We start from the raw sequence: 288,358 nt of genomic DNA, 5'->3' as shown, positions 1-288,358 counted from the left end.
ATATTTTAAGTATTGTACTATTAATAAAATGAGCAAAATTATTATGTACTAGTATTAAGTAACCAATTTCATGGGTAACAACAATATTTAAAAATATTTTTTCCTCCCCTAATAGTATTAAAAATACATTGAATTCTCCCACTAAAAGCTTAAAAACTATTTACCAATAGCATTGCATTTTTGACAATTTTGTACAATTTGTATTACACAAAAAAAAAATTAAATAAATAAATAGAAATTACATTTTGAAATGTGTTTCACTAAAATAGCCAAACAGAAGAAATCATTCAAAGGGAAGTTTTTAAGCCTGACAGTGTTGTTAGATGCTTTACCCAACAAAAGCAAAATATAATTTGTTTTTTTCATCACCACTCGTAAAATAACAAATTTTATATAAGCCTTAGAAGAAATTCCTTAGAATTTTAATGAAAAATGCTTAAAATTCCAAGAGCTAATATTTCTTTAATGCAATCATACAACAAATAAGAACAAAACACGGACAATTAGAATAATAACTAGTAGTGCATTCATTATTTTCTGAAGAAAAAACAAGAAAAAAAACAATTTTGTTATGTAATCAACACAGCATACAACACAAACCAGCTGAAACATGGATCGTGATGCATGACGTCAGAGCTGAAGATCATTTTCAGTACCGAGGCCCCCTATTCAACTGTAACTCCTCCTTCTTTCGAGGCGGCCCTGCCCTGTTTCTAGAATATCAAGGCTGTTCACACATCACCTTGCAAGCATAACATAAGCGAAGGGATACACTGGAAATTCTCTGAACTTCATCCGGCTCCATTGAGCTTGTTGCTGGTTACATTCCGTCAACCATCCCATGATTGACCCATTGACTGTATAAAGATAAGAACAGGTTGCGCTAGGGGTCAAAGTTCGCCGTAAGAATTCCGGGTTACTACTTTCGAACAGAATATTCACGATTTACATACATACGAGTACTTAAATTATTTCAGTATTTTCGATTCCAAAATCATGTATTAAAACATATGCATTTAAATATTTTTATGTATGTAATTATGAAAAATAAAATATTAGCTATTTAATATAAAATCACTTTATAAATGCAACAAGCTGTTGAGAATAATATATGAAACTGCATATTTCCAATATGTAGTAGTATTTTAGTTATGGTTTCAAAATAAAAGTTTTTCTTACCCTCAAAATATAACATGGAAAAGTTTCAAAATCAACGGAAAGTATTATTTTGTTGAATAAAAGTCCATTCTAATTGAATATTTAATCCACATTGAAATTAAAACGATTTAAAATTGCAGGAAAAAGATATCTGATGATTATTGAATTCTAATATTTTCTTCCTTTCAAATCAAATCTTTGGGAACGATTCGCGATCGCAACACTCGAATACGCCATCTGGGGAGAGACCGGTTTCATGCCTTTAGCCCTTCTCCCTTCCCTCTCCTCCTCTTTTCAGTTGTATAGGAATGTACTACGATATTTTCCCTTTTCTTAATACTTTTCCTTTTTATTTAATCAAAATATTTTTTAAAATTTCCATGATACTTTTCTTTAGAACTATGTTTAATGCAGTTTTCAGTTTCATATAGTGTTTCAAGTTGAAAGATTTTAATCTATATGAAAATCAAGAGAGAAACTAACGTACTTCCTTCCTCTATGACTTTCCACACGCTAATGGGGAAAGCATGTGAAGTGTTGCCATAGGAAAAGAGTTCTGCTCTACGCCACCTGCCGCACATTTCGATCGCCAATTTTAACGTGTTTATAAATCGTCTGAAAATTAGATTTATTTTTTAAAAAGTTTTACAAATAAGTTTCACTTTTCAGAAATCCAAAGCATTTCTTATGTAAATGAATTTTTTCTAGCAAAATATAGCTTCGAATTCAATTTTAAAAAGGAAAAAAACTAAAAGAATTTTGAGTCATATGTCCCCTATAATTAAAATTTTAATCGTCTGCTTTTAATGTGCAGTGGGGGGCTACTTTGCGCAAATTCGAATTTGGCATTTTTCAAGTGCTGCTATTCAGTATTATATTTATTTCACGTTAAAAATGTGTGGAATTTGAAGATAGAAGTCTCTTCTATTACTACAAATATTTTTTCGAATTTTAAAAGAATCTCAGAGTGTGTTTTGTTCATCCAGCTGTGAAATGCAAAGACGTTGATAATACAATTGTCGTAAGTGCAAAATTTTTTATTTATATATTAATAAACAATTATATCATGTTAGCGTTAAAAAAATTTGAAAATAAATAACAAATAAACGGAAAATTAAAAAAAATGCACTTTGGGGCTACTTTGTGCAAAGTTTCATTAGTTTTTTTTTCCGACAGAAAAATGGTTAGACGTTATAAAAAAATACCTGGAACGAGAAACTACCGTGATTACACTTTAGAAAAGCTGCAACAATATTTGCAAGCAGTTGCTGGTGGTATGTCGATTGCAGAAGCTTCTCGGAAGTACAAAATCCACAGAAATACTATCTCTAATAAAATTCACAAGAAACACGTGAAACTTCCTGGTAAACTATTATTTTTCTCCTACAAAGATTTTTCTAATGAATTAATCAAACGATTTAACTCATAAAAATATATTTTGTAGGACATCAGGTGATTTTGACAGAAACTGAAAAGCAAGTTCTGTCATGTTCATTCAAGCATGTTATGTTCAAACTTATCAATATTATAAATGTTAATGAAGATGTAATAATCATTATTTTTGAAATTTCATCCATTTCAATGTTAAAAAAAGTATATGGTTTCCTTTCGTTTAAACTCAAATGTTTTGAAATAAACATTCTTTATAAGAAAAAATTCTTCAAAAAAAATGGTTTTTTAACGCTGAAAATTATTTTCAAACTAATATCTTTACATATCTTGATGTTTTTGTCTTTAAAAATGTCAACAATTAACTTTTTTAACAATTTTATATCAATATTTTACCAAAAACATGATTATTAAACTGAATTCCTATCGCTGCACAAAGTAGCCCCATTTGGGGGCTACTTTGTGCAGCGATGTGTACGAATAAACAAAAAGCTAGAATGGAATTTATATACCCCTCCCAATACTAAAACATACCTTGCACAAAGTAGCCCCATTTGGGGGCTACTTTGTGCAAGGTATGTTTTGACTTATTATTCGTAAATATTACATAAAAATAATGCCAATATTGATCAAATTCACTCGTCTGAGTCCAGTTATGAATATAATATCGATAAATTTTACTAAAGTTTGAATTAACATAGTTATTTTACATGTCAAAGTTCAAAAACTGCGAAATCCTGCACAATGACGGTATGTTAAATCATTTTAGTCAGATAGAATTAGAGCAAATGGCAGACACAACAGCAAAAAGCTTAACTACTAATTAGAAAGATGAGTTTATCGTTTTCTTGTATTATTTTTTAATTGAATTTATGAAGTTTTTTGTAATCCTTTGAGCATTTATTTCATTTTATTTCTATGACCCGTTTAGATGTTAATTTGTTCAGGATGTTTATGTTATGTCAGGATGTTAATTTGTTCAGTTAAAATGAAGACAAAAGTAAATTTTGTGAAGCAAATTACAATTTATTTTAAATAAGTTAATTTTCACCATTTTTATTGCTCTTATACTTATTTCAATCTTTAATATAATGCTTATTAAAATGGATGACATGCATCATTAATCTTCTTAAACTAATGGAAGATAAAATAAGGAAAATATTATGTAGTTTTCTTTTCTCTGTTTATAGTAGAAGTATTTATTATATGATAGGATAGAAATAAACTGGAGTAAATAAAAAATAGAAGAAACAGTTTTTTTTTTTTTTTTTTTTTTGTATAACAGAGCTAAAATCTAAAATAAAAGATTTGGAATTGATTAGAAAATTTTGATTTATGTAAATACACAATGCAAAAAAATTTGAAAACACACACTAACCTAAATTCACGTTATCCTATCTGAATTTAATTGTTTTCATTGAAATGAAGCATATAAAATCAACTTAGAAACAAATAATAACACAGAACTGCTATTCATTCAATATACTCATATATGGGTAAACTAAAATAAGACATCATTACATAATAAGGATGGTGTTTAAATTTCAAACTAACCATTCTCTTCAAGTTTTGGTAAAAGGCACTGGGTCCCCATACAACATGGATAAACTTCAAGATGTTATGATGACGTCAGAGTGGATTGATTGTCCTTAAGCATTATCGTTCGGAATTTTAGTAAGTTCTAGTTAATCATACGATTAAAACCAATTCATTTTTAGAAATCATTTATCTTAAAACTTTATTTCTTTCAGTAAATTATATATCCGTCAATGGGCACTGAAAATAACTCAGTAAAGCTAGATTCTAAAAAGGACAATATACAGTCATATTATCATAAGGCAGTTAGAGGTTGATAACAAATATTTTTTTTATTTTAGGAACAAACATTTTCGATTGAATTTTCTTTCCTTATTTTTTTTTTTTAAAAAAAAAGGCAAGCAAGTAGGACCTCTTTCAATCGGATACTTTTGTTAAGAAAAATCAACTCTCAAGCTTTTTCTTGATTTTTTTTTTATACACACTTAGTCCATCTCCCCTTATTTTTTAAATTTCGATAACTAACTAAAAAAAACACTTTTTGTACGGCATGAATGACTACATCGAATTGATAATTCGTGGGTAACAAAAAAAAAAATTGTTAGATGGAGAAATTTGTTGCGTTGGTTTTGCAAAAGAAATCTGAAAGCTTCTGTTTTGTTTGCTTTATTCATCTCTTCGTTATTACTAACTAGTTGAATACCCATTCTTCGTAAGGTAAGAAAAAGTAAACAATCAATAAATCGGAGTGAATCAACACTACGAAATCAAGCACAAAACTGAAAGACGAACACCAAAGCAATTAATTAAGCTAAAATAATTTCAATTTTTTTCAATTTATTATTTTTTGCCCTATGCAATGGTTTTATGTCATTAGGTTAAGCAGAACATGTTTTTAGAAGTTCATCCCATCAGAAAAGATAAATTATATTAAGAACCATTTGGCATAATGTTAATGCACAAGGTCAGTCACTAATAGTCAAAAATCACCACAATCAACAGTTTTCTCTGGAACTTATTCCTTTCTATGGGCAGTAAAAACGGATTTCCACAGTACCTATAACAACATAGGTTTTTTACCACCCTCCAAAACGTATAAGTACTCTAATATGACCATACTACACATTCAAAGCACCCGATACTCAAGCTTTATTTTCAAACTGCAACTATTAGATTTACCATAAGATGAATTCATCAAAATAAAGATTAACTATACAAATAGTATAATCTGAAATGCAATATTCAGAACTTACAACAATTTTCTCATGGTTTAATAAATAATTTCAAATCTTTTTCGTTCGTTCTTGCCAAGCTACATTTACTTAAATTTATAGAAAACCCGCCTTGAAAGGGTAAATAACTATACGAGAAACATGTGGTTTCATACAGCTTTTAAAATATAAATTCGGCAATGTCATCGCAAAAATTTTATTTGTGATAACGCACCTAACGCAGAAAACCAAAGATAAATGATACATAAAAAAGTGCGATAATTCTAAATTTTAACTGATTAGAGCTGCAAACTAACAAATTATTTATATAAAATATTTATCAAAACCTATAGAAAACACTTTCTTTGAGATGTAATGCGTGAAGCAGTGGTTGAAAAGAGTTTTAAAGTAGACAGTTAGATCCACAGTGTCTTTGAATGCATGTACAGTATGCCAAAAAAAGGACCATCTAAAATAACTTTTAATCTAATGATCGGATCTGCACGTTCTAGCACCTCAGTTATGCTACTTAATTAGCGTAGATGATATTTTAAGTTACACAATCAGATACAAAAACTTACTTTTTCTGAATAAAAACGAACTTCTTTTTCAACGGATTTGGATTTTTGATCCCCAAATCATAGGGGAAAGCCGTAATCTGGAAAATATGGTCCCCATAGTCTGGTCAAGACAGCTACCCAAAGTTTGGATCCCTTAATGTTAATTTTACTTTTTGCGTAGTTCGCCATATCTTGAGAAATTTTTAAGCGGACTTATATTTAGCACACATTTACAAAATTTGTTTATCTTAAGATAATTCCATGCAAAAAATAAATTTTAGTAAATATTATTATTTTATTTAATAATAGTCGAAAAATTTTGAATTGTAAGGTACAAAATTTTTTAAAGTCGCAGGGTATCAGCTACATTTTAGATTTTCAAATTCATGATTTTTCATGACTAATTCCAAGAACTTTTCATGACTTAACGAAGTTACTATTTTCTCCAACAAAAACAGAATAATAAATTTAAAAAGCATTATAATAACATTAATTGAAATGATAGGTATAACCAAAACTATTATACTCTGCATCTTCATATTTATTGATTTTAAATTTAAAAAACAGAGTAAAGAAAGAGTTGAAGCAATAAAATAGCTGAGCAACTAATTCCCCCCCCCTTTTTTTTCCCTGCAGAATTATATTCTAAAAATACTTTTCTTGTTCATCAGAAAGAAAATAAATACTGCTGATTCTTCTGCTTGCTTCAGCTAGAATTGATAAAAAAAAATAATAAAAATTCTGAAATCACAGAAGTTTAAAAGATACTTCGCTATAGAAATGTTTTTTCTTTCATTTTTTGAAAGAACACCATAATTTTTAAAGAACATGATAAAAACATTTTATATTTCAATAAAATATGACTGTGAGTGGGGATTTTGTTACAAATTCAGATATTCGGAGCACCATGAAATTGGGGGGGGGATTCCATTTTAAAAATAAAATTCTTTGGTGACCTAAATCCATGACTTATCTTGAAAAATCGCTAAAATCATGAAATTTCATGACAAATTTTATTCAATACTGAAATTCATGACTTTCCAGGTGCGCAGATACCCTGAGTACGTCACATGGCAAAATACAAAATTTGAGTAAATATCAGTCGAATAGTTCTTGAAAAATCTAATTTTTAAGTATACGAATTCTTTAGTTTTCTTAGTAAAATTAACTTTAATTGACATTTTGCGCAAAGAGATTTCAATGCAAAAAAATACTGCTTAATTGAAAACACAATTTTCTTAACAATATATACCATTTATCCTAAAATGATCACTAATTCGATTAATCAAAGAAAAACAAAAGGATATTAAAATCAATACTTGGAATATTTTAACCACTTTATGGAATTTCTGACACATTTTTGTACTAACTTTAATATAATTAAAAAGATGAAATATCTAACTTTAAAAAAGTTTCATTTTATAAAAATAAATATCATAATTTGTTTTTTGTTAGTTTTCTTCCTCTTTAGAAAAATCTGAACAAAGATATCTGCTGTATCATTTTTACAATAATTGGTAGAAATAAAAACTAAAGTGATACCTAAATGTTAACAAAAATTTCTGATGAAACCAATACATTAATTATTAACATTTAAAAAATTGCAATTAGGGAATTAAAAGGCTATAATTTGGTTAGGGCGTTTTGAACCAGTGTACATGTACAAAGGTTAAATAAAAAAATAATTTTATGTACGAAGAATTTCTTGATATGGAGATAAATACAGAAATAAAATGAAATAAATAAACAAAAATACATAATATAAATATAAAAAAAATCGATGAATGAAATTCAATTCAGACTAGAAACTAGAAAATAAAACGTTTATTTACATTTTACATCAATATGAAGCATATTTAAAAATATATCTAACTTTCTCCAAGGGGGTGCAGCTAATTGAGGATCTAGAAAAGGTAAAAAATCAGACATTAGTTTTGGTAATCATAAGAAGCTTTTCATAATAAGAAGTGATAGTATACAGTAACAAACAGTCTTCAGCAGTGCGATTGCAGTATAATAATAACAAGGGTTTATTATAATGAATGTAAAAGAGCATTTTATAAAATAGTTTTTTTTCCTTTAAAAAAAAAAGCTTGTCAATAAAGCGACAGAGCATTCAGCAATATTGGCTTAGTGAAGAATTTTAAAATGATTAAGTGAAATGGTTAAATTGATAATTTTTGTCAGTATTAAAGAGGGTAATTTCTACTTAAGAAAAAATACGGAGAAAGAAAAACATAGATCTAATAAAATTTGTGGACATAGATGTTATAGAAAATTTATAAAATTGAACACAATCAGATTTGCAGGACATATTTGTCTTTTAGATAAACCAGCTCTAAGCATGAGACTTTCATGTTCACTAATACAGATTTTGAAACCATTGAGATATTTAATATGCAACAAAAAGTATGCAAGAGTATTTAATATGCAACATAACATGACACATGGAGAATGTTGCGAGAAAGCAATGATGATAAGCAATAATTTAAATAAGTATTTTTTGTACGGAAATCATTACAGAGATTCATTTTACATATGCCTGCAACATTTGCACAGAATTAAAAAAACAATACATGGTTGCTAAGTGTTTTGCTTCAATTAATATTCGCTATTATTTCTCACATTTTCTTTTCTGCCAATACATTTGAATGCGAAAGGCTAATAGCCTTGGCAAAGACTATTTTAGTATACACATGATACTCACATTTTTGATTTCCAGGTGGACAGAGATGTCCAGTGGGGCTTACCCAAAAACCCACAACCTCTGGGCCGTTATTCCAAATTTATTATTTGATAATGTATATTTATATTAAAAATAAAAAGATGAATCTTTACTTTGGAGCCCCATATATTTAAATTTTTCAAATTTTATTATTAATATTTGATTCTTCATCAAGCAGTTTATGAGGTTTAACGTGTAATAACTAGGCTGTATCCTTCTGGGATAAAATTATGAACAATTCGAAATACATCAATCAACAGCATCGTCAACTAATGGTAAATCACGCATTTTCTTCAACAAAAAGTAATTCCAACAGCAATAAACTTTTTCATCAAATATATACATATAAAGAAAGATACTAGAAAATGTAATATTCACAATTATATATACACAAGGTTTAATTTATAACACATCAACATTTGAAAGTATATTTCATAACAAAAACAAAGCATACCAATTTGTGTTGTAGTAATATTTTTCTCCTCCACATTTCTAGAAGCAGTAATAGAGTTGACAGTAGAATCTGGTCCATAGCTCTAAAAAAAAACAAGCATCATATAAGATCAATTCTTTAAATTATCGATAAATATAAAACTATTTATAATAACATAGGTCTTAAACGGTAAAAAATCAAGCAACATATACAATCAAAATTCTTTGAGCTGCTGATCCATATAAAACAAATTATAAAATGAACCTAAAAGAAACTATTAAGTAAATATAAATAAGAATCATATTAATACCCATTGCGTAGGAGCAGTTTCGATTGTTTGATTAATAGGCCAAATATATGACATTTCAGCATCTATTGAAGAAACTAATAATTGCATCTTAGATTGTATTTCTTTTGCAGGAGAATCCAAACCATGTTGCAACAACACTCGCACATTATTCAAAAAATTATCTGAAAAAGAATATGCAGCTGTAAAAAACTATAAATTTATCAACATTTGATTTCTCAGGAACAATTCGGCCAATTCCATTCAAATTTTATGTCTTGTCATATAAAATTACATCATTCAAAATGATGTAAAAATTAGTATACCTTACAACAATCTAAGATTTTTTTTTGCATTGAATTATTTATTAATAAACAAACCTTACAATTATGTGCAAAAAATTTTCAATTTGTCTAAAAAGTTTTCGAGAAACGGCAAAATATGTAAAAGCATTAAAGAGTTTTAATTTTTGAGACCATATTTCTCAGATTGAATTTAGGTCTCATATTTTGTAGGTCAAAAATTCAAATCGGTCAAAAAAAATTCTTTTTTTAATTTTCTATCTGATTTTGTTATTTAAAAAAAATCGTCAATACTAATTAATTACCATACTTGAGGGAGGTCATCCCCCTTCAACCATTCTTAGTACGAGAAAATCTGATCATTAAATCAAAAGTTGTTTGAAATGATCAGTTTCTTTTTGCACACTGTACATAGACTAATACTAAACATAAAGATAAAATATTTAAAAAAGCATATATATTTCATAAATACAATGATAATTTCAGAAGCCAAGAATGATTTAACAAACTTTATAATGTATAATTAATGTTTAAATACAAGCAAGCAAAAAAATTAAAATGTATATATTTTAGAAATATTTTTCAAAAAAGTAAATAACAGATAATAAATTGTAAATAACAGATTTTTTTAAAAACTAAATATAGACAAATTATTTAACTATATATAGATTAAGTTATAAATAGTCTATAAAATAAATATTAAACAATGATTTAGAAAAACTAAATATCATAAAAATACAACTGAAGTTACAAACTTCATGTTTAAGAAATACCAATTAAATATTATTAACAAAATGCATGAATAATATATAAATTTAAAACACCTATGCCCATTGTATGTTCCTATTTTTTAAAACATATGTATGTATGTATGTTAATAAATGAACAAAAGAATTTACTTTTAAAAAATTCCTTTTTAATTCAATTTAAAATAGGAAAATAGTTTAATTTGTAACAAAATATTTATTTAAGCTAAGTTTTGAGAAATAAAGTATTTATTATCAGCTCAAATATTAGATTATTTTTCAATTTTTTTCATTCATTGAATTTAAAATTTAAGCATTGCATTCAATTTGATTTATTTGAATACAATACTTAAATTACAGCATGTTTGAGAAAAATTCAATAGTATATTAAATACAAAATATCAGATTAACTTTAAATAAATCTCTGAATCCATTTTTTAGTTAACTATTGATTGTAAAAATAATTAAGATGAAAAACTCATTACCTTTGAGACCATCTACTTTTCGTACTATTTCAGAAAGAGCAACAATCAGAGCTAAATCTTCATCAGGACTACCTTCTTTCAAGCGATATTTCTTTAGCTGTTGTTTTCTTCTGCTTTTGGAACTTTTACGAGTCATTATAGAGCTATAAAATATATAATTAGTAAATTATGCTTATACACATAATAACAATAATTGCATAGGTACAGTGTGCAAAAAAAAAAAAAAAATACTCTGAATAACATTTGACCTAATCATGTGATTTTCACGATCTAGGACTAAATTTTAATGGCTTGAGGGGGCGACCTTAAATATGCAAATAAATAAGTGCAGGCTATATCTCAAGTTATGAAATCAGACACAAAAATGTACTTTCTCTGAATAAACAAACATTTTTTCGAAGGATTTAGATTTCTGATCCCAAAAATATATGGTCCCAATTAGTTTGGGCAGGATAGCTCTCTAAAGTTACTTCTTAAAGTTAATTTTTGGGTACTTTGCTACATATTGAGAAGTTTTTAAGCAAATTGAAAACTTTTTGTACACAATTATAAAATTTGTTTATCGAATTTCATGCAAAAAATAACTTTTTGTAAATATTTATTATTTTTTAAAATGGCTGAACATTTTTTTGAATAGACTTTGTACACTTTTTGTATTGTTTTAAAGAATATAACGCTATATGGGATAATACAAAATTTGAGCAAAATGGGATTCCTGAGAAATTGAATTGAGAATTGAAGCTTTCCCATTTTTTAAACTATAGCAAAGTATGAAGAAATTTAACATGCATTAAATTAAACAGTGTCATTAAAAAAAAATCAGGCATTTATGAATAAAAATTTAAATAACAATTAAAAAAAATACCCAGACAAACGAGCAGATTCTGATTGAGAAGATGCAATATCTGAAACACTAGTAACCTCAGAAAACAGATCATCATCATTATACTTTGAAGAAAGAGCAACTGTAACATAAAAAAGAAATAAATAAATTATTTGATATCACTAAGGAACAATAACAGCCGTAAAGACAAATTTTCGTAAAACAAATAAAAATTTTTAATTTTAGTTAAATTTATAAAATTGAGAATTATATCCCATGAAAACTTTATATCTAAATCAAGTTTCAAATATATTAAGAATATAGCTAAGAATATTATACAGAAAATAACTGAAATGTACTAAATTTTGTTTGGCTATTTCCCAAGAAAATGAAAAAATGTTTATCTTTAAAAACATAAAAAGGCAGACTAGTTTTTGAACATTTAAAAACCTATCATAAAGCAATTTAACTGCATGCACAATGCCTTAAATTTCATACTATCTTACCCTCTTCATCTAGCTTCTTTTTTTCTGGACTTCGCAAATATTTCAGTCGGGAAAGATGTGTGTTGAAATCCTTTATTAACAAATCTAATTCTGGTATTAGGGTTTTATGAAGCATGCTAAGAGATGGATGTAGATGAGTTTCAGCAATATCATATCTGTTATACTTTGACATCTGAAATAAAACATAAGTAATTAATATATAGAGCCAAATCAATGAAAAAAATCTATTTTTTTTGTTGCATTTTCAGGACATATAATTTTGTTTTTTGGTTTTTTGTACAAGCACAATTTACACCATTATTTTACGAAATCCTAGTTGGAACAGAAAGTATGTTTGGTTTTTTATAGGGAGTATTAACACAACTAATACTAAGTGTCTTTTTCTACTATTAATTTTATTATTTTTTACATTACAATGTTAAGGCAACTGAGGCAAAAAAAAAATTTAATAAAGGAGGGTTGCCACACTAATCTGGAAAATAAATTCCCAGTACATACTATACACAATATATTAAAAGGAAATACAGAATCACTGTGCTCTTGTGTGAGCTATATTGGACTAACTTTATTTTTGATTGCTGGAAAAATTTGGAGGAAGAAAAAAAAGAACATACTGCCATAGTAAATGAAATAGTTTAGTATAGCTGATATGTCATCCTTAAATATTGCATAAATTGCACTTTGAGTGGTCCCCATTTTTCAAAAAACGAAAATAAGAAACAAAATTCCCTGTATTTTCTGAGGTTTGTAAAGAAAAACCAAAAATTTCCCTCAGCATTTTCCCTGTTATTTGAGGTGATTTTTAAATTCCTCGTATCTTCCAGATTTTTCCTCTTCTCCCTGTGGAGGGGCAACCTTGTAAAGATATCTCTAGTTCCGGATATTTTTTTAAAAAATAAAAACACAATGCATTAAAAAGAGTTTTACTTATTTAATATTTCAATCATAATAAAATAGTAATGAATATTGAAAAAACAACTATGCAAAAAAAGTCTACTTTCACAAGAACAGTAAATGTTCAGAAAACACTACATAAAAATAAAATTTGAATCATAAAGTCAATAAACAAAATATTACCAATAGCAAGGCACTACTCCATTCATATCCTTCAATCAAGGTAACCACAGCTTCTTCAATATCCTAAAAGTAAAAAGCAAGTGCTTATCAAGATTCATACTAAATCAACATGAAATATTAAAAAAAAAGTTTAAAAAAAAGGAAAAAAAATATAGAGAGACTTTCTTAAGTAAAACCTTTAAATATCAAAAAATATTCTCTTTAATGATGTTTTAAATAGGGTTTACATTTTAAATTTCACTTATTTAAAAATTTAAATGCCTCTGTAAAAATTTACTCATACATAAATATAAAAATTAATGTCTGTTTGTTTGTTATTTATAGACCCCTAAGCCATCCAAACAAGAAAAATGAAATTTGGCATATTGATCGTTAGAAGCACAGGGAAGGTCACGGTCGACATGAGAGCAGTGTACTACAAACTGTTCAAGAGGGAATAATGAGCTGGAATTTTCTGATTGGATAAGCATTAGCTATTGTTTTAAAATCAATTATTGACAATTCTATTTTTTCAAATATTTTAAAGATAGCATCAGCTCTATTCAATCAAAAAAAAAAAAAAAAAAAAAAAAAAAAAAAAAGTTTATTGCACGTACTTTGACATTTAATTATTTTTTATTTACCATGTCAGACAAATTCAATGATCATATGCAGTTAATGCAGTAGCATAGGAGGACATTGTCACCAAATTCAAATTAGTATTCCAATAATTATCTGAAACCACATTTTTATTTTGTTCATATAAATTTTTTAAAAACGCGTTTCTAAAAAAGTAAATAATTTAAAATTAATAAAAATGTGATAATAATTTATTTAGGAGATATATAAAAATTCGCTATACTATTCTTGACCTCAATGATACTTAAGTAATTTAAGTAATGTAAAAAAGCCACATATTTGTTTATATGAACCACAGAAAATAGTAATACGAAGATGACATTTAATTAATTTTGGTAACACATACTACTGGTATTATGGTGAATTATGCCATTGTAATAACAATTCTGTGTGTGTGTTTCATATGGCTTTATTAGGAATTCAATCCAGAAAATTTGACAACTCACTGCATCACAAAGGAGCAGAAAAATAACAAAGTAATAACAATTCTTTAAACAGATTTTCTGCGGGCTCAGAAAATATTTCTTCTTATGGTAGCAAAGATAGTGCATTAATATTTTAAAGAATTAAAAGAACTTTTTACCACTACCACTTATAAATATTTTAAAAAGTAAAGGTCAAATAGAGAAAGGGTCATACTCTAAAGTCGTTATCAAAGTTTTATAAGAATTCTATTTGTCTTTAAAATTTTGGTTTTAGTGCTACCAATGATAAATTTTGCACAAAACTCAAATGTTGAAGGGTTATGTAATAGGCACCAAACATAACATATAAAATATTATATCAATGTATTAGGTAAATATTAAATCTGCACCAATTCTAAGCATTTTTAATACTGATACTGTGGATATAAGAGTATTTAAGGGCTATCAAAGGATATCAAGGGATATTTACCAGAGAAAATTACTTGATAGAGGTTAATTTTTACTACAGTAGGGAACCGATTATCCGGAACGATCGGGATCATTGCTATTCCGGATAACTGATTTTTCCGGTTTTCTGAATCTCTACAAAAAGCCGTTTTTTTTTTATTGTTAAACCCAACTAAAAAAAAATATTTGGAAACAATCTTAAAAAGAAGAAAAAACGATGAAGTAATATACTAATGATTATTTCCAAAATGATGGTAAGGTAAACATCTTTCAAAAAAGAAAGAAAAATCCTAAAATCTTATGAGGAAAAAAAAAATTTTAAAAATTGCGGGAAAATTTATCGAATTTCATTCCGGTTTTTTGGTTTTCCGGTTTTCTGATTTCCGGATAACGAATTCTGTACTGTATCATGAGTTAGTTGCAAGCAATACTACCATGCTATAAAAAATCATGTTTTGTTTTATTCAACTAGGGTGGGCAACAAATAATAACGAATAAAAACACAATTGAAATTATTTAGCTTTATTAATTGTGCCAGTACCTTTCAGTTTTGAGCATAATTTCGTAATGTTTAGCACTGATTTATTGATTCTTTTTTTTCTTTATTCACTCTTCATACTACCCTACATTAACATTGAAATAACACTTTCAGTTTTTGACATTTTTTAAAATTTCTCCAGAAATAATAAGATAGTTATTTCAAAACTTTAGAGGCGTTTAGATCAAGCAAGTCTCAATACTTATCAATAAAATTTAAATTATTCAGAGGTTTGAGAGATAGGCAATAAATTACGAACAAAAAAAGCGTTTTTGAAGACTATGTCAGAAGCTATAGCAATAAACTTGTATCAACTATTTTGGTTCTTATATGTAATAATTGGATAAAATTTTACAACCTTAGCTTAAATATTTATGAAGGTATGGAAATATTAAAAAAAAAAAAAACTAATTTCTTTGTCTTCTGTTTTTTTTGCTATAACTTTAAAATAAAATTTTAAAAAAAATGGAGCAATTTTTAATTAATAAAAAAATTAAATTTGTAAAATTTTTTTTTTACAAATTATGCAAGATATGAGCATATAAAGTAGTACCTTCAATTGTGCAAAAGATATTTTAAAAAATTTGCTCATAATTTTGTTGTGTAATGTTTCGTAATTTATGAAGAAAGTCTGATTTGAATATATTAAAAGTTTTAAGGAATTTTTGGTAAATTTTGTAGTAAAAAAAAAACTTAATGACCTTTTTCACAAATTTCATTTAACCAAATTACTTTTTACAAAAATTATATATACCCTAAAATATTTTTGGGGTTTCTACCTTACAGTTCATTTTATTTCGCAGTGCATAAATTACAAAATTTTTAAATTATGTAGAAAAATTTACAGGGAATATAAGACAATAAAAAATTAACATTCGATAGTTATATCAAGAATTATTAGCTCTTATTAAAAAAATAAAAGCTCTTATTAATCTCTTATTAAAAAATAAAAGGAAAACAAGCATTTTGAGCCATGTCCAAAATACAAAGGTGACCAAAGATATATTAAACTACTTACCTTAACAAAATGTTCAAGTAAGTAACCCGCTTCTAAATATTTTCTTTTGTCTTTCAGTCTCTCTAAAAAAGAAATCATTTTTTTTTATACAATCTGAAAAGATATAAAATGTACAAACAAGAAGTAATTTTCTACTAAGTAATTATTTATTAAGTTAAGTAATTTGAAACAATTATAAATGGAAGAAATTTAAAAAAAAATCACTAAACAAAAATTAATTCTGCAATCACAAGATGTTGATCAACCTACCTACTATGTACTGACAAGTTCCCAGAACTTTCTGATCATTGTATTTAAGTTTATAAGCAAGATTTAAGGCTTCTTTCCAGTTTGCACTTTCTCTATAGGCTTTAAAAGCAAATTCATCAGCTTCAACTCTACTGAACACTAAACCAGCCTCATCATGATAACCTTTGCTTTCTAGGTACATGCCATACTCAGTCCATATTGTCTAGAAGAGAAGAACTATGTCATTAAAAAAGTAATGAAGTATGCACGAGTATTAAAGAGTCAAAATATAAACTGTGATGTGCAGTATTCAGAGCTAATGAGCTGTAAGTAATGAAATTTTATTTTATTTTATAACTGTCGCTGAACAGCTGACCCAATTTTATGGGTTTATGAGTACTAATGTTCAACTCTATAGCCTTGTGATTTTGAACCCAATTCAGAAGACAAGGGAACTCCTGGATCGAGTATTGGGAGAAATTTTTGTGTTCGTGGAGGACTTTTTGATGGAGCTAACCCACATTTGCGGTACATGGAGAGGAAGACCACGAGAACCTCCCACGGTTAGCCTGACAGCAAGGGGACTCTAACCCATGATCCTTCTACCACTTAGGATATTTCACGTCAGCACTGTGGTCGGTGCAAAGCGGATGCGTAATTTGTATCAACTGGGATTCGAACCTGGTTCACCTCATTGGAACGTGAACGCTCTATCCCCTGAGCCGTTGCGGCTCAAGTAATGAAATTGTTGTCATTACTTTTTTCGTAGTTTGTAACGCAATTTTGAAAAAAATTTAGTAGTGAGTAGCACAATACAAAAAAATAATAATAAACACGCTGGTTTGTAACAATGCCGTGCCTTTACTTATTGTTATTTTGGTAAAGGAACAGAATTCAAACGAAACTAGTTATTTGAATCTGATTGGCATAAATCTTAAGTGAGTCCATCAGAGAGAGCGTATCAGTTAGTCCATATTAAGGATGTCCTAGGTGTAATTTTTTTTTCTTTACAAATTAACGTAAGGGTTAAGCATTTAACAATATCTTTGAAAATTTCAGAGTATTTCTTGAAATAAATATTCTTTCAAGAAATGGATAAGTTGGAGGCTGAAAGAATAAATTTGTAAGAAATAAAAAGGTTTATTTATTATTCCAAGCCCATTTTTACATTTTTTGAAAAGTAGCTTTAGTTAATTGCAAAAAATGCACTTTTCTACGCTTCTAACCACTGAATTCAAATTGTGCATAGTAATCACGTGTGAAAAAGAAAAAAAAAAACTTCTTTTTTTCTTGCTGGTCAGTAACGACATGTAGGGTTATTAACAATCGATAACAAACAAAAGCTAAAATATATTATAATATAAAATGCATGCAAATAGAAAATGACTCAAATAAGAAATATATAAATAAATATAATTTGTTTTTCAGTATTGCCAACCAATAAAAACAAAACAAGCTTCAAGTTTAAAAAAAAAAAGGAAAAAAAAAAGATATTTTTATCAGTTAGAGTTTAACATATTGGATAAATAAATTATTTCAATATTTTTTGTTTTAAGTATTTTCAGTTTGAAACAAACAAGAGCTTTTAAATTCGATGGAATTTGAGATAGAAAGGCATTAGTGGTTAAGACTAGGTCAGATCAGTAGACAACATTATGAACTGAAAATCATGAGAATTTTATGAAAAATTTATAACAGATAAAAATATTATATTTATCAAAAACATAGCTAAAAACTTTGAACATTGGAGACAATTTACTTTATTTTCCTGAGAAGATGGAGGATATAGATAAAGAGCATCAACATACAATTTCTTCTCTTTTATCAGTGTCAAACATTCCTCAAAATGATCAGCTAAAAAAAATAATTCTGAATAAGTACACAAAAAGAACAAAATATCAATTATTTTCAATAAAAAAAATTTATATGTGAAGCTTCATTAAAATTATTAGTTAATAATTACACATGGAGTAGCTTTAAATAAGAAAACAATATTTTTTTTAAAACTTACAAGAAATTGTATAAGCAGTCATAAAAATAATCAGCTAAATTAATGGTTCAGATAATTATTTATAATTCTGAAGGAGTACATAAAAATAAAACAAAAAATATAGATATCTAACTTAAATTATAAAATTTAATTACATAAGTCTTCATCAAAGCTAGCACTTAAATCAATTATAGCTACATTATTTGTAAATGAGAAAATACAAATAATAAAATAATGATGATTTTTAACTTAAAATGTCAAACACTTAAATTAGTGAAGCAAACTTTTGAATGAGCAAATGAAAATCAATTTATTTAACATATTAAAGAAATTTTGTAACATACAAAATCAACTCACCACATTTACTGATGTGCTCCAAAGCTTTTTTAAACCTATTAAGATGCATATCAATTTTGTATTTGCGGTAATTTTCTTCTAAGTTTTGAAGTTCATTGTAAAAGGGCAAAAATTCCTTTGGATCCTAAAGTGAATAGATAAAAAAAAGAATAACTTAATAATATATTAAGTTGAAACACATTTCGGATTATTTACTTATTAAATGATTAAACATATTTGAATAAGGCGAAGATAGTCTGGTTGGGCATTGGGCACATGACCAAGAGGTTGCGAGTTCGATCCTAGCCAGCCAAAGACTTGCCGTGTAGTAAGTGGTGATTGGTGCATTTTAAATCTGCCGGGTCACAAAATCCACCATATTTTCAAAACAAATAAGATCTCTGGGGGTACTAAATTGGAGATTGAACGTTCTCTGGTTTAGCTCTAAATTGCAATCTGTGAATGAATGGATGTATGAATTGGTCAGCTCTATAAATGGACTGTGACGTGTATATGGCCAAAGTCATATTTTTAGCCATAGATGGTGCCACTGGCATTCTCTTTCTCGCAGGATTGCTGGTATTGGCAAGTGTCATCAGAAAAAACAACACATTTTTAAATTTCAAAGATTGTTGTAAAACGGCAATATATACATATTTTTTGTTCTTTAAGAAAGAACAAATGAGAAAAAGCATAACATAATGATTTCACAGGTCTAAATTTCGAAGTTTAAGAGAAAACATTTTTCTATCCTCTCAGAAGAAAAAAAAAATTTTTTTTTTTAGAAAGAATAAAAAAAAAATTTAAAAGAAGAATTTTCCTTTTTTTATAGCTCAGATGAAAAAGGAATAATATAATCAAATATTAAGCTGAAATTTATTTATTTTTATTTTTTATAATAACTTAAAGAATTAACATTTCTTTAATCTTTAAAGTTTACTTCAAAATTATAATATTAATTTAGAATAATAAATTTAAAATAGACATAGATGTAATAACATATACTGGTGGTTAAAAGTTAAGCATATGACCTTCGTTCACATATGTCCTATAGTTAAAGTATGCTTAACTTCCATGCGCAATTGTAATGATCAGGGATGAGATTAGCTAAAAAGCAAAAAAGCCGAATTTCCACGATAGTAAATTTTACGCAAGCGCAACCCTTTAATAATAAATTCCAGACAGTTTAAGGTAATAAATAATGTGTTGACATACAATTGTGTACTAATCTATTATTATATAACTGATTACATTGATACTTAACATTTAGTGAAAATAAAAATCACAAATTGAAAAAATAAAGCTGGAAATCATATTTTTCCTCAGTTCACATAAGAGACAATTATTACTTGAAAAACTACCTGGTTTAGCAAATTAAAACTACTGAGAATATACATTAATATTTCATTTCTTTTAATAAATACTGTTATGTGATTTATAGCAAATATATCAGTAATATTACTTTTTAAATTATATTGGAAAAAAAACTTTAACAATGGACCGAATCATTATGTTCATATTATAGTCTAATCTAACTAGAGCCCTCTAAAACATATCAATAACAGTGAAGTAGAGATATATAGTAACTCCTTAATATACAAAAATTGCTATTTTAGTTTGAAAAATTACATGACAATCAGCAACTCTTTAGATAATTGTTTTTTATTTGATAAGAATTTTGCATTTTATAGCATAAATAACAGCAATTATAAATAAAATTTTGATGAAAAGTTAATTAACTCTTTTTCTAAAAAAATATATATATAATTAAATTAAATCCCTTTTTAAGTGATTGCTTTTATTTGCTATATCTTTTATGTTTGCTATATTTAGTCGTTAGTCCCTCTTCAAACATCTTGTGACAAATCCTATTTTTTCTTCTTTACAAGCACAGAATGTAAGTTTTATACATATTCCCTTCCAGTTTCTCTGATGTTGTATCACTTACATATACTAATAATCGTCGTTAGAAAAACAGTCACCTTTATAGTAACTAATTAAAAAAAATATCTATTTCTTACAAGAATCGATAGAAGATAGTTGATCTTAAAATTGCGTGAATATGAATAACAATTATGGATTTTGAAATCACATGAATATGAAACTAGATAAACGATTTCGAAAATGAGAAAATAGAAACTGGTATTTAGAATTTTTAAAACGCGTAAATACAAATCACGATTCATAATTTTTAGATCACGTAAATACGAATCATGATGCGTAATTTTTAGATTGTATAAATAAGAATTATGATGCATAATTTTTAGAATGCGTGAATGGGAATCCCAATGCCTTATTTTAAAATCTCGTATAAATACAAAAAACTATGTTTGATATTATAAACCGCATGAGCAAATCAAGACATTGAATTTTAAACTTGCGTGAATACGAATCGCTACATAGGTTTTTAAAAAGGAGTAAATACAAATCACAATATCGGATTCTTAAATCTCGTAAATAAGAATCGCAATGTACAATATTCAAATCGCGTGAATAAGAATCGCAGCACGCAAATATGAAAAGCTATGTTTGATATTAAAATCATGTGAATAAGAATCGAGATATTAGCAAATTACAGGCTTGGGACCTCTAAAAGGCTTGTCAGAAGCAGCGTCGTTTGAACTACAAAAATCGGATCTATCTGGAGGGTCGGTAAAAAATTCGAAAAATCTTATCTGCTGCGTGTAAAGAGGGAGAAAATAGCTAAAATAAGTAAAAATGGTAAAGGATTGGTAGCAATGTAGTTTGAATTTTCTGTTTCTCTTTGAAAATCGGTGAATTTTCTGAAAAAACGGAATATTTATTAAAAAAAAGTGAAATTTTTAGAAAATATGAATTTTCGATTTAAAAAAACTGAAATTCAAGAGATAAAAGTGAAAAAAGCGGAAGTCCGCTAAAAAGCGGAAAAATCTCATCCCTGAATGATTTAACTCTATTAACCATTGAAGCTTTAAAAAGGAAAAAATAAATAAATAAATAAGAATGAAAGAAAGCTAAAATAAGTTTCAACATGTCTAAAATGCTTGAAATTCCAATTTTAAGTAAAACATCAGGAAAGTAAACATACATATATTAAAATAACTATTTATAATAACGCTCACCTTCTGAGATTTTTGTGCAACCATAATAGTTGTAGGTAAGTCATAAGTACCAAATGCCACATCAATCAATTCATTAACATTTACTAAATAAAGCAAGAAATCCAAGGCATGATTTATAGTATCTTGTGTATTTTTCAAACTACCAGAATCTAAAAGTAAAAGTTGGTTTACTTATATCACAAAGAAAGAATAAAAACAATATAGCTTGCAATATAATTTCATGGAACAGGTTATGTATTTCTTAAAATGGAGAGCAAAATTTAAATTTTTTTTTTTAAAATCTTGATATCATTGTGAAGTTCCATGGAGTTCTGGACATTGATCTGGTTCCAGTCTTATTTATAAATTAAAAAAAAAAAATAATGAAACTTTAATTTCAAAAATAAACAAACTTGAAAGTTTAAACAATCAATTAGCTGTTTACATAATTATTTATTAAAAAATGGCTAAAAACTAGTATAATTGGTTTAGAGTATTTAGTCACTTGTTTATGTGACTGCAAATTAAAAATCCCAGTATAATAGATAGATAACAAATTTGATTTTAGCATTTCATTATCAAAATTTTGAAAGTTAATTTTTTTCTCATAGCTAAACTTTTAGTTTTACAATAATTTTAAATGAAAAATGTATTTCTAGACTATTACTTTACTTATCTTTTCAAATAAATTAAATTAATGAATGTAAGAATTTACTCTTTTTAATAACCTTTGTTTTTGAAACAAAGATAAATAATTTCCTTAGAATTAAAAATAAAAATTAGAAATTCCATAGAATTTAATTAAAAATAATTTCCTTAGAGAAAGTAGTAAAAAAAAAAAAAAAAAAAAAAAAAACAATACAAAAGCAGAAAATAACTTATTACATTACAAAATTATTTTCAATCTAAAATTCACTTTTTTAATATTTATTTCAAAATTTGAACGTCAAGAAATAATAATTTTTTTTGTTTAAAAATGAAGACAAAAAAATTAAGATAAAAACGCAAATGATATAATTAAATACCATTTGTGCTTAATATATCTCTTAAAAAAAAAAAGAAAAATAGATATTTACCTTTAATGCTTTTTATTTTTAGCAATGCTTTATCAAGACCAGAAGGCTTCATCAAAGCATAAGTGGCCAAATAAGGAAGCAAATGCCTGCAATATAAATGAAAACAATTTTTAAAAATTCTGCTCTTGCACAAAACTGATCCATGATCGAAAGAAAGAATAACCCAAATAAAACTCATTTTTGAAGTTTGTCACAAAAATATGCTACAGAAAATTTTGCTAATGAAAACAAATATAATTAAAATAAATAAAGAACAGGAATTGATCAAACAAATAAAGAAGAGCTAAAAATTCACAATTTTGACTTATTAAGGCTAATTTAAAAAGTGCCTGCAAATTAACTATATGTTTCTTTTTAATCTTTTAAGACATTATATAGCAAATCTGCTTCATATTATATTCTAATACATTGTTATTCAACTGCGAGTTCGAGGACCATTGCCAGGCCGCTATATATATATATATATATAGCTCTATTTACAGGTCCGCAAACACTATTACCTTAAATTTGTTATTTATTTAAAGATTTCTTTTCTCAACTTATAGAAAGAGGATAAAAAAGAATGCACTTTAATCAGATTTTTTTCCTTTAGTAGTAGCTTCAATGTTTATATCAGACTAGATATAAATACAATATTTTGTTACAGCATGTGCTTTTAACTACACAAGCTATTGTTAAAATTGTATTGCCTTTTTCTTCAACTTGTTTATGTGAAATAACATTTTTTATTATGGCTGTTATTAATACAAAACGCCAAAATCAATTAAATTATGTGCCGCTGTCACTAGGTTTGACACCTGGAATTGACATGCTAGTTGGCAACAAATAAAAGTTCAGAACAAGATTGAAAGATTAAGAACCAGCAATCACATAATTGACTTCATGTATTTATAACAGTCGTCATTATATAATTAGAAATAAAGCATAAATTAATTTTTTAGTGCTACTGCTTACAATTGACAAGCTAAATGAAGGAAGACAGCAAGTTACAATTTAAAAAAAGCACAAACTTTCGAATTAAAAAAACATGTTAAGGTCCACTGACCCAGAAAACGTGTAACCTTACGGCAACCTTGTCTCGGAATTTTCTTTTCATTGTCACGAAAATGTTTGCACGAAAAACCTCTCTTCAATAAGGCAAAAATATTGCAGTTTCTAACCTTTCATCCTAAAAGGATTAAAAATTATTTTTTAAAGCTTATTTAAAAAAAATTGTCACTTAGGTCCATAATGACGTTTTAGCTGACGTCACACTAGCGTCAAACTGCATTGTCCATTAAAATTTCATGACAAGGTGGATATTAGCTGAGCATACAAGATTTTGCGAAAAGAAACCTTATAATTACCTAGATTTATGATTATTTTCACCCAGGGTTGGCAAGTTTTTGACACATGACGGTTTTTACCGTCATGTCAAAAACCCATAATTTTGGTAAAATAATTTTGAGTATTTGGTGAAATAATTTATAAGTATTTGGTAAAATAATTTTGAATCTTCTCGAATTTTGGACTCATCCATACTAAACTTAGAAATCGACTGGGCAATGAAAAATGCGCAAAATTAGTCACTTGCTATCGTATGCTTCAGCACAGTGACCCCGACTACTGAACATGTAATTTTGTTTGTAATTAAGCTTTGTTTAATGTGCTTTTTCAACTGAATAGAAGTTTTTAACTTGACAAAATAGTAGTAATTCTTGACTTAGAGTTTGTTAGTAGTTACAAGTGTTGAAAGTTTTGTTTAGCTTATTTCTAATATTTAAGAAATGCCAAATTTTAAATTCTTTTTAGTTCTTGAATTTATTAATAGTTCCAAGCTTTTTTGTTTGTTTGTTTATTTCTAACAATTAAGAAGTGCAAAATTTTGAATCCTTTGCGAATCAAGTTATTATGATAAAAGTAAGTATCACTATTTTCAATAAGTATATTACAATATTTCTGTATGAATGCATATCCTTCTATAAGAATGCATGTATATAGTTGCAAAATCAATAGCAATCATTTACAACATTCATTTATAAAGGCAATTATGTGAAAATAATATATTATCCGCTATATGCCATAAATGAAAGAAAACAGTAGGTTTTTGACAGTTTTTACCGGTAAAAACACGGTTTTTACCACTGTCATTTCAAAAACCAGTTTTTGACGGCAAAAACCCAACCCTATATTTTCACCTTGAGACTAGCTTTATGAAAAGATTTTTTCATGCTTGAAAACCCTAAGACAACCATGATTTAAGGCTTTTATATAGAAGGTTGTTTTCCAAGGTTTTGGATTAGGGTAATGCGGGTAGAAGAGAGCAGATTGTCACAGATCTCGTTTTAAGGTTAGAAGGTTTACACGCAAACAGCATAACAAACCTTCTTAGGTTATACATGAAAAGGTTTTTGCTGAGTTAAAATAAACCTTATTTTGCTATCTGGGAAATGTATAGAACTTAGATTTTTCTATTAGACATCATTTAAAACAGTTTGGATAAAAAAAATGCTTTTTTTTTCTTTTGGAAACAGCCTACTGTTGTTTCTTGCTTTTCTTAAATTGACCTTCTTTCATAAGGCTCTTTAATTTAAAAATAATTATACATAAAAAAAAAAAGAGTTTACTCCTTCAATTCAGGATCAAGGACTTCACGAATTTTATCACACAGCATGTTCACTTTATTATTAAAGAAGTTCAACTCTTGAAGATTACTGAGACCGGAAAAGTCTAGCTGCAAATGATATGTCTCTTTCAATATATTACCAATCCTAGAAAATGGAAAAATATTTAAGTCTTATGCAATGATTAAGATAAATAGAAGAAATTTTTTCCTTAAAAAAAAAGCCTCTTTTTTTGCAAATGAATTTAACTGTCAATTAATTAAGAAAATGTTAAAAGTGCTTTCTATTATTTTCCTTTAACTTTCAAAAATAAACTAATTATAGATATTTTAACGGCATTGCCTTAAACATAATGGGATAGGCATACACATTATCCTAAGATTTCAAGTTTTTTATATAAATATTTTAGAAAATTATAGCATGCAATGCAGTATTTTCAGAAAAGTAATTTAGTATTATATGTTCATGCTTTTAGATTTCAGAAAAACACTTTTATTAGTTAAAAAGAATTGTGTAACATCTTCCAAATTAGTTTTTGTCAATTTAAACAAAAATAAAACTTTAAATTATCTAAAAACAGGTTATTGAGCAACAATAAATAAACTGTCTGAGACTTCTAAACACTTAAATTTATTGCTTTTAAAAGTTAAAACTTTTTTGAAAAGAAAAAACCTTTAAAAAAAAGTTCTAAAAAATTTAACTAAATTCTTTTTTCCTTAAAAAAAAGTATAGCGTTGTCAATTCGATCGTGTTGTATTTTCTATCATGAGATATTTTTAGAAGCAAAAAAATAAATAAATTAAATAAAAGTAATAAATTGAGATGGTAAGGAAGATAAACTTGTAACATAATAATTAATAAGATATTTTTTATTATGAAAAACCTACTTCAAACTTGCCAAGAATAAATTGAGGTCTTTGGATTGCACTTGTTCAGTAAATAACTTGATGTTCTCCACAAATAACTGAAAACAAAGTAATAATAAAGAATAAACAATTGTATGATTTTTAAATAAAAAATATTTAAAATGATGCAGTAAAAAAAGATAAAACTAACCAACTTACCTTAGGATTGTAATCAAAAAGAACATTTAAGTCAATTCGATGAACCTTAGCTATTTCAAATGCTTTCTTATATTCCAATCTAAAAATAAAAATGCATAAAATAAAATAAACAAAATGAAAGAGTTTGATTGTAGTTTGTGGTATCACATAATCAATACACAAAACAAATAAAATTAAATTAACCGTAATTTATTTTATCCCTTAAGTATTAATGTTGCTACAAGCAAATCATTTGGAAATCACGATTTTTAAACTAATATTTTCCAATGATAAAAAATAAACAAGATCTCATTAAAAATTATGATGTGGTTACATTAAATTCATCAGTAATATAGCATTTCATATGTAAACATTTTTTTAAAATGATAAATATAAATATAATAAAACTCAATATCAGAAAAAAAATAGTTAAATATTTTACAGCAAAATAAATATCTAGGACTAATTATTATTATCAAATTACTATGATTAAAAAAAATTCTACTCAATTTACAATAAATATCATTTTTCAGAGAATTTTTTTTTGAAATCTAAAATAAAGTAAACACTTTTAATATTAAAAACAAGTAATTTATGTTTTAAGACAACAATTGGAGGCAATGATTATTTAAAGTTAATTAAAAAATTATTTAGAAATATTATCAGCTTTAATAGCAACAAAGAACATAATATTAAGACCCAAAAAATTGAGAAAATTAACCTACCGATCAAGATCTTCAAATATAGCAACCAATACAAGTGGTCGAGGGTGAATAGTTTCTAGATTTCCCCTGGGCATTTGCAATATTACTTTAGTACTCCTGGGTGGTACAAATACTATCTTAGCATTTCTTTCAATCTTTTGTTCAAACTCTAAAAATAAAAGAAACAGTTCAAGATAAACTGAATAAGCAACACTATAATCAGAAATTAGGGTGATATTACTTTCAAGGAAATCTACACTTATTATTATCAGGTATCCTGATAGCAGAAACTCTGCAGCACAGGGTTGCCACAGAAAAAAAATGAACAAAATAGTTGCTTTTAGTAGCCTAAAACATGAAAATAGTAGCCAAAAACTAAGAAAATAGTTGCCGAAATAAGAACAAAAATTCATCAAAAATATGACAAAAATTTTGTTAATGACTTAATCGTCATATACCATGATCCATTCAGTCAAGTTAGTGGCAAATATAATCATTTTTATATAAACGTAAATGTTTATATAATATATATATATATGAAAAGTGATTACTCAGATTTGAAATTCACACATCGTAATATCGTATAATGTTTTTTTTTTGAAATCATGTGGAATTTCATAGAAATAATCATTAAAAAGGCGATCGAGAAATGAAATAGACTTACAATGGAGTCTGTGCAGATTGAACGACTTAAAAAGTGAGGACTCAAATTTGCTAAATTTTTTATTTTTTAAGAAAAAGAAAAAAAGTTCAGTGTATTCAGAAACTATCTTGTTGGGTTTAGATTTTCCACCCAATTTATGTTTTTAAAAAGAAAAATAAGAAAAAAGAAAAAAAAAAAAGAAAAAAAAAAGAAAAAAAACATCGTTAGGAGTACAAAAAAGTCTCCCAATAGTCTCCTTTTCCTGAAAATAGTTGCTTTTTTAAGCCTTTTCAGGCAAAAAAAGTTGCCATAGTTGCCTTATGCTAAAAATAGTTGCAAATAGTTGCATTTTAGTCGTCTGTGGCAACACAGCAATGGGTACTATAGATTATCATCATCTGCAGATTAATTTTTTTTTAAGATTTGAAATAATAATGATTAACTACTAGAAGACAATGTAAATTTTTTGTTGAAGGTAAATGCAACAGTCAATTAAAATAGCAGTTGAGATAAAAAGAGAAAAATTTTCTTTTCTGTCCTTATTAATGAACAATAAGGAAGCATCTCTCCCTCTTTTGAAATTAGACGCCCAAAACAATTCACCAGGCATGTTCAGTCTGCCTGCAGGACTTCAATAACAAAGTTGCAAAAATTCAAGTTTGGGGAAATTTTTTAATTAAGGGCTCTGATACAATTGTATTCACTAAAATATATTCATAAGAAGCAAAAACATATTTAAAATATGAAATATTTAAATATTATTTTTTTTAAAATTTACATTCTTTACTTAAATTTTAAAATGTAAATTTTTTTTAACCTAAATTTTACTTTTCTAGATTTGAATCTGAGACAATCTAGTTTGATATTCAAATCAGATTACACATTTAGAAGAAAGTGAAATGATATTTAAAAACTCTGACTATGAATTCATTTAATTTCTTTAAGCATTATTTTGTAAGTTTAAAATTAAACTTATAAAAAAAAGCACACATTATGTAAGCTTGTTAAATAAACTCCTAAACCTTAACGAGTACCATGAAAAACTCTATTTTTCTTACATAATAACTTAAGAAAACTGGCTTCTTTATCCTTATGCAAATAATATGGAAATAAACGTTGCAACATTCAAGAACATTAGAATTATAATCAAACATTTACAGCAACATTTTTCTTTATCATTTAATATTAACAGACAAAAGTATCAGTAGCTACAAATAAGAAGTAGTTCTTCATTCATTTAAGCATAAATAGAATCCATTGTTTTTTACAAACAAGTATATTTATATATTCACTGTTAGGCATTAAATTTATCGTTCTTAGCCATAGAAGGTGGCAAAGTATTGCTCATTTTGCATTGCCTGGTGAGCATCTTGTGACCAAAGTGACGTAATAGAGCAACATTACCCATGCAACGCTGCCACAGAAATCCTGGGCCACATTAACACACAACACATAAAGAGAAACATTCATGCCCTGAGCAGGATTTGAAGCCACAGCCATTAACTTCGAAGTCAGACACGCTAACCGCTCAGCCACCTGGCCGTCATTTTTTCAAATATAAATATTAAACATTTTTATTAAAGAAAATAAAAGTACAAAACAAGTTAATATTCTACCCTTTTCACATAAAAATATTAAAAAAGAATAAGTGATAAATAAATAAAAAAATATATAATTCCTTACTGGGGAAAAGTTTTCCATTATGTTGAGTGGCATCATACTGATGAATATTAAGAACATGCTTAGTATTAGTATAAAAAAGAAAGCCCCCTTGCACAAAATAAGAAGTCACAAACTGTGTAGCAGGGAGATCAGGAAATATGAAATCACCATTAGGGGCAAGTGCAGCAATTGATCCCTGGAACAGAATTCAAAATTAATCTTTGTGTAACATTAAATCCACTTAAACACAGACAAAGGAAATGGATGCTTATTAATAGATTAGAAGGAGCAGCAAAGCTGCTGGATATGGTGAATACCTGCAAGTCTGTACAGGTTTAGAAAATAATCGAAATTTCAAAAAAACAAAAAAAATTTAATAGATCAAAACCTAATACAATTAGATATAAATACACATCCTCACTAGAGCAAAGCATGACAATTGAGTTCAAATATTGAAATATTTTTTCTAAATTCATAGTTTTCATGATCAACTCAATTTATCATTTTCTTTTGGTTGGGAGGGGGAAGAAGCATTTGGGCATAGATTGTCATCAACCTGGATTAATGAAGCATCTAAGAAAGTTTTTACGCAATGTAAATTAAATAAAGAGTTACCACAAGTAGTTCCAAAATTACCCCCCAAAAAAAGAAAATATATCAAGAGTTAATTTCCACACCTGGCGAAGTTTTACTCAAACTTAACTTTCTGTCTAACGAAATATAGGAATATTCAATATTTATTTTGCTTATAAAAGATATTTTTAACCGTTAAGATTAATTTGAAAGACAAGAAAAAAGAATGCCAGACTTTTTGATAAAAGATAAAGGATTAGAGCCGAACCAATTTCTAAAATTTTGCCAGGTCTGCATACCAGGTAATAAAATTTTTCTGCTGAAACCAGGTAATAACCAGGTTATGAAAATATGGTCAGGTAAGCCGGTTCCTGGGTAATTGCCAGGTATCTATACATCTTTATCAAAGATGCCTTGTTGATGAATCTATGTTAAATCTATTAATTTTTATTTCATTTCTTTTCAGTACATTTTGGTCCTTAATATATCACATATAGTTACCTGAATAAACTCTTTGATTCTGTAATGTTAGATACAGGTACTTTAGGTTTGTGGTAAAATTATACTTTATTTTAAATAATACATTTAAAACTAAAATTTAAAAAAAAATAGTAAAACAAACTAAATTTAACTTACATAATCATTTGCAGCTACTTTATTAACAATACACATTTCAGGGCTCGGATGATTGAGAACTAAACAATCACCAAAAGATTTTTCCCAATGTTGTATTAAGGAATTATTTGCATTTTCAGAGCTATTGATTATTTTATCTAAAATAAAAAGTTCATATAGTAATTATAAAAGCTAAATAGCAAAAATAAATTAAATAAAGCAAAAATAAATTATAAAACTCAAAAGAAAAATTCTGAATGACCTATTTACATTTAATTTCGTAATTCTTTTACTTATTAAAATTTTAAATTCTATTTAACTATATTACATAGTATGCAATAATTAAATATATCAATGTAAAACACAGCCAAAACCACACTTGAAGAGAAATTCAAATTGAAAATTCAAGTTATCAAAAATTACATGTTATGAACAGTAAAAATAGAGGGAATAGTTTTTCTAAAAACACTTTTAAAGAGTAATAAATTTTTTACAATTTTCAAAAAAATATTATTTAAAAAAGTTTTTAAAATAGTTTTCTCAAGAAAAGAATGATATATCTGGTAAAGATACATATTCTACGAAAACAACACCTTTAAATGTGCCCTCAGACATATTTAATATACTTTCAATTGGAAATTTGGAAATGGAAATTTTCTACTAAAAATTTTCTGAAAGCTTTTCCACTGTGCCTTTTTTTTTTTTTTTTTTTTTAAATAAAATTTTAAAAGTCAAAAAGGCAATTTTTCCGTGCATTTTTCATCAGACTATATTTGAATTTTTTGTTCTGTCAGGTGATAACTGATAGACAATTTCATGCCTTCAAATTCTCAGCATGATCTTAGTAGCTGCAATTTTGATTTATTTAACCCTCTGCTCTCAAGTTCTGAGAGTGACCCAAAAAGTTAGAGTATGAACGCCATATAATCATGGTTTTTGCACAATCAGAAAAGTGTTTGCAGAAAATCTTTCTTAAAATTGTATTATGCTTAGTTTTTTTTTAACGCAAATTCTTGATTGTATATATTGAGCATATCACATTTCTAAGCTTCATTCAAGAAAAGAAAAATAATAATTTTAGTTTTTGTACAGAAATATACAGTTATTTAGCTTTATTATGCTTTCATTACAAATACTCATAGATAAGAAATAAATATTTTATTACAAACTAATATTCATTTCATTTTTTTTATGAGAAATATGCCAGTACGCATTTTGTTTTCATTTTAGATATTAATAGATCAACTTAGTAAATTCATAGATTTAATTTATGTCCAAATATGATGCTTTTTATTTTCTGAAACATTATTTAATCATAATAGTTATTTTCCTTGTTCGAAGGGGAAAATTCAAAATGTCATTACATTTTGTGTTAATTAAAATACTCCAGCTTTGTTTACTTATAGCCTCGAATGAATGAGAGGTTAATTTTACAATACCTTATTAAGTTAATGGTTTAAAAATATTCTACTGATTTATCGACAATTTGTCTCTTCACATTAATAGTAGAGAATATTTTTATTTTCTAAAATTTTCTGAATTGTATTTTTATCTAAAAGAAATTTTTCCGTCATATTTATGAAAAATTTTTTTTTTCAAATATCGTGAGAAAAATAAATAAAAAAATTGCAAAATTAGGTTTTTAAGTTTGAATGCATAGAAAATTTGAAGAGAGACCATCAAAAAATTTCCAAATAGATATTCCTGTTGCAAGTTTTAACTGTTGTAGAATAAAAATTAATCAAAAAACTAATACCGATTTCAAGCCGCTTAACCATTCCACTTTCATACTGGATAGCAACAACAGATCCATCTCTATTTGTACACATAGCAACTACTGATTTGTCTAAGTCAGCAACTTTTCTACAAAGGTAAAATAACAAGATTAGCATAAAAATTGCAAATAAAAAATAAAGCAACAGTCAAATTTTTAATATGGGATACTTATGCTATTGATAGAAACTAACTATTACCTTGCAGCAATGCCTTTAGTTTCGGAAGGTGAATTTAAGTCCACACATAAAAGGGAATATATACTTTTTTTCTCATAAGAATGCTGGCAAATGCAGAGAACTAAGTTATTTTTAACCCATGTCCAATGACTTAAGCAAAGTGGCCACGCAGAAGATGACAATTCTGGATCCATAATTATACTGTACGGTAAGAGAGAGAAAAAAAAATGTGGTTTAGATTTTTGTACTACAATAATAATAATAAAAAAATATTATGTACATTAAACACACAATAAAATAAAGAATTTTTGGATGTGTGCATCTGCATACAAGATTGTAGGTATACCATGTACACTAAAAATGTGACGTTCAACATGAAACAAAATTAGTAATATTGTAAACAAATGGTGAAGCCTGATTTGTTCATTAATTCAGAGACATTTAAAAAAAGCAAATTTTTTCATTGGTTTAGCAGAAACCATGGTTTTAAATTAAACTATAGAATAGATGATGCAGTTTCGTCAAATATTTTAACATCAGTGAAGTTTGACTATAGCTCTAATTAAAAAAGTGACTTATATTAATTGACTTATAGCTCTAATCAAAATAGTTAATTACTATGCATTCTGTATTAAATAATTTTAGTCTTTATGCAAGATTATTTGAAAGATCAACATGGTCATGGTAGCAGAGGACTACCAGGATTGCAAATTATTATTTCTAAAGTTATCTGAAGCCCTGTGTTTATAGATCATATTCAAATACTCATGCTAAAAGGACAATTTACTTCTGACAATTATTCAATTGTTATCATCAGTACTAAATGTAATATAAATTAAATTGATTTGATTATCGTGATTTGAAATCAAAGTTTTCTTCGTGAATAAACAAAAATTTGTGCAATGCTTCCAGCAGTAAAACTTATTTTTTTAAACCGGTACAGGGTGCATAGACAAATTATTCAACAAAAAATAAGCACCTTTTAAGCACTTTAAAAGAATATCATAACTAGGCAGGGTTGTAAAGTTTTTGACAATGGACGGTTTTATCTGGTTTTAACATTCATGTCAAAAAAAAAAAAAACTCTTTGGCATTGTTTTAGACAATTGTCAAAATTTTTGAATCATGTAAATCGAATGGCGTTTTCATAAGTTACGATCTGACGATGCACCGAAATAGATTGGGGTTGAATTAATTGTGAAAAGGTTGAATAGAACAATGTAAACAGTGTCTTTCTGCATAATTTGTAATGAAAGTCAACAAGATAAAGGAAAAATCTTAATTTGGAAAAGGGAAAATTAAGCACTTTTTAAAAACACCCAATGAAAAAAGCACCTTTAAGGGCTTTTGAAAAACGAAAATCTAAAATAAGCACTTTTTAAAAACACTATGCACCCTGCTGTAAGTATATTTTTATTTTTCTACAGAACTTATTGCTAAGTACGTTTATATAATCTCAGATGTTTTAAAAAATTAGTCTCTAAAAAAGTGTTCACATAACGCTATACCTGAATATCTGGTGCTGAAAGAATATGTTAATTTAATGTTATCGCAATTTAAAAGCATTATTAAGGTCCTTGGAGTCTCAATTTTGGATCATGTTCTTTACAAAATTAATAGAAAAACTAAAAAAAAAGAAAGAAAGAAAGGACAGCAATGCTTTAACAATGCTTTTTACCAAGACAAAAGCCTCAAATTTAATGCACGTGTGTTCTTAATAAGATAAGAATTAAAAGAAAAGAGATAAAAATTTTGTAACTAACGGTGAGATTAGCCTTAAACACAGTAAGGCTAACTAACACTTTTTTACCAAAATAGACAAAATGGGGTGAGTATGTTCATGCTTACTACCTGGCTGCCATGGGCGGCTAGTACTAAATAATTTAAAGAAAAGTGTAGGCAAATAGATTTTACTGTCTGATATAGCGAAGACAAGAAAGGGAAAAAAGGCATTGTAAACTTAGGAGAATAAACTTTTTCTGAATTTACTCACATTAAAAAAAAGAAAAAATTTAGCTCCTGCAGAAATCGAAAATAATTTAGATATTATATGTAAAAAGTACATCAACAACAATTTGTCTTAAAAACAAAAAGGCAGGGAAAACATGTAACATTTACGAAATAAAAAAAACATGTGAACTTTACATATCCTGCCTTTTTTTACAAAATTAAGCAATGGCGAGTTTCAAACCTCCTTTTTAAAAAAATATATTTCCAATTTTTTTAAAAAGAAAGTTTGATTTTACTCAACATCCTTTAATAAAGGAGGTTCATAATTTTTTACAATAATACTTACATTTATTTATGTAAATGTAAGTACTTATGTACTTACATTTACATAAATAAAAAATGTAAATAACTTTTATTGTATAAAAGTTACTTACATTTTTTATTTAAAATAAGTATTTGCACTATATTTATTTTGAACATATTTTGGTTACAGAAAGTTTTCCTAAAATATTAAAATTATGAAATGTTTACATTTTTTGTCACATTAAACTGCAACTACTTTTTGCTGTTTTTGAACTACGATATTGATGCTTTTTTTCTTCCCTTTTTGGGATAATTGATATATTAGTTTCATAAACAGTGTCATTGTTGGTTGAAAAGAAGAGGCTGAATATTAAAAATTCAAGAGTCCTATTTAAACTCTAGACCAGAGATCGATTATTTAAAAGAGATAATTTAATTATTTAAATTAATTATTTGCAAGAAATATCTAAAAAAAAAATTTTTTTTAAATACATTTTTTTAAACACACAAAGTTTTAACAGATTTGAACACCAAAGTACATTAGATGTTACACACCACAATAAAGTTTGGAAAGAGTATGGCAACACTTGAGATTTGAAACCATTTCCTCCAGCAGCTTGCAACTGAAATGTACATTCATTTTTTTCTGTTGTTGCATCAGTTAAAAACTCGAAGCTCCCTAAAAATTAATATAAGATACTATATTTTCTATCAAAAATTGAAAAAAGTCATTTTAATGAAGCAAATATCTGATATTAATAATGTCACAATGAACTTTAAAGGTACAAATTGGGTTAAATATACAGTTTAATGGAACAAATATCAGATGAGGCTATGCTGTGCCAAACTAAAGATAAAAAAAATCTTACTGCATCCGCTTGACCAATAATATGAACAAAATCAAATGATGTTATAGACTATGTCTGGTGCAAAAATAAAGAGAATGAAGAGCAGCCCTACTTAATTTTAAAATATCTTACACAACTTATTTTAAGCATTTAATATCCAATTCAATTTTAAGCCATTGAAAACTTAGAGAAATAGAATATCATAAAAGAGATAACAATAATCAAATTTCTAGATTGGAAATTGTTTATATATTTTACTTTATACTACATTCAAGATATTACAAATACATCAGTAAAACCTGCATATAACAAGAAACTCAAGAAACAGAACTTTTTTCACAAAACTCGTTTAAACTGGTCTTTTGACCGGTTAAATCTGAAATCTAGGTAAATACAAAAAAATTAAATCTGAAAAAATATGGCATGAATTTCTGCCAGATCCTTATGAGAAGTGAAAAAATATTCATGTAACAATGATTGTTTAACTTAACACAATTATGATTCAGTTGTTACTGATAAAAATGTTCTGTTCAACATTTTAAACAGCTGAATAAAACGACGGTTTTCTAGAAAGAATAAGCACCGCGGATGAACTTTTTTTTACATGACTTTTAAACCAGATATGCACCGATATTTTGGAAATTAGACAAATTTCATCTTCAGAAAATGAGCTGATCCAGTGTGTTGTGTAACTAACATTCTCCCTATTTCTGGGGATCGCACCTGTCATCAATAACAAAACACCGTTCAACTATTATTCAAATAACACCAAAGCATATTTTACAAATTATGAATCAAAATACCTCGATAATTTTAAATGATTGATAGCGTACAATGTATTTTTCTTCAATCATAAATATAAATAGGTTTTCATTATGTCTGATAATATTCCATGCTGCAAAAATTATTTACCTTGTTAAATCTCAGAATAAGAGAAAACATTACTTATTACATTATAGCTAATACATTTATAACCTTGTATTAAGCAAAATATTCCATTTTGTTTGTTAAATTTGGATTTTGAAATGTACAATTTTAAGAAAAGGTAAATATAATAGGGGGTTGCAAAAATAATGTTGCTACAAACAGTTAGGGCACATTATCAGGATTAAAATTGCATAGGAACCCATGCCTGGAAATATCGTCGCACACCAAGAGATAGTTCACAATGGGCGTATAAAGATATTCCTGGGGATGGATTGCTATGCAGTTTTAATCCTGATGATCAGTTTTTATACCAGTTATCCAATAAGAAAGAAATGTGTAGCAGTGAATCTTTTGTTAAATTTGACACAGAGTCAATATGTTAAAAATAAATTAATATTTTAACTTTAATAAGTAAAATAAAAAATACACAACAGAACACTTTACTTAGAACACCTAAAAGACATAGATAGATCAAAAAACCTCCAAAATAATGCAAAGTACTATTATACACCTTGAATTATACAATTATTTTCTATAAAATTTAAATAATGAAAAATTAAAGAGAAGTAGTAAGAATTTAAAATAAAAACTTTAAATTTTATTTTAAATGAAAGTAAGCTTGCTATCTCATTGAAATAATTAAAATTAATTTTAAAGAGCAAAAATAGTTAGAAAATATTGCTTACCTTTAGAGAAAATGGCCAGTTTATAGTTGCCTAAATAAGCTCCAAATGAAGGCGTATCAGGTGCAAAGAAAACAGATTGCACAGAAGAGTTTAAATTGAACTTGTAACCACACATGGGGGGAGGGACAACAAGCTTCCCAAATGGAGAAATCAAAATACTTTCTGTTATAATACAAAATATTTAATTTCATAAGAAAAATAAATAGAATAGTAATATAACATAAGTAAATTCATTTAAAAAATGACAAACAGCAGAAAAAAAAATTTTAATTTTACAAAAAGAGAAGTTTTAAGCTCATTACGGGCAAAATTATAAAAATTATTAGAATTTATAATCATAACAAAATTGTTTTTAACTGAAATAGAACAAAATTTTATATGCATAAAATGTCAGTAAATTTTAAAAGCCTTTAATTAAAACATTCAGAAATGTAGCTTTTCTAAAAATCTTAACTTGAGGAACTTAAGAGCTCAGTTCAATTTTAAATAACACATTATCACTCTTACTTGATTGCACATCAGAAAAGCAAATTTTCAACTTATAGCAATGAAATTTAGTGGAACCAAAAATATATTATATAAGACCAATGTTAAATCCTCTATATTTAAGAATTTTCTTTCTTTGTGGTTCTTGTTAATCTATACTCAATTGAATAGACAAAAAGCACTGAAATGCAATATTTTCCTTGAATTTTATTAATAACCAGAATAAAAAATGTGGTTACTTAAATCTTTCTTTCATGCCCTGATCCAAATATATGCCAGTGGTAGTTCGAGATCTTGTTAAGAGTTTGTGCATCAGAAGGTTTAATTTCCATACAAGAAACTTTCACAGACGATAGCAATAATGTAGTATGGGTTAAACACATTAAAATTCTTTTTTATTTATTAAAATAATTCGAGTAAGTAACGCGAGAAACATAAAAGGTTTGTTGAATTTATCAAAAATAAATAAATAAATAAAATATTCAGATAATTAGTCAAACAAAAATATGTCAGAACAGGTTTTGGAAAAATATATTTAATTTATTTTGATACATTAATACAATAAAATATATATTTAAAATTAAAACAATGCTTTCTTTGGAAGCATAATAATAAGTATGCAGTTTTAAGTACTACAAGATAATTTTCAGAACAATTTATTTCAGTAAAACTTTGAGTGGCTATCTATACACTTAATGTTGTAATACTAAAAGCAACAGTTCTAATTTTAAATACATAACTAAACATATAAAGAGAATGTACAAAGTCAGGTAAACAAATGCAAGCAAAGGTAAAAAAGAAATAATAACTTGAATTACTTAACTAAATAAAAGTCTATAAACATAAAAAAGAGCCATACATAGTATCTAACATACGTACCATTATCTATTGATGCGACTAATGAATCCTCACATTCATATTGTGCTGGGCTATGAAATATAGACTGAATCCATTTAAAATTGTAAAAATGACCCACAGCTTGGTCATAACAATTCAGTTCTAAGAGATCATTTAAACTCCATTTTACCATTACACTTTTCTGCAAAGCAGTTCTCTGAAAATAAAGTCTTTGTTTCATATACCAATGGTAATTCCCTGTAGTCCATAACATCACTGTGAAGAGAAAATTTACATGAACGGTTAACATTATTAAAAATGCAAATTTTAAACTTTCAATAAAAAAATATTGCATATTTAAAAAAAAAAAGGTTGGTAAGGTTTAGAACACAGTTGCGAAATCCCTGGTTAAAGCCATATTTTTTGTTAAATGTTAAAAATCTTCAGTCAATAACAAGATTTTGTATACGTTTAATTTAATAAATCAATGTAACTATTAATTAATAAATGTCTTATAGATAATTTATATTATTTGTAATAAATATAATGATTATCAAATGTCTAAAAATAATATACTTTTCCCCATAACCTAATTAATTAAAAAAATTACCTTAATTTTTATTAATAATTCAATAATGTTATTTGGATAAAACAATTTAAAAAATGAGATTTCACAAATAATTGAAAAAAAAAATTAATAATATTCACACAATAGTTTTAGAAAAATGTAACTAATGTGCTTTAAATCTTTTAAATTACTAATATTTAAGAATTAACTAATGCTATTTTATATTTGAATGCAATTACCTTGGCAGTCAGAAAAATTGTCAGATAATTCCGTGGCAACAATAGCTAGGACACTAGAATCATTACTCCACGATAACTGTGAAACCTGGTATAAAAAGAAACAACAAGTGTGATAAATAGAAACAGTTAACATAATAATACATTAGAGAGAATTCTAAACTTAATTCACATATTTAAAAACAATATAATTGCATACAAATTTACGTCATTAAAAAGTCATTATATATATACATATAATATTAAAAATATCGAGAAAACATGGAAAATAGTAAATGAACAGAGATGAAGAAAAATAAAATATTTTTTTTGCAGATATAATCTGTGAGTTGATGAAGGGATTATATTTTTTCATTATTTTGATTTCCCGCTTTTTTCATTTTAAATAATTTAAAAAATATATATTTCTTAAAAATATTTTATTTTTCTTCATCTTTTTTTATCAATCTTCATTATTTTCCATGTTTCTCCCATATTTTTAACTTATTTTATTACTTTTATAAACTTCAGATTATGTGCAGTAGGTAACACTTATTAATTTTCCTTGCTTTTTTTTTGCCTTTATTGTGCTATATATATATATATAAAGAGAGAGAGAGAATTTGATTAAACTTTGATGACTTTTTTTCACATTATTAAGTTTCAAAATACCATTACTTGATTCACTTACAGTAAAATATGCTTAGCTTACTAGAAGATATTATTAAAAATACATACCTCATTTTTTTTTCTTTTTTGAATATTTTAATACAAAGTACTATTTTGATAATTATTAATTAAGTATTTTGGGAAAAAAAATTATTTTAGGTAAAATATTTTTTACTTACCTTAAATGTGTTAGGTTTAAAAGGAAGTGTAAATTCTAAATGTTTCAAGCCATTCTTTTCAACAAAAATAATCTTATGCTTATTAGGAGTCTGCTGGCTGCAAACTATGAAATCACCAGATGGTCTAAAAATAAAAATTTGGAAAATTGCAAAAAATGTTTTGTAATGAGTAAACAAAATTAAGGAACAATTAAACTTACCTCCAAGATAGTGGTTCTTCAATACCTTCTAAAACTTCACTTGTAAATTGTAAGATTGTATCTTTACTCCAAATTCGCAGCAATCTATAACCTGAAAGTTTAAATTTTATTTCATTCATCACATAATCTATATCTATATATTTCCCTTATATTGTTAGGTTGTTTAAGTAATTTTATGTACTTTAAACATTTATTTAGATTCATTTTGTTAGGTTGACCTAAGTTATAATTTAAGGAGTTACAGAATAGTTAGTTAAGTATTTATTTAGGATAATTTTGCATTTGTATATAAAAAAAACTTATTTACAAAGTAATTCCTCAGATTTATTTTTCATCTTTTCTAAAATAGCTGTAGAAATTTTAAAGACAAAAGATTAAAAGTGACATAAAAAAAAGTTGCATGCATGTTTAGAAAGATTTCATATGCTACTTTTTTTTTTGTTGCAAGAGAATTGTAAGGAAATTAAAAGAAACATTCAAAAATAAGACTCGCTTTAATTAAAACATTTCTAGTCTATAGCTTTGAACAAGATTTTACATGTATTCATTCTAATAAAAATGATATTCGTTACAATAAACTTTAGTTAGGTGAACTTTTAATAATTCAATATATCTTCAGTTTTTTGCTGCGTTATATTTCTATCAATGATAATTCTTAACAAAACAGGCCACACTCAACCAGATATTTCACTACCAATTTATCATCAGTAAACAGCTGATCCACTTAAAAAGTGTGTAGCCTTAAAGTGAACAAAGATAAAATGTTACAATGATCATAAAATTAATTAATTTTATGTTTATTGCAATAATAACTATTTTTTGCTTAGTATAAATGAATGATAATACAGTCAAACCTCATTCCAGTAAACTGCTTGTAGACCCAGCAATAAAATCACTATAAATGGTAGCTCACTATTTCCAAAATTATTTAAAAATTATTTCTTAGCATATGATTATAACAGTGTTGGAAATAATGATTGTGATAGAACATAAATTTTTTTTATGAATTATAAACTGATAATAAATAAAAAAGAAAAAGAATGAACTAATTCTTTCATTCTGTTGAAAAATTTAGAGATTTTTTGACAGACTACAATTTTAAGGAGAAATCACTGTTCAAATTTTGGCTCAACAATTAGTAAAGAATGCAGTATTTTCTATGCCTCATTATAGGATCTGCAGGGGAAAAAAAATTCAATACCGATTTTACTTCTGAGATAAATTACCTAAATTTCTTGCTTGTCTTCAACATTGGAAGGAGGTGGTTAAGGAATTAGAGGAATGTGACGTTAAACAACTTGTTTGCCCTAATTTAAAAACATGCAAAAGAATAATTTACACTTTGTAAAAAAAAGTCGCCTGTTCCAATTGCAACTTCTGCAAATTTAAATTTGGAGAAATAAATAAAAAAAAAATTTTTAAAAAAAACTGACAAAATGATATTAGAGTCTACTAAGAGCAAATTACCAGTTTTCACTTATCAACTATATATAAGCTTACAAAATAAAATTATTTAAATAGGAGTTCGCAAGAGAACATAAAAAAAGTTCGTGACAACTGAGTGTTCGCTAGATCCCAATTTCATTAGATCAGTATTTAACAGTTCAAAGTTTTAGTTTTTCCTAATACAATCATTAATAATATAATATGACAAGTAGTATGTGAAAAAATTTAAAATGCAGAAAATAATGCAAATATGAGCAATTATAAATGCACATTAGCTTTACTAATCAATTTTAATATTTTAAAATAAAAATGCCAAAAACATCTGCAATTTAAAATGCAAAAGAATGAAAAACCTAAAAAAAAGTTACTTTTTTTATTCATACTAACCTTTTACTTCATCAATACTGGAAATGACAAAATATTCACCATCATTCCTCCAACTTATTCTTGGGAGTTTATCATCATATGGAAGAGCTGAAGTTGGCTCCTGAAAAGAAATATAATAAAAATATTTTAATGTTCATTTGTAACTGCTATGAACAATATTTCAATTAAATTAGTGAAATCCACTTTAAGCTGTAAGTAAAAATGACTCTTTGTGTCATTAAACAATATAAATAAAAATATGAAAATCTGACAATTTGTATAATTTCGGTTTTTCTAACTGTAACTTTCACTTTGTATTTCTCATATGTAGTTCGTGTTTTTTCTCAGTGTAATTTCGACTAGTGTTATTCTGTTTTACTAGATTTTCCTTTTCCTTTTATTCTTTGAGGTACTGCATTGTTTCATTTTCCTATTATCTCATTTTATTTTCTTTAAACTATTGACTCATTTTATTTTCCATTATGGGGCCTAGGGGCACTGTCGGTTTTTGGTTTTACCACTGACAACAGAAAGGTTTCAGCATGTTGGCAAAGCAGTGTGTCAATTGATGAAGTGCTGTTTTTAATAACATGCATACCTTTAAATTTTGTTTTGCCCGTATTTAAATTCTCACATTTTTATTTATATTGTTTATTTAAGACAATTTTGGTTTTAACTACTTTTTAATGCAGTTCCATTTTGACTTCTTTTTAAATTAAATTTTGTTTAATACAATTTTTATACTTTGATTGGATCTCTGTGTCAGTAATAGTGTCTAATGGAAATTCCTTATGCATATATAAACAGTAATGATAAAATTTGATCCAAACTGTAACTTGACATAACTTTATAAGGAGTAAAGTTTTTTTTAAATATATATTTTATGAAGATATTACTTATACAAATATGTACTGTGAATAAATTTTTGAAAAAGTCAAAACAAAAAGAAAATTTGAACAGAAATTTTCTTTTCAAAAGTCTGCTATTATATAATGTGCTTAACTTATTTAAGGTTAGCTGAAATCTACATAAAAAATAAAATGTAATTTAAAATTGAAAAGCACTTGAAACTTTGGGTGCTAGATAAAAATTAAGGCCTTTGTTAAATTTCATTGTCTATTGATAAAAACTAATGGAAATATTAAAAATTACTATAATTAACAAGATGCAATTATTTTCTCCAAATGAATAAATAATTGTAGATAATAATAAAAAAATATTTATTTGTAAAATTCCCAGAAAAAATATCTTTTGTTCAATAACAAAAATTATTTTAAAAAAGTGATCAGAGCTAATGGCAAAAAGTTAGAAAACTATCAGGGAAAAAAAGTAAGTGGAATTTCTGAGCCAAAATAGGATAAAACTGAAAATTGATTCATCATAATAAATTTATCAAAACTCAATAAAAATTTAAATGCTTATAACAAATATTTATGATGATTAAAAAAAGCTAATAATACTCATAACAAATTAAATTTTTAATGAACAAAATTTTTTTATTATCTTTTTCCAAATTTATTTGAATATAAAACTTTGATTGGAATTTGAATATGTATAAATATTACAGTATAAACTATTACTTTTTGTCTTATTAAAGCAGCTCCCTTTCCTTCAGAACCATGAAACTGAGTTGTTTTAGAACCCCAGCCAACATTTATTGGTTTACCTAATAGAAATAAAAAATAATTAAAAAAAATACTAATTAAAGCAGAATATAACATAAATTCTCACATAAAGAGAAATGAAATTATCGAAGAACGGAAAATGAAATATTAAATATAAAAAATAATTTATTTTTAATACATTAACATATTTAGAACCCCATATATTAGAACCCCAGCCAACATTTATTGGTTTACCTAATAGAAATAAAAAATAATTAAAAAAAAATACTAATTAAAGCAGAATATAACATAAATTCTCACATAAAGAGAAATGAAATTATCGAAGAACGGAAAATGAAATATTAAATATAAAAAATAATTTATTTTTAATACATTAACATATTTTTTAAAAAAATATATACATCTTTCCACTTTAGAATAAAATTTAAAAGAAAATTTATTATTTTTCATAGATACTTTTAAAGAAATACATACGGAATAAATTAAATATAAAATTACATATCTGTTTTAATAATGAAAATTCTGAATCACTGTGTATAGTAAAATAAAGAATTTCATCTGTTGAACTAGGGATAAATCATGGCTATTACAGATAGAAAATCTAATATGAAAACATTAAACAACAAATTATTTTTAAAAAAATCAAACAAACAAAATCTTTGTTTAGTATTAATAAAACATTAAAGATAAACTACAGAAATACATACATACAGTTTAATGAGAGTTTCCAACATTTAAATAGAAAAAAAGAAAGAGTCAATATAAATTTTATTCAATAGAGAACCTTAAAATCGTCATTAATAAAAACCGATTTAATCTTACTTTGTCCAAATTCTTCAGGAGAGAGTTCTTTTTCAGTGATTGGGTCAAATTCCTTTGTCATGAGAACAAATGTCCTTTGTCCTATAAAGTAATTAAAAATTAAACAAATGGGTTTTACTTATTTGAAAAAATTCCAAACATTCAAACAGAGGCATTTACAATTCACTAATACATTTGTGTACATCAGATAAATTTTAGACTGTATACTTTTTATCTATTATTTTGCTCTAAAAACCTAATATTTTTAAAAAATAAACACCAATCACAAAAGCGAATCAAAAATGAAATTAATTAATCCGTTTAAATAAATTTGGTGCTGATAAAACTATGATGCATTAATTTATTAGCATCAAAACTTTTTAACAGTTCACTGTTCAGCTCTAGAATTTTATGAATTTAAACAATGAAACTGAAAAACAATAGAATAGACGGAATGAAACAAGGAAGACACTGCAACTTTATTTTCAAAACTATTCATTTAAATCGGCCAACCACTAATTTTTTGTCCTGCGGATCAAAAGTACTCCACAACTTTAAAACAACGTTCATAAGCTTTTTAAATTTGGTGTCCTAAAAATGCCTTACAATTTAAAAAATAAACTAAGGAGGGACATAGAAAGGTTAAGGTTTCCTGTGTTCTGATAAGAAGTTAGGATTCATTCTCACAAAATTTTAAAATTAGTTATGAAGTTCATCAGTAAATGGCATTAATAATTTAAAAAAAAGCAATATAAGAACAGGGTGTATAGCCAAATTATTCAACAAAAAATAAGCACCTTTTAAACACTTTTCAAGCACTCAAAATATATTTCGTAAGCACATTAAAAAAAAAAATCATAATTAGGCAGGGTTTGAAAGTTTCTGACAATTGACGGCTTTATCCTGTTTTAACCGTCACGTCAAAAGTAAAAAAAAAACTTATGACGTTGTTTTTGACAATTGTCAAAAATCATGAAATTTTGAACCATATAAAACTAATGGCGTTTTCATACGCTACGAAATAACAATACGCCGAAATAGATTGGGGTTGAATTAATTGAGAAAACGTTGAATAAAACAATGTGAACTGCGTCATTTTGCATAATTTGTAGCAAAAATCAACACGGTATAGAAAAAATCTCATTTTGAAAAAGGAAAAATTAAGCACTTTTTAAAAACACCAAATGAAAAAAGCACCTTTAAGGGCTTTTAAAAAAAAGAAAATAAGCACCTTCAAGCAATTTTTAAAAACGCTACGCACTCTGAAGAATGCTTTCAAAATAAAGTAGAAGATTGATCATCCGAGACTTCAATTATCTGATGATTCCTTCCAACACGTATAATGAATTTGAAATTTTGCTGTTAATTAATTACAATTAAGTAGAAAATAAAAATGCATTGATGATCAATGACTTTTTTTCACTACATTATATCATTATTTATTATTAAAAAAAAATTTAAAAAAAAAACATTTTTGTTCATATTTGGTTATATTATTTTGAGTAATTTTACTCATAATTTAATTTTAATACACTAAGAAATTGACTTTTCAATTTTCCGACATTCCCCTGGTTCCAAGGACGTCAGTTAATCGAGGTTCTACTGCAACCACAAAAATAATCAACAATGGCATCTAACAGTTTAAGGATTAGAATTAACAGAGTGCTGGTGCAAGCATTTTAGTTGGAGTGATATGACATTCAGACATTGTTTTTCCAATTAGCAGAACACAATAAAAGCTAAACAGAATGTAATAAACCATACATTTCCACCTATCACTATTTATTTTTTCTTGAATTGTTTGTCATTTTTTGAACAATAGATAGCAGATGTGGGATATAAAAGTACAATTAAGCTCAATGAGATTAAAAAAAAAAATTTTAATAAAAATTTAAGATTGCTTATTGCGAGGACAAACTAAATGAAACATTATTTCTAAAAATGCCTGCATTTAAGGTCAAAACATTATGAGATTTATCACCAAACTCACAAGTTTTCTACTTCTTTTTAATAAAAGAGTTACAGAGTTAGGATGATTTCTTGAATCTCAATATTAAATTTCTTTCCTTCTGATCCCTGCAGTTGAATGCCAGATCTATTTTAACAAGAAAAAAAGGAGAAAAGGAAGGAAAAGAAAGTAAGCAGAATTATTCAGACATTCAGGAGATAAATAGAATATATGATAAAGATTAAAAATGAAGAAAGTATAAAAAAAAAAAAGTTATTGAACTTGAATATTGTTTGCTCCACTTTTTTTATTTCATTATTTTTTTTTATTTTATTTATGAGATCCTCAACTTAAAAATTAATAAAGAAAAAAATCTAGAAATTTCAAAAAATGATAAAATTGTTTACAAATACTTCTTTGAAAAAAGAATTTTTCTTTCAGGATTTGTTTATCATTATTATGAAAAGCATTGTTACAGTTTTGGATAACATACATCAACAGTACTTAACAATAATTGAGAACTAAAAAGAAATAATAATAACCAAGAGATTTCAATGAAAGAAATTGTGAACAGAGAATTTTTCAATCAACAGTTTATAAATTGTGTAAACGCTCCTCTGTAACTTTATGCGTTTTGTATTTTTTAAACATTGTATTAATCTATTTTCAACCAAATTTGCATAAATGCACAATTTCAATAAATATTTTTTATTATCGCTGTGATGTATATTTTTCATGAATTTTATTTTCTGCTTATTTTCAAGAGTTCTGAAGACAACTATAAAATATTAATAATTCAATTAGAGTAAATACTTCCTATAGAGGAATTTTCAAACACAAATTACGCTAGTTTTTTAACTTGAAACCACTATTTACAAATTTGACTTTTTGAAAATGAATAATTATTCCGTTTAATATTAATCATATGTTTTTATGATGGATTAAAGTTGCAAGTTCTGTAAATGAAATGAAAGTAAAACAAATGTCATAAAAAAAATTTAGTATTCAACATAATGATTTATCCATTGACTTGGTCAATGGTGCAGTGGCCAAACACACCATTTTATTTCTTAAATGAAATATTATCTTTTATACATGAAACTTTTTTGTCTTAATAAATGTAATTTAAGCATATTTTAATGAAAATAATAACATATTTCATAAATTTCTATGCTTGATCTGAAATGGGTTAATCTAACATTTACATTACAAAATATATAAAGGTTGACATCACATCAAGTGAACACACAAAATTAACAATTTGACTAATGCTTGGGAATTTCCAATATTGTAAAAGGATTGCACGTAACTATACTGATTTTTTATGTTTCAAAGGATGTGATCTCTTACTTTAAAATGTAATGTAAGTATATTTCAAAGAAAATAATACCATATTTCATAAATTTCTATGCTTGACCTAATATGGGTTAATCTAACATTTACAAAATATGTAAGACGTGTAAGCATCACATCAAGTGAGCACACAAAATTAACAACTTGACTAATGCTTGGGAATTTCCAATATTTTAAAAGGAATGCACATAACTATATGTGTTGATTTTTTATGTTGCAAATGATGCGATCTCTTACTTTAAAAGGTATTCTTTCTCTTACACATGTATATTTTTCGTATGAACAAATTAAAACATCGAATAGACAACAAAAATCATGTAAACAAATATAATTGAAATAATAAGTTGCAAAATGTACAGATAGAAAATATAAAATATTACCAGTTAATAAAATGAGAAATTCTTGATCAGGACTCCATGCAAATTCTTTTAAACCATTTTCTACAGCTCCAATGTTACTAACCTAATTTAATGAACATAAAACATGTATTAGTTCAAAATATGCACAACAAAATTAATATAAAAAGAAATTTAACCTTTTCATCTAAGATTCACATTGGTCTCCTGATTATTTAAAACGAAAGAAAAACAAATTTATAAATTTCTGAACAAAAATACATCACTAAAATATTCCACCTACTAAACCTAGAAGTTTTTTTATACGCTTATTATATTTAATAAATAAATAAATAAGAACCAAAATTTTTAACAGATTGTGTCAAAAACTATGAGGGCAATTTCCAAATTAATGTCTCCTACTTCTATAAGAAATCATTTCTTATTATATCATATTAATTTAAACGTAGAACATTTTCCTACATAATCACCACTTAATCTAGCTTGTGTTCCAACACAGACATAAATAACTTATAAATAAAACAGAAATATTTTACAGCAATTTAGATTTTCTGCCCTTTGTTTTGCAAATTTTATACTTTTTGATTTTTTTTAATATGGTAAAAAGCAATGAATTAATTTTATTTGTAAAGCAGTAATAAATGAAGACAATACACAAATGTTGAAAGATAGAAAATATATATACTTGTTTTTCTGCAATATCATACAAATATAGATTCCCTGAAGCTGATGCTAGGAAAATACTATTGGTTTCCATAATGTATTCCATACCAATAACATATTCTTGCTCCTCTGAATCAAAACCGGAACAGAATGAGACCTTTAGAGAAAATTTTATGAAAATGTGTAAACAAATTGTTGATTCACAAATACAAATTTAGAAAAAAATATATAAACACCCACTGTTGGGCCATGTGGTTACCCATGGTTAGAGCATTAAACTTCAGTCCCAAAGAGGGTTGATACTGCTAAGACTCACTGAATATATGTGATATCCACGAGGGTAAAATAAAAAATTCAGTGGTCCATTATTGAGCGGGTATAGGGGTCTGGGTATCGGGATCTGGAAAAAATTTACTTCCCCTTCAGATCTATATCTAAATTGTGGAATAGGCCTCACAAATTAGTGATCCTGCCTCTATCAGGGGAGATTTGAGTTAAGTCACACTTCACCCTATTAGAAACAACACTTTTAAGAACAATAATTAAATTTTTTAAGCAAATTGATGAAAAAGATAACTTCCTGATTAAAATAAAATAGTTTTCCTAAATATTTAAAGTCAAAGGTACTTGAGCATAAGCATTAGAGAAGCTCAATTTAGAGCAATTTTCAGTCAAATCTTTTTATTATAATTTGTAAATTCAGACGTCAAATAATTCATGATTAAAAATTATAAAATAAATTAATTAGCATTAATTGTTACACTAAGTTATGGCCACGTCAATTAATTTAGTTTTACTAATGTAAATATATTATTTTAATTTAAAAAATAAACACAGTACTTAATGAAATAACATGCAAATTTACTACACCAATACAATGATAATAAAATAATTTTGAGTTATGTTAAAGTAAAAAGCATAACAAAATACTACTTCAATGTCGTTAAGTTGAAGTGTCAATCTTGCCACCGATTTCAAAATCTGTCACTCTTACAGTGGTGTAAATAATGCCCTCAGAAAACCCATGGTGCAGGACAGACACACTCCAGAAAAAAGTACACTAAAAACTATACTTATAAGATAGAATACTACTATTGATAAACTATGAATTTTATATTTATAAGATAATTTTTATTTATAAGATATATTTTAACTTCCCTTATGAATAATAGTAACCCTTAACTAAAATTTGAATATAGTTATTGTAAGATAGTGAGTTTATATAACTTTCATATTATAGATCCATCTCCTTTTAATGTGGAAAGTGTGTTTTCAATTCACTACTTTTTCTAAATTCTGCTTGCTTTTGTATTACAATTATGTTTTTCATTATCATAAATCAAAACAAAATAAATTATTATAAATATCTTTTCACCCGAGTATTTTTGATTTGGATAATTTTAAATTTTTTGCGGAAAGTTTTAAAATAGAATACACTAAAAAATCTAGCCAGAAGGAGGGCACCTAAGTCTATGACTGCCACTGCTCTTATAACTAAAAAATAAAGACAAATTTATTCAGTAGTTATAGAAACAAAACAAATATTTTGTTTTGAACTGATTACATGTTAATCATTTTTGAGATAATAGTAATAAATTAATTTGAGAATAATAAAGGTACAATAACTAGTAAAATTCAAAAATATTAATAGTTTCCTAATTAAAATTATATGATCTATACAGCAAAGAATTATTTGAAATATAAATGTTTTTTAATTATAATAAACTTTACCACTTACTTCATTATTAACTTGATCAAAGTGATAAATTCCTTTACTGCTACTGAAATATATGAAGTTGTCAAAATCCTGACAAAAACTGTCACTCTCTATAACAGTCTTTTTAGAAGCTCGGACCAATTTTAAGTTTCTCATATTTCTATAAAGAGATAAAAAACTTTTTTTATTAAGACTACAGTTCCATAAAAAATTTAGAAATAAATATTATATTTTCAAGAGGCTTCAAATCAACTTCATAAGTAAATTCTCTTGACTTTTAATATAATTTCAGACTTATATTTGCTATGCACAAAAATAGTTTATCACAAATATCATTATATTTTTTAATTAATAAGTAATCAAACTTACTTTTTGATAGAAAATATTTCAACATCATATTTTACACAAAAAAAAAGGTTTAATATGTGTCTAAATTTCATAATACATACCTATATTCATTATACAAATCAAGGATATAATTTGCATAAGATCTAGAAAAACTTAAAGACTAATCATGGTAAATTAAGAGTCCCACGAGCATATAGTTATCATATTATCTTCTTGTAATTAAGTCTATTTAGCACCACATTATTTACAAATATTTACATAGAAATTATAAGTGTTAAAGTGTATTACGATTAATTCACCAAATCTTCAAATTCCCTTTTTTAAAATGCAGAAAATGCACAAAAAATCACTTAAGATGAAGCATATTTTATGAGCTTTCAATATTTAATCTTTAAAAATTCATATTATCAATAGCACAATTATTAAAATTCCATCTAATAACTCAGAAAATTTTTAAGTTGCCACTTTTATTTAGTCTCTTTGATTTGCCACATGACGATTGGTTACATAAAAGTAATAATACAAAGTCTAATATATAAAAATATACGATATATGTACTGAAAGACATGGTACAAAAAATAAATTAACATCAACAACAATTTTTCTCTTGGTTAATTTAATGCAATATTTTTATATGTAGGAACAGAATTGAGTTTTATAATAAAATATTTCATCAATTTTTTAAAAATGTTTTGTCATTCGTGAAATATTCTTTTGCCAGCGTTTCTATAGGTAAGGAGGGTCAAACAAAAATTTTTCTTTCGAAAGTGCTGTTTCGAGTTTTAGAAAGGCATGTATCTTAATCAATTTATCATCCAAGGGATATAAAGACAACCTTACTATTACATATGAACTATTTTCTTGTCATTTTTCCAGTGATCTATTCTTCTGACTGTTTTCAGGTATTCATTAACAGTTTTGAAGTTTCAAAGTGAAAAATGAACAAGGACGGGGAGATTTCTATAAAGATCTCTGCGAGAATAATCGCTAGGTTTATTTTCTTTCTGGCATTTGCCTGCAGGAAAATCGAATAGTCTGAAACAAATTTTGTGCAAAACGGAACAATTCGAAAAATTCTGGCATGTGAGAAAAATATTAACAATTAGAATCAATTCACGCCAGGTTTTTTTGCAAGAGATGCCAGCCTTTTTTTTATTTGGCCAAAACCAAATAATTTCTAGACAGTTTGTGGTTTTCATAACCCTGTTTTAAGAGTTTTACAATAAAAAACTAGAATAGTAGGAAATTTCTGTTCACCAAAAAAAAAAACTTATGCTTTTCAACAATAGAAATTAAGTAAACTGCAAAAAACTATAATAATACTTTCTTGGGTTATGTATATCAAGAATGACTTGTTTACTAACCATTCACTGTAATAATTACTTAATTTCGGTCCTATGCAGTGACAAATTTAATAAAAAACATACTTTTAAACAATTAAAAATCTAGGTAAAATAGTACTACCTATTGTACAATGTAATTGCCGATGTGAACTAAATATTATAACACACTTTAACATGAAAAATTATATCATAATCACTTAGAAGATAAGTCAATCAACAAAAAAAATGTGTAAAAATAAAATATAATATCCGTTTTTCAATCAGTTCTATATAATCTGTCATCCCTCAAAAAAAAATTTTTCAATATGCATGTGGAATAATTGTTTACAAAACAAACGAAATATATATATCTCCGTTCGAAATGCAAAATTCTTTAAACTTATGATCGATTTGGAACGTTCCACATGTTATAAAATTACCAAATGAACGTAACTTTAAAAAACGCATTTAACTGGTTCTTTAAGATCTTTCCAAGCTTTCAGTTGCCATTTAATTTTAACTATACTTTATATTAAATTTTGATTTTTATAATAACAATAATTATAAATTCCATCAATCTATCATATAAATTATAAAGCTAATTTGATGCACCTCGCCTTTTTAAAATAGCTTTCAGAGTTGAAATGCTGAAAATTCTTCTTTATGGTTTTCTGCTCCATTTCACTGCAACCAAGTCTTAAACTAGTGACTTGCTGTTTGTATTTTCGAAAACTTCAGTTTTCCGGCTGAACTTAGTATACATTACTTTTGCAGTTGTGTTTAACTCTTAATATTTAATTATTATTACTTTAAAATGTTCCGGAATCAGTATGACAACGATGTTACAACTTGGAGTCCACAAGGCCGACTCCATCAAGTCGAATATGCCATGGAAGCTGTCAAACAAGGCTCTGCTACTGTTGGGATCAAAAGCAACACTCATGCTGTTCTAGTGGCTTTAAAACGAGCTTCATCTGAATTATCCGCCCATCAGAAAAAAATCATTCCCATTGATAACCACTGTGGCATTGCTATTGCTGGCTTAACAGCTGATGCTCGACTTCTTAGTAAGTACATGCGTACAGAATGTTTAAACAGCCGATTTAGCCGTGATGCCCCATTGCCGATTAATCGCCTTGTTACTCGACTGGGAAATAAGATGCAAGTATGTACCCAACGCTATGATCGTAGACCATATGGTGTTGGCCTTCTTGTTGCTGGTTATGACGATCTTGGTCCTCACATTTATCAAACCTGTCCATCTGCTAATTACTTTGATTGCAAGGCTATGGCCATAGGTGCTAGATCTCAATCAGCTAGAACCTACTTGGAGAAGTATCTAAACGATTTTAAAGATTGCAATTTAGAGGAATTGGTGAAACATGCTCTACGTGCTCTTCGAGAGTGTTTGCCTAATGAAGTTGAATTAAATTCAAAGAATGCATCAGTTGCCATTGTTGGAAAGGGCATGGACTTTTCATTGTATGAAGATGAAAAAGTGGAACCCTATTTGCAAGCCATTGCAGGCGATGAGAGACCTCGAAGAGGAGGTGTTGCTGGAAGTGGAGATGAACCTGGTGATAGTAAACCCGATGATGCTGCACCAAAAAGACCAGAACCTGAAGCAGCAGTTGAAACTATGGCTGTTGATTAAACTCTAAATGAACAATTAGTTACTTTTGTGAAATTCAATTATTCTTATTCAAATGTCTAATGTTTTAAAGAACATGTTTTTTGATAATATACAATGAATAACTTATGTGGTTATTATTTCTCTTTGCTTTATTTCTATTGAATTTTCTTTAACATCCTAAGCATTAAGTTAATTTTTTTTTAAATTTATTTTTCACCTCAAAATATATTTTCTATTTAGATTTGCTTATTTTTTTTAACTTAGAAATTAATTACAGTTAAAGTTTGCTTTGTTATGGTGGGAAAAAAAATCCTTACAAATGAAATTCGTTGGCTTGCCATCGAGTGTTTTAATTGCTAACACAATGCGTCAAAGTTGCTAATTTGTTTCATTATCCAATAAAAGTGCCTTTCTGTTAAGAACTATATTTCTTTTGTTTGAAGAAAATTTGAACCAAAATTTGCAAAAATTAAATCCACTTGAACAATATGAGTTAATAATTAATTAAATATTGGCTTGACTTTTAACTAAATGATTATAATTCTACCTATTGTAGAAGACCTTTTAAGGTGGCTATTCTAAGATGAATAAGGAGTGTGTCCTCAAATATCGTTTTTTTTTTATTTTTTATTGCAATAATTTTTGCTTGTATTTGCATTAATGACTTTGCCGGCCAGGTGGCCGAGCAGTTAGCGCGCCTGACTGCGAAGCCAATGGTTGCGAGTTCGAAACCCGCTCTGGGCATGTATGTTTCTCTCTCTTCTGTTCTGTGAATGTGGCCCACCCAATGAACGGGTTTGTGGCGTGGGCAATGTTACTCGCCTCCGTGACTTTGGTTCACAGCTGCCCACTGGGTAAAGCAAAATTTTAACACCTCTGGCATCTTCTAGGGCGAAACGAATAAAGTTCACTGCCTGCCATTCGAAAAAAAAACATTACTGACTAGGACTGGGCGATATTAGAAATTATATATCGTGATATATCGTCAGTTTTGCATCGCGATATAGCGATGTATCGCGATATAGTATTTTTGAATTTCATTTACTTTAAGGCACAGAAAGTCAGATTTCTATCAAGACTTCATACGCATATTGATTTAAATCAATTTATAAATTTGAAAATATATATGTTTTGCTAAAGAAAGATATTAAATAAATTGACTAAGATGTATAAATCTTACTTAAAATATTTATTGAAAAAATGTGAGTAGATGCAGAATGAAATATTTGCACTTCTTTATCGTTTATAAGGTATAAGCAGTCTTAATTTAAGTTAACCCCTAAAACACCCTTAATGAAAAAAATATTGTTATTAAACAAAAGCTGATTTTAAAATTTCAAAATATATTTTAATTAAAATAAAAGTTAGATTGACTAAAAGCCGAAGTTTAAAATTAAAAATGTTCGAATTTTAAACTAAAAAGTAAACATAAGAATTGTAATAATTTCTTAAAATTTTCGTTCTCTGAAAGATTTCTCAGTTTAAAAATAAAAAGGGAATTTTATAAAGATATCTAGCTGAAATTATTGAAAGAAAATTTAAAAAATTAAAAAAAAATGTTTGTTAAGAAATTCATTATACACTTAAAACAAAGTGTTAAAAATATTTTTTTTTTTTTTTTTAAAAAAGAAACTTTTTTTAACAAATCAATATTTGCTTGTACTATTATGCGTAAATAATTACAGAATTATTAAGTTCGATCGTAATGTTCAAATTCTTAATGAAGAAGTAAACACAAGTTTTGTTATATTTTCTAAAAATGATCACGCAAATAACAAAAGATTTCTTAGTTTAAAAATAAAAAAATAAATAAAAGTGAAATTTATCAATATATTTACCTAACAGCATAGGAACAAAATTTAAAAAATAAGTTCGTTAAAAAATTATTTGTATGCTTAAAACAAAGAGCTAAATAAATTTCAGAAAAAAAATGCTTCTTAAGCACTATTTTTATTATTATTTCATATAAATAATTAAATTAAATTAAATAATGAACAAACGAAAAACAAAGTAAGGCAAAGTTTCTTAATTAAATTCTTAAAAATAAAAACAAAAGAATTGTGATATTCGGTAATATATTTAGCTAATTAACTAATAATATAAAACGAAAATTAAAAAAAATAATGATTTTACTCTCTAATAAAACGAAGTAGTAATTGATAAAAAATAAAAAAAAGAAATGAATAAAATTCGCAAACTTTTCAAATTCTTTTGAACAAATAAAGTTTATTGACTTATGTCCAAAAATAAGTTTTGTTTTAACTTTATTTCTAAAAATAAAAACAACTCAAGATTTATAAATTTAAAATCAGTAATAGAAGCCCATTAAATTATTAGAAGTTTTATCCGAAAGGTTTTTAATAAATTAAAAGAAAGTAAAAAAATAACCTAACAAATTTATTTACTTTGTAATTTAATTCCTTATGGGTGCCTTAAAGTAGATTTCCGATAATTTTCACATTTAAAAATATAAAAAAAATTTTGTCAGAAAATAAATAAAAAACTTATCTAATTAATGAAGAAACTTTTCTTTATAAATTCTTTTCAATAATAGATTGCGTTCAGAACAAGGTTACGACGGCGATCACGAAGTTAATCCCATTGAAAATAATCTACAAGAAACGATTTCAAATCGCGAAGGTGCGAAAACGAACATGCGATATAACGATATAAAGTCTCAAAAGTGATTCTGATTCTACCGCTCATCAGTCAAGGCCGTCTCAACATAACGAAACAATATCGTCTTCCACAACGCGAGTTGGCATCGGAACGTAAGAGAAAGTCCTTGCATGTATCGCTATATCGTTATATCGTCTTCTTCACTCGACGGCTTAAATCAGATTTCTGATGCATCGCTTGGAATGAAATTTGCTGTATCGGTTTGCCGATATAGGCGTTAAATCGATATGTCGCGATATATCGATTTATAGCCCAGTCCTATTACTGACTTTAAAATATGAATTTAGAATTTAAAATATGAATACATCATTAATTTTTTCGCTTTAAATAAGCTTATATCAAATCCATTTTTCTGGGGCATCTAATCAAAGAGTTTATGCCTATCATCCACATGCTACAGGCAGTAAGTGTACTTCATTTTGTATACTATAATTTGGCCAATCTGACTACTATTCCCTCATATAAAATTTGTGACTTCTATTTTTTCAAGACTAATTAGACTTGTTTGAATAACACTGTGGATGCACCAAAGTACGACTGAATCAAGGATTGGTAATGCTCTGGGAGTGGTGTAGCGCTGCGTCTCATTTATACAAGCATGCAGTTGCTATTATGGTAAATGCATATATAGCTACCTACCGTGAATGTTGTTAATCAGTTGTTTCAACTACTAATATGGGAAAAATTTTGTTAACTTGTATTTCGATCGTAGACTTTAGGCTATTCAATTTTCAACACCATCAGAGAGTGAGTACTTCATTTCAACAGTTTAAACAATACTATACTGCAAATGTAATTTTTTTTTTGGTGATTATGGACAAAGGATAATTAGCTGTGAAGTAAGTTGTTGTGAGACGGCTCAGCCGTTTGTATAAACTCAGTTATATCTAACTTTGAATCAAATTACCAATCACTAATACTGGTTAACTATCACAACGCAACTTCTCTATATATATACAATTTCAATAACACCTTCATGTGCACATAAATGTATGCAACTAGCCTAATGAAGAAACAGTTTTTTTTTTTTTTTTTACAGAAAACACATTTATTTGACGCAACCACACATCAGCAAAGCAAAAATAAATTGAATGACCTGTAAAGGGTTCATATAAATTTTGCAAAAATGAATTGAAATACCCATAATGGATTAGTATAAACCTTAAATGAAGAACATTTCTCAACAGAAACCGACTCTCTTGATCTCGTTATGTTTTTTTTAAAAATCATGCTTGTGTTAAATATTTTATGGATATTTTTAAGACTATGCTAGTAACGTGCAAAGAGGGCAAATGCCTCCGAGATCATCAAATGGATGACGAAGTACATCAATATTAAAAGCCTGTTACTATATAACTAATTATTATTAAGAAAATATAGATTTCTTATTATGTAAATAACATAGATATAAAGGCATAAAGATGAATAACTCGACCAACCGGACCTCATGGTGAACTTTGACACCACTATTCTAGTAACTGGTTTCTACTCTACACCACCGCCCTCTACTAAGCTGTTTGTTTAAACAAAACTTCATTAAAGTTGTTTCTTTATAGCAGCTGTCTATAATTTGTTCTCTTGTTATTTGATTTTTATAAATCGAAATGATCAATAATATTTAAAATAACATTCTATCGTTGTCTCTGTGCCAGGCAAATTTGAAATTCTCAAATTTTACGGATGTTAAACAACCTTTTTCCGAATTGTTATAATATGTAAATTTAAAGAAATTACTTTTTTATGTCATTGCGAAATTCAAATACTTGAAATATAAAAACACAATTAGTACTAACAAAAAATAAGTAAATTAAAATAAAGAATATTTTTGAAAGAAATCAAAGCTGCCCAAAACATTAAATTTCATATAAAGCACAATAAATTGGAAAGTGTTAATAATTGCTGAGATAGTCTTATTATCATCTGCTAGCGTTCAATTAGGCTGTTATTGAAACGTTTTTGTCGTTTTCGTTTGTGTGTAATTTAACTTCTAATTATTTTTATTCAAAAAGTCTTTCAAAACATGAATTTACTCCTGTCTTTAAATTACAAGTTACTATGATATCTGGGTTGTACAGAAAAGTACAAAAAATAAGAAGAGCATTTCACAACATTCACTGAGATGAGAGGCTATATATCAAGAATGATAAAAAAAAAATGATTATAATTTTTAAAAGTAATTTCATTGCTATAATGAACGTTTAGATAGAATCCTATAGCCATCAAGAAATCTGAAAAACATTTTTGTGGTTTTCCTTTGCTTGTATCACAAAATTTGATTTCTTTAAAATTTAATTTTACATAAAATAGGTTACTATAGTAGTTTTTATAAACATAATTTTACTCTGTTGCTTAAATTGCATGTTACTCTGATTACTGGGTTGTGTTAAAAATTAGAAATATAAGAAGAGTGTTTCACAACATTCACTAACAAGGGAAACTAGGGAAGTGTGACTCGCCAATTTTAAAATAAACTAGTGGGATGTATGCCTTATGAGGAATAATTTTAGGGGGCAACATTCGTTTCGGCCCATAGAAGGTTCTGCGAGAGATAAAAAATAATTCAATATATAGAAAAATCGGTATTTTATTACTTCAATGCAGACTATTAGTTATTGTAATTATCTCATGCTCCAATTAATTTTGTGGAACTTACTTTCACGTATTATTTAATGCATATTTATTCTCAAAATTGATTTTGAAAATTTTATATATCTGTAGTTTTTCAGAGAAACCTGTTAGGTTAATTTAAAAAAAAAATTGACATCAAATTTTTTTACTTTTTTTTTTCAAAAATTTTCCAAATTAATTGGAGTATGTAATTGCAAATCAATCAATTAATTAATTAATATTTAATTAATAATTAGTTAATTAATTTGCCAATTGATTTATTAGTTAGAACATTAATTAATTAACCAATTAATTACAAATTAATTGGAGTATGAGACAATTACAATAACTAATAGTCTGCATTGAAGTAATAAAATATCGATTTTTCTACTCATTGAATTATTTTTTATCTCTCACAGGACCTTCTATGGGCCGAAACGAATGTTGCCCCTTAAAATAATTTCTCATAAGGCATACATCCCACTAGTTTATTTTAAAATTGGCGAGTCACACTTCCCTAGTTTCCCTTTTAAGATGGCAGGCCCTTCTGTCAAGGATGATAAAAAAATTCTTGGTTATAAAAAGTTATTTCATTGCAATAATGTACATTTAGTTGCATTCCTATTACCATTAAGCAATCTAAAAGATTTTTACAAAAATTTTTTAGCCTAGTGTTTAATAAAACAATAAACATATATATAGCTCAGATAAAGGTAGAGGATTTGCAAATACAGTACAAAATCCGTTATCCGGAAATCAATAAACCGGAACGAAATTCGATAAATTTTCCCGCCATTTTTTTAAAAAAACGTTTTTTTCCTCATAAGATTTTTCTTTCTTTTTTGAAAGATGTTTACCTTACCATCATTTTGGAAATAATCATTAGTGTATTACTTCATCGCTTTTTCTTCTTTTTAAGATTATTTCCAAATATTTTTTTTTTTTAGTTGGTTTTAACAATTAAAAAAAACGGCTTTTTATAGCGATTCAGAAAACCGGAAAAATCAGTTATCCGGAATAGCGATCGTTCCGGATAATCGGTTCCCTATTTATAATTCTTTGGGAAAACGAGACAAGTTTGAAACTGGAATTACAACTTACAGTATTGGCGTTGTATTTTCTTAACATACTAATTTATATCATAAGATGTATGAAGCGAACTTTAAAAAAAAAACTCTTCTTAAGTCCGAATCCTCCGCCTGAGCTGTGGTAGCTTAGGGGATAGAGTGTTCGCCATTCAGAGAACTGTCTGGGTTCAAATCCCAGCATTTGTTCAATACGGATGACTGGTTCGATACGAATATTTAATTTGCAAGTCATATAATTCGAAAATTCTCTATAACTAATTACAGGAAACTTTTAAAAAAAAATTTCTTTCGTTTTTCACTCGCCAACTCTGGTACATATATAAAGATCACCTTAGGCTGGACAAATTACGAATTCTTACAACTTTTTTAGAAAAGAAATTCATTTGCACTTAGGTTCTCTAAAAAATATGGGAGTCATATAATTCAAAAATACCCATTTATGTCTATAAATGTTTTACAGAAAATTCAAAATAAAATATTCTTTAGTTTTACACACGCCAACTCTAGTGCATATAACTGATGGGGGGGGGGGGGATCCAGACAACAAGAAATTTTTTTTTGTAGAGTAGTGAAACTTGGGCAATCATTTGTCTGAATATTTAATTGATTAAAATTCAAGATCAATTAATGCAATTAAGAAAAAAAAACATTTCAAATGTGTAATGTAGAAACATTATTAATCGATGCAACCACCAGAACATAGATTGCAAACAGGCATGCAATGTGTCATAAAGATGCTGTATGTATTTTTGATGGATGTTCCACATCTGTTGCACTTGGTCAGTCAATACAAGGATAGTTAATGCTCGTTGTGGATGACACTGAAGTTGTCCATGAGACACATATTTTACCATGAAACCAGTTTAAAGAGATCCGCTCATTAAAAAAAAATCACAAAGTGTCCACTCTCATGCTTCTTTAATGCGGACTGTGAAAATATCATGTTTTTGAAAAGAGAAATCTCATTCTCATATTCTTTAAGCACTTTTGGACAAATATGGGTATTATCAAAAATTTTGACGCACATATTTTAACATGAAACCAGCTTTAAGAGATTCGCTCTTTTCAAAAAATTTTAAAAAAATCACAAAGTGTCCACTGTCTTACTTCTTTAATATGTAATATGAAATATCATATTTTGGTAAAAAAAAAAAATCTCATTTAAAGACGTTTTCTGAGCACTTTTGGACAAATATATGCAGTTTAGGAAAATTAGACACACATATTTAGCATGAAAATAGTTTTAAAAGTTTCATTCTTTTCAAAAAATTTAAAAAAATTCGCAAAATGTCCTCTCTTTTGTTTCTTTAGTATGTACTGTGGATATATCATATTTTCGAAAAAATCAGTTCTCATTTAAAGACGTTTTTTGAGCATCTTAGAACAAACATGGAAACTTTCAGAACATTTGACGCATATACTTGAACATGGAACCATTTTTAAGAGATTCGCTCTTTTCAAAAAATATAAAAAAATTCACAAAGTGTCCACTGTCTTACTTCTTTCATATGTAATATGAAATATCATATTTTGGTAAAAAAAAAAAAAAATCTCATTTAAAGACGTTTTCTGAGCACTCTTGGACAAATATATGCAGTTTAGGAAAATTTGACACACATATGTAGCATGAAAATAGTTTTGAAAGATTCATTCTTTTCAAAAAATTTAAAAAAAAGTTCCCACTCTTATGCTTCTTTTATATGGACTGGGAAAAATATAATGTTTTTGAAAAGAGAAATCTCATTTAAACACATTTTTTTGAGCACTTTTTAAATGTGTCCGCTCCATTGCTTTTTTAATATGCGCTGTGGAAATACTACGTTTTGTCAAAAAAAAAAAAAAAAAAAAAAATCTCACTTAAAGACATTCTTTAAGTACTTTTGCGTAAATATGGGCATTATCAGAAATTTTGACTCACATATTTTAACATGAAACCAGCTTTTAGAATTTGCTCTTTTCAAAACATTTAAAAAAAGTTCACAAAGTGTCGGTTCTATTGCTTCTTTAATATGCACTGTGGAAATATTACGTTTTGTTAAAAAAAAAAAAAAAAAAAAAAAAAAAAAAAAAAAAAAACTCATTTAAAGACATTCTTTGAGCACTTTTGGACAAATAAGGGCATTTTCAGAACATTTGACACTGATATTTTAACATGAGACCAGTTTTAAGAGATTCGCCCTTTTCAAAAAATTAAAAAAAATTCAGAAAGTGTCCGCTCTATTGCTTCTTTAATATGGATTACGGGTCCCGCAGTGGACTGTTCGTTAAGACACGGTTCCCAGCAGATCACCGAAGTCAAGCATCACTGGCTGCGGTCAGTGTGCGGGTGGGTGACCACTTGGATTAGTCTGCGTAGGGACCGAGGGTGTGCGGTATTGGTCCTCGTTAAACTGTTCTTCCGTGAAGTGCTCGACTTCACGTGTAGGTCGTCGGGCTACCGAAGCAGGGGTGCCATCCCCTCTGCAGAGGATCAAAATTGTGATGGCATGTCTTTGGATCATCCTCAGGGATGTTTTTCCACACCGTCGCCAATAGCCCATTGTGCAGCTCTAGTGCGACGTAAATTAACTACAACAACAACAATATGGATTACAGAAGATCACGCCTTGGTTGGCAAAAACAAATCTCATTAAAAGACTTTCTTTGAGCACTTTTGGACAAATAAGGGCATTTTCAGAATATTTGACGCTAATATTTTAACATGAGACCAGTTTTAAGAGATTCGCCCTTTTTAAAAAATTTCACAAGGTGTGAAATCTCATTAAAAGACTTTCTTTGAGCACTTTTGGATAAATGAGGGCATTTTCAGAAAATTTAACGCTGATATTTTAACATGAGGTCAGTTTTAAAAGATTCGCTCTTTTCAAAAAATTTAGAAAAAATTCACAAAGTGTCCACTCTATTGCTTCTTTAATATGGATTACGGAAATATCTAGTTTGGCAAAAACAGATCTCATTAAAAGACTTTCTTTGAGCACTTTTGGACAAATAAGGGCATTTTCAGAACATTTGACACTGATATTTTAACATGAGACCAGTTTTAAGAGATTCGCTCGTTTCAGAAAATTTAAAAAAAATCAAAAACTGTCCGCTCTATTGCTTCTTAATATAGACTGTGGAAATATCATGTTTTGCCAAAAAAAAAAAAAAAAAAATATTTGAAGACATTTTTTAAGCACTTTTCGACAAATATTGGCATTTATCTGAAAATTTGAAACTCATGTTTTAGCAAGAGACCGGCTTTAAAGATTCGCTCTTTTAAAAAAACAAAATGAAGAGTCCGCTCCATTGCTTAATATAGACTGTGGAAATATCAAGTTTTGGTAAAAAAAAAAAAAAAAAAAAGAAGGAAAGAAAATCTAATTTAAAGACATTCTTTGATCACTTTTTGAAAAATTTAGGCTTTATTGTAAAATTTGACTCGCATATTTTAACATGAAACCAGTTTTAAGAAATTCGCTCTTTTAAAAAAAATCACAATGCAATGCTCTTATGATGCTTTGGTAAAAAAAAATTATTTAAATACTTTTTTTTAGCAATTTTGAACATATATGAGTATTTTAAAAAAACTTGACGCACGTGTTTTAACATAGCTACTCTACTTTATAGCTACTTTACGTAAGGTGTAAAAATTCATTAAAAAATGCATAAGCATGCAGAGGGTATGTAAACAAGTGTGGAATGTACTCCTCACAAATGATGCGTTCCTTTTGTTATACGCCATACTCAAATTGCTATCGGAACTGGCGGGCTTTCAAAACGGTCATATCGTTGGATCATGTACAGGTGATTTAGTAATGAACAAAGATTTAGTAATGATTAAAAATAATTGAATTATAACGTACGTAAAGTTTTACACGGCTTAACATACATTATATGAAGTTTCATATCTCAAAACTTAATTTTAATTTAAAATATGATCAGTTTATTGAATTAGAAATTAATTAAATGGCAATAAGTTAAATAATTATGTCCTTTTTTCAGCATTAAATATGCTACTCAAGGAATAAATAATCGCTAGAAACTGAATTACAAGATTCGCTTCGAAAATGTACAAATTTGAAATAACAGTCGACATGTTTCAAGTACTCAAAAACAACGTCCATTTTCAAGACTTGCCAAACGTCAATGAATCCATTCGCTTCAAACAAATATATAAATTGGAAATAACAATCGACTTTTTTTAAGTGCTCGAAAACAGGCGGCCATTTTTAAGAGTTGACAGACGTGAATGAACATTCACATCTGGTAAGTATTTAAAATAGACACCTGTTTTTGAGCGTTTAAAATATGTCAACTGTTATTTTCAATTTTTGAATTGTTTCAATTTTAATCAAGTAATATAATTCCTGTGATTCCAGTAGATTGGGAATCTGATTGTAGAAGGTGGTGACTTGGGCAACCATATCGCAGAATTCTTATATGATAATATTTTAGTGTTATTTACTTATAATTTGTTTAATGTGTTGATTAATATTGTGTGAATATTTTTATCGACACAAGATGAATAGGAGGTATATACTAAAAAACATATGAATTATATGTTTTTTTTAATTATTACGCCGACTAATAATAATTAAAAAAAAAAACTGAACTGGTCCGCCACTAGTCTTTTAAATCTCCCCCTCACTATCATTCCCGTTGAAACTGGATCTACCTTCACATACTGAACGTATTTGCTTTTTCTTGGCATGAATAATCTGTTTAACATTGATTCTACGAGATCTTTCTTACTATTACATATTCTTTTTCTTACAAGCAAACACTCTGTGGTGTTATTTTATAATCGCCGTTGTACAGTCGACTCAACTTTTCCAACGACCCAAGAAGACAAGGGAACTCCTGGATCAGGAATTGAGAGAAATTTGCCTTCCTGGAGGACTTTTTGATGGAACTAACCAGCATTTGCGTTACACGGAGAGAAAAACCTCCCACTGTTAGCCCGACGGCAAGGGAACTGTAACCCATGATCCGTCTACGACACTATAAAGATATTTTACGTCAGAACTGTTGTCGGTGCAAGCTGGATGCGGAATTCGCATCGATCGGCCATTGCCTTGATTCGAACCCAGTACACGTCATTGGAAAGCGAATGTTCTATGCCCTGAGCCATCAATGCTAACTCTGTGGTGTTAGAGAAATTTTGTCTTACAGACCGTTTTTCAAGAAAAAACCCCCGATTATAATTGCTCTATACAGATAAGATATTGACAAAATTATTTGATTTTTCTCGCTGATATACTTACTCCCTGGTAACATACTATTCTGTGAAGAAACTTCCCCCAAACACCGCAGAACGTTCTTTTGTTGGTGGCTTAAAAGTGTAATGTCCTTGCACAGTAGAGAAGGGGCAATCGAATGCTTCTACCAAAATCTGCTTCGCCATACGATTGTGTGAAGCCATTATTGTCCCTGTATAATCTCGAATCGAGCTTCCTCAATGCATGCATTTGTCTAGGTGTTAAAAAATGTTTATTTCTCTTCGAATCAGATGAACTTCTGTTGTCATTTAACGAAGATTGAAGAATTAATATCCACATTCTGTACAAACACTCCTATCAGTCAGTGATGACGGAAGTAAAAACAACAGCGGGGGAAAAAAATAGTCAAATGCTGAGGCAAAAACGAAACAGTTTCAGGTAAGCAAAAATCACACCAGATATAATCTATCAAATAGGAAATAATTATATTTTATTTCATAACCGTAGTTGAACAGCCGACCCAACTTTGGGTTTACGACTACTAATATTCAACTTCGTAGCCTTGTAATTTTGAACCAATCTAGAAGACAAGGAATCTAGGAATGATTTGTTATGGGAACATGGAGGACTTTGTGGCTTGACAGATTTAACGTGCACCAGTCCGCGTGCACCATGGGGTTCGACCAATGGGGATCGAACTCACGACCTCTTGGACATGATCCTAGTGCCTTAAAAACCAGGCTATCCCAGCCCCTTGGAAATAAATATGGACAAATTGGGGGTCACAGAGCCGTGATAGCTCAGGAGATAGAGCTTTCGCTTTCCAATGCGGCGAACCGGGTTCGAATCTCAGTTGATACGAATTCCGCATCCGGCTTGCACCGACCACAGTACTGACGTAAAATATCCTCAGTGGTAGACGTATCTTGGATTAGAGTCCCCTTGCCGTCAGGCTAACCGTGGGAGGTTCTCGTGGGTTTTCTCTCCATGGAACACTAATGCTGGTTAGCTCCATCAAAAAGTCCTCCACGAAGGCAAATTTTTCCCAATACTCGATCTAGAAGTTCCCTTGTCTTTTGGATTGGATTCAAAATTACAAGGCTTCGGAGTTGAGCATTGTCTTAAACCCATAAAATTAGGTCGGCTGTTCAACGATGGTTATAAAATAAAATAAAATTAGGGGGCACAAGGCCGGGATAGTCTGGTTGGTAGGGCCCTGGGCCCATGTCCAAGAGTTTGTGGGTTCAATACTAGCCTTCCGAAGACTCCCCGTACACTAAATGGTGACTGATGCACGTTAAATCTGTCGAGTCGCAACGAATCAATACCTCTGGGGGTACTGATCCAAGAGTGTCCTTGTTCTCTGGATTGGTTAAAAATTACAAGGCTACGGAGTTGAACATTAGTAGTCGTAAACCCAAAATTGGGTCAGCTGTTCAACGACGGGAATAAAATATAAAAATGAAATCAGGGGTCACACATTGTGGCTTAATATGGTTATCTTGACAAGACGCAGAGATTTCTTAAAAAGCTTGTTTTAAGTCGGGCAACCAGATAGACCGGTACTGTTAAGTGGTATGAAATAACAAATTGCTGGTCCCGAGGGTCCAGGGTTCGAACTTTGTACGTGGACAAATTTAAAAAATTATATTTTTCAGAAAAATAATTATGTTGCTGTTGTTAATTTACGTCGCGCTAGAGCTGCACAATGGGCTATTAGCGACGGTCTGGGAAACATTCCGGAGGATGATCCGAAGACATTCCATCACAATTTTGATCCTCTGCGGAGGGGATGGCACCCCCGCTTCGGTAGCCCGACGACCTGCGCGCGAAGTCGAGCTCTTTACGGTAGCACAGTTTAACGAGGACCAATACCGCACACCCTCGGTCCCTACGCAGACTGATCCAAGTGGTCACCCACCCGCACACTGACCGTGGCCAGTGATGCTTGACTTCGGTGATCTGCTGGGAACCGTGTCTTAACGATCAGTCCACTGCGGGACAAAAAATAATTATGCAAAACCACAAAAAGGCCATAAGAGTTTGATTCTCGTAAAGCAGTTAGATGCTAATGATATGGTATGAAGCACTGATAAGGTAGCAACTTTATGAATTATATGATTCAGTGCAGTTTATTTCTCTAAAAATAATTACCTAAAAGAAGAAATTGAACATGAATATTCGTTTTGACTTGGTGAAATTATTCTTCTCTTCATAATTTATCACCAATAGCAAGTAAAATAAGTATGGGAGTTCGCTGGGAGTGTTTTAGAAGAAAAATATTATTTGACTTCGCATTCAGTGGGCTCGATACTTTTTAAATGCATTATGCGCATTAAAAAGTGGAAGATAGTGTATAAGAGCAGAAACCATTTTAATACTCTATCTGTACCACGCTATGCATCACTGAACTATAATTGTGAGTTATGATTTATATTAATGTTGTAATTGTGAGTTATGAATATAAAAGACAACTCACTCAACTTGAATAAATATTAAACATTAGAGGGAACAAATTATTACAAGTAATGAGTAAGTCAATTCCTTTATTCTTATATTAAATATCAAGCGTTTTACTAATAAAAGTAGCGTAGAACATTGCTTTCTTTTTTTAAAAAATTTAATACCCAATGCATTTTGCGTATTATTAATCTATATTTATGTAATTTTCATTTGTTAATGTATTTTTTTAAAGATCAGTTATCTTCATACTATGGGCAGAAGAAATTATTAGGCGTTAATCTCGGGCTTGAGTAGGCTCAGGTCTCAAAAAGTGTGCCCAAAGTCATCTCTAATATACAGTAAGTTTTTTTTTTAACCCTCTGAGCGCTTATTCCAGTTTTTTCCGAACTTTCTGATGCATGCTTACTAGCGTTAAAATAAAGATTCTCCATTTTATTGAATGGGAAAATAGGAAACAGAAAAATTTCTGTAAAATTTTATCGAACGACTCAACGCTTGGAGGTTTAATGAATAATGAGTGTTTAATTTTCTTAACTATTACTGAGTTAAGTGGGAAAAATGGTTCGTGACCTTTTAAATGTCAACCCGAGATAAAAGTTCCCAGTGGTTCAATACTCTAAAAGGATGGGCATATCTACTTTTAATCATAATGAAACATTGTTACAATATTATCAACAATAGGTTTTTTACAACCTCTTAACAATGTGAAACAGCACCACAATTAAGTGAAGTAAGAATATTTTTAATTGTTAAGAAACTGTAACTAAGCAAAATGATTGTTCAAAACGCAACAATGACAGTATTAAAAGAAATTTTCGTCATTCCAAAGCTTGTATTTGGGGCGATAACTTGATTTTTATTCAAGAGTTTTCAAAAAGCGATTTTGATTCCATTATGGAATATTTTCAACGAATAAAGCGATTTTTCGCTAATTTGTGCTGCTGTGGCGGCGATGGTGAAGTGGATGATGATTTGGAGTTTCAGGTAAATGGTAACATTCCTCATACAAAAACCAACGATAGTGTTCTGGCTAATTGTATAGCCTCACTGCCAGTTATAACATTCAACCAAAATAAAATGTGATATACTGCCAAACATTTCTCCTCAGCTCTAATCGAAATTTTGTTATTCGTATTTGTTTTGTTTTGTTGATGACTATAAATACATTTTTATTAAAAAAAAAAGTTATTTCAAACTATTAGACCTTGATAATACATTTAATCTCTTTTGTGGTACTTGAGATTTTGGAAGTAATGACATTTAAGGGCAATTTTCTTATATTATTTTTTTTTTTGAATAATTTTTTGCCCAAATTTATGTTAATATATACTTAATTCAAATTGCATCTAAATTTTCTTAACATGCATGTATATATTTTTATGCAATTGCATGCTGTATGTAAGTTTTGGGACAAAATATTTCAAACGAATATTATGCTTTATTAGGATATTTTTCGCTACTTTTAAGATTTCCTTGCTATGTTAAAATCGGGGCTCTATTATTAAATATCCCTAACTTAGATCAAGTGAAACTGAAGGTTCGAGCACAGAATTGGGAGCCACTTAGATTAGGCACTGTACTTTGGAGCTTTTATTGCAAAGAAAATCTTCTATTTTATCCAACTATTATTTCAATTAAATGTTATAAAATTTCCCTTTTAAGTCAGTTTTCCCGGCTTTCTGCAAAAATAAGAGACCAATAAACCCAAGGGTAAAATTTTATTCCTCCAATTTCAAATACAAACAAATTTCTAAACTATATTTATTTAACAAAAGCAACTTTGATCAATTTCATGTTGATGCAATCCTGATAGAGATTTAACTTTCATTCATCTGCTACAATTAAATGACGCAATCACAATATCATTTATGAAATTTAGATTACGAGCCAAGTGAGCCAAGTGTAAATTCCTGTTACTGTTTCATTCTCCTAAAAACTTTTATAAAATTATTGCAAAATATCTAATTATTTTAATATTTTTTCCAGCCAGAGAAATGTGCTGAAATCTTGAGTTGTGTGGAATCAATTGATTCCAGTGATGATTTTTCTGGCAAATATGGTAATCCATCACTTATCTTATACAAACCTCTTAATCTCTGAATGCGCAGTTGTGAATGTTGAATGCGTAAATAGTTAGCACAATAATTAATTGATTATTAATGATCGACACAAACTTAATTGAAATCTTTGAAACAAGAGATTGGAAAATAAGCGAATATTGTATATTAACAATTTGCTATTACTTAAAAAATTGAAATATAATTTCTTAGAAATTCTAACGATGTATTTAATGAAAATTAATTTAACATCAAACTTGCATGTAAATTGCCCTGAAACATAATTTTTTTATGAAGCCATCAGCTTCAATTTTCGTGATGCAAAAAAATATGTTCCTGGTAATATATAAATATATATATAATAGAAATCATTCACTGCCCATTAAATTTCTGCATTTTGCACGAACCATTTGTCAGACAGAAAGTGATTTAAGGGGACAATACATATTAAAGTCTTCCGATCACAAATCTAAAAATAATAACTTCTACTACATTAACAAATGAAACAAATGAAAACAAATGATCTACTAAACAAATGAAATTCTAAATGTTATAAGTCAGGTGAATAAGGAGGATGAGGCAACACTTCATAACCTGAAACAATGTCTTTATTATCTGTTGCGTGGAATGAGAGAGTGCATCGTCTTACAGTTGAAGTACTTCTCATAACCAAAGGTAGTTTATGTACAGTGCAGTGAGATGAACACCCTTCACTGTTAGTTCCTCTTAACATAATTACCGAAATCAGCTTTAAGAACAGAATCATGGTTTATCATTCATTTTCAGTGTCATATAGCAGTTGAAAAACCTTAAAAACTCCTGCCACTAAATTGTATTTTACTGCATGCATTTTCATCAGGAACTCCAGAGGAATATGGCAGCTTAGTTTATTTAGAAAGATGATTCCCTAATCATATTTTTCCCAAATAGAGGAGCTGGAAAACTATGATGCAATATACAAATTTTTTTCTTTTGTAAGAGGGGGAATGTTATTTACAAAATCACTTGCCGTTGATATTAGACGTTTCATTTACACAAGTCATTTTTAGAAAGAGCCGAACAATTACAGTGACATATTATTTCAAAGTCTCTGTGGTTAGTTATATTTTTTAGAAATTAAATTTTAAATAAAATTAATAGAGTGAATATAATTAAAGTTATAAATAAAATTAAGATACATATTTCTATTCAAACGATTGACGCTTAAAAATTGCTATTTTCCAAGCAAGAAATATATTAAGGTATGCTGATTATTAGTATCATTTCTATACTCGCAGTTGTTAAAGAGTTTTCTTTCTTTTCTTTCTCTTCTTCAAAAAAGACATCAGTGACGAGTTAAGTTCAAATGAAGGAACTAAGCCTGATGCCATTAAAGTAGATGTTGACTTGGAAGTTCTGTCGGATGAAGAGCTTCTTGATATACTTGGTGTCGTTGTACAACCAATGTTGGTTGAAAAAATTGAACGAGGAGTTGTGGATGATTTTGTCAACTTGGAAATATTGACTGATGAAGAACTACTTGATATGCTTAATGTCAACGCAAAATTAATGTTGGCTGATAAAATTGAGCAATCAAAGGTAGATAATAATGTCAATTTGGAAGTAATATTGACGGATGATGAACTTCTTGATATGCTTAATGCCCTTGAAGGGCCAAAGAAAACTTCCACCAAGTATCAGAATGAGCAATCTTCCTCTGAAAAAGAGGTTTACATTGCAAGCGATCAGAGTGATCCTATTGCTCAAGTGACAGGAAATATTGGCCACATCATGGAACATCTGACTGATGTATTTGTGGCTGCTAAAAAGGATGGAGTCCTACTAGTGGACATTCATGATCCTGATTTTGATGATGTGGTAGAAAAATTAGGGCTTACAAGTCCTTGCCAAATTGCATATTTGGAATTGATTTTTGATGTTTCGAAAGAGATTTTGATGGATTTGTATCAGTGAGTAAAAAATTTCTATAAAGTTTCTAGCTTAGAATTGAAAGGCTTGGGACAGTATATTTAGCCACATTTGCAAATTGTTTTGGAGAGTATATTTAGTGTAAAATGCCACAATTTCCGTGTAGGCAAAAAAAAAAAAATAATGTTTCCCTGATCCTTATCTAGTAAAAATGCTAAAATTTTTATGATACTTTTTTTTAATGGTGGGCACTTGGGGGTTGTCCCATTGGCCACACATTTTTATGTTACTTTACTTTAAGAACTGCTCAGGAACAATCTGATGTGAAAATGTAACATTTGCAAAATGTAGGACTTACCTCAAAATTGCCCCAATCCTTTTTAACTAACTTTAAAAGCATAATCTGTTCAAGTTCAAAATTTAACATCATGAGAGCACAGTTGGAATTACTTAATAATAAAATATTTATAAAACAAACATTATTTATAACTTTTTTATGCTTGGCAAAAAAAAATGTACAGTTTTGGGTACAAAAAGTTTAGTACCAGAAAAACCAAATCTTTACGCCTATTAATGACCTTGTCTGAACTTTTTTTTTTCTTTTTCTTTACTATACAAAGCTATATATTTTCAAAAACACTTCACTTAATATTTATTTTAAATCCTATTATTGAGAAGAATCTTTAAAAAATGAAATTCTCTTTTAAAAAGATGTTTAATTAATAAGATCATAAATTGATAATTTTTATTGAAAAAAATTGAAATAGAACGTAATTTGTGGACACCTATATGGCAGAAACACAAAAAATTAGGTTTTTAGTATCAAAAATAAAGATATATATTTATGAGTTCCACTCCTTTTTGTTTAAAGTTTTAGATATTTAACATTTAGCAGTCATATTTAGTTTAAGCACAGTTGCCACACTGGAACGAATTACCTTTTATAGAATGAACATAATATGCAGGGTACTTGAATCATACATATTTTCAAAACCTATCCGGTAAGATTAGTATGGAACAGAGCAGACGCACGACTGTAACAGTAAAAAAACCCTTCATAACGGGAGTAGATATAAACTGTATGAGGTTCATTACAGCTCAAGTTAATTTTTCATGGAATCAATTCTGTTAATCGTAATGTTTTAGTTTCCTACAGTAAATAGCTATCCTATAATTGATTTTTATGTCTCAGTGTAAGAAAATAAAAGTCTTTTCACTTGTAACTCAATCAAACTTTTCAAGATATTTTTTCCTAAAATGGTAAATCATTTTTTTATTTAGTAATCCATAAGTTTTTTTCTTCATGTTAAACCTAAACTGGCTAAAAAAGCTTTTAATATTTAAAATTTTTTTTAAAAATCTTTATGGAAGAAATTCTTAAGAAAAATAAATAAATTTCCTACAGGTAAATATTGGCTTTCACAAATATTTTCTTCGATGAATGTCTGAAAATTGTTAAGTAAAAATATTCAATTTAATTACTTTGCCACCACTAGTTCGTACTGAATTTAGCCAATTATTGGTGACAGTGCAAGGAAATGACATTTAACAAATATTTTAGTCGTTCACCAATGTCAGCATTCACTCACTTTCATGGTAACATATTATAAAAGTTTTATTTTATTTCTAGACTTAAACTATGTCATTTAATTAAAATAATTTCCTCACACTTATTTAATATCCCTTTAGGGAAACACAAGAAGTGTTTCAACCGTGGCTTAAGCCAAAGAGGTTAGCTCCAAAGCCAACTTTCCCGTGCGACAAAGATAAAATATTGCCCGTGCTTCAGATGGAAGTGGTAAAATCTTTAGGGCTCTTACCTAAACATCAAATAAATGCATGGGAAAAGAAGCGACCATCATGGTCCACAATGAAACTTGGCTGCGAGGAGAGAGATTTTATGGATACTATTTTAGTAAGTGAGATTAAAGAGGAAGAACCAGATTGGATTAATTATAATCAGGAGGAGGTAATGGTTCAGGTGCAAATAGCCGATTCTATATTGGATTTTTTGATAGATGATACCATTACCACTCTGAAAAAATTAGAGAAAAATCTAGATGGTCAAACATCTGGTTTTCCTTAACTGAAAGGGTGTTACGTTACAATGTTTACATGGACTGGAACTGGACGTGATAAATGGACTGGAACTGGATTACAAACACTATGATCAAGATTAAGTAGCGGTCAAGTTCTAAATAACCGCTTGCTTGATCTATTGATCATTGCTATGAAAAAAGTAAAAGAAAATATGAATAGAAAAGTTTTGTTGTTCTTGATTCAAAAAATGTGCTGCGTTTCATCATGCTAGATTTTGATTGAAACCAGACTTATGATAAAAATGAAGTAATGGTTAAATTTCAAATAACAAATTCCATAATTGAACTATTGATTGATGATAAAATTACCACTTGAAAAAGCAAGAAAAAAATATAAACAGGTAAATAATTTGTTTTCTTTGATTTGAATAGTTTTGTTTTTAATTACGTTAAATAAATTTTTTTGTTCAAACCTCCTCTGGCTGGATGACATTGTTAATTCAAAAATAAACATATTTAATAATGGAACGCGATTTTATACTTTAATGGTTAAAAAGCCACTGATTGCGTATTATTGCTCATCCCCTGAGGCAACTTTTTAGGCCACTAATTTTGTTGTTATCAGAAAAGTATGATTATAACTCTGATTGAATTAATTAATTGCATAGTATTTTATCTTCAATTATTAATTCATTAAAATCATTCATTAATTTAACCATAGAATTATTTCAGCAGGACAAATAACTAAATGAGACATACAGAATCATTGCTGCCCATCATGTAAAATGATAGAAAATAAATAAAAGAAAATAAATAATGAAATGAAAAATAAATAAAAGAAAAAATTACTTTTGAAAATGATCATCTCTTGAGATTTTGTAGAACTGGTCTGAATACATGTGATGTACATTAAGAACTGTTTTTCAAAGCTCTGTAGCCAACGAAAATAGAAAAGCCATAATTTAAGTTTCTTATACTTGAAGCAATGCGATGATTTTTAATTATATACATAATTTCATGTAGAAGAACTATTTGGGCTTTAGAAAAGACAAATAACTAAAATATTTTAAAAGTTATTAAACGTTTTTAAAAATCACCAATTTGGAGACGTTTTTCCCCCTAGATGAAAATTATCAAAATCACTGCATTTTTCTAAGTTTTTGCTAAATTTTATGAATCCGGGTAATGCAGCATTGGTGTAAGTTTTTAAATATTAAAAATATTAGACCACAAACGCTTTTCATTTTCACAAAATTGTGGCTTTTCTCCGTATTGACGTTTTGCGCCATTTCATATTTTCATATTACGAGGCCTTCGAAAAACAGCCCTAATATCATTTAAATAAATACATGAATCACCTTTGTTTTCATCAAAAATTGTAATGAAAAAAGCTAATTCTATTTCATTATTATCTCCCTTAGAATAAAAAGGGTCAATAGCTGCAGAAGACTCTTTTCATTTGAAGAAAAAAAATCAGAATCTTCAAAAAAAAACAAAAAAAATTATATCATTAGAAGATAAAGGCTTCAAAACTGTGGCAGATTATTTCAATTTGTGGGGAAAAAAATAAGCTATTGTAAAAAAAAAGTTATTTAAAACTTTAATACACAATTGAAAAAAAAAATAAAAATAAAAAAAAAACAAATTCTGACTTTCTGTTTTTATTCATTGTTATAAGTTTTCAAATGAATGGTTAATTTGATACTTTTCCATTTCGCCCGCCCAGGTAATAAAGTTTCACAGGGAGCAACAACTGTTTATTTCTAATTATTATTATGATTAATATTATTTTCTCGGTGACAGATATTTCAGGAAAATTTCCGAATTGTGATCTGCGACAGAATAATCAGTTTTGGTTATTCCTGCGCATGTCAGTCTGCGATAAAATAAAAAAAAAATTTAAAAATAAATAAATAAATAAAAACATCACAGAAAGGGACCAACTCGAAGGATATAACTCATAATCAACCTCGGAAAATTCTCTACGATAGTTTTTTTTTTATCCATTTGAAGCAACAGAGGTCACGATACGGAAATATCCCCGCTGTTTTTAATAATAAATAGAAAATAAATACAATAGCTGAATTTACATGAGACGGAGAAATGGAAAAGTTCGATTATTTTATTATTCCGTAGGTATTCATAAAAAAATTTGTACAATACAATGATCAATTTCAATCTATAAAAAATACCCTATTGTATAGAGGATATTTAATACCAATTATTGCGGGTTTGACTTTATTTAACATAGATTTTTGGTAGTATAGTATGTTGTTTAAATGAAAGTAAAAAAGCTGGACAGAAAGAAAGCTAAGATAAAAATAGCTTTGTTTTTAAGGTTAAAGAAAAAAACTTTTTACCAATCAAATTCATGAGTTAGTTCTCATAGACCAATATGACCAAAAAAGAACTCGAAATTCTACATAAAAGAAATAGCTTTTGAATTAAGTAATTATGATGGAATCAATATTTAAAATGTAGTTAAACGAAAATACATGGTATTCCTACATTAACAGTTGAAAATGGGTATGTATCATTGTAATTTAAGTGTGCACAACATGCGGAACATTGTTCAAATCGTGACCTCTAATCTTGTAACCTCTTTGCTTGTTAAATCTGGTGGTATCCAATAAACTTTTTCGGTTTTCCTACAGTTTCGTAGCAAAAGTTAAATTTTAAAATTAAAGTTTTGATAATGAATTTAAAAAAATAGCAGACGATAAATAGCTTTATGAGCATATTGGAATTACAAATGTGTGAAAAGGGAAAGAAATTGAACCACGAACTTTCGTATTACTAAACAGAATTTAAATAAGGTCCCACGAGAAAAAATAAGAATTTCAAACAAATTAAAAAATATTAACACAGTGTCCGCTGTCTTGCCTATGTACTGTGGAAATAATATGTTTTGGTTAAAAAAATTCTTATTTAAAGATATTCTCTGAGCACTTTTGAGCATATATGGGCATTTTAAGAAAATTTGACGCACATATTTTAACATGAAACTAGTTTTTAGAGATCCGTTCTATTCAAAAAATTTCAAGAAATTCACAAAATGTCCGCTTTTTTGTTTCTTGTACTGTAGAAATATTATGTTTTGGAAAAAAAATTCTCTTTTAAGGACATTATTTGAGCCCTTTTAGAATGTATTGGCATTTTAAGAAAATTTGACGCACATATTTTAACATCAAAACAGTTTTAAAAGATCCGTTCTTTACAAAAAATTTAAAAAAATTCATAAAATGTCCGCTTTATTGCTTCTAAAATATGGCCAGAAGAAATATCATGTTTTGTGGGAAAAAAATCTCATTTAAAGACAATCTATGAGCACTCTTTCAACGATTCAGTCTTTTCAACAAAATTTTAAAAAATTCACAAAGTGTCCGCTCTATTGTTTCTTTAATATGTACTGTGGAAATATCATGCTTTGGTAAAAAACAATTCTTACTTAAAGACGTTTTTTGAGCACTTTTGGATGATTGTGGGCATTTTAAGAAAATTTGACTCACAGATTTCAACTTAAAACCAGTTTTAAACATTTCATCGTTTCCAAAAAATTAAAAAAAAATTCGTAAAGTGTCCGCTCTTTTGCTTCTTTAATATGTACTGTGGAAATATTTTGTCTTGGGTAAAACAAATTCTCATTTAAAGACATTTTGTGAGCACTTTTGGATAATTGTGGGCATTTTAAGAAAATTTGACTCACATATTTCAGCATAAAACCAATTTTAAACTTTTTCTCTTTTCCAAAAAATTAAAAAAAATTCGTAAAGTAGGTGGTAGCTTCTTTAATATGCTTCTTCTGCTCTTTTGCTTCTTTAATATGCACTGTGGAAATATTATGTCTTGGGTAAAACAAATTCTCATTTAAAGACATTTTGTGAGCACTTTTGGATAATTGTGGGCATTTTAAGAAAATTTGACTCACATATTTCAGCATAAAACCAATTTTAAACTTTTTCTCTTTTCCAAAAAATTAAAAAAAATTCGTAAAGTAGGTGGTAGCTTCTTTAATATGCTTCTTCTGCTCTTTTGCTTCTTTAATATGCACTGTGGAAATATTATGTCTTGGGTAAAACAAATTCTCATTTAAAGACATTTTGTGAGCACTTTTGGATAATTGTGGGCATTTTAAGAAAATTTGACTCACATATTTCAGCATAAAACCAATTTTAAACTTTTTCTCTTTTCCAAAAAATTAAAAAAAATTCGTAAAGTAGGTGGTAGCTTCTTTAATATGCTTCTTCTGCTCTTTTGCTTCTTTAATATGCACTGTGGAAATATTATGTCTTGGGTAAAACAAATTCTCATTTAAAGACATTTTGTGAGCACTTTTGGATAATTGTGGGCATTTTAAGAAAATTTGACTCACATATTTCAGCATAAAACCAATTTTAAACTTTTTCTCTTTTCCAAAAAATTAAAAAAAATTCGTAAAGTAGGTGGTAGCTTCTTTAATATGCTTCTTCTGCTCTTTTGCTTCTTTAATATGCACTGTGGAAATATTATGTCTTGGGTAAAACAAATTCTCATTTAAAGACACATTTTGTGAGCACTTTTGGATAATTGTGGGCATTTTAAGAAAATTTGACGCAATTATTTTAACATGAAACGAGTTTTAAGATATCCGCACTTTTCAAAAAATTTAAAAAATTCACAAAATGTCCACTCTTTTGTCTACATATTATGTACTGTGGAAATATTATATTTTGGATTAAAAAAAAATACTCATTTAAGGACATCCTTTGAACACTTTTGGACATTTATGGGCATTTTGTTTTGGTTAGAAAGAAATTCTCATTTAAAGATTTTTTTGAGCACTTTTGGACAAATTAAGGCATTTTCAGAAAATTTTACGCGCGTATTTCTGCATGAAACCAGTTTTAAAAAATTCATTATTTTCGGAAAATATAAAAAAATTCCTGCGCCCGATCATTTGCTTCTTTAATATGGACTATGGAAACATCCTGTTTTGGTAAAAAGAAATCTCATTTAAAGACATTCTTTTTGCTTTTTTGGACAAAAGTGGGCATTTTAAGAAAATTTGACGCACATATTTTAACTATCAATGAGTCACTAGATATTTGAATTGTTTCTATTTAAGAAATTTAAGAAAAGAATAACTATTATTCTAATTATTTTCAAAACTATTATTTCTAAGGAAAGCATTACCTCCGATTTAAATTCAATAAATTACCAATAAATTCCATAATTCATGAAATTTCAAATTAAAATAAGATGAAATTTTAATGAAATGATTCTTTGGAAGTTTTTATAAGGTTTGCGGTTTATTGAACTGGTTTTCACAAATTTCTATAAAACGACCAGTAAAATAGCAAAAACCCTTTTTTAAAAATGTAATAAAAAATCTGCGTTTAAAATATTATGCAATGAGGTTTGAGGTCCCTTGGCAAGTGTCCCTTTTGTCCATGCGGTAATTAAGCCCCGTTATTTTGTGCTCGTACCATTACTTATTAGTAAGGCCCGGATTTTGTTGACATTTGCATTTTTGGACATTTTTGGACATTTTTTGTCCTTTAGAGCATATTTTGAGATTTATAGGGAATTTTCTTTAAATTTTGGGGCGTATTTTGCATTTTAAAGCATTTTTTAAATTTTTTGTTAATTTTTTCTAATTCTTATTATTTTTTATAATTTTTTATTATTATACTGGCTTCCAAACAACGAATAAAATCTCTAGGATATTAAAAGGTTAAGCAACATCTTTTCAAATTGAAGAATAATTTTCAGTAAGTGTGACCGTCCTTTTCAAGTACGCACCAATAACATCAGTAGACGTTGAAAGAAGCTACTCCTGGTATAAAAATTTACTTTCAGACAAGAGACGCTCGTTTACATTTCAAAATATGAAAAAAAAATTTAATAATCCACTGTAATTCTGATATTTAGTAATAGTAATATTATGAGATGGAAGTTGTTATAATTATCAATATAATATATCAATATATTCATTTAAGTTTCTATACAAAATGAAAATGTTTTGGAGTCAACATATTTTCCTTTTTTTGTCATTTTAGGATATAAAAGATATTTTTCAAACTTTAATGAACGTAGAGCAAGTATTGCATTGCTTTATATTTTTTGAAACGACTCATAATAATTTTAAAGAGTAAAACACATTGTTTTAGTTCAATATTTTTACTTCTATATAAGGCATTTTTAGCGCAATTTTCGCATTTTAATGGCATTTTTTGCAGTTTGTAAGGGCATTTTTTGCACTTTTTAAGGGCATTAATTGAGATGTTTTAGGTCACCAAAATCCGGGCTCTACTTATTAGTTTGGCGAAGCTCGCATTTTTGATTTCCGTTACCTATAAAACATTATAAAGTTAAGAGAATATATCATAACTTCAAGTGATATATTTGATAGCAAGTCAATTCTTTTGAAAATGAAATATTCATTTTTCATTTGGTATCATCCATAAAGAAAAGAGCTGAATAAACTCCCTTGTTCAATTCTGCAGGCCGAAACATAAAACAAACAAACAAGCAAAAGTATTTCTCTTTGACATGAATACTTTCAGTAATACATATAAAAAAAACGCTGCTTTGCATAAAATGTAAAATTTTATACATCGAATCAAGTTTATTATTCATAAAACATAAATCCTTTTTCGAAAGAATACTTTTGTAGTTCCAAATATTTTGTACTTAAAATTCTTAAATCATAAAACGTTTCTCTTAAAGCCTTATTAAAATATTTGCATTATACTTGTTGGTTGTCTTTAATGCATGCGCAAAATAAATTCGCCATTAAACATACAATTAAAATTATTAAAGAATCAATATTTATCTTCATAAAAGTAAAAATAAAAGAACTTGTACTTAGCATAATGTTCAAAGAATGAAAGTTATAAATATTAACGATGTTAGAAACATGCAGTATTTTTATATTGTTAAGGAATAGTTATATTCTAGCTCTATATTTTGTTCTACTTTTGCTCTATTTATTATCGAGAAGCTTACAACCTATCTAGATTATTTCCATTGTCTCTTTTTTTCCTTTTAAGTGGAATTATTAAAAATATTTTTTCTCATCTTAAATTAGTCAAAAAATTATATTCGACTTTTCTGTTTAAACTATTATGAAAGCATCGTTCAAATTTTATTAACTTTCTTGTTAAAATAACGTGATAACTAAAATATCGGTAGCGAATTTTAGTTATTTAAAGCTTTAATAATAATTATTTAAGCTTAATTTCTTACTTCATACTTTAAAGTTGAACCAAAACGGAAAACGAGTACAGAGTTAAATCAATTTCTACTTTAGATAGTTGATCGAAATAAGACACACTGGGACAGTTCACTCAGCACATATTACGCAATAAGCATAAGGAAAGTTGTATTATAAATTATGGAAAAAATCATAACAATCAACTGGTCATATTTAAAAAGTTTTTCTGTTTCGCAATTTATTTTTGTTACAGAAGGGAAATTCGTAATTTAAACAAAATCTTTTTGCTTTCAGTGTAAAAAAGTTGTTTGTTCAATAATCTGTCTCGTTGACTTTTTTCAAAGCAATTTATAAAAACCAACATGTATTTCATAAAATATCAAAATTTCAATTCTAAAATACTAGTAAAAAAATAAACAGTAGTAAATGTTACCATTAATGTCTGAAATGCGGCATTTTATAGAATACCATATAACTCTGTATAGTATACCTAAAATGAAAGAAGGAAAGAATTAATAACTCGCCTACGTATTCTATAGAATGATTAAAGAAAATCCTCTTAGCATTCTATACAATGTTTAAGCATAAATATATAATAATTCTCCTATTTCACTTCACCGTAGCGACACAGTGACATAGTCGCAGAACATTACCGAGTTCTTGCAGTAAGATTTTTCGTTGGGAAGTAAAAAATTTAGATTTTTTTTCTGCAGAAATTTTTGAAAGATTTTATCTTTTTTCCGGAAAGATTTTATCTTTAAATGCTTGTAATTTTTCTATTCTCATTTGAGAATCGTGTAAAACAAAGTGTAATGAGGTAAAAAAAAAATTATTTTCTTTCAAGCAGAAATTTTCGTTCGAATTTTTTTTATGCAGTTATTACTATTGATTTCCGCGTAGTTTTAAAAATTCCGATATTTTTAATACGATATTATGTATTCCAACTACTGAATCTCGAAATGAAAACACGCATTTAGTAACCCTTTTTTGAATAGTCCGATTCGCGTGATTTCGTCGTAGATTTTCTTTTTCGGTAGTTACTGGATTCACTCTTTTTCTAATTATTAGAATCACTATTATAATTCTAATAATTTTTAATTATTAGATTCACTATTTTTTTAATAATTATTCACTATTTTTTTAATTATTATCGTTAGGAAGTAAAAAATTTAATTTTTTTTTTCTGGAGAAATTTTTGAATGATTTTATTTTTTTTTTCCGGAAAGATTTTATCTTTAAATGCTTGTAATTTTTCTATTCTCATTTGAGAATCGTGTAAAACAAAGTGTAATGAGGTAAAAGAAAAAGATTTTCTTTTATGCAGAAATTTTCGTTCGAATTTTTTTTTATGCAGTTATTACTATTGATTTCCGCATAGCTTTAAAAATTCCGAGATTTTCAATACGACATTATTTATTCCAACAACTGAATATCGAAATGAAAGCACGCATTTAGTAACTATTTTTTGAAGAGTCCGATTCGCGTGATTTCGTCGTAGATTTTCTTTTTCGGTAGTTACTGGATACATTATTCCTAATTATTTTTTTTTAATGTGAGGATGATTTACGAAATGCAAAGATGGAAATAATTAGTGTCTTGCCCCTATAAAAAGCGAGAATATCGCCCATAATATAGAATAAAAAAATATTACATATTTAATTGAAAAAAAAATTTTTGTATCCGAAATTTTTTTTTTTAAAGTTGACCTTCAATTACTTTAATTTAGTAACATGTATACTTGTTATTTTTAAAAGTATATTGCAGAAAGATACTAGTATAAGAGAGGTATAGAGCTGAAAGCCTGAAAAAATTCTGCCACAAGGTTTAACACAACACATTACATTATAAGCATTTGCCATTTTGTGGAATGCATAGGCATTCTATGCAATAAATAAGCGTAGTATGTAATAATTCTTATGTTTCATTCCTTTCCTAAAAATGCCAAACAATCTATAGAATACCGTCTTCAGGTAACATACTTATCACATTTTGATTAATTTTTTTAAGTAGTTGAGAAAGAAAATAGCAAAAGTAAATATTACTCTTGATTTAAACAAAAAATTATGTCATCAAAACATTATATTATATTTTAAATAATGAAATTAAAATGCAGAAGAAGTTAATAGAATTGAAATATTAATATTTATGTGTGCAAAAAAAGCTTGCAATGAGTCATATTGGAGAATAAATCGAAAAGTTATTGAATGAAATGATTTGCAAAATATTTGGCGACATTTCAAATGTTTTCTCAGAAAGAAAACCACAAATTTGGTGAACTTCCAAACAGATATTTTCGAACAATGGTAAAACAGTTCATTCATTGTTGATAAGAAACGGTATTTTTTGAAGACATTTTATCTTGAAAAAGCTGAGTTGAAAGAAAAGAATAATTAACTCTATTTTTATATTTTAGAGTGCATAATACACTGGGTGGCCTTATAATTAATGCTCCCTTTTTGGAAAGCGTCTGTCATTAAAACTAATTAAAGTAAATAAGATTATTTTTTGGCTCACGGGCTTTAGCGAATTTTGAAAATTTGAGGCAATAGGCAATGAACAATATTAGGCTCTTCTTCTAATAAATTGGTTAGTGTAATAAAATATTTCTACACTTTTTTTTTACACTATGGAAAATATTTCAAATCGATGACTCATAGAATAGGGAGCTCGTCTCCCAATAGGGTAACTCAGGTTTAAATCCCAGTGGTGGCAGGTTAATTTGAATACCACTCCCGATTCTGCCCTAAAATATCCCCTGTAATAAACGGATCATTGGTTAGAATTCCCTTGCCGTAGGGCTAATCATAGGAGGTTTTCGTGGTTTTTCTCTTCATGCGTCTCAATTTCGAGTTTCTTTCAGCATAAAAGTCCTCTACGGTAGCTAGTTTGTCTTAAAGTTTGATCTAGGTGTTCTCTTGTCTTCTGGACTGCGTTCAAAATTACAAGGCAGCGAAATTGAACTATGCTTGTTGCACACCCAAAGCTGGTTACAATATGAAATAAAATAAATTATTCTGAATCACGAAGCATTCAACTTAATCCCAACCATCTTACTCTCGTCAAAATGATTGGGTGTAGAGTTTTTTTCGTTAGTGAGTTATTTTCATTAAAATTATCTAAGAAGTAAAAAAAGTAAAAAAATTTCTGCTTTTAAAATTTTTTCTATTAAATATGTTCATTTGCATTAATATACACCATTAATTGTAGTGGTGTGTTGAAAAATATTGTTTTTTCAAAAATTTTATTTCGAAGGCCGCTGGATATCTTAATCGTAAAATATGAACTATCAATTCTGTTAAGAGGAGTTTGTAGGGAATATACCAATAATGTTAAAACTGACCTTTTTCGATGTACCTTTTCTAAGCATCTAAGCAAGATTTTGCTTCAGTTTTTTCCACAGAATATTTACATACACATGTTTACACTGTGATAACTGATAATACCTATATTCGGCAGAAATTAATTTTAAATCATTAAGAACTGAGAACTAATTACCGACGCCGCTATTCACCGTAGAAGGATATTTTCTGCGAAGGTATCACTTTCACAAAAGAGAGGGATCCTTTATTAAGCACTTCATATTTTTAAAATAATTAACGCTATCTGAATTATTTTAGTTGATTTTTGGAAGAGTATCAGTAAAAAAAAGTTATTTTTTCATTTCAGTAATAGTTTTTATTTTTCAAGCTTAAAAGAATTACTAAAGATGACCGGGTGAGAGATATGGTTTTCTAGATTTAAATACTGAATGTCTATATAAGCACTTTTTCTCTAGAATTCGTATAAAAATATCATTTGCAAAAGTTATTGTAATGTTTTGTTTCTTAACGCTTCTTTAGTTTAGATGTATTAAAATCAAAGTTATTATGATCTAAATTTTCACTGAATTAAAAAATTGAAAACAGAAGTGTTTTTTTATTTATATTGTTAATTTTTAAACACAAAAGAAATTTTTTTGTTCTTTGAGAATTTTTTTAAACACAAAAAGAGAATTCATGAAAATTTTTTAGTTATCTGAAACATTGGGACGCGATTTTCCAATCCAGCGGCTTCTAACAACCCACTCTTCTGTATGGCATTTTCTTAAATAGATTAAAAACTTGATTCTTGGCCTTTTTCTTAGTTTAGTTAATTCATTTTAAAAGAAATAAAATCTTGCGTTTTATTTTCTACTGCGACCAACTTGCAGAGACCAACTACAGCCAAGAAGGAAACTTCCAAATAAGGAACTCACTTAAAATGAACGAGGGAAAATAACTCACATTGAGTGCTATTTAACTCTTTCATCAAGATAAAACCGACCTTCTCATCTTGTGTTAAAATCACTCAACTGAAAGAGTTATATGGAAATAGCTCAATTTGAGTGAAAAAAATTTCACTCAAATATAAACTGCGTAAAGACAGAACATAGCAATTTTATTTAGATTTATTATCGTTTGCTTTCAAATAAAACGATAGAATTTCCAGCTTATAGCTCGCACACAATTAAATAATAAATAAATCACTCAAGTTTGAGCTAAAAGCACACAAATATTGCTTAATAAATACCACTCAAGTTTGAGTAAGCGCAAAGCAAGAATTTCGCTAAAATAAGAATGTATTTCACTCAAGTTGAGTTAAGAAAATTAAACTCTTTTTTGAGTAGGGGAAATAACTCTTTCATTTTAAGAGAGAAAAGAGTCGTTAAAGGCTGCGGGATTATAAATTAAGCCATCGGGACATGCATCTACAATCCCTAACCCCAACGCTCATGACATGATTAGAATAATACTTCGAATGTATACTGTTTCTTTCGAGTAACTGTACAAAAACATATTGTTTATTTCGATTACAAAATATAACTTCCTTAAATAGTTAATTAGTTAGACAAAGTACTAAAAATGCTGCAGTCGAATTAGTTATCCTAGGTAACGGAACTTCTTCCTGAAGGGAAAATAAAAAAATGAAGAACATGATGTTACGTCGACACGTTTCTATGTTTCGAATCCAGGAACTTGCTTATTAGTAGCCGCTACCTAAATATTCGATACCGGGCGCCAATGCACTTAATTAAGGAAGATCATTAAATTAGAAGCTATGAATGAGGCGCCCTTCACTTGAAAAATCACCGCCCATCTCCACAGACTGACTCCCCCAATCGTAAATTTCCCATTAAAATGGCCATTTAATCCCATAACCCTAGACTCGAACGTGTAGTCATTAGTTACCTCAAACATACTCATTAAGCGCGATTAGGCTGGGCGTTGCAGGGAATGATTCCCAACCATTTCTGAGAAGACAGGGTTGGGTGAAGATTAGACTTTAGACACTCAATTAGGGGGCTATTTGTGAGAAAATAGGCAGTTCATTTGTTTGAAACCGTTTTCATGCCGCCTTTATCTCTTCTACTCGTTGCCATAAAGGTCAGTTGAAACATGGTGGTTAAGATGTGGGCTTCCGAAACAAACAATTTTGTTTGTTTTTTGGAGAAAAATGTGGGATACATTAGTGTAATTATTGCTTACGGATACGGAGGCTATACTCAAAGCAAATATTGTATGAAAAAAGGTTAAAAGTAGATGTGATTTCTGTTGCAAGTACTTTAAACGTAGTACATAGTATTGCAGTAATCATCAGTAATGCTTAAAATCGTCATCTCGCTTATACCTATTAGTCGACTTTTTTAAGAGCGAAGTTAAGAATAAAAATAAATAAATAAGTAAAAAAAATTTTTTTTTAATTCTTTTGAAGTAATTGTACAATGGAACTTTAAATTAAAAACAAACTTTATAATTTTTCATCGGTCATTAAGGTTGAAATATGTATGTTGGATAGATCAACCTGAACAACTTATTATTTGACATTGGTTTCGTATTTTACAGTTTTTTTATAAGTAGCATATCTCACACGTTTAAAGAAACCATTGTAAGCTCTAAAAATAATTAAAAATGTACACTAAATTTTTTCACAAAGCAGAATGCTCGGAAGTTCACACTATTAGGATGAATCAGTTTTTACGAGAGAATCGCAGACAAAGCGAATCCTTAATAGTATATTTGGCTTTAGTTTTAGTTGAATAAAGAAGAATCACAGAAAAGCGCTTTTAGGAGAAATATTCACCAGAAAAAGTGATCTAGCGCAGGTGTGATCCATTATGATTTTATGAAATGCAGCTTATCGATCACAATAGAAATGTTCTGTAACTAACAACTGGAAATGATGAAATAAATAATCCCAAGAAACAGAAGCGGTACGTTATTACCTGATTAAAAACTTGATTCGTTACAACGAATAGGAAATATTTGTATGTTTTTGAATCAAATGAAGTTTTTAATCAGGTAATAGTCAAAATGATGTTAAAACTAGGTTGCAGCTTTTAAACTATTAATGGGGCATGACTGTCGACAGAATAATTTATTTCGCATTGGACTAGCCGATTCACCTTTGTGTGTTATATGTGATAGTGGACGGCCAATGACTGACAGATTTTTCTTGTACATTTCAACGCTATTGGCAAGCTAGAAGTTTAATGGCCTAACAGCTAATGTAACTGGCATTTGACAAATAAAATATAAAAAAAATGAGGTTAAAACTTACTTAGCCTAGATTGGTGAGCAGATCGTGATTACAGCCTAGCCATAGATAACAACCTTACATGAACAGATTATGTTAACAGCCTAGATTGGTTAATTGATCGTGTTCTGTCTTATTACATGGCAGTCTCAAATCACTCCCTGTACAAATGATATTGGCAAAATTAAAGGAATTGGAACTTCTTCATCTACTTCACCTAGGCTTTACTGACTTCCACCCCTTTCTAAAATTGGACATTTACTTAAAATAAAAGCAATATAATTCTAAAAATGCTGAAAAGCTGGTCTTCCAGTAATTTATTGACCCTCGAATACCAGAGTTCTATCCTGATTGCCTTTAAAACCTGCTGCTCATATGACAAAAGTGTAGAGAAATATGGATGCATATACATTGACGAAAAAAATAGTTCTTTATGTCTGTAAGTTACCAACCAACTTCGTTTCTGTTTTCTACAGATTTCATGTTCGACTTCCTACTCATATTTTACTGAGTGTGTTGGTGTCCAACCTAATTTGTTGAAGTCAACGAAGTACTTACTTAAAGTCTTTAAAAATAATTCAAATTTTTTTTCCAAAGAAATTAATGATCACGAATAAAGCTTTAAACAAATGTCATATGAAATTATTAAAAAATTTATGAAATACAGCGCATTTTTTATAGAAATATGTGAAAATTTAATATTCAGTTTTTGTATGCTGTGAGCATATGACGTCACGCATAAGGTGTAACAAGTACACATCGCACATTTTAGTTGCAATAAAAAAAGTTAAAATTTGAAGATTAGCACTAGAAAGACTGAAACTTAGTATATACCTATATTGCCCAAAAGCAGTTAAAATGACTTGATTGTAAAAGAATAAATAATGTGTAAAAATATCTGTTAAAAATTAATTTTTAATATTTTTTATATTATTTACAGTTATATAACAAGTTTTCAGTAAATATTAACAATAAAAAAATTATGTGTTGTACAAAATTTTAAGAAATTGTGTCATTATGTACATCATTGTTTTTCTAATTGAAATTAAAAGCAGTCAAAATGACTTCTTCAGGCAATCTAGTGTTAAATACTTTTTCAAACTAAGAACGCATATCTCCATTATTATTGTTATGGTACTAAGTGACATTAAAACACAGAGTTAAAGTTTAAGAATAAAGTAGAAATATGAACGATAATATTACGTTTTATATCTGAGCTGCAAGTATATGTTTATATAATAATCATCTTGATCTGTGAAAAGAAAGATTGGGTATATATTTATATTTAAGTGTGATGCGTTTTGAAAAATAGGTGGAAAGGCTCAAAAATATTTAAATAAGTGAGTGTGGCATTATTTATTAACTGCTTCTATATTTATGCAAACGTATATTTTTGAAAGCGTTTTAAGTAGCATTTGTTTTAAGTACTATTCCATATGAAAATTTTTAAAAATCATTGCATGTGGAACTTTTTAATTAAGAGTAACTAAACATACGAGTATATTTTAATTAATGTCTCCATAATTGTTTTCAACCTAGTAGATCTGGTATCTGTATACGTATAGCTGGCATACTATAAAAAACTAGTTACCGAGCTCAAAAATTATTTTAAAGGTCCACTGCATCCTTACAAATGAACTTTATTTTGTCAAATGAAAATAAATCATCAACTAACTAGTTTGGTTGAGAAAAAATTATTATTGTTACATATAAAGTTATATTAAAATAAAAAATTAATTAGATGGCAAATATTTATAATTTTTCTTATATTTTATTATTTCTCTCTCTTTTTTTCGTATAATTTGTTATGTTTTCTTGTGTCTTTTTCTTGTTGATTTATTCAGAAATTTTATTTTTTATTAATTTCGGAATTGAAGAAAAATTGCTTTTACCAAAGCCCTAGTTCTTAAAAACTTAATTCTTACTGAAAGCTGCAAAGTTTTCCATCTAAGAGTTTAAGTTATTTTCCGCAATTTTCACCGTGCCTTGAGGTGATGAAAGAATCAAAGTTTGTATCACTGTGATGTGTTTTTTTTTTAAACTGAACATATCTACATTTAGATAGTTTTTACTCGATTTCTAATTCCAAAAATATCTGATTTTTTCATGAACTTCTTTCCCCCTTTCATATAAAATAATTTTAACTGAGAGATAGTGCCACAAAGTTTTAAAGAAGCAGTTTAAACTGAATTAAAATGAGAAAAAATTGACGAATATAATTTTTTTTTGTGTTAAATTAATTAAAATACCCGAAGTTCAGATAATACGAAAATTATTATGAAAATTTAATTCAACAACTAATTTAAAAATTAGATAAATTTTTCAGGGTTATACATTTTTGATATTTTATACATTATAATTAATATTACTTTTAGTTATAAAACATAAAATTTATTACTTCATTTTCAGACAAACTATTTTGCATATTAAATCATTCACACAAAACCTCCATTTTAAATTTATTTTGAAACAAAAATAATCACAAAGAAAATAATGATAGGGAATTGAAGAAAAATAATATAAAAATTTATTTATTGTGATAATATTTAATATTTTACTGTTTCCCAATTTCAGTCATTGTTAAATGAAAAAAAAATGTAGAATGAATACTGGAGTATTAAAAAAACACTTATTTCAATATCGTTTATATATATAAAACAATATTTATTCATATTTACAAAGTTATAAATACTTTAAATGATAACTATGGAAAACTTATTATGTAAATATGATAAACTAATTATGTAATTATAGTCAACTAATTATTATGTCAATTGATAAAAATGCATGCATTTTGAGCAAGTATATAAATGTACAGCGCACCAAAAAAAAAAAAAAAAAAAAAAAAACGGATCACCCCAAATAACTTTTGATTTAATTATCGGGTTTTCACCTTCTAGGACTCAATCTTATTGACTTGAAAGGGTGACTTTAAATATGCTAATTAATAAGAGCAGACGATATTTTAAGTTACGAAGTCAGACAGAAAAACGTAGTTTCTCTGAATAAACATACCATTTTTTTCAACGGATTCGAATTTTGATCTTCGAAATATAGAGGGTAGTCGCAATCTGGGAAATATGGTCCCAATAGTTTGGTCAGGAAAGAGCACCAAAGTTTAGACCTCTTAATGTTAATTTTACTTTTTGCGTATTTCACTATATCTCAAGAACGTTTGAAGCGAATCGAAAAATATTTTTCACCCAATTATATAGTTTGCTTATCAAAAGATAATTCCATACAAAAAATAACTTCTAGTAAGTGTTTTTTATTTTTATGATTTTATTCAAAAATAGCCAAAAAATGCAAGGTTTACAATTTATTACATCATTTTAAAGAATGTAATTTTACATGGCAAGATACAAAATTTGAGCCAAGACAGAGAAATTGAATTTCAAAAAAGTCAGGTACTTAGAAATCGATGTTTCCGAAACTATTCGACCAATTTCGATCAAGAATGTAATTTTACATGGCAAGATACAATATTTGAGCCTAAACAGAGAAATTGAATTTCAAAAAAGTCAGGTATTTGGAAATCGATGTTTCCGAAACTATTCGACCAAGATTGTAATTTTACATGGCAAGATACAAAATTTGAGCCTAAACAGAGAAATTGAATTTCAAAAAAGTCAGGTACTTGGAAATCGATGTTTCCGAAACTATTCGACCAATTTCGCTCAAATTTTGTATTTTGTTACATAAAATTATATTCTTTAAAATGATGCAAAAAATTATACATCTTGCAACTAAAAAAAAACCTTCTTAAATAAAATAATAAAGAATAATAAATATCTACTAAAGCTATTTTTCGCATGGAGTTATCTTTGGATAAGAAATTTTATAATCGTGTGTAAATTTTTCTTTAATTTGCTTAAAACGTTTTTGAGATATACCGAAATACGCATTAGGTAAAATTAGCATTAAGTGGTTCAAATTTTGGAGCTCTCTCCTGATCAAACGATTTGGACTATATTTTCCAAATTGCTCCAACCCCCTATGTTTTGGAGATCAGAGATCCTAATCCGTTGAAAAATAGTATGTTTATTCAGAGAAAATACTTTTTTTGTGTCTGATTTCGTATCTGAAAAAATCGTCTGCACTTATTATTTAGCATATTTGAGGTTACCCCATGTAGCTATTCAGATTGAGTCCTAAAATGTGAAAATCCGATCATTAGACAAGAGATATTCAGGGTGGTCCGCTTTTTCCACATTGTACTTTATTAAAATTTTTGAAATGCATTGATTCATAATATTATTCAAATTAATTGCTAACTTTATAAGGTGCCAAATTGAATCACATTATTCTAGAATTGAATCCTTCTCTAAATTGAATACACGCTACTGTATTCCACTTGATCCAAAACATGGTTAAACATCTTATTAAGCTTAAATAATATGTACAACATAAGGTTTCAAAGTGCCTAAGATGCGATCCAAGAGTTCAACGCTTTCACTTTCAGGTAAAAGGGCACAAAATGCGCATCTAATCTGGATCAACCTAATTTAATCGTAGCCAAACACTTATCGTACTGATGAATATAAAATGAGTTAAAAACAGGTGAAGTAGAAAAGCATTCTATTTCTATTCTAAGATATATACAATAGATATGTACATTACGTACAATGAGATATATACATTAATGATACATACAATTGAAAGCAGGAATGAGTAAATGAATGATATGTACATTACGTACAATGAGATATATACATTAATGATACATACAATTGAAAGCAGGAATGAATAAATGAAAATGTAAATATTTATTGCACTTTTAAGTGATGTGGCACCAAAGCTTTGTGCATGCGTTTGAGATATTATGTTCAATTGGATCATAAATAAGAGCTCATCGTTCCTGCGAATACATAATAAGATGAAAATATAAATCAGTGAAGCAGTTTCATCTTCTTTTCCTATTCCAAAATAAATTATAATTAATAATGATATCAAAAATTGAAGTTATGAATATTTCAATAAATAAAAATAAAAAAATATTTTGGAAGTGCAATGTTGCATTTTCAAGTAATGAGATCCATGCGCTTGGCATATGAGGTTAAATTGAATCATCACTATAAGAGATAGATCGGCGTTCGAGAGAATATAAAATGAGATTAAAATGTATGGCAGGGAAGCTTTCTCCTTCAGTTAGTTCAACTTGCTTTAAACAGATGGCGCTGAAAATGAATGCTGGCAGAAAAAATAAAAAGCGCGGGGTTTCACCGCGACGCTTACTGAGATTGAGAGGCGGGTTTCTCAGAATGTTGGTGAAAGTTTGACCGAATCGGAGTTGTTGACGGTTTCCTCTCGCTCTTCTTGGACTTCTCAGATTGTGTTTCCTTTCGCGATGAGTTGTTGTCATTCCAAGATCCCTTGACCGGACTTGAGAGCTCGTGATGGGGGATCGGACAGAATGTGTCCAGTCCAAAGGACCGGACGCGGAACTTGGTATAAAGAGTAAAAGGGTACCGAATGTGGTACGGTTCTGTTGGGAGTATTTAAAAACGGGAACTCTCTTGCTCTGGTTGTTGTGTGCGCTCTCCTGGGTTATGTTGAGTGTGTCCCGCCTGCGGTTAACCCACGTGGAGGACAAACTGTTCACTCTTGAATCCCGGTTCGAGCAACTGAGGATGAGGATTGATCCTCCTTCATCTGTCAATCATCTCAATACTTACGTCAAATCCATTGTCCGACAGGTAATTTCATTATTAGATCAATCAACATTTAAGAGCATTTTTATAATTCCAGTCAGTGTCTCAAAAATATCCATCGCTGCACTCAGAAAAAAAAACTATTTTATGGTTAAATTTATCCTGTTTCTGGCTCTATGGAGACACTAAAAAGGACGGTAATTTTTGCGGGAATGTTTCGGCAATGATTTCGGTTAAATTAACCATAAAATATAGTGCTATAATAAATGACAAAATTTAGTAAATGTAGTAACATCTGGTCATTTTTATCATGATTTCTTAGAACAGGGCATAAAAATCATTTAACCGGTTAAATTTATTTTTCAGTTTCGTATTTTTTACTGAATGTTTGGTAATAAGAACAATAATTCTGAAAATCAGAATTTTCGATATACCGTTATCATATGAAGGGAAAAATTACCAAATGAATGGTTTATAAATACCATATACTTTAGCTTCATTACAAGAATTATGATTTTTTTTTAGTTTTTACCATAGAGTACAGTAATTTTACCAGAATTTTTTCTCTTTGTGGGCAAATAAATATTTCAGTTTTACACCTCACTAGTTTAAAAACGTAGTGGAATGAAATGTTATTTGGAACTTAGAAAATTAAATTTAGAATGTGTATGAACAATAAGAAGCTTTTTTTGAATATATCTAATTTTCAATAGTAAATTATCCATTCTAGAAAATTTTCAATTTTGATGACAAATTATCTAGTTTATTTAATCAATTTTAGTGTATCTAATTGGCTTAAGAACGTAGTCGAACGTGTTGTTGATGCCACACAGGACGGCAAAACTGGAATACTACCACGTTATGCTGTAACATTCCGCACCTCTGCATTTTAGTAGATCAGTTTTAGAATGTAAAATATATCAAAATAGCTGTTTGCAATATGTTTTATTTTTTCAATCTTAAAATCCACTTTTTTTAACACTTAAACAATAAATAGTACCCTTAATATTAGCCTTAGTTTATAGAATATTATATTCAATAAATTTAAGGACGTGGTGAATGATAGTGCTATTCGGCCATAGAAAATGAAGTTCGGAGTATGTAGTAATAACAAGAAACTGCTTACAATACATCCTATTTTTATTAAAATCTGAAAAAAAAGTTAAATACATTATAAATATTTTTTTTTTACTTTTACATTTTGCTACAACATGTTTTGAAACTTAGAAATTTGCGTAGTTTTGAAATGTCACTTTTTCTAAGCTCTTTAGTTACAACCACATTTTTTCGAGTTCTCCTCTAGAGATTGAAGTTTTTCGTGAAACTGTTAAATTGTTTCAGTTATTTTTTCTGTTAAAATTCTTTTAAAAATATCGTACAGCCATCTTTATAAATTAAATTCAAATCAACTGAGTTTTTTTAAATATATTATTTAGTTTTGAATAATTTACTTACTATCATGAGACTGTTTTATTTAATATTCAATTGTTATATATTTCTCTATATTCATTATTTTTCAGGCTGTTTTAAAAGCACAGTTTTCAAAATAAAAAACGGAATACTTTAAAAAATTTTGATCTAATGATCAGAGTATTACGTTGCTAAGATTATTGTTGAACTCGTTTATGCATCGATGTAAAAGTTATTTTTTATAATTATTGTAAAATTAATAATGGTTTAAAAATGTTTGAGTTGTAAAGTATACAAATTTCCAAACCATTTTGATCTAAGTAATTTCCGCATTTCAATGGAATCGGTCGAATAGTTGTTGAGAAATAAAAATCTAATATTTTTTTAGATAGGGAAACACTGAAAAAAAATTTACATTGAAGAGGCAACATGAAAATTTTGTTTCAACTTCCAACCGCACACCTGACTTTATGTGAACCTTATTTTTTAAATTGCGGAGAGCCCCTATGGTTTGAGGGTAAAGAATCCTGTCGATAAAAAACGATAACTTATTCAGAAAAAATACGTTTTTGTATCTGATTTAATAATTCGCATTGTGATCTGTACTATTAATTAAATAGAACACTTGAATTTATCGTCACGAATCAATAAAGTAGCCTTTTTCATAAGAGAAAACTAGATCAAAAGTTATTGAAATGTTCTGTTTATTATTTTGCTTACAGTACATTTAATTTTTGTATTTTTTGGATTATTCCTTTTACTTTTCAGTCTGACATTAATGTTAATACAAATCATTATATGAGCGTAATTTTTGATCAAATGTTTTTTTTACTTTTTAATTTATAAGTGCTACTTATTTTATTCATTTGAAGTTCATGAATTTAGTTGAAATTAAAAATTAATAAATTACGCATAAAATCAATAAGAAATATAAGGTTGTTTACTTGCATTCTTAAATCATAAATTAAGAAAAAAATTTCTGTTTCATTTACGACAGGGGTGGCGAACCTTTATGCACCAACGTGCCATTTTTTCAAAAAAAATTGTTTAATGAAGTCATAGACGAGCCGTCAAATAATTTTGACTTCGTGATTGTTGGGAAAATAATATTTCTAAATACTATCAGCTCAAAACTCTTTATTCACTATGAAAAAAGAATATATTTTGCAATGTCTCAGTTATACACGCCATTCAACTTAAAGTAACATGACTCCTGTTGTTGAAGATTAGATGACAAATAACTTATATCAGGTTGTAAGATGTTAGTTTAAGCAGGACTGTAATTTTTTTTTGCTAGTTATTTATTGTTAGCTTGTTTTTTATGGTTATTGTTTATTTGACATTAATTGTTAATTTTTTGCTAATATTTGTTTTTTTTGTGTATTATAATTTTATTTATTAATATGTTTCATATTGAACTTTGTGATCGGTGGCGTGCCCAAAATATTGTGTCACGGGCCATAAATGGCACGCGTGCCATTGGTTCGCCATCCCTGATTTACGATATTGATATCTTGCATATATTGGATAATCTTGTGATTTTTGGAAAGTTTTGTGAAATTAAATAGCCTAACGAAACCAAAAATCCTAACCTTAAATATTCTAATTAATTAGTGAGTAAATATTCTAATTAATTTTGAGATGAGAAATCAGATACTATTTTTTGTTGTTCTCGATTTCACCTTTTTGCGCATTTCATTGTCTCTTAAATTTAAATAGAAAGTTCATCGCAATCAAAATGATATGATATCATTATCGATATTTACCGTATTCATAATATCATTAAAAATATTTAATTTCTACTACAAATTAGTATAAATCCCGACCTATTGCTTCTTAAAAATGTAATACTATTTAATAGTTAAAATATCTTACAATCTGCTTGGTCTTAAGTTTTCTGCTTTACATTTGTAGAATCGATTTTTTAGTTAAATTTGTTGTATGAAAAATCTTATTTATTATAAACCAATAATATATTTACTTCGGAAAGATACAATTCTTCGGAATTCAATTCTAGTTCAATTTAAGGCATAACAGTTTAAAGAATAGTAAGAAAGTTTGCATCTTTCCGAATTTCAAATTAACATATTCAAAGTCATGCACAAAATTCTAAGTTGTCTTTGAATTGTATAATTTACTTATGTAAAACTTATTTACTTTTTTCAAGCAAATTGTTTTGAATATTTTGTCGAAGATGAAAATACCTTACTATAAAATTAAAAAAAAAAAACGAATATTCATATTATAAATTACAAATACAAAATTAAATTCTCTAAATCATACTCTTGCAAAAAATTATTACAAAATATGATTTGTAACAAATGATTGGATGATTGATGACTGCAATTAATTTGGAATAAACACATTTTGTGTAATTTATAAGCATTTCATGAAAATCAATTCAACTTAAATGAACATATTTTTTAACCCATAAGTATGTTTCAAAGGAATAATGTATTTAGGAAAATTTCAAGTTTAAAGAATATCATTTTAAAGCTTGTTAATTATTATTGATCATTTTATAATTTCGGGAAGGAAAGAGAAGTAATTTTTATTTAAACACAACTGAAAATATTTAAATTTAACTAAACTCATATTGTGAAACATAAGCTTTTTTATTTCAAATTTTATAAATGATTTAAAACTTACAAATAGTGTTCAACATATGACGAACAAAATAAAAATCATCGAGTCAAAGATATTATTTTAATGAATAGTTTAACAATTAAAGTTTCTATAAACACGTTAATAAATCCTGTTTAAATTTAAAACTGATAACTTGTTAGCATTTTAAATTAAATTAAAACTTATAAATATTTATATCATTGCATGTAATCATATTTTTTTCTCTCGAATTTAAACGATGAAATTTATTCATCACAATCAGTAGTTATTTTCCAAATAATTTTAGAAGTGTTTTTTTAAATATATTTTAAAATTTGAAATTTCATTTTATTTTTAGATGAAAATTAAAATAATCCTATGATTTCAGTAGTTTATAGATGATAGATGTCATAATTAGTTAGATGTTTTTCAGATTTCAGTAAATGTTATAATTATTAATATGTTATAAAATTGTTTTAAAGTTTAATGTTACACTTACTTTTTCTACGTCACAATTTAACATTAATTTATTTTTATATGAATTTCAAATAGATAATTGAAATTTTGAATTCTTTTGTTATAATTTGGAACAAAATTTTAAGTGACATTTACGAAATACTTTTTTAAATAATTTTATTTGTTATTAATACGCGACAGAAAGTGTATGTTATACAGAATTTTCTTAGAAAATGTAGAAAATGAGTTACATAAATGTCTTTTTCGCTTAAAGAATGCTTTTTATCACAAAATGTTATTCATTCCACTTATTTCCCAGCTGCGAAAACTTAATGATTAATTTTTAATTTCACATGCACCACAATTTTTAGTTAATAGTTTAGTTTAGCTAATGTTTAGTTTAGTTTAATAATACCTTACATATAGTAATTTTTATTTACTAAAACTAATTTTAAACATTTATGAGTGTAGCATAGTTTTTAATTGAAATAAAATAGAAAGTTGGTTTTATTTTAAACATTTACGTCATTATTATTCAGTTTTTATAAAAGTAATAAACATTTACGAGATCTTCTGAGATATTTAAAACAATTTTTTTGAAATAATTTAATTTTATAATGAAGTGAATAAGTAGGTTAAGTAGTATTTTGTAATATTTTTTCAAAGAGAGACTATATTTTTAAAACTATTTTAAGGAAAGTACGTTATTTTAAAAATTTTTTACACAATCCGTAGACAAAATATTGCATGATAAAAAGAACTAAAATAGTTTATAAATCATATTGATAGAAATATTATAGAGGCATGTTGAAATATAATTATATCGTAATTTATTTTCTGTAAACTTTAATATGTACTAAGATGAAGCATATTATCGTAATGTAACTATATTATAATATATTTGTTGTTTCCTTCAATATGGTGCTACGGTGAAGCACATAATACAATAATTATTCTATATTTGTATATATGTAAGTTGAAGCAAATAATCGTACTATAATTATATTATTAAATATTCCCGTGACCTTTGAAGCATATTATAATACTATATGGTGCTAAGTTGAAGCATATTATAGTACTATAATTTATTATATTTACTATAACCTTTAAGATGGTGCTATAAGTTAAAGCATATGATTATACTATAATTATATTATGATATATTTTCTGTCACTCTTAATATGGTCATAAGTTAAAGCCGATTATCGTATTTCTTGAATTCGGTTACACGATGCTATGATTAATCTTGAAAGGAAACCAATTTTAATTTTTACTAAGGTTGCAGAAACTCTGCATTATATTGGTTTACAAAATGTATGTTATTAAGCCTCCACTTCTTATAATGTTTTGCTATTACTCTGATTAGTTACAGATACTTTTTTTTAAAGAATTATGTATTTTTAATTCATTTTTGCGCTTTTTTTATTTAATCTTTACATTTAATTGAAAATATTGTTTATAGAAATGCTTGTTTTGTAAATCATCAGAATACAAGAAGTTATTTATCTTCTTCGAAAATGTTAAGATATTAGATAATAATTATAATATTTATTTGCATTGGATATTTACTCACACATGTCTGTCTATTTATGTGGAAAAGCAATGACAGCAACTAACTTTGTAAAACAACTGACTTTGTGATTTTAAAATTCCCACTTAAAGAGTTTAGAGAGCTTAAAGAATTTTCTGATTTAATTATAATATTTTGCCCCTAATTCGGTTAATTAACACATATCTTCTCATAACATGATGATCTTTTTAATCTTAATTCCTTGTGTTTTTTGTTCTATTTCATGTTTATGTTTCTATTGTAAAAATTCTTTTTGAATGTTTACCTATTTTTTGCATCACCAAAACGTAAATAATCTATCTTCCTTGAAAATTAGATAATAAGTTATAATTATTCAATATTTCCGGGTTTTCGCGTTTTTAAACAGACATATGTCAAGACAATAAAACTTAACTAATGTTCATTTAATATAATGATCTCAGTAATGGTTTTTTTTAGCTAGAAATTGTATTTTTTTGCTTTTTAGTATTGGAAATTAGTAGTGCTTACAGCATTTTACTGGCCAAAAAAATTATAATTAGATCACGCAAAAACGATATTCTTTTTAAAACCTATCTGGATAAGATATTATTTTTTTAGCCACATAATAGTCATAAAACAAATAGTTCAGATGCTTAGAAATGAAACTAAAGAAACAGTTGACAATGTTTGTTTTGGGGCTGAGGTATTCAAGCGAAATAATCGATCAAAAAGTAGAAAAAAAAAACTCTCTTTTAGACATAAGTGCCTTGCTCTTGTCTGTTGTCGTAGAATATTTTTGGAACATAAAGCACTGTCCCTTTTGAGAATAGGTTTTTGAGGTTCAAGATAGGATAAGTTATTTCGAGTCCAAATCCCTTTAAACTGCTGCAGATTTTTCTTGTCAAATCTGAGACAGCTTTATGCGGGTTGCATTTGCTCGGTGAGAGAATCGTAATCTAACGAAAAAAAATTAAGTCTGAGGAATTTTGGAAGCATAACAAAATCGTCTGCTACCATTTAAGTTTTTTTTTTTTTAAAGTTTTTTTTTCGCTTTTTAGTTCTTATCTTATTATTTTATATGAAATTTCATTCTTTAAAACATCCCTTTTCCTCTTGAATATTCTATTAATTTTAAATAGAATCTGTGCAGGCTTGTCTAACTAAGTCCTTAGTTTAATAACTAGACTCTTAGTTCCTATAGCATTGTTTATGTCTAAGGATTAAAATTTTTATTATCTATTTTGTGCTGAATTTCGTAGTTTTCTCAGTTTTCCCAGTTTTTTCATATTCATATGAAATTATGAAACTCTACATACTATCTCTGCGAAATATTTCCACATTAGTTTTAAATTTCTGTTTCTTATTTCCTATCTTATTTTATAAAAAAATTTGTACAGTTAAAAATATCTAGTTTAAAAAAAATTGAGCAAATTATACAAGTGGAGTAAATTATACATGAAATTTTTGTGAATGGGTTGTATAGCTTAGTCCTTAGTTTTTATACTTAGATACTTAGTTCTTAAATTAATATTTCACATTTATGTGTTTTTATTTTAGATAAAATTTTATACAATTTAAATATCTCAGTTTTTTTATATTTAGTTGACACAATTGAATATGAAACTGCAGAACTATACATAACATCTCTGCAAAATGTATTAAATTTTAGTTTTTAATTTCTGTCTTTAAGTTCTTATTTTATTTTATATAAAATTTTATACAATATAAATATCTCGTTTTAAAAAATACAATTAACTGTATAGCTATATACAATTAGTTGTATTTTTTAAAACGAGAATAAATTGAATGAGATATAAATGAACTAAATATGAAATTTTTGTGAATGGGTTGTATAGCTTTTGTCCTTAGTATTTGAGACTTAGTTCTCAAAGTATTATTTTATACTTATTTTATATTTTATATAAAATTTTATACTATTTTAATATATTCGAATGTATTCCATTTTAGTTTTAAATTTTTCTCCCTTAGTTCTTATCTGATTTTACATAAAGTTTTACACATTAAAAAATATCTCATTTAAAAAAAAAATACAGTCAATTATAACGAAATACAGTCAATTATGTGTGAAGAAATACATTCAATTATGTGTGAACTTAAAAACAGATTAAATACCTAAATATTAAATATATTAAATTTTGTACAATTTACTTTCATATTTTTCTCTTACTCAGTTAGTAAGACTCAAATAATTATGTAATTACATAAAATATCCCTCTAAAATATGTTCTCCTTAGTTTTTGATTTTTGCAAATCAATTTTTTTATTTTAAATATAAATATTAATAATTATAAATTCCTATTTTTATTAAAAATCTGATCTGAATTAATTATAATAGCTTTAAACTTTATGTGTAATGCTTTTGTAAACTACGTTTATTGAGAAGGATGTTTAATGATTTCAACTTTTGAATTAAATGATAAATAATCTGTGCAATATGGTTTACTTTAGTTTGTAACTTTTGAAAATCTATCGTTCTTTTTATTTTAATTACTAAAAAAATATCAATAACAATTATAAATTTCCTTTGAAGGTTACTTACAAATTTAAAATTAATTATTGAGAAAAAATTCATTATTAAAGATTCAAAAATTATGCATAATATTTTGTGCCTTATATTGTATATTCAAATAATTTACTACCATTATGTTCTTATAAAAATGGTAATTTACTTTCAATTTATTTATTATTAAAGCATATGCTACCATTAAAGCCTTTTATTTTTAAGTTTTAAATTTTCACCACTTAATTTTTAGCCTTATATTTTTATTTCCAGAAATTGAAGATTGTTATTTTGAAAGATTTTTTTATTATTGTATACATTTTATTTATGTAAAAAGCTATTAGAAACTATGAAACTATGCATAATATTTCAGTGCAATATCTTTTATAATACAACATCTCGGTTTTTCTTGTAACATGTGTAATAAATTTTCTTCTTATAATTTTAAATGTAAAGAATGAAAAGCAACTGACTATAATAGCTTTTTAAAGTTATTTTTGGGCATTATATTGTATATTGAAATGCGTTTAATTTATTTAATTTTCGTTACTCAGTTATTTCCCTATATTTGTAAATAAAGGAATAATAATACAAACATTTTATTTTTCTAACAAAACGATTAGAACTTACTTTTAAAATTATATAACTATAAAAATAGCAACTATAAAAAAGAAAAATATGCATCTCTCTCACTCGAGACACAGTTAAATATCATGATTAATGTTTCTCGTAATTTTCGTTTTAATTTTTTTGAAACTGAGATAATGTGTAATTATTTTTCGGTGTAACATAGTATGCTCAATTTGAAGAATAAACTGATAAATCATGTGATATATATTTTTTTGGATATTAAAAGAAAAATAAATTAACGTAATTTATAATGTTAATTAAATGGGATGTCTCACACATCGTGTTAAAAAGAAAGAATGTGTCAACAGCTTACATCCCAACTGTGAAATAAATTTTATTTACAACCTTAAGTAAAGTAACAGAAATTTAATCCATCTCAATTACTTGAAGAAATCTATCACGAGGAGGCTTCACAAAACTCTGGTCTCTTGGCTTTTCTCCTAATGTTTGTGTTTAGAATAGCTTACATTAGAATAATTTACATGTTGAATCCCTGTATTTATGCTTTTTTTATGAGAAAGCTTATTTATTTTCAGTGGGCAGAAGAAAAACGAACACCTCTAATCACTTTTGATCTATACCTTACTTTTAAAATTAATGTTACATTTAAAATTAACCTTACATTTAAAATTATTTAACATTTAATTTTTTTTTAATTTGAGGCTAATGCTATAAAATGAAAAGAAAAAAGTACATATATTTTGTGCACCGTTTACTAATTTTTATGACAAATAAGTGGGAATTTTCTTGTGAAAAATGAGCACGAGGAAAAAAATTCTAGTAAAGTTACCGTACTGTAAGCAAATACATTTCTAGTTTTAAAAAAATACATAATGCTGGTATTGAGAGCCAAAATTTACAGTATTAAAATCGAACAATTTCTATAGTTCTTATATAGATATAGTTCTTATTACCACACATTCAGAAAAAAATACAAACTTGAAAAGTAAATTTAACCAAAGAAATAGTTTTTATGTCATGCTCTAAGGTATTTTGTAAAAATTACCTAATTTTACCCCATTTACTAAATTTTGTCACATACTATAAAACTATGTTTTAATGTTAATTTTACCAAAATCATTAACAAAGAGCTTTGGTAAAAATTACAGAGCTTTCGGATGTTCCCATATTTTGGTACATATACTTTTTTCTCAGTATGTGTTATTATACAGTTAAAAAAGTTTGAGAATTTTTTTAGATTTTGTGTAACCATCTCTTTTGTTTGTGTTTTGTTGTGTTTAAGATTCTTGATGCGTTCTTTTCTCAAAAATTAAAGATATATAATTGAAAATTAGGAACTGCATTGAAATTTATAATAAATTATTCAATTAAGAATAGTTTTTCTCATAATTATATTTTACAATTATAGCGACGATTTTTTTTTATTTGACGCATAAAAGCAGTGATTTCAAATCGCACTTTTTAAGATAAGATAATTTTATCACTTTAGGATAAAATGACTTTTATAAAGATTCGCAAGAAAATGAAATGTGATCAACAATGTACAAAAATAGTTTATTAAATGTTAAAACTCACTTCTTAAAATTAGTATTCACTACGCGAGCTTGAATTTATGGCTTTTTATTTTATTTATTTTTGATAACTAATTCAGACAGCTATTGCTTTCTGTGGAAGATACATCCTGAAATTCTGTTTTCATGTCTGAGTATGAGGCATTTTTTAAAAAAAAAATCATAGAAAGCAATGAAGAACGAATCATATTGAAATATTGTTAAAAAATGATAGATGATAAGTTGTTATAAAAGTGGTTGTCATAACAAGGAAATGTCTGAACAAAAAAGAAATGAATGAAAAATGTTTGCCATCTAACGAACGTGTTCGTTTAACGTTCAACTCGTGTATTTTTTTTGTATCACATACTGTGTTATGAAGGATTTGAGGTATCATGTATCATAATCATTTATGTATATAATAAAAATAACAGAAGGCATTTGAAATGAATTGACTGGAATGGCAGCACCGTATTATTTTTTTAAGAAGAATGTCTTAAAGCTATCATGAAGGTCAATGACATATATTTTTTCAATATCTTTCTGAAATAAAATATTGATGTATCGTATATTATATATCATATTACATTATATATTACATTGCGTGTTATTCTGTTCTTGTGGTATTTTTCTAGTCTACATAATGTCACAAGAAATTTTTTCAAATTAAATAAAACAAATTATTTTATTTTGAATAATTAACCCACAACGAATATACGACTCATAAATACGTAACTTTTTAACAACGCTTCCATTCACATAACAACTCTAAATATGCAACTTTTTAACAACTATCCAATTCATGCAACGAATGTGCTACTATGCCATGGTCTTACAACGATCCGATTCACATAGTTGATATACGACTCTCAAGTGTGCAGCATTTTCACAACGATCCGATTCACATAGTTGATATACGACTCTCAAGTGTGCAGCATTTTTACAACGATCCGATTCACATAGTTGATATGCGAAGCTCAAGTTTGCAGCATTTTCACAACGATCCGATTCACATAGTTGATATACGACTCTCAAGTGTGCAGCATTTTCACAACGATCCGATTCACATAGTTGATATACGACTCTCAAGTGTGCAGCATTTTCACAACGATCCGATTCACATAGTTGATATACGACTCTCAAGTGCGCAGCATTTTCACAACGATCCGACTCACATAGTTGATATACGACTCTCAAGTGTGCAGCATTTTCACAACGATCTGATTCACATAGTTGATATACGACTCTCAAGTGTGCAGCATTTTCACAACGATCCGATTCACATAGTTCCTATACGACTCTCAAGTGTGCAGCATTTTCACAACGATCCGATTCACATAGTTGATATACGACTCTCAAGTGTGCAGCATTTTAGCAACGATCCGATTCACATAGTTGATATACGACTCTCAAGTGTGCAGCATTTTCACAACGATCCGATTCACATAGTTCATATACGACTCTCAAGTGTGCAGCATTTTCACAACGATCCGATTCACATAGTTGATATACGATTCTCAAGTGTGCAGCCTTTTCACAACGATCCGATTCTCAGTAAACTTGTAACTCTTAGTATGCAGATTTCCTACAACGATCCGATTCAGATTGTGAACTCGAGTCTCTCAGTATGCAGCCTTTTATAACGTACGGGTAACGGATGGATTCATTTAACGGATATACTTCTCTGAGTATTCAGACTTTTAACAAATATTCGATTTAGCATAGCGACTTTTAAAAAGTTCGAAAATTTTAATGTTTTAATGTAATTAAAAGTATTTTTATTTCTATATTAAAAACTTACATTTTTTCTTACAGGTAATTAATTAAAATAGTTTTTAACGATTAAATATGTTCATTATAGTCTTAAGATATTTAACAAATTAATATCCATCTATCGGGTATTAATTAATACCTGTAATTTAGCTATTCAAAAGACTCGAAACTTTTGGAGTATTCAAGTAAATCTGAAATATTCTAACCTGTGACCTATTCGAATAAATCAGCGTGTTTATAACCTGAGCTACATGCATCATGGTTCTTGAGTTTCATATTTAGAATTTGTTAGTTGTCCTGGAAATTCTCGCGAATTAAAATCATTTTCCGAGCTGATTAGAAATTTTACAAAATGCTCGAAATTTTACAAAATTTTACAAAATCACTAGTTTTATTAGAATAATAGCTAAAGAGGAAACATCTTTAAACTATTATTCAGATGAATAGAAATAGTATTAATTTAATACTCTCATGTTTTCTCATCAATATATTCTAGCCAAAACGTCATGATTATTGATCGTTGACATTTTGTAAAATTTAAAATTATCCGATCCGGAATATCCTACTAATATCACACAGTCACCTTTTCTCAATTATCTATCCACACTATACAAAAAATTCCGAAACTAATTACGGTGTTAAGTACTGTCACCCAGGGGTCAGCATCCGTAAAACCATTTTACCATAAAATACATTTTTATCGTAAAATTGTATATCGTAATTTTCACAGTTATGTTTAGTTAATAACAGTGACTCATTAATTTTACTGAAAATAATACTGTAAAAATTACGTATATCTGATTTTTGTTCAGTTTAATTTATGGTAAAAAATAGATTTCGAGGTAAAAATTACCGTCACTTTACCGTAATTTTGTTTCGAAACTCTCGTCATAGCAATTTCTGAGAGTAATCGTTTTGTTTAGGCCTATGTATTTTACATTCGAAATGTGAAAAATGCTCGTTACAAAGCTGTTTTATCAACAATTATAAAAACAGAGCTATTCGAAATGTTAATCGCGAAACTTTTAAAAGTTGGCTTCTGACAAGCACAGACGATAAAAGACATGCCCCAAAACTTCGAAAAATGTAGTAGTGGTAGCTGACGAGAATATTCTGTCATCACCTCGTAGACTGATGTGGCCATATGTTATGTCAAGTTATTCTGATGGATTTGTGCACTCGCCAAGCATTTTTGTTCCAGGCCAATTAAGTTGGGGTTGGACGTTTTGATCATAAATATTCTGTTTATTTGTTTTTCTTATCAACTTCTTTGTGTTGTCTGAAGTGGGGAAGCATTTAATGAAAATAAATAAAATACAATTGCTAAATTTATTGTCTCGATGACAAACAAGTTTCATTCACTTTGTTTAAATTTTTTTTTTATATTCCTTCCTTAAAGAGAAATTCCCCCCCCCCCCTCCTTTCTGCGAACTAATGTCTGTTTTTCTTCAAACATTAATTGTTTTCTTTAAATATAAAGTTAGGTTAATTTTTATTTTAGTACCTATATGAACAATGGTTATATTTAATGACCCCATGGCTAACAAGCTGGTTGTTGGGGGGGAATGATTTACTATTTTACCAATCTGGCTATTGCTAAAATTGCCTCTAACTTAATGGTCATACAAAAATTTAAAAATATATGCATTTATTTTTGAATTATTTTGCAGGTTAAAAGCTATGTTTTATATCATGAAAAATTTATTCCGTTAAACTAAACGCTTTTATGAACTTTTCTCTAAAATCATTTTCAAACAAGGGGCATCGCAGCTAGTTATTTAAATATTTAACAACATATTTTTGAGTAATTTAGGCTGCTCAATCCATCTGCCATTCTTAACAAAATGGCAAATTGATCAAGGATACGCAATGGCATATTAATTACCAAGCGTTAATCATTAGACTAATTAAAAAATATATTTGCAATCGAATAATCCCACATGCATCACGATGAAAAGTTATCTTGTCCATCAGTATAGGGAGTATTCGAGATACAAATTCCATCCATATGCACATATTACAATATTACAATATGCACAGTCATCTTTCTTGTTCATATAGATTTCATTTATGTTTCATAAAAATATTTGCGAATATGGCCTTAATAGTATAAAAAAAACTTGACGTTGGTATGACCCTTAAATCAAGATCGAATTCACTGAGCAGGAGTAGTCGTTTATTTGTTTTTGTAACATAATTTGTTTTAACAAATTATCAGGAAAAGTTTTGAAATAAAATAAGTAAACTTTCAAACATTTTTTACTCCAAAAAAAGGACTCTTGTAGCCTTGAAATGTTTTTTACTATTTATGCTTCGAATTAGCTTCCTTGTGCTTTACCGAAAAAGTTGCTGAACAGTGAAAATATTTACGAGTTAAATATGTTTTATTCGAAATAAAAGTTTAAATTAAGTCAATTTTTTAACAAAAATAATCCACTTTTCATATTTATATTACAGATTAATTAACAGAAATTATTCTTAAGCTGTTTAACATTTTAGCGCTGATTTGAACAAATGTTTTTTTTATAGAAACAGGAAATCTTAAGTTTTTTGTGACAATGAAAAAAATAATTTTTAGGGACTGCACTGGTTTAAAAATTTCTAAACATCCATTCCGTTTACGGTTTCTTTTGTAGTAATACGGCAAGTTAATTTAATTTTCCGGATCTTTCTTACTACTCCTGATTAATTTACCTGACTTTCCTTAATTTAATTTTCCTGATCTGAATAAAGTCATTCGCAATTCTAAGAAATAGCGTCTGTAAATTCGTCCTATTGAGCTCAGGATAAAAAATGGAAAAATAAGAGTTTCTCAAACTCAACTTTCTAAAACAAGGGACACGATTTCTTTAAAGCTAATGAACAGCTCTTACCATTCCTGATTAATTTTCCTGATTTTCCTTAATTTAATTTTTCTGACCTGAATAAAGTCATTCGCAATTTTAAGCAATAGCCTTTGTAAACTCGTCCCATTGAGCTCTGGAGAAAAAGTGGAAAAATAAGAATTTCTCAAACTCAACTTTCTAAGACAAGAGACACGATTTCTTTAAAGCAAATGAACCGCTTTTATTGAAATTTTACACACTTTTTGTAAATAGAACTTATGCTAAATATATATTTATAGACAGTTTTGACGAAAAATATTTTTTAGTGCAATTTATTTCACAAGGTAATGTATGGTTTAAATTTTATATCGAAAATTTTAATATTTTGCGTATAACTAAGTCGAGAATGAAAATTTCAAATACTTCGTTCAATATTAATTAAATCCTTTTCATGAAAAGAATGCATAGATTTAATAACACCAGGGGATTAATTCTTAAGTCGATTGAGCTTTAACTACCGCGGGAATGATTTTTCTAAGGGTTCTCTGAAATTCAGTTGTGAACGTCGAAATTTTCAAGATGTTTACAAATAAAAATATGGTCAAATCTTCCAGAATATGGTAAAATTGGCTATGCACTACCAAAATATGGTAAAATACTCTACAGTAGCTTTAACAGAAGCACTTTCGTAATGATGTTGGCAAATTTAACACTAAATGGTTTTTTAATATGTGATAAATTTAGTTGAAAGAATTTAGTAATTTAATCAGGATACCTTAAAGCATGGTATGAAAATTTTTTATTCGGTTAATTTCACTTTTCCGTTTTGAATTTTTATAAATGTGTGCCAATAAGAATTATAATTTTTAAAACCAGAATTTCCGATAAACTGTTACCATATGAACACGGTAAAACTACCAAATGAATGGCTTGAATACCATATATTTTGGTTTCATTAACCAGAATTACATTTTTTTATACCAGAAATGTCATTACCATACAGTTGATAATTTTACGAGAAATTTTTTTTGAGTGTAACGTGCATAACACGCTATCCAATTATTGTTATTATTTAAATTTTAATTGAACAAGTCATTTTTATAACTCATTAAAAATAAATTTAAGAAAATCACTTTTTTTACCTTTCGAAACCCATGTAACCTTTAAGAAAAATCGCTTTCCCAATTATACAATCCCATTACTTCAAAAGAATACATATACCTTGGGGAGTTTTATAATCATGAACTAATATAATAAGACGCTATTACATTTTTTTTTTATTTTCTATATATATTTATTGTATATATTAGTGACATAAAATTCTACTGGTGATATTTGAAAACAAATGCCATTACAACGAGCGTATAGTCTAAAAGCTTTTTAAGTTGATTAGGGTTAAAGGTCAGTCTAATTGATGCAGTCTAATTGCTCATGAAATTTTTATTAGTTCCTTCAATGACATGATAGTAATGTCTTGGGCGGTGTTTCCATCCAATGAGGCAAGAAAGAACACGTGCTTTGTAACTTTAATGGAGCTATATATTACGACGTCCAAATTAAGAAACAGGATTTTCTTATTGAGATAAAGAAATTAATTGATGCGGATCAAACGGATTTTTATCTTCAGTTTTTAATGTAACACGAAATGATGTTTTAAAACATCTAAAGATTATTTAAGCTTATATTTTTATTATGAAAATGTTGTACTTTCAATTAAGTTCTAATAAATTTGAGCGTTTTTATATTGCAATTTTTAATAAAAAAAATATGATTAATGAAGCTCATAATCGGAAACCTTATAATAATCTCAAGACGTAGCTCAAGACGTATAAATTCGTTTTTATTTCCTAACAGTTGTTGAGATGTTTAAATGAATATTGGGATAACAAAACAACAATGCATTTATAATCCAAACTAATTAATAACTGTTATTACTATAAGAAATTTTTATTATTTTAAATGTGGTTAACGAAGTTCATAATCTGAAATTTTTGTATAGCGTCTCTGCAATTCTTGAAAATTTAAATCAATTTTAAAAAGCTTTAAAACTAATTCCTTTTTTAAAAACAGAAATTTTAAGCCGATATTAAACTATTTAATTGAAAAGAATTAGAATTAAAATAAATTACACGCGAAAAGAAGAACTTAAAGAAACAAAACAATAACTATACTTTTGAAAAACCATTTACTATTAAATATTAAGGACTTTTTTGAAAATATAATTATAAATTTAAGGACTTGGAGCAATGTAAAGCAATCAAATGACCTAACTCTTGAGATGTCTTCATTCATGTCATTCTTCAGCTCTTCAAGCACGCTTTTTTTTATTATTAAACTTTAAAAGCGTATCAGCACTATTAATACTCATTTTTTCAATGAGAATTAGTCGTGAATGTTATGTAGGAAAATTATTCAATTTAAAAATTTCGTCACTAGAAACAGGTTCTATATTTGAGAAATAAAATGCTACCATTCTTCAGTTAGGGTAGTACATTTTTTTTTTAAAATCTAGAATCTAGATTAATTACCTTTTTTCAAGAAAAGAGATATTAACCGTACAAAATTAATTATTTTATGCACTGTTATCATCTAGTGGGGCAGAAATTAGACGTCCAAATTAACATGACCAACGGTATCTCACCCACTGTGGTGGTCCTGAAAGAGTGGATACCACCTCTAGAGAGCGCACTAGGTCTGCTCATCGGCAAGACCGATTGTGCAGCTCATTGGAAATATAAAAAAATGCACTGTTATCAATGTAATTTGAGTTATAAAAAATTAATAATTACGTTTTAATTAATATTACTATATTTTTCATTATTGATAATGAATTGATATTCCAAAATTTTAAAATATTTGAATATCAATTAGAAAATTTGCTCAACAGGTATTAAATCAAAACGTCCCACCTAGTGGTTGTTTTTTTAAAAAAATGCATTCAATAACGCTAACTTTTAATAAAAAGGTATGAAATTTCTTTCAATTAAAAATAGATCACGCGAAACATTAACCTCACAATTTTTCAATATATGTATCAAATTGTTCTCCAGTTAAATGAAATAAATTTTATTCTCTTAAAATTTCTTGAGCGCGTTTAAGTGTAATATTGATCAAATTAGTAGCATGGTGCTAAATTTAACCATATATTATTTTTAATCTTAATTTTTCGATAGAGAACAACTTAAATGAAAATATGGTTTGATTTAACGTTCTATAAAGGTTGCAGAAAGTATGCAACATATTATGGTTTTAGGTACCGATATAACGCTGAACTGATTTTTCTTTGCAGTGCATTACATTCTTCGTTAAATTTTAATATTATGAGTGATTACACGGTTTTGAAGTAGATAACGATAATAGTTTTTAAACCATTCAGAGCTGTTCTTAGGGGGTGGAAAATTGAACGTTCGCCCACGTTCACAAAAAAGTAAGATAATCAGTTAAAAATGAGTTAATTGAAGTTGACTTAAAAACTATTATACTATTCAAATTTCATATACTATTATAACTGTAATATGTTTTTAATGTTACAAAATTATAAATTTGTATTATTTTTTTACATGTAGTTAGTATCAGTTTTGTTTATCAAACGTGCGAGGTATTTAAAACTGAAGCTAATGTAATTCATTCCGGTATGGTTAGTGCTCCTTTCTAAAGTTGCTATTAATTATTAACGTTTAAAATATTATTTTAAATAATTATGGTCTAGGCATTATGGGCTGAACTCTCTTTTTTTTCCATCCCATTTAAAATGCAATAAATACATAAGACTCCAATCATTTCCAATCATAAAGGAATATGAATTCGGAATGATGAAAAGAAGGAGTAAAAAACTTTCTCTACATAACCACAGAACAGTGATATGAGCAAAATAATTGGCACATTGTGCTTGGCAATTGTGATAATAATCGATCAGCCCGACCACGTACCGCCTCTATGGGCGGAATATGTTTTTTTTTTTTCTACTTTTCCTTTCCCAGTTCCTAAAGAGCAATTAATTGGCTTTCTATCTAGTGTAAGTCGAAAGAATATTTCTATATCTTTTATTGGATGATTCGGTAATTCGAACTTTAGCTCGGTAAGATTTTATGGGCAATTAATTATCTTATATCTGCACGCTGATTATTTATTTTTAAATCCATAATAAATTTACATACCTTGTAAAGTTTTATTTTGAATTATTTAATAATTTCTTTATAGTATTAAAACAAGGATTTTCAATAAAACTTTTTCTAATATAGACCGCAATTTTTATACAAATATATTCTACCTTATCCCATATGGATGAAGAAGGCAACAATTGTAGTGTGTTATCAATGTATACAAATCACGTGATAAAGTTTTTTTAAATGCTAGAGTTCTCCTCTCGCCAGCCTCCGTAGTTGTTTTTCTTTCATCATTGTTTCTCCTCTTCTTAAAACTGATTTTTTTTTTCTTCAAAAAAAGTATCATCCTCTATACAGGATGTCCGGTAAATGTTGCGACAAACTTCTAAGGGAAGTAGGGCACATCATAAGAATTAAGATTTACCTAGGATATCATGATCGGAAATGTTATCGTATGCCGCTAAGGGCGCTTTCCTATTATGAACCGTTACAACGTGTGCCGTTGAACATCAGGTACTTTTATCTAATATATATAATTCTCTTACGTGGCTCCCAAATTTTGCCTGTATTTCCTTTCCGCCGGTGGCAACGTTTGCTTTGTTTTGTTTACGTTACTATTTCTCTTACACGGCGAATCGACCAATGATTGCCGCTAAAAATGTCACATGCCAAATGAAGCTGAGGTGGCTCAATATATAGCGCTTTTACGAACGGAAACGGAAATAACCAGAGAGCATCAGCTGCGGCAATCTCATACTATTAAGCTAGGCAGAAGTGAGTAGTCTTTGTCGATAGATCTCTATTTTAGTATTTTGTCGAAAGCGCTTTTTTTCTCGAATTTATGTATTACGAATTTATTTGACGATTTTTGATTTATATCACGAATTATACTATAGCACATTTCTAATAGGTTTAACGAATTACATGTCATTTATTTGAATTCGAATTTATTTTAACGACTTAGTATTTACTAAAAAGATGTAATATTTTTTGAAAAAAAAAGTTTTTATATGGATATGAATGATTGTTTTGAATTCTTAGAATTTTGTGCATTTGCAATGTACCGTAGAACCGTGATGGCTCGGGGGATAGAACATTCGCCTTCCAATGAGGTGAACCGGGTTCGAATCTCAGCGATGGCTAGTCGATACGAATTCTGCATCCGGCTTGCACCGACCACAGTGCTGACGTAAAATAACCTCAGTGGTAGTGGTAGACGGACCATGGGTTAGAGACCCCTTTCCGTCTGGATAACCATGGGAGATTTTCGTAGTTTTCCTCTCCATGTAACGCAAAGGCGGGTTAGTTCCATTAAAAAGTCCTCCATAAAGGCAACATTTCTCCCAATACTTGATACAGGAATTCCTTTGTCTTCTGGATTGGGTTCAAAATTACAAGGTTACAGAGTTGAACATTAGTAGTCATAAACCCAAAAAACTTTATTTGGAAAAAAAATTAAAAACTAGGAACACAGAATGTGCAACACGATAAAGAACAATATCTGAGAAGTAATTTTTACTTGTTAACAATGCATAACGATAGCCTTACATCGTACAAAAGTTCAAATTTTAAACGGTTTTAATCTCTTTTGATTTTTATGTATTTTTGAAAAATTCGAAGTAAATGCTAAGATTTATATCTGGCAGCATCTAATCTCTCATTCTCTTATTTCTTTCTTTATTAAATCTTTTATTACCTTTTACATAAAGTCATACTTGAGTTTATTAACTTCTTGTTAACCACATTATAATCGTGGCAATCCTCCAAAAATAACTCTTAAAAACGCTATTTTACACAATTTAAAAATTTAATTAATGTAATGCGTCATTAAGGATATAGTCTGATAATTATGAATCGAAATGCATGTTTATGAATGAAGTGGTATCCTCAAATCAATATTTCATTCCAATTTCATCAAAGGTTTTCAAATTTCTAATGTTCATGGGGTCATTTTCCGTGCGCATAATTTCAGGCGCCACCTTCAAGCACAAATTATATTTATTTACTAATTTTTCAAGTATATATTTGAAGTGTATATTGAAGTATATATTGAAATATTCTATAGACAATAAAAATATATTCCTTAAACTTTTCATACTTAAAAGTGTTTGGTATCTTTGTTGTTTAAAAATAAATAAGCAGATAGATAAAATAAAGTGAAAATGGTGTGCATTAAACAATAAAAACTGTGGTTTTATAAGTCACTAAATGGGATGTTGACCAACCCAAACTATTGTGTGAAAAATTCAAATTGATCTCTCATATACAATTAAAAAGATTTAATTTAAATATAAACACTCATAATGTAATAAGCTTACACCAAACTCTTGCTCACTTACCGCAAAAACGAAAATTATTTTCACTTCCTAAAACACCAATATTGGCGAGCTTTGAACGAAGCCAGCAAATTGCTTACAATCAAGAATGAGTTGGCGTGAGTTAGTGGAGGTCTTAGACGCTGCTATACATCAACAAAAAATAAAGTTTCCCGCTAAAATATGTACGTGTGTTTTAAGTTGTATAAATAAAGCTAATTATATTTTAATTTCAAAATATCAGTAAACTGTATTGTGTGTTGACGCATAATTCCTTTCCGTTTTGTAAAGCCTTTTTTTTATTTTCTTTATATTCTCCCTATACTACGTGTATGTTTGCTTTATGGACTAATTATATTCTAAGAATTAATATTTAAATGCATATATGCATTGTTAATTGATATTTCTTACTTTTCACTTTATCGTAAAAATGAATTTACTGTCTCTTATGTTTATCTTATGTAATTATAAATTTTGTGTTACACCAAATGGTGTAAAACAACATTCTCGGTGTAGTGAAACACTTAGTGCAACACCACATTGGTGTGAAGTAGTTGCAAAAGAATAAAAATTTAAAAAAAAAAAAAAATTTAAAATTAAAAGTTACGGTGGGCTTATATTATTTTTACAGTTTATTATAGACCGAGCTTCTTTTTTGTTTATACATTATTTAGAAATAATTAGTTCCGAAAATTTCAATGCTTAAAGATTTCATAAACATACGTTATTTTTGTCTTATTTATTACTGATATAAAATGTCTGAAAACAGTAAAATCAGCCAATTGACCTTCATTTCATGCGTAAATTATAATGTTTCTGTCACACGAAAAAAATCTATTTTTGAAAATTAATATAAAAGGGTACTTAAGATATCTGGCTAGCATATCTGACAGCCTTCGTGATTCTACTTGGCTCCCCAGCCTGACGACGTGATGGGCGTTTATTTTTTTACCATCTGAAGCAAAATGATACACTCTCAATTATTGTTCACTGTTATGATAAACGCTGAAAGAACCATTCAACCATTAATGTAATTCACTTGACAGTGAATGACGCGTTAATACGGCGATGTAATTAAGCTAAATAGCTTGCTTTTATTGTGAAAAAGAAGTTGTTGTGTGATGTGGGAAAACGTTTCAAAATTTTCTTATTGTATATATAAGGCTTCACTCTATGAAGAACATGATCTACAATTGAGATTATAAAACACCAGGGCTAATTGTGCTCCGGAAAAAATCCGGATTTCTGGATATTTCGCTAACTGCGATCCGGAAGTTTCCGGAGATAGATGGTTCAGATGTTTCAAAAAAATCATTGATCACAAAAGTTTTCGAAAATCAAATTTTCAAAGGTGGAACTTAAAAACGCAGTTTATTATATTTGTTTGTAAGGAGAGCTACTTTATAAGCTCATATTCAAGATTAGTATTCATTTTTTATCAGTAAATAGTTATTATAATCATAAACTCAAGAAAGAAAGACATAATTGTAAATTTCAATTACTTCTCCAAGTCATGATAGGTATGTATAAAATTTTAAATATATTTTAAGTAAACTGAGAAATATTGAGAAAAAGGAAAAAACCTTGTTTAATTTTTTTCTAATTTTTCGATTTAAACTTTTTTTTTTTTTACTCAAAAAGTTTTCCGGAATTTTGACTTGGGCTCACAATCACCCCTGTAAAACAAAAAGGCTCGTTTGCAGGCAGCATTAAAAAAATTATAAGAAAATTTTAAAAAGTTTTGACATCATTTCAAAAACATTTCATAGTAATGAAATTAAAAATAATAATTTACGCTAGTGGGCTGCGCCCCCTGCTCGCTAACGCTCGCCACCCCCAAAAATTGCTACGCAATCTTATATGGTTTGCTTCGCAGACCAAGCTCGCTAGCCACTAACTTAGGTACATTACAAATGCACAAAATTCTAAGAATTCAAAACAATCATTCAAATCCATATAAAAACTTTTTTTTAAAAAAAATGACATCTTTTTAGTAAATACTAAGTCATTGAAGTAAATTTGAATTCAAATAAATGACATGTAATTCGCTAAACCTATTAGAAATGTGCTATAGTATAATTCGTGATGTAAATCAAAAATCGTCAAATAAATTCGTAATATATAAATTCGTGAAAAAAAAAATGCTTTCGACAAAATACTAAAATAGAGATGTATCGACAAAGACTATTCACTTCCGCCTAGCTTAATAGTATGAGATTGCCGCAGCTGATGCTCTCTGGTTATTTAAGTTTCCGTTTTTAAAAGCGCTATGTGTGGAGCCACCTCAACTAGATTTGGCATGTGAAATTTTTAGCGGCAATCATTGGTCGATTTACCGTGTAAGAGAAATAGTAACGTAAACAAAACAAAGCAAACGTTGCCACCGGCGGAAAAGAACTACAGCCAAAATTTGGGAGCCACGTAAAAGAATTATATATATTAGATTACTCTTTTAAAGTATGAACATTAATAAAAAAATTTTATATATATATTTCTGATTGCAATAATTATTTAAGAAATTGTTAGTTGAAAACAGAAAATACATTCACCAACCCGCAATATAATTATATACAAAATAAGATATAACTTAAATTATTACGAATGGTGAATCGATAAAATATGTAAAAATTTCATGCATATTTATTTCACTAGATACTATTCACTAGATAGTCACTAGATAGCAATATTTCACTAGATCGGCAATGCGGCTGTCATATTAACCCAACCCTTCCTTTTTGTGACTGAATTAACTTAACTTGTTTAGAGAATTCTAAAAATATGAAATTCGTGCAACGGCAGACGATAATAACGAAACAAAACTTCAGACGACGAAAATATATCGAAGGGACTCAGAGGAATAGGTAAGGACCAGTTTTCGCAACGATATCGGGATTAAAAAATACAGAACGACATTCATATCTAGTGTAAGGCTTACTTATGCGTGCCTGCTGGAAGGCTAAACAAAATATATATAATGATTTTTTTTTTTTTGGAAAAATTATTTATATTCCTAAATAACCCTGAAGATCGAGAAAAATTGAAAAATTTTTAAGCTACCTAATGTTTGAAATTTCTAATGTAAAAAAAAAAAAAAAGAAAAAAAAAGAAAAGAAAAAAGAAAAAGAAAAAAAAAACTTAAACAGAATGATATATTTGTGTCTATGGTAGGAAAAGTTGATATGTCTCTACTGTTTTATTCATATGAATGCTGATTTTCTTGTTCCAGTAATTTCCCCTCCTTTATTCCGGAAGGGAAAATATTTAAGCCTTGATTTGCCTACTTTGGCTACCTTCGCTTCCTTGGCTACTGTAGTTTTATATTATGTTGTTTTCAATCTTTCTTTACTTTTCCATTTTTTCATTGACATTATTGCACTTCTTTTTTTAAAAACATTTTGTTTTGTATTTTTAATTGATCTTGATAACCGGTATTTGCCCTGAGATCTCGAAATGTGTCGACTTTTTCTCTTTTATTTTTTAATCAAAAGAAAAAAAATTCTGATGAAAAACATTTATGTTTGTTTCCGTTTTAACTATCAAAGGAACTCCTACCTTGACTAATAAAGCAAGGAAGTAAATGAGAATTAATAAGAATTACACTTCTTTTTTTTTAAATATATTTTGTATTATAGTTTTAATTGGTCTTGATAGCGAGTATTTGTTTTGAGATCTCGAAATGTGTCAACTTTTTCTCTTGTTTTTTAATCAAAGGAAATTTTCTGAAGAAAAACAATTATGCTTGTTTCCATTTTAACTATCAAAAGAACTCCTACGTTGACTAATAAAGCAAGGAAGCAAATAATAACACACAATAAAAGAACTGTGTGAAAAGATGTATCAATTCATAAATAGAAAAAGTAATTTTTATTCAAAAACATGTCATGAATAGGCTTAAAATCTTTTTGTCATGTTTCCTACAAATATATTTTCTGCATCTAAGTTTCCTAAATTTACGAAAATATCTCTAGAAACCTTCTTTATCAAATTCTGTAACTGCAGTGATTAAAGATATAAATTAGTTGTATAAAAGTAAATTTTCCTCTTGAAAATTCAGCTGAACAACACAATTGAATACATACAAGTAACGTCATCCTTGGAAAATCACAGCCTTTATCAATTCAGAAGCCAATCAGGTTCAAAACAAATGCCTGACGTCACTTACAGGTAACCAATTAAATCTGATTTAAATCATATGATTAGGCATAATCACTTCTTCTTGAGTTACAAATACCAAAGTTATAATTGATTTAATGAATTAATAATTAGAATCATTCATAATTGATTTTAACATTTTAAAATTGTTTGCTTGTTTTGGCTGTAAAGCAAGTTTATGAGGAGAGATAAATTTCTTATCTATTGGGGTAATTTCAGGAACTTGAATGGCATCCAAAATTCATATCAAAATAAGCATTGTGCTATGAACACCATGGACGAAAATACATTCTTAGAATATGTTTCTAATTCTTTCGTCACTCAATTTAACCTATGAAGAGTCCTTTAATACATAGTTCTAATGTTTACATTGTGTTAATATGTATATTTACTTAATACTTAAAGTTTTCGAATATTTTTTTGCCTTTATTTTATTCTTTAAAATATATTTCCTGCAATTTTGATACCAAATTTTAATTTTTAAGTTTTGTATTTTTCATATCTCGCCAAATTTTACCAGAACACTGCTTTAAAAAGTTAGCATTTTTATTGAAAAATATTTTTAAAATATTTAAAGCTTTAAAAATTAATATCTGGTTTCTGAATTCTATAAAATCTATTTTTAAGGAATAAAGTGAGACAAGGTAAGACCAAAAATATTCAAAGTACTGGGTAAAGAAGAAATTTTTATTCATATAGTTCTCCAAAGGTTAGAATGGGAAACGTGGAACGTATAATCCGACACACTGTAACAAAAAACATTTCTCAGAATTGACCAAAAATGCGTAAAAATCAGCTTCGAAACAAAAAGTAATCGAATTTGAAATCCCATGTATTCAAAATTGAAATAGCATATATTTATTTTAGAGCAAAATGCGTAGGAAGAAATGTGTGCGATAGATTTTCGTTGGCTGGCGGCAGGATTCAAACAAAGGAACTCCGTGTTCCTTGTAGAATGCTCTAACCATCTTAGTTGTACACCCCAGTCCATGGATAGTTAGGAAGCTATATACAGTGACTGACACTTCATGACATACTAATTTCCAGTTTCAGTGGTACAAATGGTTACAATTTGGAAAATATGGTCCTAAGAGCTTGATCAAGTGATTGGTAATCTTAATTTCACTTTTTACTCAGATCAATAGATCTTAACTTTTAAGTAATCGGGATGCATGTCATCATGTGTTGGAGACCTCTCTATATAACGCTTCCAACTTCTCTCTAGATTAAGGTGTACAATTATGATGGTTAGAGCATACTACTACCAACCCGGAGGTCCTTGGTTCGAATCCTGCCGGCAGCCAGCGAACTCTTCTCTCACACATTTCGCCTTTCACTTGCATTTTTCTGAAAAATGGTCCCACAGTGGACTGATCGTTACGACACGGTTCCCAGCAGATCACCGAAGTCAAGCATCACTGGCTGCTGTCAGTGTGCAGATGGATGACATCTTTGATTAGTCTGCGTAGGGACCGAGGATGTGCGGTATTGGTCATCGTTAAACTGTGCTACCGAAAAGTGCTCGACTTTGCGTGCAGGTCGTCGGGCTACCGAACCAGAGGTGCTATCCCCTCATCAGAGGATCAAAATTGTGATGGATGTATTTGGATCATCCTCAGGGATGCTTCCCATACCGTCGCCAATAGCCCATTGTGCAGCTCTAGTGCAATGTAAATGAACTACAACTACAACATTTGCTGGAAAATGAGTGTATGCTGTTTCAATTTTGTGGTTGGGTTTTCAAATTTAATAATTATTTGTTTTAGAGATATTTTGACAAAAACTTGTTCAGATTTGAGAAATCCTCTCTTACAGTGCACCTTTAAGTTTTGATTAGGGCCTTTTTGATTTAGATTAGAGCCAGAGAGCTATTTCACACTTTAAAATTTACAACATCGTAGAGAATTAAGATAGCGCCAACGTGGAAAATTATCACAAAATAAAATGAAACCTAAAAATCAAATGATATTTTTAAAAATATATTTATATTTATAAGTGCCGTAAGCGACGAAGCAATCAATTATTTTTATCACGAGTGGAGTGGAAGTGAAGGGGGTGGGGGTGGCTGTTATAAAGCCCATCAGATTTTCTCGGGCTTTCATGGAAATTGCGCTTCCTTTGTCCAACATTATTAATGCTCGCTATGTTAGCCATCCCAGCCGTCAATTCCCATCCACGCTTGTATTATAAATCCCTGCTTTGCTCTCTCTCTTCATGAAGTTAAATTACGCGAGGTCCTTCTTTTCCGTGCACGCGCATAATAAATACATGATTACGGGTTGTAATCCAGTCTTGCCTCCTCACTGAAATAAAAGAGTTTTCGGCTGTTATTTTTCAGGTTTCACTAATAATTCAACCGAGAGGAAATAATAATATATTTTCTTCTTTTCTTTTCCTCTTCTTTTCATTCCATAGCATTTTCAAATTTCACCTGATACTTAAGATTTTTAACTTAAAATTAAGGAATTATTATTTTATCTTAAATTCTAGTTACTGTATTTTTCGCTTTAGGTATTTGATTTAATATGTGATTTATTCTATAATTAGTAATTTAGTTTTTTTTTAATATAATTAAACTGATAAACGCACTTACTCCCATTCTCTGTTTAACTCATTCCCAATCGAAGCATTAACGTGAAGAATGCTTTTCTAAAAAAAGTAGTAATATACTTACTCAAATTGAATATTTACTAGTGTTAGCTACCACTGTGTTTTCTTAAAGAAATCATGTTTATGTGATTTTAAAAAAAATTAATGTAATTAGGTAAACAGTAACTTCTTTTTTTCTCGAAATTGAATTCTAAAAATTAAATAATTGGTTTAGTTTTTGTTTTAAAAGACATGCTTCCGAAATGGTGGAGTTTCGGTGCTTTATGGATTTCAATATTATTGTCTTAATTCTCAATTTCAATACATATTTTTCGAACCTAATTTTTATAAAATGGTTATGCGAGTTAGTATTAAATTAATGGAAAATTTATTTTAGTCGTCGAGCGCATTAACGTTAATTTAGATATAAATACTGAATTTAAAAAGCTTTCATAGAAATTATTCGTCTTTTAAGGAATACATTTAATAAAAAAAATTTTCGAGTTTCATTCACCGTTGTAGCAATCAATTAAAATAGAAAGAAATTAAACAATTTTGCATACACTTATTGAATAAAGCTTTTGTTAGAATTCTTTATTAAAATATGAATAAAATTTTAATGAAGAATTTGAACAAACAAAAATTTAATAAAATATTTTAATAAAGAATTTTAACAAGCAAAGTTGTAATAAAATACTTTTATGAAACATTTTATTAAAAAATTTTAAAAATTGTGAGAATTTTTTCTATTTTTTCAACAAGAAAAATCATGAATTTAAAACATTATTTTCGGATTAAAAACTATTTTACAACATTACTTTGTAAGTTAGGAAACGTTTGAAGATAGTTTTAAGCATATGTCTGGAAAACAACGGATCAATTACTTAAATCTACCTTTTACAGCGAAAGGTTTACACTTTAAGTACATTTTGCACTTAATAATCACTTGTTATATGTGAAAAAAATGTTTCACACGTCTTTTTTAATTATTTTTTTTTAATTTTTAAAGAGGCCAAAGATTGAGAGAGGATTTTTAAAGAGGTTGTATGCCAAATTTCATTTCGTTAGGTTAAAGTAACACTTAGTGTGCATTTTCTTCATAGATATTTTATTAGTTGTTGGTAGAATTGAAAGTCAAATCTGAAAGATAATTTTTTTACAATCTCCTTGTTTACTTTTTACAGAAAATGTGTACATAGTGTGTACATAGTGTATATTTACAAACTTTGGATTTTAATTTTTTTTTTTTGACTGTTTGCTGTTTGTTATATATTTTATCCTCTACCAGAAGATTCTTTTATATTTCTTAATTTTATTTCTGGAAGGCAACATCATACAAAAGTCTGCGATTTTAATAGTTTTTGTTTTATATATAATCTCACTTAGCACAAATTTGCCTACCAATATGACCTCGATGCATTGAGTTTGAAGTATAATAGTTTTTAAATGATTTAACAGGTGACAGACGAAGAGCAATGAAAAGTATATTATTTATAGTTATAAATATAATATCTGTCATTTCTCCAGCGGACTCTTTCAAGTAGAAAAAAGTCTAGGATTCGATTATAATTACAAAATTAAAATAATTTTTTATTTATCAGAACTAGTTTTTTCTATTGTTTACCTTAAAGATATAGCATCTAAAGACAGAAAGTAATAATCCAGCTGAAATGAATAGTCATCCAGTCAATTGCTTTTGGAAAAAATAAGTCGTTTTTCATAAGGAAGATATTAGCAACTTTTTTTTCGAAAATAATTCTGGCTATAGAAAATTAGTAAGGGTTTTATAAATTTATCGAAATGTAAAGAAATTCCGTCTTTTGAAATTGAATTTGATCCATGGGTTCATTTTTATTAAGACTCTCAAGAAAATTACTTACATTTGTAATATAATAAATATTATTTTCTATTTTTTGTTCCTACTCCGCAAAAATTCTGGTGTAATACCTCTCCAAATTTGGTGTTGAAAGAATCTAAAATTTATGTGAATGATTACATTATAGTAAATTAACACTGAATTAAATGTTCACACACATTTTAAAGGGTGTATTTAAATATCAATAATGGGGCCATAATTACACCAAGCTCAGGCATATTTACACCATTCATGATTTTTTTGTCCAAAAATGTCAATTTTGGCAAATGTTTGAAAGTTGTCAAATGACGGAGATAGATATTTTATATAGAGCACGCGAAAGTTTAAGCTTGTTGTCGTCTCGCACGCTGCTTAACATTCCTCAGAAAAAGTTCATTGCTACAAAAGGCATGCATGCTTTTAATTGTGTATTAAAGATAAAGTTGTTTTCATTAGAAGATTTACATAAATCTGTCGTTTACATTAAATGGTCTTATAATATTTAACTTCTGACAGCTTTTTTACTGTTAAACCTAATTCGAATTGTTAACTATAACAAACTATAATTTCATTTCAAGAATCGTTGCATTCTAAATTGATGGTTATAAATTCACAATATATTGTATCGTAAAAATAACATTATTGACTTTTACGTGATCTTATTTTCATGTTTTGTCACAAGCACAAGTTTAAGTGTTACTAAACACTAAAATTGGGGGTGACTGCATTACACCAAAAAAAGTGCGTCACAAAATTTGTGGTACCGACTACACCAAGAGCTATTATTGGTGTTTCATTACTCAATTTTTGGGGTAAAGTTTCTGCCACCATTTTTGATGTTAAGATACAATAAATATTTTTTGCAAGGTAATAAAACTGTAGATTTCATGTAATATTTTCAACGGGATGCGCGTTACTTTGTATTCTAAATGTTTATACTACATAATGCTTGTTTCTGCATGTTAATGCTTATCAACAAAGCAAATATGTTAAATGGAAAGAGTCGTAAGAGAATTAAAAATAAAAGCATGCAGTCAGTAAACTTTACTTAATTTGTTTATTTATGCTTTAAAAGATTTCATATCTTTTGATATCATTGAATGAAACTGTACCCGAATTGGAATGTCCTATTTGAATGCGATGCGAAGTGACGCATAATTTTAACAAAAGATAAATGAAAGATCACGAGAAGTTTAAGCACAACATATCTGATGGATTTGATAATTATGTCAGCTTACATTTACAAAACAAAAGTGGAGTGGAGCTTTAGAAACCTTATTCTATTTAAAATTATTATAAGATTAAGATGATACAACTTTAGCCGATATGATCTGTCAGGATAACATCAAGATTATAAGTGGCATGATTAGAATGACATTTGTCAAAATGATAAAGATTTTGCATTTTTCTAGCTACATCTTCCTACGAATATGTTTTTGTTTTTTTATTTAAATGTTTATAAAAATTTCTTAAGAATTCGGTAGATCTTTGAACTACAAACTCATTTTAATTTTCATTTGTTTTTGTCTTTTCAGCGAGTAGGATATGATCTCTCAACGCGGCGATTTAGAAGAAATATCCTGCCTACAGATTGCATTTGCCCTCCAGGTAAATAAATTAGCATTTCTTATCATTGAAAGGAAATTATGAAGTGAACAAAAAATGATAATAATTTCATTTCTAATTACTTTTCGGAAACTCTTTTATATATTCTTGGTCTTTTTTGACATTAATACTCTTCAAGAACTGGATTAAAAGCTTATTCGCCTTTTTTTTAATCTCAAACTTGTTGTGAATATATTTGATTAATTGAAATACGTTTCTTGTGACACGTTATTTTATCGAAATAAATTGAAATGTCTGTGATGCAATGAGACTTTATAAGCTTCATTGAACTGCTGGTAATCAATTAATTGGCGTTTTGTTTTTTAAAAAAATTCTGTTTCTGCATATAAAATTGCGTAATTTGCATGCGACGTAAAATTTTCTTACCATATAATTAAAAATATTTTTGAGTATTAATGTGTTAAATAATGAAAAAAAATATATAACTTTATGAATAGAGACTCGTTTTGTTCATATTTTGTGGTCTTTTGTAAGTATTCATGACATTTAAAAAATAAATAAATAAATAAAAAACTGTTATTGATTAGTGAGATTAGCATTCTAAGCGATATTCCGTAGTTCGTTTTCGCTTATTTTACTTAAGGGAAAGATGCTATTTTTCCAAACATAATATATAACTGTTTATATAATATATATTGCGTATTTGTTATCTATTTACCATAATTTATTTTATCAATTATCGTTTTTTCGTTAAAACTATTCTAGTTTGTAAAAGTTTGCTCCTAAAAAGCTAGTTTGTCCCCACGCTTGATCCAGAAATTCCCTTGTTTTCTGAGTTGGGTTCAAAATTACAATGCTACGGAGTCCCTACGTAAATTTGCTTCAGCATTTATTGCTATTATTGTTTTAAAAGGGTGAACATTTTAATTTATTATTTTTTTTTCTTAATATTCTTTTCTTAAAAAAATTGCAAAAAAAGTCTACAAATTTTTTTGAATTTTTTCTGAAGACAATAAGTAAAACAGATAATAAATATTTATTTTCCTTTCTTAATATTTTTTTCTAAAAAAAAAATCTAAAAATATTTTTGCAATTTTTCGGTAGACAAATATCAGTAAAATAAATAATAAATATATATTTCTAACTTTATGCAGTTAAGTCTTAAAGTTCATAGCAATTTACAAATAACAGTAAAACAAAACATTCCATTCATAAATCAAATAAGTAATACTATATGTTTTCATGTATTTTTGAAAACCTCTTCCATCATTGCTATTCAAGAGTTAATGGAAAAACCATTAATTTCCAAATAAAAAGAAGGGAAAAAAATTAAACAAAATGTACACATATTTGCCACGTGCTTGATTTAATAAATAATAAAGTTTTGATTCAATTTTGAACAATGGCATGAAAAATTCTGGGGAATGCGAAAGATTTATCAGTTGAGGAAATAATATTGAGAAATCGGAGAACCCCCACCAAAGTAGTTATCGACCATTGTTGAAAAGATATTGACCTGTAACCCAGGACATTTTTTACATCGATTTCACCATTCACTTTCAATCTAATACACTTTTTTTTCTCCTAAAGACAAACATTCTTATGTTCTATTTTTATAACGCTATATGGATCTGTCATTGGCTTTTTTTATATATATTGAATCGGCAAAGGGGGAAACAAGATAGCTTTCTTTACCCTCTGAATGGGGTACAAATAAATCCTTCGTGGTGTTGTGTTCACACATGAGGTGTTATCCTCGTATAAGGTTTCTTATACAGCTGCACTAGGAATATCTGGCATCTATTTGATGTCATCCCATAAGAATTTTTTCCTTTTTTACATTTTTAAATAAACAATTCTGGAAACGTAAAATATTTTTCTTTCAAATTTTCGTTAATAGTGTTCGAATATCCATATCTTTGCTCATTCAGGAGGAAAATAACATCTACAACACCATAATGACCTCGACAATTGTTCAGACTTATCATCACTTCCCGTTGAATGTTTCAATAATGTAGTAAGGATGGGGTATTTGAACTTCTCAGTCGATGATTGACTCGAATTCGGACTTAAAATGGCAACCCGAAGTGCACTTAGACGTTATTTTTCTATTGCATACTAGAAAATTTAAATATTTTCAATGTGGAGTTTTTAAAATTATTTACAACTAAATAGAACTTTTAATTAAAAATGAAATATGAAACACTTTTCTTTAAATCTTCCGAAGTGGAAAAGATGGTAAAATGCATGAAACTAAATACAGATGAAAAAATTAAGGGGTCTTTCGTGTTACTATTTCCGTTTTATTTTCATGCTATTATATATATCCTACTCTCCTAGTAGAATATCCTAGTGTTTTCACCAATTTTCAAGAGTTGTATTTATTTGAGAGTTGTATTAATTCTATATTTATACCAATAAATAGTCAAATTAAGCCACATTTTTTCTTATATTTTTAGTTTAATTCGTGTTTCACGATAGGAATGTTAATGTTAAGAGAAAACTAAGTTTTGAATCTCAATAAAATTTCATTCAATATTGAGGTTATTCACATTTTTCCTCGTAAATCCAACATGTGTGGGGGACTTTTAAAAGTTTGTTCCTTTCTAAAGAAACTTGTTATTATTTGCTCTCGACTAACCACCTATTGTCCAGAGTATGCCAGAGTTACGCCATCAGAATGGACTTAGCTGAAATATGTAATATGGATCAGAATGATCCGAATCAAATTTATATGTTAAATCTGCTGTATTTAGCTATTTTTCTCTAGCAGAGTCTAATAGGTTTTTTGACGTATTTTCCTCTATGTCAGTAGTTCCCAAAAGATGTAACATCGAAATTTAGGGTTCCGTGACCAAATTACAGGGGTTCCGAAAGTTAGGCTTTTTTTTAAAACCAGGAATAATTATGTTTATATTCAATCAAAAATCCATAATTTATTTAATATTTCAGTTGTTTATGTAAAATTATTCAAGTAAATAACACTGGAAAAAAAATTAACTACATTTAAAAAAAAATTTTAAAAACAATATAGTATTAAATTATGAAAAGGACAAGCATTTATAAAAGCGAACTAAGAATCGAATTCTCATAGAAATTTTCAATTCACAATAAAGTAACTAAATTCAAGAATAAAGTTTACTTCTTACTGATAACTATTTTTAGTATTTATGAAAACTCTTTTTTGAAAATCATAATTAAGTCAGCTTATTTCATTCACTTTTAACATCATATTCATATACCTAGAACAAATTCATATTTTTAAAATCTTTCGTTCTTTACATATAATATTTTCATTATAATCAATAGTCGTGTTTTTAGTAAATTAACAGTTGCTAAAGTTTTTTTAATATAATTACGGGATTCCTCCAGAAGCAGTTCGATTGTTATAGGGTTCTATAACCGAAAAAAATTGGTAACCGCTGCTTTATATCGTCTTACTCCTTTTGCCGCTAATTTCCCTCATAATATATTTTTTTGCAATCTCTTCTTTTACTACTTTTTATGGCTTATGTTATTCACTCATTCATTATATTAAATCATATGATTATTCATAATTCTGATAAAACTTTTACTATTCCCAGTTGGAAACCGCTGCTTTACGTCATCTTAATTCTTTTTACCACCAAAGTTTGATGCGCCGCTACTCTAATTTCCCTCATAATACATTTTTTGGAATATCTTCTCATACTATTTTGAATGACGTATGTTATTTACTCATTCCTTATATTAAAACATATTATTATTTAAAATTATGATAAAACTTTTACAATTCCCAGTACTGTAAAGGGCTTTAAAGGCTGAATTAGTTATATCATTATTTTATCCAGTTATTATTAGGTTTGTTTGGAAAGTAATTTCGTTTTTTTCCCAGCAGAGGACTTATTTGTATTCCTTCATTGACAACTTCACACTTTAGTTGCATAATCATAATATATTTTGGCAGTTCATATAACAAGACTTTGATTAATTCTACGTGTTTTTGGTTGGTGCACTTTCAAATATATAAAGTGAAAAGTTGCATTTTAGCCATATTTTACTTTCAGCTATCTATAGGGTAAAACTGTTCAAGCCAGAAATAAACTATCCAATGTGTATGAAGAAGGAGTATTGATAGAAAATCAGTGCCGAAACTTATTTACAAAATTTCAATCCTGCAATTTTGATGGTGAAAATGAAAATCCTACTCCTGAAGGACCATTTAAAGCTTACGAAGACACAATAAAGCAGTTAATTGATGCAAGCCAGAGAATAACAACACATGAGATCACTTAGAGATTAAATTTATCGAATTCGACAGTTCATGATCATTTGAAAAGTCTAGGGTTTAATCTCATAAGTCGACATATAGATTTCTCTTGTTCTTACGGAAAGAAATTTGTGCCGTTTCATTGACGTCTATGATTTACTTCTCAAAGGTCAAGAAAATTATCCATTTTTGAAGCGTATCACAATTGTCTGCAACAATATTCCAGCTTCTAAATATCATTTTAGGTAGTGAAACCATTAAGAATCACTTGAACAGTTTTTTTGCCAGCAAAGAGTAAAAGTTTTATAAATGTGGAATCATATCATGCTACTGTTAGAACGATGGCAAAAAGTATTTAACCGAATGGACAATATATAATTCAACAAAATATTTATTCACTATAAAAAGAAATTCCATATTTTCATTAAAAAAAAATTTATAAAATTGCTTTCCGAAGAACCTAATACTATATCAATAAAATTCTTAGTATAAATTGATGGTGGTAAAAAATCGCACATAGAGATTTAGTAATTCCTTTTTATTTAACTCAACTGCTAAAAGGAAATAAAACAATCTATTTATCGTCGATTTAAGTTTAGATTAATCAAATTTATTGAAACTTAGTTACAAACCAACTGTTAGTCAAACACCTGGCAACTCTCCAACAACTTCTTTCGGTTCATAGTAGGAAATATGAATTTGTAAAATTTAAGCTTGAAAGAAAATTCTCCAGGTGTAACGTTTAATTTATATGACTATTATTTTTAAAAGAGACATTTCACGGCAAATAATTATAAATAATTCAGTATTAAATTATAATTATTAAAAAAATGTTTATCTAATAATAAGTGTATAATTATCCTATAAATAGAAGTATTTTAAAATGCTTTATAAATGTATCTTAAATATTTTTAATTGCAGCGATATTTTGAAAAATAAATTTATCTCAAAGAAGTATTTTATTAAAGTTTGCAAAAATTATTTTTACTTTTGTGTTGAACATTAAATCATATTTGAGATTCATTTATATGCAATTTTATTACTATATATTCATCTATTATAATTGAAGGCATCTTTTTGATTTTTCCATTAATATGTTTTTTTTGTATTTACAAAAATTTAACTTATTTAATAATTTTGTCACCGTCTTGAAAAACTCTTTCTCTTAAGAGAAGATTAGTCTTTTTGCCATCATTTTTTGTCCGTGGTAAGTCGGTAGGGGTTGCTTTCCCACGTGGTCACTGAGCCATTCGTGATGAACTACATCCGTCATTTCCCTTCATCCTTTTACAGAACTTCTACTCGTTACAGTTTTGGAACCCTTTTAAAAATATCAAAATTGTAGCTTTAATTTTTATTGGAGTATTTTCTTTTTCTTTGGAGAAAGAATGCAACCAAACTATGTGTTAGTTTTTAGACTATTATACATATCTCTGAAACTATCGCCACTAAATAAAAACGATAAGTAAGTAAAAGTAATTTATATTTTGTTACAATGCATAATATTTAATAATAAAAGAATTTTTGAAAAAAAAACACTTCTCTAAAGATTTTCAAATAAATATTTTTAAAAAAAATCTTTTTACATACTATTAAAATGTCAGTAAAATTAATTGAAGCCTATGAGATTAAAATCTAATTAAAAGTTATAATAATTTAAAACACTCTTAAAATATTAAAAGTTAAAATTTTAAAGTTTTTTGGGAAACAAAAGTATACATTGAAATTATAGTTAAAAATTCAAAAATAACATTTTTCAAAAATTTGTCGTTATTTGGCAAAATTCTTCAAAAAAGTTTTGAACTGCTGCAGAATTATACCAATATATAAAATTACATATTCAACGGCAATTGGAACTGAATCAAAATATCATTTTAAATTTTAAAAATTATAATATTTAAATTTGAGAATCGAGTTTTTTTGTATCTTTGAGATTCAATTTACTCTGCCTAAAATTTCATACTTATAAGTAATACTATAAAATTTGTTTGATGAATACTATAATAATATTTGTTAAAGGCAGTGACATTTGCTAAAGGAATAATATAATTTTATTATTTACACTACTTACTTAAAAAAAAGTTGCAGTAAATATTTCGTCATAGTTTTAATAAAATGAATGATTAAGAAACGCTTACATTAATTTAGTTACATCTATACCATGCGGTTACTTATACTTTTCAAAAAAAATTTGGTCACAAGGGGATTAATATAACCAATATATAATTACAAAAAAAAATTTAAAAATTTCTTCTATAATAGACAATCTGTGTTCTATAATAGGATATTTTGAGAGTTTTATTATTTGATATTTTTAGGAACACAAAAAATTATTTGTTTGTGCTCATATATTATTTAGAATTATTCTTTAGTTTTTAGAGTTTATTACAGAATTATTTTACGGTTATTTAGCGTTTAACTACAATTGTTTAATTTTATCATAGTTAACAGGCGTAATATTTTAAAAACCTCATTCAAACAGAAAAAAAATGCATCTAGGTTTGAATCGTTATTTATTGAACAATTGCTGAAAGGTATTAATTTTAAAATTAACTGTGAGTTATATTATAGAATAATTTATTTTGCATTTTAAATTTAGATTTATGATTTTTTTATTACGTTCCCTCATTTAAGGATATCTGACTACGCTTTACAAACTGATTTGGATTCCCTTATTTTAGTCTAAAAATATGTGCAGTAGATTTTTTTAATAATTTTGTATTTTCAGTAGAATTTTTGACAAAACATAAAGCTGACTATTCATTTTAGTTTAATTTATAGACTTAATTTGGCTGTTAAATCTTTATAATGAAATTATTTCAATTTTACTAAATAGAAATGATTTAAATGTAATTTCAATTTGATCTTTCATGTGTTCTATAATGTAATATTTAAACGATAGTTAGGTATTTTTAAATTTTTTAGTGATAAGGAATTTAGAATTTATCGTATTTAATTTATCATTTCATAAATTTAAACAAATAAAAAACTTTACTGTCCGCATCTGACTCTTAATTTTTGATTACATATCTTTAAAAAAATAAAAAGCTGCACCTTATGAGTAATATTATTTGTTTCAAATAAACCTTATTTAAATTTTACCTTAATCAAAGAAAGAAATTTGTTCGTTATAAAGAATAAAAGTTAATTTTCAAAATTATCCAAATTTTACGAGATATTAGGAGCCTTAAACAATATTTTTAATAACATTAACCTTTCGTTTCATCTGAATATGTTAAGAACAAATAAGCTGGCAGATAACTTCCTACAAGCATGATACTTAAAGAAAATATTTTTCATTCATATTCTAGAATTAATCAATTGCAGATGGCTGTAAACTGTTTCATTTCAAATATGGTTTAAAAATAGATGTTCACTTCACGGAGCCTAATGACTAAACTAATTAATTATTAAAAGCGATTGACGATGTTGCCTCTTTATCGAATGTTAATGAATTGTTAATAAATTGTCTTAAAAAAAGACTTTCATTAGTCTCAAATTCCTACTGCCCTTTCTTGTTTAATTACAAAGTTAGTTTAAGTGACTATTATTTTAATCTATTTTCTATACATCTGCTTTAAGATACGTAATCTATGAATTCTGTAAATGGTAACATTTTAAAGCTTCACTAATAAACGTGATAAAAATTATATTTTAACATAAAAATAACTTTTAGTTTTTATCTACAGATTCAAAAAAATTAACCAAAAAAATAACTTTATTATCTATGATATAAAACTAATATGTAAAACTGAAATGCATTTTGAATCGAAAAACCACTATTTATTCAAAACTATCAGTATTCACACTGTAGCAATTCCAATCACCGAGTTAGCAGAACTGTCTTAAACAGTCATGTGCCAATACTTGATAATCAAAAGTTAAGCAAGATATTGATTGGTCTTGTTAAAAGTTTATACGAAAGAAATCGGAAAAGTTCAAAGAAAAAGCTGACAAAATTATTTTTATGAAAATGCGTTTCTTTTTAAACCTTTGTAAAAGTAGAAGCAGTTTTGCATTTGAGTATGTTTCGCTGTGAAAACCGTAAAATCAAAATTCTCTTCTTTATTCAGAACAATGTTTCTTGAAATTTTTTCTACTGAAAACTAATTTACTATCTCCACTTGTTTTAAAAAATTAGTTTACTCAAAAGCTTTCGGTTCACTATAACATATCGATGGCACAACTGATTACGTTTTACAGCACATAAGGAGTGAAAGAAACACCCAATCAATACCAAAGCCAACTCGAGAATTCTGCTTTTTAAGCACGCGCACTAGTCTCAGCACCATCCCGTCTTGCGGTACAAACGCTTTTAAAATAAAATACAAATTATTAGAGAGCACGCAGAAGGCACAATGTTGGCACACAATCATTTTGAAATTCATTTTTTGTCAAAAATCACACATCAAAATCACACAATCATTTTGAAATTTGTGAGATCGAAAATAGCGAATTACAGAGTAAGGATTACTATAGCGTCAATAAGAATAATTTTATATTTTGGTTTACTATGCAGGTAAGTTGAGCAAATTATAACGTCCTGTGTTTTTACATTCATCGATATTAATAGACTAGATGCTATAATCTCCGGTTCATAATAAGGAAGTTAACGGCAGACGGGATAAACGACTCGTCGCTGCAACCGTTATCTTTTAGAGCCTCGCCCCTAATAGCCCTATAAAACCGTCTCCTTTATCATTATTAGACGTTCTGTCATTGGTTTGGGGATAGCGGAATGATATTTCTGTAAGGTATCAAAGCAACGTCTTCAGACAAACGATAGCCCTGCTGAAATGGTCCTGCATCTATTATTGTTAGGATGTGAATAAGCCATTGAATTTGTCAGAGAAGAATATTATGAGATTACTCGAAAAATATACAATCGTGTCTCAAGTTAACAATTCCGGCTAAACAATAAATCCCAATATATGGTTTAAATGGATAAATGACGAGGTAAATACTTATACGAAGTTTTAACTCTCATAGATTGTATTTTAATGGAACTAATACAATATAGAATGCAAACAAGAGTAGAATATTGATCGCAAGATGTTTCACAAAGTAAATATATTATTTACTATGTAGCCGTATCAAAGAATTTTCATCAGGATCTTTAAAATTCATTTTGAGACAGTTTTTGAAGTAATTTTGTGAACTAAACTATAGGTTCTGTAGAATATTGTGATATTACTCGAAAAATATACAATCGTGTCTCACGCTAACAATTCCGGCTAAACAATAAATCCCAATATAAGGTTTAAATGGATAAATGATGATGTAAATACTTGTAGGAAGTTTTAATCCTCATTAATTGTATTTTAATGGAACTAAAACAATATAGAATGCAGACAAACGTAGAATATTGATTGCAAGATGTATGGCAAAATAAATATATTATCTACTATGTAGCCATATTGAATAATTCTCATAAATATTATTCTCTTTAGAATTCATTTTGAGACAGTTTTTTGGGGGTAATTTTGTGAACTAAACTATAAATTCCGACGCTAAATGAGGTCATAATGTGGAATATTCGGAACACTAGGAAACACACGTGACAAGCTATTTTCTGAACAGTAAAAAAAATGTGAAAAAAATAATAATAGTTGACGATATTTTTTGGTCTTTACGAAATGAAACTTTAAAATTCTCATTTTTAATTCCTTTCTTTTCTACTTTTTGATGGGAAAATGGACTCATAGAAAATAAATTTTAAGTTTCTTTGATGTTGGCAACTGTTTAAAGAAATTCTTCTTTAAGAAAAAAAAACATTGACTTCGACATCTAAAAAAAAAACTTTTCAAACCTTAATCCTCTCCGTTTTTACAGAAAGTATGAAAATTTGATTTCTAAAATTAAAATTGAGAGAGATGTTTTTAACAAAAAATTATTTTCAATAAAAATTAAAATTCAAACTAAATTTAAGAAAAATTATAATTAGTAAATTTAAATAAAAATAATACTACTTAGATAAAAGCCAGAAATTTAAAAAAAAATTCCTAGACAAAAAACATTTTCTAAATCAGTTGAGTGTAGTCTGTGAAATATGATATTTTGCACAGTAAAAACAATTATTCACAAAATTTATTTTAAATTTTTCTAAATTTGCAGTTTTAATAAATATAAAGTATTCTAGTTATCAAATCAATAATCAGAAGTAAATTAAATCAGAATAGATTTAGAAGACCTACAGAGCTGAAAAAATATAAATAAATAAAAAATAAATTAGTTTTCAATGTTTTTTCAAGGTTATTTGCATAAATAAAGGACTCTTACATATTCGATTAAGCCATCCACTAGAAAATTTACGTAAGTAACATTTATTTTCTAAAGTAGCATTATGTAAAAAATTAGATATCAAATATATTCCCTTCATAAATTACCATTATAAAATGAATCTTAAGCTAAATTATTTCAGATCAGCTATAAGTTTTGTTTTTCCATAATAGAATTTCAAACATATTCCCATTTCTTACTAATGTTGTTCATCAAATATTACTCGAAGTAGATTAAGTTAATTTTATGTTTCGTGACTATTCCTTATTATTTACCCATCTTTCAGTATTACTTGCTGTGAATTTTGAGATAGATAATGTTTCTCATGATTAAGAAATAAAAAAAATATCGATAATTCTGTACAACCTCTGAAAATAAACTATACATTTTTATAGTATGTTTTCTTTTCGATAAATGCCATGGAAACGTATTAAGTAAGTGGTAGGCAAACAATAAAAAAAATACTTGGTTTATCTTCTTTAATTTTAATACATAAAAGATAAATGAGTGAACTTAAATTAAGGAGAAACAATTTATCACTAATAATTCATTAAAATTGTTCATTAATCGATAATTTGAACTATTTTAGGAAGATATACACTGTCGAAACGAAGGTAAAATGATTGGCATTACCGTTTCTTGGAAATAGATTTGAGGATACGTATGGTTACAATAAGAAAATTAAAATATTCTCTAGTTTGAGGATACGAACTTCATCCAAAATATTGTATTCATTATATAGATTGCACAACTGATTAAGAAATAAAATATAAAATAAAAATGATATGTGTGAATGAATATTTGTCAATCGCCGAAAATCGAACCCTGGAGGTAAACTTGCTTGCACCATTCCGTCATACAGGAAGTAAATGGTTTTAAAGTCAAATAAAAATATTGAAGAACTCTCAGAATGCAAGAAGATAACACACGAGTGAATGAGCAGTTTCGTGAATACATTGAGAATTTGTAGCTCTTTCGTGACTAAATTATTGTCAAAAATAACGAAATAGAGCTGATAGATTGTTAAAAGATCAAAAATGAGAGTTTAATTCCTGATAATAGGAAAGTTTGTCTGAACTATACAACATGCTTCCTCGAGAAATAAACAAGCATTTGAAGTAAACAAGCATTTGAAGGCAGGCGTACGTATATTGGAGTGAGTATATTCAATATTAATACCCCCTGATATGAATAGTTTAAAGGAAATATAAATGCTTAAAAAAACCTGAAAGTTATCTAAACAATTCTGAAAAAAAATTATTTTAATTAATGTCATTTTGTAATTTTCCAGAAAATGTATCACTTTTTTTAATTGGAAAACTTTTTAATGTTCCAGATTTTTTTGACAAAATAATTTTCCCGGAAATAAATTCCGAAGAACGTTCTCCCACTAAGATGATGAAATTTTTTAAATCTGTATTTATATACTTTCACGTTAATTAAAGTTCTTAAAATATTAGTGTTTCCTATTAGTCATAATTTTAAGTTATTAAACATAATGACATATTACATAAAACGAAGTGGCTAACAAATGCTAGGTGGCTAACTTCATTAAGGTAAAATTTCGATAACGTTAAGTTTTAAACAAAACTTTCAGTATGAATATAAGACTTGATATTGACTACGATTCTGGAATCTCTTAGAGGTAAAATATTGCTTTCAATGTAGGCAACCCAGGTTTAAATTTGAGCAATGACTTATTGATTCGTATACACATACAGCCATTGCTCCCTATCCATGCACAAATCATTATGGAACTAAACATCATGAACAAATCATTTAGTAAAGGATTCAAATATTCAATGGTTAAAGTCCAATTCATTGACATTGAGCTAACAATGGAAAGTTTTGTTCTCCGCGTTACACAAATGAGAGTTAGTTTTACTTAAAATGTCCTCTATAGGGGGGGGGGGGCAGTTACACCCAGTAGTCTTCCTGTCTTCTAATTTGGTTTCGAAATCATAGGAATGTGGAGGGGAATATATTATCGCAAAACAGCTGTCTTATAGAATGTTCATCTACAATAGAAAGTTATCAAAATTAATTATAACGTGAATAAAAACACTACGTTTAGAGACTATTTTTTGCTGCGAATAACTATTAAAAGAACTGAGTAGCATCAAAATTACAATTAATAATATACAGGGCCCAGCTAGAAAGTTCGTAAACACTCTAAACTGCTTTAGCTACAGTTATAAAAGGAATATAAAAGTGTAGTAAAGTGGCTAAGCACTTCAAGGGAGAACTTCCTTACAGCTCCACCAGGTTGTAAACTTCAGAGCTAATATTTTCACTCTAAAATGGTATGATATAAGGAAGAAAAAAAGTAAGTCGAAAATTGCTGAGCATCATTGATGTTTTAAACGTACATTTGTTTGTCCGAAATTTCCTACATTACAAAAACGTCCTCAAGGAATAAAGAACAAGACATTACAAGATATTTTCAATGAATAAAGCGTTACAGTAAAACGAAACTAATAAGCGAATAGTTGATCGAATATTTGATTTACCGTTTTCGATATAGAAACATTACTTCTGTAGTTTTCAGTCAGATAGCGCTGTAAAAGAGCTGATCTTATAGCACATAAAAATTTTACTACACCTAAATACCACTTTTATAACTACAGTCAATTTTCGGGAATTAATTTGAGAGGTTGTTGCTGTTGTAGTTCATTTACGTTGCACTAGAGCTGCACAATGGGCTATTGGCGACGGTCTGGGAAACATCCCTGAGGATGATCCGAAGACATGCCATCACAATTTTGATCCTCTGCAGAGGGGATGCCCCCCCCCGCTTCGGTTGCCCAGCAACCTGCACGTGAAGTCGAGCACCTTACGGTAGCACAGTTTAACGAGGATCAATACCGCACACCCTCGGTCCCTACGCAGACTGAGCCAAGTGGTCACCCACCCGCACACAGACCGCAGTCAGTGATGCTTGACTTCGGTGATCTGCTGGGAACCGTGTCTTAACAATCAGTCCACTGCGGGACTAATTTGAGAGGAACTCAAAAAGAATAATATTTCTGTATAAAGAAACTTTTTAACAAATTGCAAAAACTTCGGTTACTTTCTATGAAATGAAATCTAAAAATAGTCCGCGAATTGTGTGAATGGCAAGCTATCCTATTCCCACGTCAGTTGATAGCAATAAAATAGCATTAATTTTTACATTAAGGCTGAGCAAAATATAAAACGATCGAAATCCACGGCCGCACAAGTAATTCAATTCCTTTACCCCCAAGAAAAGAGAGAGAGTCCGTGCCCAAACAGAATTGAGAAATCACTCCTCATCTTTTCCAGTGCCGGTGGGACAGAAGATTTCTGTAAATAACAGTTTGTAACTCTGCACCGTTCCGAAAGACTTCCTTGTGTTTCGCCCCCATTATCTGCGTCAATCTATTCTAACTCAATTCGAGAAAGCCATGTGTCAACAGGACAGAACCAATTTGGAGGCCTCCCTCTCGTGAGAACAATAAACTTCAAGTGCCGCCGAGACACAAGGAGCTTTATGTGATTTCTGCCCCTGTTTCTAAACACCCGAAAACACCAGAAAGCTTTCACTGGGCTCGAAACAGCCCAAGCATCTTTTCTGATTTTCTCAGACAGTTTCCGAGCGAAATTGTTGACAACAAAAATGCGATGGTCAATTACGGAAAGTAAAGAAGGAAAATGCCACACGCTCTACCTTAAACATCGCCTCTCCTTTATTGTTGCCATATGTGGTTTTTCACATTTTTGTCATTATTTTATTTCCTAAGCTCTAGTAATTATAACTGCTTCCTTTTCTTGGCGTTTGAGTAAATTTTGTGATTTGAATAGAGAAAGCGAATATAATAATAGACTGTTAGAAATTGTGGTATTGAACAATATTTTGAATTATTATTGGAACAGTATGATGGTATTGAGGCATTATTGTTCCAATTTGCAGAGGCCTTAATGAGCGTTTAATTAACAATAATTTTGCGATAAATGATTATTGAATCATTTATTATTGCATGTAATTGTTGATGAACATTATGCAATTTTTTTATTCCTGAACTTAAACGATAAAATGGTTTAATATGAACGGAATGATGGTTTAATTAAGATTATTATTGCAGAAAATTTGCTCGGTATTATGGTTTCATTGCTTTTCTAAAGATGCTGTTAGCCAAACTATCTACTGAGTTAAACTGCATCGTACCGGATGTTTCATTATCCTTAACCAATCAATGCTCTTATAATATTTTCCATTATATTATTTATATTAATATTAAATGTCGCTAAATCATTTAAAAAATAACATGCTCAAAAACATTTTCTCTCATATGAATTTTTTTTATTACTTATCTAAAATCTCGGAACGTAATACAAAATGTCAAAAACTATCAAAATCTAAAAACATGTGAGAATTTTAAAGAAATGTTCCACCAATAGTACTCACAAAAATTTTTATTCTATGCAGATAAATAAACTAGAAAATAATTTATTCCATTTTTCCTTGACATTCCAAAAAACAATGTCTCAACCTGACTTGAAATTTTTAAAAAAAAACATGATCAATCAAATAGTGTTGATAAATGCTCCAATTTGTGCTACTGAAAATAAAATGAATATTTCAAATTTAAACCATTCTTAAAATTGAACGGTTTTGCTGTGTTTAAGATGCTGGAAGGTTGGTTTCATTCAAACCTTATCACATTTTCAATTATTTAAACCGAAAGTGGAATAGTTTTATAAGTGGAGTTGCATTAGATTTCATACCACAAGACCTTCATCCACTTTATTTTGAATCTTTTCACTTATTACCCGATAAATAGATAACCCTTAAAATAGGGTAAAAAACGTCTGTTGAAATGAAATTAAAGCATGTAGTTAAAAATAGATAAAGTATTAATATAAAATTATACAAAAAGGTTGCTTTATGAAGAAAAAAAAAGAAGTAATATCCAATTTTAGGGTGATGCTCCCACTGAAGTGTTATCAATATTTAGCTACAATTTAACAATGCCAGCAAATTTTAAAATCAAGTTAGGTAAGGAAAACGTAAAATTTTTTGGTGTAAAATATCTGTATCCCTAAAATTACATTTTAACTATGAAACGAAAGAAAAGTTGGCAACATAGAAGAAACTGTTTTTTTTTTTTTTTTTTTTACACTTTTTTATTATTTCACTATTTTTTTCACTTTGTTTTATATGCTACCACAGTAGTAGAAAGTGAATGACATTACCATGAATGATTTCGGATGTAAAGCGAAGGAATGCAGGAAGCAAATCAGTGAATGGATGATCAATGAATATGAACGACTTTAATCGAAATCACAGTTTTTTTCCCCGCCTAATTAGTCATATACTAATAGATATTTTGCTGATTCAAAATATCTACATTTGCCAACAAATCATGGATTAAAATTAAAAGGTCGATTATTTTAAAAGATTCAAAACTATACTTTATAAAATCTTAATCTTAATTAATCTCTTTGGGATACTTTAAATACGAGGTTTGTTTGTTTATATGATGCTATCTATAAAACTCTTCTTGAGTCGTAAAAGGGAAGTGAAAATCCAATAAAACTGTTTTTCTTCATTTGAAACGTAAGCAGTTTGTAAAAAAATAAACTCAATGTTTTGATAAGGGTGGCTGATAACCAAAACTGACCTTTACTATTTGATTTTATAACCATTACAACCAAGCATTTAACAACTAATAACAAATACAAAAATGACTTCATTAACTTCATTTCATTTATTCTCTTACATAATATTAGGTTATAATAATCAATTAGAAATGTTTTTTATCTATAAAAAATTTCAGTTTTGATGTTGGTGATACGCTATTTAACCGCAAAATTTTCATAAATATTTTACATTCTCTATCAATTTGTAGACGTCTTTTATTTCCTAATATTGAATTTTCTTATAATACTGTATTCATATTTTTCAACAGTATAAAATTATTTTTATCTAAAAAGGCTTTTCTTAAAACAATTTCCCACCTTAGTTAGATTTTTCTAGAGTATAATAAATTCTTCACATATCTTCGAAAGTCATGTGCGAAATAAAAAGAAAAAAGGCATTATTAAGGGTATCAATTTCGCAGGCTTTTTGTTTCCTTACTTACAGTAAAATTTTTAACAGAGCTTTTAAAAAGTTTTAATAATTATATACAATTAAATAACAGTATAATTAGAAGGTTTAGTATAAAGTTAATGAATGAAATATTTAGTTTTAACTAAACAAATGAACATTTCGTATAAAATAAACAATTAATACAATAAGTACAAGGCAAAAGGAGGGGTGTAAAAATTTCGCACCTGCACAAAATACATTTTGTTAAGTGAAACAAAATTGCTTAATGCATTCTTCTTCTTTAGAGTAATTTTGTTCGATATTTTTTTTATTACACAAAAACGTAATAGGTAATGTAATTTTTTTATATTATAAACTTTTATATTATTTTTCTTTTAGTAAATAAATAAAATTCTTATTCGTTTAAGTTATAGTCTGTAAATCTCTTAAAATGTTTCTGCAATGTTTTTAGATGTTTCAAAAACTTGATTAGAGGTTAATGAGGACTTGCAAAAAAAATATTACTTTTCTTTGTTTCTAGCAAGTAAATTATAAAATTGTGGGGGACGATTTATATTCGCTTGGATATGGTAAATACTGTTACACTATTTGTACTGCGTATGTTTTCTTTCGAATTCTCCTTACGTTTAAATTGATTTTTGAGTATTTCTTTTTCTTTGCCTTCATGTTCTTTTTGTTTTTTACAAAATATGCTTAAGGAACAAAGCAATTGATTTAAATATAATTATGTTATGTTCTATTAAATGTTACAAAAAAATCGAAATGTTGTCTAGGTTTTGTGGTCAGTAGAGGTAAGTATGATTGTTATCTTATAATAAGTCGTAAAATTGTTTTTTACCCTATCAGATTATGCTTAAATTTTTACTTTTTTTTTTGAACCAAACAGTCTTTAACTTTCCTCTAAAATTAGGAGGGTTGCAAAATATATAAGTTCTCTAAGAATTATTCTTTGAGTATAATCTAAATATTATAAAAATGTATATAATTTTGGCATTGTGAGCCAAAGCAATAACAATTAGCTAATTTTTCTTAGCAGCTTTCGTAAATAAAAAAAATATTACTTGAAGGGCTTTAGATATTAAATTTTCAATAGCAAAATTACTGAGAAAGAAAACTATTCAAGAAAATGACGTATTTATTTTCACTGAATAATAAAATTTTACTTTTTAAAAAATATTGAAATGTTGATTATTAAATAGTTTTCCTAAATTTACGTTAGGGGCATTTATTAAAAAAATGATAATAGTAAAATACTTTGCTTAATTTTATGTTAGGAATTGTTGATAATATTAAGATAACTTTGCAGTTAGATAAACTTGTATAAAGGTTTTGAAAAATTTTAATTATACATCATTTGTATTTTAAGTTTTTAAAAAACAAATAATGGTTAAATTTTAAAAAAACACAACTTATTCATAAATTCATTTTAAGATTAAAACCAATAACTATCCAATAAAAAAAAGCTTTTAAGATAATAATAAATAAATAAAATAAAAAATCATTAAAAGGAAACGATATCAAGGAATCATAATGTCAAAGCTAATTGAATTTGAATTGTTTTTCCATAAGAGGAAATTTTAAAGTAAACATATTAACTTATCTCTGTGAATACATAATATTATGTGCAGATTGACTATGCATTGTTGCTTTATTGTCTTCTGCTGTTTTTAAATAACACAAGATTCGAATTTTTGTAGTAATATCTCCCTCCTTTTTTTAGGACCGAGCGAGAGTTATAAAGACTGTTTGGTTAACCGTGCTCGTTGGAAGTTCTTCTTATTAATTACTCCTCTGGGTATGGTTAGCTAAACGGTTAAACCTTCAACAAGCAACTAGGAAGATGACTTCTATTCCATGTGAGTAATTTATTTGATTTTTTTTAATTTATGAAATTATCAGTTAAAATGGTTTATTAATTCATACAGTTCGTAATAATTTTTTTAACAAGTCTTGAATGCGCTGTTTATCGTAATTTTAATATATCTGTCTGTATTTTACTTAAAATTTTCTTTGACTGTACATGGAACGTAATTTTGGCTTTTCAAATGCATAGACAATGTCAAAAAACGCATATGTTTCAAATAAAAACTACGGTTTATTTTATAGAACAATAGTTACACGGTAAAAAATTCAGTATCAAATTACGGTAAGAGGTCCCTGCAATCAGGGTGCCGGTACTTTTTACCGGAACATGTTACGGAACAAAAAATCTGATATTACTTAATTTTTACTGTAATTATTACCGGAAAACCACTGAATAACTGTAATGAAATAAATATTACTGTCAAAATTATGGTAAAAGTGGAATTTACGAATGATGAACCCAAAGTGCCGATACCGTAATTTGTTCTGGAATTTTTTACAGTGTAATAGTTACAACGCCAGTTACTTAAAGAAAAGTGTTGAATTTTTTAACAAAGTTTTACATTGTTGTGAATTTACGAGGTTGTTATACCAACATTTATGCCAGATTGTTAGTATATCTTTTCCTTATTATATCTTTCTATGTTGTATTAGCTATAAAACGTCCTTCTCTAATGTTTAATTATGCGCTTTCTTATTTTTACGTTACATTTTACTTTAAAAATCAGAACGTGGCAAAAAATTTATTTTTTGGTAAACGTTCCACATAATATCAAAACAAAAGAGAACTAGAGGACTTTTTTTTAAGAATATACTTAACTGATAAATTCCATATTTTTTTAAAGAGATATTCATTGAATAAACATTTTGGAGTTGTTTATCTCAAATATCACAAGAGTTTGGCTAGCAAATAAACGTTTCTTAAGTGACAGAAATAAAATAAAAAATTGCACACACCATAGCGTTGGGGCATTCGCTGCAACAAAAAAAAAGGACACCTCTCCAGGCACAGATAAATGTCCCACATCCTCTCTTCAAAGGCGGTGAAACATTGTTACAAGTTAAAACGCTTAGTGACAGACGACCTGCACCCCCGCACCTTTTCCATCTTCCCCTGGCTGTGTCTTAAAACTCCGTAGATTGGCAAGAAAAGAAGGGACCAAGAAGAAGATAAGCAAAATGTTCCCGATCATTAGTGAAGAGAGCTAGAGCGCTGGCGCTCTAATCCAGCTCTGATCCTGGAAGGAAATCGAGGGATTGTGGGAGACCAGCATTATATGTGCTTCCCTCAAATCCCACGGCTAGCAACCTGGATTAAGAGATTTTGTCCCAAAGTTTGAAGGGAGGCTCTTATGAAGGCTGAAGCGCTGTTAATGCGATGTGGAAGTATTTGCTGGACTAATAAGATGTCGAAGTATCAAATAGGGACGTTCAATTAGAGTATGGTGTTCAAGCTGTGGTAGTCATGCATTTTTATTGCTTTATTAACCATTAACACTAGATTGCCGGAGGAAGTCATTGTGACTGCTTTTAATTTCAATTCGAAAAACAATGATGTATATAATGACACAATTTCTTAGAATTTCGTACAACATATAATTTTTTTATCGTTAAAATTTACTAATAACTTGCTATATAACTGTAAATAAGATAAAAAAAATATTAAAAATTAATTTTGAATAAATTTCTTTATTCTTTTACGATCCAGTCATTTTGACTGCTTTTGGGCAATATAGATATAAGCTAAGTTTCAGTCTTTCTAGTGTTAAGGAAAGCGTATTTCAAATAAGAGCGCAATAACCTTACATGAATTTGTACGTTTAATTGCCGCCGTTTTAAAATATTTATACACCGAAAATAAATACAAAAACTATACAAATTCCTTTACTTGTCTTCTTATTGATGGTTTGGCTATCACGCAAATCAGTTTTTAGGATTTCTTAATCAGAATTTCGATTTAAAAGTAAATAATTTATAGCTTGTTCAAATAGATATTGTTATGATGAACAGCATTTAAAACACTTGATTCGATAGCGTAACGTCATAGTTATTTTGCGATCGTTGTACCTACTGATTTACATCAACTGGTATTGTAAATTTCTTTTATGACTTTTTATGCGTCGGAATAATTCTTAACTAAAAATCGATTGAGAAGTTCTCATCTTCCAATTTGTAATTTTCAACTTTGTATTAGTTTTGCATAAAACGTTACAATAAGTACCAAACCTAATTGGTAACTAATGATAACTCATCCGTATTTGCGTTACATAAATAGAAGCACTCTTAAGCAGTTTTAACCTATGGCGATAAATAGCTCCTCTAAAGAAAATTCGGATCTTGCTTTCTTGGGTGAGAATCACCCTATTGCTCGATCTAATTTATCTTTAAAATGTAATAACATCACTGGTTTTAATGAACAGAATCCAGGATCATTACGTAAAATTTTCTGTGACCGAATGAGAATATGATCATCCTACACAGTTTTGGCCTTTTATTTTACAAGAATGGAATCTGGACTCAGATCCTTGACCTCTCTCATTCCACAAAAAATATTTACGTGTCACAGAATTAGATGAACAGAATCTATTATGATTACGTAAAACTTTTTGTGACAGAAGGAGAATATGATCATCTAACACAGTTTTGGACTTTTATTTTACATGAATGGAACCTGGACTCTGATCCTTGATCTCTCTCTCATTCCACAAAACATGGAATTATTTACCTGTCACAGAATTAGATGAACAGAATCTAGGATGATTACATAAAATTTTCTGTGACAGAATGAGAATATGATCATCTAACACAGTTTTGGACTTTTATTTTACAAGAATGGAATCTGGACTCTGATCCTTGATCTCTCTCATTCCACAAAAAATATTTGCATGTCACAGAATTAGATCAACAGAATCTAGGATTATTACGTAAATTTTTCTGTGACAGAAGGAGAATATGATCATCTTACACAGTTTTGGACTTTTTTTTTACAAGAATGGAATCTGGACTCTGATCCTTGATCTCTCTCATTCCACAAAAAATATTTACATGCCACATAATTAGATGAACAGAATCTAGGTTCATTAAGTAAAATTGCAAGGAATAGAATTTGATTTCATTTTTATCACTTAATAAAAACATTTCTCAGAAGAAAAAAAAGTTTCTTCAGATTCAGAACTTTTTATTATCAATTTCATAAACCTTATCAATTACAAAATCCTTGTTTAATATTATCCACTTTTTAATATCCCCTCTTTTCGAAATCTGTGTCTTTTAAATATAAGTTTTTTTTTACTTATTTTTCTGATTTATATATTCGAGGTTCACTACCATAAATATTAAACCAGATTGCACTAATATGTGATAATAAGTTGATTTATACTTCCATAATTCCTCCTACAAAATGTAATATTTTTTTTAATAAACCTTTGTTTATTTAAGCTAGGCAAAAGCGTCGGTTAAGAATATTCCCGGAATCTTAACGTCTTTCACCGAAGAAATAATGTGCAAAAAAAGAGGCAAGATAGACAAAAATATAATTTTTCAAACACGGCTTTCGAGTTTTTCTTTTTGTTGTTGTTGTAAAAATGGTCTATCTTTCTACGAACCTTGTGCGGATTCCTTTTGCTGTGTTGACAGTAGTAAATTTTTTCTAACTGTAACACCTCATTTATAATTCTAGCGCGTTGTTTTATTTACCTCATTCTTGAAACATTAGGTTTTTCTGTAAAGTAAGGTCATGTTTTAAAATAATGCATGCGCATTTAACGTAAGCCAGAGTGAGTTTATACACCTGCAGAGGGAAATAAACGCATAATTTGGTAATTTGGCAAATAATTTCCTTTAATATTTTGAGTCAAGATTCATTGAAAAAAGTCTTTAAGGTGTCACAGTACCCAAAAAGTGACCAAAATATTATAAGCAAAAAAAGTTTTTATTGCTTATAATAAAACTTCAAACTATTTCAAATACACTGAAGAAAGTCATCTCTATATCTACATTTTTTAAAAAGTTATGAATGATTTTAGATTGTCCTAATACAGAAACTTGCTTAGCAGACAGACTTTAAAGTGCTTTCTCTCATAGATGATAATTTTGTGTCTTAATCTTAATTAAATCCCTAAGGAATTTTTTCTATTTAAGATAAAACTTTGAAGTAAACTTTAATACACTTATTATAATACACTTATTTAAACTGTGCATGGAATAAGCATTTTATGAGTTATAACAATTTTTGCTGTATGTTATGTATACCTAACAGGAATTTTTAACCCTTTTTTTCTACTTTTTAGCAAAATAATCTATAAAAAATATTCTAATTGATATGTCAACAAATGAATGCACAAAATTGTTAAGATGAATATTGTAAGTACTAAGAAAAAAAATTTTGAAAATATGTTAAAACAAAAAAGCCTTAAGAATTTAAAAATTTTGAATTGTTTCAATTTTTTTAAAAATCTTAAGAAAATTAAATAGTTTAATTATTTTTTGAAGATAAATTATTGAATATAAGTTAAATGAGCATATAAAGCATCCCCAAAATGAACGATTATATCTTTATTTAAAAAAATTTTTGCAAAGGTACTGTGACCCCTTAAAGTTAAGGCGTTCAAAACTATATATTTTACAAAAATTATTTAATAGATATAATAATAATTTCCATCGGGAAATCTTCCATTAATATTTAATACTTATGATTTTTTCTTAGCTAATAATTATTAGAAATAAATCTTGATGTGTTAAACCAACATATGTCATTCAATTCACATTCTTGAACAAAGTAAAATGGAAAGATATCTAAAATTAGGAATTTCAGTTATTTAAAAGAAAAATTGTTACAGAAGTACTGTAAATTTAATATTTATTCTCTGAAGTACAATTTAAATCAAATAAATTTATGCTTTTCGTTACAAAACATTTAATTCTGAAATAATTTATACGAAACAAGTTCATTTATAGTGCTTTTGAAATTTAATATCAATAAGATAGTATATAGTAAAAATGAGTAAATCATATAGTTTTTACGTAAAAAAAGATAATTGCTTATTTTCAGTTTGCTGAAATTGTTGAAATAGTCTTTAATTGCAGATAGTAATGATCTCAGCTTAAAATAACACTCGTTTAATTGCATAATTTCTTTGTAAGCTTTGTTGATGGTGTCGCCTAAATTCTTCTTGTGCAATTTGTCGGGGCGACAAATAGTCGTAGGAGCAATTTATCACAGAAACAATTCGCTGTGGGTACTATTCATAGCGGGGAAAATTTGCGGTGGGTACAATTCATCGCTGGGAAAATTCATCGTGAGCACAATTCGTCGCTTCCACAATTCGTCGTGGACACAATGCGTCGCAGGCACAACTCGTCATGAGCTCATTTCGTCGCAAGCACAATTCTTCGCGAACTCGTCGCACGCACAGCTCGTCGTATCGGAAATTCGTCGCGAGCCAAATGTCTTCTGGTTTCGATAAAATACATTTATCGACGATAAAACGATGATAAAACGATAAAACGAAGATAAAACGATGTAATAGACAATGCAAGAATTTACGAATACAAAACTCTTGCATTGTCTACAAAAGCTAAATAAATATTTAATTTGTGAACGTTCAAGAATTACGAAAGCATCCTTAAGTGGAGGATTTAGTTATCTCTTTACTTACCACGAGTATGAGTAATTATTGGGGAAAGCTAGTCGCAGCTATTGTTGCAGCTAGTCCTTAGACGGCAGCATAATGATCTCGTGAAAAAGAAGTATATTGTTTGTAAAATATTTCTTAATAAGATTTATCTATGCTAAGCAAAATACTTGTATTAATCGTAACATATTTGCAGTAAGAAATATATTTTCCGCATCGCCTTTATTGTTGAAAATTTTCTAGATAGTGCAAAATTTAATTTTGTCAGCTTAATAATTCTCTGAAACATATCAGCTCAGCTTTCTTTCAGCTAAATTAATTTTTTAAAGCTTTTTTTTTATTACAAAAAAGAAGAAAACAAGGGAAAAAAAGTTACTAAATTTAGTTACTACAAGCAAAAATTAAAGACTTTGGGTTATGAGACCGGTAAAAGTTTCAGACAAAATAATTTCTCATAATACTTGATCCAGGAGTTCCCTTGACTTCTGGATTTAGTTCAAAATTACAAGGCTGCGGAGTTGAACATTGGTAGTTATAAACTTAAAAGGTAGCTCACAGGGTAGAGTGCTCGTCTTCTAATGTGGTGAGCCAGGTTCGAATCCCAATAATGGCTGGTCAATACGAATTCCGCACTCAGTTCGAACCGACCACAGAGTTGACGTAATATATTCTCAGTGGTAGAGAGGTCATCGGTTAGAGTCCCCTTGCTGTCAGGCTAACCGTGGGAGGTATATGTGGTTTTTCTCTCCATGTAACGCAAATGCAGATTAGTACCATCAAAAAGTTCTCAACGAATGCAAATTTGTCTTAATACTTGATTCAGGAATTCTCTTGCCTTCTGGATTGGGTTCAAAATTACAAAGCTACGGAGTTGAACATTGGTAGTAGTAAACTTAAAATCTAATCGGCTGTTCAAAGACGGTTATAAAATAAAATAAAATAAAGCATGGCGAGTACGACCACCGAGTAAGTACCTTTTTCTCAAGGAACCTTTTCCTGCGGTTCTCAACGAATCTTTTTCTCACCGAGTCTTTTCCTGAGGTTCTCAACGAACCTTTTTCTCAACGAGTCTTCTCCTGAGGTTCTCAATGAACCTCTTCCTGAGGTTCTCAACAAACCTTTTCCTGAGGTTCTCAACGAAAGAAAAACTTTACTGCTTTATTTTAAAATTCCACCGGTGCTCTTTAGAAGAATGCACATTTTGTTTTCCTTATTTCTATCATGTACTTCCTTATTTTCCTAATTTACAACTTACTATTAAAATTAACATTCACTCTTGTTAATGACGTCAAAGTGAATCGCACTTTTATTTTCTTCGTACAAAAACTTTTTATAATTTGGAAACTTGCTGTTCAAGCATTTTTGTTTTAAAATTTTCTGTCTTTTATAAAATACAGAGCAACATTATTCAGTCTACTATCTGTGGACAAAAACTGACTAAGTATTTTTAATCAAAATAATTGTCCAATTTAAATGAACAAAAGGTTCGTTATAACGAACTTTCAACAAACATTCTCCACAGAAGTACTTCTGTTTTTAAAGACGGATTTTCTTCGTTTAAAAAGAGTAACTACAACGATGTTGTCTAAATGGAATAAATAAGAAAGTACTCGAGCTTTATGGTTTTAATTTTATTTTATTGTATTTTGCGGTGAGGCATTATTTCCGATGTATATTTTAACACTAAATTGAATCAAACCAATCTTGAGACTTTCTCACGAATAGTTTAGTAAGTATAAGGGTTTTATTTAGAAAAAGGACAAATATTTTCGCATTTACGCAACAGACATTACTATCTTAACAGTGAAGCAGTGTTTCCTACGTTTTTTTACGTTGAATCGAACGAGACTAAACACAAGCCAATGCAATGAATAATTTAAAATTTAAAAAGGTTCTGTGGGTGATAAGTACTTCTTTAGACATGAGCTTAAATATACTTTTTATATTGTATGAACCAACTAAATGTGTAAGGTATATTTTTCGATGTAATTAATGCTAAATTGATTGCGACAAAACAGGTAATTATAAGATAAGTTATGAGGTTTTTGTGTACGGAAAGTGAGGACAAGTGAAGTGAGTGAGTATGAGTGTGGAAGACAAGTGAGATGTAGTTTACAAGATTCAAAAGGGCATTTTAAAAGAAGCAATATCTTCTTTTTATGAAAATTAATATTTTTCGAATTGTACTTATTATGAAGAAAATTGTATGTAATTTTAGAGCTATTTATCCTATCAACTTGAAGGAAAAAGTGCATCGGAATATGTACCTTATGTGTTAGATAGTCTCTAGATAGCAAAATAAAAAGTGTACATAAGTACAAATCAATGGAAATACTTTTTATAAATAAAGCGATTTTTCATTTAAACTACTCAATCAATTGACTCTTATATAGTCTCATTTGATGCAATATAAAAAACTATCCAGGAAACAATGCTTCACTTGTTTAGAAAACAATGTTAGATGTATAAAAGTAATATATAAATAAATTAAAGATGTATAAAAAGAATGTTAGATGTATAAAAGTTATATATATATATATAAAATAAAGATGTTTAAAAACAGTATTAGGTGTATAAAAGTAATATGTCTATAAATTAAAGATGCATAAAAACAATGTTGGATGTATAAAAGTACAGAGGAGAGTAGGAGAGTTTATAATGACATAACAAAATTTTCTGCCAAAAAAAAAATTTATTTTGGTGTTAATTTTTCCGTAGAAACACCCTTTTTGTTGCTATTTAACTACGGAACTGGCATGTATTTCATCAAAATTGCAAAGAATTGTTCCTGCGACGAATCGTCGCTACGACGAACTGCTCGCGACGAATTGTGTCAACGACGAATAGTCTTTGCGACAAGTTATGCTCACGATTAATTGTCACTGCGACGAATTAATCGAAAAATCCAACGACGAATAGTCTTTGCGATAAGTTATGCTCACGATTAATTGTCACTGCGACGAATTCATTGTCCAACAACAAATTGTCCAGTCAAATTGTTCCACGACAAATTGAGCGCGGCGAGTTGTCGCGACTACGAATTATGCGTGACGAATTGACACAGAACTATATTGACACTACCAACCGGTTTTATTATTGCTACTTATAACCTAAAAACATGTTTCAATAATTAAACTTCCTGCTTAACTTTTTGCTGGGTATAATGCTTCATTTCTATCAAAATTCATTTAAAGTATGAATTTTCACACTGTTATGAGAAATAAGTAAATAAATAATGTTTGAAATGATGACAAATGCAAACCTATAGTTATCCAAAATCTGAAGACATTTCATTAAATATGGAAAGAAAACATTAATTTTATCGATAAAGAACGTTGCTTCCAATCTATAACCTTCATTTATGACATATTAAAGGACTCCTCGAAATGACTTGAAGCTAAACATTTATATTTTTTACCTTCTTTATTTTGATAAAATATTTGCCTGTATGCTTATTTAAACACTTAACGATAAAACTAGGAGGGATTAAATAAAATAAAAAAAAATGTGAATGTCCTTTTAATAAATCTCTTACATTACATTTTTTTTCGAAACGAGTTTTGGTAGAATCATTCTATGTCGTTTTATTTCAAGTAGAAGTAAACTTAAGAGCTAAATTTTGAAAAAAAGGAAGTATTTCTTATTGGATTTACTTTCAATTATTGGATTTTCTTTATTTTTAAGAATGCTTGCAAACATATAGCTCTATCACTACGATTGTGTTCTGCTCAAACTGTGACTTTTCTAATTACGGAACTGCGTCTCAAAATTTTAGTGGACCTTTATTTTATAATATTGTATCATCTAATCTTTTTCTAATTCTTATTTTCTTTTTTTTTAAAATTAAAGATTTTTGAAACAGGTAACTGTTTGAAATTTCGACAAAACTACAAATTTGAATTTTACGTAATTTCTTCGAATTTTAATGTTAGTTAACAAAAATTGCAGTTATAATCTTTTAAATGAAATCTTATTTTGTGGTAAATTTATTTTTCAATTTGGGAACAATGTTTATTCTTAAGAACTCTTTGTAATTTGAAGATTTTGAATCGTGGTGTATTTTTTAAATTTCAATATGAATTCAATACTTTTATGAGCGATAAATGTTAATTTTTTAACAAACAAATTGAAGTTTTATTTTATTTTGAGTAAAAAGACATATAACTGGTTGAATATTAATTGAATATTTCAATATACATGATTCCAGAAATTTTAAGCCTAAAAGTACAAATCAAAATGTTGATTTTCTCATATTTATCAGCTAATGCAGTAAAAAATAAGTCTAACTAACAGCCAAAATATTAAACAAACAATTTAAAATATTCAACTAAAGATAGGCTATAGTTTTTTATAGTTATTATAATTAGCTTGCTATAGGGTTATATATAGCTAGTTAGTGCTATACACCAATAAAGTAAATAAAGCACAAATAATAGCAAAGAAATCATTCACGTTGCTTAAATCACGTTAGTTAGATTTTAGATAGCTGTGTTCATTCTGAAAAATGAAAGATTCAGATTTAAAAAATACTTTTTTGAATTCATTAAAAAGGAATCAATTTGTTTGCTTAGAAAGTTTAAAAATTTAATAATTAAAATGAAACCAAGCCGGTTTTCATAGAAGTTCAACACCTCTATACATTGAAACCACATTTAAAGCCAGATTTTGACTCATACATTCAAGCACATAATTTAAATTTTCGTTGCAAATACGTATTGTTTCAAACCTATTTTCCACCTATCCAAAAATGTCTATTAAGAATATTTCTTCATCGATTATATTATTTGTGTTACTTATCTTCGTAAATCTCACATTCTGGAATGGCAATGACTTTGGAAGGTCAATAGAAATAGGGATTTTGAGTAACACTTAGATAAAATTATCACCAGTTGATTATTGTTTGATTATTATTTAGAATAACAAGAAAAGCACTAATAGGCAAAGAAAAAATTACAGGAAACGTGGAATTTTTTTTTATTAGAATTACCGTATGTTAATAATATTTCTGGTATAAAAAAAACATAATTCTAGTTAATAAAATTAAAATTCATAGTATTTAAACCATTCGTTTGATAATTTTTCTGCTAATATGGTAACGGTTTACCGGAAATTCTGACTCTTTCAAAAATAAAATTCTTATTACCTCAAATTTAGTAAAAAATACAAAACTGAAAAGTAAATTTAACCAAATAAACTGTTTTTATGCCTCGGTCTAAAGTATCATTATAAAATTACCAAATTTTATCACGTTATAAAAACATATTTTATTATTAATTTTTCCGAAAGTCATTACCACAGCGTTTTGGAGAAAAATACAGCGCTTTTTTGATGTTTTCATAGAGCCAGAAACATGTACAATAGTTTTTAAAAATTTTAAAAACTAGCTTAATTTTACCAGCGAAAAACAAAACCACTTGTTAGTAAATAAAAATTTTCCATTGAAAAGTACCGACATCTTATGTTTGATAGAAAAATATATTTAGCATAAAAAAATCAAAATTTCAATCATTTGCAATTTATCTGTAACTTAAAGTAGTCTTACAAAACTGTTATTATAGCATCTTTAGATTGACAAAAATTTATTACTTTATATATCTTTATTTTACCTTATTAACCTTTATTAGTACATTTACATAAAGCTATACTTGAAATTTAACAACTAAAAATATTTAAAAACGTTTTTATTCCATAATTGGAACATATAAATAACAAAAATATTCTAATCCTTGCTAATTGTACAAATTTTTTAAAATTTTGCGTGCATAGTTTTTGGAACCATACTATGTATTTGCAAACTTATTTAGGTCGAATTAACCATGTTTCCTTTAAAACTGGAATGTCGCAACATGTAATTAAGTTCTTGAAAGCTTTAATTTTACGTGTAGCAATTCCGTATAATATTATAATCCTACTTATTTAAAAAATTTCTAGCTGTGTAATATAAACATTTATATTTTATTAAATAGTTTTTCCTTAGTATTATATGGATATAAATAATAGTTTCCAGTAATTAAAGTATAATTAATGTTGTAATTCATTTTGCATTTTAAGTTATGATTCATTTAATAACTAAATACTGTCAGAAAATGTTCCAACTAAACGTTTTTTAAAAACATTTTGAATTAAATTTTTTCTTTATAGCGGAATAACGGTAGAAACTTAAACTTAGGAAAGTATGAAATATTGTTACATATATTTATGCAGGTAAAAATTATCTATCAAAATTACGAAAAAATTTTTAGTGAAATTACTTAAATAAATTTTCTTTGAAAACTGTTGAAAATAGTTTTTTTGAGCAAAAATTTGCAAAATATTTTTCTTCCGCTTACGAAATCAATTGCTTTGTGTGACTCAAAATATTCAATAATATGTCTACATGTGTGCTTAAGTTCGTATTTTTCTACGATTTTTTCCGAATTTCCCAATTCCATGAAAAATATTCTACTGAAAAGCTGTTGTTGATAACTTTCAGCCTATTTCAAACCATATTTATAATTATAGATTCATTATAAGTTGCACATAAAAATATAAGCACATAAAAACAGATTGCAACAAATCTTGTCACATTAGGTCGCATTTTGACCCAAATCTCCTCTCTAGTATTTATTTTTATTCTTTTTCTCATTAATTTATTTTATAATTCCCACAATCTCTATTTTATTTGTTAGCTCTATCCTTTGTTCTTATAATGTTTAATAATTTTATAATTTATTCTAAATTTTATTTACTCTAAAATTTATTTACTCTAACATTAATTCATTCCTTTATTCCCTTATTTTACCATTTAATAAAAACTTTATTTTTTTCATTCATTCTCCTTTTTTCCACACTTCTTTTGTTTTATCTTTCATTCACATTTGTTTTCAAATATTCCTACATTCCGCCCTATTAACCATTCATTTCTTTTATTATTATTCCATTTATTACACTTTATCGTTAGGAACTACATCAGGAATTACATGAATGATTAAATAGTCTTTTTCTTTCGTGGAAAAAAAATTTGGTAAAATTTCCTTACTGTATGTTAATGTTATTTTCGGTTTTTAAAAAACATAATTTTGGTTAATAAAACCAAATTATATGGTATTTAAACCTTTCATTTGATAATTTTTCTGTTCATGTGTAATTTTTCTGTTCATATGGTAACGGTTCAGTAAAAATTACCGAGCTTTTTGGTGTTCTCATAAATCCAGAAACACGGTAAATTTTACCATATTCTGATAGGTCTGACCATACTTTTTTTCTCAGTGAAAATATCCTCAATTTATTTTTTTTATAATCATATTGATTTATTGAATGATTAGATAAAATTATTAGATAAAATGTCTAAACTATTTTCTAATTTACTTATTACAGCCAATTTCTTAATTCTACAAAAGTAACTATTACTTAAAATAATTTGAGTAATTTATTATCCTAACATATACCCGTGAAATAAAATTAAAACTCGCTTTAATTAACTATTATAACCACCAATATAATTGAACTCAACCTTATTTTTATAGCTGAAGCAATTATTTCAAAGATGTTTCAAACTGATTAATTCTCTCTTAAAGTATAATGTTACAGAACCTATTGTAAATATCGGATATGCATAAAAATAGAAAACTCTGTAATAACCTGAAGATACAATGTTTTATCTCACTCATGCAGCTATAGATTTTTGAAACCCCAGAACGAAACGATCTATCCTTAACCTCAACCCCTGTCAGCTTCATGAAGTTACAAATTAATTCGATATAATTATCACGTTAATTGGTACTGATTTTCTTTAATTAAATACTGGAGAAAAGGGGTCGTTTTCATGGATTATTGCCCACAAACTCGCTTCCTTCCCGCTTTTATTTATTTTTCCCTAACCCTTTCTCTCTGAAAGGGTTTAAAAGCAGGCACCTGCAAATTATTGATTCAAAAGGATGGTCGGGGTTGTTCTGTGCGGTAATTAGAACTTCGAACTTTATTTCTGCTGTTATTGACACATGACTTTAAATAGAGCTGATTAACATAGATACTTAAAGGTTTCATTTTAAAAGTATATTAACTTTTTTAGAAAAAATGGTAACATGCATCATTTTGTAGTTCATATACATTTAATACATATTAAATACCAATACATTTTTTAATACATTATAGTAATGCATTACATTAATTCATTAATTTAATAAATTTAAATATATTAATTTAATAAAATTACACTAGTGCATTATATTTATGTTCTTATATTAATACATTTTAAATGTTCAATCAATTGCTTGTCATTGTAATTAAGGGACATAATTAACCTTTTAGTTAAATCCGACAACCAAACAGGTTTTAGTGTTCTTAATCTGATTTCCTAGAGATCGATCTCAATAATTATTAGGACAATGTCTTTACTTTCGTTTATAATCTATTTTGTGACTCTTAATATTTTTTTTAAAATATTAATACCTACAAGTGTTTTATAAATATATATGTAAATGATAATGATTTTTGCACATTCAGCCTTAAAATATAGACAATCTTGCATATATAATATATTTGCATGTATTTTATAACCTAACTAATTTGTACGATTATCGTAATCATTTAATCCTCCACTCTCATCAATTCATTTCACAGGAAAGAATTTTGTTTCTGCTTTTTGGCAAAATTCCGTTTTTCTTTCAATGTAATAAAAAATAATAGCTAAGACAGAACTTAATAAAAAATAAAAGATAGAATATACATAGAACTTATCACAATAAAATCCCACTTTTTGAAATTTCCTCCTCAAAACATAATTGTGTTTTACACTTTTTTCCACCTAAGCCGATTTAAAATTATAATCAAACAATGTAAAAACACATATAACGGCTCGTACTCACGCGATTTAAAATCACACATCGCAATTTCCATTAAAGTGATATAAAAATCACACTTTGCATCCTACTCACACAATTTTTTGGTTGGTAATTAAACAGTTTGCTGGAAATTCTAGTTTTCAAAATTATAATTCTTGTAATCACACATTTAGTAAAAAATTCGAACTAAACTAAATTCGATTAAATTCTAAATTTAACCGAATTATTGGTCTTTATACCATGCTCTAAAGTATTATGATAAAATTATCAAATAATTTTATCACATATTTCAAAACAATATTTGAATTTGAAATTTAAAATCATCGACAAAGTGATTCAGTAAAAATTGCAGAGAATGTTCAAATGGAGACAGAAACAAGGTAAATTATACATTATTCTGGTAGTTTTGACCATACGTTTTTCTCAGTGTATTTTCAGCTTTTTTGGTTTATTACCAAACTTATCCGTGCAAATAATATATCCTAAATCCCAAATAATATATCCTAAAATTTAACTTTTTCATATTTTTGATGGTGCGGTCAAAAAAAATTTTATACCACAGCAATATATATTTTCTTTTGAGAAAACAAAAAAAAAATTCGCTATCATGTATGAAAAGAAAGCTGCAAAATCAAATAAATAAAAACCCATTCTGTGTTAAAATGTTTCTGACATGCCAAAGTCAGGAAATCGCTGCCTCTCTTGGCATGCTCATTTTTCTCACTTTTCGGCTACAGCACCCAGAGGAAAATCAGTACCTTTTTTTCCCAATCCCTGTCAAAGTGTTTACCACGTAACCTAAGGGTTAGATGGAACCGCGAAACGAAGCTGCTCGGCTCTTCCAACTGTCATGGTAACAGTGATTGATGATGCTCCGAGGAATCTTTTCCTTCTGCATCTTCCCTTTTATCTCTTTTTACCCAGAGTTTTTAACACTGTCTTTTACTTTATTCTGCTAAGACTACACTTTAAAAAAAGAAAAAAGCTGAAGAGCATTATCTTTTATCTGCTGCTGCTTGGATGGAGAAAAAAAATAACTATTGACGTGTTTCGTTGATAGTAAAACTGTTCAATGATTTGGGCATCCGCGGACGAACTGGAGCGAAAAATTTGATGACAGGTGTAATGTTTGGTGCTATCAAACGTTGCAGTTTTTTGATTGAAAGAATTGAGTGGGTGGAACAAGTTTAATTTCCTATTATTTAGAAAGTTTTGAGTTCGTAAAAAATCTTTAACTGAAGGGCTTAGGAAAGTGTAATGATAAGATACTTTCTCAAATTAAATTCAAAAGAGTATTCTTTGGAGAAAAAGGATTTACACACTACGATTATTTTGTTTTATTGATAATCATTTATTTTATTAAGAAAAGTTTTAAGGGCCGGGATAGCCTGGTCGGTAGGGAACTGGACCCATGTCCAAGATTTCGTGGGTTCAAACCCCGCCGGCCGAAGACTCCCCGTGTAGTAAAGGGACTGATGCACGTTAAATCTGTTAAGTCGCAAAAGTCCTCCATGTTCCCATAACTAATTAATACCTCTGGGGGTGCTGGAGATTGGAGATCGATCGTTCTCTGTTTCAGGTGAAAATTACGATCTGTGGATGAATGAATGGATGTATGAATTGGTCTGTCCTATAAACGGGTGCGACGTATGGTGTGGCAGAAGTCGAATTCTTCACCATAGATAGCGCCACTGGAGAACAAGAACAACAGGCCTAAACAGGCGTACGTCAACAACAACCGAAAAGTTTTAAGCCTTAGATTTTAAGCCTAGTTTAAGGCTAATTTTCAGCATTAGAACGCAGTTTCAAGCTCTATTATTCCATGGGTTCTTCAGATTTAAAGTAATTAAATCATTTTCAAGAGTATTTTTGGTGAAACACACCACGATTGCCATTTAGGCTATAAGATGGTTCTGTATACTATTATTTAGCAAAAATACCAAAAACTCATTAAGTACTTATATGGAAACAAACTGTTCATATAACTGTTCATTCAGTACAATTGCGCTAAATAACTCAATATAATCAATTTTAAATCAATTTATTAAAATTGGCTGCTTATAAATCGTGAAATGTCCATAATTAAGTATATATTATAATTTAATCAAATGTTTTGGTTGCTATTTTCAATGCCTTTCCGCTTATCAGAAAAAGAAACTCCAAATCTTTTCTCGGAACAGTTTTATGAGATAAATATTTATGAGCATTCACTTCTATTATTATGTATTATATAAAAATGCGCGATGTACTTATCCTATTCTGAGAAAAAAATACGGTTAAAACCACCAGAATATGGAAAAATTCACTATGTCTCTTTCACCGAAAAGCTCGGTATTTTATTCCGAAATGCTTAGGTAATGTTTTTTGTAATATGGTTTTATAGTAGATGATAAAATTTAGTAATTTTATCATTGGCATAAAAACCATTTATTTCGTTCCATTTAAATGTCAGTTATGTAATTTTTACTAAATGTATGATAATATGAACTATAATTTTGAAAACCAGAATTTTTGGTAAACCGTTACCATATAAACGGAAAAATTACCAACTAAATGGTTTAAAAACATATATATTTCTTTATTTTTAACCAAACTTATGTTGTTTTTATTACCAGAAAAGTAAATCAAATAGTGTGGTAATTTTACCAAATTTTTTTTCTACGTGTATGCCAATATCTACAAAGCTTCAACCAATGAAGATTTTTTGATTAATTCTTTTCACATTTTATGACAGAAGAGATAAAAATATTTTATCCAAAAGGAATTAATAATTGAAAAAAGTATCATTTATACACAAGTGGGAAACAAATTTAAATTTGACATTTTCCTTTACAATATTTGTAAAAAGACTTAGACATGATTAAAGTTATTGTACGAAATTTTTAAATAATTAATGGCCTGAAAAAAAGTGGACTGTTTTGGACATCAAACAGTAGCTTGATTTAGACTAACAGTAGAATAAAATAACAATAGCTTTAAACAATCAGTAAAATTCTCCATTAATCACTAAATAAAATTTCCGGGAAAATATGCTTTCTTATTGAGTTACCCAAAAAATTTTAGATTAACTTTATTTAATTGAAGAATACGTATTTTAATATATTTTTCATCAATAAAAAAACTTTCTTGCGTCACTACAACTTTTAAATTCATTTTCAAAATGAATTATTTGTCTAAGTGTACAGTTAAGTTTATTGTTTAAACTCATTAATGTTTCCAGCGTTATTTTATTATTTTATACATAAATGTAGTATGTAATATATAAATGCAGTATGTAATACATAAATGTAATAAATAAATAATGCTTAGCAAAATAAATTATTACTTTGGAGAGAAAGTAACAAAAATATTCCTTAGACGTTAGAAATAAACAATTATAGGTTCGAATAATTATCTCTAGAGTTGAAATTTTTTTCCTTTCGTTTCGCAAGAAGAAAAAATTAAATGGAATACAATTTCAGGATTTTGGATTCTATTATTCGTAGAACTGATTAAAATTTTATAATTAATATATAAAATAATAGTTAGTGATTTCAAATTTGCAAATTTTTCTCTTTTATTCGACTTTAATGAAGAATTTGAATACAGAAAAAAACATTATAAGTTATGAAAAAAAACAAGATAAGCACTGCAATATAACTTAAGTTTTGCTATAATTTTGTAATTCAACTAAACTATAATGCGTGCTCATATGTATTTTTTTGTAACATAATTATATTTGAATAATATTTTACTCTTTATTTACGAAAAAGACAACTTAAAAAATTACTTACTGATTGTCTAATTTTTTGAACTTAGAATATTCTTGTCCGAACCATGTACAATATTCCATTACAATATTCTTGATCGAACTTGTAGTAAAATTGCGATATTCTATACGGCTTAAAATCTCCTTTCTTTTTCACAAGAAAAATGAAAAAATTGGAACTCTTCGGTCAATATTTAAATTTAAATGATCTTTGATGCTTAAAATATCATGTTTTTATCACTTATGAAAATCAAAGAAGAACGGTTTATATCCATGAAAGCAGATTCTGAGGAAGGAAAAAAAAAATTTCAAGACAGGCAGGAACCGTTTTTCCGCATCACGACTCAACTTCACTGTGTACTAACTCTCGATTTGAATTGATTTTCTTTGTCAGTGATTTTTTTAAAACTTAGTAATCATTAAAATTGCAACCGTTTTCGATCCAATTGTCCCTTTTGGGAAAAATGGATATTAATCATCCTTGCCGTTTGATCTTAGAGCATAAAATATTTTTAAACATGTTAAGTGTGTAGTTTTATCTTCATTCCATTTTTATACAATTAGCACTTCTTGCGTCATCCAGTAATTAAATTTATTTGTTCACTGTACTCGATCTCGCATGTTTAAGTGGCTCAGTCTGAATTACGAATTCATATGCAATGCAGTATCTTACTACCTAACTAGAAACATTTATGTTAAATTCGCCATGAATGAATGGTGCTGTTGCTATATCTAATGACGCTTATATAAGCCCAGCTCACCAGCCATTGGCTTTGCGAATTAAGCCAAGACAGCCTTTCGTATGACAACAGAGCACCACATGAGTGAAAGTGTGACTTAGCTCTGAAACTCTGAGAGAGATGACAACACCATTCATTTATGTTGCCACTTCCACAATTTAGACATGAGTGAAAAGGGGAAGAAAATTTTCTAGAGGTAATTGTATCCATAGTACTGCTCAGTGACCGATCACAGAGCTTTCAATTAAATAGATTATCGAATAGCACGTATCGTATGTACGCGGCAATATCGAATGTATTCATTGCGTCTAACGGGTTTTAAGATCAAACGCCAGACCCACCAGACATAAATCTGATGATCTAATCACTAGGCAATCATAACCGTTGCTGAACGGCGTAATTTATAAATGAATAAATGCGTTATGAACTAAGGTGTCAAATCTTTATTCTTACTGTTATCAAAGTTTCAGGTACATAAATTTCTAATGAATTCGATCTAATGCGTTTGGCAGAGATAGGCGGTTTGAAACGCAACAAAAAAATCCTATGATATGAAATGAATTTAATTATGAAACAATTAATTCATTATGAATAATTCATTATGATAATTCATTATGAATTCGATCTCACGCTTTAGGCAGAAATAGGCGGTTGGAAACGCATAAAAAATCCTATGATATGAAGTTAATTTAATTCTGAAACAATTAATTCATTATGAATAATTCATTATGATAATTCATTATAAATTCGATCTCACGCGTTAAACAGAAATAGGCGGTTTGAAACGCATCAAAAAAATTCTATGATATGAAATGAGTTTAGTTAGGAAACAAATTAATTAAATTATGTTTCAGCTGTGACTTCTCAGCTTTTTTATTCTACTCTATTATAAATTTTTGAAATTTTTTTTGTGACATTCAGACCCGAGTTTAGAATTTTGCATGAATAATGTGAGCTGCCAAATCTAATATGGACAACAACAGGGTCACTTATTTCTAACATTCTTCAATATTGATTGAATAGTACGTAATGTCATTGCCATATAATAAACATGCAAAGCTGTATGTTGGGGCCTATTCGGAGCAAAGTATTATCTCGAACAAAAGCAACCGTTAAAGATAAAATCGATACCAAAATAGCTGTGTAATAGAATATAACTTTTACATTACCGCGTTTAATTCAAATTTACTCTGTAAAAAAAAGAATCCTCAGAGATTTCATAACATGTGGACTTCTAGATTTTAGATCGTGATATCTGGAATGATCGTATACTACAGGCCAAGTCCCCTTCGATCTTTTGTTGGAAAAGAAAAATAATTGTGCGCTATTTTCACCCTGCTGAACAAGATTATAATCAACATTTTGCTCTTTGGAAAGAGAAAAAAATGAGGGATAGTCACTGGACCACACATAAAGAGGAATTCATCATGGACTATTTCCTCATTCAGCTAGAGAGAAATGACTAAGTATGCATATGTGACTGCAATAAGAGAAATAATGGTTACATCAGTGACTTTACTCTCAAATCCGCTAACGTAACTTACAGCGCAATATGCCTAAAAAATATTGTTAAGTGTGTAGCTATCGAAGAATTGTAAATATTCTCAGAGTATAATTTAAAAACAACTGTTTATCAAATGTGTTTTATTTATATGCAATAATAAAAGTATAACTACTATAAAAAAAACGATGGTTAAATTCTAAAAATAATCAGTTTTCTCAGAGAATTGTGCATGCAACTTTCGCTCTGTGTGCCGAAAGAATTATGCAATATGTTTGATTCTTATTAGTTTCAAGAATAATTTTTGAACAGAAGCTTATAGAGACCAATTAAAGTTAATATTGATTCAATACGCATTTCTTTTCTAATAGGTTTAAATCTCAAATAAGTGTAATAGGTTTACTGTAATAAGTTATCCTTTTAATTATTTTATGAGTTTGAAATGTTTCATTTATTTCAGACTTGTTCATTTATTTTCTGTACTTCAATGCTAATCGTTTGTTAGTATGCATATATTTTGCAATACGAGAAATTTGTGAAGTTGTTTTTTGCATGCATCTGTGACAAAAAAAAAGTCATTAAATCAAGCATTTTTTCTCACCATTTTTCATACGAAAACTTCACGAAAAGTGCCTAAAATATAATATTATAGACATATTCAGTTTCAAGAACTGATCATCGTAACTGATCTCTTAATTCACCAATGTGCTTTTACCCACTTTTCTCAATTCAGTAAAATTTTCTAAATTTGAAAAGAAAAATTATTTTATTTTTCTATAGTTTAACTTTTTAAGATTATTATACTAAAATATTGAATTGAATTTCGTGAAAGATATAAAAGTTACAGCATAATATATCAAGCGCAGCACGTGATACGAGACACACTGTGACATACATGAAAAAGTGAAGCGCTGAGTTGAATAATGGATTGGTTCACTTCTATCAAACCATTTTAGTAAAATACTATTATTTTTAACTATTTCATTAATATAGGTCTAAGAAATGCTTAAATAATATCTTTAATGTAGTTTTATTCAGTTCGAAACAAGCAATTTCCAGTGTATATATCAAAGTAACATTTAAACGTGCATTTGAGGAATTTTTTACTTTTATTTGAGAAGCAGTTTTCTTTTAAAACTATTTTCATATTAAAATTTGGGTGCATATATTCTCTAAAATGTCGGCATATAACTAAAAATATTTCAAATATTTTTAAACTACTATTATTGATGCAAAATCACGCATTTTCCATCTTTCTTATCGAAGAAACAATAGAACGGACACTTTACGAATTTTTCAAATTTTTTTAAAAGGAGTGATTTTCTTAAAACTGATTTCATATTGAAATATGGGTGTCATATTCTATGAAAATGTCTATATATGTCAGAAAATAATTAATGAATATTTTTAAAATCATTTTATTTAGTCCGAAACACTCGATTTCCATTGCATATATCGAAGTAATAATAAAATGGACATTTATGAAATTTTAATATTCTTTAAATTATTTTTAAAATTTAATTTGTTATATATCGAAGTATATTTCGTGTTTAGGACTAACGCAGACACTTTTCAAATTTCTTAAAATTTTTGAAAAGCGGGAATCTTTTTTGAAAACTGCTTCTATATTAAAATGTAAGCATCATATTATCTGTAAATGTCCATGAATAACTGGATATATTTCAAGATTTTGTTTTAAAAATGCTATTATTTTGTTCAAAACATGTAATTTTCAGTTTACGTATAAAAGTAACAATAGCACGGACATTTAGTGAATTTTGCAAAAAAATTTTGAAAAGCTTAGTTCTTTTAAAACTGGTTTCATGTTTAAATATGGGCGTCATATTCTCCTAAAATGCCCATATACATCTTAAAGAACTTAGAGAATTTTTTTTAATATATTTATTAATGGACACTTTATGAATTTTTAAAAAAAACTTTATGAGTGGAATTCTTTTAAAACTGACTTCATACCAAAATTTAAGTATCATGTTCGCTGAAAATGTCCATATGTGTCTAGAAATATTTAAAACATTTTTTTGAACCAGCATTATTTTTTCCAGAGCACGTAATGTCCAGCTTACATATCAAACTAATAATAGAACCGACCCTTAGGGAAATTTTTGAAATTTTTTGAAAGGCGTGCTTTTTTTAAAACTCATTTCATATTAAAACATGGACGTCACATTCTCTGAAAATGCCCATGTATGTCAAAAATCCTTAAAGAATATATTTAAAATGGTTTTATTTAGTACGAAAAGCACAAATTCCATTGAATATATCAGAGTAACATTAAAATGGACAATTGATGAATTTTTTTAAATTTTTTGAAAAGCGGGGAAGAGTTTCAAACTCTTTTAAAGCTATTTTTATATTAAAATTTAGACGTCATATTATCTGAAAATGTGCATGTATGACTAGACATATTTTATGACTATTTTTAAAATAATATTTTTTGTTCAAAACACGTAATTTTTAGCCTATATATCGAAGTAGCAATAGAACAGCACATAACGAATTCCTTAAAATTATTCGTAAAGGGGATTCTTTTAAAACTGGTTTTATATTAAAATATGGCTGTCATATCCTCTGAAAATACAAATGTAAAAATCAACTAAAAAAGCAACTTATTTAGCTGCAATAATTTTTAAGGAAGGTTGCAAAATAGTTATCGACAGTTTCAAAAAAATTAGAAATAAATGTAGGCCCTGAAACCAAAGAATAAGCTCAAAATAAAGTTGACCACAGACAACCGAATTTCTTCAGATTTTACACAATATTCACATTAAATATAGCTTTCGCAACAAATAAGGACTTTTTTTAATTGGATTGACTGATTTGATAACATAACTTATTTAATACTTTTTTTTCAAAGCACCGCCATTTTGAAAAAAATATATGTATAAGTTTTAAGAAATCTTGCGTGTGCTCATGTAGTTTACGAAAATTTTAACGAAACCAAATTTGGGTGATACTTTTTAATCTTATAAGTACAATAATTCTGGATAATTTTTTTAAAAAAAGTTCTAAGCATTAGATTATGAGTTCGCTAATTTTTTAAATTTTTGTATTTTTAGCATGATAAAATAAAGATTTAAATATGTACAATCAGATAACAAAAAACTGTATTAAGTTTATTACAACCATTACAAAACGTATTGAAAAAATCCTTTTTTACAGGCTTCTACTATGTTGTCCCCTTTAATAGAAATGCGTATGACACAAATGTATCAAAAATAATGTAGCGTCTCTATGTACAAGAAAAGAATTTAAAGTAACCGTATTCTTTAGAATTCCTCTAATGTATTTTGAATTACAAATCTTTTCTAATATACCTGCAAGAGAGTAGACTATTCTTGGTATAATACTAAAACTAGATAACAATAAAACACTTTTTTTGAAAATGCTAATGTTTCAAATCTAGTAGTTTTCACACATGGATCAATTTATTTAATTAAACAGCATTTCAAAATTATATTGAATAAATATAGACTTATCTAGCTATTTAGTATTTCAAAACCATAATTCGATAATTTAATCATAAAAAATTCAAACGTTACCCGAAATCGAAAAATATTGAGATGTTTAGACCCATGATATGGTCCAATACAAGATACATTTAGAAAGGTATTCTTCTTTCTTTTATTTATTGAATCGCCAGTTTATTTAAACATTTATCCCTGTGAAGTTTCTTCTTATTTAAGTATAGGTTTCAAGAAAAAACCGCAAAAAGCTCCATAAAATTATTAATTTAATATTTAATGGAAATAAATATTTGTGATACATGAAAGGAATTTAAAGTGGAAGGTCCATGCGAATAACAGTTAACATAATTAAACCCTTCAAATATTTTTAATCCCTGAAAGTGATTCTGATTTTTCAGCAAGTATCACACTAGCTCCGAGAATTCAAGACTTCGCGAGTTGCGGTTAGCAAAATACAAAATTGCTTCTTTGAAGTAATGAATATGGAATAACCAGATAGAAATGTTGAAAGAATTAATAATTTATAAAGAACAGGTTTATTTTTCCAAGTTAAATATGTCAAAAGAATTCTAACGTCAATATGTCAAAAGAGTTCTAATTAGTTGTATTTTATTCCTAAATTAAGTTAAAATGTTACGGGAAAAGATTATTAGGGTTGATCGATGTTTCTAGCACTGTATGTGATAATATTACATTAGGATAAAAATTTTAAAAGAAATTAAATGTTTTTAAAACTTTTTCCTTGCTATCTTTGTGTAATATTTTCGCATCTATGCCTTAAGTGAGGCTGCCAGTAGCGCAACCGTGCATGAATGCCAAACGTATGGATGTTACGTTTATTACATTGGTACCAAATATTCAGTCAGGTGTCGAGATTTTTCTCGCGCTGTAATATATATTTCATTTACCTTGTGTTTTCGAAATAATAATTTTTCATCATAAATCATAATCATAAATAATCATAATCATAATAAATCATGAATTTTTCAAGTATTTAATAGTAAACTTTAAAAAAGTTAAACTTTTAAAGGCGAAACAATAAATAGATAGAAAATTTCAAATAAGAAGTTCATCAAAATTTACGTACTTAGGTTGGGATCGCTGTATTAGACAGTTTCACTGCTCGAAAAACTAGAAAAACTGTATCAAAACTTCCAAATTTAGATTTATCAAAAAAGAACAAAAAACAAATCACCCTGAATAATTTTTGATCGAATGATCGAATTATCACGTACTAGGACTCAATCCTAATGATTCAATGGGTTGATCTCAAATATGCTAATTAATTAGTGCAAACGATATATTAAATTGCGAAATTTGATACTAAGACATACCTTTTTTCGATGGATTAGGTTCCTCACTTGCAAAATAAGGGAGTAGCCGCAATCTGGGGAATATGGTCCAGATAGTTACTTTTGCGTACCTCGAAAAACTAGGAAACTTTTCAAGCAAGTTAAAAAAAAAAATTTCCACGCAATTATAAAATTAATTTTCCTAAAGAAAATTCCATGGTAATATTAATGTTTAATATTTGTTTATTATTTTCTATTATTTTGTTTTATTAAACTGCTATTTCTCAATGAAGTACCAAATGCAAATTATAGTAGAAAGTATAGCTTCTACCACAAGTTATTGCTCTTACAAATTTTGTCTTAAAATGAATAATGCAATTTCTGATTTTTCATAAAAAAAAATATTTTTCAAACTGCTATAACTTAAAGATTGGCCATAAGTTCTTCAACCGCAGTTAATAGCTTGTACAAAGTTTTTATGAAAAGAAGTAAAACAATTTCTGATTTTTCATGAAGAAAAAAAACTTTTTTTAAAAAAACTGTTTAATATTTGTTCAAAGGAATATTAAACTTTTAAATTTTACTACAATTTAAGGCTACACGGTACCCTTTTTTAAAAAAAATTTTTAAGGCCTGTAATATTAAAAGTAATAATAGATTTTCATTTGTATTATATTATTAAACTGATTTTCAAAAAGAAAAGGGAAATCGACAAACCACAATTTAAAAAATTTAAATTTTTTTAAAAAATTCAAGATTTTTTTAAATTTTTATAACTTTTTTAATTTTCAAAATTTTTCAGTTATTTTAAATAATATAAATATCTTAGATTATTAGGAACAAAAGTTAGTATGGATTTGATGCTCTGATACTTAGTTGAATCTTAATTATTTTTATCGTTACTAAACACGTGGAAAACCCGAAAATTCTAAAAACTCCAACTTCAAATTTTTATTTAAAAAAATGTATACATCTCACACTGAAATCCATACTAACTTTTGGTCTGTATATACATAAAAGTTTCTACAAAAAATTTCAAGGCTTTATCTTTAAAGGGAAAAAAGCCTTAGGGAATCGAAAACAGTGGCATCAACAAAAAAGAAAGTCTGAGAAAATGACATTTAAAGTAAAGAGAACCATAAAACCAAAACTAAAAATGCTTGTACAGTCCTACTTTCTTAATATATTATAAACAAACTTATTGCTGGTCCAAAAACACTAATTTACTTGAATATTAATAGTATTATATTTTTTCACATTTAAAATTTATATGTAACCTGTATCGGCTAAAATACACGTAACTTATAGATACACTAAATATACGTAATACAACTTGCTTGGTTTAGACAAACAAAGCAATAGGATTAAAGAAATAGCTAGCATAATTATATAAATATTCAGTCAATCAAGTATAACAAATATTCTGTTACGAATGTATTTATAAATTAAAAAATATTAGTCTTAAAAAAGACTTTTTATAAATAAAAATTTAGTAAAAACACAAATTTAGAACGCATCCATCAAACACCGAACATAAATAAACAACAATGCTTCTAGAAGTGAAAGTGAAATTTGATAACTTTTGGAGAAAGTGAAAATTAATAATCATCGAAATAAAATAAGTCTTTTTTTGAAAAAAAAGTTTTAAAATTAGATTTAAAAGAAAACGAAACTAACCACGCCCCCTCGCTTGTCAAATTGTGAGTCTGACACAACTCGGAAAAATCCTAATATCTCTAAAACTAATTAGATCTCAGATGCAAAATTTTTCAACTTGCTTCCCAACCACATTAGCCACCCAAAAATGCAAAAATATTTTTTTGCATATTTTTGCGAATTTTAGGGTACTGTGTAGCCTTAAGGCTCGTAAAAGTTTTGGCTTAAAATAAAATGCAGGTTTTTTGCAGAAACAAATATATTTTCAACTGCTGTTATTCCGTTATTAAATAAACTTTGATGGCTTTTCCTAACTTTTCCAAGTTCTTAGGGTTGAAAATAAATAAATCAATTTCTATTTTTCGATGAAAAGAATTATTTTTATAACTGCTGCTACTCAAGAGAACTACCATTTAACTTCTTTCGCAAGTTAAAATTTGTGCAAATTTTGTATTAAAATGAACAAGGCAATTTCTGTATACAATTCAGAATACAATATAGGTCAAATTACAGTATAGGTTGTACGAAAATTTCGTATTTAAATAAATAATACAATTACCGATTCTTCATTAGGAAAAAAATTTCTGAAACTAATTATAATCTTATTTTACATTAAATTATAGCTCATATAAATGTTGCATTATTATAAATAATTTAAGTGTTTTTTTTTTTTTTTTTCTTAAAAACATATATTTTTAAGACTGCTGTTATTTTACAAAAATTTACCTAACGTTTAGAAGCACAGTGTAAAAACATTTTAGCAGTTTTTCAATACAAAATTTTCCTTTGAAATTGTAGATAACGAATATAAAAATATCAGGCAAATAATGGTTTTTCAATACAAAATTTTTCTTTGTAATTGTAGGTAACGAATATAAAATATCAGGCAAATAATGGTTTTTCAATACAAAATTTTTCTTTGTAATTGTAGGTAACGAATATAAAATATCAGACAAATAATGGTTTTTCAATACAAAAGTTTCCTTTGAAATTGTAGGTAACGAATATAAAATATCAGACAAATAATGGTTTTTCAATACAAAATTTTCCTTTGAAATTGCAGGAAACGATAAATGAAATGTCAGGCAAATAACAGTTTTTCAATGCAAAATTTTCCTTTGAAATTTTAGGTAATGAAAATAAAATGTCGGGCAAATAACAGTTTTTAAATACAAAATGTTCTTTTGAAATTGTAGGTAACGAAAATAAAATGGCAGGCAAATAATAGTTTTTAAATACAATCAAGAAATTGTAGGTAACGAAAATAAAATGTCAGGCAAATGCATAGTAACTTTTGCGACAAAGTATTATTTAGGATTTATAGTCCATAAAATATTTACTAAAAAACTTAATTTTATGTATACATACAAACATTTATCGGCACAGACAATTTTCTTTTACGGGTAAGAACAACGTCATATATGACTTTCAGCTATTTCTACGTCCTAGTAAAACAGTCTTCTCTCCATAGAGTTAATTGATTTTAAAGAAAATGTCCCCCGATTCAATCTGCTAAGTGAAAAGCTGTTATTCTGATTTCAGTATGAGGTGGTCTTATTTTAGCTTACATTTATGCATTTTCATGCGGGCAGTAGTTGCGTTACCAATAATATATTTTGTAGTTTTAAAACTTTCCCCGCTGAGAAAGGTCCAAATCATGGCTGGGGACTCTAAACTGGTATAGATGTTCGGCCCGGAGCCCCCCCTCTTCTGTTTCTTGATTGAGACTCACTGTGGGTGGGGCCTGCCCTTGATTGAAACTTCTCTCCCTTCTTGGGGTCTCTTGTGGGTAATAAAGATATGGATGCGATATGAAAACATGTTTTTCTGGAGGCGTAAAAAGCTGATTTACTCTAAACTGAGAAAGAAAAAACAGAAACAAAATATATATATATATATCCTTCAATAGATCTTTTTTTTTTCTTCCTGTATCTAAAAGGAAGAATGTTTGTTCTGTGGATTTTTGAGATTAAACCTTTAGATAAATATAGGTTTACATTCTATCACAGCTTATGTTGTATAATGAAGAAACTGGATTTGTTTTTTGTTTTTCTCTTATGTTATTTCTTTTTCTTTTTTCAAAAAAAATTCTAAAGGCGTACTAATTGTTTATTAGGTTTTGAAAAATATAAAAAGTGGATTCAAACAAAATAGGATTTATTTTTCTTTAATAGCTAATGGAATTTTTGGAATAGGAAGAAAAAAAATTATCGCCGAAACCCGTTCATCAATGGCATACATTGGAAAACATTATAAATGATGGCTTATTCGAGAAAAAAGATGGACGCAATTTAATTAATTCATATCTGATGAAGAAAAAGCTGAGCATTAACAGCTCTGCATGCTAATAAAAGAAGATGGCTGAAAAATATCTCTCGTCTTAACGTGTGTAATAAACTTCATTGACTTTAAAAATACGCAGATGGAAATATTAAAGTCGACATGTTTCAAGCGTTTAAAAATAGGCGCCCTTTCCTAAAACTGTCCAGACATGAATGGGAAAAAAAGCAAAAGTTATTTAAAATGCAATACGTATAATATCCTTACGTTTTATATTTCAAATCCCTTTTGTACGCAGTATAATAAAAAATATTATTGATTCAATTAAAAAATATTATTGATGAAATTTAAACATTGGAGGTTAGAAATATTCTTATATTTATTTGATAGATAATTTATATTAATTTCAGTATTAAATTTATATAAATGCAAAGTAAATCATTCTAGCAATATCCCAATGTGGTCTATGTTATAGAAATTGTGACTCCACAATTTCGTGACTGACGACATGATTGTAGATGTTTAGAATTGAGTTCAAGCCACGTTTACTTCCAAAACATGCTGCTATCCATATCCATTGATTTGATAGGTCTAGATTGACAAGCACTTTAAAAACTATTTTAAATAATATTTATGATGGCTTTTAAAGAAAGCTTTACACAATACTCTTTAGAAATATTTAAATTATTGTGAATATAAAAACAAGTAAATGCGTCAGAAAACGAGTTTTTATTCGTTATTTTCAAACTTTTTTTTAAAAAAATATTTTAATTTTACAGTTTTTCTTTTGACATTTAGAGTTTTTACAGTTTTGTTAAAATGGTTGTGAATCGGAACCTCTTATCAGTTGAAATAGTATTTTAGTTCCATTTTACTGGTTTTAATTCTAAAATAAGAAGATAGTTTTTGAAAAGAAGTTTGCAAATTATAGTTCAATTTTTTAATATTAGATGACATGTAAATTATTAGGGAAAAAACCAATTCTGCAAACTTGTAAACTAGAAAACTTTTTGTTGGTTGTACTTGTTTTCGTTGAACAAAATGTTTTTTTCTGAATTTAGTACTTGTGAAATCTTCAGGAATGTGTATTTTACAAAGAGAAAAAAAATTAAACTATTTTATTTCTTTATTTTTAAGTAAATTAGAATTTAGAAGTAAATTTAGAAGTAAATTAGTTGGGATGACTACATTTTTTCCTCATTATGCCATGCATATTAACTTGCAAAGGACTTAGGATTAACTTAGTTAATATATGTTATAAACTGTTTAAAATACGTGGTAAACTTATTTATTTGAACTCTCCATCAAATAGTCAGGAAATTAAATAGCTTTATTACAAGCTTTTTTCTTTTTCTGAGTAAGTTGCAGCCCTGACAATCGTAAAATTTAAAAAAATCTTATCCAGGTTAATATAAAATATAATAGTCTATAGAAAGTTTTCAAAAGTAGAAACTTTGTATATTACTGCGATGCATAAATTTTTATTAATTTACGATAAGGTTATTTTATAGAAAAATTTTAATTTCGTATGACTTTTGTCTATTAAAGTTTTAGATTTTTTTGAGAAATATTAATTTCTTTAATTAACATCATTAATAACTGTTTTTTTTAAATTTGTCAACTATTTTTAAGATTTCTCAGGTGACATCAAAATTATTCGGAAAACAAAATGAAATAAAAAAGTTTAATGATTCGAAATTATGTTTAATAATCAGTAACAATTGTTGTTAATCACAAAATTAAAGTTCTAATAATGATTGTTTAAACAGAAAAAAGAAAGATATTTATAAATATTTCTTACTGGTGTAACTTTAGATGCTGTTTTGATTAATACATTTTAAATTTCACCGAACTAAAGTAAATTAATAACCGAAAAAGCTTTCAAGTAACGTAACAACAAAAACATTTTCATTTTTATGCATATACCAAGATTTGCTTAATGCAAGGAATATGGACGCTTAAAAACTGGAGAAAATAGAAGCATTTATCAAAATCAAAGTATCTCCTAGATCAATAACGAACAGAAATGCCAATAAACATTATCCAAGTTTAAGATTAAGATAAAAATCGATATTTCATAGCGGTGAAAAATTTTTATCTTAAAACAATTCTTCTCTTAACCGAAACTTTTCTTTACTTAGCAATAAGGAAGTTATACTTTAAAATTTTCTATTGACAATTACGTCTTAATAAAAATAGTATAGGGATCAATTATGTCTGTACAATGAAAAATTTGGAAAATTTACGCATCTTTTTAAGCACTTTTATAATACTATAAATTGTTTTTCCTTAAATAAAGATAGGGAATTTCAAGCAAAGGTCTGTGAACTAAATGGTACTTTTTAAAAAAAAAAAAAAAAAAAAAAGAAGTAGAGCAATATGAAGAGTGTTTTAAGCTTAGCTGTGGCAAAAAAAATCATATCAAGAAAAAGTGTCATTAACGCATCTTGCGGGAGTAGGTAAAATTTCTTAAAATTAAAGTCGTAAAATTGAATTAAGAAGTCACTTTTCACCGAAATGTATTTTCCATAATTTCATCATTCTTTTTAACGTACACTGTAAAAAATTCCTGATAAAATTACGATAAAAAGTACTGGCATTCAGGGTGCATGTACTTTTACCGTAATATCGATTTTTACTGGGACATATTGCGAAACAAAAAATCTGATGTACGATAATTTTTACAGTTATAATTACTATAAAAATTTCTAAATCGCACTAATTAAATAAATATTAATGTAAAATATTAATCAATAAATATTAATCATAATTAAAATATTAATCATAATTAAAAATCATAATAAAATATTAATCATAATTAAAATATTAATCATAATTAAAAATCATAATAAAATATTAATCATAATTAAAATATTAATCATAATTAAAATATTAATCATAATTAAAAATTATAGTAAAATATTAATCATAATTAAAAAATAATATAATATTAATATCGTATAACATTTTACGTTAAAATGGATTAATGGGGAATTGCCGGTACTTTACATCGCAATTTGATAAAGAAATTTTCACAGTGTAATGTGTACGTGGAGTAGTGTTTCAACGAGGAGAGCCTCTGCAAAATATTAATTTTTCTTTCTTTATCTCGCAATTATGACATAATTAAGAATATTGCAAAATAATTAGTGATCTCAAAATTTTGGTGGAATTCCTCTACCCACGCTAACATCCGATCAATGTTAAAATAAAAACTATTTTTGTTGTTTTATCTGCTGTCTATGCTTTTTCCAGGTGGCCACTATACTTATGTCATGCATATAAATAATTATTAAATCTTTAAAATAAGAGTATACAAATTTCAACTTTTAAAAAAATGCAAGTATTAATTTTCAAAATTGAAAAAAAATCAAAACCTTTACTCGTCTATCAATTATAAACCGTATGTTGTAAGTATTAATTTTCAAAATTGAGAAAAATTCAAGCACTTTTCCCGTCCATCAATTATAAACCGTATGTATACTTTATAACTTTTTTTAAACTAGTAGTTAAAATCATTTACATTGAATAGCAAGAGCTGGTATGCGGCGAGTTTATAGCATGAACATAAAATTATTACTTTTTTCTCATGGTATTCCTTAATGCCAAAATTTGACTGTTTGCTGAAAAATATTTTGGTTTAAGTTTACTTCTTTCAGGATTTTAAATAAAATGCAGTTTATTTTACCATCAACTGGATTGCTTACCATGTTTTTACAATTTGAATAATGAAAGAGAATGAAGATCATGCGCATCTTGAACCACAGAGGGAAAATTACACTGGGGAACAATTTTTTGTTGCATTTCTACAAATACTTGATCTTGTCCAATTCGTATGTTGGGATTTCATATCTTAACGCGTTAAATGACATGCTAATTTTACATGGTTTGCCCGTCTGGTCACGCGTAAATAAATACAAACTAAATTTACAAATAATAAACAGATTTTGTCAGTTTTTTTAAAAGGTTAAGCATGACATATCTGAAAAAAAGTGATGAATTATATAACCCTTTGAATTGTTTAGAAATAGTGGTGGATAAAAATCTACTAAATTGAATTTATTAAACCAAGAATCACATTTAATAAACTACCATTTGAAAATATTTATTCGCTGCCCGGAGCAAGTTGGCATCTCTGTGTATATAAATAAAACTACTTTTGTGTGTTCTATATTGCATTAATTTCTTCAAAACATAATAATATTAAAAAAATTTAATAATTACTAGAAAATTTAATAACGATAATAACATTAAAAAAATTTACAATTTACTAGAATTATGTGTTTCTAACAATCTTGGCTTCGCTGGTCAACGGTGATCCCCGTGGTCCTACGAACAAACTCACTGCCGGTCACCGGTGACCCCCATGGCATTCAACGTGTTAAGTTAGTTTTGTTCTTAAAGCTGCATATTTAAAAGAAAAAGAAGAAGTAGGAAAAAAAAGTTATATATAACTGTGGGTCGTGTAAATGTTGCGACCAACTTTTAGGGGAGTTAGGCACATCATCAGGATTCAAATTGTATAGGAACTCATGCCCAGAAATGTCGCCGTACTCGGTTAAGGGATTGATCTGTTCTGAGGAACTCGAAAAAGCAGTGCATAGTAAAGAAACGCGCCTTGAGACGTACGATAACATTTTCGAACATGGTTTCGCTTGCAATTTTAATCCTGAGGAAACACCCAAGCTCCCCTAGAAATTTTCCGTAACATTTATGTGATCCCTTGTTATATGTTACATTTTTATAAACCAGTACATTTTCACACAAAGTACATCAAAGATGTTTAAATAAAACTGTAGCTTTGAGATGGAAACCAACAGCAGATTTGAAATCAGTGATACGAAAGTATGTGTAATATGTTTAAAAAAAATCTCATGCAGCAGAAAATAAAAAATAAAAATTGTTCCCCAGTAATATTAATTTCCAGGATATCGTCTGACTTCATAAATTTAACGTAAAACAATTGGGTATAATATAAAAAAAACACAACTACTTCCACTTAGTAGGAATAACATTTACCATGACGCAATGCTAAATTCTATGCCACTATCCACATAAATCAATTATTAATCAAAAATCGAATATCAATTACTTTTCTTTATAATGCAATAAAATCTGGCGAGCAGCTATTTAAACGATCAAACACTTCGTTTGTTTATTTGTGGCTTGAAGTTAGGCTCGCAGAAAATGCCGTTCATGGGTTAAATTTAGTACGAATAACACAACCTGTGACGTAGGCTATAGTATACCCAATTATGAAACAGATATATCCAGATATGTCACTGCCTTTGTCACATGTTCGAGTCAATGAAAGAAACTAACAGGTTTGAGATGATTTTTCTGAATTCGATTTCTCTTACCTTACTTATCTTTTTAATTACCCTACTTATTTAATACCTTTTTGTGTGGAAACATGAGTGCTATCTGTACAGACTGTAATTTGGAAGAACTTTGAATGAGTTCACAGGTTAACTCTGAAGTGAAATCACTTTCGTTCCAAGAGAGCAAGATAAAAATCGATTTATTAAAGAATTTCACCTCGGAGATATTACCTCTCGATATCCCACTCGACAATTGGGGGGAAGGATGATAATTTTCAATTTTCTTCTGATAATTGCAGCATAATAAATCTGCAGAGCAGTGGGGAGTTTCGTGATTGATCAATTACGTCGTTACAGATTTTCGACAAAGATTTTCTACGGAGGGACATGAATAAAATACTCGACATTGAGGGAGGGAAATGTTCTTACAAGATGAATGAGTCACGTAAAGGCAAAGGACTTTTAATTGTACTATCTCACTGATCCAATCAGCCCGGATTCCGCAAAAGAGGGGCGGTTTCTGGGGGACCATGGGCTGCTGCAGGAAAAGTTTCCAATTAGGAATCCTGCGGTTGAACATGGAATGAAGTTTCCGGTCAATCTACGAAGTCTTGCAGTGACGATTGAGTCATCGAAATTCAATCCAACTTATTGTGGCGAAGACAGACCACAAATGATTGACCTCTTCAAAACTTTCCCCCACTTTTCCCTTAACTGCATAGGGGATGTCGGGGCACTACGTAACAAGATTTTTAGTGCATTACATGCTTCATTATAGTAAACTTATATAAGAGTGGCAGATTTATTCGAAAAGCTTTTTGACAAACATTTACTTCGTAATTTATCAAATATCGTCAAAAGAAGTTGTTCTATTTTCAAAATTTTCTTGCTTTTTTTTCATCTTTTCTGCGTTTTAATGTATTCAAATTGTTTTGTATCTCTCTACATTTAGCAATAAAGAGCTCTGCCGCTGTTTTAGAGTGTTAAACTTAATGTTAAATTTTCCTTTGCTACATAAAAATAGTAAGACTTAGAAACTTGAAACTTCAAAGGTGTAACACAAAGAGTACGATAAAAGCCAACAAAAGAAATTAATATTCGCTAATTAGTTTGAGAATTATTAAAAGTAAAAATACAATAACTGTAATAATAATAATAATAATATCAGTAAAAATACAATACCATGCAGGTTTCAGAAATGTAACTACAGGGTTAAATTTTGATGTGCTGAACAGCCATTTTTATTGTTGAACTTAACGAGCTTTTCCAAAATTCTGATTTGTTTGAAAGTTATTGCAAATCTTTTCTCACCTTTACTTGCTAACATTCATATCACTTTTTTTTGCCTTAACATGTTGTTAAGTTTCATTTAAAATATTAACTTAAAAAATATTATTTAACATGGTGTTCCAATCAGCTCTTTAATAATTTTTCTTATTTTTAACTTGTCTGAGAGAAATCATACAGACCAGAAAAATATTAATTTATTAATAATATATATTTATAAACTAATTCAATAAAATTTATTCCTCAAATATCTTATTTTTCTCTGAAAAATACATAAAATGTAATTTTTTTAATATAATAAAGAAAAGACTTGGAAAATGTAATTATGAATTTATATGTATAAAATGAATGTTGGATGAAATATAACTAAAGTAAGATGCGTTTAAATTGGATTATTTCTTTCATATTCCGAATGTCATGGGGTTAGTGTCGGCTCTTTTTATCTTTTGCTAAAGAAAAGAACATTGTTGTTTCCTTTGTGTCTAAACTAGTTGTTTTCTTATGGCTAAACTAGTTTGTGTTTTCTTTTTTGGCCAGATGAAAAGGGGAGGAACACAACACAACATCCGAGAAAGAAGAAGAAAATTGATCACTTGTGTTTCTTTTGTATTCTTCATAATTAGTTTAACCTAAATGTGCTCCAGAAATTAATGGAATATTTCAATGTTAATTTAAAATAAATGCGTGAGGAATCTCTTATTCAATTTAACTTACTCTTCTTCCCATTACGAATGTGTTTCATTGATAATTATATATCATATGTTCAAATTACTTTTTTTTTATTTATTCACGAGTTTGCTTATAATATTAGCTTTTTTCCAAACGTTATAAAAAAATCTACAATCCTCTTCTTAGCATTTTACTATAAAATTAGTTTACAAATTTTGAATAACTTAAAATTTATTGTTATAAAAAATATTTATGGTATTTAAATAAATACAATAATTATTACCCAAGCATGATAAAAATAAAATAAAAATTATTTCGAAAATCTAATATCTATAAAACCACTTGTTCAAAAAAAAATAATTAAATAAATAAATGGTTATGATTTTTTCTGACTTTAAATTTAAAGAAAGAGGCAGTCATGAAGCAAAATCATTTTTTTTCATACCTTAATATGCTTTTACTTTATTTGTTTTTTTTTATAATTATAAAAATAGTTTATATATTACCTTGCAAATAAAAATTCATTTTTATTAAATGGGCAAATTAAACTAGACCCAAATAACACTTATTAAGGGCATAAATAATTTTAAAATAAATTTAGACAACCATTACTTACCACTTTTTTATGTTGCATTTCTTAAACGAATTTATTAGTCGATATGTTGTATTTTGACTAAATCCATAAAATCTTAGACAAGTGGCGATAATAAATTCCGCAATTATTTTCTCGGATCATTTACCAGAAAACTGTTTTACCAATAACAAAAAAAATTTCGTGAATCTTTCGTGCGATGGCTCAGGGAATAGAGCCTTCCAATGAGGTGAACCGGGGTTCGATCCCGGCGAGGGCTGGTCGATACGAATTCCGCATCCGGCTTTCACCGACCACAGTGCTGACGTGAAATATCCTCAGTGGTAGACGGATCATGGGTTAGAGTCCCCTTGCCATCCGGCTAACCTTGGGATGTTCTCGTGGTCTTCCTCTCCATGCAACGCAAATGCGGGTTAGTTCCATCAAAAAGTCCTCCATGAAGGCAAATTTCTCCCAGTACTTTATCCAGGAATTCCCTTGTCTTCTGGATTAGGTTCAAAATTACAAGACTACGGAGTTGAACATTAAGTAGTCGTAAACCCAAAAATTTTGTCGACTGTTCAACTACGGTTATAATTATAATATACCTATTATACAGTATGTTTATTCTATTACGAATATCAGCTTTGTGGTATTATATCATGCATATGAGATAGCATTGTTGTACAATATATTTACGTAAAATCAAGGAGGATATTTTAATATTCTTAAGTCAATGTGTAAAATTATGTGACTTATTATTCAATTTTTAAATTATTTATAATTAGAATGTACGATGCACTGATAGAAACATTTCAAATTTATACTATATCCTAAGGGCTCACTACAACTATTCCTACCGAAATATCATCTCTAATAAGATTGATGAAATAAAAATCCCTCCGGACTAAATCCTTCCATTCCTATTGTTTCATAAGTCAGCTGCTCAATTCCTTATCTGGCGAGTACCCTTCATTGCTTATTCATTTCAGGCCAACCCCCACATCAATTCCGCTCCATTGATAACTCGTTAATACCTAAAAGGAGTGTTCAACACACATCCCAAAAAGAATTTTGTACCTGCCTTATCTAAATTAAAGATCAGACATTTGGACGTGCGTCCAACCTTCTCGCTAATTCTCGTCTTTATTTTTCTTCCCCAAATCGATAACCTTTTTCTCTTTTTCATCTTGTCACTTATACTCCAATCTCTTACTTTTTAGTTTTTCTTCTTTTGTAGATTATTGTTAGGATTTTATGAGATCACAGGATTAGTGTTGTAGACATGAATAGCTTAACTGTGTAACGTCTTTACCTTTCACAAAAGATGGCAAAAGTAGAGTTTTTGGAATGTCTTAAAGAATGTTTCCTTTGCCGAAGAGATATGGTTCTTTTTTTTTCTTGGAGTTGTTTAACTTGATCTTTTTTTTTCTCTGAAACTACCTATCTTTTCATCTAAGTCATTTACAATTCCTTCTTTATTGCATGGGACTAAGCATGAAGTGAGGAGATACTATTTCGTAGTACTTATCTCGGCAATTAAAGATGAAAATTGGCTGTTGAAATTGTTCTGCTGTTTTATAGTGCAATTAAGATTCCTCATCGCTGTATTTGAAGTTTGGCATTTAGCATTCGTTATTTTACAATATTAGTATTATATTACCGCTTATGAAGCCTTTTCAGTTTCCTACAGTGCCTCGAAATAATTGTATTTTTTTCCTTCTCTATCATTGTGTAAAATTTAATAATAATAATAATAAAATTTATAAAGGATTTATTGTTCTTTTTTGGTAGCAATATACGGTACTAAAAATATTAATGCACAACAAATCTTTCTTATATGTACATACATACATATATATATATATATATATATATATATATATATATATATATATATATATATATATAAGTTCAAAATGATGAATAAAACAAAGAAAAATTATAGACATATGAAAAAAAAAGGGGGTGGGAAATAATAAGTAAAAAAAATAACAAACAACATTTTATTAAAAAAAAAAAAAAGTGAAATGTTAATTAAAAAACCGGAAAAAAAGCCGGAAAAAAAAGATATAATCTTTTCTTCAGCCCACACGATTATATCCGCAAAACAGAGTGCTTTCTGATATTGTATCAATAAAGCCAAAGCAAAATATATTAATACAATAGTGTGAGGAGCACTCGAAAAAAAATTTTTTTTATAAAATAACTACATAAAAATAGATCATAAAAAGTAAATATAACATGTAAAAACAGATAATAAAATAAAATAAAAAGAAAAAACATTAAAAAGGGGGGACTATAAAGCGAGTAGCAAAATCATAACAACTTACATGGACGGTTATTTTTCAAGAATGATTTAAAAATGTTTTCGCAGAAAGATTGCCAGATTACAAAATATGAAAACAAAAGATGAAAACAAAAGCGCAAATTGAGTGTAACGAAAGGGTTTTAAAGTGTCGTTCTTACTGCACTGCTGAAGTGATTTGTTATTCTGAGTTTTGATTTGTTAGTTACCAAGGATGGGCCCGAAATGGATGTGCGCAAGGTAATATTATACTGGTTAATTTTAAAAATTGATCATAAATAGTTTTAGAAGATAGATGTTTATTTAAGAAAAAATATTAAAAAAAATATAAAAGAGAAAAGAGAAACATAAATTGCCTGCTTTGCAAATAATTTTAGCCGCGGATTTGCACGATATGGATTAGCACATAGAAAAATTATTTAAATTATCAAAGAAAAAATTTTAATAGATAACTTTTAACACGGATTTGCCCGAAATGGATTTGCACATGGAAAATTGTATAAATTAATAAAGAAATTTTTAACAAACAGTTTATCCACGGATTTGCCCGAAATGGATTTGCACATGGAAAAACTGTATAGATTAACAAGGGAAATTATTTAGCAAAGGAATTTTTAGTAAATAATTCTAACCACGGATTCGCCCGAAATGTTAATCTATACAGTTTTTCCATGTGCAAATCCATTTCGGGTAAATCCGTGGATAAACTGTTTGTTAAAAATTTCTTTATTAATTTATACAATTTTCCATGTGCAAATCCATTTCGGGCAAATCCGTGGTTAAAATTATCTGCTAAAATTTTTTCTTTGTTAATTTTTCCATGTGCAAATCCATTTCGGGCAAATCCGTGTTAAAAGTTATCTATTAAAATTTTTTCTTTGATAATTTAAATAATTTTTCTATGTGCTAATCCATATCGTGCAAATCCGCGGCTAAAATTATTTGCAAAGCAGGCAATTTATGTTTCTCTTTTCTATTTTATATTTTTTTTTTAATATTTTTTCTTAAATAAACATCTATCTTCTAAAACTATTTATGATCAATTTTTAAAATTATCCAGTATAATATTACCTTGCGCACATCCATTTCGGGCCCTTCCTTGGTAACTAACAAATCAAAACTCAGAATAACAATTCACTTCAGCAGTGCAGTAAGAACGACACTTTAAAACCCTTTCGTTACACTCAATTTGCGCTTTTGTTTTCATCTTTTGTTTTCATATTTTGTAATCTGGCAATCTTTCTGCGAAAACATTTTTAAATCATTCTTGAAAAATAACCGTCCATGTAAGTTGTTATGATTTTGCTACTCGCTTTATAGTCCCCCCTTTTTAATGTTTTTTCTTTTTATTTTATTTTATTATCTGTTTTTACATGTTATATTTACTTTTTATGATCTATTTTTATGTAGTTATTTTATAAAAAAAAAAAATTTTTCTAGTGCTCCTCACACTATTGTATTAATATATTTTGCTTTGGCTTTATTGATACAATATCAGAAAGCACTCTGTTTTGCGGATATAATCGTGTGGGCTGAAGAAAAGATTATATTTTTTTTTCCGGCTTTTTTTCCGGTTTTTTAATTAACATTTCACTTTTTTTTTTTTTAATAAAATGTTGTTTGTTATTTTTTTTACTTATTACTTCCCACCCCCTTTTTTTTTTCATATGTCTATAATTTTTCTTTGTTTTATTCATCATTTTGAACTTATCTAATGAGTGCTGTTTACTTGCAGCTTAAGCGCAATAAATGATACTTATTGTTTTTCTTAACTTTCTTAGTGTTTTCTTGTATTTATTTATTTATTTATTATATATATATATATATATATATATATATATATATATATATATATATATATATATATATATATATATATATATATATATATATATATATATATATATATATATATATATAAACAATTAATTTATCCCAATGGCATTTACGGACGTTTCAAAGATAGAACTAGTTTTCAAACTGTCTGATTTGTTTTGTTTTTTTTTACTTTAATTAAATCATTACTTATAAATAATTATCAAGTATACACTTCATAAAGTGTATTATTTATCATGAAATGAATTATTTGAATAATATAGCATAATCTTATGGGAACTGATAAAAGTATAAAATATGTGTTACTAGATACTATGAACAGTTACATTTCATTACTTTTACAACGGTTAATAAATAGATTATTTGTTAAAATGATACAAAATATACAGTTTAAATATTAAAAAAATTACTTGATAAAAGGTTGATAATAGTTAAATTTATCCACATAGCATAATTTTAAAATAACACAAAATCAAAAATATAGATTTTATGAGTTGCAATTAATTTTCTGTGAAAAAATTGTTTGAGGCGCGCAAATGATTATTTCAAACGAACTTTTTTATGTACTATTTTTTTTAACATTTTATGACTATAACCGATTTTAAAGCTAAGCATCTCCTTTGTATAATATTTAAAAATGTTTTAATTAAATTTTTAATGGAAAAATCGTTGGAAATATGCAAAAGGTACCTTCTAGAATACCTTTTAAGGGGAAATTTTCTTTTCATTTTGGATGACTCTTGTCGTTTTAAAATCTAAGCAATACATTCGCAATAAAAAAATAAAGAGAAAGTTTTAATTATTTTTAATGGAAAATATGTTGGGGACTCGTTAAACCTATATGCATTTCTAGGAGCTATTTTTTTTTTTTTTAAATTTGCATGAGTAAGTTCCGTTTTAAAACTAAACATCTCATTCGTAATTTTCAAAAATTGCTGTTCACAAGTTATTGTATTTGTTTCTGTTCTATTTCAGGACGCCGTGGCAAAAGAGGTATGAAAGGGGAACCAGGTGATCCCGGAACGACGGTAAGAAATTTTATTTAATTTTAACAACTCGAAAAAGATAAAGAAAATTTCAAAATTTAATTACGTTTTTTATTTACCCTGAGAAAATAATCATAGACGAAATTCCATAGCTTAATGCCTGATGTCGGATTATTTTAAAATCATAAAAAAAGTACTCCTGCTGGTGTCAAATTACAAGAAAATATTAGCTTATTTGAGCAATAGAAAGGGGGGGGAGAGCAATTTTCGGTATAACAATTTGCAACTGAAATGTGCCTCATGTTCTTTGCTTTATTTAAATATAATACTAAAAAGCAAGAAAAAAATACAATATTTTGGTAAAACAATTTAGTAATTTTGAATTCTTTCAAATGCACCCAAGATTAAATCATAGGTAAACTATTTATTAATGTGCTCTATGTTAATATGGTACAATGAGCTTCAAATTTTAAACAATTTCTGGTAAAATTATTTGTCGATCAAAAGGTGCCTTGTTACATTTGAATTAGTTCAAAAATAATAATACATTAAAATTAAGGCAAAACCCATTTTTCTGACAAGTCGTTCTGAAAATAACGTATTTATATGCGCCTAATGTTCATTTATAGGAAAACGCTTTATTAATGTGTTTTGCAATAAATATTATGAAGTAAGTTTTAAAATTTAGAATAATTTCTGATGCAACTATTTATTAATTAGATAATATCTTCATGCACCCTTCTTTCCGATCATTAACTTGGGACATACGTGAGATTGAGTGCTGGTGCTGTTTTACCTCATTTAATTCGAAATACTAGTGCATCAAAGAGGAAAAAATAAAGCGATTTTTTACACAATTTATTATTATTAATTAATAATAATAATTAATTATCATTTTAGTTGTAATTTTAATTATAAATTTGATTATAATATTAATTATAATTTTAATTATGAATTTAATTATAAATTTAGTTATAATTTGAATTATAATTTTAATAATAAAATTTAATTATAAATTTAATTATAATTTCATTTAATGTTAATTATTTTAATTACAAGACCCTTGTTTTTGTTTACCAACCATAGTCCAAGAAGTTCTTATATAATAAAACATCGAGCAAAAGTAGTGAGGCATACAAGGGTTTTTGATTAAGGGCGTGAATAATGGATAGTGCTTGGATACGAACTAACTACTACTAAACTCAGTGGAGCGACAGCCCATAGAGGGCCAAGGCCTAGTGTGCCCATCTCAGTTTTCTTGCGAGCAGATGTTCCGGTTAGGTGGTCAGCCGAAAGCGAAATGTTCGTGTCCAAGCATGCTTGGACACGAGCATTGTCAGCAATTATCTATGTTTCTCCTTTAAATCTTTATTACATAAATTATTATTTCTTTTTCTTTTAATTGAAAAAGAGCCACACAATTTTGCATTGTTCGCCCCAGGGGGATAAATTCTACTACGTTCTGGATTAAAACATCATTATACTCCCTTTTCCTTTAAAAATTTTTTTTTAACAAAAACTGAAATAAAGAGATTAAATTGAACTCATTTTTAATTCTATAAAAGATCCATTCATTCACCTTTTTAATAGAACACTCATATCTTCCTTGTATAAGTCACTCCGCTATCAGCTAAATGCATTTTATTTCAGACATTTTGGAGACTGGAACTAAAAACCAAATAACTGAGTTGACTCGTAACAAATGAAAACTTTTAGAAATGTTAGGAAGAAGCACTTAATTCGTTAATGGAACTAGTCCATGGACTGTCTTAAAGTTAGTTCTTATCTATATGAAACTCTCCTCTTTTGCTAGGCAATTACTTGGATACATGTCGTGATTTTTAATCCTTTTTACAAATATTACGTGATGACGTTCAGCATTGTATTAGCGTCGTGTTAAAAACTCTCATTTTATCTTTCGGAACAGTTTTTTAATGACAATTTTTAAAAGGTATTTTTTGTTTCATTTCAAAAGAAATAAGTTGAGCCATTAGTCTTATGTATAAAAAAAACACTCCTCAGTTTTGATATTTTGGTATTTCTAGATTTATTTTGTTTTTGAAAAGAAAAGAAAAAATATATTAAGTTTCACGCTATTGGCTGAATTATGATACGAAATATTGTATATAGGAATATGAAGCTCCAATGATTGAATTAATTACTCAGTACCTATTTGTTTGATAGTCCAGTCTCAATACTGAATCTTCTTGATTGAAATAATAGCTGAATACCTGTTCTTCGTACAGGGTGAAAAAAAGAGAGAAAATGATCAATAAATTGGTATTTATCAGAGCTACAAAATCATGCAAAAAACTTTAAATATATATACCGATACGATTAATTGAGCTAAAATAATTCCATTTATTTTATTTTTATTACTATTTGTTGCCCTTTTCGGTGGCTTTATGTTATTAGATTAATCAAAACATTCTTTTAAAGTTTATCCTACCTCATACACCTTTTGAAATACGAATTCAGTGACGTTGTTTCTATAAGTTGTGAAATTATTAACGTTGATTTTACTTTTGGTAGCTTAATACAGCACTTCCCAAATGGTGTTCCGTGGATACCTAGGTTTCCGTGGAAGGGTAACAGGGGCTCCAAGAGTAAGGAAATTTTCTAACCAGTAATGATTTTCTGAACTTATATAATTAAATTTATATCCAATTAATAATTCATCATTTATTTAATAATTCCCCTATGTTTTTGAAATTATTTTATTAAAATACTTTTGAAAAAAGGAATTTAAAACCATTTTTTTCTAATTAAATGAATAATAACAAAGATATTCATTTATGAAAAATTTCATTAGTATTTCGAATCGAATGAAAAATACAAAATTCAACAATGAAGAAGTATGTTTCTCTGATAACCATTCTCAGTGCTTATTTTCTTCAGTTTTCGTTTTTATTTTAATGCAAACCATACTTTAGCTAGTTTATTTTCAGTTTATGCATACATTGAAATCAAAATAAGACCCGTGAATTCAACTGTTTGACATAAAAACCAATTTTAAGAATAATACTGATAAAATGATACGATGAAAAAATTTCATTCTTCATTCACTCACAAAATATATTCAAAATAATAAAAATTAGATCACTACGTATTTTTAAAATAATTCGTAATCTTTGTTACTTAATATGTGCACAATTGCTAATGAAACTTACTCATTAAAACTTGACGTTCCACCAAAAGAAAGACGATCGCTAAAGCTTCAACAGCCGAAAAAAATTTAAAAAGTAAACCTGTAGCCTAATACAGGAAACCTAAGTTTAAGAATTTATAGAAACATGTGATAAAACTATTTTTTTATTGATTAGATCTACAAGCTACTGAACAGAATAATTTTTAATAAGTACATTCAACTTACAAAAATACAAAGCAGAATTGAATTCAAAAGTAACAATTCAGCTTCATATATAGTTTTATTTACAATATTTGTTTTCAATTGTTTTCATTACCAATTTCAGCGTGAGTTGAATTAAAGTATAAAATTAGTATAGGATGTGTATCTAGGGGGAATTCTGTTTACAATAATTTTAGTAAGTGGAATTTTGTTCAACTCTTGAAGCTGATATCAGTTTGGTACTGGAAATAATACTTGCTATTTTTTATTGCAATAAACCACTTTATTACGCATGCCTACGTAGCGAGCCAGACTAACTAACAGTGATACCGTAAACCGGTGCGAGTCTACCCATTTTAGTTTTATTTAATTTTCACTATTTTAAATTGCAAATAAAAAAAATTTTACCGATGGAGGACTTAGTTCAGACTCTAAGGAAGATGGCGCTGTAGTAGTTTGATCCATTTTTATTTATTTGGTGTCTTTTTAACCGACCTGTTCAAACGTCTTTTGCGAGATTTGTACTGAAAATCAGCAAACTTTTAGTTGGTGCTCCGTAAGTATATTATTATTATTACTATTTTCACTTTGGTTAAGTGATAAACTTATCTAAGACTAAGATTACATTAATTTTATATGAAAAAAAAACAAAAAGAATGTAAGTTTTGCTGTTGTAAACAAAAAGCCAGAATTCGCGGGGCGAGTCTACTCATTTGTATTTAGTTTTAATAAAGCATAATAATATAATTTAGAACTTTGTTTATATTAAAATTAAGTCATTTTAAATGAATTTGAGTATATTATTTTAATTCTGAATTGATAAATTTATCATTAATAAGAAAATGTATAGGTTAAATATAAATGTAAATATAAAATTTGTTTATTTTACCTATTTTTTCAATTTCTATATTACAAAATTAACTTTTTTTATTTAATGCAAGTTAAATAAATTATTATTTATAAATTATTATTACCTCCTAAAAGAATGGGAAAAGGATTTTTCATGATTCCCAATGTTTGAATTTCGATTTTGTTAATAATCTTTAATTATTATTATTTACTAATTATTTAATTGTAAATTTATATTAATTTTAATTTATTTTTATCAACAATAATCAGAAAAAAATGTTATTTTATAATGTTTATGATTATAAAAACAAAACTGTGATCAAAATGTGATAATCGATCAAATACTCAATTTGTGTTATTTTATAAATAAAAAAATGGAATATATAATAAAGTTATGAATTTTACTTCATAAATATCCTATATAGTAACTAAAATAACAATTTAATAGTAAAATTTGATCATTTACAATGTCAACATTCATTTTAGTAGAATGGGTAGACTCGCCCCATACGAGAGATTTGTCAGCAGTTATATAAAAATATACAGTAACAGCGTAACTGTTAATATTTTCTAAAATCGATTTCGCAGCTTTAAAGAGGGATAAATAGCGATTCCGAAACACCTATTAAAAGCCTTTTTTCCTTAATATTTACAAAAGTTTGACCACTTGAAAGTTGACTAACTGAAAAAATGGGTAGACTCGCCCCGGTTTACGGTATGCATTTTTTAACATATAGAATTTCGTTTCAGTACTATTATTTCTCTGCGTCAAAAATAAAAACGATTTTTTTCTTCATTTGTACTATTAATACATGAATTCATTAATTCAAGTAAGCTAAATATTAATCTATATAAACAAAGCAGAAGGTTTATATGTACCTCATTCAAATTCGCAATTCTGAACCGATCCGCAACCCAATTTGGTATACATACGTTCGAAAACACTGAGAACTTAACTGTCTTCTTTAAAACTCCCTGCAACCACCTACATCTCAATGAAAAAAATTTTCATAGAATTCGATAAGTATTTTATAATAACGATTTACTAGCTTGAAGCTCTAACCAATCTAAAATTAGTTTTGTCACAAGTTTTTATGAATTATTTATGTTAGGTTTCCTATGTTAGGCTATCATCAATGCTATTGTTGGTTAAAATCAACGTTAATAATTTATAATTTCGCCGGCCAGGTGGCCAAGTGGTTAGCGTGCCTGACTGCGAAGCCAATGGCTGCGGGTTCGAATCCCGCTCTGGGCATGGATGTTTCGCTCGCTCTGTGTTGTCTTCTGATGTGTGAATGTGGCCCACCCTATGAACGGGTATTTGTGGCAGTGTGGCGTGGGTAATGTTGCTCGCCTCCGTGACTTTGGTTCACAGGTGCCCACTGAGTAACAGTAAATGAGCAAAACTTCCGGAATCTTCTAAGGCGAAGAACGAAAGTTTAGTGTCTGCCGTTATTAAAAAAAATTTAAAAAATAAGTATAATTTCTCAAAGTCCGGTGATGACGTCACCAAATTCATATTTTAAAACTCCTTGTTTCTTATATTGATGCTTACGCTTTTGAAGCACACGGTGGAAAAAAGTATAGTTTAAACTTCTAGACTATGGTAAAATTTACACTGTTTCTGACTTTAGGGGAACACCAAAAAGCTCGATAATTTTTACCGAAGCACTTTTGTAATGATTTTTGTAAAATAAACAGCAAAACCGAGTTTTATAGTATGTGGTAAAATTAGGTAATTTTATCATGAAACCTTACAGCATGGTACAAAAACCCTTATTCGATTATTAACCTTTATAAACTATATTAAAAGCAAATTTACGGTTTTCAGTTTTGTACTTTTCACTAAATAGGGAACAATAAAAACTAAAATTTTGAATACCAGAATTTCGGATAAGCTGCTAAAATATGAACGTCAAATTTTCCAAATGACTGGTTTAAGTATGATACAATCTATTCTGGTTTTATTAATTAGATTCATGTTGTTGTTTCTTTACCAGAAATATCATTAATATACAGTACGGTAATTTAGCCCGAATGATTTCCCCCGTGAGTATTTCTACAAACTTAACGAAAACTCAACGAGAACTAATGAAATAAAATTAAGGTAATATAAAAAGCCTTGAGAAAATTGTGATAAATTATAAATATCACAGGTTAAATTCAAGCTCATGAATTGAACTTTTAGCTCATATTATGACAAAATAAATGCATTGAAATGCACTTTTCAGATTTTAAAAAAAATAGAAAAGAAATGTCATGTAACCTTCATTAAATGGATTATTATAAATATTTTTATTCAAGAAATTCAAAATTGGTTGGGAGGTGGAAAATGTATCACGCATCAAATTCTTAAATCAGGTAAACTAATACCTGATTATACTGATCCAAAATTTATTATATACAAGAACTCTTTTACTGTTAAAATTTATCAACGATAATCACTTTGCTGAAAAATATTTAAAACGCTTCTTGAAAAATTTTATAACATGCATTTCAGTTTCCAGTAAATTTTTTATGTGCAATTTTAGTTGAGTTATGAAAAGTGCCAAATTAAACCCTCGTGAGGAATCGAGTGAAACACGCCTACTTTAACACTTAGATATTATTATTTTTTTAATATCATCGTTTATTTTTAAAAAGATAAGCACACTTAAAATAAATAAAATATCGTTTAATTATGCTTTTAATACAACGTGAACCATTAATTAAAGGTTTCTTTACTATATCATCAACTTTATCTTTAAAATGTAGCCAGTCGAAGATAGCAATAATTTCTGCCGCACGCATCAATAAATTTACGTCGCCATAGTAGAACCACTCATCATATCTGATCATAAATCACTCAAACGATTTCGAGGCAAATGCCTGTTTTAGATCATTTTGAAATATGCTATTCATAAGGTTCAATTGCCGAAGATAAGAAGGAAAAAAAACTGAATTATTTTGTGTATTCTGATATGCTTTATTTTCATATGTTTTCTCTATCCCCTCCATTACGAAAACTGTTATTTTTCCTGAATTTTTAATTCATTTCGAACCAATGTCATGCTTTGAAAGAATAAGATAATATTTAGCTACTTCAAATCAATAAGTTTAAGATAGTTATCTTTTATGTGTTGCAATTACTAAAATTGAACACTTTCGGAAAAAATTGCTCAATGTTAAACTCTAATAACGGTACGTTGAACCGCAATACCGTACAAATTTGCTGCAACTTTGTTAAAATGTTAATTCGAATAATGCTGATATGCTTTATTTTCACATGTTTTCTCTGCCATTACAAAAACTGTTATTTTTCCTGAAAATTTAATTAATTTCGAACCAATCTCATGCTTTGAAAGAATAAGATTATATTTAGCTACTTCAAATCAATAAGTTTTAGAAAGTTATCTTTCATGTGTTGCAGTTACTAAAACTAAACACACTCGGAAAAATCTGCTGAATGTTAAACTCTAATATCGGTACGGTGAACCGCAATACCGTACAAATTTGCTGCAACTTTGTTAAAATGTCAATTCGAATAATGCTTTGGTTCAATTCGGGCTGTAGTGTCTAGTAATGTAGTTTAATTTTCACAACAACGAGGTTCTACTCACCGCAGTATAAAATTTGTAACAAAGTTCCACACTGTTCGAATTTTCATTCTGAAATTAGGGAAAAATAACCGGCAGCAGTTCATCAATAGGATTAATCATGAACTTTATAGTTAGACACATTTCTTTGCCTTTGCGGTTTTGAATCTCTTTACAACTGGTAAAATTAAAAAAAAAACATTGAATACAAAACAATGTGGTTTTGTCGCCATTTACAATTAACATAGATTTTAAACCATAAAAATGTAACTTAAACTGACATTGGAACTCTGTGAGTGATGCACCATTTATGCGTGAATGATAGCTTCGTATTTTAGCCCCTTCCTTCTCGCTCCCGTGAAAATGATAGAGGGAGATTTCGCCCTCTATTTCAAGTCCCCGTGATATTTCCGGGCTGGAGTATTCAGTAGTAACACGCCAATAAAAATAAAAATAATCCATTTCTTTTGCCCGGAAACCATTTTATTTCTCATTTTACTCAGCATATGGCAGTACCAGGATATTTTTAAGGTTGTAGATACTTAGTTTATTTTAAACTAGATGTCAGCACCAATCAAATAGCACTAATAAAAAAATAAGCCCTTTTATGACCGTTTTCTTGAAAATTAACCGGTCGTTAAGGGGTTAATAGCCTAGAGTCACCGATTAAAGAGTTCGGGACACTTTTCATGTATTCACGGAATTGACGAAATATTATGGTTTCAACACTTGGGTTCGAATCCCTGTTCAGCCGGTCATGAGATTGACGGATTAGTCCTCTGAGCTACAGTATGTACCGAGCTGCACGGTACAAAATGGTTTCGTAAGGTAGGCCTAGTTGGGGCGGAGAGAAATCTGGTGGTTAAGTGTTAGGAAAAAAATCAATAAACGTTTTTTTCTCATACTTACTAGTTTGAATATCAAATATTTATGGTTATTTGGTTTTGTAAATAAGGTTTTTGTAAATATGGTTTTTGCAAATAAGGTAATAAACATGGTGAGATAACGATTAAATAAATTGCTACTTCATCATTTTTCCCAGAAATTTTTAACTGTGCACAATATTATAGATCAAAGCGCTCCAAAATTATTAATATCGGTGAAAGAAAGTAAAAATAACTAAGATGTATTCAATGAAATCTTAAACAATAACAATATTCTTTTACCAAAATTGTTAATATTGGTAAAAGAAAGTAAAAAGCACTAAGCTATATTCAATGGAATCTAACGCAATAACAGTATTTTGTTTACAGTCCTTTTTAAAATCTACCAAAACTTTCTTACCTAATTTGTAATTTCAATAAAAAATTCTTTTTTGAATACATGCAAACTCTTTTAGGGATAACATAAAACATAATATTTTAGCAAATTATTTTAAAATATCTTATGTAAGTTCAAATGTATGCTATACGAAAAATGGCTTTAACATTATTCATTAGAAATTAAAAGTGTTACAAAGTATATTTTTTTAAACTCTAATATTTAAAACTTTATTATTGAGACTTTTTCATTACTATTTAGTTATACTTCGTTGCAAGTTATGAAAAGACCATTGCTGTATAGAATTTAAAGAATCATCTGAAAATGCATGCAGTTCCGTTTTATTTTGTTATCAAATTATACAAATATGCTTTCAAAAGAATGTAAAACCTTTTAAAGTTATACTCGTTGGAGAGAAATTTAGTTCGTTCCATCTTTTACGATATTTATCATAAAATTATTAAATAAAGGTTACAGTTTCGTAGTTTTACTAAAATCCTAAATTTGGTGGCACATTTCGATAAATAAAGAGAACATTCGTTCTTAAAAAGAAACAACTATACGACGTTGCAAGAGTGTTGAATTTGAGTGAACCACTTAAAAGGGTGCTTCTTGCGCTGATATGCTCTTAACAAATCAAATGCGAGATAAAGAATTTTTACTTTTGTTTTGCTATAAGAGAAAGTCATCTGCAAGAAACAATATTTATTATTCTTTCATCAGTTTCCTTAAATGCGAACAAAATTATGTATATTTGTTGCGAATTTTATACATCATTTTATTAATTCCTATTACTTGTTTATTTATTGTTGTTGTTAATAAGAAAGAAAACAAAAAGAAAGCTGTGCAACATGTTGTTGATGTTGATATACGTTTGCGCTGGGAGCTTATCATGCATGTGATGTGCATTTCGATGCAAACAGGTTCTCTCCATTGGGATAATGGATCTTTTTTTTTAACTTGCAACAGAGTTTAGTAAAAAATTTTAAAATTAGTAATTGTATTCTAAAACAAAATAATGCTTTATGATATTTTAGGGTCCTATTGGGCCACCTGGCAAACCTGGATTTCCGGTAAGTACGCTTAACTTGATTTGAAATGCGAAATTTTTTATTTTTATAAAGTTATCAAATTTATAATTAATTTTTAAATATTGTACACAAAAGCTTACTATACTTGCACTAACAATTTATTTAAGCTCGCTAGATAAAAAAATTATGATATTTTTTTAATGATGTTAAGTTTAAAAAACAAAATTATTGGGGTAGAAAAAATGAAACAAAATGTATCTGTTTTTTCAATGTAGGAGGGAATTCAATTTATGGTTACTAAACATTTTATTGCATTAATTATAACTTAAAATAATGCAAAATATATGGCTTAATTTTAATAAATGGTTTAAAATGTCTTCAATTTTTCTAAAGATTAAATTTGTTTTCTACTATTTATTTTATTGTAAGAATTGTTTTCATGTTCTCAGACATTTTTCATTTCAATATTTTTGCTGAACGTTTTAGAACGTATTCACGTGGGCAATTTTGTCCTAATGCTTGAAAGAAGAGTTCTTAGATTCCTGAATTGGGTTCACAATTTTAAAGGATATGAAGTTGTGCATTGGTAGATACTAATCCAATATGGTTCAATGCTGGTGACATAACAAAATAAAACTTAAACTTTTAGTTTGCCATTGATGGCAAAGTTATGAGTAAAAAAATAAGATGTCAAAAAAATTTGCATTCGTCATTCGCCATCAATCCATCTGGAATATCGAAATTTGCCAATACTACGCTGTTTTTCAGATCTTAATCATGATCATTTTTAATAATCCTTCCAAATTTCTTTAGAAACATTTAATAAAAAAATGATTACAATAATAATAATAATGTCACTGTGTAACTAATGTAATAATAATGTGATAACCTTTTATCGAAATGATACGAAAGGAAAATCTAAACAAAAAAAAATTTTATACATAAAATTTAAAATAAGATTTTAATTGTTTAAAAATATCGTTCATAGGGAATAGATTTTACATTTGAAACTGGATTATATTTTTGAGATACTTTACATTGAACATTACATTTCATTTCTATGTCACCAACAGAAACAAATTTAAGAAATTTAATGACTTACCTTAAAATACATCAATTTTAATTCGCGTTTCTTAAATAGTTGTATCGAGTAGTAATTGGCAATTATTAGGTTTTTCATAGCAGTTATAGATCTCCCCCAAGCTGAAGCGGATACCACACCTTGAAGAAAATAAAGTGTATGCATAAATAAGGATCTATAAATTCTTCAAATAATTATTAACGAGGTCATTATACGCGTACAATTTCAAGTTTTATACCATATCTTCTTTTATAATATCGTTATTTATCTTTATACCTATGTTAAACATCATTAAATCGAGCATTGAAATAATATTTGATTTTTACCAATCCTTTTCACCTAATATATATTTACTAGTGGGCTGCGCCCCCTGCTCGCTAACGCTCGCCAACCCCCGAAAATTGCCACCCAATCTTATATGGTTTGCTTTGCAAACCAAGCTCACTTCACTCGCTACTAACTTAGGTACATTGCAAATGCATAAAATTCTGAGAATTCAAAACAATCATTCAAATCCCTATTACAAATTATTTTTTTTTAAATTACATCTTTTTAGTACATACTAAGTCATTAAAATTAATTTAAATTCAAATAAATGACATGTAAATCGTAAAATAAATTCGTAATATATAAATTCGTGAAAATAAGCGCTTTCGACAAAATGCTAAAATAGAGATCTATCGACAAAGACTACTCACTTCTGCCTAGCTTAATAGTATGAGATTGCCGCAGCTGAATTGAACAACCTGATAGGATGAATTACGGAAGAGATAACATTTGGTGAGAATGCTCTCTTTGGTTATTACAGTTTCCGTTTTTAAAAGCGCTATATGTTGAGCCACCTCAGCTAGATTTGCCATTTTTAGCGGCAATCATTGGTCGATTTTCTAGCGGATCCCTTATAGTTTTTTAATGATTCAATTTTTGAAAAGAATTCTAAAATAAATATGCTATAAGATCTTTGATTACAAAACTTTAAAAAAAAAGGATTGTAGCATCAATTACTATATATTATTCTACTATGAAAATTTGCATTATTTAATAAAATATGTATTTAGCAAATATTTATAGATTGATAAAATATGTACTATTATATTTATATGAGTATAAATATAATTCATATTTTATCATATTCATATTTCATTCAAATATAATTCATATTTTATATAAAATATGAAGTAATTTTAGATAATTTTGTATCACCAAATTAATTTATAGTATTCTGTGTGTCTAAATACATTCTGTATTGCTAAAATATGGACTGATTTACCTAAATTATCTTTCTTTTGTTTTTAATTTTTTTAGGGAGCTATTGGAATTGATGGTCCTAAAGGAGAACCAGTAAGCTTTTTTTCTTTAATTTATAACTTTACAATCAAACTAACGAAATCTAAGTAATATTTCATAAGTAATTTTAAATAATTTAGCTTGTTTTTTTTCTTTACATAATTCAATATTTTTAGTTGCAGATTGAAACCTTTTGTTTAAACTTGCATGATAAGTAATGAAAATCACGTAAAGAAAAAAGTAAATTTTAAAAGTATTTTTAATGACTTGTTTTATTTACTTGTTGTTAATGACTTGTTCTTAAATATTTACGTCTTTAAATATGCATAATTAGTTAAGAAGCGTCCATTTAGTATCTTTATCTTTTGTTAATTTTGAAAGCATACATCAATTTAAAAACAGTAAGTATTTTTAATAATTTTCTGACATTTATGCATTCAATTATTTTAATTCTATCTTTGTTTCAGGGAGAAAAGGGAGAAAAAGGAGATAAGGTAACTTTATTTTGTTTTGTTCAATACCATTGAAAACACTAATTTTTGTACACTTTGTAAGTGAAGAAATTTGGTATTTATAAATTATCCTGTCGACCATTTTCGCCAACATCACGCCAAAATCATTTTCATATATTTCAATTTTATTTTAATATAGTAATTGATTACAAAGAAAATGACAAACATAAATGTAACTTAAAACATGCAAAAAATGAGATAATATTTAAGTTTGAACCATTTAAAACTTTTTTGCAAATTTGGCATTAAAAGGTCGGCTGGATAACACGTAAGTACCAAAAATTTACATTCGTTGCGCTGTTTTAGAAAAGTCTGAAGCTCCTAATTCATTTAAATGACAGCTAAGGCATGATTATATCATTTAGATGCTTAATTCAACATTAAATTGTATTTCTAAATTTCAAAAAAATATTATAAAATTAGAAAGAAACAACTAAAAAGATATAAATTTGAATATCTTTCACCAAAACATAAATTATCCTTAAAAATCGTTCAAGTTGAATATTGCATTTTCTTCTGTAATGTCTGTTTCAAATCTCATGCATCAGCTAGGTCCTGCACAAACGATCTGTAACAGTACGCAGATCATGGGATTAAGTCCCATTGTTATCGGATAAATAATGTAAATTTTTCATGGATCTTCATTCCATATAAAGCAAGGATAGGCCAGTTTTATTCTGAAACTTTCCACTTGGTTAATTTTGCTTTTATACTCGACTTATCAATTTTACTCGACTTTTGGGTAAAAATATACTTGATGGTGCCCCTTGGCGAAATTGGCGACTTATGTTTGGCGCTATTCCTGTTTGCGCGGAACACTGTGGTAACAGGAATGGCGGCCAAAACATAATGATATTTCAATAAAACATTGGAAAATTTCAACAAAACATAGGATAAAGCTTGCAATGAACCCAATATAAGCACAATTAATAAATCCAATAAAAAGAATTTTGAATCGAAGTTAAAATTAATGGAGTAGGCGCAGAAAGAGAAGGAAAAGAAAACTTCTTCATTAAGCTTGAATATTCTTAGATTTAGGTGCACAGAATTATCTAATAACAGTTAGATACTGTCTAAATTCATCATGAATAGAATCTATGTACCTCCATCGCCACATAAATTCGACGAAATACGAATCGAAAATGGCGTCTGTGATACCGGACTAACGGTGACATTTTTTTTTTAAATCCCTTTTTATGACTGCCCACCTACCTTCGATCTTATTAACCAGATTCAAAAGTAACTTTACCAGTCGGTATCCAACGTAGAACTAATGGACCTCTGAAATTATAACCGTTGAACATTTAAAAAAAAAACGCTAAAATCTAAACCAATCAGAATCACGATTGTGTTTCAACATCGCCCAGCTCGGCGTTCAACCGCGATCATATCGTGGCGAGAATCAAGGGGCACCCTCAAATATAGTTTATCCGACTTTTGAGTCAACTTCAAATCTGTAATGTTAGGGAAATGAACGGTATTGCCCATCTTTACCTGCGTAGGCTATTTTTCAACGGTGATTAAATAAAAAAAAGTCCTGAGAATGGTTAAAACTTACGAAAATACGATGCGAATAGTAACATTGAGAATAGATTATAGCTACGAATCCACTTCGTGGATAGGTAATGAAATATTCCTTAGAAGCGTTGAGAACTACAAATGTAAATCTTGAGTCACAATGGCTCAGGTGGTAGAGCGTTCGCCTTCCAATCAGGTGAACCGGGGTTCGATCCCGGCGATGGCTGGTCGATACGAATTCCGCATCCGGCTTGCACGACCGCAGTGGTGACGTGAAATATCCACAGTGGTGGACGGATCACGGATTAGAGTCCCCTTGCCGTTAGGCTAACGGTGTGAGGTTCTCATGGTGTTCCTCTCCATGCAACGCAAATGAGGGTTAGTTCCTTTAAAAACTTCTCCACGAGGGCAAATTTCTCTCAGTACTTGAACCAGGAGTTCCCTTGTCTTCTGGATTGGATTCAAAATTACAAGGCTGCGGAGTTAACATTAGTAGTCGTAATCCCGAAAATTGGGTCGGCTGTTCAGTGACGATTATTAAATGTAAATCTTAATAGATTCAAATCCAATTATTAGTTAAGTAATGAAGTACCGAGATTCATAAAAAGAAAATGTACGACATTTATTGTCAATTGCTTAAATCCATTTCATGTTAATAAAGTACCTTAGAAAATAATCAAAAACTAAAAATATACGTATGTAAATGCTTATTACCTCAAATACTTTCTTGGAAGATAATAAAAGACCCTTTAAAATAGTTTAAACTACAAAAAAATACCATGGAGAATGTTCAACAAATAATCCCAAGAAACGAAAGCCGTTTCACATCCGGAAAATAAATCTGGAAAATGGATGCCTGTTTTTGAGTGCTTGAAACACGTTAACTGTTATTTCCTATTGGTATATATTTGTAGCGAATGACGTTTTTAATCAAGTAAGAATTCAGAACAGCTTAGAACTACAAATACACAAATGTAAATGTTAACTGCCTTAAATACTTTCTTAAGTAATGAAATACCATTAAGAATGGTATGGAAGTACAAAAATAAAGTTTTAAACCTTAATTGCCGTGGATCATTTCGTAAGTAGATTGTTTATTTGTAATGATAAAAAAAATACATTATTATTTCATTTGTTCGCAAATGAAAAACAGATTGAAATATTAATAAAAATACAGTTGAAACACTTGTACAGAATTAGAAACATAAATATATATTATCGTAATTGGTAAACTTGAGATATTTTCTAATTAAATAGAGTAGATTATAACATTTTCAAGTGATTTGAATTTAACATTTGAACTAAATGAAATTTATCTTTAAAAATGTTTATTTCCATATCCATATAAGTCAGACATATTTCATATACTCTCGTATGAACTTTTCTAAATCTCATTCACGCCAACAAAAGTTAAATTTTTCACTAAAAGTTCAAACAAAATCTTTGAGTCCCCATTGTTCATTACTCCTTTGTATCTTTTTTTCTTTTTAAAAAAATCACAATTGGAGTAACTTTTACCTCATTTTCCAAGCAATTAATTACTAAATTTTAAATCTAAAAGAAAGAGAGAATTTATGTATGTATGCAATATTGCATAAAACTAGAGGCTCCTCTTTTGTATGGGCATGTCAAAAACAGATTTTCCCCAAACGATTGAGTACATTCTATAGTTAGATGAATTCAGCATAAGGGGATGGAGGGAGGGGGGAAAGGAAAAGCTATCATCAGAATATTAGAGAGGGTTGCCTTAATTAAATCAAGTACACTTTCATAAATGCAAACCGTTTGGTCGTCTCTATTTTAATTTCCCTCCTCTCTCTCCTCAATGTTTTTGAGAATCACTTTAAATTAAAATTCAAGAATGTTTCGCTTAAAAATTAGTTTAAATGCGATATTCTGAGACGATGGAATTATGTTGCTTAGAATTCTTTTTAGTCATGTTAAATTCTTTTCGTTGTTAATATTAATATTGGCTAATTAAACATTTTAATACTTTTATATATTTCTCAATGCAGCATTCTCCTTAATTAAATACTGTAAAATAAGTTGAATAAATTTATTGAAAATTAAAATTCAATGAAATTAATTCCTACTACAATACATATTTTCATGTATGAGTTTACAAGGTTTAGAAATATTTTTGTCAGCAATTCACATTTTTCCTAGAGCATTTTACTTATTTCACTCTCATTGACACTTATTTCACTGAACAATTACATGACTGTTAGACTATATGAATATTTAATAATTGCTTTTGTTTTAAATGTTTTTACAATTTTATATAATATAATATACATAAATGAGCTTACGTAGATATTCCAAACACACTCCTCTGGACAGAGTTAAATATTATTCGTTATGTAGTCAAGTTTAGCACCCGAAAACTATTCCGCATCCGGCTGGCACCTTAGTGGTAGACGGATCATGGGTTAGAGTCCCTTTGGCATCAGGCTAAACGTGGAAGATTTTAGTGGTTTTCCTCTCCAGGTAACGCAGAGGTTTATTCTATCCAAAAAGTCTTCCACTAAAGCGAATGTCTCCTGAACCAGGAGTTCCCCCGTCTTTTGGATTGGGTTCAAAATTACAAGTATACGGAGTTGAACATCCATTAGTTGAATAGTTGGAGTTCGATAGTCATATACTCAAAATTGGAGAGGCTGTTTAGCAACGGTTATAAAATAAAAAAATTTAAAAAATGATTCCTTTAAAGAAGATTAAATTATATTTCCATTTCTAATTAGGACAAATTAAATTAAAGTCTCTCAAAAATCGGTCTGTTGATAATAAATTTGCTGAATATAAATCTGCTGAAAATATTTTTCTTCATTGCGCATTACGACTATTAAGATTTATTGCTCATTAATTCTGTATAATTTTATTTCTAGGGAGAAAGCGGATTTGATTTATTCACAACTACGAAAGTAAGTATTTCTTTTTTGCAAAAAAAGTTTATTAAACATAATTAGTTTATTAAACAAAGTTTATTAAACATTTAAACGCGTATTATTAAAACCTTTTATATCTATTTGTTGAAAATTTATAGCGCTTATTAACATTATGAGGTATGGTTCATCTGTAAGATAATCACCATTCATTTATGTGAACCTCAGATGTTGTTTTTAACTATAACTGCGTTTTTAATTTTTTAACTTTTGAATCTAAGACGTGAAAATAGTATTGCATAAAATTACATATTTTTGCTGTTATTAAATTAAAAAATACTCAAATACTAAGTTATTATTGTTAAAAAAATTTAATTCATGAAATAAAATAATTTAAAATAATAAATTACTAAATAATGTGTAGTTTAAGGGTTTACTTTTGATTATTAAGGATCTAATTTCTAAGTACGGTAACATTTGTAATGTTTTCACGTATTAATTATTTCCAAGGTTGTATGGAAACGATATTTTTTTAATTTTTATTATGGTAAATATAACGTTAAAAAAATTAATTTTGATTTTTTTTTTCATTTCTATTCCATAATATTAAAATCTTTTATCATAAAGTGAGTTTTATAAATTGTTTCGATTGGAATAATTTCTTCTGCTTTTAGATAAACAAAACAAATGCCGAGAAACATAATAATTTAAAATATTTTTCGCAAGGACAGACGCCTGAATAATATTTTTTTTAATAAAAACGTTTTATTATCAAAAAACACGAAAAACGCAATGGAAAGGGTAAATAATATAAAAGTAACTGCGGCAAAAAGCTAAAAGAAATTAAAAGAATAATTAATTGTCCTCTTAAATTTTGATTTTTCAATTCATTTTTTAAAAAAATAATCAAGAAGTAAAATAAAGATTATTTTCTGGTATTTATGAATTAATCTTTACACAGTTAAGTCTCAAAAGGAAAAAAAAAAATTCTTTTCTTAACATAGACCATTTAGGATGGAGATTATAGTCAAAACATCGCATTGGCAAACTGTGACCTTAATACATTCTAAGCGGAAAGATATAGTTCAGCTCTATATTACTCTTAGTAAATAGGAGTTAAAAGAAAGGTAAACTTTCAGGCACAAGCAGTTTTTCTGTGGTCTGTAATTATTTTTGGAAAAAGTAATCCTAGATTAAACACTCTGTGTTACTAAAAGTTAAAATGCATTAAGGAAAAGTTAGAGCACGCTAATCTAAATGAAAAAAATCAAAAAAACAAAATGGCAGAATTGGATTAATTTCCTCAAATTAGTTTAACAAAATTCCCTTCAAACTTAAAAGAACGTTTAGGAGAGTCCACCTTACTTTAAAGCAACATTAGAAGTGTTGTCAAGTGAAAATGTTCTCGGTCAACCTGATGGATAACCTTGAGAAAAGGTTATCCATCTAAATCAGTGTTTCCCAAACTTATGAATTTTGTGTACCCTTTCTAAATTTTTCGTAATGCTTTGTACCCCTAATAAAAAGATGAATGTATTTTTTACTATAAAAAATGCACAAAAGTTGAAAATCACAACTAGCTGTTGACGCCACTAATTATTAACTGTTTAACTCTGCAAAAAATAGCCAGTAGAAAAATACGTAATCGTAAATTTTCATGGCTAGTTTTGTTTTTAAATAAAATTCTTTGAAATTTTCATATGTTGTAAGATATTTCGCACCCCCTCTAAACTGTTCCCGTATTCCTTGGGTTACGCGTACCACACTTTGGGAAACACTGATCTAAGTCATCTTCGGAACAAGTAATACCAACTGTCCACTTCATAAAACAGAAATATTTCTGATTCCAAGATTGTCGCAGTACGACCCTAAACTCAGTTGCACGTCCTGTGTGGCTCCCAACTTTTTTAAATCAATCTTTTTTATCCTTGGCTTTAATTTCGTCCTAACGAAAGCTCATTAAATGCTTGCTTTAATTTTAATGTACTCTGCCCTACTAACCTTCTATAACAATAATACCAAAATGCTGATAGATCTAAAATTACGTTACATTTTGTGCTACGCGTTGATTTATAATAAAAAGTAAATTTGGTTTTTTCATGCATACTGAATTTTAAATAAAGCGTTACAAATATTCGAACAATTAATAGTAATGCGCACTTTAGTAACTGAAAAAATTTCATTGTTTTATATTTTAAGTATAACACAATATTATAAACTCCGGATCAAATTATGGTATAAAGTACCGGAACTTTAGGTGCATCATCCGTAAAATTCATTTTATTTGATTATAAATCAGTGTAATTCTGCGGTTCTTTGTGAATATGACCCGCCCTATAATCGGGTTTGTGGTTGTGTGACGTGGGCGACGCTGCTTCACCGCCGTGGCTTCGCCAATGGTGCCCACTGGGTAACGAGAAGACAGTAGCAGTTCTGGCACTTTCTGTGGCCAATGGACAATAGCTCCAAGTGCCTGCCATAAAAAAAAATATTCTGTGGTTCAACGTAATTATTACAGTAAAAATTATGATGCATCAAATTTTTGTTCCATAACAGGTTCCAGTAAAAATTGTTTTTACTGTAAAAAGTTCCGACGTTCGATGCTGCCTGCACTTTTTACCGCAATTTTCTCCGGAATGTTACAGAATGCACAAAAAAAATTTCATTATACGAATACATTTTCGAAGTAATATTAAACTGCAATTACACTAATAGTTAAAATTTTGTGTATAAAATATAAAAGCTAGTCGAAACTCAAATGTAAAACAATAAATATATATTATCAATTACTGAAATTATCTGTTCGACTGTTAAATTCTTTTCCGAAAAAAGAATAAAAATTTTGCGTTTATTTTTATTTGCATATTTTATTGTTCTGCAGAATCGTTTCTCCTAGATCTTGTTGGAATAATATATAGACACGTACAGTGAGAAAATGCTTTTGAACAACTTATCGTGGGCACCAGGGATGTCTAGGTTAGTCAAAAACATGCCAGTGAACAATTACGGAACAGAAGCCGTTTCAATTTTTCAGTTGAGCTGTAATTCAGGAGGGGACAAATGAAGTGCTTAATTTATACATATTTTCACCCTCCCTGTTTAGAGGAGTGCATAGATTATTCATTCTGTTGCCATTTCCAGGGTGGAAAAAGATCCATAACAAGACTACATGGTGGCACCATCGGCTACGCTGAGGTTATAGCCATTAAGGTCAGTTATGCTTCCAACGATGACTAACCCCTTCATTAGCATTGAATCTCTGTACACCCCACATCACTCCCTTCCCATAATTGCACACCCCTTCCATCCTTTACCCCCCCCTTGACGTTTGATCATCCATTTACTTACGTCATAACATTGTGAATCGTCTCTAATTTGTGTTGAATTTATTTTAACGCACGTTAAGGAGAAATTGTTTTTTTTATTTTTTATTATTTCCTTTTTCGTTTTGTTAGTTCATTTCTTCTATTTATTTATGTTAATAGTTTATTTATGTTAATATATCATGCAAGTTATTGTCTTTCCGAGCAAAACTAAAATACCCGTTTCTTAATTTTAAACTTTTTAAGCATAAATTAATAAAAACGAATTAAATTTCTTACAAAATTGTGTTATTCTTTAATTTCAAAAGATATTGCTTTTACATTTCACCATAAAATTAATCAAACTTGACTCTAACAAACAATTTTTTAGCAAAGCATTTTAAAATTAAAAAATTAATTAATTAACGTTTGAACAGTTGAAACTTAATATAACCATTTATTTTTTCAATCACAAGGGAAATATTTCTATTTAAAATTATTAGAAATCGTTACGGAATCAAATTGAATATCAGTGCTATAGGTAATCATGATAAGAAGGAAATTAAATTGGATGAATTGGTAAAATGAAAGATAAATATTAATTTTTTTTTACTCAGTTATCAAATTAGAGCTAAATAGATTTAGCTATAAACAATACCAAAAATATATATTTTTAACATTTCTTTTCAAGTTCTTAAATATTTCTTGTAGTTTTTAAATATTAAGTAACTTCGTACATAGTAATGAATTTCAATATTTGACAGTATCAGAAGATCGTTTTAGCAAAAAAAATAAATTTCAAAAATAATTTAAATTAATAAAGATAAATTAAATAAATTAATTATACTTTCATTAAATAGTTCATTTCATTTACATTTATATAATTATCATATAATATTATAATATGCAATAATTCTGTCTCCCACACTCGTAAAGGATTTTAATTTTAAGGTTTGAGTTATTTCGAAATCCCTTGAAAAGGAAAAAAAATAATAATAAAAAAAAAAGAAACATACGTGTGTTTTACGCGTTCATTTCCTCTTGGAGGTATTACTTGTAAGATATTTTATTTGAGAGATATAACTGAAAATGAGAGTAGAAATATAAAACCAACACTATTGTAAACAAAACTAATGAATCCCGTTTAAAAAAAATTACTAATGAAGTGTATCACGGAAGAAAAATGGTATGTGCATAAAATATATCTAAAAGAGCAACGTAATGTACAATAAAACCACTAGCATTAAAATAATTTATGAATGTAGTTTAATAATATTTTCTATTGAAGAGAATAACAGAATAAAAAATTTAAACATTCTTATTGATATAAAATATTCAAAAACAGTCACCTAGTTCCCAATGCGATTGAAAAAAATGAATAACGAATCCCGTTCGGCAATATTTATTTGTGAAATTTCATTTAATTATTGATAGAAATCTTTTAAAAAATATATATATATATTGTTTTACTTTTAAAGAAATATAGTATACGCATACATGTAGTACCTTTTTTTATTCTTGTCACAAATATCTATTGTGAAAATATTAAATAAGCTCACTAACACTTTAGATTCAACTTACTTTTTTCAAAGCATTTAAACTTTGTTTACTAATTAAGCAATTTATGTAAAATATATTTAGAATTTACAGTGAAAAAGATTTTCAAAAGTTCTTTGAATCTGCAAAAGAAGTAATGAAAAAACGATTATAACAAAAACCTTAAATTTTCTTTTCATTTCTTTATGCTTTAAAATAAGGATAAAATTCCACATTATTCAATTGTTTGTTGATAAAAAATTTTATTGTTATATTTTAAATAAAAAAATAATATTTTTGCTTCACCAGCACTATATTCTTTATTCTTTCAATGCTTGAGTGAAAATGATAATAATGCAAATGTTTAAATTTAATGTAAGATTATTTTTGCTTGAATACAAATGAAATTCCATTAATATATAATTTACTTAAAAAATTATAATTTTATTTTTTTACAATTAAACTTCTTTTTTGCGTTCTAGTGCTTAAATAAAAGCGATTAAAAAACCTTAAATTTCAGTTCCTTATCTTTTTGCTTGAAAATAAAAAAAAATCCCATATTTCAATAATTTATCTTAGAAAAAAAAACTTTTGTGAATGTATTTTCAATAAAAATGGATTGTTTCCTTTTATTGCAATATATCTATATTTTAGCATTCTAATCAAACATGAAGTGGTTAATTTTATCCCCAAGTGGCAGCTCGTAGCTCGGCCAGATCGATAGGTACTAGGAAGTAAAGGCGGCCTGTGCGCAGTGCTAACCACAGTGCCACAATCCCGCCATTAATCGCATAATTGTGAAACCTTAATCTCCACCACCCTTTTGTCCATAACGAACTGTTGCGGAAATACTTTAATCTTTACTTTAGTTCGATTTCGTTTTGCATACCATGCTGATCCTTCTCATTAAAAACAAAAATTAGTCACTGCGATCCAAATCTGCTCCCGTGATACCTCATCGTAAATTCAAAAGCTTGTGATACCAGCAAATGGAAATAACATATTAGTAGAACACACCCATCATCCACTTTAAATTTTTTTACATTATTATACATAACCAAATTAATTTGACATGAGCTATTCATCAGAATTCATATAAATCATCAAAAAACTTCGCTTCATCTGCTTTACTGTTTCATATTTGTCTAATGAAAATGGGCATAATTGTTGGTAAAGAACTATTGCATAAAACTATTTGTTTTCATGCAATTAAGCGGATCCGTTACTAATCATTAGCTTTCACTTGTCGTCTATATTAATATTATAAACTGAAACTTTTCTTTATTCACTTATAGAAATTAATATTTTATGCTAAAGTTTAATATTTCATTTTGCCCCTTTAAAGTATGACTTGCTCTTAGAAAATGCTCGTTTTAAAAATTCCTACAAAAGTGCATAAATTACCTACATTTTTAATTATTTTCAATTATTTATTGAGAAAATATAAATTATTTAATAAAACAAGTTTTGGGTATGTTACAAATTCAATAAAATAATTAATGCTGAAAACTTTTGACAAAACTTACACTTTTACAAATAACTTAAAAATTAAAATACTTTTGAATTAAAAAAAATATGTAGTAATTTACTGACATGACACATACTTCATAAATATTGCATAAAAGTATATCTAGAGAAATGCAAGGATATATTGAGATAAAATCAATTATAGAAAATTGTAAACTAAAAATTAAAAAAGAAGCATATGCAGCTTGACCTGATTTAATTCTTATTTATAACAAAACTAACTTTTTATTTTGCTTGGAAGACAGTTAACAGTAACTTTATGTAATGCATGTAATTGTTGTTCTTGCATGTTAGCACTTAGCTCTCCACTTATTGCACACTTGTTTTGTTGTTTTGCTCTTTTTATTTTTATGTTTAGGGATTAGCTAGTGTAGGTGTCACAGTTTCACCTGGTGATTTATTGCTTTTAAAAGTAAGTATAGCCTTTCTAATACATGTTTAAACAAAAATTTACTCCATTAGTTTTAGGATAATGTAAATAAACTTCAACTGTTGCATAAAACAGAACTGTTTCGTTTCATGTCTTGTTTCTAAGGATTATGTATGTTTATGTCATAGAAATAGTTGTCTGTATCCTAACTATGTTTGGTCATGATTTTTATTTTGCTTTACGTAAATATCATCTCAAATGCAGGACTCCAATTATTTCAAATTTAAATAAAGAAATTGTTTTGAAAATTTTAAAAAATATATATTTTTCACATTATTGTGAACGAAATTCGACTTTGGTCGAAAATTTAAGGAATCTGCTATTTTATACACTTTTTAATTTTAACTGAAATTCCTACTTTAAAAGTGAATTTCAATCAAATGATCTAAAATGACTGTTAAAATATGTTTTTTTAGAATTTCTAAACCAATTTCAAATCTCCTGTTTTACATTTTGTTACTGAAGAGAAAGAATTTAGTATAAAATTCCACTAAACTATCAAGATTAAATAATGCATAAAAAAAGAGATATAAATAGTTTTAAAAAAAATACGGAAAATTAAATTAATAATTTTTAAATACCAACAGAAATAAATGTTCGTACATTTCAAATCAGTTTGGATTTTCATAAAAAAAAAATTTTTTAAATACTTATAGAAAATCTTTCTTTACATTATCTAAAGTCTAAATGAATTCTCGATAAAAACTGAAAGGAACTCAATTTCTAACACTTAGATTAATCAAATCATACATACCATTTATTTAACTTCAATTTTCCATAACATTTTTATGGCTAACAACATACATTTGAATAAAAAACAAATTTTATTTTTTGCCTTAAACGTTTTCACAAATATTTATAGTAAAGAAGTATTTTATAATGAATTTGAAAATGTTTTTAAAACACCATAGTTTCCTCTTCAAAATATATTTATTTTCCGTAAGAAACAAAAGAGAAACTAAAATAATATCTTTAATTTATCAAATAGGGAGAACCTGGAAGTCCAGGTCCGCCTGGTCCATCTGGACCACCCGGACCTACGGGATTGCCTGGTTTTGACGGAAGAGTTGGACTGCCTGGAGAGCCGGTAATTATTTTTTTATAAACTTAAAAATGAATCTTCTCGATAACTCATCATTTTTTATCAAATAATTTTTTCATTTCCCCTTTAAAAAAATGCAATAACTTTTGGAGTTCAGCAATTTTATGTATTTCCTCTGTGTTTTTATTCATGGAGGTTTGAGATTCCTCCAGGATAAAGCAGCATAGATATTTAAAAACTTTAAAATAAAATTTTAATTTATAATTTTATTTTGCTATATAATTTTTATTTTCCGATTGAATACCTGATAGAAAAAAAGAAAGTTTTAGTGTAAACCAAGTTTATTCTTTCCTTCAGACATATTTTCATTCATAAAGTTCTTATGTATAAGATAAAAAAGTCAAAAAAATTTCAAAATACTTAACTAAAATTAATTGCTTTATTTTAAAATTTCAATTTTTAAGTTTGATACGCATAATAAGTAATCAAAAAATTGTAAATTTAATATGTTTCTTAATTCAAGACACTCTTTTTTATTTATGAAATTTTGAAGTATGCATTTTATTCTAATAATAATTTAAATTCGAGGAATTTTTCTTCAAGAAAAGGCATTTAAAAAAAAGCACAGTAGTTAATTGCATCGAAAATTCTGGGGAAATTAGAAAAATTCTAGAAAACAAATCAGTTCTGTCTTCACTTATGTAAATTTGGTGTATAAATTTTATTCGAATAAAAAGTTTTAGTTTTTAAAAGGTGAGAAGCAAATAATTATTTTATTACTTTCACTGAATAACCTTTAATGTTAAACTGAATAGCTGCAGAAAAATGAAATATTTCTATGCGTTTTAAACGACCAATTTTATTTTGAGAAAACGTGCATTCAAGTTATTTTGATTCATTAAAATTATTTATAATTAAGTTTATTTTTAACAAATTACTTTTAACGAATCTAAAAATTTTAACAATATTTAAAATTATTTAGATTCATTTATTGAAGTAATCATTAAATTATTTTTAACTAAGACCGAGATAAAACATCAAGTAGATATAAAGTTATATTTTTATTTTAACCATTCAACTTTCCTCACCAACAAGTACGATTTTATGTTATAAATATTTTTTGTGTTATATTTTTAAAGTATCTATAACACAAAAGTTGTTTTATACCGTTTATATTACATAAAAATGGCATAAATTACTACCGTATCTTCAAAGCCTTAAACTTTTTATCAGTTGCTATAAGAAGTGTTATTAACTATTTTTATAGTACACCAAATTCATTTTTTTCTGTTTGTTATATTTTAGGGTCCTCCTGGTGAACCAGGATCTTCAGGCTCCCCTGGTCCAGTGGTAAGCTTCATTTTTTTCTTTTATTGTTTACCCTAATTAAAAGAGATAATTTGATAAAAGAGGTGTTTAGCATTCTTAGAAGCTACGTAAATACAAAAAAAGAATAATAGTATGCTATAAAAAAAGTTTTGTTTTATTTCACTGGCATAAACACTGTTTAAAATTTATAAGTAAATAAAATAAAAGTTTCTGAAAGTGGTATGAAATGCACTTTAAAGTTAATAAATTAATTGTTAAATTAAAAATAGCAATTTTATTTTTCTTACTTCCCTCCCTTATCTACTTACCTTTTCAGTTGTAACTTAAATTTTCTATTTTTATATATTATATACAATCTCTGCCCGCAGCGTATATTTTTATAATTTTTGTTGGAAAAAAAAAGGAAAAGTATGCACGTTAGAAATCATTAACTAAAATTTAAGCAAAAAAAGAAATAATGCTTTTGAGACCTGTCAAAACACCAGTGAGGAAAACAAAGTGAAAAAATAGCAAAATCAGACTAATTTCCAGATAAAACTTGTAAGTTTTTCTAATAAATGCCTTTTTATTTCTGCCTGCAATCAGTTACATTTCAAAAAGTAGTTCCCAAATAAGCAAAATAAATTTTCCTTTTTTTTAATCAATAACATCCTAACACGATCATACCATAACGTGCCATAAACGCCATTTATGTGCAATACATTGTGCAATTATGTGCAATACATTGCAATGTTGTTTAATTGTTGTCAATACAAAATAATATTAAAATATTTCAATTTTTTACAGGGTCCAATGGGTAAAGATGGACTTCCCGGGCCTAAGGTAATACTAATCTTATTTCATGCCTTAACCTTTAATTTAAGTATAAATAAATTCATTAAAGCTTATTATTTAACTCAATTTTCCTTAACCTTTTGCTTAAGGCTGATATAACAGGTGAATCAGAATGACAGGCTTCATCATACTAAGCACCGTAAGCGAAGGGTTAATAAAGATTATCATTAGTTTTCATCAATTAATAATTAATTTAATTAGTTTAATTTTCATTAATTAATAAAGCTTATTAATTAATTTAATTTTCCTTAATTAATAAAGCTTATTAATTAATTTAATTTTTATTAATTAATAAAGCTTATTACTTAATTTAACTGAAAAACAAATTATTAATTTTTTAGTATTAAAAATTTCAAAATATTTCTTTAAAATAGGGCATTTTTGTAAAACCATTTATGTAAAATTTATGCTTCCCGCAGTGGATTTATCGTTGAGACACGGTTCCCAGCAGATCACCGAAGTCAAGCATCGCTGGCTGCGGGTCAGTGTGTGAGTGAGTGACCACTTGGATTAGTCTGTGTAGCGACCGAGGGTGTGCGGTATTGGTTCTCGTTAAACTGTTCTACAGTAAAGTGTTCGACTTCGCGTGCTACCGAAGCGGAGGTACATCGGGCTACCGAAGCGGGGGTGCCATCCCCTCTGCAGAAGATCAAAATTGTGATGACATGTCTTCGGATCATCCTCAGGGATGTTTCCCAGACCGTCACCAATAGCCCATTGTGCAACTCTACCTTGACGTAAATGAACTACAACAACAACAAAATTTATGCAAAAAAATAACATATGTGAAAAATCATCTGTGTAAATATAAAACATATATATGTGAAGTTCATTTAGTTTTTTCGGCAGAAGTGGGCACAGAACTCCACAACTACAAGTTGACACGTAATTTAAAAACTAAAGTGAATTTTCTTTTTTTTATTTCAAAATTCATGTGCAGTACACCCCCTTAGAAAGCGTTACATGAAGAAGTGATTACCAGTTTAGAAAACCAATTATTTAGTTCCGCCTGACAGAGCTAAAAAATAAAGTATCAAATATTGCTGAACTTTTAAGTTTGGTAGAAATGGCTCGAAAGCGTGATGTCATGCTCACAGCTCTTTTAATCAGTGGTTCTTTAAATTCTATATTCCAAATTTATTATAGAAATATATAAATTTTTATACAAATATTTCAATGCATCTTTGACTAATTTTTAATGTGTTATTCACTTTACTAACTAATTTTACTGTGGAATTTCATGCAAAAATATAGTTTTATGAACAAACTTTTTTTCCCCAACTTTCCGATATTTTAGGGTGAAAAAGGTGATCGTGGATATATGGGTGCACCGGGTCTTCCCGGTCGACAAGGAGACCAGGGTACTCCTGGATTGCCTGGGACACCCGGTCTCAGGGGTATTAAAGTGAGACTCTTTTAAAAAGTCGTTTTCAGTGTTTTATCCTAACCACTAATAACAGCATCATTAACCAAACTCACATTCCCTAACCACAACTAACTAAAATTCTTTTCCATTATTTTTTAATTCCATTTTTTTGTTTCTCCATATTTTTCTTGTTTCTGTGTCTTTAATTTTCAGCAAATATAATTTCTTCATTAATTAATAACTGAAATGTCTTTTGATTATTGTTTTTTGTATGCTTTGTTTCACTAAAACCCCTTTACTCATATTCTTGTTGTTTTTCATTGTGATCGTGGTTTTATTTGTTGTCTTTCGTGGTGTACTTTTTAAACATTGTTTTTTTTTCTTATATTTTACATTCTACATAAAATCGTTTCGTCTCTCACTGTAAAGCATGTAAATAAATTTCTAAAAATTCTTTATCGTTCAATGTCTCTTGTATTCTTTGCAATGTATGCTTTTTGTTAATCACAAACTAATTGTTAGATTTTTATTGTAAATTATATTTAAGCCAAATATTTTTATTATAGTTGAAAAACATTTTGTTGCATAGTTTATTTAGTAACTTATAAATGTCATACAAAATTTAAATTTTGGTTCTATTATTAAAATCGAAATTGTTTTCATGTAATTATATATTAAGCTAAAACTTACAATTTTATATTCCAAAACTTTTATAACTGCTGAAAATATTTATTCCTTTTATTAGAACAAACTCGTATTTTTGAATAAGTAAAGTACTGCTGTAAAAAGTTTTCTAATTTTTATTAAATCATTTGAAATACAAGCAAGCAAACATTTCTAATAGTTAAATTAACTATATTTTTCTTTGAAAATATTTTTAAAAAAATGAATAGAAAACTAGTTTTAATTATTTAGATAATGGGACATATAAGTGATGACAATAAATAATTGGATATATGACAAGAAAATGGATATATCAATAGAAAATTTCTAAAAAAATGAAATTAATAAAATGAAAATATTAATATTTTATTTGAAAATTGCTGAGTTATTAAAGATAAAAATAGTTTAGAGACATAGAATTATTTTACTGATTAAATATATTTGCATTATTTTTATTTTAACAGCTATATTAAAATTATTGTAGAATTAATTCATATTATTATGAATTTAATTAATTGAAAAAATTTAGACAATATATTTTTTCCTTTTTGAACGAAATACCGCTTACATGTTATTATTGAATTAATTATTATAATAATAAATTCTGTTGATAGAATTATATAATATTCACTTAATATTATCTCTACTAAAATGTGCTGTTGTAGGGAAACCATGGTAAAAACGGAACTGACGGTGCTCCAGGACCTGCTGTAAGTTGATGCCTTCTTATTGGTTGCTGTTTGGTTATTAGTTGTTTCAGTTTTTTGGATTGTTTTGTTATTCTGTTTGATTACTTTTTGCTCTTTTTTTCCCCTTGTATCATTCACTGTTTTTAGTTTATTTGGTACAACTAATCTTAAATTTTCTCAAAATCTTTTCAGTTATGCTTTGGTTTATTTCATTTCCAGTCTATTTGGGGTTTTTTTTCTTTTCAAATGTCTGTGTAGCATTCTAATAACACATTCTAATCATTCTAATTTCTTAATGTATTATCGTTTATTATTCTAATGATGAGCGTGTTTTGATTTTTTCTACTAGTAATGGAAACATTCCAATTGTTTGATCAATAAAAATAATGTCATGAAATGTCATATCTTTGATGTTATTCTTGCGTATTTATTTATCTTTTGTGTTTATTCTTCCTTTCTCTTAAATATTTCGATAAATAAATGTTTACAAATTCTGACTTTTCTTTTTTATATTTTTGTGATAAATCTCATGGGAAAAAAAAAACTCAAATGGTTATTTAGCATAAATTATGTAGAAAAAAAGGTCCATTTAATTGCTGCAGAAAATACAAATAAAATTTATCTCCATATTTCAGGGCGAAAAAGGTGAAAAGGGCGAACGTGGTCTAACAACAACACTAGACGGAAACGCTTTCCCTACAGGATTTATAGAAGGTCCACCTGGTCCTCCCGGTCCACCTGGACCTGCTGGACCTCCAGGTCGAAAGGTAAGAGGAGTGTCTGAAACCCAATGCCAGTTTAATTCATTAACATCCGACTTGTCGTACATCTATGATGTTAAAATTGCTATTGGTAATACTTAAATGTTTAAATTTGGTACGTATTTTCTTACATAACTTATGTTTTTTTTTAAAAATATATCCGATCATTTCAGATCCAAAGTAAAAGCTTTATTATAACGATAGACGTTTTTCCTATGGAAAAAATAAGTGTGCAACTAACTTCTATATTTTTTTTTTTTTGTGGGGAAGGGAGAGTTTCTTAAGAAATATTTTTAACTTTATGAATTATTCTATTTTAAAAGTTCGTCAATGCCATCTTCACCAAGTAGATAAATATTTTCTAATTAATAATCTAATTTTTTCGACGATAAACGAAACATACAGTAATTTTTCATTCGTATTGCATAATTTACATTTGAAATTTTTCCATCAATCACACTGGTTTTTTCCCCATCTTTCTTTTTGCTATTTGTGGTTTAACACGCTCTAGTATTTTTCCATAACGCACTGTGACACTGAATAGTTTTATAATGTGTATCAGATTTAACTTCACTCCCAGTGCGTTATCATTACCGTACGTATAAAACTCCCAATAACCATAAATCTGAATAAAACTCTCGTATCCTTCAGATGAGAGAGTTGAAAGTCTTTAAAACGAGCCACAATCCGCATTGAAAAGTACAGAAAGAGACCGAAAATACATTGTGTGATGTTTCGTTTTAGGGTGACACCGGAAGTAAAGGTCCACAAGGCGAACACGGAGAGAAAGGGGATATGGGGGAGAGGGGACGACGAGGAAAAAAGGTTTGATTGATCATATAATACCCCTCACTCTCCTCCGCTTTGTTGTGCTCTCTGCTCTCTTCTTTGCAACCATTTCAGCCTCTTTTCCATATGTTCATCTGCCACTGAATAGAGAGAGACACATTTTTGTTGTTCACTGTGAGCCCCTTTTTCTTCTATTCATGAGCTCCTACTTGAATTGCGGCAGTTATTTCCCTCCACTTTAAACTTTCCCTTAACTTTTTCTCCATAAAAAAATTCTTCAATTCTTTTTTTTCTTTCTTTTTTTTTTAAAGTACGGGTAGGCGGTTTAAAACAGTTTTCGATGAAAGCATAATTTAAGGTTGTATTTCGATGGCCTTCATCTATAATAATGCCCTCTAGTGAATAATATGATATTTTTATTACTGTAGTGAGTTTGCAACAATTATTCATGACAGATAATTGTTCTTCAATTATTTTTATTTATTTATTTATTTTTTAGTATGGGTAGACGGTTTGAAACAGGTTTAGGTGAAAGCATAATTTAAGGTTGTATTTCGATAGCCTTCATCTATAATAATGCTCTTTAGTGAATAATATATTTTTATTACTGTAGTGAGTTAGCAACAATTATTCATGATAGATAATTGTTCTTAAATTCTTTTTATTTATTTATTTATTTTTTAGTATGGGCAGATGGTTTGAAACAGTTTTCGTTGAAGGCATCATCTAAGCTTTTATTTCGAGGACATATATAATAATGTCCTCTAGTGAATAATATATTTTTATTACTGTAGTGAGTTTGCAGCAATTATTCATGACTGATGATAACTCAAGATTTGCTCATTTTTAGCCAATGCCTGTCGACTATTCTAATGATAAAAATGGCGCAAAATATCACCATTGAGAAAATCCACAATTTCATGAAAATAATAAGCGTTTGTAATTTAATCCTTTCTTATTCGAAAATTTGTTCCAAATTCGAATTGTCTACGCTCAGAAAAGTTTTAAAAAATGAGGAATTTTGAATTTTGATAACTTTTATGTAGGAGAAAAAAAATTTATTAATTTAATTTCTTTATCTATATACATTTATTTTTCTCCGTTCTCACTATGAAAAAAGTATTTTCAAAACTAACGGAATATGGCAAAATCTACCGTAATTATATCTCACACCAAAAAGCACGGTAGGTTTTACCGATGAGCTTTGGTAATGATTTTGGTAAAATTAACTATGAAATATGATTTTATAATATGAGATTAAATTTGGAAAATGTGGTAAAATTTGACAGTTCTCTTTAGAGCATGGCATAAAAACCATTTTGATAAAAATTTATTTTTCAGTTATGTATTTCTTACTAAATGTGTGGTAATAAGAACTATAATTTTAAAAACCAGAATTTCCAGTTAACCGTTACGATGCAAGCAGGAAAAAATAGCAAATAAATGGTTTAAATATTTGATTATAACCAGAATAATATTTCTTTTTGCAAGAAATGTGATTGCTATAGAGTACGGTAATTTTAACAAGATTTTTTTCTCCGTGCTGAAGCCCAGATGATTCTTTATACCAAGATAAATTGCTTAGTAAAAATTATTGATTAACTTTAAGTTTAAGGCACATGAACTCCTGAACTAAGACTTTTTTTGGAAATGACATTTTTTGAAACAAACAAATATCCTACATATATTTTATAAATAGTGAATGCAAAATATTCGTCTCCATCGTCGTTTTTCTACGGGTATTTAGCAGACACTAATGCAATTATTTCAACAATAGCGCTGATATTTCTGGGGAACAGTTCAGGTAAAAGTCTCCAAAAAAAATCCTTCTAATTAAATTTATAAATCGCATTAATTTTTACAATTACTCTTATTATCTTTTTATAAGATTTTTACGTACTAACATAAAATTTTAATAATTTGGAAGTGAGGAATTTTAATTATGCTACTTAATTTAAGTGGGGGATATTTAAATCGATTGAGTGATATTTAGTTGGTTGAAATTTGGCACAAAAGCGTACTTTCTCTTAATTCGCGTAACTTTTTTTGACGGATTCGGATTATTTTCCTCTTCTAGGGGGAGCTGCAATTTGAAAAGTTTACAATTTGTAAACTGAAGTAAGTGTATGTTCATAGTTTTGGCATTCATGGAAATAAAAATAATATTTTTGCATAATTATTCGCTTTTATCAAAAGACAATGCCCTGTAATAATTATTTATCAGAAATTATTTATTATTTACTTTAATAGGGATAAAATAAAAAAATGAGTTAAAGTTTTAAAACCCTTTTAAACTATGAATTTTTTATTATGAAAATTGAAAATTTGAATGTAATTCGTTCAATAGTTCTCAAATAAATTAAAATTTCAACTTTTCTTGAAATTTTATTCAGAGACTAATCAATTTTTCATTTAAATTTGAGAATTCAATTTCTGTATACCTTACAATTCTAAAGCTTAATAGATTAAATAATTAATTATAAAAAATTATTTTTTGAATAAGTAAATAATTATCTGTAATTGAGTATAAACCTATTTCGATTACTTTAAGCAATTAAAGAGCTACGGCTCAAAACGATTTCTCAACTTTCAGCTCAAATTTTCAACCAGTCTTGAATAAAATACTGGAGCCGTAATTTGAAACATGATGGTAAAAGTTTCGAATTCGTCAACAAAAAAAAACCCGTTTGAAAGATTTAAAATATCGTATACACTAATCAATTAGCATATTTGATGTTTACCACTCAATCCATTGAGATAGCACATTATGTAAAAATCCAATCATCAGAAAATAAGTTATTTCGTTTTTTTTTTAAAGTTTTTTTTATGTCTGACTTAATATTTTTTGAAAAATCTTTTGCAATGTAAGTACTATCAAAGGACGAAAATTTATTTTCTTAAAGAAATCTTCAAGTTTTCTGTTTGATGTTTAACTTTTGGAATACTCATGCATGATACATAAGTAAATTGCATGTTTTATTATTTTTTTCTAAACTTTCATCTTAACTTATACGCATGTTCATCATTCGCCTTTCTAATTAGATAAGAAAATCTGTCAATAAATACATTTCTTAGCATTTCTTTTCTGCTTTTGCTGACATGTTTTAAAATCTGAAACTTGTGTGAAATGGAAATGATGAATTAATTTTCATTTTATGTTCTAAAATGTATTATATGTCAAAAGCAATGAAAAAGTTTTCGAGTCTCTTAGAATTATCAAACGTTAGCTTATTAATTAAAAAAATAGTTAATTAAATTATTTTATGTCGCTTAACTGATTTTTATAGCCTATCAGATGCTTCAGTTGCTATGATAGATCATAAAAACGGCTAAACATTTAAAATACCAAATTTAGCAAGTAAAAAGATGTTGTTTCTCAACAGGAATATATCAACTAAGGGAATTAGATTGTGTTGATTTAATAACTAATAATACTTCTTTTATCAAAGCATTACTTTATAAAGACGATCAAAATTTCTTCGCGACAGAAAGAAAAACATTAAAAAGTTTATGTTCTCCGATTGCTACATTAATTATTGGGTGATTCTATCGTATGTCACGCGCGTGGCACAATCAAATTAATTAATTTTGTAACTTTGTTTCAATGCCTATAAATTTCTTTTTCTCAAATGAGAATTTTTGATTATTTTACAAACATAATATGCTGGAAAAGTCACTTTAACATGCGATATGTCGCGAAAAGTGTTTGGTATAATCTTTTAAATAATTTAAAGATAAGGCATTCTTCTACAAAAACGAATGTCTTTTTCTTTTAGTTAATTTATGCTAATATATATTTAATTTAGTGTTAATATTCAGATCATTAAAATTAAAAGTCAAGTTAAAAATTAGACATTAAAAATACATAATAAAATAAGCTCTTACATTTCCTTCTTTTTGCTTTTAATCAAGGTTATAAGGCAGTGAAAAGCTGTTCGTGACATTTGTGCTGTGCTAGAGGCATAGTGACTTAGCTTAAAGAACCGCTCTTGGTTGGTATACCGAGTTTAAATCCAAAGACGCACAATGGTCTGGTCATCCAGTTATTTTCTATGTGGATCGATCAAACCAACTTTGGCAAGAAAATTCCCGTCAAATCACTGAGAAAATCCCCCCATCAGTTTAAACTTTTTAAAAAATTTACAAATTGGCAGAAATCCAGTTGATAACTCAATATTTACGAAACATTTTAAGCTGGTTTACAACTCATATTGTCTGACCTTCCAGCACGTGACTTGGAACAGACTCTTTTATAATACAATTCTTAGGTGTAAATTTTATACAAAAGTTTGTAAGTGTTGATAGTATTATTGTTTTTAATTACAAAGCATAAATTTATTTATGGTCATTTGCTAATTTGTACGGTTACCTTCAACAAGAATTCACTTTTTGGTGCCTAGAAAGAATGTTATCAAAGAATTCCTTTTTCATGGAATTTTTTTTCAAGATTCTATCTTTTGCGAGGCAATCATATTGAGTTTTATAAAATTCTTAGAATAGAGATCTTATATTCAAATTTTTTTATGGTTGATATATGACGATCTTGTCTAATTAAGAATTATCCCTAAACACCATAGAGTCTTTCCTTGTTAACAATTTTTAAAAACAGTAGCTTAAGTTTAGCAACTTAAAAGCTGTGATATCCAAGTTCTTGAACCCAGATACTCAAATTAATGGAAACTTTGCTTGGTGTGTAATCGAGTGTAAATGGAGTGTAAATGACCTTAAATATCCTTTCAAATCATGTGTAAATCAGAATTCAAATCACGTGATTTTAACCTCCTGAAAATCACGTGAAATTTAGCTGGTAAAGTAGAATTTACATATCACATAAAATAAACAACCCTTGCATAAAAACGAAAACATCCTTTACATCGATTTTTTCGTTTTACACAACATTATCAGCACCTGTTATACGTTGAGTTATTTTTATTTATTGTTATAAAACTGTCTAGACGATAACAGGTACTTACTTATTAGGAAAGCAAATTTAACGCATTCTTTCAAATAATAGCTTTTGTTTGATTTAATTAAGTATATTGTTTTTGTTACTAACCTTTCTTTGTATTTAATGTGTATTTATAATTTTCAGCATGTTACTAAAATTGTGTGTATTTTCTTTTCTATTTCAATATAATTTTGATTTACATTTAATTGTATCCTATTTTGTTAAATTTTGTTTTTCCATGTTTAGTTTTCGTCTGATTTCATATCTTTCTAACTTAATTTACTAACCTGTGTTTTTTCTGTAAGTATAATTTTCATTTTATTTTAATTACTTTGTGTTATTTTATTTTAAAACATGCATGTTTGATATTTATTTTGTCAGGTATAAATTTAACACGTATTATATTAATTTAAAGTTACAATTAGATCAACTTAGATGTAACTGCTTTCCCATTTTTTGACATTTGCACGTAAATATGCTTGAAAAATATTTAAAATTTCTTTTTGAAATGCATATACAAATTTATTGCGTATTAAACACTTGAAGGCCCTATAGTTAGAAGACAAGAACGGAAATATAATAATCATACATTAATTTTATGCAATGAAACTGATTAATGATTAAAATATTTATTTACGCTAAGCGTTAAAAACTTCCACAATTAAAATACGAATTCTCATGCAGCACTAAGTATTGCAATTTCAAACTTAAGAATCTTACACAAAATTCAATTTAATCGTAACAATTTTTCTGAAATCTACTCTTGTAAAATTTTTATTTTGGTTGGCAATGAAACATTATTTTATTATCTTTAAAATACTTCTGCTATGTACTTGTTTGAAATACTTTCAGACATTTCTATGCTGTTCTTTTTATCTCGGAGAAAATTGTACAAAAAGTTATTTTTCCACTAACTATGCAAAATGTACTTATCTGGAATGTGATCTTAATAATTTGAGTTGTTTAAGCAAAAAGCAAAGTGATTTTTTTTAAATAAAATCTTAGTTTTTGATTAAAAAGATCAAGCAGAAAAGTTTTAATTATTGAAAAATTGTTTCATATAAATCAAATCGGTTTCAAATCAACAAATCTCATGAATTTAACAAATCTAATTAATTTATTTGTATAAAAACTTTATGCATCTACATGTAATTTTATCGGTGATAACTATAGTTTTTAATCATTTACTAGAAGTAGAAATGAAAAACTCTTGTGAATTCTGAGGTAAGAGAATAAACTCCAAAATTTCAAAAAATTTTGAAGAGTTTATTAATAATAAAGTTTGCCAATACTTTTTTTTGTTCTTACATTATTGATTTAGATTAAAATACTACATGGATACTTATTAGGTTAAATGCGTATAAACTTAATTTTCATAGAAATAAAATCAATAATTTTCACATGCATTGGATTCAATGATTATTTGCTTTGGACTTCATTACCTTCATTACTGCATTTATTTTGTAAATGATTTGATTGTTCACCCATTTAACGGTTGTTGTTCTTTTTAATAAGAAATGTGTATTTTAAATGTAATAATAAAGAAATAATTTGCAAAAGAAACATAAACAATGAAAACTGAATTTTAGTAATATGAAATGATTACAATTCTTAATATTTAAATTTAAAAATAACACAGTTGTTTTAAACCTAACTGAAAAAGTTATTTTTAAACCAACCACATTTTCAAACTATAAACTAATATGAAATGATTTGAAAAGCGTAATATGAAAATACGATTAACTGATAAATCTATCACGAAAAATATCGTGTCTTAAATTATTATTTCCTAATGTAGTTTAACTTAGTGAACAGGAAAATAATTGGACTGAAGTTAATCACAAATACTATTTCGTCTGAATTGAGCCGGATCGTTATTCTGCTATCATAAATTATTCATATTGAAGCTTATTCTCTAAAATGTAAAAACGTCATAAAAGCTACGTACTCAAAATTGGGAATTACGACTAAAGGAAAATCTAAAACAACATAAAGAATATTTCTCTTGCTAACATTGCATTAACGAAATTGCAGAATACTAACTCAAAACATTCATTGTAAATAATAAACGAAGGGAGAAATTACATTGCAAATGAGATGCTCTCGTTTCTCTTTAAAATAGTTTTCGTAAAATATTAACAACGAGTTATTTTGTTATGAAAATGTCTTTTAGTAATGAAAGAAAGTGTTAAAACAAAATTGGGACGAAGGAATTTCTATGAATAATTACACTTTGTTAACTTTTCGAAATCTCTATTTGAAAATATAATTCATATAAAATAGGGGTTACATTCAGGGGTGTAATGGAAAATTTTGTTGAGGGAGAATGCTCTTCCTGGGTAATATAAAAAAAGGGATGTCTAATTAAAAAAACTCAGCAGGAAACAAAGAAAAGCATAAAAGGAATATCTTAATTATTGTAGTAGATTATTTGTAGATCATTTCTCGTTTTAGCTTCCACTTCAATTTCTCAGTTTGGAACTGAAAGTTATGTAAACTTTGCGCTTCTCAAAAATTCCTTAATAATGCCTAAAAATTTTGTAGAGCTCAGATTAAAAAGAAGAATTAATTTCTAGAAATATTTTTTCGAATTTAATGTTTTTTTTTTTGAAAAAAAAAACTTTTTTATTTGTTTTATGTTAAATTAAAATTTTCGTTTTGAAAACACAAGCTTACATCTTATTTATTTATTTATTTTAATACAGTGGTTTTTAAAATGAACTGATTATAATATTTCACATAATTTTACCTCCTCATTATTGAAACCATTTTACTTTATCATTCTAATTTTGGAGATTTGTGTAGTTCTTTTCGAATCTTTTCAAAAAGTTTTGTCCAAAAGTCAATTTTGAAGAGTAACGACGAATCTTAAAGAGTAACAATGAAAAAAAAAATTTTTTTCTTATTTGAAACCAACACTCCGAAATAAAGACGAAACTAGTTTTAAAATTCCAGAACCACAAAATGCAAGAGGCTGTAAAAATCACACATTTTTTAACTTAGCAATGCTAAAAGTAAATTTGATAGAGGAGAACTATTTACACACTTGAAATCGACGTTCAAAAAATAATCAAAATCAGATTAAAAATTACTTACATAAATTTTTATTTTATACCATCTCAGTGTTAACAAAAGATAAAAAGTTCCCGTTCCACAATTCTAAGAAAATTTATTCGATTAAAACATTGCAAAAATTTAAATTTCTTTGATAATAGTATTTTCCTATCCAAAAATTGGATTATACCTTATTGCCATAAAAAGTACTACTTTTGTTAATTAACATAAATCCTACTCATTTCGAAATTACTCTTTTCTTTCTAAATTAGAAAGATATTCATAAAAGATTATGATAGGCATATCAATTCAAACAAATCCAATCCCGAAAACCTCAAGATTCTTATTTTATAATATTTCTTAATTCTTTTATTCAAGAAAAAGGAAACTTATAAAAGGAAACTTTCCCCCTCAAAGTTTTTCTTCAACGCACTTATGAGTTTCCTGAAGCGCAAAATTTAGTTTGAACTTTATACACTTCACTGGTCAATAACAAATCCTATTCAATTCACTTAAATCCTTTTCTGTCCCCTTTTTTACCTTCTTATTTCATTTTTTTTTTAAATTTATATTGTTTCATAATTAAATGCGGTGGAGAAGAAATATTTTATGATTAGTTACATACGAGAAGTGAATACTTTTTTTCTTTCGCCAAAAAATCTATCACTTTGGGGTATTAAATAAGACAAAAAATAATGCAACTAGTTCTAATAGAGAGAGATGATAGCAATAAGACATCCTTAGAGACAATTATATAGACCAGAGCTTCTTAAAATCTTGTTGTAAAAGGGTTTAAAGATGTCGATACCGTACCCAATAGTGTGTTCAAAACTTACATAGATTATTTTAAATTTCTTAAAAAGTTTAAATAATTAGAAGATTTCCGAAAATGGAGTCAAACTTATGTGAAATAAAATGATATCAAGAAAGATAATATGCAAAAGGTGTTACCAGATTAAAATATTTGTTCGCTTCAAAAATAAATAAATAACAAATAACAGCATATTAGGAAAAATAATAGGAAATCAATAAAATGTCATAAGAACAATAAATAGGAAACAAATCATAAATAGTAGAAGAACAAAAACAAACCCCCATTTTCAAGACTTACTAGAGCTTGCAAGATATGGACTGTTATTTCCGATTTGTATATTTTTGAAGAGAACGAAGTCTTTTATCTGACAATATCTTACTGTTGCAGTTTCTTTGGGATTATTTATTTAATATAAAAGATGAGTTTAATAGTTATGCTTTATTCTTACAATATTTATAATATAAAAAAGCAGTCCTATCCATTGTTGCTTATATACTGCAAGAAATCGGTATTTTTAATGCTTGTATTAAGCCGTTCATATCATCATATAATCAATTCATCCCTCCAGTATTATAAGCGTCATTAGAAGTAACTATTAAGAACTATCGAATTTTAGCATCTCAAAACGCTCAGAGGTGTGATAATCGATTACAGGTACGAATTTAACTGACGGATTTAAAATCCCTGATTTAAATTGCGTATATCATTGGTGAATATGTGTTCGTAAACCATTCATTTTACAAACATGAATGCCTGATATACAAATGCTTCATAATTAATATACCTCAAACAAACTAATGCTATTATTGATACGTTAAAGGACATCGCTCGACATGTTTAACTTGTAACATACTCACATTGACTAACACTAGTATTTAATACAAAATTATATTGACGCAATACTTGTGCGTCTAAATTGTTAATCTAAGTCATCGTTAATTACGGAATAATTTCAAGAAACTGTATTAAGTATCTGAACGGCACTCTAGATCAAAATAGTTAGAACTAATACAAACTATTAAAAATTAATTAAAACAATATAAAAGAAGACAATTTAAAAGTAATTGTATGCCTTATGTTACAGATTTTCTGTTGCTAATCTGGCACATCGTTTTTTTTATATTTAATTATTTTGTTTGTAACATTGCTTCACAATAATTTGAATTCTTATGTGCTTTTTTTGCATCGCTCATCGAAGGAATTATTTCTTATATTTCTAAAAATTGTATTTGGTTTGGTCATATATATATATATATATATATATATATATATATATATATATATATATATATATATATATATATATATATATATATATATATATATATATATATATATATATATATATATATATATATATATACACTCTATAACAAAAAAATCGACACACCAAGAAAGAGTTGTCCTATTGAAACGAAAATTGGTGGATAGGAAGACAATGTACAGAATAGTAAATGATTAAAATTTCAGAACAATTGAATAGTTTATTGCAGAGTTACAGTAACAAGTTCAATAATGTGTTGACCTGCCTCTAGCGCCTGGATACAAGCGGCCACACGGCGTGGCATAGACCGATAAAGCTCCCGCCGCCAATCAGATCCAATCGCCTTCCCATCATATCCCAGACATGCTCGATGGGAGAGAGATCTGGTGATCTGGCAGGCCAAGGAAAAGTTTGACAAGCTTGTAGACAGTTCATAGCAACACGTGCCGTATGTGATCTGGCATTGCCCTGCTGAAAAACCAGCCCAGGGCGCTGCAAAAGGAACGGTGGCAAAATAGATCTTAGGATGTCGTCGACGTACCGCTGTACAGTAAGTGTACCTCTAATGACGACCAAAGGGATCCGGCTGTCAAAGGAAATGGCACCCCAGACCATAATGCCTTGTTGAGGGCCGGTGTGGCGTGCAATGGTGAAGGCAGGATCCCCCTCTGCCCTGTGCATCTCCAAACACGTCTTCGATGATCGTCAGGACACAGTTGGGAGCGGGACTCGTCGCTAAAGACTATACGTTTCCATTCGGCATCATTCCAGCCATATCTGTTCAAAACATTCATGCATACGAAATTTCAAAGCAATCGGATGATTGCTTCTTGGTGCGTCGATTTTTTTTTTTTTTTTTTTTTCTGTTATAGAGTGTATATACACTGAGTGGCCAAATTATTATGACCACCTCAGAGTTTTATGCAAATGAGTTATTGCGTCACAGCGCTGCCACTAGAGGGCAAGATAACTATAACACGGGAATGCTGGACAAGTGAGTCATCAATTATACTGAGTTGCTTGCTCAGATATGGGAAAGAAAAGTGATTTAACTGAATTTCAACGTGGAATGATTGTGGGTGCGAGATGTGTCGGAACGAGTATCAGCAAAACGGCTGCACTTGTGAAGTGTTCTAGAGCAGCAGTTGTTAATGTGTACAAAGAATGAACAATCAAGCAAAAAACCGGGTCTCAACGTCAGACTTGTGGTCGTCACAGGGTACTGAATGCTCGATCAGAGAGAAGGCTGGCCAGGGTTGTGCAGCGCAACAGGATAGCAACAGTGTGACAAATTGCAAGTGATCTTAATCAAGGAGCAACTGTGAACGTCTCTGAATGAACTGTTTGACGCACATTGTGCCGTATAGGGGAGCATTGCGCCGTACTGAAGGGGTGGTCATAATAATTTGGCCACTCAGTGTATATATCAAATATTGCCAATGGAGAATTGTGGTGTATGTAATTTCCCTCTAGAATCTTCATTAATACATTACAAAATTGTTGCTCTTATATTTATAGGGAAAACCAGGAAAAAGTGCTCCTCCAGGTTTACCTGGGGAGACTGGACCAAAAGGTGATCGGGGAGCTACAGGAGAAAAAGGTGAAAAGGGACAAAAAGGTGTGATCGGTTTGCCTGGATTTCAAGTACGCAATTTATAATATTTTATGGGGAAAAAATCTCTATTTTTATTTTTTATGCTTAGCAACTTTATATAACTTTCTTTTAGGGTGAAAGAGGTCATATGGGTCCACCAGGTTTAGATGGAGTTGATGGAGCTCCCGGACCACAAGGTGCTCCCGGTCTTCCAGTGAGTAACTATGGCTGCTTCGTATTGCGTGTCTTATATTCTGCGAAATTCTAATATTTTTACATGCAATTAATAGTTGGTATTAAAGGCACTCTGAATAATTTTTCATCTAATGCATCCCAAAAGAATATTAAAAATAATCATGTTTTTAAGTTTTTTCAGGGATCATTCGAAATATTTCGTTCAAATTGGTATTTTATTACTTAAAATTTTTAACTTTGGAAATATCTTAAAATTTTTTATAATATCAATTCAAAGCTTTTATAATTATTCAAAAAACTAAAAAAAAAATTATATTTTTTAATAAGAAATATTTTTGAATTTTAGATAAAAGAGTGTTAAATAAATGTTATTTTTTTCATTTGTGCATTTAGGTGTAAACACATAACATAAAAAGAAAAATTAACATTAAGATGTTAAACTTTTAACTGGTATCTGATGAAACTTCAGGGGTCATATCCTAGATTACATTATCTATCCAAAAGTATTTCGATGGTCATAAGTCAGAATTGATCAAAAAAATTATTTGTTTACAGAAAATTCTTTTTTACGTGATTCCGTAACCTAAATTATTATTTGTTTTAAATTGTTAGAATATTTTGGTTTTTGAAGCCTTAACTAGTTTTGAACTACAAATTAATCTTAGGTAACAAGTTTTTGGTCATTAAATTAAAACTTGCGTGTTGTTTCCTTTTTTGGCAGCGCTTTGATCGTTTTTTTATTTATACAATTTTTTTAATTTTTAAAATAGACAATCTTATTTTTTTGTGAATTTCCATATATAAGAAATAGAAATATAAGAAGAACTTAATAATTTTCCCCTAAAGGAATATAACTTTACTAAATTAACACCCAATACATCAGTTTATATACACATACCGTCTATGTTTATTTGTACACATCATTTGTCCATTGCATGTCTGTATGTGCAGACTATGTGTGAATGTATACATATACTATGTAATTATAATCTATTTATGTACAACGCACATGCGTTTGTGCATACAGCGTGCCTTTATATATATGACTCCTTTTATGTACAGCGTACGTACGTATGTACATATTGTGTACGTGAAACATTTAAAACCGTACATAAGATATAGATTTGTATTCATGTACGTGCATAGAATGTACGTATTTATTTATATGCGTACATTTAATATGCGTGTGTTCGAGCATAAAAATTTCCTTTTATTTTCTAAGAAAAAAGTAGATCTGACGAGGAAACAATTTATTTGATGGTTGCTTCCCAAATTTATTCAAGTTATATATGAGCAATTCTACAAATAAACGCCAATTGGACGGTCAAAAAAAAATTTTTTTTTTTGGTGGAGCACACTATTTTTACATAAATTTTCTTCTTTTTTGCACCCTAAAAAGGCAAGAAAAAATCGTGAACATGAAATTTTTTCTTTGCGACATACTTTAAATGTGACATACTCTTTGTGACATACTCGGATAAATCTGAGCCATTTATTCAGATAAAACGATTTTTACATAAATATAATATTATTATAATGTCTCTCTAAAATGTATTTATAGAGATTTCATACTGTAAGATTATATTTTAGAATAAAAATTGGCGTTTATTTGTAGAATTGCTCATAATATGAGCAATTGGGGGAGGGAGGTGCACGCTATTTCTACAGGAATTTTCTTCTTTTTTACACCCTAAAAAAGCAAGAAAAAATATTGAGCATGAAATTTTTTCTTTGTGACATACTTTAAATGACAAAGTAGTACCAATTTTAAAATTTTTCCCGACTTTTTCAGTTTACGAGCATTGATTAAATTTTCTTTTTGCTTTTTATATTAAAATATGATCTTATAGTATGAAATCTCTATAAATACATTTTACAGAGACATTATAATAATATTATATTTATGTAAAAATCGTTTTATCTGAATAAATGGCTCAGATTTATCTGAGTATGTCGGAAAGAGTATGTCACATTTGAATTATGTCACAAAAAAAATTTCATGTTCACGATTTTTTCTTGCCTTTTTAGGGTGCAGAAAAGAAGAAAATTCATGTAGAAATAGTGTGCCCCACCAAAAAAAAAAAATTTTTTTTTGACCGCCTAATTGGCGTTTATTTGTAAAATTGCTCATATGTTTTGTATCATTTACTAATGGTTATTATACCCATAATACCATTTTTTGTGTGAAACAAAATGACTTATTTAATTCTGGTATATCTGTTTTGCATTAAATTTTCTTCTTCAAATGTACTACAGCCTATTATATGCTTCTTCCAACGGATCCAATCACACGCTATGATCCGTCAACGATTCATCTATGATATCTTTAGAGTCTACTTCTACGCATTCAATCTTTCTAGTACGAAGTCTTACTCCCTTTTTTTATCACCCCAAGCCTATAATATAATTTGCTTCTTACATAAAATCGAAATATTTATTCAATTATGGTATATCTGTTATTCAGTTATGGTATCACGTATATCATCATTCAAATATAGTATTTTGTCTAATTTATTAATTATTATTATTACCATGATATTATTAGCTGTTATGTATTAACAAAATACATTTATGTTACTGCATTAATTTTTTGTTTTTATTGTATATCCTACATTCTTGATATCACGAATAGTAAGTTAAATAATCAGTTGCATCTCATTTGTTTTGATAAAAATAAGAATTTATTGTATGCTAGTTTTCTTTATATGAAACTTCATGAATACTTTCACTCTCATCAGTACTTCTCTCATCATATAAATTTCTTAATCATATAGAGAAAAATATGTAGTTTCTCTTTTTGAGTACAAGATATATACTATTTATTTCGTTTCCTATAAATCAGTTTTTCCCAAACTTATGACTTTTGTGTACCCTTTCTAAATATTTCGTAACGCTGCGTACCACCAATAAAAAAATGAACGTATTTTTTACTATAAAAAATTGCAATAAAGTTAAAAATCACAACTGGCTGTTGATATCACTATTTACTAACTGTTAACTCTGCAAAAAATAGCCAATAGAAAAATACATAATCATAAATTTTCATGACTAGCTTTATTTTTAAATAAAAAATTTTGAAATTTTCGTTTGTTGCAAGGTATTTTGCATAAGAACACGTACCCCCGCTAAACTGTTCCCGTACCCTTGAGGGTACGCGTACCACACTTTGGGAAACACTGCTATAAATAGTTACTAAAAATTTAGCTATTGCATTTTAAACGATATTTTTAATTATAAGTCGTACTTTTATAGGAAGAGCTGTCTTTTCTCATGTATAATAAGGCAAATTATTCTTCTTTAAAAAAAGGGAAAAGAAAATTTTTTATGAAATAAGAAGTTATAAAATGTAGCATTAAAAACTATCAATAGTACTAGTATCAAATTACTAGTCAACGAAAAAATCTTATGACAAGGTGGATTTTAGCTGAACTTATAAAACGTAGCAAACGTTATAATTACTTTATATTTAGAGTGATTTTCACCGTAAGTCAAGTTGAGGTAAAGATTTCGTCTCGCTGGAAACCCTTATGACAACCTCGATTTGAGGTTGTTATATAGAAGGTTTATTTCTTAAGGTCTAAAATTCGCGTGCAGGTCGTCGGACTACCGAAGCGGGGGTGCCATCCCCTCTGCAGAGGATCAAAATTGCGATGGCATGTCTTCGGATCATCCTAAGGGATGTTTCCCAAACCATCGCCAATAGCCCATTGTGCAGCCCAAGTGCGACGTAAATGAACAACAACAACAACAATAAGGTCTTAAAATAGAGTAATTTGCGTAGAATAGAGCAGATTGTCACATATCTCGCTTTAAGGTTATAATTTTTACACGTGAACCGTATTAAAATCATTTGTTGATTTACATGAAAAGGTTGTAATTTACAGAGTGAAAATAAACCTTACTCTACTATCAGGGTTTGTAACTATTCCTTAACTCTTTTTTACTTTGATGAATTGTAATTTCACATTTTGTAAATTAAAAAAAATAATAAATTCAGCTTATCTTAAAATTAGAAAAACTACTAAAGCTAACTTGATTGATCATAGATGTCAGTGCTTTTTCCGGTATAGACTTATACAAATTGAATGTTTTTGAGGGATACGAGAATGGGGTTAATGAAACATGTAATTGAAAATCAGAAAGAAAAATCGGAAATTTTTTATTATTTATAATAAAAAATTAAAGACCAAAAAATAAACTTTTTAGCCAATTACTTTGTTTTATAAATATGTTTCATACGCACTACAGAATCCGAATTCGATTTTCACTTTTAGCAAGCATTATGCATCGAATTTTAATCACAAAGGGAAAAAAAAGGTTCTGGCCCTCTTATTTTTCCAGTTCAATACCTTGTCAAAAATGTTGTTCTCCAAAAGCCCCAGACTATTATTTTTTTGCCTCGCTCCTTCTTCAATGTTGATGATGCAACTATATATACGCATTGAAGCGTGTAAATAAAATCAAGAATGAATATTCTTTCACCAAACCTGAATCCTGAATCTAGTTCACAATATAAAAAATATATATGTCCCCTTACCAAAAGATCTTCTGCTTCAGATGCGAAATTCTTTTCTCACAGTCTTTTAAAAGAAAATCATGCTAACTTTCAAGAATTTTAGAGCATCAAAATAAGTATGAAATGATTATAGATATATATTTGTCATTATTATTATTATACATAAGCCAAAAACATATAGTTCCAAATCATTTTTAGAAACAAATATCATTTGATTTGGACACTTTAACTGATTTATTTTACGGTATACGCACAGAAAAATCAATTTAACGTTGAACCGTAATGTTGGTACTTTATACAATGCAAAGTTGCTGCAATTTTATAAGGTGTTAAATTTAATCATGTTATCATTCAAGTTGAACCAGATTATTGTAAAACATGTTTACGAGGAGGGGCAAATCTAGCTCAACCAGGGCTGTATCAGATTATTAACTCAACTGTTAAGTATTAGGCTGTCTCATTATACTAAAATGGATTATCACAAAGCAATACTGCTTAAATTATTATATTCTATGTAAATTATCTATGTATATCTATGTAAATTATTATATTGAATAATTTCAAATACACAATAACTTCATTTACACATCAAAATTCAAATGGTCAGTCCAAGACTGCTAATGATACTCAATATCTAATGTTAAAATGGTCTAGCCCATCGTACATGCAAATGACAGACATATTTCTTCCAGAACAAGACATCCCAAACATAGAGTAGGTAAAAATAATACTCGCCACAACATTCAATTATCAATTTAATTAAATTCCTAACTACGATTTCTCTTATTCTTTTGCTGCCAAATCAACTAGAACGTGCTTCTTATGATAATAATTTACAATCAAAATCGACGTAAGCGATTAGATATCTTGTTTACACACTCTGGATTACAGAATAAATTTAGGTTGTGGGCAAGCATAGATACAAAGGCTACAATCAAGCTCAATCTTGGTTTTTACACAGCGCCATACAAAGATGTTGCGCAACGTAAGTGATTCGATATCTTGTTAGCGCCTTCTGGATCACTAGAGTTGATCTGTTACAATAGATTAAATTTAAGTAATGAGCAATGCATACAGACTGTTACAATCAAGTTCAACCTTAGTCATACTCAGCGCCATATAAAGATGTTAAGCAACGTAAGCAATTAGATATATTGTTAGTGCCCTCTTGATTAGTAGAGTTGTTCTGTTACAACAGATTAAATTTAGGTTATGAGCAAACTTGGATACAGACAGTTGCTATTGAAGTTCAACCCCTTGGTCCAACTCAGCAGCATATAAAAAATGCAGTAATATGAGTGCTATAACGGTTCAACAAGCTCCAAAATTTCTAATAATGTCTTTGGCATAAATTTCATATGGATTCAAAACAAATTATTTATTAAATCTTTGATTATGGCCTTTTACAACATTATAATAATTTTGATTGCAGAACGTTTAAAGGTAGCTATCTAAGGAACATTTTGTACCGTGAGGAAAAAAGTCTATTCTTCAGGGATGTGAGAAGAAATTCTATCCCCTAGAGGAGAAAATTCGATTAACATGAAAGAAATTTATTTCCTTAGTATTTGGGGGGAAAATCTGTCCTGCTGGAATGTGGGATAAAATTCTATGCTTCAAGGGTGCAAAATATGTTCCCAAATGTGTGAGAGATAAAAACTATTCCGCAGTGATGTTGAATTGAATGCTATTTTAGAAAATCTATTCTCCAAAGATGCAGACAAAAATTTAATGTTTCTGGGGATACATCTATTAATTGAGGAAACAATTCCGAACATCTATATGATACTCAAAAAATTAAATTAAAATCATGAGTTAAGTACGATCAAAAGTTTTGATCCAATCATAATGTAAAGCTTAAGTACGATAAAAAAAACTATCATCGCAATCATAAGTTATATAGCAATCTATAAAAATTACTATTTCTATTTTACTTAATCTTTCAAAAATTAACCAATTTTTTTATATAAAAATATACAAGAAAAAAGATTTTAAAAAATGTAAAATAAGTTCTACTTTTAAATTTGTTTGCTTTGATTGTAATTTGTCTGTCTTTGATTATCTTTAGTGAAATTTGTTAAATTTTTAAAAAACAATTCATAAAATTTTTAAATAGTCATTTCAATAGTAATGTCACTCTATAATTTTCACATTTTCTTTTTATCTTTAAGTTGCATTCCATTTAAATAAATATGTAGAACAAAACTATCCTTATTTTAATTAGTATTAAATTTCAATTTAACAAACTTTCTTTTAATTGAATTTTTTTCTGAGGAATAAGGTATTTATTAATGAAATAATTTTCATGCTAACTCAGTACTCTTTAATAAATATGATATTATTTTTTTAGTTTAGTTGTGTTTCAAAATTTCAGGGTCAATTAGGTCCTAAAGGAGAAAAGGGAAATACTGGGGATCTTGGACCACCAGGTTTGATGGGACCTCCTGGATTACCTGGACCACCAGTAAGTTGGGAATCGTTTCTTCCGTAAACTTTATTCCGTAAAATAAAAGTAAATAAAATTTTAAACAAAACTTTATGTTTAAAGTATATGTTTATTTCAAAAGTTGATTACGGAAAAATAATACTTCAAAAAAAAATTTTGCATCCATAATATATTGTAAATTTAATTAATATCAAATTATAATTCATATTAAGCTGTTACAATTATTAATCACAGTCTAAAAGTAAATTTTAAAAAAAAATCATTTGCTTTGGCAAAAAGAAAAAGAACTTTTTGTTTGTTTCAAGACAAAAGAAAAAAGCTTATAATATTTCGCAATTGATTTTGACTGTCATTTAAATGAACGTACAAAATATCCTAATCCTCGCATATTAATTTAAAATCGTTAATTCTGCGTACGAAAAATGGAAAATATTTGCATTTAAAAGGGGATATTGCAAGAAATATAATGAATATAATTTAAAATAAAATTTAAAATTAATACAGTAAAACTATTTTTAGATTATATCGATTTTGCTAGTTATTAAAAATATTGTAAATGTCATATATACAAATAATGTTCTTTCAAAGTCTTAGTTCATTATTGGGATTTTTTGATCATATTAATTCTGGTTAGCATTATTAGATGTATGCTGTCTTAAAACCAAGAAAAAGTGGCAAAAACTAAATAAATTATCACGCGTGGTAAGCGAAATACTCAAATAGTTAAATAATTTTACTGTAAAACAATTTAAATAAAACTAGTGCAAAATTACACTCAAATAAGTTTATAATAATGTAAACGCCTTTGTCGTTATAATTTATTAAAAAGAAAAATTTAGCAATAAAAATTTTAATATTAGAAAATTACACACCCTCAATCGGTACTGGAAGTTTCTGAGTTATGACCAGGAGGCATTTTTAATTTACCACCTTTCCATATTGGTCAAAGATCAACCAATAGTCTTACGAATAATGTTATTTTTAAAAGGTGTTATTTTATTCCCAAAAGTAATTATGTTTTCTAGAAAACAAGTGTACTATAATATTAAAGTACTTTTTTTAACTACAACAATTTCATTGATTGTCTTGAGGGATAATAATAATAGTATTATCAACTTACTGTTACATTAAAGCACTGTTTTCAACTACAGTAATTTCATTAATTATCTTGAAAGTTGATAATAATATAAGCATGTATCAGCTTAACACAGTTACATTGAAGTACTGTTTTTAACTACCACAATTTCATTGATTGCTTTAAATGTTAATAATAATATAAGCCCGTGTCAACTTACTGTTACATTACAGCACTATTTTTAACTGCTACAATTTCATTGTTTGTCTTAAATGTCAATAATAACATAAGCATGTATCAGCTTAACACCATTGCATTAAAGCACTGTTTGTAAATGCTACAATTTAATTGATTGCCTTGAATGTTAATAACCATGTATCAACTTAAAATAATCTGAATATGATCTAATAATCTGAATCTGATAATAATTTGATTTTTTTTACAGGGAAAGCATGGAATGCCTGGGGAAAAGGGAGACAAAGGAGATACGGTCAGTTAAATATTAACTTTAACTTAATTTATAGATTTCAGTTATTTCATTTCCAAACTAAGAAATGTTTTTTATGTCTTTTCAGTCGCCTATCAAGTACATAAAACAAGTGAGTACACTTTATTTTGCAAATACATTTCAAACATATGAACTACCTGCTATATCAATACTTTTATTAATCAGTGCTCATTGGTCTAAAATTGATTTAGGCCTTTGCTCCCTTTCAGTCTGACAGCCGCTACGGAGCTTTCACTAGTGATATGGTAATTATGTTCAATTTTGATTTCATCTGCATGGTTTGTTGCTTTGTCATAATATTATCAAAATGTTTTATCGAATGTAATATTATGTATTTACTTACCTTTATGACATTCTTCTTGAATTCAAAATGTTTTTAACTTGCTGAACAGTGAATTTTCAGCTCTTTTGCTCCAAGTATTCAAATTAAAAGTTATCTCTAAAAAAAGCTTAAATAAATAAACAAACAAATATGTTTGCAGTATAAAGAAATGATTTAAAAAAATAATAAATTAAATTATATTTGAACAGTATTTTTTAGAATTTTTTTCACGCTTTTAGCTAAAGTGTAAAGTAAATAGTTAAATAGTTATAATAAATAATATTAAAGCTAATATAAAAATAATCCTAAGCAATTTCATGCATTTATTATTTATAAAGAAAATACTGCTGAAAATAAAAGCAATTGTACACATTATAGCTTTTGTATTTAACTTTTTTCTTTCAATTAAATTTTATTTGTAACTTCTTAGGAGAAATATTTTCTCGTTCTGTTTCTTTTTTATAGGTAGTGGGACCACCAGGACCGTCCGGCCCTCCGGTAAAGAATGTTTAACATCTTTTTTCTCTTTTGTAATAATGCATTAGTCTGCGATAATTTATTATTTTTGAAGTAATGATTCCGTATCCTTCCACCATTTTTCGTGTTTTTTAAGTTGGTTACAGGTACCCCTTCTTATTTTGAGATGATTAAAACTTCTCCGTATTTTAAAAAGAAATTCAACAAATGTTTAAAATTAAATGTTTAATAATTTATTATTATATTTAAAGACTTAAAGAACTTATACTAATCTCCTAATTTTCGTCAATCAGTTGACTTCAGAAAACCATAATTTACTTGATTCATAATCCTGTATACCAATAGTTTAGATAACTTTAAATATGAATTTTATATTTTAAAAAAATATTTCCGCGAAGTAATATAAAATGTACTGAACTTTGGAATTATGTCATATAAAAGAATTGATGAGCTATTATATTTAAATATTTATGATTTTCTAATATTGCATGAGACTTTAAAGTCAAATTGCCACGATTTTTACTTTAATTTACAACACAATCCAATAAGTCAAACTAATTTAATTCAGATAAAAGGTTATCAAATTTTTCAATGACTTAGAACGAAGCATTTTTTAACTTAAGTTGTAAAGAGCTCAAAAATGACACACGTGATTTGTAATTTTAAAAAGAGTTTTTCTCCAATGTAAATTTTTCGAAAACTAAATTCATTTATTTTTTTAATGGTAGTCTATTTTATAAACATTGAAACTATGTTTCATGCTTTACAAATAATGTCACGAGATTTCTCAGTCTTACTAATGGGGTGAATTATAGCTCATTTCAATATATTTCCATATTAAAGTTTCAAAATTAGAGAGTAATATGCTTTGCTTTTAAAATGTTAATTCAAAAGACAATTAACCCTTAAAAATAATTATATACCATTGTTTAGATTAATTCAGATAATTTTTTTTCCATAGGGACCTCAAGGCTTACAAGGACCACCAGGAATCAAAGGAGACAAGGGAGTGGATGGTCAAAAAGGTGAACCAGTAAGTCCATTTCAGACTATCATGTCTTTTCAAAATTAATGCCATTTAATTAAAATGATTGCCTTTTATGTTTCTTCTTGAAATTTGTATCTAATTTCTGAAAACTTTGAAAATATATATGATTAAGTTAGAATAAAGTTATGATTCGAACAAATTTTTGCAGGGTGACAAAGGAGATAAAGGAGATCCTGGACCTATGGGACTTCCAGTGAGTATTACTCAAATTCACTTTTTAAGTTATATTTTTAGTAGTGGGAGTACAAATTAGTTCGGTCCGTTTTTAAGAGATGGCTCTGGTGTTATGAATGTTTCATAGTAACAGCTAGTTTCGGTGGTTTCAGAGAGGTTAAACATCTGTTAATAATATTTAGTTATATCGCTTTGAGTTTCATATCAAAACCCTGTTCTTCACTTTGTTGAGTATGTCAAGTTTTGTGGTAATTAAACATCATTTGTGGGAGATTTTGTGTCTCTGCTTTAATTGGAAGAAAAGTGCAGTTGAAGCGCATCGAATTCTTGTAGAAGTTTATGGTGACAATGCTCCAACTGATAAATCATGTAGGAAATGGTTTCGACGTTTCAGGAATAGTGAATGGTGAATAGTTTTGTATACTATGAGCTGCTACAACCTGGTGATTCCATTACGGGCAATCGGTATAGACTACAATTGATTCGTTTGAGCCGTGCATTACGGGAAAAACGGCCGGAATACGAGCAAAGACATGACAAAGTTATTTTTCTGCCTAATAAGAGTCAGCCTGATTATTCAAAAGTCGTAAAAAATTATTTGAAAACGCTCAAGTGGGATATTTTACCGCACCCGATGTATTTGCTGGACATTGCTCCGTCTGATTACTGGTTGTTCCGACAGATGCAGCACGATTTGGCAAGTCACCAGTTCATTTCTTTTGCAGAAATCGAAAATTGGCTCCTAACTTGGATCGTCTCAAAAGACGAGAAATTTTTTCGAGATGGAATTCGAAAATTGCCTGAGAGGTGGGAAAAAGTAGTAGCCAGCGATGAACAATACTTTGATTAGCCTATTCATTCATTTTGTTCTGAAATAAAAGCATTTTTGATCACACAAAAAAAACGGACCAAACTAATTTGTACACCCAATACCTTAATTTATGTTAAATTATTTTTAAGTTCCAGTACCCTGTTTTTAAAGAACTAAACTAATCACGTCAAATTTTTGTAAATAAATGCATTCGAGCATAAGTCAGTCCACAGAAAATGTCTCAAATACATTTAAAAAGAACTCACAACACAGTATAATTTTAGAAATATTTTTAGTCCAGTAATTTTTTTTTCTTCGGTAAAATTAATACACAGAATATTTTTTGACAAATAGCTTTTTAAAGTTATTATAAATAATACCTGAACACTTCCCCTCTCTTCTCTTATTTATTAGAATTAAATAATACCGATTTCGAGACGATCAAATAAATAGTTTTGAAGTTATAATAGTTCTATGTACAATTTGGACATGTAACTATTAATACATATGATACTGCTATCTATACAAGGGAGACATTTTTCGATATATTTTTTCATGCTAAATCGAATGAGACTGTACACAAGTTAATAGAAAATTATATCAAAAGCTGTAAGAGTTTGTACTACTTTTTACACATGCTGACGTATATGCTTTACATTACTATAGAGAAACCATTTGAGCATATAAGGTCTATCCTTTGCTGAAATTTTGTTGAAAAAAATTGCTGTTGAATGAACTAAACACAAGACTATAGACTAGCATTTTTGAAGCTATAAGCGTTTTATGCACAAAAGTACAATTTTCTATTTGCACTTATTTACGTATCACATAATACTATGGAGACAATTGTGATAAATATTTAAATGTATTTTTCCTTCATTTAATCTAATGAGATCAAACGTGAATCAAAAGAATAATATTTTAAAGGTGAATTTTTTTGTATAAATATGCACTTATTATGAAGAAAACCCTTATAGCTTCTAAACTATTAGTGCAATTGTCTTGGCATCAGCCACGTTTGACTTTGTGTGAAAATTACATCGGAAAATATACTTTTCTGGTTCAGATTATTCCTGGATAGCAATGTAAAATGCATACATAAGTACATCTCACTGCCGGGATAGCCTAGTTGGTAGCGCACTGGGCCCGTGTAAAAGACGTCGTGAGTTTGCTCCCCTCCGGCCAAAGTAGTAAATGGGGAGTGGTGTGCGTTAAATCTGGCAGGTCACAAAGTCCTCCATGTTCTCATAACAAATCATACCTCTGAGGTACTGATCAATTGAGATTGATTCCAAATTACAAGACTACGGAGCTGAACATTAGTAGTCGTAAACCCAAAATTATGTTAACTGTTCAACCACGGTAATTATATAAAATAAAAGTACATGTTAAAAGTGGTACTTTTTAGGCACAGAAACTTTTGCATCTTCTGAACTATATTATACGTATACGTAACTATATTATATTATACGTTGTATTGAACTTTATTGATACGTTTGTAGTATCATTACTTTCAGTGTGAAAAAATATGTAGAAGCAATGTTTCACGATTTTAGATAGCGATTTTAGGTTTTTTAATAGATATCAGTACAAATTTGTACTCTTAATATATAGGAAAAGCGTATAGCTTTTAAGCCATTAGTTCCATCGTTTCGAAATTAACCCATTCGATTCAGCCTAAAAAAATACCCGGAATGTATGTCCTCTAAAAATAGAAAGTGTATAGAAGAGACATGGGCAGTTTTCTGGTTCAATTTATAGTAACATGTCAAAGATTTTGTCAAAAAATACATTGAAATTAATTTTTTCAGAAGAAACACTTTGTTGGTTATATTTACCAGGTAATTCTATAAAAGTTTCCTTTTGGTTGTCAGAGAAATTATTCGCGAGTTGTAATCTTTTAAATATTACAGGGGTGTTTTACCTAGGAGAGACATATTAGAAATATTTCAATAGCGCTTGCACAAGCTAAATCAAAACGTTTTCGGGATGTTTTCAGCCATTTTATTGTCGAATTTTCGTAACATACCATAAAGTAAACTTAAGAGTAAAAGAACATAAAGTTTCAGTTTTGTCATTGGAAGCATCAAATACACATTAAATGAATATAAATAATTCCAAGAGGCTAAAATGGAAAGATAAACAGGATGGAGTTCTGATAACGGACTTCTTTAACTTCAAAAATTACCAAGATAGAAAATTCGAATTGTTTCGTTTAAGTTAAAATAAACATTCCAAAAGAACGTGAATGAGAAAAATGAAACAAAATTGAAAGAAAGCTCAAAATTGCCAATGAATGTATGAAAGATACGATAAATCTTAGAAATAAAGCAATAAAAGCCATGGTAATTGCGGGAAATGAAAATGGCTAAAGAGACAAACCAGGGAGGATTCATTTCCAAGTGGTGTGGAGGGTTTAAATATCTCATGTTGTTAAATATCTCATGTTCTCATGATTCTAGAGCTTCAAAATGAACTAATATGACAAGGGGAGAAGAATTTTGGTATTATTAAAGTTAAATGTATGCTAAAGAATCCAACAATGTGCAGCAGTAGGTGGCTTATAGAATTCTCATGATTCTAGAGCTTCAAAATGAACTAATATGACAAGGGGAGAAGAATTTTGGTATTATTAAAGTTAAATGTATGCTAAAGAATCCAACAATGTGCAGCAGTAGGTGGCTTATAGAATTCTTGATGACAAACATATCTAAACACATATCTTAATATAAATTTTAAAGCTTGTATGGTTTGCCTGGTGAACTTTTCAACTTCATAATTTTTAAAGCTAATAGAGTTTCTATTATTAAACAAAAATACATATTATTTTATTAACAAACGCTTTTTTCTGTTAAGGGCCCTGTTGGTGTACAAGGCGAACATGGACCTCCTGGAGCAGATGGAAAACATGGGCTTATGGTTTGTATCATGATAAATTTTATTAAGAAAACAGTAGGGATCAGCACTTTTTTCATTATTTTCATAAAAAAAGAGGCTTTATTTATTTTACATTTCATTTTATATTTTATTTATTTATTCACTAAAATTCTTTGTTTTGGCTTTACTTTTGAATGCTTTCTTATATTTTACATTTCCTTTTTTTTATTTTTAGGGGAATTATTTGTAGCATCTAATGAAACTAACACGGCACATCAGCATTATAACATTCACCGTAACAAACTAATACACTAATTTTCTTCGTTATGTTAAATACATTTAATTCTGTTTTCAGGGATGTTATTGTAATCAAATTTACCATTGTTATTCAACGTCTAAAATTAACTTTTATTGCAGGGACCTCCTGGTTTGGACGGAATGAAAGTAAGTTGATTCACAAAGCTGATATAATCACAATGGTGCCACAATTTACATAGCCTAGAGTTCCTCTGTCAAACGTAGTTAGAAAGTTACGATAAGCGACTTCAAAATTTTTCAGATTATGTTAGTTAAAGAATACCAAACTTTATGAAGCTCCTCGGTACATGCCAAACTACTCAAAAGTTACGTAAATTATTGATTAACTAATTCATCTCTATTAAATATAAATATATAACTTTATTCTTATTGCTAGCAAAAGTTTCTACTTGAAAGAAATACTTAGCTAAAAACTTAAGACTATATCAAACCATTAGGCATCAATAAGACTTGGCAAAGGTGCTAAACATAGTTATTATAATTTTTAAAAATTAAATATTTACCAAATATATCGTTATTAAGCATTTATTTTGCATATAACTGACACTTTAAATAATGAAAAAATATTTACAGCAAAAAAATGGTGTACATATCTATGCTTTTTAAACTCTACCGAATAATGGTACTACCTTGTCTATCAGTCCATATTAAGTTTACAAGGAAATTTCTGTTTTGGGAAATTTTGGCACTCAGCCAATAAAAGATTGCAAACCGTTAAGTCGTAACCCCTTAACTTCGTCAGGCACAGGAGTTCTAACCATATCTTATAAATATTTTTGTCTTTTTAACTCAATAAGTATCGTTTTTAAAAAAATTGAAATTTTTTTAGGGTGAGAGAGGTGAACCAGGCAGTAAAGGTGAAAAAGGAGAGCCAGGTTTACCAGTGAGTGGATATACATATCTTTTACGTATTAAAAAAATACACTTTTATTTACATTTACATTTTTATACATTTATCCAAAAATGTATTTTAATATTTAAATATATACTTGTAATTATATAATATTTTTTAAATATAAAAATTTGAGACTTTTAACTATAGAAAGTTTTTACCTCAATTATTTAACTTACTATTACCATTTCAACTGTATTTGTGATGTCAGTCTATTTAATTAATAAAAAATACTTTTTCTTATTGCATAAGTTTTAGTGATTCCACAAATTTACTTCTTTATACTAAGAATTTTCTAATAATTTCCTTCCATTTATAGAGCTTCATAATCTTTTATTTTCATTTAACATTTTCCTCCCTTTAATAATACGCTAAAATGTTAAACATTTCCCTTGACACTTCAGTATGTATGATGCAAAACTTTTAAATTGAGTCTTACTGTCAAAATATCCCTTAAATAAAAAGATTTTATTTTAATTATGAAACTGAAAAATTCCTTTACAACAAAAATAATTGCAAAAAATAGTTTGAAAAAATTGCAATTTAGTTACAATATAGTTTAAGAAAGTTACAATATATTGAAATTGTACAATGCCCCAGAGATGTGTTTATTTATTGCTTAAAACGCTGTATTAAATGTTCATCGCCAATAATTTTTCAATTGAAATCTTTCCTTTACGTTTCTAAAGTATTTTATAAACATTGCAAAATGTTTAAGCAAATTATGACTCAAAAAAAATGGAACCATCTATTTATTAGGGATTAAACTAATCAAGTAAGATAATAAAAACTTAACAAAATTACATACATTGAGATAAATAAATAATAATTTTGTACTGCTCATAATTGATTATGGTTAATAAATTAAAGATAAATGGATGTTTTTGCATTACATTTCTAATTTTATTTTATTAATCTACCAGTGCTCAAACCTCATCCTCTAAGACTTGACAAGGTTATCCTTTCCCTTATACAGTATGATGCACAGTAATGAAACTTTCCAGGATTTTTAATGAAATTTCTTTTATTGGATCCGAAATGAACAGATTTTCAAAAAAATTAAAAATTACAAGTGAAGCCAAGGTTTTAGAAATATTTTAGGAAACATTACGTTTCTATTATTATCCATAGTAATATCTTAGATAATATATCAAAACTAAGTTGTGTTTTGGGGATGTTTAAAATAATTCTTAACAAAAATGAAAATATTTGACTGCAGTGGATTTTTTTTATTTTCAAATGAAAGAAATATAAAATTTTAGGGAGAAGTATTTTTATTTGAGAAAATGTACGTACGTACTGTTTTATAATTTTGAAGTTTGTATTTTTAAGTCAATTTCACAACCTTAGACAAAAGACTTAAAGATTACTCCAGGAAAAAAGAAAATAGTTTTCTTAAACAATGAACTCTCAATTTTTTCTTACTTTTTATGATTTAATTTTATGTTCATTTTTACTTTTTTTATATATTATTCCATTTTTATTCTTGAAATAGGGGACTGATGGCATACCTGGTTTGCCGGTAAATTAATTTTTATTTTTATTATTCTTTTGTTGCCATCTTTTTTCTCAATTAGCTCTTTTTCAATAGCTTGCAAGCATAAAAAGTTTATTTAATTATCCAGCGTATACTTCCTTATTAACATGTCATAGCGGTGTTTAAAGTTATACTTTTAATAAAAATTATTATTTTAAAAAAAGTCAGTATTTTTATAAACTATGCAAATATGCTTGCAGGACCTCTGCTTTAGTGATAATTATTTTTTTAAGATTTGAAAACCAATCATGTGTTGTTATAAAAAATTCGAATTAGGCATAATTTTCTCTGTTTCTTGGAAAAAAATAAAATTATTTTTTTAACACAAAGAATCATTTAGCAAATTATTTATTAAATTAAATTTTAATAAAATATTGCTTCGTTTATTAAATTTTCCATTTTATTTTTGTGTCAAGTTTTTTAATGAGATGAAAAGTTCTTAATTTTGAATGAGAAAAGTTTAACAATAAAATGAAAAAAAAACTATAGTATATATATATATATATATATATATATATATATATATATATATATATATATATATATATATATATATATATATATATATATATATATATATATATATATATATATATATATATATATATATATATATATATATATATATATAAATGGAAGTTTTTCTGAAGTGCTTTTAAATTTTAAACTTTTGTTGTCAAATTTAATAAGACATATCGAAGTTTTTTTTAACATCCCACTCTCTTAATATTCCATTTGCTTAAATTTAATTAGAATTGTAGCAAATCAAATTTTGAAACATTGGAATTGTAGCAAAACAAATTTTGAAACTTTTTTAAAGTTATTTCTCAAAGAATTGGGTACCTGTAACTCGAGAAGAAGATCACTGAAATCAACTGGTTGGGTATAAACAAGATAGCGTGTTAACGTTACAGCTATTAGGCTTGGTTTATTATCATGCTAAATCAGGTTTCGTATTAAATTTTATTCGCGTCCCTGCAGGTTACGTCACGTTTGGGTGTCGAAACTTATTTGCTGCTGAATCATGTCATAAACAAATGCCCCGATTCAGTAACCAATCAGATTCAACACCCAGGCCTGACTTCGCTTGCAGGTACCTAATTATTGAGCTGTGTAAAAATTCAGAAAAATTAATAATCGCAGCCCGAATTGACCATTGATTGATTTAAATCATTGTTTCAGACGATGTAAAAATGTGAATTCACTTTTTAAAAAAACCCTGCATCCCCCTAATAAATTGAAAATAGCAACGCTATTGTCATAAAATAGGTGCTTGTGCTTAGAAAAATTACTTAATAAAACCACAATTCTCCCTGGCGTCAAAATAAATTGTGGAAAAATTAAATGTTTATTTTTTTTCACTATCGCAATTTTAATATTTCGTTATTATTTGGCCTGGAAGATAATTTTAGTTTCCTTCATGTGCACTTCATTACTTCACAATTTTGTGTTATAAAATATACTTTTTCCTATGAGTTCAAAAGGCATTTCTGAAGCCATATTGAGTACCTTTATGGTTTGCTTTTAACTTATTTCTCTTCTTTTGCGTAATAAATACGCTTACTCCAAATTAAACAGCAAAATGGCTGTGTAAATGATATCATCATGTAGCTCGTAGTTATTAGCATTTTGGTGACTACATTTGTCTTGATTCTGAAGTTTGAACGGAACAAGTTTTCTTAAAAAGAGACATTAATATGACATATATTAAAACATCTACTAGCAGTAATGTATTTAAGAATTTAATCTAAATAAACCTTATTCCATACTTTAATATCCTTACAGTAGGCTGTAAATCATTCTAAAAATCTAATAATATTATTCAGAATAGAAACAAGTTGGCGTGTTTGACAACTTACGAAACCAATATATTGTTTCTTATACGTTTTAATAGACATTTTTAAAAAATTCATTGAAGAAATGTATCTGTTTTTACTACGCAAATTATGATGCTGAAAAATATTTTATCCTCTTAATATATCAGGAATGCCTCATTTAAAAGTATTATGGCGTTTTTCTGTTTTGAAACTGGCTTTTATTTTCTAATGCACAATATTCTGCGCAAAGCTTAATACTTTTCCGTCTCTATTGAAAATTCTTCAATGCAATGATTGAAAACTGCCTGAGATCTCAATGCTTTCCCCTGTTGTCATATTTGTGAATTTCTGTCATTTTTTTGTTTAAGTGATGTTTAATTTGAAAATTTTAAAATATGTATAAATATTGGTCTTCTTTCAGGGTTTGAAAGGTGAAAGAGGAGAAGGTGGTCCACCAGTGAGTTAATATAAAGAAACTAAACTTTTATTTACCATTTTTTGTGAAATTGAAAATATTCTTTACAAATTATTATGAAATTTATATATATATTTATTAGCATGAATATTTTTTATGTTCACGCATTTATTTGCACTGATCACATGTTGCATGTTTCATGCACTGGTATTTCTGGCACAGTTGTAACTAGCACTTTATAATAAAAATAATTGTTCTACTTAAGGAACTACAACCTTGAGGGCCACAGATATATTTATTCTTTCAAGAAAGTGAACCGAAAACACACTATTACCTCATTAATTGAGTAAGAACTCATTTTTATAAACGTAATTATCATTAATTTGACACAAAAATATTGTGTGTGTCAATATTTTAGAAGGCTCCTCAACATTAATATCAAAAACAGTGTATATGAAGGTTTGTGCATCATTATTTTTTTTAGTTATGGTTTGTTAGTTTATTTTTTTCTTAAGACATTCCTAGAAAACTTAGAATGCTAAAGATAATAAGAATTTATAATGCTGACTTATAAACTCAATTTTATGATCTTAAAATTTTAAAAATAAAATAAATAAATTTTTGAAGAATAAAAGTAATAAAACCCCACTAATCCATTAAAAGTACAATAAAATGAAATAATTTATAAAATCAAAATAAGCCGACAAAAAATATTACTAACAAAATGTGTCATTAATAATGTGTCATAATATTTATTTCAGCCTATCATAAATAATCATTATATGAGTTTGAGATTTTCTATTGAGACAACAGCGTTAATTGTTGGAAATACTTAAATGATACCTTAAATAAGAATGATTTATTTCAACGAAAATATTTTTCGTTTAAAAATTTTAATCATTATAAATTCAAAGGAATATTTTCATAGTAGAAGAATACTAAATATTCCATAATTAAACTTCAAGTTACGATGGTAGAAGTATAAATTTTATTTCCTGTCAAGTTGCAATTTAATATTTATCCACTGAAGGTGGATAAATGACTGAGTTGATATGACCTGCCTTTTCAGGGCCCTAGAGGAAAACTTGGAAAAAGGGGCGAGAAGGGTGACAAAGGCGATCAGGTGCGCACTTCTCTCACTTTATTCGCACTTTTAGTTACATTACACTGCCTAAAATGTGAGTGTTGCGACACGCATTCTTGAAACTGAACTTATGTGTTAAAAAGATATATTGTAGTATATAAAAGAATGTCTTTATTACATAAATGACAATTCGAAAACTCATCTACACTCTGTAACAAAAAAATCGACGCACCTGGAAGGAGTTGTCCGATTGAAACGAAAATTGGTGGATAGGAAGACAATGTACAGAATAGTAAATGTTTAAAATTTCAGAACAATTTAATAATTTATTGCAGAGTTACAGTAACAAGTTCAATAAGGTGTTGACCCGCCTCTAGCCTGGATACAAGCTGCCACATGGCGTGGCATAGACCGATAAGCTCCCGGATGGTCTCTTGCAGTATTTCCTGCCAAATTCGATCCAATTGTAGAACGAGGTCATCAACATTCCGTGCCAGATGCATTCGCCTTCCCATCATATCCCAGACATGCTCGATGGGAGAGAGATCTGGTGATCTGGCAGGCCAAGGAAGAGTTTGACAAGCTTGCAGACAGTTCATAGCAACACGTGCCGTATGGGGTCCGGCATTTCCCTGCTGAAAAACCAGCCCAGGGTGCTGCAAAAGAAACGGTAGCAAAACAGGTCTTAGGATGTCGTCGACGTACCGCTGTGCAGTAAGTGTACCTCTAATGACGACCAAACGGGTCCGGCTGTCAAAGGAAATGGCACCCCAGACCATAATGCCTTGTTGAGGGCTGGTGTGGCGTGCAATAGTGAAGGCAGGATCCCCCCCCCCCCTCTGCCCTGTGCGTCTCCAAACACGTCTTCGATGATCGTCAGGACACAGTTGGAAGCGGGATTCGTCGCTAAAGACTATACGTCCCCAGTCGGCATCATTCCAGCCATATCTGTTCAAAACATTCCGGATGATTTTTTTGTTATAGAGTGTATAGTATTTAGACAAAGAGGAATATTTTGAAAAAAATATTATTATTTTCAATGATATTCTTTAAATGTGCCCTAAGAAATTTTCAAATATTGCTGATATATGATAATTTATATACAACATTTAAAATACTTTAATTATTGTTTTGTATATTAAACTTTAAAAAAAATCTTAAATAATTCTTTTTATGTGAAAAAAAATAAAAAGCTATTCTAAACTGGTTTTTACTATTTTTAAAACTAAACTACTCTTGCTTGAAGTAATAAACTACTTTACTTTATAATAAATACTTAAATATACAATAGTAATCAAGTACTTTATGATGAACTACTTTTTACTATAAGTATAATAAACTACTATAAAATTGAAAATGAAAACTTCATTATTTTTGTTTCAAAAAAATAAAATTATGAAGAAAAAATAATTTGTTTAATTACATAAAATATAGCAAGGTTAAAATTCAAGGGGGAAAATCTTTGCAAATTCTCAGGAACATTTTATTCCTAAAGCGCAATAACATTAAGGATGGAAATGACTAAAGCGTGTTGAAAGGCTTATCGAAAAGGTCATTACAAATCAAAATATAAAGATTAATTTTTCAAAATATCTTACAGAAAAATAAGTTCAGACAATGAACTAACTAAACAAATACTGCATGAATAATATTTTACTTTACAAAAACCTATGTGAAGTTACTATAACTGATAAATTTAGATTCGAAAGATTGTCTAACATACGGTTACTTTTCTTTTTCTTTGAACTTGTTTAAAAAATGACACTAATTTTTTCCTGTAGTTTTGATACCTAAAGTATAATAATTATCTTTTTTGAGACTAGAGTATAAGGAAAATAATTTCTCTAAGAATTAAATTTTGGGTTTTCGCACTCATTTTCTTTTGAGTTAACTTAAGTTTTTACACTCATTTTATAAATAAATATTAGTCACTTGTACAATTACTCTGTTTTTTTTAACTTCATTTTTTTAAAGAAAAATTAGTTATAAAAAGTAGAAGTTTTTCTTTAAAAAAAAAATAATATCTTTCTTAATGTAACTATTGAGATCACCTGTACATCTTTTTTTATGTTTCATCAGCATAGTCCCGATTTTGGTGTCATGAATCTAAATTCATAAAATTGTTACTTATAAAAAGAAGTAAGTAACTATTTATAACTTTATTTCACATTTTTTTTTTCTTTTTGAGAATTTTTGATTCAAACATTCATTGCTAGATGAGGTTAAGACTTGCATTGCCAGTCTTATTTATTGTATAAAATTGAGCAAACACTAAAAAATCATATACTAATATATTTTATTATTAGACATTTAATTTATCATGTGTTTTAATAGGTTTTTTTGCGAATTTATAAAATTTAAAATTAATTATAAAATTTTAAGTCAAGATTGTGTTGACCGTTTTGAATAAGTAAATTATTTTAGAACAACCTCAGCAGCTTTAAAGAAAGAGTTATTATAGACTCGGGAAAATATTCTTACAAGGGAAAAAATTATAAATGGTTCGACAAAGGCACTTAAGTTTATGCAGGCAATGAAAAAGACAAATGCGTAATTAAATTCATGACTGGGTTGAAATTTTATTTAAAATTTATAGAAATTTGAAATTTAATTCTCTTAGAGTTGTACTTAATTAAACATAAATTTCGAAATTTTTTGTTGCATTTTAATTCCATACTCACATTTTAGGGAGTGTAATTTTTATTTTAGTATTTTCTGTACAAACTTAGTTACATTTCTCATTTATATTGAATTATTTATTATTTTGATCAAAGTATATTTTATTTGTTCTTATTATGCACTTTGCACCTCACTGCATGTTATTCTTTTGTAATCTATGTGTTTAACAAGATGGAAACTTTATTTTTTGTTTCTTATGTATACACTGTTTTGAAAACACTTTCTTTTTATGCATGTACTTGAATTTAACTTTTGGTTTCCTTACTTGATCTTATTTCTAACGAATATTACCAGTTATAGTTCAATTAAATAATTCAGTTAATTAAGAAATAATTCTTTTTTCAGCAAATCTACTCGTGAAGGTGATAATTAGTATTTGTTTAGCTCATTACGAACTTCAAATTTAGAAAATTATTGGAAAGTTTTGTGATAGGATGGTTGGAAAATTACTAGAAGGCTAAAATTTTATTATTTATGTTTATGTGTAACGTTTTTCAAAGTGAAATGTAAGCAAAAATCTGATCTAAATAATAATTTCTTAATAGTAATTTCTTATTTTAAAAGTAACAACTAGAAAAAGGTATGAATTAAAAAAGAGAATTTTTTGTACGTACACTTCAAGACAAAACTGAAAACGACAAATATTAGTGAAATTAAAAAATAATGCAATAATAAACTTTGTGATAACTGAAGGAGTAAGTGTTTTGATTTAAACTCGAGTTTATGGCACTGTTGCTATAAAAGATAACATCTGCATTTTCAGAAAATGTGTATTTTTTTAAATAAACTGAAAAGAATTTTTTTTTAAAAATTGAAAACAAAAAAAAAATCAAAAACTAAACTTTAAGAATAAAGGCAAAAATGTTTCGTTGTGATTAGCATCATTTTTTTAACTAGTTTCAAAAGTACAAAAAAAGGAACGAATTTAACGTCTACTTTAGAAAAGAAAAAGTACAAATAAAAGTACGTATACATCGTACATATCTTTATACATCGTTACTTTAAGTATAAGTTAAAAGTACGTGCCATTTGCTTTTATCTTTTTCCTACTGAGGTAATAAAAGTGAAAGTGCTTTCATGCAAGGATAAATGCTGTTAAAGTACAATTCAATATAAATAATTTGCGTGACTACGTAAACCAAAACTATTGAAGAAAAAAACTTTTTGAAATTTAATCAGTGGAGGAGTCGAATCTAAAGTAATGTAACAAGTTATCAACCAACTATCAACAATTATCAACAACTGTTAATATACATTTAGGCTGAGACCAATGAGAGCAGGTAACTAATGCGAATAAAATGCACTTATGAAGTCGGTATTTATAAATCATATATTTTATTCTGCAACAAAAACTAAAATTGAAAACTTAAAATCCATTCCAAAAATTCGTGATTATTAGAAAAATAAAAAAATCAACAAGAAAATGGGCAATAATTCACAATTTAAAATTGCACACGTTTTGAGCAATATATTATTTATTTAATTAAAAATAATTGATGAATGAATGAAATATTACGCACTATCGGAATACGGGGTTAAAATCGTAAATTCTTGATTTTCGAAATTTATCTCTTATTTTTTATTTAAAATATAATTTTAAGAATGATAATACTTGTTCGTTAAGAGGTACTTTGTCATTAAAGTCAAACTTTTTTTTATTTTCAAAAAATAAATTCCCATCACCATAGTTAAGTTCTTCGCCGTGTTTGAGGTATTGAGGTGCAACAGTGGATTTTTCTATTCCTATGTTTTTGTAGCTACTAATCTTTTTCAGGGCGTTCCTGGACTGGATGCCCCATGTCCGTTAGGACCAGATGGACTTCCCTTACCTGGGTGTGGCTGGAGACCACCTAGTGGGGTAAAGTCTCCCATTTCCTTATCAGGATCATCTGCATCTAAAAAATTAATGATCCGCTTATAAATTCAGCTGGCTTTTTTAAAATTCTCTGTTGCCTAACATAAATATATGGTGGTTATGATTGTTAAATCACTAATAAGTATTTGAATCGTTATTAAAAAGTTTATTAAATTCTTTTAAGTTAAGTATCAGTTTGTAAATACTTCAATAAACATCAAAAATAATTTAAACTTTATTTGAGACATATTGATATAAATTAAAAACAGTTAAAGCAATGTATTGAAGAATATATTGTCAAGGATATATTATAAATCTTCTTCTCATTCTTATGTAAATTTAAATTGTAAATATTTAAATTTTCTCTCCTATTCTTCATTTAATTTAGCTTCCAGTCTTTTGCCAGAAATGTCGGAAACTATATATTATTTAAAAATTCGGCTGAAGGAATTTTGTAGTTACCAAATTGATTGGAACCTAGCAGTACTTTACTTGGGAATTAATCTATTGGGTATGATGTAAAAAAAATCTCAACTGCAACTATTTCCACTAGAAAGCTAATTGCTTTAATAAAAACCGATTTCCCTTCCAGAATTGAACTTTTAATGGGAATAATATCCAGGAAAAGTGAGCTGCAACGTAGGTCATCGTGTACACAATTTCCTTTATATTTGACCACCATGTATTTATAATATAAATTAAAAAGCATGCTGCTGCCGACAAACAGCAAAATCACACTTAAGAGTTTGTGTTTGTTTTTTTAATCGCCTCAGTGTTATTTTCCAAGAGCATTAATTTTGAAATGGCTGTTTTTAGCATTCGTAAAATTAAATGCATAAGTTTATTGAATTTCCAAATTTAGCTCTCATATTCCTTACCTAAAAATTATTAACTCATTTTTATTCTATTTTAAGCTAGAAATATTAGAAAATCAAGCCTCAATAATTGTATCCATTTAAAAGTTTATTCGAAAAAAATAAGCTGAAATAATATTTATACTTTTTTTTTACCGAAAACCTTATAAATGAAACTTTTTTCCCATCTAGATATTGGAAAGGAGAATATTATTTAAAAGGAAACACTTATTTTGTTAGAGAAGCGCATGCTGGTCAACTTAGAGTTCGTGACAACTTCCGAGAAAGTAAATTCCGTAAAGTTTAAAAAAAAAAATTAAATAAAAATCTTGAAGAATAAATGAGTAATACAAAATAGAATAATGGGTAATACAAAAGTAATATTTTCATTGCTTCTTCATTCTGCTAAGTTTTGCATGATTTATAATTTATTTAAAATTTGCATGTATTAACCAATTATACATTTTAAATCTATTTAAGGATTATTCAATTTACTAAATCATAATTCTCTTCTCATAAAATACAATGCACCAATTTCAACGAAACTCACTGGGACAATTAATGATTCAAAAAAAATTATAGTGTGTAATTTGTTTAATTATTTATTGATGCTACTATTTAGGTTGTCATTGCCGCTCCCACAGCACCAACTCCAACGGCGTAAACATTTCATGGATCTGTTAAAGGAAAACACTGCCACGTAAGAACCTTCAAAAATGATGTATTATTAACTAAAAGATTTAATTAAAAAAAGTCACTGTGTACTGTTCAAACTCATCTCCTAAATATAAGGACTAATTAATAGGAATGCTGAGAAAGATTCGTTTAAAAGAAATCCTCTAAGTTCTACGTAAAATTTAAACTTCAAACTGTCAATGATAGATATCGAACTCTAACGTAGTTTAACGTTGGGTATATATCAACAGTTTTTATGTACACATTTGAAAACTTTTCATGAAATGCATAAATCGCAAAAAGCTCTTTTAATAAAACAGTATGCAATGTTTAAAGATTTAGGTCATAAAATTGCTCATATATAAAAAAAAATTAATGTTAACGAAGTACAATTTATAGTTTTTCAATGCAGTATAGTATTCACAAATTTTTTAATGATTTAAATAGAAAGAATGCCATTGTTTTATATATGTTTTTAGAAATTTGTTGCAGATATTTTCTGTTCAAGAAAGTAAATTATATAATTATATTGACAAAACATTAACGTTTTTTTTTAAAAAAACTTTAACAAACTTCCATCATATATCATGGAAAATTTAAAAATTATAAAACTGACATTTAAATTCATTTTTTATTGGTTCTTAATTTTCATTAAAGTTAGGTTCAAAGTTATTCATGTTTATTTTAGAATCATCTTACAATATATGCCTTTTTAAAAATCACGTTTTCTAAGTTACTAAAACAGTGTTTTTGTCTATAGACATTAGTCTTTCACATAATTTAAAAAAAGATAAAATAAGAATATATACAATTAAATATTTGAATTTCTAAGAAATAATCGCTTTTTAACATTAAAAATTAAATTGCTCAGAAGATGTAGGAGTCAATTTGAAGAAAAGATTTGAACTCCGTTGAAAAGTATCTTCAAAACCAAGTTAAATAAACAATATTTCTTTCACGTGTCATTACCATATGCTAGGAAATATTACAAACTAGTACTAGTAAAGTAACTAGTATAATAACTATACTTATAACTAACTGGGTATGCTTATATTGCTCATTAAGTGAATGAATCAATTCAACGCTTAACAATATTAACATTTCAATGCCTTTGTTTGACTGATAATTTAACAAGATAGTTTAATTGCTATTCTATTACTCAATAACGAAAAATCTAACAATTAGCATATTAGCGTATATTAATCTGTAACTTTTTAATTATGAGGAGTTTTTTTTCTTGTTTATAGAAAAATTTCTTGCAGAATGTAATGAAGTGTGAAAAAAAATTGCCTTTCTCTTTCTAGTTATGTAGACCCTTTGATTTGAGACGTATTTTAAATTTTAAATATAATATTTTGAGCAAATGAACCACTTTAGCCCTAAATGTTTTGAGTGTAATCGAATTTAGTATAAATACACAGTTTGTTACAATACTTGTTCTTGTTACAAAACTTCGAAACCAGCTTGCTACAATATTTGTCACTACTCTGTTAAGAGTCCCAAAATTTTTATTCCTGAGTCTCATTACTTACATGTAAATCATATTTTAATGGCAAGTACATTATCTAAAACCCAAAAAGAAGTAGATAAAAATCTTTCACATTATGCTTCCTTAAATTTAAACTACATGTGTGATTGTCGAATAACACTACTAAAACCTTTTTTTAAAAAAAGAAAATAGAATTCTACCAGTTATGAATTAAAAAATTATTATGTCTACGTTTCATTTTGCAGGCGTGAAGAAAACGTTGCAGTGCAGGACACTGTTGTGTGTTAGCTAAACTGATTGTTGTGTGATGTTTGTTAAACTGATGGCCCCAAGAGAGAGAGAGAGATGGCCGTCTCCCCATCTTCATTGTTAGACACTATAAATCAAATGGGCTTGCAGCTTTCTTTCCATTTCTTTCTTTTTTTATTTATTTTTTAGAACTGAACTCTGACTATACCCGCTTTCCAGTCAAAACGAATTGCTGAGTTAAAGCTGGCGACAATTTTAGAAGGGAAAAAAAACTTGTTATCTGTGCACTTTGTATCGTGAACACGTACTCTTAGTTTTACTAGATATCGGGCAAAAAAAAAGTTCGATGTTGTTCTCTTTCTTTCAAATAGATAATAGATATAATATGGCCTGACTTCGAAAAAAAAATAACTGCTGAATATTACAACAATTTTATGTGTGGATGTGACGTGTTTAATCGGAGGATTTTACAAAAAAAAATGACTTTATATCATAAAATTGTTGCATCGTACTTTAGAAACATCGTGAAATTTAAGAAAAGAAAAAAAGACGAAAGTATGGTGTAATATCGTTGTTACTTACAGTTTTATATCATGTACTTTTCAAATCTCACGAATTATGTAGTTTTGTATGTTAAAGGTTTGTGTGTTCTTCTTAGGAATAGACAAAGTGACTGTAAATGATAGTCTGTTCGCATACTGTATCAAATGAGTTACGCTTTTTATGGTTTCATTACTACTATTTTTGTAAATTTTTAAAAACATCAATAGAATCATTTAACTTATTTGTATTTTAAAATCATGTGTTCAATAATACTCACTTTTTAATAATAATTTATTAACTTCTCGAAGTTTGATCGAAATCAAAAATATTAAATAAAATTATGTCGATTAAAATTTTAATATGTTAAGACAAAATATTCTACAATGTGATTTGTATTCTATATGTAAAATATTGATTTGAAAATAAATTATTTAGAAACTTTGATGTCAACATAAATTAAAAACCAAATTATCTTGATGAAAGAAATATTCAATGAATATTTTATATTGATATCAAATTTAATGGTTTATACCAATTTGAACCGACGATAAACTTATGAAAAAGTTTAAGTCACGAATAGCAAAATGCTTACAATTTCATATTTGGTATTATATTCCAATTGATTTAATTTGACACGTAAAATAGATGGTAAAAACGATTTCACTCTTCAGTTCTACTTGTTAAAAAATGACTAACTTAACTGACAAATCCAAATATATTTATTTTATGATAGTATCTTTAAATAAAAATAGAAATAAATATTTACAATGAAAAAATTTACATTTATTTATTCGTTCGAAATATTTAACCTTTAAATTCCTATGTATTTGTTTTATATATATATATTAATGAGATAAATTAGCAAAAGAAATATTGAACAATATTTAAATGGTCAAAAGAAAACATTATTTATGAAAAAACTGTTTGCATAAATAAATAAACGTTCATAAATGGCTAGAGTAAATATATAAATATAAGAAATGCTTTGTAAAAATGATTGAATTAAATGATGTAATCGTTTAGGTCATTCCTACAACTGTCCATTTACTTACATATTTTATATGCAATAGTATTAATAAACACCAAATTGTAAAATTTTCTGAATTCTGTCAGCAATTGATTATGATTTATCAACCCAAAGTTGATTAAATAAAAATAAATGTGTTGCTTGTTATCTATGTTTTGAGCCAAGTGGTTACATGATGAAAAGATATAAAATATATATATATATATATAAAGTGAGAAATAGATATGTGGTATTTATTAAAAATATAAACACCTTTGTTTATCTAGGAACTAAAAGAATTTATTGCCAATCTGCAACTGGGAATTTAAGGGTTAAATTGTGTTCTAAAAAGCCTACCAAGAAATTTTGTTCTAAAATACACTTAAATAAATTGAAATTATTCTTTTCACATTTAAATGAAATTGTACACTATAAATGCGTCATTAAGCATCTGTTATTTTTTTGTATAGCCATACAATGTTTCGATTTGTTTTCATTTTATGTTTCATTTTACAAGTTGTATTTTTTATTTATTGTCGTTTAAAAATAATACTCATTTTGCGTATTGTTGAAGAACTTTAAAAGTTATTATTGTGTCATCACACATTCACCCTTTGTATATTTAGAAATGCACAATAAACGTTTTTATATGGATATTGTAATCAAGTGTTTTATTTCAGCTTGTTATTGACAATGCATAAAGACTGCGATATTTTCTTGAAGCAATGAACCATGTCAAACTCGAAATAATTCTACAGAACAGTGGTCTTAAAATTTATAACTCTTCTGAGCAATCATACCGTTTTAAAATCTGCTGTGAGTTATCAAGTTACCACAAAAAGAAACTTACTGCCAAGAAAAAAATTACATTCTAGTAAATATGAATAGAATTTTAAGTAAACTGTATATAATAAAAAGGAACTGAACTTGAATAGAGATGTCTAATCTGACGTCACTTCTCTAACCTGTCTACTGGAAAGCCATCAATGATCAGTCAGTTACAGATAGAACCCTTGGGAATACATATCTATTTGGATGGAAATACGAATAGTCCAATAGGAATAGTGGAAACAGCTAGTTGAGATTTATAACCACAAAATTACGACACTTGATTGATTTCTTTCACTTTAATATAGTTCATCCCTTGCTGGCCATTTCTGTTTTACATAAAGAAATTGAAGTGTAGTTAGTATTAACTAACAAACACTACGCAACAATAATGAAAGAAACACTTTCAGTTTTTGATGTTTTTTTGAATTTCTCAAGAAATACATAAAGATCTATTTTGTAATTTTAGAAGTGCAGTTTTTTATACTTTGCAATAAATTTTAAGAGTTTTCAGGGTTTGAGGGACCAAGAAAAATTAGGAAAAAAACAAGTATTTTTGAACACCCCATGATAGAAAATCAAGCAAAAAACTGTGTAACTTGTATAAACTATTTTGGTTCTTGTTTGCAATAACTGCATAAAGTTTCGTAAATCTAGCTTAAATATTATGGAGATATGAACATTTTCACGACAAACTAATTTTTTTGTCTTATGTTTTTCTACCATAACTTAAGAAATGTTCAGTAAAACTAAGTTCCAGAAATTTTTGGCATTATTTTAAATTAATTACAAAATTATTGCTTTGAAATTTGAAAAAAATTGCTAAAAAATACATGAAATATAAGTATTTAAAGTAGTTATTTTGTACTTCGCATGAGCGAAAAAATTTAAAATTATTTTTTCATTATTTTACAGTGAATCCTGTTTTGCAACTAATGGAAAAAAATTGATTTAAATGTTTTAAAGTTTTTGTACTTTTTAAAAGAAAGCTTAAAACTATAAAGGGTTTTACACATATTTCATTTTCTTCTTGCTGTTTGGTTATAATAAGGTATAGTGTAATTTGCAATACTGTATAATACAATTTGTGGTAAATCCCTGATTATTTTGAGTTTTCTTTAAAAAAAAATATAAAAACTACTTAGAAAATAGATTGAAACTTTTTATTAAGATATTAAAATTAGATTGTGTTCATTAGTTGCAAATATAATTCACTTCAAAATTATAAAAAAAATAGTTTTAAATTTTTTCCTCTCATGTGCAATGCAAAAGAACTACTTTAAATACTCATATTTAGCGTGCATTTTTTAACAATTTTTTTTTTCAAATTTTGAAACAATAATTTTGTAATTAATTTTAAATAACTCCAAAAATTTCGTTTAGTTTAACTAAATATGTTGCATTAAAAAACACAAGACAAAAAAAATTAGTTTTTTATAAAAGTGCTTGTAGTATCTATATAAATATTTATACTAAATTTGAAATTTTTAGGCAGTTATTGCAAATAACAGCCGAAGTGATTGATAGAAGTTACAAGTTTATTGCTTAATTTTCTGGCTTAGGGTGTTTAAAAATACTTATTTTCCTTCGTAATTTATTGTGAGTTTTTCAAAACTGTGAAAGCTCTAAACTTTATTGCAAAAAATGAAAAATCGCATGAACTAAACAGTTCCAAAGTGACAAAATACTCCTCAAAGTACTACTTGAGAAATTCAAAAAAATATCAGAAACTGAAAATGTCTCTTTTGTTATTGTAAGGTAGAGTATCTAATATAACAGATTTTTTTTTTATCAAACTTATTTACTTTAAAGAGAAGGACTGAACTTTTTTTGTCATTAGTTAAGTCCAGGTCAGCGGAAGAACTGAGGTTAAACTACCGAGCGTTGTGACGCGATCTACCGATACATCTCCGCGGTCTACCGGTAGCTCGCGATCGAGGGGTTAACTCTCTTTATATATTTTTTAGAAGTATATTCGATTATATTCTTTCTTTCTTTTTAATGCTTAAATATTTGTGACCCTTAATGTGTATACTTTTTTGACAAAGATTCTAAAACTATTTATAGAGGTTGGTGGCTACGGAGCATCTAGTATTCATCAACAAGTGTGTTCGACGTTATGTGTACGTTGATCTAAAAAATTAAGCAAAAAACAACGAACATTTCTTTAGCGTTAATTTTCTCATCGAATAATATATATAATGATCTTTTTTAAAAGAAATTAACAGGTTAAAAGAGATTTTACATTGCTCTAAACTTACAATAGAAATTAACATTTACTTATTTCGGTTGATGCTCATTTATAAGCAGTGGTTTACATTCGAAAAAAAAGATAAATACTTTAAAAACCACTTACAATAACAAATAAAATTTCTTGCAAGAAAAATGCTATAATATATATTTATTATTAACAAATGCATAAAAAGATTTCGCAACTCACCAATGAAATAAAATTCCTAAAATATTGAAATAATAACTGTTCATATTTATTTATGCATATCTAAACAAATTATTTTGAAAGAAATCTAAACAAATTTTAGTTAAATTAAATGATATTCAATGTATTGAAGATTCGCATTTTTCCATTAACTACAAGAGCACAACTGTTCTAAAGATTAAACAAATTTTTCATCGTTTGCAAAATTAAAAAATTTTTATTTCGCATAAAAAAAATTATCGTCTGCATGCATTTATTCAATTCAAAAAATATATTATATTTGTATCCGTTTTCAGGAAAGTTTATCTCAAGATTGTTAACAAAGTTATTATTTTTAAGCAATTTGTTTTTCCAAAGTCACTATGGTAACTGAAATTTTTCAAAAAATGAAAGTCAATATTTGCCTACTTTGTAGAAGTAATATTTGTCTATTTTTTTGTATCCATTTGTATCTATTTTAAAAACCGTATGATAAAATATTTACAGAAAATAATTATTTTTTTAAACAGTCGTTTGCAATTGGGTATAATATGAAAAAAAAAACACAACTACTTCCACTGCGAAAATTTTACTAGGAATAACATTTACCTTTTACTTTAATTAATAACCTGAGTTCTAAATATGTTTACTAAATTCATAAACTTAGATAAAATAACAAAATAAATTATTTCAAAAGGAACTAGACTAATACAATTCCAAGTTGCCGAGTAGCGACTTATAACAACACACTTCATTTAATGTTTACTTGCTGCTAAAAATCAGGTTCGCAGAAAATGCTGTTTACTTGTTAAATTTAGTAGGAATAACACAACCTGTGACGTAGGCTATAGTATACCCAATTGGGTATTTGTAACTCGAGAAGAAGACGATCACTGATACTGAAACACGTTACCTATGACATGAGCGCCAACTGATCGTTTATAAACAAGATGGCGCGTTAAAGTCGAACTAAGTTTCTCCACATAAGTTAAAAAGTTAATTAACGTGAAGTTAATTAAATTCAACGCGTATCACCCATGAAATTTGTTAAAGTATAATACTTTCTCGTCAACGTCTTTTACTTAACTTAGATTTATTATTTGCTTATGCATTTTAACGTAACCATGATACATTTTTGTTTTTCAGTTCGGTACATAATTAGTAGTTCCTTCAATACATAATTAGTTTGTTTATATTCTATATGGCTTCGTAATTGTCTTTGTGTTAAGTAAGATATACATAGTGAAACAATTTAAATCTTTGTGAAAGAATATCGAATGTGTCACGTAAAAGAATAGATACTTGACGGGCTTGGCTTACTCAAAATAGAATGAAAAGAACGTTTGCTAACGTAAGACAATGCCACGTTTCAAAAACCAATCAGGGTCGAGATATCTACACTACGTCACTTGCAGGTATCCTATTGGTATTTGCAATCGGAGAAGAAATGTAGTAATTATGCCTGGCCATTTGATTTAAATCAGTTTTAATCGGATACTTGTAATCGACGTCACGCGTTTGCGAATTTGATTGGCTCGATAAATGCCACAATTTACCTACGATGACCTCACGTGCAGGTAACTAAGTGTTTGTTTTATTTTATTTATTTATTTTTTATAATTAATAGAAGAAAAAAAATTTTAAAATAAAATTGGGTATAATATGAAAAAAGCACAACTACTTCCACTTACTAGGAATAACATTTACCTTTTAGTTTAATTAATAAACTGAGTTTTAAATATGTTTACTAAATTCATAAGCTTCGGTAAAACAACAATATAAATTATTTCCAAAGGAACTAGATTAATACAATTCCAACCTGGCGAGTAGCGACTTATAAACAAGACACTTCGTTTGATGCTTTTACTTGTTGCTAGAAATCAGGTTCGCAAAAAATGCTGTTTACTAGTTAAATTTAGTAGGAATAACACGATCTGTGACGTAAGCTATAGTATACCCAATTGGGTATACTATAGCCTACGTCACAGGTTGTGTTATTCCTACTAAATTTAACCCATGAACGGCATTTTCTGTGAGCCTAACTTCAAGCCACAAATAAACAAACGAAGTGTTTGATCGTTTAAATAGCTGCTCGCCAGATTTTATTGCATTATAAAGAAAAGTAATTGATATTCGATTTTTGATTAATAATCGATTTATGTGGATAGTGGCATTTATGTGGATAGTGGCACAGAATTTAGCATTGCGTCATGGTAAATGTTATTCCTACTAAGTGGAAGTAGTTGTGTTTTTTTATATTATGCCCAATTGTGACAGTGGCCCCGAATTAAATCCTATGAAATTTTTTGAAAGAAAAGTCACCAAAAATATAGTAATTTTCAAAGCACTTCGAAATTACATTCATTCATGAAATTATGCTACATCCTTGAACTACAATGCTTAAAGACGAAAGTACTCTGACGTCATCGCGACTCTCAAGCAACCCTTAAAGGAATATATTTTTCATATTGTGTATTTATGAAAATACAAAGAGATTTCTTATCAATTCCAAATTCGTTATATTAGATTTAAGTTTAATTTATGCGTTAAAAAATTTTTCTCATTTTAATTTATTCTAGTTTATATCATTCTGTAATCTAATAAATTCTATTATAAAGAGAGAGAAAAAAATCTACATTAATAACAGTTTGGGGATTTATTCTTTAGTTTAAAAATAATAGTACATGTCATTCATACAAATATTCATTTTATTCAACATTGAAACAAATTTAAGAACAAGGAAAATGGTGAAAAATTGAAAATAAATCTAATTTACTTTGCAAAATACACTTTTGCAGTCATTAACACACAACATTCTTTGAGAACAGACATCCAATGATTTCATATAATTTAAATAAAGCAGATAACCAGACGATTACAAAGAGTTTTATAAATTTAATTACTTTAATAAAAAAAAGCGATAAACTCATCAACCTAATTGGGTATAATATTAAAAAAAACACAACTACTTCCACTTAGTAGGAATAACATTTACCATGACGCAATGCTAAATTCTATGCCACTATCCACATAAATGCCACTATCCACATAAATCAATTATTAATCAAAAATCGAATATCAATTACTTTTCTTTATAATGCAATAAAATCTGGCGAGCAGCTATTTAAACGATCAAACACTTCGTTTGTTTATTTGTGGCTTGAAGTTAGGCTCGCAGAAAATGCCGTTCATGGGTTAAATTTAGTAGGGATAACACAACCTGTGACGTAGGCTATAGTATACCCAATTAGTAGTTAAGTTTTTTGCCGAAGCGTGGCACTAAACTCGTTTGGGCCAGTGTTACCATTTTATCGCGCTTTTAAAAAACGTATCGCCTTTTAATATACTCTAACAATAAAGAGGAGACTCTTTATTCATGAAAAATCATATCATTTTAGTTTGCTTTTTGATTGACGAAAATCCACGCTGTTGCTGAGATTTCAAAAACCAACTTGACGATAGCAAACTATAATGCATTTTTGCAAAATCGTCATTACCTTTTTAAAACGGTTTCAGAAAGATTAAGATTTTAAACAGATTAAAGCGACAAAAAATTAACAGTAAAAGAACTTTTCAATACCATGCCTGCGTAAATCAATACATAGTTACAACTTCAAGTCCGATTTTAGTAAAAGAAACAACCATTAGAATTTATAAAAGACGAAGACGTCAAAATTAATGAATAAGTTTTTGGACACTGGGCCAAATTGGGTGGACTTACACGAACCACTGGTTACATTAATCCACTGCAGAAAGGATTCCAATAATAGGATGGGAAGTGATCTCTTTGGTAAGGAATGACAGATTATGACACAACTTCCGAAAGATCTTTTTTTCCCTCCTCTCCCTCTGTATCGACTTTCCATTTTTTTATTTTTTTTTTATTCCTCCATTCCTCCTGTTCTTTCCTGTCGGACCTCAATCCCGATTTACGCTTAAATGCACGTACAAAATAAGAGGGAGGAGGATTATATTAAACTACTATCTCCAGCTCGTTATTCCTTTGCAAAAGAAGAAGCGTTTCAGGAGAATTTACTGTTTATTCTGTACGATATGCTGAATGATAAAGAACTTTTTTCCAGATAATTTAGTCACTATTTTTAATAGTCAAGAGAAAATAATCTTTATTTTCTATTTTTTTTAACAAATTTCGTAAAAAGAAGGAACATTTAAAAAAACAAATTCTACAGTTTCAGTTAACTGAATTTAATGCAATTGAATTAAAGCGAATGTAAGATTTAAAAGCACAAAAGTCGGATGTGGTTATATTGAGCTAAACTCAATTTTTTTTCCTTATTAACTTATCTAATGAACTTCAGGTAACAAAACCAAGCAGTGCTCAAAACTGCATCTGACGCATTAAAAAAAATTGTGTAAGAACAAAATAAATATACAAGAAAGGAGACCACGGCATCTTGGGATCATGAAAAGCATATTTATCAAAAGAAATTTCACTCCCTTCGAAGTAATACGATATAATTTAAGTACAGTTTTTATTTTTAATTTTATTTTTATATATAATTTTCTACCAAAACCCCGTTACTATTAATTATAAGAGATCGTGTGTATTTTATCCAAGTGAAATTCCTCTAACTAATGTAGTTTACGGCATGCAGATAACATTAATCTTTAATAACCGAAAGACTTAACATGGAACCATCGACAAATCTTTATCCAGCGAAATCTCAAAAAATATAAGGTATGCATCCCTTTTTCTTGCTTTTAAAATTTTATTCTATTTTATAACCGTCGTTGAACAGCCGACCCAATCTTTTGAGTTTAGGGCTACTAATGTTCAACTCCGTAACCTTTGTAATTTTGAACCCAATCCAGAAGACAAGGGAACTCCTGGATCAAGTAATGGGAGAAATTTTTCTTCTTGGAGAACTTTTTGACGGAACTAATCCACATTTGCATTACATGGAGGCATTACATACACGTCTACTACTAAGGACATTTCATGTCAGCACTGTGGTCGGTGCAAGCCGGATGCGAATTCGTATCAACCAGTCATCACTGGGATTCGAACCCGATTCACCTCCCCTGAGCCAATTAATCTTAACTAATGAGAGTTAAATATCCACATATTTTGTTAAGCATTAAATTATGCACTTTTTCAAGATCTTTATATTATTATATGCCAAATAAAAAATTGATTTTCTGATTAAAAAAAATTTTGCTAAGATTTTTTTTCTAGTAGAAAATATTCTACTAGACTATATACTACGGAAGTGAGCTAAAAGAAAAGTTATATTTTTTTGTTTAAATAGATATTTCAATTAACCAATAATTTAAGCAGCATTGGCGTAAGTATTCGTTTTTTTTTGCTGATTGAAAAAGAGAGAGAAAGAAGACAAACGTGATTTTTAACAATGAAAAATAAAGAGCGATTCAAGATAAATTTCTCCAATTACAGTAACCAACTCAGCTCTCTTAACCGTCAATGTTAGACACAGAAAAATGATACCTAAAAATCCTTATTTAGAATTGACTACATTACCGTTTTTCACCATATTCTGTAACTATTACGATTGTTCACTCTTTTATTTAGTTAAAAACTGATGTTTTCTCTAGATATAGTAATATATCTAGTATGATATACATCTGGATGAAACGAATCAATGAAAAGTCAAATTACAGAAAGTTATTCATAAGAAACATAGTAATTAAATGGGTGGAGCAGTTTTTAAATTAAGCTCCAAACAGTGTTGGAACAACAGTCCAACAAATGAGTTTTTAGATTGATAAAAAATTTAAAAATAAAAAAACAACCTATAATTTGTTGTAGAACAGACATTGTTTTTGCTTAGATTCTGAAATATTTTTCCTTTTAACCACAACCTGAGTGAATTTCAATCAAAACATGGTTAAAAACTCAAACAGGCCTACTCACTGATCAGACAAATACTTCTAGTGATGGGTTGATTAAGAATAATATTGAATGCAAATTTTTGGCTTAAAAATTTCAAGGAGAATTTCTATATTGCACGTAAAAAAAACTGAATAATTTATTGAATGAAATAAAAATGATCGTTCTTATTGAATAAGCAATTCAGTTGAATCAATTTTCAATGAAACTGATCTTGTTTTGAACTGATCAATCTTATTTTCCTTCAAATCATGAATTAAAGATTTGTAAGTCAACTTAAATTGTTAACTGAGATTAACAATTAGAAAATATATACATAACATTAACATATTAAAGTTAACAAATTGAGAAACAACTAATAAATTAACAGAGAAGATACAATCAAAACAAATAATTAAAGAAAACCTACCAAACCTAGTTGAAACAAAAGAAAAGAACTTTTTAGGGAAGAGATGTAAATATGAGGTTTAACTGATAATTTATAAAAGTTATCATATTGGATTTTTAAAACACTGAAGTGAACGTTTTTATAGCATTGGATAAAATTAGAAAATTTTCATTGAGCCTATGAGCTAGTTACCTTTGATGCCTTAAAATAGATTATTTTTGTTACATAAATTAAAAGAAGCCGCTTAAAAAATAATCCATAGGAAAGAGCAATTAATATAATGGTATTGTTATTCCAACTGTGAAAAGAGTCGAAAATTAAAAACAATATTCTTTTAGTCAAAAGTTCAGCAGCTCCTTCACGCCGTTTTCTACGTTTGAAAAGGAAAAAGCATTCTAAAATGCTTGGCTATTTTGTAAAGTAGTTTAGCTATACTATACGCATTGTAAAAAGAATGGGCGTCACAAGGTTAAGCGATTTTCCCACTCTCCACACTTTCACTTTCTTCGTTGCCATGGTGACGGAAAACCTTACCTTTCTCTTAACTTTCGGTAACACGTGGCAATTTACTGGCGAAAGGATAAACCAAGATTTGCAAATACCATGTAATACATGAACATGCAACTAAACAATATTTAACCATGGTTAAAGAGAGGGAAAATTGTGGATAGTGGGAGAAATCACGTAATATTGAAACATCTATTTAGAAAAAGTGTACTTTGTGTCATGAAAAAAATGGTAATAACATTCGATGTAATATAAGGTAATTTAAAACAGGAATAATATATAAATGTATTTTATTTTTAACACAAATCAAACCGATACAAAACAAAAATAATAAACTCCTGTATGAACATAATTTTTATTCAAGCACAGGAACATAATCACAATTTTTTTCATCACCTTTAAATACCTCTATCAAATGATTCTTAAAAGTTGTGTGTCATTAAGAAAATTTTACTCTATTTTCAAGCTTATAATTTAAAAGTTATAAATTTACAACTTTTTATTTCAATTTCAAAATTTAATGTATTTTAACAATAAACAGGTACACAAACCTATTCATTTTATAAAAACAAGCATCTTGCACTCATGTTTTTTTAAAGAGTACTGATGTTTTATCTTTAACCTTGGAAATACAGGGCAGTCAGATATTAAACATTAACCTTGTCGCACCCCCAATCCAATTCATTCCAAAAAATCACGATGTACCATAGTAGGTAAAAAGTAACTCATAAACAAACGCAATCGACAATCATGTGATATTATTTGTAAAAATTTCATTATAAACCAGATGAATAATCTCTTACGAGCACTTAAATAATTGTAAAAATCTTCAATTAAAAAAGATTTATTTAAGGTTTAGTGGATTACCGTCTTACACTTAAATTTCAAAAATTCTATGCATTGCACCAATTATAATAGAATTAGTATGATTTTTTTGCGCAGGAGACAAAGAATTTTATACCGGGCTCAACACTTAGTCAAAATCAAAAGTCTGTTTAAAAGTTTTTAAAGTTTTCAGTGTCTTTAAGATACTCAACAAGGTTTCTATGTGGATTGTCTCCAATTAAGTTCGATTATTCAGGATATTCACTGTTAAAATATCGATCGTCTCTTAATTTTAAAATTGGAACACTGAGTTAAGATGTGCTTTATAGTTAATGGTTCTCTGCAACTGGGGAAAACAGTTGCTGGTTCGTTAAGTAAGAGTGATGACTATGAGAATACTTAATAAACAGATTACGTATAGGTCATATACTTACGTATATGACCTATACGTAATCTGTTTATTAAGTATAAAAGAAAATTCCGGTAGAGAATAGTTGTGATAAAATACAAATAATTAGACAAGGGAAAAAACTGCCAAATAAATAGGAATCATGCATCGATTTAAAGAAATCAACCTTGACAAATTTAAGTTCAAAATAAAATCGATTAAACATTTGGGAAAATCTCCAAAAAAGCAAAATAAAAACATAAAGTAGATTCTATTTTTAAATGTATTTAATTTCCATAATTAGCAGGGTAAAGGGTGAAGGAAGTATGAAATGCAAACAAATATTTTAAAAGACAGATTTTCAAGAAATTAAAATATGGGTAAAAATCAAAGTAGGTAATATCATCACATTACATATTTGACAGTACAAGCAATGTTAATAATCAAGCTTCTACAGTGATTATCTCGGTGTTTTATATTAGAGTCCTCTCATATCTTCTCTACATTAAAAATAAAAAAATATAAGTTAACTTTTTACTAAAATGTTGCAGACATCCTTCCTCCTCGCATTTATTGCACTAATTATTTTGTAAATAATTGTAACTATATACAAGCACAAATAAGTAGAAATCCATTTTAAATAAAAATAAACTAACAGCAACCAAATTATAATACCAGTCGTATAAATATAAAAACTTCAGCAATGGAAAAAACGATCGAAAATAAATATAAAACATTCAACGTATCTTATATATATTTATACAAGTTCAAAAATAAATAATTTCACTCTAAGAGGAATGATATGATTTCACAAGACACTTAAATTGAATTACTTTAAGCAAAGGCTCTTAAAATGTGATCGCAGACCCCTGGGAGGCCAGTGCAGGGAATCCAAGACAGAACTTTGACATTAACTATAAATAAAGCCCTTCAATATTTAATTCTGCTCAGCACAAAATATCCACACAAAAAAATTTTTATTTGGTACAGTTATGAATGAAATCAAAGTATAGAAACAAACACAATGTAGAAACGGACCTCAGAGCAAAACTTTCAAACATGTAGCCCAACAAAACGGCTCTGGTTACAAGAAAAAAAAACTGCAATTTATTTTGAAACTTTTTTTATTATTTTTTATAGAATGTTACGCTTTTATTTTTTTTTTTAATAATAGTAGTAGTAGTAGTTCATTTACGTCGCACTAGAGCTGCACAATGGGCTATTGGCGGCGGTCTGGGAAACATCCCTGAGGATGATCTGAAGACATGCCATCACAATTTTGATCCTCTGCAGAGGGGATGGCACCTCCGCTTCGGTAGCCCGATGACCTGCACGCGAAGTCGAGCACTTTACGGTAGAACAGTTTAACGCGGACCAATATCGCACACCCTCGATCCCTACGCAGACTGATCCAAGTGGTCACTCACCCGCACACTAACCGCAGCCAGTGATGCTCGACTTCTGTGATCTGCTGGGAACAGTGTCTTAACGATCAGTCCGTTGCGGGACCTTTTTAAATAATAAAAAATATACAAATGTAAATATGCAAGAACAAAAATAAAGAAACAGAAATCCAGTTGTACCAATATTTCTTATTTAGTCCGTTGAGATTAAAATCAAAAAGTTAATCTCAAGAACGAGGTAGCCCTGTCTAGTGTTGGGACGTTCATTTTTTCCACCAATTATTAAAAAAATATGTTATACAGTAAGGGATACGCACACCACAAAACTTTAAGAGCCCTTGCTTAAAGCATTGAATAAATTAGTTTAAAATCACTTTTTTTTATCTTTACAGTAATGTTTTCGTTTATTTATTTATTATCAGCTTCAGATGACCATTTGGTGTGATGTGCGGATACCATATGGTACTTTAAAGTGTCTTTTCGGCTAAATCGAGAGTAACACAACCAACATTCATGAGAAAAATTGAAATGGCCTTTCTTGTGTCGATTACGAGTGCCTGGCTGTTTATATATCTTTCCGCAAATATCACAAGGGTAACGCTTACCAGAGCTTCGACCTGCAAAAAAGTTTTTCACATTTAACTATCAGGTTTTTATAGATACACTAATTAGCATTTTTTTCTGTAATAATTTTGTAAATCCTTACTTATTTAAAAATTAAATTTTATATAATCAGTTTCAATATCATTTAAATTTTATGCTATTAACTGCACATATCCTCTTTTCCTTAAAGATTTTCTCAATCCCAAACGTCTTCTTCGATTTCTGATGCTTATTGCAACAAAAACTAATTTTTGACATCGAAGGACTATCCTGGTTTAAATAAAATAATATCTTCATTTTTTTTTTTTTGTATTAAAATTTTTAAACTATACAGTTCTTGTTAAAAGTCTGAGCACACCCCTGTTCTTCCAGAAATGTCAGAAGACACTGTATCAATGCTAAATGATGTTTATTTGTTTCGTTTAAAAAATAAACAAGATTGTTCATGCACCTAAAATGCATACTTTGTTTAGATTTATACAGTATTATTGAGGAAGTTTTCATTCATCTAGGAGCCCTCAATGTAGTCCTGATAAGAGCTCCGTTTGAGGAATTCGTTTTATTTGATTGATTCAACCTCCTAAGGTTGACAATGCATGTGACTGCAGCAACTTTTAAAAACCTTCCATAAGTCTTCTGTGTTTATTGGCCCACAAGAGTTTGAAAAGTTAAGGAGAATGTGGTGGTTACTTTAATTGGAACCTAAAAGTAGTTGAAATATAGTTTATACGGTCTAGAGGACCTTTTTCTAGAGAGCTTTTAACGAGTTTTATTTATTTATTTTTTGCACAGGTGCATTTTTTTTAATGTTTACAGTTCAAAGAAGTAGTTTCTTTACCGCAATTCTACTTGCGAAAACCAGCAATACTACCCTATCTTTTGTTTGGAAATATTTGGAAAAACGTGTGTGCGCAGCTTTTGACAAGAACTGTATATTTTATAAAATAAACACACATTTATATAAATATTTGCTGCAGTTTGAGTGCACATGTAACCGCAAATAGCCGAAATCTGTTTCTAGTAATTACAAGTAAAAATGTCTACAAATATTCTTAATTTCTATATTGCTTATAAAAAAGCAAAATTAAATTTTATTTCGGCTATTAACTGAAACTTTCCATGAGAACAAGTTCTTACTACACCTTTACCCTTCAGACTTAAAAGTTTCTTCTAATAATAAAACATGATTCAGATGGAAATTTAAGAAAATATGGTAAATGGTCCAAGGGGCTAATAACTAGAAGATTTCCCCAGTTCGTACACATTTTACCGGATATTTTCTCGAGACCTTATTAAATTTTTTAAAAAAATACATATAAATTCATAAAACAAAATAAATTTTACAGATACATACAATACTAAAATATTTGTAAGCTGAGTAAATTATTAATATTGTGCTATCGAAAATTTAGTGTTACGTTTTTATTAACAGGTTAATTCGCCATTAGTAGAGCATTAGATTAAATATTAAAAGTAAAAAAAATGCCTTCAAAAAGAAATTCAATTAAAACTTTCAGATTATATAAATTCAAAACCTGTGAAAAAGAAATGCAGAACAATTTTGTGTCGAAAACACAAATCAAAACAAAACATCAAACCGAAACTACCAATCAGCAAAACATTTTAACACTCGATCAACAGTGATTGGTCTCTGTTTTAAGGTTATTTCACGAGTCCGAGTCAGATTTTATTGCTCTTCGAACAAGGGACCATAATCAGTCTTGATACTTGCGTTTGGTGACAACATTATTTATCATATTGCGAAATAAATGAAATTATTACATTATTAGTCACCATTATAATGTTTTGAATAGTATAACAATATTTTTCGTTCACTTACACAAATTAGTGAGACACTTTTTATGCACTTACTTAAGCATTACAAGTCCTTGAATCCTTTGATGCAATTAAACGCCTGACTATGATAATTCGCCTATTTTATTGGTTTCAGGATCATTTATTTAGCAGGAAATCAAATGCCATTCTTAATAGGAAAACAAGCGTATTTTTTTTTTGTTTTTCTTTTTACACTTACAGAAATTAAGGACGCACTTACACATGAGAAATCCTTGGGTAGTCATTTATTGAGACAAAGCAGCATGTCATAAAGGAATTTGCTTATCCATCTTCTCTTATCAATGACGAAAAGATTTTGCCTGGAAATACCAAAGTCTGAAATGGTGTATAAATTATTTTAATACCACTTTTCGTACCTAACTGACGCATGTCATAATCAGTTATAAATAAAATCATAACTATTATATTTATGAATGCACTTTTAGATTTGTCAACAACTCTGCCATCTGCAGAAGAGTGCATTTTATCACTTAATAATACCCTTTCTTAAACTTGTTGAATTATGGATTGACTTTCTTCGACCCTCGAGAAAATAATCTCAATTATACAATTTCAGCCAAAAGTCTTGATCAAAATTAGCATCTAAAAAAACACAGCATTTAAAGCACAGTTTACATTCTATTATTTCTTATTTTCTTTCTTTATTCATGCTCAGCTGGTGTTTACTCTTCATAATGAGTTTCCACCATATCAATAACATTATTGAGAACTTTATTCAAATCTTCAACAATAACATGAGAAAAATGTCAGAATGAGAAGTAATAACATGCCAAAGCAAAAACTATGTAGGTAATTCAACTCTAGTCTTGATACCAAATATATCCTTGCACGGACATGGATGGAATTTACTTTATGCTAGAATGAAACCCACTTTTTCATAAAGTGGATAAATGGAAGCCATTTCTTGTTATCTTGATTTGTTCGTTCAACTAAGCCTTGACTTCGACTGTAGCCTGGCCTATCATAGACAATTAATCATTAAGTTTCAAATTCAATTAAAACATAATCGACAAGGTCTCGACCGTTATCACTGCGTATTATGCACAGCGCATTAAATGCCATAAATGTTTTAGTTTATGAGCCATTTCTTTATTACTCAGATATTAAAATTCTTGATAAAAAAAAACTTGTTCAACTAATTTTGATAAATCCTGATGAAATTGTATATTCCATCTGCTTGGTTTTCACTGGCACTTTAAATCATTCTGTAAAGTTGGTTTAGAAGCTAATCATCTTTTTTTTCTTAGATCTTCTACTGTTGCAGATGTCGCACAATGACAAGAACAAATTAATCATTTTCGTAGTAATATTTGCATAGATTTTACCAGTTTCCATTCGTAGTCTATCACGGCCTCCATGTCCAATAGCAATGTGGGCTTTTTCGATTTCATCAAAAATTTCCTCAACTGGCAAATAATAGAGTATTTCCTCATTCTTGGATTTAGCAATTATTCGCTGTGCCCCACCCACCTCTATGATATCAAAACGATTTAAACGCCGATACTGCAATGAAGTTTTTTTCGAGGCCAGTTTAGCATCTTTAATTTCTTGAAGTAATATTTCATATTCTTCTCTGTTCATAACAGTGTATTTACATGATTTTGAATCTTCGCTATTTAGTAATTCATGCAGAAACCTCTGTTTCCCCAATGTCAATGAAGTATTGATTTCGAGATGAAAAACTAAAAGAAAGAAGAAGAAAAAACAATACTCAAAGAGTTATTTTTAAAAAAACGCACATATCAAATTAACTTACAATAACTTTAGTTGGTACTGTGCCATTAAAGGTCATGAAAAATCTCAAAATCGTGAGGCGCGAATTCGGCACCACATAAGCAGCCTTTCATCGTAATGGTCACTATAGAGAATACCTAGGGCAATGGCACTTTTAAAAAATTTAGTGTTGGGTATACACAAAAATTTAGTGTTGGGTATACAGGATAGTGACTCTTAACCTTAAAAAAAAACATTAGTTTAGGGTATAAGAGGCAGTGGCACTTAACCTTAAAAAAACATCAGTACAGGGTATATCGGGCAGTGGCACTTAGCCTTAAAAAAAAACGTTGTTGTAGAGCAAATCGATCAATGGCAATCACATCCTTTGATCAATCAATTATTAAAAATAATATACAGTAATTCTTATTAATTGATTATGTTTGAAGTTCGATTTGGCAAAAAAAAATAATCATCACCTAGGGCTCCTTTAACGAAAGAGTAGTTTTTAGTCTAAAAAATGCAGACATGCTTTCCTGACACCTTATTGTCTAGGTTAGTTTTTTTCAAAACTTAAAAATAAATGAAACCATCTATATATTTTAGGCGAAATTATCTAATCTGGCAACAATAAGCCATTACCTAACATTGTCGCAGAATGAGAAAGGGTAACAAATTTCAGTATGTATCGCTCATTAATCTGTGTTAACAATTTATTGATAAACGTGTAGTAAGAATATGTTTTAACTAAAATGTGCAGTAAATAGCAGAAACAAAATTTTAACCCAGATTTCTCCTCAGAAATTAAAAAGAAATCATGAATGCTCGTAGATATTTTACATTTTTACCAGTAATTTCATGTCAAAACTCCTTTAGCCATTTATGTAAACATACATAAGAAACTGCATACATATTAAATTATTGTTCTAAGCACTTCAAGAATTTAGGTTCCCTTTTAAAATGTTTTTTAAAAGATATAATGAAATCGAAAACCTTTAAACTGCCAATTACTTACTTAAAATCAGCTGCTATATATCATAAAAATGATGAAAGTTATAAATTTAAAATTATATCTACTTTACTAAAAACAAAAAAGAACATAGAAATTTTAAGTAAAACTATTTTGTTTGCACTGTTAGGAATAAAAATTTTTTCATACTTTATTAATATAGTGCAAAATTTGTTGAATGTTTAGTAGTTAGTATCCATATTATTTTTAAAAAAATTTAACATTATTGAACAGTATAGAACCAATACCAGTTTGATGTGATATAGTAGTTTATAAACTTCAGTAAGATTAAAGTAAATGCCTTTTAAAAATATATAAAACACAGATTTAAAGAGAAAGAAAAAAATTGATCATTGACTAAATAAATATTAGACTAAATCAAATTATATTAGATAAATACAAACAATGAAAACATTTTGATATCTAAATTACAAAAATAGAGTATGTTAAACATTTTAAATAATAATTAAAATCAAAATAGCGTCTAAGGATAGATTAAAATCGTCTAAGGATAGATTAAGGATATATATATATATTTATTTGTTTTTGGTTTAAAACTTACAAGTAATAATAATAATAATTGCACCTCGAAAAATTTTTGAAAGAAAATGGCTTTACAATAGACTAAAGGATTTGAATAAACAAAAGCATATAAAAAAATGCAATAAATATATTATGTAAAGTTGTTAAAAAAAATTTATTTTTAAGAACCTAAAAAAGGTACTACAATAATCTACACAGTTAAACCTTACAAAGAAAAGGTCTAACACATGCTTAAAAATGCAAATATAGACTGTAACTTACAATGTAGCTACTAAAAATCAAACAATTGTTAAAAAATTTTTAAAAGAAAACGAATTTAAAAACAAATAAATAAAATAAAAAACAATTGTATAAAACTATGTGTATTTTAAACTAATAAAAGCATAAAAAAGTTTATAAGATATAATGTACAGTTAAATAAAGAAAAATGTTTTTAGGACCTCAAAAAGTATAAAGATAATCAAAAAATTAGCCCACAAATTAATCTTATACATATTAAAAAGTACTGAAAAACAATACTTGTTATTCATACTTATTATACTATTATACTTGTTATTTTAAAATACAAATGTTAAAACGCATATTGAAAGTACAACATTAATAAACCCAAAAGTAAAATTTTTTAAACATAAGGAGTTTTTTTTAAGAAAAACTGCAATAAAATTAATCTTTAAAAGCATATTTTCAGCATAATAAACTACATATTTTAAAACAACAAGATTTTATAAAAAAAATATTATGCAAATTTAATATGAAACAAAATTTCATTATTTTTTTAAAAAAAAAGTATTAGGATAATCTTTAAAGGTAAGCCATACAAAATAAACTAAAAAGCTCACTATGTGCTAAAAAAAAACTGAAATATACAATACATAAAATACAAATAATACAATAATAGTAAAAATACAAATATAACAATATATTAAAATACAATATTACTATATTAAAAATATGAATATTACATTACATATTAAAAATACAAATTTTACATTATGCATTAAAAATACATATATTACAATAATGCAATGCTTAAAAACCAAGCACTATAAAAAGGTGATATAATCTTGATTGACTTTTATCTTAACCAATGTAAGATAAATGAAGTTTCGTAAGAAAAATACAGTAATTATGGCAACTTTGATCTGAAAATAGCAGTATATTTCATTCAGGTCTATGTATTTAAAATCAAAGTGTTTTGGGAGAAAAAAAATTAAACCGTGTAATAAAATTTTTAATAGTGTTTACAATCAGAGAGAAGTAGGCATGTTCCCATATCTGCTTCTGTACTCTCCAACTGCATTCACCACGCTCGTATAACATTACCCAGTTCTCTCATTTAAATTTTATATACAGTGGTTACAAATTATACCTTCTGAATTCATCTCATTTAGTGAGCTTTTTATTTCTCTTACTTTCTTGTCACTAAGACCTGGAAATTATTTTGGTGAAGGTACCAATATGATCATCTTCCCAAATTGTCATACAATTTAGGCATTTTAAGAAATCAGTTGGGAAGTATATTTCCTATATTTCCGTAAAAGCTGAAATCTTAATTTTTTTTTCAGCTACCATATCTTTTTAAAATTGTTTTTAAACTAAAGAAGAAGAAAATATTAACAGAAATGATAAAATAACATAAGATCTTTAATTACAAAAGAATTGCATAACTTGAAAGAAATAATTCCTGATTGAATGATACCACGGGGATATTTCCGTATCGTGATCGGGCAAACTACAAGATGCCAAATAGATTTTAAACTTGCAATTTTTTTTTAAAAAAAATATGTAGGTGTTTGCCGGGGGGTGGCTACGAGTTATACCTTTCAAGTTGGCCCCTTTTTCTGATGGTTTCTTTTTAAATTTTTCTTTTAGTTTCTCACGGGCTGGTGCCGGGAAGTTGTCAAGACTTGGCAATTATTCTGCCACAGATCACAGTACAAAAGCTTCCCCATGATACCATTAAACAACATAAGAAAACATACGATTTATAAGCACTATAAGTATTAAACATGAATAATAAATCAAATGTAATCCAATGAATATGATGCAAAGCAATAACTAACACAAAAGAAAAATAGTTAAAAATTAAATGAAAAATTCAGCTACAACAAGAAATAAAAAGTGGCGATATTTTTATTTTTTATAAACTAATTTTAATAAGTTTTAACAACAGTGGCTTATTAGCGTCACCCGAAAATGTTCTAGTTTACAAAGACCGTCGGTCATATTTAGGACACTGTTTAATATTATATTTTCAATTCAAATAATTTGTATAAAGCAATAATATGGAAAGAAGTTTAGCTCTTCATAATGGAATTCAGAAAATAGGAAATTAGTTTAACTTAGAATGTAAAATCAAAACAAAATTAATGATTATTTTCCCTAAAAGTAGCTACTCTCAAAACAATGAAGGTTAACAATAAAAAAATACTAATAATAAGGAAAGATCAGAATTAAAATTAAAAGAAATATCAGAAACAAGAATGTTTTGTAGACAAATAAGGATATATTTCAAGAAATGATTTGTTTCAATCATAATTTATTTTAATTGATGATAATGATATTCAATTTTAAATACTTATGTTAAAATGCATAATGTGCTTATAGCTTATATTGACAAGAAAGGGCAATAAATTGGAAGACACCTTTATATTTTTAATTTTCTCATGCGTATTTATATATTTTAGAAAGCTTCTTCTAGTCATATTTTTTTCAATTTTAATCTAATCTTTTTATTAAAAACATATTAACACTACATTACTTTTAACCGCAACAGTGCTTATCTTTCTGCTCTTTATGGTTCAAGTAAATAATCCGATTCAATTGAATCAACTTTTTAGATTTTTTTCGCATATATTTTTATTGCATTGCCTACTTTATGAACGCAAACTTTTCATCGGTCCGAACTGTCTCTACCTTACTAAGTTTCATAAGTATTGTTTACTTACAAGATTTCAAGAAACTATTATTACAAATTGAAATAATTACTCGCTGAACTGCATGAAATAAAATATTTATTTCTAGTTAGCAAGATCTTAAAATTAAATTCTACCAGATAATGGATGATTTTAAAAAAGTCAAAGAAACTTATAGTCAAAAATTCAAAGTACTTAATACTACGCATGTTAAATATTTTCTAACCAAGAGAATGAAATAGCATATTTAAAAAAAATCATTACATTTTTTTTTTGTTGACATATTTATAAACATATTCTGCAGTACCATATTCCGCTGTATTCTGTTTTGCTCGTTATTAATATTTTTTTATAGGGATATGGGATATGCTTTGTAATGAATCACTTAAAAATTCATTTTTCCGTTTTTCTAAAATTGGATTTTGGCGTAAATATTTTTTCCTTTTGACACATTAATACCTTTTATTTATTTAAAACGTTATCAGTATTATTTGTTACATAATATAATTACAAATAACAACAGTAATTCTTGTATTTTAACAAGTTTTCAGTCAAATTTTTTTTTTTTACAATAAATTAAAATATGGCACCATATGTAAAATGGAAAGATTTCTGTATCGTCATCTACGTTAAAATAATCGCCGATTCTTGGCAACTTCAGTGCAGTGGCTCATGCTAAACTAAAAGGAAAACGTGACAGAATGGGATTAACTTAAAGGGTATAATTCCAAACCTCTATATGTTTTTTTTTTTTAATTGCAAATTTAAAATCCATTTTGCAGCTTAATGATTGCAGTTGGATTAAAAAATCACAATACAAAAATGTCCGCTATGAAATAATTTTAAAAAGATTAGGAAAATGTTACTCATTCATTAAATTTGTCTCTTTAAGTGGGGAAGATTTTCCATCTTGGTCCGTCGCCAATAGCCCATTGCGTAGCTCTAGTGCGACGTAAATGAACAACAACAACCATCTTGGTACCTATGCCAAAAAATCTTCGCATTTTGACAGCAACCTGGTAGTAGAAAACGAATGGGGATACTATCATATTGGTATCTATTTGTGCCAATTAAATTTATCAAGTCACCAAAAAGATTTTAAACATTCAAAAAAATGTAAAAATAAAACAAGTAGAGGTTTAGCGGGAAGGGCTAAGAGTCATACCGTTTGAGTTGGCTTCCTTTTCAGATGTTTTTTTTTTTGCTTATCATTATTATAATTTTAGTTTATCTAGTGATACAGAAATCTTTCAAAAAACAAACTAAAAAAAATTATATCACAGAACGGGACTAACTTGAAAGGTACAACTGATAACACCTTTCTTTGGACAATCAACTGCCTACTTCTTAAAAAAAAAAAATTCTAGTGCAAAAATCCTTGATTTTAGTAGTTGGTAGGGAACAGGTAACAATACAGAAAAGTTGCTTTAATATACTTTTAAATTTTTAAAATATATGAGAGATTTATTGCATATATATTATATTTATATTGATTGAAAGAAAATTTATCATAATCATTAAAAATATGCTAACAGTTTTGTTTTTTTTAATCTTTAATGGCTGCTGTATCAAAAATTTCTATACATAATTATTTAAAACGACGCCCGGCGGCTGAGTGGTAGCACTTCACGCTCGCATGCCACAGGTCCTGGGTTCGATCCTCGGGCTGGGCAAGGTTGACTCAGCCTTTCATCCCTTCAGTGGGTCGATAAATGAGTACCAAGCATGCTTGGGAACTAAACACTGGGTTTTCCACATTTGGCTGACCACCTAACCGGAACATCTGCTTTTGCACCCCAGAGCCCAAGGTCAAGAAAACTGAGATGGGCACAGTAGGCCTTGGCGCTCTACGGGCTGTTGCGCCACTTTAGTTATCTTAAATCTGGTAGATAGAATAAAAGTTGAGCTACATGAATAATAAAATCCTCATTAATAATTCAAACAATTTTCATTTTCAGCTCTAATATCAAATGTATGACTAGAGCACTATTTGCAGAGAATACTGTACTTATACTTTAGTTTTGATGTAAATTTATATCTTGGCATGAATGTATAAAATCTAGCATTCTGTAAAATCATATATTTTATAGAATGTCTTGTCATGGTATAGAATGCTTGTAATTGACTGACAATATAGGAAGTGATTCATATTTTTCACAATATCTCTGCCTTTTATAAAATGATCGTTAAAGTGCCTACCAACATTCCTTACAATGACTATGAACAGTCTATATATAATTCTCATATTTCATACTTTACCTAAAGAGCATTTATCATTCCATAGAATACCTATAATATTACTTAAATTGATAGTAACATGTATAACAATGTAATATGAGTTCAATGTTATTACCTTTTTTTGTATTTATTTTTTTCTTAAAGATTTCAGAATTGAATACTATTTTTCATATATATATATATATATATATATATATATATATATATAAACTAATTTATGTGAATTTTTAGGGCTTTGGATCTTATACAGAATGTATGACTAGAGGATTGTTCACAGGCTTATCTTCTTTTGCACTATGTAAGCATGTCATTTCAACTTAGTATTTTTATAACAAATATATTTGATTTGAAAAAAAAATTTCATTGTTGAACATTTTTTTAAATCTTAATTTTTTTTTGTGAAATTTAATATTTACAACTTTTTAGAATTTTAAAATTTACTACAAATTGGAAAGAATAAGGCTCATTTAACCACTCTTTAATATTTCAGTTTTTTGAGGAAATTTAAAATAAATTTTACTACTTGATAAAATTCCTGAATATGCTTCAGTTATTTCCTATCAATTTTTTAAGGCATAAACCTTAGCTTTCTTTTAAAAGCAATTATATTTCCACGCAGGCCTTATAAACCATCCATAAATTCTTTAATTTTCTTTTTATTTAAAAAAAAATTGAATTTTTGTATATTAAATTTTATTTCTTCACATGCTTATTAGGTAATGAAATTAGAATTTTCCCCTTAAATGGACACTATACCATGGATGAAATGTTTCATTACAAATTTTGTTTAATGTCCATTGGTAATTTAAAATTCAAAAATGAGAGAAAAGTGAGTAACGGTAAATCTAAAATAAACCAAGGAGTTGCAAATGGTGAAAATAATGCTTTCCAAATATCAGAAGGCAAACAAATTATGTCAAGATTACTTCTCCACTGCATAATTCTGCCTTAATTTGTTTTTGAAACTTTATGATTTAATTTAGGTTAACCTGAATTCACTTTTTCTATAGCTACTTTAAATTTCTTTTGTAACTGAAAGAGAATTTGCCATGATGTATTTTTACCAAAGCATAGTATATACGGTTTATTTGTTTCATTGTTAACATGTTTATTAATTAACATATAAGCAAATTTATTAACAAGTTTGATTTTTATTAAAAGCAGCGTAAGCCGTTTTAGCCTTACTAAAATTAGTTGCAATTTTGGTGTTTTTATTCAAAATTTCTAGGCTATGCTTCTTGAAGATATTATTTGATGTGAAAAATTTTTTATATCTGTAATATCACTGTGGATTGGCAACTTTTGTCAGATATTATATTTTGCTTTGAAAAAAAAAAAAAGTTGCAAAACGAGACACTCTATTGCTTAAGTTATTTTATAAGAAATTAGTGCACAAATTTCGATACTTTTCCATTTTGCCAGCAATAAAGTTTCTAATGTAAATTAAACTGTTTTTTTTTCTTTATTACTATTTTTTAAGGGAAGATTTTTTTTGATAAATAAAAATAAATGAACAGATAAATAAAATAGTTGAGTTTACTTACACCAGCAAAAAAAAGTATACAAATTTCTTATTAAAAATATTTTTTAGACTTTGAAAGATGCATTTATACTTCTCACTTGCTGGCATTATTTTAATTACACTTTCAAAAAGAAATCTTAAAAATCACATCTTTTTCTGATCGTTACACGTATTTTCCTATTAAAATACAAAAAATATCAGAAAATTAAGATATGATATATGTTTTAGTACTTTTAACACTTCGTATCATTAATATTTTATTATTATAACGGATCTGCTGCCTCTCAACACTGATATGTCATTTGTCAATTTCATACCTTGCATCAAATTTTGTTAAGGGAGGAAAGGAATTGCATCAATTTCTAAAATATTCTGAGCAAATTAGTCTTCAAAGAGTTTTCTGTAAACTGTCATCAGTCTGTTGAGATAGCTGAAACCTCTCTCACAGGAAGCTGTGTTCACTGGTAGAACAGCACAAACATGTTGTAATCTGGAGCATATTTGGGAATATCGGCGAACATTCTTTACTGTTAAACTTCCGTAGCATCTGAGTCAATGTTAGTGAAGTGATCATAAACTTGAATTTTGCCCACTCTGCTGACACAGCATCCTCTTGTTCATTAAAGAGACTTGGGTTTAAATACATGGAGAGTTTCCTAATCTCCTCTAATTCAAATTTTTCTTTTCAAATTCAAATTTTTTCTTCGGTAGCATCAAAAACACACAGAGTTAACACATCTGTTTATATAGATTGCAGTCTTTCTGTGATGCACATCTTACATATTTAATTAATATCCCTCTTAAATCTGAAACTATTGCTCCCCATTTTTATTATTTGTCAAATGAAAACTCATAAATCTAGAAAAAATATAGTAGTCTGATTCGAAACACAACATTTTTTAAGACAAAACTTACTTGCCAGCTCAAAATATTGGGTTGCCAACGACGAGCTGGCGAGAGGAAATTTCGCACCCTTTTCTACTATCTATGCATAAATATTTATTTTAGAAATTATTTGTATTATATGTAGTTTTTAACATTCCAGCTTTTTCAGCGATGTACTTTACTCAAGTACTTTTGAAGCGTCATCTTCCATATGAGCAAAAATATTTTCTACTCCTGCCATCCATTGCTAGTACAATTATTGCATGGAAAGTTACGTCTGAAAGAGCTAAGTTATGCCAAGATGCTTGGGTTTCCTCTGAAGCACAATATACTAGTTATGACAAAAAGAGATAAAATTGTTTTTATGATGTTAGATTTTTAAGTTATTAAAAGTTTGTGTTTGTCTGCATAATGTTTATTGTGTTCATCATTAAGAATTTAGTTTTAAGTCAATGTTAATCAGTTTGTATATTATTAAAATTTTCAAACCATGTGTGATATTGTTTTCTATCCATTGCTAATTGCAATTATCACAATTCTATAATATTCTCCTTTTTTTAATATTTTTTATTTTTCAAATGTTTTTTTCTTATCTTCTAGTTAATAATTATAGACCTATGTTATTAGATAAATTGACAATGTCACTGAAATGTTTTTAAATTCAACTTTATTTTCAATAGCTGTTACTCTAGTAACAGCTATTGAACTAACCTTTGTCTTCATTTGTAACACCATGATTAAAATTCTGCAATTTATCGGTAAAGCTTGTGGTTAAGTATTTATATTCAAATGTTACAATTGGTAGGTTTGCAAGTTTTAAAATGCAGAGATATTTAATGCTATGATACATGATAAACTAACTACACTACTTAAAATATTGAATTAATTAATTGAAACTTAATTTGTGAAAAGTTAACTTGTGAAGCATCAAACATGCTTTTTTTTTTACTTAATTATGGCTGCAATTTTATTTTTTTAATATTAGGTTTATTTTTGTCTAGAAGTCGAAAATCAATCTGAAGCACTCACTAAAATGACACTCTTATTCTGCTATTGTGGCTGTAACATTTATTTTAGAACTTAGAAAAAAAAGTTATAAATTAATTATATCTTTAAGAAATAGTGAAAATTATTCAGAAATTTTTTAAATAATAGAAAATACCTGCACTAAAATAACAAACCTTTTGTGGGAATTTACAAATAAAAACTTTATTTGAATAGTGATTAGTATTTTATTTATCTCTGATTATATTCAAGCTTCAGTAATATAGTGCTCCCATTCTGCTTATTAAAGAAATTTGTAATTAGTCTCTCTTTCACATGGATACTAGTCATTTATATCTTATTTTTATAATTAGTATTTCTCCAGCTTTCTTCTGCTGCCAACTCAAGGCCACTAAAACTCAGATAATATAGAAAAGTTATTCCTAAGTTCCAAAAATTATTAAGCGCCTTTTCTCTTAATCTAATAAAGTGAAACTTGTTTACCCTACCTTTGGGCTGCAGAATAATACACTAACATAAAAAAGTTATAAAAAGTAAAAAATTGAGTCCATGGAAATCGAAAATTTAGCCTAAAATCTAAAAAAGCGAGAGCAGAGAGTTCTTAAATAAATGTACACGAGTGCAAAGTTTAAAATGGATGGACATTCTTTAAATGTGGGGATTAAAACACTCAAAGAAGGTAAAAGGAAAAAATAGTAATATTTTAAAAGCTATGTTTTATCTTAACAGAGTCGTTGACTCACATCAACCTAAAAAAAAATTTTTTTAGCTGAAATAGAAAAAAAATATACCCAAAAATTAGTATGCACTCTCCATAACATAATTACGTATTTTTTTTTTAAAAAAAATATAATTATATTTACAAAAAAATGTTTTAAAAAACATAACTATCTTTTAATAAACATAATTATATTTTTTTAAAAAGTAACTAATCTCCTTTTAGACATCACAGAACATAATTTACTTTTGAAAGCCAAGTTTTCTACACCTCTTCATCTGCATAACGAAAGAGAAGGGTACGCTTTCTTTTTTTAGAAAACTGTTCATTTATTTTTTATTTATAAATATGCATATATATGTATAAAACTTAAACAGTTTTCTAAAAGTAAAAAGTGTCCCTCCCCTCTCACCCTATGCCTTCAATACTTATTTTTGAACAAAATGTCATGATTTTTAACTTAACTAAAACAAAAACTTGGTTACATTTGTTGGTGCTAAAACAAAATACTGCCCAAAAAAAAAAAAGAGGCAGATTTATCAAATCTTAAGTTTTGCTTTAACTTCTGTGTTCTGTAATCCTTGTCAAAGGTGTAATAAAGGCAACAATTTATATTAAAAGCATAATTAGACACCAATTTTAAATTCATTTCAATTTGTTATGGAAAAGTTATACCTATGTGCTTGATTACAAGCAATAGAATTGATAATTACTTTGATTTATATTCGCTGATTCTAAATTTTTAAAAAATTGAGTACTAAAGAAAATTTTTTACAAAGACCTTAGGTTAACATGTAGGATCAAGACTGAGAAGAAGAAAAGGGTTAGAAATTCTCCAAAACATGCTTACATAAAACTTGAACAGCTTCTTGGTAAATATATTTGCCTTTAATTGAATCATGGATAAATAATTTTTCTAGGATATTCAAATTTCATTTGAAGATCTTCCAGAATGTGAAAGTACAACATTTACACTATTTTTACATGAATTTTAAAATTGAATTCACTTTGAAAATCTTAATTTGATCATGACTATTTTTTTTTATCTTAGATAAAGATTATGTTCCGCTTAAAAAATTTATTAACTAACCATGATCAGTATTTTTGCTGTAATCAGTATATAACAAAGTAGTACCTACCATATTTCTTTATGAGAAAAGTATAAAATTTTAACAAGATATACTAATAATTATTATTTACAGTATTTTTTTAAACATAACAAGATAATCAATTTATTTCTTGGAGTCGATCAGATTAGAAGTTGTAACATTTTAAAAATATTTAAATTAGCTTAGAATAATTGAATTTTCATAACAAAGATTCAAATTAAGTCACTATAAGCTGTTTATCAATTGTATGAAAGAAACTTATGACACATAGTTTACAAGTCATAGTTTGCCAACCGCTGACTTAGACCACGAACCTTTATTTTAATTTATACATTTAAATTTTTTAAAAAAA

The 288,358-nt window shown here is 28.0% G+C and overlaps 5 protein-coding genes across 59 annotated transcripts; 3 read left to right on the top strand and 2 right to left on the bottom strand.

Annotated features, from left to right (window-relative positions):
• Window positions 1-7,663: 7,663 nt before the first annotated feature.
• On the bottom strand, window positions 7,664-53,000 carry LOC122268373 (elongator complex protein 1). Of its 4 annotated transcripts, none has more exons than XM_087161512.1 (34): window positions 52,744-53,000; window positions 50,953-51,091; window positions 49,237-49,371; window positions 48,576-48,657; window positions 44,916-44,996; window positions 44,049-44,134; window positions 42,490-42,589; window positions 40,657-40,747; window positions 40,457-40,580; window positions 39,633-39,717; window positions 38,868-39,101; window positions 37,503-37,664; window positions 35,597-35,720; window positions 32,810-32,989; window positions 32,593-32,699; window positions 30,858-30,994; window positions 29,670-29,844; window positions 27,365-27,512; window positions 26,661-26,739; window positions 26,484-26,560; window positions 25,600-25,743; window positions 22,994-23,079; window positions 21,939-22,087; window positions 18,859-18,982; window positions 18,271-18,365; window positions 16,533-16,734; window positions 16,284-16,345; window positions 13,238-13,300; window positions 12,161-12,332; window positions 11,697-11,796; window positions 10,832-10,974; window positions 9,323-9,483; window positions 9,034-9,115; window positions 7,664-7,758 (listed from the first exon to the last, which is right to left on the bottom strand). In XM_087161512.1, exons 2-34 carry the CDS (start codon window positions 51,085-51,087, stop codon window positions 7,679-7,681), a joined length of 4,005 nt encoding a protein of 1,334 aa, XP_087017638.1. In that variant the 5' UTR covers window positions 51,088-51,091; window positions 52,744-53,000; the 3' UTR covers window positions 7,664-7,678. The 4 variants fall into 4 exon arrangements, with proteins under 4 accessions (XP_087017638.1, XP_087017640.1, XP_087017639.1 ...); XM_087161514.1 differs by having other exon boundaries at window positions 52,644-52,959; XM_087161513.1 differs by lacking the exon at window positions 52,744-53,000 and adding an exon at window positions 51,381-51,490.
• A 243-nt stretch (window positions 53,001-53,243) lies between these two features.
• Window positions 53,244-54,360, top strand: LOC107455137 (Proteasome alpha6 subunit). Its single transcript, XM_016072606.4, has one exon. The coding sequence runs from the start codon at window positions 53,416-53,418 to the stop codon at window positions 54,253-54,255; it is 840 nt and encodes a 279-aa protein (XP_015928092.1). The 5' UTR covers window positions 53,244-53,415; the 3' UTR covers window positions 54,256-54,360.
• A 38,876-nt stretch (window positions 54,361-93,236) lies between these two features.
• Window positions 93,237-258,585, top strand: LOC107455144 (uncharacterized). Of its 50 annotated transcripts, none has more exons than XM_043050044.3 (34): window positions 93,257-93,719; window positions 125,488-125,560; window positions 186,107-186,159; window positions 196,188-196,223; window positions 198,568-198,603; window positions 199,017-199,043; window positions 203,465-203,500; window positions 206,603-206,671; window positions 210,185-210,238; window positions 211,245-211,343; window positions 212,604-212,648; window positions 213,414-213,449; window positions 214,759-214,866; window positions 216,156-216,200; window positions 216,815-216,946; window positions 217,685-217,765; window positions 229,328-229,453; window positions 229,537-229,617; window positions 236,489-236,578; window positions 238,081-238,125; window positions 238,211-238,234; window positions 238,353-238,388; window positions 238,931-238,963; window positions 239,904-239,975; window positions 240,139-240,183; window positions 243,832-243,894; window positions 244,270-244,296; window positions 245,000-245,053; window positions 246,558-246,584; window positions 248,838-248,873; window positions 249,901-249,954; window positions 254,369-254,452; window positions 255,926-256,003; window positions 257,713-258,585. In XM_043050044.3, exons 1-33 carry the CDS (start codon window positions 93,420-93,422, stop codon window positions 255,965-255,967), a joined length of 2,169 nt encoding a protein of 722 aa, XP_042905978.2. In that variant the 5' UTR covers window positions 93,257-93,419; the 3' UTR covers window positions 255,968-256,003; window positions 257,713-258,585. The 50 variants fall into 50 exon arrangements, with proteins under 50 accessions (XP_071038626.2, XP_071038648.2, XP_042905978.2 ...); XM_043050043.3 differs by having other exon boundaries at window positions 238,335-238,388; XM_087161531.1 differs by lacking the exon at window positions 217,685-217,765.
• A 10,961-nt stretch (window positions 258,586-269,546) lies between these two features.
• On the bottom strand, window positions 269,547-278,182 carry LOC139425927 (myc-associated zinc finger protein-like). 2 transcript variants are annotated; one of them, XR_011637052.2, is made up of 2 exons: window positions 274,365-278,182; window positions 269,547-272,506 (listed from the first exon to the last, which is right to left on the bottom strand). XR_011637052.2 is itself a non-coding variant. In XM_087161530.1 (2 exons), exons 1-2 carry the CDS (start codon window positions 274,571-274,573, stop codon window positions 272,298-272,300), a joined length of 234 nt encoding a protein of 77 aa, XP_087017656.1. In that variant the 5' UTR covers window positions 274,574-278,182; the 3' UTR covers window positions 269,547-272,297. The 2 variants fall into 2 exon arrangements, 1 of the variants encoding a protein (XP_087017656.1); XM_087161530.1 differs by having other exon boundaries at window positions 274,549-278,182.
• Window positions 278,183-280,553: 2,371 nt separating this feature from the next.
• Window positions 280,554-285,672, top strand: LOC107455152 (uncharacterized). Of its 2 annotated transcripts, none has more exons than XM_016072630.4 (3): window positions 280,554-280,720; window positions 282,999-283,065; window positions 285,335-285,672. In XM_016072630.4, exons 1-3 carry the CDS (start codon window positions 280,673-280,675, stop codon window positions 285,526-285,528), a joined length of 309 nt encoding a protein of 102 aa, XP_015928116.1. In that variant the 5' UTR covers window positions 280,554-280,672; the 3' UTR covers window positions 285,529-285,672. The 2 variants fall into 2 exon arrangements, with proteins under 2 accessions (XP_015928116.1, XP_087017655.1); XM_087161529.1 differs by lacking the exon at window positions 280,554-280,720 and adding an exon at window positions 280,822-280,956.
• The last annotated feature ends 2,686 nt before the right edge of the window (window positions 285,673-288,358 follow it).

This window comes from Parasteatoda tepidariorum, chromosome 4 (assembly GCF_982258835.1).
Source record: "Parasteatoda tepidariorum strain Cologne lab strain chromosome 4, Ptep-v5.0, whole genome shotgun sequence".
NCBI classification, from domain to species: Eukaryota; Metazoa; Arthropoda; class Arachnida; order Araneae; family Theridiidae; genus Parasteatoda; species Parasteatoda tepidariorum.
The sequence above is the reverse complement of the archived record's forward strand: the minus strand, read 5'-3'. Positions and strand labels throughout refer to the sequence as shown.

What these genes read in the sequence shown, in the direction of transcription:
- LOC122268373 (XM_087161512.1), bottom strand. Translation starts at nt 51,087, where the DNA reads ATGAGAAACTTAAAATTGGTCCGAGCTTCTAAAAAGACTGTTATAGAG. An exon ending in TTGATCAAGTTAATAATGAA is followed by an intron (nt 49,372 to 50,952) that starts GTAAGTGGTAAA and finishes TTTTCTCTAAAG; the next exon opens with GTCTCATTCTGTTCCGGTTT. An exon ending in GGTTAAGCGGCTTGAAATCG is followed by an intron (nt 30,995 to 32,592) that starts GTATTAGTTTTT and finishes TTTTTATTTTAG; the next exon opens with ATAAAATAATCAATAGCTCT.
- LOC107455137 (XM_016072606.4), top strand. Translation starts at nt 53,416, where the DNA reads ATGTTCCGGAATCAGTATGACAACGATGTTACAACTTGGAGTCCACAA.
- LOC107455144 (XM_043050043.3), top strand. Translation starts at nt 93,420, where the DNA reads ATGGGGGATCGGACAGAATGTGTCCAGTCCAAAGGACCGGACGCGGAA. An exon ending in ATGGTCCTAAAGGAGAACCA is followed by an intron (nt 198,604 to 199,016) that starts GTAAGCTTTTTT and finishes TCTTTGTTTCAG; the next exon opens with GGAGAAAAGGGAGAAAAAGG. An exon ending in CAGGACCGTCCGGCCCTCCG is followed by an intron (nt 238,964 to 239,903) that starts GTAAAGAATGTT and finishes TTTTTTCCATAG; the next exon opens with GGACCTCAAGGCTTACAAGG.
- LOC139425927 (XM_087161530.1), bottom strand. Translation starts at nt 274,573, where the DNA reads ATGACTACCCAAGGATTTCTCATGT. An exon ending in TACCCAAGGATTTCTCATGT is followed by an intron (nt 272,507 to 274,548) that starts GTAAGTGCGTCC and finishes ACTTTTTTGCAG; the next exon opens with GTCGAAGCTCTGGTAAGCGT.
- LOC107455152 (XM_087161529.1), top strand. Translation starts at nt 280,906, where the DNA reads ATGAATCACTTAAAAATTCATTTTTCCGTTTTTCTAAAATTGGATTTT. An exon ending in TTCTAAAATTGGATTTTGGC is followed by an intron (nt 280,957 to 282,998) that starts GTAAATATTTTT and finishes GTGAATTTTTAG; the next exon opens with GGCTTTGGATCTTATACAGA. An exon ending in CTTATCTTCTTTTGCACTAT is followed by an intron (nt 283,066 to 285,334) that starts GTAAGCATGTCA and finishes TTAACATTCCAG; the next exon opens with CTTTTTCAGCGATGTACTTT.